Source organism: Vipera ursinii (genome assembly GCF_947247035.1).
Source record: "Vipera ursinii genome assembly, chromosome: 4".
NCBI lineage: Eukaryota > Metazoa > Chordata > Lepidosauria > Squamata > Viperidae > Vipera > Vipera ursinii.
The window spans coordinates 16,306,373-16,578,419 of NC_139514.1; the positions used below are offsets into that span (position 1 = coordinate 16,306,373).

Genomic DNA, 272,047 nt, shown 5'->3' on the forward strand with positions numbered 1-272,047 from the left:
TCTTCAGAAATCTCTAATTTAGGAAGTAGTTTTCATTGAGTTGATGTGGAGTCCGCAACATGGTTTAAGCCAGGGTGGCTGAAAGATGGATCAAAAAAGTCAAAATGATGCCCATGACCTCAAGGACAGGACGGGCTGTGAACAAATGGTTAGGGTGACCTTGTTTTTGAACTTGCCACCCCATGGATGCTTAAATCAGGGGTCCCCAACTCCTGGTCCATGGACCAGTACTGGGCTGCAGCATGCCAGCAACTGGTCCACACAAACAAGCAAAGCCCCATCCACAGGATGCAGGCAGCACACTAAACACACACCCTCCGGTCCGCGGAAAAACCTCTCTCCATGGAACCGGTCCCTCGTGCCCAAAAGGTTGGGGACCTTTGGCTTAAAGCATACCAACAGCTCCATTCCTAAGGCAAAGCCATTCAAAAGCTACATATGGATAAATTCAAATCTAAGTTAAATTAAATACAATCAACATTATTCTTTCCCATGTGCTTAATAATGCAGTATTCTTCCATCATGTTAATAAATGTTCAGAATCTTTGAAGGGTTCTGGGGCCACACTCAAAGCTTAAAGAATGTCTTATGTTCACAATGTGAGAACTAACATGGATAGAAGTATTAAATATAATGAAAAACAGCGCACTTATGTCTGCAAGGTGCAGTTGAAGCTATTTTTAATAAATGATGTAAAGCATCACAAAAAGAAATAAAAGAACAGAAAGAAAAGGAGCTTGAACAACCCTGTTGATGCTTGCTCACATTAGCTTACCTTTTTGCTTGAAGTGAGGAGAAGCAACACTGCGATGTTGCAATGCGCTTAAAAAGCCCAACTTTTTGAAGACTTTCAAATAAAGAATGAATATTCATTACACAGGCAATCAGGTAAGTACTTGTTTCTATGCCTATACCACAATTGGTTAGAAGAATGACATTTCTGAAGTGTTCAAAAGTGTCTGCAAACTTGACTGATTGGTTTCAAGATTTTCACCTTCCTGCTTTATACTTGGAAGTCTGATAAATCTATTTTCACTATACTTGCTCTTCTAGCTTTATGCACATACATATTTAAATTCATGCATGCCAGAAATGAATAAATCAAAAAAATAAATCTTGACCTTGGAGCAAACGCTACTTATTATTCAAGAGGTATTTATGTATCTAGCTGGGCTGTAAACAGTTTCTTAGAGTTGTCCTCTTTTCTTTCTGCAGACTGATATAAGACCATAACTCCACTATTACTGGAAAATGGAAGCAGGAATAGCCAAGTGTTGATTCTTCTTTTTCCCCCCAACAGAATACACAGTTGTCTCTGTCACTTTCTAAAAGTCTGTTTTCAGATACCTTAAACAATAATATGTTGTAGCAAAAGTCACAACCACCTGAGACAAAACACTCAACCAAGAAGGAAGAGTATCCTAAGACATAGCTGAGGGTCATCAGTAGCTTGTCTCATCTATCTTTCCAGATCCTAAGGGTGTTTGAGCCAGCCTTGCACTCTGCAAGCTTTCTGATCTTGTCCCTGAATCAGTGTTTCTTTCAAGGCCTAGATCAGGGGTAGGCAACCTCGGCATAGCTGACTCAGGAATTCTGGGAGTCGAAGTCCATGAGTCATAAAAGAGCCGAGGTTGCCTACCCCTGGCCTAGATGGTCCAATCTGGTTCACTTAATGGAGCCTGAGATGTCCATATGGAGGGAGATTCTAACAAGAGAGGACATGGTGACCTGTGAAGAGTTTGCTCCCGTTGGGCTTTTTTTGATAACAGTTGTTAGCATCACTAAGGGGGAAAGGTTCTTTTGAGAAACCACTGGAAAAATTTATCGGGAGAAATGCAAAGAAATCTTCCTCTCAACTTTTTATGCCCTTGCATTTGGTGGACAGTTTTGAAAGGCTATTTTACCTTGCATTACTTTTCGCATTTAAAGTAACAAGGTGTTTGCAATTAAATACAGATTGCATCAAATAATATAAACTTTATTACAATACATAAATGATAATTGAATATATGTGAGGGATACCAACTTAGTGGGGATGTGGTGCCTCAGCAGTTAAGAAGCTGAGCTGGAAAGTTGACAGCCTGAGTTCAAGACTCGAGCACCACATGACAAGGCCAGCTCCCCTTCTTGCCCCAGCTTCTGTCCACCTAGCAATTTGAAAGCATGCAAATGCAAGCAGATAAATAGGTACCACTTCGGTGGGAAAGTAAGAGAATTCTGTGTTTTGCTGCAAGCTCTGTGCTGCAGCGTGATGTCATGCTGGCCACATGACTGCAGAAATAGCTTCGGACAGCGCTGGCTCCCTCAGCTAAGAAAGAGAGAATGAGCATTGCCAATGGAGTTGGACACAACTGGATAAGGGAAACCTTTACCATTACCTTTACCAATTAACAATGCTGATTTCAGTCATTTAATTTAGTGAGATCCTAAGTAACACAGATGGAAGCAAAAAGTGGAAGGAAAGGAAGAAATATACCCCAGAATAATAATAATAATAATAATAATAATAATAATAATAATAATAATAATAATAAGAAGAAGAAGAAGAAGAAGAAGAAGAAGAAGAAGAAGAAGAAGAAGAAGAAGAAGAAGAAGAAGAAGAAGAAGAAGAAGAAGAAGAAGAAGAAGAAGAAGAAGTTGGAAGGGACCTTGGAGGTCATCTAGTCCAACCCCTGTTCAGGCAGGAAACCCTATACCATTTCAGACAAATGGCTGTCCAGTCTCTTCTTATAAACGTCCAGTGTTTGAGCATTCACTGCTTCTGGAGGCAGGTTGTTCCACTGGTTAATTGTTCTAACTGTCAGGAAGTTTCTCCTTAGTTCTAGGTTGCTTCTCTCCTTGACTAGTTTTTATCCGTTGCTTCTTGTCCTGCTTTCAGGCGCTTTGGGGTATAGCTTGAGTCCCTCCTCTTTGTGGCAGCCCCTGAGATATTGGAACACTGCTATCATGAAACCCCTCGCCCTTCTCTTCATTAAACTACACATACCCAATTCCAGCAGCCGTTCCCTATATTCCCTAGTACAACTCTTTTAAAATTCTCTAGTTATCATCTGTCAGATTTATTTTCACCAACCTGGCAACCTATTTCACAAGAGGCTTTTATTTGTTTTTGCAAAATGGAATGGAGTTCAGCAGCATGACAAAGATTGATACAAAAGGAAGGACAAAGTTAGCTTTGAAAATGTCAGGGAAGTCTTTTACCTTCAGAAATTTAAATCAGATTAATAACCCAAGAGTTTTTAGCCTCTGGTACAAAAATTAAGTCTTCCAATGATTTTTAATTGAAGAGGTCTCTTAAAAGGACATCCCTAACATTTTCAAAGCTAACTTTGTCCTTCCTTTTGTAGGTAGCTATCTTTGTCATCGTTCCAAATGTTCTCAGATGTTTAACTCCCAAATAGTTATACTTCTAGAAGTAAAACTGGAAGAGGCCACAAATCTTCTTGAGAACAAATGTTTTGGCCAAATTCTTATCAGCAGTCCCTTGGATGAACAAGCCACACTTCCTGTTTTCTTATTTGGGACCTTGTGAAACCTGGCCATTTGTGAAGAATAAGTTGCTGTTCATATGCACATATCCTGCATTTCTTCTCACAGCAAGAAAGGTGGCATGCATTTACTTTCTGCTATAAGGATCCTTGAGTTACACTTGCTTTATCAGCCTTTACTTCCTTGCAAAACAAGATTTTCAAAAAAGATTGAGAGACTATAAAACAAATTCTTTGGTTGTGTCCCTGACTTCCTGGGTTTGTATAAACATGTCAATCATCTTTATGTCCACTGCTTTTTTTTTGGCCTTTCATACAGCTGTCAAGATAATAAATAAGAGAAATTTGTCCCTTGCTGTTTGCATTATTTTCTGTTTTCTTGACATCTAGTCCGCAGAGCTCCGTAGCTCTAGGCAATTGAAATGAATTCATTGTCCTCTTTATGTAGTAGTTCTTTGGTTAGTTTAGGCAAGACTTTCCACTGGCTTTAAACAAAGACAGATCCTATTAGCCCAAAACTAAGTTTGACATCCTCAAACTTTCATTTTCTATGTTGCGCTGGAATTAACTTCCAAATGCTTTGTTCAGGTGATTAGTTTAAAAATAACAAAATAAAGGGAACACCCAAGAATTTGGCAATTAATCTCAGTTCTTGGCACCTCCAGTTTGAAGGATCATTTGACTGTGGTAGAGAAAAAAATCTCTGTGGGAAAACCACTGCAGTCAGAGTTGACAAAACAGGGTGACATAGAGAAGTAATCTAATACGGCAGCTAGATTCTTCTGTTAGAAGTTATTTCCTTAGAAAAGCAACAAGCATACTTAGAACTGGGTGAAGCTGAAGTTAATTAGCACTGCATTCAAATCATAAATAATGATATCATTTCAAATGATATTGGGTAGCCACTGTTTTTTCCATTAAGGAATTGCAACTTGGATTTTCTACAGTCTGACAGTTTAAGGCCACGATGTCTGAATAATAACAAACATTTTCTCTTTTTGGTGTGATATTCCTGTCAGCTTTAGTAAACCAAGGCTTTTTGTGCAGATGAAACATTTCAGTTTGGGAGGAAAATTTATGCCCAAAGCTTCAATCGTAAGGAATGCTTACTCAGATACAAAGCTTAATTCAGTAAGGATCTAAATCATGTACAGTTTATAAACCTAAATTGGTAGTTTATAATCTTGCAGCAGGAGTGGGTTGTTTGGCATTGTCTTTATTTCTGTTCAAAGGATATTCAGCTAGGTATGGGAAGTGGAGTTACCTACATATATGAAGAACACCAGGTAGATTATCCTCTGGTTTACCTAGCTGGGATCTATCAATTATAATTATTTTGGAGTAAACCAGAACTGAAATGAATTATAATGTACTAATTATGAGAAAATTAATTGGCAATAGATGTGAAATATACATTATGATTCATATGCAATTGATATCCATTCATTCAAATGGATTTTAAAATGATGGGCCTATTCAGGAGGCTTAGCCAAATTTCAACATTTAGTGGCTATATCATGATCAAAAAAAGGACATTAAAATTGGATTGTATCTGGAGGAAGACAAATAGCGTATTTGCCTGGAAACTAATCCTAGGAAGAAGACGTGGTATCTTGAACTCTGACAAGACAGAGGTAAGTTTGATCACTATCTTCCATTTGCTTAAATATGGGCACATTGAACATAGAGTCAGTTTGTAGATGTTGTGTACTGGGTTCTTTGCTGGAAGCAGGAGACGAGGTGAGAGAGTTCAGGCAGGAACATGCTTTATTCAGTGAAGGAACTGAACTGTTAACCAAGGCTTCTATGCAGCTATTTATACTGCTAGCCACTAGGTGGTGGCCAATAGGTTTCAAGGAGCCTATTGCCGCCCTAGAGCCAACCAATGGTAGTCCTGGAGACTGCTTGTCTGAGGAGCTGGCTCCCGTTACCCAACTCCCTGATTAAGCAATCTCAAACAGCCTGTAAGGACACGTGGTGCAGTTCAAGTAAAACAGGCCTAATACATTATAGTAGCCTTCCTAGAATCAAAGAGCACAGAAGGTGGCATCTAAGCAGTGTGTTACTAATGACATTATCATCTACTATAGGAATAAATTCAGAAAAGGCATGTTGTATGCCACACCATCTATGTACACGCTGCCTATTCTATTGCAGTATGATTTCCAATATCCAACCCATCTTCTGCCAGAGTTTTCTACCATTTTTGTACCCTAACAGACCAAAAGTGTGTAAATGGACGTGTTCGCCATGAGAAGGGCTAGAACAAATTAAGTGGAAATGTCAGGGATGCACATTTTGATTGCACACTGGAAGCTTTCTAATTGTATGTCATTTGAGGAGGTGACAACCTTTGGAGGTGGTATGCTCTCCTAAACTGTTGTGGTTTTTCTTTTTATTAGAAACCAGAGAGGGAATGGGTGAGAGAAAATGCCCTTTCTCTTAATTCATTGCCTTTTAATTGTTTCATATAATCACCTACCAGAGTGGTCCCCAACCTTTTGGGCACTAGGGATCAGTTCCATGGAAAAAGATTTTTCTATGAACTGGACAGGGTGTGGTTTTGCTGGCATGCTGCGACTTGGTACCAGTCCACAGACTAGGGGTTGGGAAACTCTGACCTACCAGAAGCTTATGCATATAAGCAGATATTAGATGGCCATTGCAAGGAATAGTGTATTATAGTCCAATAATGAATTGTAGATGACACCGAGAACAATGGGATGGGATGGATGATCTTTGAAATTTCATCACATTCTAAAATTCATTGATTCTGAAGTTATCATATTCCAGTGTCTGTGTTTTTCTAAAAGGGCTTGGTTGACCATTGGTAGAAATGTATCTCTCATCTTATCCATCAAAACATTTTTCCCCCAATGGTGGTTTTAACAATACCAGTAGAAGATACTAGATAAAAGGTAATCTCAGTCTTCATATTACAACATGTCAGCATGTTGCATCTGATTTCTTATGGATGAACTAGATAGAATCTACTTCATATTCTGCTACCTTGACAACCAGACTGAATTCTATAATTTGTTCTGTCTCTTCACCACTTTGGTCCTTTGCTGAAGAGTCTGAGAAAAAAAAAACCAACGTTTGCAAACCACTACCAATACCCAATCAAAATTTATTTCAGTGCAAAGTTTCAAAAATCTGAAAACAGCTAGCAAATGTTGGATCGGGCTATGACTCCTTTGTCCCTTACCATGGAACCATAGATAGTGGTCCAATGGCCTCATGGTAATGCATCCTAGAGATGTGTGTGAGAGAGAACTAATTGAAGTTCTGTTAATTATGCCAGGAGCAAGAGAAATAGGAAGATTTTATGCAGTAAAAACAAACAAAAATGTAGTTTGTAGAGAACAATGTTGCTGCTAGTTGCTGAGGACATTTTTTCCTTCAGAGAGATGAAGAACCAGCAAGTATAATCATGGTCCTCAAAACAGTAGCTTACTTAAATATCCCTGCACAAAGAAAACGTGGCCTAGAAACCCATGGTGTTGAATCTAAAGCCACCCACTGTGAACATGACATACACTCCTTTACATAAAGATCAGAAGTGGGTGATGGTCTACTTCTTCTTCTTCTTCTTCTTCTTCTTCTTCTTCTTCTTCTTCTTCTTCTTCTTCTTCTTCTTCTTCTTCTTCTTCTTCTTCTTCTTCTTCTTCTTCTTCTTCTCCTTCTCCTTCTCCTTCTCCTTCTCCTTCTTCTTCTTCTTCTCCTTCTCCTTCTCCTTCTCCTTCTCCTCCTTCTCCTTCTCCTTCTTCTCCTTCTTCCTTCTTCCTTCCTGATTCTGATTCTTCTGATTCTGCTCCACCTCCTCCCCTTAGTGATGATCTGATGGTGTTTATAATCGAAACTTTTTCTCTCTCTGGTTCATTTGCCCTCACTCCCCTTCCCATCTCTATCATCATCTCTAACATTCTCTTTCAAGGCATAGGGAAGAATAGCTCCTAGAATTGTCTGAATTGATTTTTTTAATAAATTAAATTAGGACAAGTGTTACACGTTCACTGTCCATAAGCTAGATTCTAAGGAATTCTAATTGTATTCTTGAGTAACATTCCCTTCCAAGTGATTTCTGATCTGTTGGATTTCAACCTTCAGATTATTCAATTAATCGGGGAATCTGGAACCCAGCACTCCAGAAAGGCAATAGACTTAGAGGAAGCCTTCTAGAGGAAGCCCGGGTACAGCACGGAGACGGCATTGGTCGCGCTGGTGAATGAACTCTGGTGGGCACGGGACAGGGGCTGTTCCTCTGTCCTAGTCCTTTTAGACCTCTCAGCAGCTTTCGATACCATCGACCATGGTATCCTGCTGCGGCGCCTCAGGGGGTTGGGAGTGGGAGGCACAGTTTTTCAGTGGTTCTCCTCCTACCTTCTGGGGCGTTCGCAGTCGGTGTTGGCAGGAGGGTAGAGGTCAACCTTGAGGCCCCTTGTTTGTGGAGTTCCTCAGGGATCGGTCCTCTCGCCTCTCCTGTTCAACATCTACATGAAGCCTCTGGGTGAGATCATTCGTGGTTTTGGAGTTGGTTATCATCAGTACGCTGATGATAGCCAGCTTTTTATTTTGACCCCAAACCACCCCAGTGATGCCCTCGACATGATGTCCCGTTGCCTGGAGGCGGTTCGGGTCTGGATGGGGAGGAACAGGCTTCGACTCAACCCTGAGAAGACTGAGTGGCTGTACGTGTCGGCACGTCAGGATATTCAGAATATTCCATCTCTTTCTATGGGGGGTGAGTTATTACCCCCTGTAGATAGGGCTCGCAACTTGGGGGTCCTTCTAGATTCACGGCTCTCCTTAGAAGATCATATAGGAGCTGTGACTAGGGGGGCCTTTGCCCAGGTTCGCCTGGTGTGCTAGACCGGGATGCCTTGCATACAGTCACTCATGCGCTCGTGACCTCTCGTTTGGACTACTGCAACGCTCTCTACATGGGGCTGCCCTAGAGGACCACCGAGAGGCTTCAACTGGTGCAGAATGCAGCCGCGCGAGTTGTGTTGGGGGTCTCCCGATACTCCCATGTTACACCTCTGCTCCGCGAGCTGCATTGGCTGCCGGTTGCCCTCCGGGTGAGATTCAAGGTGCTGGTTATGACCTACAAAGCCCTACATGGCATGGGTCCGGATTACCTACGGCAGCACCTGCTGCCGGCATCAACTTCCCTCCGTCCAGTGCACTCCCACAGAGAGGGCCTCCTCAGGGTGCCTCCGATCAAAGAATGTTGATTGGTGGCCCCCAGGGGGAGGGCGTTCTCTGTGGGCGCACCAGACCTGTGGAACCGCCTCCCGGTTGAGCTCCGGATGGCCCCCGACCTGCGCTCCTACCAGCGTGATTTAAAAACTTATTTATTTGAACAATCTGGCCTGGTCTGATGGGTTTGGGGTTGGATTTAAATAAGTTTTAACACATTTTTAGTATTGTATTATTGGGCATAATTATTTAATTCTTTTTAATCTCTTTTTTAACTTTTGTGTTTACATTTTGATATTTATTGCCCTGTACACCGCCCTGAGTCCTTCGGGAGAAGGGCGGTATAAAAATTTAATAAATAAAATAAATAAATAAAATAAATAAATTACACAGCATCATTAGGATATTTTAGTTAAAGTGCCGAGTATCACTGCCCAACCAATTATTTCTAAATCTTTTAATTGCAAGTTGACTTTGTATTTTATTATCCAATATTTAATGACAAATTTCAATGTAGGTGAAAGAACTGCATTGGAAAAAAAAAACATAACAGTTTTCCTCCCACTCAGGAACATCATTATTATGCCTTTGTTTTCCCTTCAATGCTACAGGAACTCTTAATTGACTTTTAATTAAGTCGTGTGCCAGTTACAACTGAATACTCTTTAAGTGCTGTGCATCCCTTCAGGATTTCCTTATGATGGTTAACCTACTTCAAACTCAGCTTCCATGTGCTGGTATGATAAATTTAAATGGAGAAAATATTTGGAAAAGGAAGGTGAGGTTTACGTTATATGGGAATTTATCAATTAAGCACATTTATTTGGTGAAATCTAAGCACTGTTACTAGAGCGCATACATTAAACAATAAAGTTACACACTTAATAGAGTGCATGGCCCACAGTCACTTTGACAGATGGGCGGCCCCACTAATGAATTTGGAGCTCTGTGAGGCTCACATCTGGAAACTGGTGCATAATACAAGAATTAGTGGCATGTAAGGAATTACAAATATAATATTTTCCTGCTATGCTGTTTGGAAAGTGTGACGTAGAAGACTATTTTCAATGGTGTTCCTTTCAGTACATTGACAAAACCTTATCAATAATGTATATCAGATTTATTTGACTTCTGAAATTAAATACATGACTTTTTAGTTTCACAACTGATTCAAACACATCATATCCCAAAACAGAATTCCCATCAAACGTGCTATCTGAAAAAATAGCACTACCAAAGTTGGTTTTTGTTTTGCCTAGGCAAAAGTGAATAGTGAAGTCTGTAAAGAGTCTTATGAGATGGCTAATCTTGTGGATCTAGCCCTCTGTCCAAAAATCAGTCAATCATAGCATTGCTATTTATTTCAATTCTTAGTTACATTGTGATTCTTACTTATTTTACTCGCACAAGTAACACGTGAGGGTCACATATATTCGTTAATTATTGTGCAATATCAAATATCTACTGAAATGTATATATTCCATATTTCTGTCTAAAACGCATTCAGAATTAAAATACAACTAAGATTTAGAAACTCAAATAAGAAGATACAATGTACACATTTAAAATATCTATTAATCAGAAGGGTGAGAACCACTTAGAACACCTATTAAATCAGGGGTCCTCAAACTTGGCCCTTTTATGACTTGTGGACTTCAACTCCCAGAATTCCTCAGCCAGCAAAGCTGGCTGAGGAATTCTGGGAGTTGAAGTCCACAAGTCATAAAAGGGCCAAGTTTGAAGACCCCTGTATTAAATCAAGCTAATAAATCCCAATTTGGGGGGGGGAGGAGGCAGGTCTTCATTTTGTAGAGTTCTGCTTCATTTGCCTGGACGGATGAGCAAAAGGAAGAAACAAAGTCTCCATTACATGGAGTTTGTATTTCAAAAGTGATGTGTTAAGGAATTGTAGCAAGTACACAATTGATATAGTGGTGAAGAAAAAGGTAATGTCCACTTGTTCCATGTTAAGTCACAGAATACAGTTGGCACTAAAGACCAAGAAGTGATCTGTAATCTGATTTTTAGATTAAAGGTGACCCTCACTTCTTCAATATCCAAATGTCTTGGATTACAACTGCTGAAACATCTCCTTTTAGAAAACTGTTATGTGCCGCACACCATGACACAGGTGGTGCTATGCTTGGGCTACAAGATCTTGGGCTTAAATACTTCAGGGTACCACTAGATGGCAGCAAAAAGATACACTTTTTTTCAGGCTTTGCTGCCCTCTTGTGAACTTCTACTTTATTTTTAGATAAGACCTGGTCCCCTAAATTATAAACTAGTCGGCACTGACCCAGCCATAACTCCTTATTTTTTGTAGCTGGCAGCACACAACTGGGTCAAGGTTTGCCACTGGGGGTGTACAGAGACAATATCATTCAACTGTGCTTGATAGCCCATAAATACTGGCACCAAGAGGCTACTGGCAAGGCTTTTAATATATCCATGGCCACTTTTTTCCCCACCATTAAGCAGGAAGAAATGAATCTAACTCAGGTGCTGCATCCAACAGTGTTTGGAAGACCTTGTCAGTAAATTCTGTAATACTATATCTTGTGCTTTCAATTCTTTTACATTTACGTTTTATTTCTTTGAAAGGCAGACCAAGCAGAACATTTGTGACAGTCTAACAGCTGCAGTTTTTTTGCATTTGTACAATATAGTTGGCCTGAGAAGGTTTTTTTGACCATAAATAGTCCCAATACAGTTTGAGGCTAAAACTGCCTTTTTTCACTTCACTGACCTTTCTTAAGGCCATAAACAATCCCTATACAGTTTGAGGCTAAATCTGCCTTTTCATGTTTCTAGCTCTGCCTTGAAACATCATATAGGTCCTTTGACTGACCCTGTTCATCTGTTGTATGATGGTTTCACAAGTAGGAAGCAGATAATTCTGAATTATTTTTGTGTCGTGATTGATTAGTTTCCCACATTATGTATGAATCAGATTTAAATTTTCTAATGGGAGGTACTTAGTTTTGGAAATCATCCCTCCCTGATGCAGAATTAACAAGAGAAAAAAGAGGGAACTATAGCACCAAAAAAGATTTATTTTTGTTTTAAACTGTCAGTGAGAGGACAAAAATCCTCAAATGAAAGTAGCAGAAGAAAGGTTTAATTGACCCAAACTGTGTGTGGCTATTTCTAATTTGGAACTGAATTTTATACATTTTTGGGGGTGGGGCAGGAAATAGTAACAGCTGCATGCTTCATATACACTCCAGTGGACTGCATAAAGGTATACAGCATTTTTTTAAAAAAAACATATAGCAATTTTATTTCCTTTAGGAGAACCAGAATATAAGCAAGGTCCTTCTTCAACTGCCTCTTTGGTTTCACAAGCAGTGATTTTTCTATGGTTTCTAAGATGAAATCTTTTCTTGATCAGATTTTATTTTATGACAATTGGAATCTGGCAAACTATCCATCCATGCTGTGGCTATATCTTTTAGAATGTATTCCATTAATTTGCTGTTCAACAATATCATTTTCCATGAGTATTTTTGTCTTTCTGCTCTGTATTTATCCTGTCTCTCCAAAATGTTATTAAAATACATCATAAATTATCAGTGCCAGGACTTACTTCTTTGTCTTTAGCTTCAAAATGACTTCTGTGCTCATATGCACAGCACAAGGAAGTCACAATCAAGAGGACCCATAATCAAGCATGAGGGGTAGCATTCAATCTGGCATATCAATATAACCCTACAAGACACTTTTACATGTAGACTGACATTGCAGGCTGTGTAGCTTCTCAAAGCTACTAATCTGCCAAACCTGATTTGCTAGGAAGTGGTTTTTTAAGATTCAAAATACAGAATAAGGGACCTTGGAGGTCTTCTAGTCCAACCCCCTGCTCAGATAGGAAACCCTATACCAGGGGTGTCAAACTGCTGGCCTGTCAGCCGGATGCATCATAACAAAACTGTGCCCACCCCATTGCCGGCAATGGCAAAAAAGTCATGATACGTCACAACACGTTACGTGACATCGTGAGTTTGACACCCCTGCCCTATAACATTTCAGACAAATAGTTGTCCAGTCTCTTCTTAAAAACCTCCAGTGTTGGAGCATTCACAGGTTGTTCCGCTGATTAACTGTTCTCACTGTCAGGAAATTTCTCCTTAATTCTAGGTTGCTTTTCTCTTTGATTAGTTTCCATCCATTGCTTCTTGATCTGCGTTCAGGTGCTTTGGAGAATAAGTTGACCCCAGTGGTGGGATTCAAATATGTGAACAACTGGTTCTCTGTGTGGATGCCACTTCCGGAAGTCCATTCTGGGCCTGGGCAATAAAAAATTAAAATGCTTCCCTTTGGAGACTGTTGCCTCTAGTGCAGGGGTAGGCAACCTTGGCTCTTTTATGACTCATGGACTTCAACTCCCAGAATTCCTGAGCCAGCCTACCCCTGCTCCAGTGGTAAAGGAACATGGACTAACTTCACCCCACAAGGAACAGAAGAGCCCAGAATGGATTATTCTACCTAAACCAGAAAGAATTCAGTTCAAATAAACAACCAAAATAGCCTTCTGTGCTGCTAGTAGTACACAAGTATCGGTCTGCCACTGTCTTCTCTTGGTGCTCTGGCAGTAGATCAGGGATGTATAGACACTCTTACCCAACAAATAGGTAACAAAAAGGGAAGAGAAGGAAGATGGATTGGAAACAACTGTGCTGTTCAGAAATTACGGGAGGAAAAGTGGATGGGAATTTGGAGATTCTCCTGCAGCTCAGATGGATTTACATAGGTTTTCATCTTGATTTAAGACAGCTGAACGTCTCCAAGATTGCATTAGCATCTCCATTGTTAAATTACAAAAAGGGTCTGTAGTTTCATGACAGAACATGCATATACACCTGCATGCATTTTAGGTATGGGTTTGGCAAAAATCACTTTAGGGAAGTGGTTAAGGCACCAGGCTAAAAACTGGGAGACTGTGAATTCTAGTCTCACTTTAGGTATGAAGCCTGGTACTGTAATTTTGGGGCAATCACTCCATTTCAGCTCTAGGAAGAAGGCAATGAAAAGCCACTTCCAAAAATCTTGCCAACAAAACTATAGGGGCCAGTATAGGCAGTCACCAGGAATCAACACTAACTTAAAAGGGGTAAAAAGAGATGATTTTGGGCATCTCAGATGGCATCTGAATGAAGCTTCTGTTCTAAGACTTGTATATGGTGATATCAGGTAGAGTAGATATAACTGGGTTGGGATGACTCCCTATACATCAAATACATTCCAATAACTTGCTTCTTCTTCCATCTTTAATTCCTCAAATGGTGTCATGTATAGCATTTACAAACACTACATTAAAACCATATAATGGCAGGATAAGAAGAAAAGCAGGCTTAAGGGAACAGATCAACTGGAGACACACACTGAATTTCAAGCCAAAGATTTGTCAAACTAAATATGATGTCTCAGTGCTAAAAATGCTAATTGTACAACTGAGATCTTTTATTCTAAATAGTCATCAGAACTTGTTTTACTTCAAGACAATGTTTCCACATTTGTAGGCTTTATTATAAATATTATAAAGATGAAGAATAATAAAATAATGGAACAAAGATATTATTTCCCCAGGGTGCTTTTTATCCAGCTAAGAGTAAGCCAGAGAAATTGTTGGAAACATATATAGACCACCTAACCTGACCCAAATTGTTCAGGAGTCTGACCTTACTCAGTCTTCAGGTCAGGAACGTGATGAAACAGGGAAAGGGGAAAATGTCTGGTTTTTTTTTAAAATGATGCAATTAATTGGCAACCAAGAGTATTATGAGGGGGTGAATCCCTGGAAAAGGCTGCAGAGTTGAGCTGGGTTTTAAGCTATTTTCTTAAATGAACACAATTTAATTCTAACTTTGTAGAGGATATTTTGCTTCTTTCTGGGGAAAAAAAGCATGAAGTGAGACTCAGAATGAAGGTACATTGAGGTGTCCCTGGTGCCCTCTGAGCTTGGTTTGTTTTCTTGCAGACATTTCGTTACCCAAACTAGGCAACATCATCAGTGTTAGTAAGGAATGAGTCTTGCTTTCAGTTTATATTCTGGTGGCTTGCCCTGTCCGTGTTTGTGGAGGTGGTCTTAGAGGTTTATTTATTTTTTATTTTATTTTATTACATTTATATACCGCCCTTTCCCGAAGGACTCAGGGCGGTTTACAGGGTAATTAAAAACCAAAATACAAAAGTTAAAAACAAGTTTTTTTAAAAAATTAAATTTATCCCTGTATAAGTAAAACCCCAGTTAAAAAGATTAATCCTCAGCCTGGGCCAGAGAGCTCGAAGAGCCAAGTCTTCAGGCCCCAGCGGAATGAACGGAGGTCGGGGGCAGTCCTCAGCTCCACTGGCAGCTGGTTCCAAAGGGCAGGCGCCCCCACTGAGAAGGCCCTATCCCTGGGTGTCGTCCGCCGGCAATCTCTTACCGGTGGCACCCTGAGAAGACCCTCCCTGTGGGAGCGCACTGGACGAAGGGAACTTGATGCCGGCAGGTGTTCCCTCAGATATCCCGGACCCAAGCCATGTAGGGCTTTATAGGTCATCACCAGCACCTTGAATCTCACCCGGAGGGCAACCGGAAGCCAACGCAGCTCGCGGAGTAGAGGTGTTACATGGGAGTATCGGGAGACCCCCATCACAACTTGCACGGCCGCATTCTGCACCAGCTGAAGCCTCCGAGTGGTCCTCAAGGGCAGCCCCAGGTTCTTTGGTTGGGCTTACTGTTGGCTTGCTTGAGGATATGATTTGAGGATATGCTGAGATGATTTAACTAGACATGAAGAGTAAGACAGCCATGTAATATTTGCTACAACTGAACTCAACTGAACTGAAAATGACTTCTCTCCAAGGTTTCAGTTCTTGGCTGGTATTCAAGAAAGCTCTTTTCCCTCTATATCAGAACACAGCATGCTTTATTTCCTGCCTACGTCTTTCCCTCATATATTGTAATAGTATGTTGCAATGACCTTAAGAGACAGGAGAAAGTGCTGCAGCCTAGACAATGGTGTCTTAAATTAACCCTGAGTCTGAAGGAGGGGTGGAGAAAACGTATTAGAAATGAGCCTCCCTAGGGTGTTTTTTTTTTGAGAAGTAGAAGTAAGGAAAGGGAGGGGTTCTTTCAGACTTGCAAGATTTAATTTTTATTTTTATTTTTATTTTAATTCCATTTATATCCCGCCCTTCTCCGAAGACTCAGGGCGGCTTACAAGCTTAGCAGTAGCCTTCATTCTATGTATATGCCTGCTTATTAGGGCTTTCACACACACCCCAAGCGGCATTATTACAGTCAGCTTTATTGCCCCCAACAATCTGGGTCCTCATTTTACCTACCTCGGAAGGATGGAAGGCTGAGTCAACCTTGAGCCTGGTGGGACTCGAACCTGCACTAATTGCAGGCAGCTGGTGTTACTTAAGGAGGCATTAGTCCACTGCTCCACCAACTCAGTGTGGGATTTGCTCTCTGTTTATATAATATAGTTTGCTCTGCCAGTGTTGAATGACCAAGGAGAAAACCCCACTCCTAATGCAATTGCAAGATATAAACAGGGAGAAAATCCACTAGCACTAGCAGTGATGACATTACCTAGTCAGGTAATGAAATGTCTGCAAGGAAACATCGAGGTTCAGAGACCACCAAGACTCTAGCATTCCTCTTTTTGGTCCGCTTAGTAATTAACAGGTAGATTGCTGAAGGCTATTAAAGGGTCATAGCTGCCACCAAGAAGAATAGTGGCTGTAAGTTACAGAAGTCATCTCACTTTATAAATGAGTTCCAGGAATCTATGTATATTCCCGCAGCATCAACAGAACACGGTGGCGGGTATAGGCTTCCCATTTTAGCCCTGTTAAAGGCCAAAGTAACCAAGGTGGACTGATAAACAAATTTTGCAACTTCTTTGATAAATCTGTGTTTTTATTTTTATTTTTTGTGCATGTCCTAAGCAGATTGCTATTCTGCACAGAGCCAACTTGTCACATTTTAGTTCCCCCTGAGGCAGTGCCATACACATGCCTTGTTATAAAGATTGTTTTCTTGACAAGAAGCTCATTACATAATTAGAAAGAATTACAGCCTCCAAGACCTATATCTGGGTTGTTCAAGCTGTCAGAGATCCAGAGTCAGGCTTCTAATTAATGTATAAGCTTTTGACTGGTTATATGTTGTAAACATTATAAAATGAAATCTACACAAATAACTAGGTGTAATAAAAAAAATCCTTAAGTCATACGGTGATAAAAAATGTCAGAGTGTTGGGGATACACTCTGTCTGCATGGACATTTTTCACGTTCTTCAACGCAAAAAGCTTTCTGGACAGCTTACACAAGGAATGCAACAGAAAAAATGGGATAGGTCCTGCCAGCGGGCTTAAGGCCCAAGAGAGAAGAAGAAAAAGTGATGATGTGGGAAAAGAAATACAATCACATTTAACATTCATGAAGCAGCTGCTTGCATAGAAGTCTTGGGAGAGACAGAACTTGTCCTTCAATAGAAGCCATGGAGCTGATCCAGCTAGCCAGTCCTGCAATATGATGAGCTACAGATTTCCTGGAACCATGATATCCATATTTTTCACCAACAGCTTCAAACAGCCTTGCTTGAAGAGCATTCTGAATGCTACAGTATTAAAATACTTGGAGGATATCTGTGCCAGCTCATATCTAGCTCTGCTACAAACTGGGTATGGTTTTCACATATAAAATGTATACAGACATATATTTTAGCTAATATTTTGGACCTCCATCTGTGGTGGGTCTCCATGGCAGATGCTTGATAAGGTCTATTAACAAAGTAATGGATGTATATCGGGAGAAGGGAATTATGAATGCACCTTTTAATCTTCTATTTTTGCACTCTTGCTTTCCTCCTCTCTTCAGTGAAAAAGAAAGGAAATTCCCAGTCCAAAGATAATATGCTTAAAATGCTATTTGCAAATCAGTTTAATACATCAGAAATTGGGCTAGAATTTCCACTGAGCAGCTTGGTGCTGCTCAAGATTGCAGGCAACTTCTCAGTTTGTTTTAGTGTGGCTTATTTTATTTCTTTTTCTGAATTTTGACTCTTTAATAGTTGCCCTTTTTCTTGTCTGGGAAGGTTTGATCTTTTCAATAATGCAAGCAACAGATTTTTAAGATCAGCCATTAATCTTTGCCTTCTGTTCTTAAGGCTGTATTTCCATTTGGACCAGTCTTCCTAAACTTGTATTATTACAAAATATGTATTTTTAATTTTGGTCTGAGTTTCAAAAAAAAAAGAAAAGAAAAGAAAGGAAATTGTGCCTTTTATTGGTTCATCAAAAACATAACAAAAGGAATTATTTCTCTTGCTGCTTAAGACATATTTTTGTTAAGCATGGAAATCAGGAAAGCCAGGCAGTTAAAATGAATATAAGGGTTTAATGCAAGCTTAAGCTCTCTACAAGAATCTGAACTACTAACTGTCAAAGCAAACTGGTGGTAGATAAGAGTTAATGGAATTAAAGATCTCTTGTGGTCACAAAGGGACTCCAGACTGATGACATGTTTGACCTCTCCCTCGAGCTCAGCCTTGTCAGCTCCTACAATTTTGGTATTTTACACTTAGAGAAATCATAGATATTAAGCCTGTTTTATGCATCCACATATACTGTAAGTTACACAATGATGAGCCTTTATCAAGTTGGTAATGATGAGGGAAAAGAAATACTCCCTTTTTTAATTACTGAGGAGTTTTCCATTTTCCACTTTCTTTTTTTTATTGAAAAGTTTTATCATACATTTTATCTTTAACAATCCCCCCTCCCCCTCCCCTATCCCTCCCTCCCTACCCCTCCCCCCTCCCCTCCCCCCCGACTTCCCAGAGCTAAGTACAAGGTATAAAAAACAAAAAAAAACAATCATAAACATCCATATGCTAACAACCATAAACTCTAAAATCTATCTCTCTATAGCTCATATAGGATAACTACAAACACTATTAATATAAAATATATAAAAAAGAGAAAAAAAGAGAAAAGAAAGGAAGACTTATTCAAATGCTACATGAAACTTTTTAGTCCCATATTTATTCTGGATATACTCGATCCATTTTCTCCACTCCATAATATAACGTTCTTGCGAGTGATCTTTCAAATAAGCCAATATCTTTGCCATCTCTGCCAGGTCAGAAACCTTTAAGGTCCATTCTTCTATAGTCGGCAGTTCCTCCTTCTTCCAATACTGACCTATTAAGAGTCTTGCTGCCGTAATTAAATTCAGCATCAACTTAGTGTCCACAACTGTAACATCTGTAATTATTCCCAACAAAAAAAGTTGCGGACAAAACTTTATCCTTTGCTTAAAAATCTTCTGCATATTCCACCAAATTTTTATCCAAAAAGCCTTAACCTTTTTACAAGTCCACCATATATGAAAATATGTTGCATCTTCTTCACCACACCTCCAGCATTTAGGCTGATAGTTCGGATACATACTTGCAAGCTTTTTAGGATCTAAATGCCATCTGTAAAACATTTTATAAAAGTTCTCTCTTAAATTTTGAGCTTGTGTGAATTTTACGTTCCTCACCCAAATCCTTTCCCACGTGTCCATTGTAATAACTTCTTGGATGTTTTGGGCCCATTTAATCATACAATCCTTAACAAGTTCTGTTTCTGAGTCAATTTCTATCAAAGCAAGATATATCCGTTTAATATGTGCTGGACCCTGATTTCTGATTTGCTTTATCAGATTTTCATCAGTCATTGTAAAACCAGTTTTCTGATCTTCTTTCCACCTGGCCCTGTAAAAATCACGCGCCTGTGTCACAGTAACCAGACGGTACCTTTTGCCTTCATGCATCACCACCAATCCAACTGGAATCTCCCATCTGAACCTTATATCACGTTGTTTGAGTTCCTGCACAAGAAATGCAAAGTCCTTCCTTCTCCTTAAAATCTTTGGAGGAATTTCTTTTAAAACCAAAACTTCTTGGTCAGCAATCACAACTTTAGTATCATAGGCAGCTTGAATAACTTCATCTCTAGTTTCCCTCTTTGCAAAATAAACCACCACATCTCTAGGTAGCTTTCTCTGTCTAGCAATCCATGAATTTACACGAAACACTTTATCCATGCATCCCTTTATTTCAGATGCTGGCTGACCCAATACTGCTTCCAGAGCCTCAGAAATCAGCTGCTTTAGGTCTTCCTTAATATTTTCTTTTAAGCCTCTGATTCTAACAGCATACTGCATCTGATGATATTGAACAAGACTCAGTTCTCTGTCCATTTTGTCTCTTAAATCTTCATTCTCCAGTACCTTTACTTCTAATATGGCATTCTTTTGAGTCAGGTCTTCCACTTTTTCATCCAGATCTTGCACACATTCAGCCACACTATGCACTGTAGACAAAATGTCTACCCTCATCGCACTGAACTTCTCTTCCATCCTCTCTTCTATTCTCTCCTCCAATTTCTCCAATTTCTCCTCCACCTTTGCCAATTTATCACCCAGTGATTCCAAAATTACCTGGGCTTGTTTTTCAAGAGCATCTTGTAAATCCTTCGATGTCAATGCAGCAGGAGGAAGCAAAGCTTGCAACGATGTCTGTTGCACCGGGGAAGTTCCAGCACTCCGAAGAGTTTTTGAGGGAGGTTTAGCCGCCATCTTTTTACTTTCACTTGTTGCGCACTTTCACTTTAAGTTTATAAAGTCCATTAAGCTAGAGAGTAAAAATAAAAGTCCTCTTCACCTTATCCTCCTGTACCGCTCTGCCTGCTCCTTTTATTCCATGGTCTTTCCTTCTGGCAGGGGTGGTTGCAAACGCCTGGCTCCGCTCCAAAAATCCCGGAGCAGAGACGCTGAACAGCTGAGAGCAACCCAGGCTACGGGGGAGTTCAATCCTTCAGCCGCCCAAGCTTTAAGCTCAGGCGGCCCCGGAGAACTCAACCCCTACCTGGGGCCTCACCCCCTCCTCTTCTCCCGAGGAGGGGGCTTCCAATCCACCCGAACAGCTGATCGGCGCTGTTTCAGGTGAAAACAACACAGCTGAGCCGCGGGCAGCCCGAAAAGGCTGTCTCCGGCGCCGCGCCACCACCGGAAGTTCCCATTTTCCTTTTTCTTGTTCTTCGACGGATAGTTAGAAAAATTTTGTAAAATGATATCCTTGCTTTTATCAACAATTTCTGTACATTTAAGTAACTCTCCCCTTTTGGGGGGAACTGTGATGCATTTTATAATACAATTGAGTGCATGCATATTGACAGGTTGCTCCCAGATACCTGAATTCAAATTCATTTTAGATAACTCAGCATCAAACCCTCCAGGATACTAACACTAAATGTGTTAAATTAATAACTTGAAAAATAATTATGAAATTCGCAAAGCCAGCCAAAACATGAAAACATGCTAACAAAACAAATGCTGCTGTTAAATGCTTGGAAGAGACAAAGTAATCTTGCTCTGTGTTGAAAATGAACTGATAGGAAACTGGGTGCCAGTTCAGTTTCTGAGACGCTGACATTGCAAAGTTTAGTTTTTGTGGCATCACAAATGGTGACACTCCATGGAAAAAGAGTTTCCTTCATGAATTGTTACTGACCATTATATTCCAGGAGCATGACTCTTTCTAACATGTGGATTCTATGCTGTTCAAAATTTTAAAGATAGTATCAATATCCTCAACTGAGTTCAGAAGCCAGTAGAAGTCCCTCCTTTCTCTGCAGATTAATATAATATGATTCCATCTGGTTTAACATATGGAAATATCCTATTTGAAAGTTTTGAATCATTTGAAAGAATAGCTTTCCTAAATATAGATGTTTTTAGCAGAAACAGGCAATCTGTAACGCTCAGAACAGATGTAGCCTTTAACCTACTGCAGTCAAGCTATTGAAAAGAGATAATGTGTCTCCTCTTTCATTGTACTTTAATCCTGTCCACCACATACTGTAACTCTAAACAACTTACCATAAAATGTAATTATTTTTATGAAGATACAATATCAGAGAGAAAACTTTAGCCTGCAGGATTGTGATCTTTGTAGGTTTTAGGCACATCAAAGCATCTGAATACCTTTTGAAGGTATTAATTCTACCCTACCAAATGATAGTCTGTAGAATATTTGCTTTAGCTTTCCTATGGAATTAATTTCATGGTCTGGTCTATTTAGTAAAGACGACAATTATCCAGCATACAACAGCAGAAATGTGTCATGTTCTTTGTTTATTTCTAAAATCAGCTTGAACATCTGGTATTTCCCTTTTTACATAGGGCTCTAATCTTTATTGGGCGATAAGCATTATTTTGCTAACATGTAAAATTAAGGATATTATGCAATAGATTGCAAACTCTGAAAACCTTTTTTGCTTTTAGTACATAGATTAACCTCTTACAATCTGTTGGCCACTGGGCCATTCTCCAGAATTGCAGGCATTGTTTGGTTAGAAGCTTACTAATTGTTTTACCAAATTTCAGTAGATATCCTACCCTTTCCTGTAGCCTTCTAATTTGGTAATGTTCTGTGGGCTAATCTAACTTCTTCTACCATTTGGAGTTTTTGCAAATAGAGAATATCTTCTAAGGTATCTTAGACATTGATATTTCAACTGCACAGAATTTTGATATACTGTTTCCATCATTGTTCTTTGAATCAATTACTATCTGCCTATTGGAGTCCTTTAGCATACCAATTTGAGGTTGGAACTAGTCATTAAAACAAAAACCATCTGGGAAATTAGATAGGATTGATGAGGATTAGGAGCGTGAAAGCAGACTTACTATCAGGCCCCAAACCAAGAATGCTATGTGGTAATTCTTTTAACTTGAATTCTTTATTGTTTTCATACCGATAGACAGAATCTTGCCAAACTGAGGCACTCTAACTATCTGCATCTACCATATACTCTGAGAATTACCAGAGAGGGGATGTCTTCACCCTCTTCCTCTCACACAAAATATCTGGGCTGAGTTGTCTCCTCTGGAATGCACCCTCTCCCTCCTGGGAAATCACCTCCTTCCTACATTCCATCACACTAACCCTTTTCTCCTCTTGATGCTTTTTGGCTGTAGCTTTTTACATTCAATCACAGTTTGCCCCTAAGGAAATAACAGCATAAGTCAATAAAGGGGAAGAAAAGAAAAGAAGGCCAGAAAAGTCATTTCTTAACATTGCCTGTGGCTAAAGTACAGGACCCTGAAATGGGATGTTGGTCATCATGTCAAAATGAAGGTTGGGCAACCCAAAGATGCTTTTTCATGAGGCAACTGGACTTTTGTGTTTTTCTTTGAAGACATTTCACTTCTCATCCAATAAGCTTCTTCAGCTCTGATTGGATGGTGGAGAATGAAAAGATTTATCCTCCTGCAGACAGCTGTTCATTTGTATTCTTTTAAGAGAGTCATTAAAGCTACCTGGAGGCTTATCTGTGTCTTCAGGGTCACCTGAGTAGTGCAAATGGGTGCGGAGTCTTCTTGGAACTGCTGAAAGGTCTGTGTTGTAGACTGGAGATAGATGATGTTGGATCCCTCTGTTGAGAGAGGGCTGTTCAATTTTGACATAGATGGCCCCTTTGACCCCACTTTCAAACCAGTGGTCCTCTCTGTCCAAAATGTGGACTTTGCTGTCTTTGAAAGAATGGTTTCTGTCTTTGTCAATTTCAGAAAAGGCAGGCACAGCCACACTTCTCTGTGCATAAATGATTCACCTGTGGAGATGATTACCAGCATCAAATTCCTGGGTATGCAGCTAACAAGTAGGCTGGCTTGGTCACTCAACAGTGAGAAACTGGTGAAGTGGGCACAGCAGCACCTGCATTTATTGCATCGCATGAGAAAAGCACATCTTCATTCCCCTGTCCTGACCACGTTCTACAGGGGGATGATTGAGAGCATCCTGCCATACAGTGTCACAGTCTGGTTTGGAAGCATCACTGCTTCAGACAGGAAGGCAGTGCAGAGAGTGGTGAGGATGGCCGGAAAGATCATTGGCAGTTCCGTCCCTCCCAACCAGGACACAGCACAGAAGCATTGCTTGAGCAGGGTCCGCAAGTTGTCTGGGACACTACTCATCCTCTTCACAACCTGATTTCCTTGTTACCTTCTGGGAGGAGGCTTTGTGGTATCTGCAGCAGAACATCCAGGTTCAGCCATAGTTTCATTCCATACAGCATTAACCTTGTGAACTCTAAAGCTTCCCCCTTTCGTTATATATTCAAGATGGACAGTATTTAATATTTAGTCTTTATTTGCTAAAGGGACGCAGTGGCTCAGTGGGTTAGGACACTGAGCTTGTTGATCAGAAGGTCGGCAGTTTGGCGGGTCAAATCCCGAGTGCCGTGTAGCAGAGTGAGCGCCTGTTACTCGTCCCAGCTTCTGCCAACCTAGCAGTTTGAAAGCACATAAAAATGCAAGTAGAAAAATAGGGACCACTACAGTGGGAAGGTAACAGCGTTCTGTGCACCTTTGGCATCTAGTCATGCCGGCCACATGACCACGGAGACGTCCTCGGACAAGCGCTGGCTCTTCGGCTTTGAAACGGAGATGAGCACCGGCCCCTAGAGTCGGAAACGACTAGCACGCATCTGCGGGGGAACCTTTAGCTTTACCTATTTATTTGCTAAGTATATGTAGTGGTGTGGGTCTATACATATGTGTATATATTATGGTTAGGTGTGTGTCATGTATATGTTCCACTTTGAGAGCGGGCAACTAAATTTCATTTTTGATGCATGCCGTTGTGCCCACAATAAAAAAAAAATGACAATAAAGCTTATCATCTTATCTTATCTTATCTTATCTTATCTTATCTTATCTTATCTTATCTTATCTTATCTTATCTTATCTTATCTTATCTTATCTTATCTTATCTTACCTTACCTTACCTTACCTTACCTTACCTTACCTTATCTTATCTTATCTTATCTTATCTTATCATCTTATCTTATCATCTTTTAAATGCAGATGGACTGCTGAATTTTGTCCTGATGGGTTTGTTCTTCTATGTTATGCCATATGTTTATGAAGTTGTTTCGTTTCCCTGGGCTGGGCAAATTCAAGGGAGCTAATTTTAAAAGTAGCCATTTAGTTCAAAAGGTATGTCACAATCTCAAGTAGCTTTTCTCTGCCCATCAGTTGCTGGAGAATCATAAAAAAATATGATAGTGGTGAATATCTGTAGCTCAGGTGTAGCATGAGGGTGGAAGTTTGTTCTCTGAGCTTGTGCATTGGTTTCCAAACATTTCATTACCAGGCTAGATAATATCTTCAGGAGAATTGAGGGGATGTCAGTGTCAGTGTTGTTCTGTTTATAAGGGGTTTGTGTGGTCAGTAGTCTTGTGATAGTGAGGTCATGTCATGTCAGGGTCACATCAGGTCAGGGTCTTGCAATGGGTCTTGTGGTGAGTCAGGTGTGGATGTGTCAAGTGAGGATTTTGTGGTGGGACTTGTGATGGGTCAAGTGTGTCTCTTTGTCTCTTCCAAAAGTGAGGTTGTTAATTCTATCATATCCAGTTTTCAAGCTTCCCACTGGTCTGGATAGAAGCAGGATTGTTGGCCTAAACCAGCTCAGCTGATCCACTGTTCTTAAACAATTACACTTGTTTGTAAGTACTGCTATCCCTCCCAGATTTTTTCTCCTCCCACTGGAAGGCCTGTTCTTCCTGATAATGACAAGTCCCTGGTGATCAGTGCCTACTCGTTAATATGCTTTGCTTCCCTGATTTCTTTTACCTAGCTTGTTGCACTGCAGTGTGCTTCACAAGCTTATTCCAGCATTTAAAAGCTTCATGCTGCTTATCCGCGATGCATTGACAGCAAATACTGATTATCCCTAAAGAGTAATTGCATGATTTCTCCCCAGAAGGGAGGGGTAAAACAGCAATCACACTGTTAATGAAAACTAGGGGCTGTCAGCCAGATTGCACAATAATTTTGCCCATTAATTAGTGTATAGGTTCACTCAGGAGAGTATGCTTATTAAAATTTATGCTGAATGATAACTTTTGGAATTGCTCTGAATGCAGAGTTTTGGAATTTTCTACTATAAGCAACAAAAGAAAAGAAAACAACAACAACAAAAAACCCAACCTCCCCCATCCTTGGCAGTACCTCATTTCTAATAGAATCATATAATGTGTGGTTGCAGTTGGTTGGTTATTTTTTTATTTTATTTTAATTGCTGATTAGATCCAAATACTATTTAATATCAGTTATTCAAATGTCCTTGGCTGTCAGCCAATGAATCCGAAGAATCATGATTAGCACTGATATTATTTAGCGTGATCACAATCATTATAATCGTTATTAAACCTGGCTTATTAATGAAAAGCTCAGCATGGTTGTGTTCCTCATGGTGACGCTATGATATTCAGAATTAATCCACAGTCACATTTCTTAGAAGGGAACACTTGTTCCATTGTTTGCTCCTGGAGAAAACATTCAGCAAGGACAGAGAACTGCAGAGATACACCTGGATTGAGGTAGAATACCCAGGGAAGACTGAAAGAAATGAGGCTCATACTGTAAGTTACATTGGTTAAAATTCCTTCTATTCAGACATCACCGAGAAAGAGAGAGAAGCGTCATCAGCATTTTGATAACACCTCATCCCCCAAACCCTTGAGAGGCTAAATAGCATTGGTGAGAGAATTGTGCCTTATGGAACCCACAGAGTAGCTAATTTAACAGAATAACATAGTTGGAAGAGACTTTGGAGATCATCTAGTCCAGGGGTGTCAAACTCAATTTCATTGAGGGCCACATCAGCATTGCGGTTGGCCTCAGGGGGCCAGGTGGGTATGGCCAGGGTGGGCGTGGCCTACTGGGTGGGTGTGGCTAGAGTGTGTATGGCCTACTGGGTGGGCGTGGCCAGCTCTACATGGTTCGCATCAAGGGTGCCTATGGGGGCCTGGGCAGGAGTGGGACAGATCTGAGGGTCTCTGGCAGAAGGAGGGTCTCTGGGCCAGGGCCAAGGCAGTTTGGGCCATTCCCTCACTGTTTCCAGGATGGCTTCGCGGGCCACATGAAACCGCTTCACGGGCCGGATCCGGCCCCCGGGCCTTGTGTTTGACATGTCTGATCTAGTCCAATCCCCTGCTCAGGCAGGAAACCCTATACCATTTCAGACAAATGGTTGTCCAGTCTCTTCTTAAAAACTTCCAGTGTTGGAGCATTCACAGCTTCTGGAGGCCAGTCGTTTCACTGATTAATTGTTCTCACTGTCAGGAAATTTCTCCTTAATTCTATGTTGCTTATCTCCTTGATTAGTTTCCATCCGTTGCTTTTTGTCCTGCTACTAGAAAAAAGACATCACCCAACAATATTTTCTGAGGCTGTCTCTGAAAGTAAGAGTGAAACCACCCCAGTACATTGCCCTCTCTCACACAATGCCCCCATAGGACATCATCTACCAGGGCTTGAACTCAGTCTGTTTGATCATCCTTAACAAGTCATTGTAGCAGTGATTAGAATGCAGTTACTGCAGGCTAACTCTATCCACAGTCTGGAGTTCAATCCTGACTGGCTCAAGGTTGACTCAGTCTTCTATCCTTCTGAGGTCAGTAAAATGGGGACCCAGATTGTTGGGTGCAATATGCAGATAATGTTTACACTGTAAAACACTCAGAGAGCGCTGCAAAGCACTATGGAGTGGTATATAAGTTTAAGTGCTATTGCTACTGTAGTTACAGTATAGTGTGCATGTGTGAACATATAAGTGTTTAGTTTATTTTCTTATGTTCTATTGTGTCAGATTCTCAGACCCTACCTGAACAGCCCATTCAGTTTTCTTGGTAAGGTTTTTCAGAGTAGTTTGCCATTGTCTCTTTCCTAGGACTGAGAGAGAATGACTGGCCCAAGGTCAACCAGCTAATTTGTGCCCAAGGTGGGATTAGAACTCACAGTCTCCCAGTTTTGGGCTCATGTCTTAACCACTACACCAAATTGGCTTTCAGGAGTCTGATAAATGAAAGGATTGCTAAATTCCCCTTTAGGACTTTCTATTCTGTTCTATTACGTTATGTTTAAAAGGGAATTTAGCAATCCTTTCATTTATGAACTGGAGAGGAAAGCAACAATGCAACTGCTTTATTTTTATTTTTTACTTGGTTTTCTTTATTGATTTTTTTTAAAAAGTTTATCAAACTCATGAATCATTGGCAATTAGCTTAACTGGTAATATTTTAAAAACTATATCTAATGTACGAACATAGAGATTTACAAAAACAACAATCAGTAACAATATGATTCCATCAAAAGTAATGAATGATTAGAAAACAAGTTTTCCCCCAACTAGAGCAGGAAGAGATTCATTGAATTGGCTGAGATCATCCCCAACCATTAAATCCTCCTATTTAGCTGGATTAATTTGTTGTATCTTATCCAGACTACAATATGTTTTAGGAAGGAGTCATTTGTAGAGCTCAGCATCTGATGAGGAAGAATAGCACTGGTGCATCTAGGTACAATATGCATAAAAGTGCCACCCAGCTAACAATTGGTAACAATCAGAAGCTTTTGCAAGATGTTAGGTGGTGTGACACACTTACTTTTATGTTTGTTGCAATTCAAAAAATCTAGAGAATTCCAGGAAGCCTGGTGCTCTGACAAATCAGCCATCAACAGACACATGGACACAAACAATATCTACATATTGGGCAAAATGAGATAAACATGTCAAACAAGGAACAAAAAGAGCAAAATAGCTCCCCACCAGCAATCAACACTCAGGTGAGCATAGATTAACACCAAGATTAACATCAAACCAACAATCAAGAAGTTAACAATACCCCAGTCAAGGAACTGCCAGACAAGCTAACAGTAAACAGCCTAAGCAAAGAACAGCAAGACCATTCCCGCCAACACTGTCACAGCAAGCCACTAGAGCAGCGGTGGTGAACCTATGGCACACGTGCCAGAGGCAGCACACAGAGCCCTCTCTGTGGGCACGTACGCCATTGCCCCAGTCCCACCTCCCCCCGCAGCCGCCTCCTCACCAGCAGCCCCCCTGAAGGAGAGTCGCCCCCCTGTGCGGCCTGCAAGGAGCAGTGCAGCCAAGGACATGGCAGCCTGTCAGGGGGTCAAGACTCTGCCCTTGCACCTTGTCGCATGCAGTTGATGCTGCGGGGCGTGGGTGGAGGGCATGGCTGCCATGGCTGCTGGGCCGTCTGGGTGATTGGCAGGCTGTGGAGGCGATGAATGGCCCTGTGGGTGGGCAGGGTGGGGGGCAGGGCAGGAGGTGGGGTGGGGGGCAGGGCAGGGTGAGGCAGGGCAGGTTTGGGGCACTCAGTCTCTAAAAGGTTTGCCATCACTGCACTAGAGTATAAATTGAGAGCAAACCCCACTCTCTTCTAGCACTGATGATGTCACTACTTTGTGTAATGAAATGTCTGGAAGGAAACATCCAAGCTCATAGAGCACCAAGGCCCCCTCATTTCAACCCCAAACAACAATTATTCTCCTTTATTGGTATTATTATGTTTTACAATTAGCATTCTCTAGAACCCCAGCCCATGTGTTTACTTTCCAGTGAAAATCAGAAAGTGGGTTACTTCATTAATCAAGTATAATGTTCCAGGCTATGATATTTCAGCCAGAAAATGGGACAATACGTCTGGATTATGTGAGAGTCCTGTGAATCAGCAGGAAATCTCCAGTCTGGAGATTATTAATACTATCACAAGATAGTATTAAATGCTTTCTCCAAGCATTTGATCAGGGGCGTCATGTTGATAACAAAAGGCAAAGCTAAAAGTAATGAAAGCCAGAGGTTTCTCTTGATTGACTTTAATGCACGTAGAGGTGGAAGTGAAAACTCATAACAAACTTCCAAATGATCTTACTCTCGTAACAACTCTATGGCTTAATCTCTTTATTCAGTACTGTCCTAGTTAAAAACTCACCTTATTGCAAGCAGCAGCAAGTCGCAGAGATACTGATCTTGCATTAAGCTCAGTAGTGACTGTTAGTGTCTGAGATATTGAACTTGTTCCCAGTTTGCTAGATAGGGATGTGGGAAGTATCAAAGAACAGATGGTTTAGCAAAAAGTAACAACCAAAAGAACTAGCATTAAAAATAAAAATAAATACATAATAATAAAAATAAAAAAAACCAAAGAAGGAGAGGGGGAATTAACCAAGCAACAACATGGAGAGATTGGGTTATGGCAGGCATACCATTTCACCTTTCCTCTTATAACTGATAAAGAATTATGAAAGTGGTAAAATACAGCACTGACCTTTGCAAACTAAAAGCTAAACACATGCTACAGTTGCTTAACAGCTATCCATGTCACCCTTTGATCACAGCTCTAGCAGCTCTTTCTGTAGTAGAAGTAGAAGACTAAATTTCCTAGTGTTTCTGAGCAGTGGTTTCATAAGCAACTAACAGCATGAAACAAGTCCAAAAGAGAAGAAAAAAAGAAGAGATCCTTGGGTGCAGGATAGAAGCAGCAATAATGGAACTTGGTGTTGCCTATATCCATAACCCCCACATCTACAGCCTTTCATTGGGCCAGGAATTCCCCAGACAGAATGATAGGTCTAGGGCAGGGGTAGGCAAACTTGGCTATTTTATGACTCATGGACTTCAACTCCCAGAATTCCTGAGCCAGCATGGCTGGCTCAGGAATTCTGGGAGTTGAAGTCCATAAGTCATAAAAGAGCCAAGGTTGCCTACCCCTGGTCTAGGGAGTACCAGATTTGGGAAAGCTGGTACAGACTATACTAACTAGATGAATTTGTTTCCTAAATACTGATACCTATTTCCATGGATGGATGGAGTCACTGAAGCAGTAGGCGTGAGCTTAAATGGACTCCCCAAGATGGTAAAGGACAGGAAGGCCTGGAGGAACATTGTCCATGGGGTTGCGATGGGTCGGACACGACTTCGCAGCTAACAACAACAACAATTTCCATGATTTGTTTAAAAAAGCAGATCTTCTTAATTAAAAGGCTACTGCAAACTTCAAACAAAATGAAATCAAGCAAGGTTAAATTTAACATAATTTATGGCCTTCGTCATCTACCAGCACTTTTATGTGATTGTTTCTACTCGCCAGTTCTTCTCACGAATCTGCAATCACTTCTATGCTTAAAATGTTCATAATATGGCAGAAATTGTGTCTGTAACTCTCTCTCCATCTGACCAGCTGGGGAAAATAAATAATATTGTTCAATCAGTGCCCTTTCCCCTGGGGTCTACGACAACTCTTCACAGCCATGGCCAACTTGCCATGGCCAACTCGCCATGGCCAACTCACCACGGGACAAGCGTTATACTAATGTGGAAGAAATACTGGAACAGAATCATTAAGAAATGTCAAAGGAGTGACAGAGTGAAATGTGAATGACAAAAATTAAAATGTTTTTAAACTATTTTAAACAATTAAACTGAATAGTTGAACTGTGCTGCAGTGAGTTGTCCTGTGGTGAGTTTTTTTTTTAATTCCATTTATATCCCGCCCTTCTCCGAAGACTCAGGGCGGCTTACAAGCTTAGCAGTAGCCTTCATTCTATGTATATGCCTGCTTGTTAGGGCTTTCACACACACCCCAAGCGGCATTATTACAAAGTCAGCTTATTGCCCCCAACAATCTGGGTCCTCATTTTACCTACCTCGGAAGGATGGAAGGCTGAGTCAACCTTGAGCCTGGTGGGACTCGAACCTGCACTAATTGCAGGCAGCTGGTGTTACTTAAGGAGGCATTAGCCCACTGCTCCACCAAGGCTCTTTCATGGCAAGTTGACCATGGCAAGTTTGCCCTCTGAACCATCAAAGATTGAAGGGAAAGAAAGGGAGAAGGAGAAAGAGAAAGAGGAAGAAGGAGAAGGAGAAAGAGGAGAGGTTCTCCTTTGTATATTCGCCTTCATTCGAAAGAGAGAGATTGGTTGCAAACTCATCTTCCAAGCCATGTTGCTATGGCGGGAAGTAACATGAAAGAAGGTTGACATTAAAACATCCAATCTGCCTGGTCTCCATTTTTTCACTGCACTTAAAAGTTTATAAGGCCAGTTGAATGAGTAAATCAAAAGTTCCTGAAAAAGAGAAAACAGATTGCTCATAAACTCTCAAAGCCATTGCTCTATTAAGAAAAAAAAAAGCTGTTTTGTTCCAGTTTCAATTAAACCATGACAGAGCCAAGGAAAAAAAAGGACCAAAAAACTCACCAAAATCACACAGTTGTGGAGTTGATTCCAATATGACAGAAGGTCTATGTAGATGTTTTGAGATGGGATTTCAATCAGTTCCAGCATATATCGTCCATATTACCAAAACTGAACTGAGATGCAATGTGTTATTCTCTTTCTATTTTCTTCTTACAAAACAATTTGTTTACAATTGTAAAACAAGCCATCAAAACCCTAAAAAATATAAACAAATCATATCCAATTCTTATGACTAGAATAAAAGAGGCCACACATGCAGACCACATGTGTAGAAAAGAAAAGGAAGCATTTGTTTATATGAATGTTTCTTCACTAAAAACCTGTTCACAGCTTTCCTCATCTGTACTAACCTACACATGAATAGAATGTAAGCATACTTAGAATATTGAATCTAGTTTATTTTGCCATGATGTCAAAAAGATGTTGAGACTCTAGAAAGGGTACAGAGAACAGCAACAAAGATGATTAGGGGACTGGAGGCTAGAACATATGAAGAATGGTTGCAGGAATTTTGTACTTCTAGCCTAATGAAAAGAAATATTGGGGTGACTTGACAGTAGTGTTCCAATATTTGAGGGGCTGCCACAAAGAAGAGAGAGTCAACCTATTTCCCAAAGTATATGATGGCAGGACAAGAAGCAATGGATGGAAACTATTAAAGGAGAGAACAAACCTAGATATAAGGAGAATATAAATTGAAGAAAATACAGTCAAAGCTTCATTCTGGTCTTTTGCCCTCATCAAAAAACTGCTTTTCCTAAAAGTCTATACTGTAAATTTTTGGGTTTGATTGGATGCTTGAACCTAGTGAATCTCATTGCAACTCTTTCTGGCATAGAATTCCTTTTAAATTTATTTCAACAGCTCATCAAGAATTGACCAGGAAGATAGCCAATAGATAACATTCATTCTATTAAAACTGTACAAAGTGAACCATTAACCTTCTATAGATTCTTTTGGGGGGAATTAAAAGCAGATTGTTGTGTATCCCCATCTTTGATCTCAATGCTTGAGTCAGCTTTTTCAGATGGATTGTTTTAAAAAGGCCTTGGCAGGGCCTTGCAATAATTGTTCAAGTAAAATCTGCTATTGGTTTACCTTTGGTGCTGCCTAAACTGACAAGTCGGTAGAGGATAAGAAATGGATTTGAATCCTGTTGTTAGCTGCCAAATTCATTATTGCAAAAGACTGGAAAACAAAAATACACTTTTAATTGGATCAGGGATAGTTAAAAATGGGGATAACTGCACAGTCTAAAAAAAATTAACACAACAAAAAGCTTTAGAAAACCTTACAAGAGAGAATAAATGTACTCAATGTATTTATTCACACTTTACCGGCTATATCAAAAATCTTTCCTCAGCATGTTTTACTTTTGTTTGTTCAAAGGTCTTCCCAGATAGGAATATTGAATGTTTGTAGTTTTTCTTAAAGTCACTTTTATGTGCAATTCTTTATTTACTAAATCCTCACCTCTTTTTAAGCAGGGAGAATAATCCAAATTGGAAAGACCTCATATGGGCCTGCTGTGCACTACATAAGTGTCCTTATTTGGGAGCTGGGGTTTGGGAAAGGGGGAGATAAGGGACAACAACTGCATTTTGATATCATGGCACATTGCATTATTTCCATGGTGACATCATTATGGTTTGTACTGCATGCTTGTATTCCTGCATCTTCTGAAGCAGCCTGCTGCTGTCCCAGACTGAAATAAGCCTTCGAAAAGACACCGTATTACAGTGATATCTGCAAAGATATTAAAAATGGAAACAGACACAGAAAAAATAAGGCAAGTCTTACAAAAAACCCTCCAAACTCAGAAGGATGTTCCAAATTTGAATTAGAGTGCTACTGTAACGGAGTAACTTATTTAAAAAATAACAAAGAAACATGGAAGGAATGTAATGAAATTTGATATAGTAAAAAAAAAAAAACTAAGATAGCTTAAAAGACGTTCACTATTCCCCAAAACCTCTAGTCCAAGAAATTGAAGTTAGATCAGCACTCTGTTCATAATCAAATTACTATGAAAATAAATGGTATATCTAAGAAATACAGTCAGCAATAGAAGAAGAAACATTAAAGATTTTAACTAAAATATGTCAGCAAAACTGGAGAACAACACAACCATTATATTGGAAGAGCTCAATCTAAATACCAATGACAGGGGGGAAAAGGAGACTTAACAGAATGTGCAAATTATCACAAGATACAGTATACTCAAGCCTACATGCTAGGAAAATAATGCTTGCAATGTCTCATAACAGATTACAGCCTTACATGGAAAGGAAGAAGCAGATATAAAAACTGGCTTTAAAAAAAAGTCCGAGATTGGGGACGCCTTAGAAAAGATCAGCAGATTTTTATCCAAGTTAATTGTTTCATAAAAAAATAAACAATATTAGCCTTGAAAGCAATGAAGGATTTTATGTGGCCAGGCACCCAAGCAATCTTAAAGTAGTGAATGGAACCATGGTATGTAGCAGAATTAAGCAATCTTTATTAGTTTTTTTTATTCTTTTATCTTGTCAAGTGGATAAAGCCAAGGTGCTGAAGTTGGAGCACCAGTCCAGTGGGAATAACAAAACAAATAAGGGTAGTAATCCTCCAAAACAATTTAAAAACTCAAAAGGTCCATTTAAAATGCTTATCCCAACTCTTGATTTTTCAAAGCAAACTTCACTGCCAATTTTTCAGTGGCAAATTGCATGGCTGACTTTTGGGTGCAAACCAGGAAAAGCTTCCAAGGCTATAAACAGGGCAGTAAATGCTAGAAATGCTGGCATACAATATCAGACTCTGCACCTGGTAGCAAACTGCTCAGTTCAAGGCTTTGCAATGCACTGTTCATTCCCAATCTTTCAAATCTGATCTGATTTGTCTGCAGCCAAAACAAGTGACCAGCAGAAGGGAGGCTGAAGACATATTCCTATAGGCTCCTGGTCTTGATTTGGTTCTGACCAATACAACTTAAACCCTACAAAAAGCTACACAGTAATGCACTTTGTTCCTCTAGTTGCATTCCTTGGAAGAAATTCAGGCATTACCACTGAAGTAGAACAATCTAGACAATAGAAATGTAGATCAAGTTTGCACATAGCACATCATCAACATCGGAGTAGGGAAGATGAGCTTCAGTTATACAGCCAAGCTGTTTCTGAACACTTCGATGCTTCAAGACGAGTGATTCACAGATATGTGTTTTCAGCTTTAGTCTCTCCATAATATTTGCATTTCTCATAATGCCACCCACCCAATAGAGAGCTGTTGCACCATTGATTTTAATGGAATGTAGTGTTGTGCATGCTGTAGAAAGCAAATGCTAGTGAGAGAGAGAGAGGGAGAGAGAGAGAGACACTAATGTAGCTGCTGGTGCATAAAATAACACAAACCAATATTCTTTGTTAATAGTAATTTACCACAAAACCTTACTACATTTGTTGGTATGATTCCAAGATATTCTTAGTGACATTAACACAGAGATAGCTTCGTTTAAATAATTTGTTTTTCACTATAATAACTTTTCTTGCTGTGTGAAAACACACACACACAGACCTTTGAAAAGGTCCCTTTTCAGCTTAATGCTTCGAGATTATAGTACTATGTCATTAGTTATGAAAGGCAACATGTGTTGCTGCACCATATGGGCTTAACATGAACACATGCTCAAGAGCAGTTTCAATGCTCAGTTAACAGAACACGAGGCATTTCCTATTTTCTCACCTTCTCACCAGGAAAGAAGTTGGTACAAAATGCCTGGTTTTCCAGGACATGAGGAGCTGTCCGAGAAAGGTGGGGATCAACATATTCTTCAAAACTCCTGAGGGTAGGACAAGAAGCAATCGGCAGAAGCTCATGAAAGAGAGATCCAACTTGGAACTAAAGAGAAAACTTCCTGACAGTGAGAACAATAGAACAGCTTGCCTTCCAGATTTGTTGGTGCACCATTGCTGGAGATTTTCAAACAACCATTTGTCCAGGATGATTTAAGGTAGGGGTCTTCAAATTTGGCCCCTTTATGACTTGTGGACTTCAACTCCCAGAATTCCTCAGCCAGCATGGTCTCCAGTCATGGACAGAGGGCTGGATTAAAACACCTCCAAGATCCTTGATTCAAATAGATAGATAGATAGATGATAGATAGATAGATAGATAGATAGATAGATAGATAGATAGATAGATAGATAGATAGATAGATAGATAGATAGATAGATAATAGACAGACAGACAGAAAAATAGGATGGATGGATAGATAGATAGATAGATAGATAGATAGATAGATAGATAGATAGATAGATAGATAACCAACCAACCAACCAACCAACCAACCAACCAACCAACCAACCAACCAACCAACCCAGCTGGTTTTATGCTCAGAGCTGCACTAGAACTCACAGTCTCCCAGTTTGTAGCCTGATGCCTTAACCATTACTCCAAACTAGGCTTTTAACACATTTCAGTTTTGCCTTTAATTGTCTTAGTTATATTGTTTTGATTTCCTTTACACCTTGAATGTCATAATTAGTCAAAGATGAAAACCTCATTAACAATTATAATATAAAATAATACCATAAATAAAATTCAGAAATGCTTTTATTATCTGATTATTTTCATGACTCTCTTTTTCCCTACTATAAGAAAATACTTCTTATGGTTTTTCTAAAAATAGGCAATCTCATACTGATTCCTAACTATACAGATTTATCTATGGGAGTTTCTTTTATACCTATTTCATTTTTCAAAAGCCAATTTGTTCCTACTGTCAGTGCAATACTGGCCTTTCACATCCATTTCTGACTATTGTTTTTTTCTCTCCCGCTCCTTTTCATTCCCCTTTTTATTGGCATCTATTTTGCTTGGCTGAACTGTATCTGATTCCAAAGTAGCAAAGTCAAGAAAGGTCACTTCAATAACAACCAGAGATTGAAATTCTCTTTTCCTATTTGGCGGCAGGAAGTTGGTCTTCTGGAAAATTTCCTATTGCTTACCTTCCCAATATTTTATTTATTTGTTTCTAAGATATTTTCTTGCTCTTCAAAAGTTGTCTGGCGTTCCTAGACTAGTCTATGCCTGAGCAGAACTTTCAGTTATTCTAAAAGTGTGTGCTTTTTCTCTACGTCTTTAAGTCATTGGTTTGAAAAATGCTGAATTAGACAATTAAAAGTTTTAGTTCAAACAACAGTAACACTATTTAGTGAGAAAAAAAATCCATACAATAAAAACTTCTTCTTAAAATGCACATTTTAAAACACACACACACACACACACACAGAGAGAGAGAGAGAGAGACAGACAGACAGACAGACACACAGACAGACAGACATATATAGGGCTTTTTTTGGTCATAGAATGCTCAGAACAGAGTTCCAGCACCTTTTTTGGATGGAACCTTGTAGGGTAGGTAAGGAGGGTTGTATGACGTTTGTGAGTTCCGGCACCTTTTTTTTTTTTTTACAAGAAAAGCATTCTCTCTCTCTCTCTCTCTCTCTCTCTCTCTCTCTCTCTCTCTCTCTCTCTCTCTCTCTCTCTCTCTCTCTCTCTCTAGATATAGATAGGTAGATAGATAGATAGATAGATAGATAGATAGATAGATAGATATAGATATAGATATAGATATAGATATAGATATAGATATAGATAGATAGATAGATAGATAGATATAGAGATAGATAGATAGATATAGAGATAGATAGATAGATAGATAGATAGATAGATAGATAGATAGATGATAGATAGATAGATAGATAGATAGATAGATACATAGATAGATAGATAGATAGATAGATAGATAGATAGATAGATAGATAGATAGATGATAGACAGAGAGACAGTCAGGCAGACAAGAAAGATGGGTTAAGAGGCTAAATAGGAAGGGGGGAGGGTTGACCCTCCAACAATGCTGCAAATCAAAAATATCCAAAGAAATAGCATCATAGGCAATATGAGACTTGGAATTATCAGTAATTCTTCATATAATCTATGTGGCTAAATGCCATTACTAATAGTTTCTTTTATATTTTTCTAAACCTGATTTTTAATTTGTATTTAATTATAGAAAGGTCAGCTGTGAAGAAGACTTTTTAATGCAATGCAACAATCAGAACAGTTCACTTAGAACTGATCTCTAGTCTTCCAATTATAAATGCTACATTGAAAAAGGATCTTGTATCAATGTGGGCGACTTCTAGGGGACAAAAAATAGCAGACTGAAGACAGCTCCATGAAAAGCAGAGCTAATGACTACAGTGGAATAAAGAACTGTTGAGTAGACCAGCTCTTCAATAATTCCTTTTGAGACAAGAAGAGGACTTGAGATTGCCCAGAAGTGCTCCAGACAACTGGTCCTTAAACAACGTTTATATTTGTTGTGATGGAGGTAAAAATAACCTCTTTAAGTTATTTAAATTTAAGTAGGAATGTGGGCATGGCAAATGTCTCAGAAGGGAGCTTCCCTAGTTTTTTAGGCTGTAAAGATGAGGGGGGAGAAATGTACTTTTGGACTTGCAAAACTGATGTCAACCGTGCAAGGTAGTGCAGACAAGAAACTCATCCAGATGAACTAATTAAACTTTATTGTAAACTGACATTACAATAAAAGGATCTTTCTTGTAAGTCTGAAAGAAGAATGGGGATACCCCCTAAAGTTTCACTAAGCAGAAAAACAGCATGAGGATAGAATGGATCTTTCATTAGATGTACTTTGATGAATTTTTAACATGTTTTTGTGGAAGTAATTTAACTTGGCTTTGGCTGAAGCTGCATGTACATGGAGAATGAAAGAATATGGGATGGTTAGAAATATAATTAACAGTCAGCAACTTCCAGATAGTAACCCCTCATGTCCTCTTATTGGATAGTAATAATCTATTATCATGTGCCGATTGTTTTTTTTCCATTTTTGCCATACAAAAGTTAAATGGATTGTTAATTAATACATTCTTTTAGTTTGAAGGAGTTCAGTTATCTGCAAACTATATTTCTGGCAGAAAGCTTATTTGCTTCCTTTCCTCTGTCAAAGATTTAAAATGGACTCAAGGGTCTTCATTAAAATTGAGGGAAGAAATGTAAGTTTTCCCTACACACAATTCCACACATCTTGACTGAATACCCAAATGTGTAATTGCTATTTCAAACATGATGTAATGCAGAAGGAACTGTTTTGGTTTACTGAAACTGGAAGTCATTTCATTTCAGCTAGAATACCAGGTAAAGAGCCTTGGTGGAGCAGTGGGCTAATGCCTCCTTAAGTAACACCAGCTGCCTGCAATTAGTGCAGGTTCACATCCCACCAGGCTCAAGGTTGACTCAGCCTTCCATCCTTCCGAGGTAGGTAAAATGAGGACCCAGATTGTTGGGGGCAATTAAGCTGACTTTGTAATAATGCCGCTTGGGGGAGGTGTGAAAGCCCTAATAAGCCGGCTTATACATAGAATGAAGGCTACTGCTAAGTTTGTAAGCCGCCCTGAGTCTTCGGAGAAGGGCGGGATATAAATGGAATTAAAATAAAAATAAATAAAAAATAAATCTTAGGCTTTGGAATCAAATCACATGAGTTGCAGAGAATGGAATACATTGAGAATTACGATCAGGAGCTAAACCTATTGTAAATATCATCTGAGTTTTTCAAAAAGCTGCATCATTCTAAATCCATGTGGTCTTCTTTATTGGGCTAATCTGTTTATTTGTAGCTCATATCCTGAACCCAGTGTTTTCTTTTCTGATGATAGAACGGCATCACTTTGATTTATTAGATCTTTCTCTTTTTCCACCAATGTATTTATTTAACTAGGCTTATGTGCCCCTCCAATCGAACCTGTCCTTGAGTAGTTTACAAACCTCCCCAAACATCGATAAGATTAAAGCTGTAACATAATAATCTAAACTGAATAATCTAATCAGCTGTCAGAGGAGCTTTGGGCTACATCAAAAGAGATGTACCATGTTGTGATGGAAGGAAGAAATACCTTCTCTCTGTGCTGCATTGGTCAGAAAGACATCTGGAATAAGGTGTTTAATTCTGATTGTCACAATACAAGAAGAATGTTGAGGAACTGGAAACAGAGCCACTATGGACAGGTAAGTATTGGAGATTAAATGTTGTGAAGAATGTTGAAAGAATTGGGTAATAATATTAGAGAATATTTGTAGCTCAGGGTTCAACTGTGGGGTCCTTGGTGCTCTGACCTTGGTTGTCTTCTTGCAGATATTTCATTACTCAACCAACTAACATTATCAGTGCTAGAACTGTGAATGTTTAGTCTGAAGAAGAAAAGGATAAGGCACTCTTTCTTAACCTTGACAGCTTGAAGATATATGGATTTCAACTCCTGGAACTTCTGGCTGGGGAATTCTGGGAACTGAAGTTCACTTGTTCAAGCTGCCAAGATGAAGAAACACTGAGAGAAAGGGATACATGATAGCAGCTTTCCAAAAATTGGAGTGCTGTCACAGCATGGAGAGTTGGATTTATTGGTCATACACTAGTTTATTTATTTATTTATTTATTTATTTATTTGTTTGTTTGTTTGTTTGTTTATTTATTTATTTATTTATTTATTTATTTATTTATTTATTTATTTATTTATTTATTTATTATTTGGATTTATATACCGCCCATTTCCCGAAGGACTCAGGGTGGTTTACAAGGCAATCAAAACAATACAATATACAAAGTTAAAATAGAATTAAATTAAATAGCCCCAAAAATTATAAACTAAAACCCCAAAACCTCAGTCCAGGCTGGCAAGCTCGAATAGCCAGATTTTTAGGTCCCAGCGAAACGAGCGAAGGTTGGGGGCCATCCGGAGTTCCACAGGCAGCTGATTCCAAAGGGCAGGCGCACCCACTGAGAATGCCCTCCCCCTGGGGGCCGCCAGCCGGCACTCCCTGACCGGCGGCACCCTGAGGAGGCCCTCTCTGTGGGAGCGCACAGGACTATGGGAAGTTGATGCTGGCAGCAGGTACTCCCGAAGATAATCCGGACCCATGCCATTAAGGGCTCTGTAGGTCATCACCAACACCTTGAATCTCACCTGGAGGGCAACCAGAAACCAATGCAGCTCGCGGAGAAGAAGTGTTACATGGGAGTATCGGGAAACCCCCATCACAACTCGCGCGGCTGAGTATCATTAATACAAGATTCACTGGGTGGAAACTTTGTCACCTCACAACTGCAGTGGAGTTGATGTAAGTCTGGTACAGTCACATGATGTTTCACTTCATGACCACATTGCTCAGCAACAGAGTTGTCAGTAACAACTGTGGCCATTAAGTGAGGACTACCTGTGGTAAATAATGACTGTACTGTATCCTTGATAGACTTTGTACTGGCAACATACAAGGGATTAATGCAGTGAGGATGTGGGTTTATGTGCAAATTATACCACCCAGCCCCCCTGCCTTAGAAATTTGGAGAAAAATCCATAGGCGTGTCCCACTTTCAAATGCATCAATTTATTAATCTGACAGTGACAGCTGGGTATGGTCTAAAATTATGTTTTGTGCATCTGCTTTCAATAGGTACTGAAAGATTGAACACAGCTAAAAGCTGATTATAGTTTGCTCTTTTATCTCTTAGATCAGGACCCATGGATAGTGTCTGTTCTGCTTAAAGACCCTTGAATCGCCTCGGTTCTGATTTTGGACAATGATATATATGAGTGCCTCCTGCTTTTGTGAAAGAAAAAAAATATTGGCCACTTTCCCCTAAAACTTCCTCATATTGGTTTCAAAATTCCTTTTGATTTTCTGAGACTTCTTAGTTTTATTATTCCTTAAATGTTGCTGAGGGCTCTCTGTATTATTTTGTGCTTTTACTGTGGCAGTACTTTAATTATGTAAGCTGTTTTTGAACTCATTTTTGTGGAAGGATATGATAGAAATAGTAGAAGAGAGGAATAAATTGTTCTGGCTCGCCAGGACCAGAGTAAGTTCTCATAAATGATGATGCATCTTAAAGAATAGATTAGGCACATGAAAAACATTCCTAATCCCCCTTTGGCCTGTTTGATGTCTGTTACATTCCACCTTATGCTTGCTTGCTATAGAAATTGCATCAACTCATGCTCTCTGCATCTGGAGCTGTGGATGGCAAAAGGGATCCTGCAAGAGTTGATGAAATTCATTTCCTCTCACCCAAAGTGTTTTTAATGTAGGATATCTTTAGACATTGGTTCCTTTTCACCTCTTATGATATGATCTACTATATGTAGATCGGGGTGTCAAACTCAATTTCATTGAGGACCGCATCAGCATTGCGGTTGCCCTCAGGGGGCTGGGTGGGTATGGCCAGGGTGGGCGTGGCCTACTGGGTGTGCGTGACTAGAGTGCGTATGGCCTATTGGGTGGGCATGGCCAGCTCTACATCGTTCACATCAAGGGTGCCTATGGGGGCCTGGGCAGGAGTGGGACAAATCTGAGGGTCTCTGGCAAAAGGAGGGTCTCTGGGCCAGGGCCAAGGCAGTGGGGGCCATTCCCTCACTGTTTCCAGGCTGGCTTCGCGGGCCACATGAAACCACTTCGCGGACCAGATCCGGCCCCCGGGCCTTGTGTTTGACATGTCTGATGTAGATGAATGCTATCCAAATGAGATGCACTGAGAACTGAACCTGGGAAGTTTGGAATTCAAAAGTGACCTTACAGCACTGTGTAATGAGAATTGAGCAACAAAGATGATTAGGGGACTGGAGTCTAAAACATAAAGAATGGTTGCTGGGTTTGGCTATGTCTAGTTAAATGCTTATTTATAAATGCTCAAAGCTTGGGGAACAAACAGGATGAACTAGAAGCAATAGTACACGAGGGTGGGCATGACATAGTTGGCATTACGGAAACCTGGTGGGATGAAACCCATGACTGGAATGTACTGATGGATAGATACAAATTGTTCAGAAAAAAATTAGACCTACAAAAAGAGAAGGGGGAATTGCACTATATGTAAGAGAACACTACATACAGTATCTACACAAATGCACATGATCAAAGATAAAATCCCTCCAGAATGTATATGGGGGAAAGGGGGGGGGGGAAGTGACATTGCCATAGGTGTGTATTACAAACCACCCAACCAATTGAAGAAATAGATGGACTCTTTGCCAACCAGTTAACAAATGTGTGTAGGAAGCATACCACAGTATTAATGGGAGACTTCAACTATTCAGATATCAACTGGGAGACCAACTCTGCAGCGAGTGGAAGATCAAACAGTTTCCTAACCAACCTAGCTGACAACTTTGTCATCCAAAAGGTGGAGGAGGGAACTAGAAATAAAGCTATACTTGACATAATTCTTACTAATAGTGAAGAAATGATAGAGGGAGTTGAAGTTGCTGGAACCTTGGGTAAAAGTAACCACGTCATACTGGAATTCAATATAATGCAAATACAGGCAATGGAAAATAATCCAACCAGTGTCTTGAACTTCAAAAGAGCTGATTTTAACGAACTCAGAGAGAACCTAGGAAAGGTTCCATGGATGAAAATCCTAAAGGGGAAAACAATTCAAGAAGCAAAGGAAAAACTCTGAAAATTGCTATCATAAAAACTCAGTCCAGCACAATACCACTGAAAAAGAAAAACAAGAAATCCAAAAAGAAACCAGCATGGCTGCACAAAAATCTCTCTGACAAACTGAAAGACAAAAAGGACAAGTACGAAAAATGGAAAGAGGGACACATAACTAAGGCCGATTATCAACAGACAGCCAGAATGTGCAAACATGTAGTCAGGAAAGCAAAGGCTCAGAATGAACAGAGACTTGCAACAGAAATCAAGGACAATAGAAAGTTTCTTTGAACATATTTGTAACAAGAAAATAGACAAGGAAACTGTAGGTCCACTAAGGAGAGAAGATGGCAAGGAAATAACAGACAGTAGGGAGAAAGTAACTCATTCTTTGCATCACTCTTTACACAAAAAGAAATTATAGCCCAACATACTGAAAAACTACTGCAAAAGACAAATGAGAAATAAAAAATTAAAATAAGCAAGAAAATGGTAAGAGAACACCTATCCAACCTTGATGAATATAGATCACTGGGACCCGACAAATTACATACCAGTGTTCTGGAGCACCGGGGAAGTACCTGAGGACTGGAAAAGGGCTGGTATGGTTGCCATCTTCAAGAAAGGGTGGGGGGGGGGGAGGATTAGGAAACTACAGACCAGTCAGCCTAACATCAATACCAGGGAAGATCCTGTAACAGATAATCAAAAAACAGATCTGCAAACAACTAGAAGCAAACAAAGTTATAACTAGTAGCCAGCATGAGTTTGCTAAAAACAGATCATGCTAAACCAATCTTATTTCATTCTTTGATAAAGTGACTAAAATAGTAGACCAGAGAAATGTTGTTGACATAGTATACTCAGATTTCAGTAAGGTATATGACAAAGTAGACCACAACCTACTTCTTGGTAACTAGAAAGAGGGAGAATAGACAACATCACCACCAGATGGATCTGAAAGTGGCTGACAAACCATGTTCAATGAATAGTCCTCAACAGCACTACATCCACATGGAGACAAGTAAGCAGTGGGGTACCACAAGGCTCTGTCTTAGGCCCAGTAGTCTTCAATATCTTCATAAATGACTTAGATAAGGGAATAGGAGGTGAACTCATCAAATTTGCAGATGACACTAAACTGGCAGGAATAGCCAACACCCCTGAAGACAAGCTCAGGATCTAAAAAGTCCGTGATAAACTGAACTAACAGAATGAACTTTAATGTGGAGAAAAGCAAAGTTTTATATTTAGGCAGGAAAAATCAAAAGTACAAGTACAGATTAGGCAAGACCTGGCTCAAAAACAGTAAATGTGAAAGGGACCTTGGAGTCCTAGTGGATGATCACTTGAATATGAGCCAGCAGTGTGCGGCAGCAGCCAAAACAGCTAATATAATCCTGAATTGTGTAAACATAGACATAGAATTCAAGATCACACGAAGTATTAATACCGCTTTACAAAACCTAGTAAGACCACACCTGTAATACTACAGCCAATTTTTTTTTAAATCCCATTTACCGGTATATGCCGCCCTTCTCCGAAGACTCAGGGCGGCTTATAATCTAAGAAGCACAAATCAATGTGCTTAGCAATAGCCTTCATTCTATGTATATGCCTGCTTATTAGGGCTTTCGCCCCCCCCCCCCAAGCGGCATTATTACAAAGTCAGCTTATTGCCCCCAACAATCTGGGTCCTCATTTTACCTACCTCAGAAGGATGGAAGGCTGAGTCAACCTTGAGCCTGGTGGGATGCGAACCTGCACTAATTGCAGGCAGCTGGTGTTACTTAAGGAGGCATTAGGCCACTGCTCCACCAAGGCTCTTTATTGGTCACCATATCATAAAAAAGATGTTGAGAGTTTGGAAAAAAATCAGAGAACACCAATTAAGATGACCAAAGGAGACTGGAGATCTTAACCTGGAGACTAAAACATACAAAGAATGGCTGCAGGAATTGGGTTTGGCTAGTTTAAAGAAAGGAAGAAATGGGGTAACATTATAGCAGTGTTCCAGTATTTGAGAAGCTACCACCAAGAAGAGGGGGTCATGTTATTCTCCAAAGCACCAGAGGGAAGGATGAGAAACAATGGTTGGAAACTGATCAAAGAGAGAAGCAACCTGGAATTAAGGAGAAAGTTCCTAACAGTGAGGACAATTAACCAGTGGAACAGCTTGCCTTCAGAAATCATGGGTGCTCCATCACTGGAGATTTTTAAGAAGAGACTAGACAGTCACTTGTCTGAAATGGTATAGGTTCTCCTGCTCAAGCAGGGTGCTGGACTAGAAGACCTCCAAGGTCCCTTCCACCTCTATTCTATTCTAATGAAAAGAAGGACTAGGGGTGACATGATAGCAGTGTTCCAATATCTCAGGGGCTGCCACAAAGAAGAGGGAGTCAAGCTATTCTCCAAAGCACCTAAAGGCAGGACAAGAAGCAACGGATGAAAACTCATCAAGGAGAGAAGCAACCTAGAAATAAGGAGAAATTTTCTGACAGAGCAATTAATCAGTAGAGTGACTTGCCTCCAGAAGTTGTGTATGCGCCAACACTGGAAGTTTTTAAGAAAAGATTGGACAACCATTTGTCTGAAACGGTATAGGGTTCTCTGATTGAACAGGGGGTTGAACTAGAAGACCTCCAAGATCCCTTTCAACTATGTTATTCTGTTCTTTTAAAAATACAACAGGTGACTAGTTCTCACAGCTGCATGAATAAATGTCTGCTTTAAATAACAAGTTGCTCCTATCAAATCAAACTCTTTGTCTCTTTGTATCTTCTAATGGGAAACACCTCTTAGACCAGGGGTGTCAAACTCAATTTCATTGAGGGCCTCATCAGCATTGTGGTTGCCCTTACGGGGCCGGGTGGGTGTGGCCTGGGTGGGCGTGGCCTACTGGGTGGGCGTGGCTAGAGTGCATATGGCCTACTGGGTGGGCATGGCCAGCTCTTCATCGTTCGCATCAAGGGTGCCTATGGGGGCCTGGGCAGGAGTGGAACAGATCTGAGGGTCTCTGGCAGAAGGAGGGTCTCTGGGCCAGGGCCAAGGCAGTGGGGGCCGTTCCCTCACTGTTTCCAGGATGGCTTCACGGGCCACATGAAACGATTTCGCGGGCCGGATCTGGCCCTCGGGCCTTGTGTTTGACATGTCTGTCTTAGACACACATGTGTTTTTTTGGGGAAAGGGGGGCAAATAGTGCGATACAAATTCTGCCTCTTGACACTTGTGTGAGTTATCACATTGTCTACTACAAAATGTTACAGTTCATATTTAGATGTTATGAGTTACATTTTGCTATTTTGGCACTGTGATGGTTAAGAATAAGTATCCATAATTTAGGGGAAAAGGCTGTTTTCACTCTCTGATTTCATTAACTGGATGATTGGGAATAAACTTAGATTAGTTAAGAGGAAAGGAAATTGTGTAAAGTCTAAAGTTTGGCATGAAATTGGACACTTGCTGACTAGTAAGATAACAGAACAAAGAATATTGCTTAAATGCTCTTTCAGCAGAATGTAATAACACTGACACATATTAATAAATCCAGCATTTTCCTTCAGAAGCTTGTTTATTTGTAATTGACTCTAAAAAACAATTATACGTGCTGTACTACTAAAGTGTTCACTCTATAAAAGGCAGCATTTTAGGGATACAATAACAACAAAAACAACAATACAGATATAAATTGCACAAGATAGCAAGTTTGATTCTAAAAAGATTACAGTGATTCTTTTCAATTGTATTTCCAGAAGCATTGAAAATTGCATTTGTACAAGAGATCTAGTATCAAAAAAAGACACATACACAGAGAGAGAGACAGAATACTTCATAATCTCAGCACATATTGCATTATTTATTTTGCTTTTATACAACTCCAGCAGGGTGTAGGAGAACTTTTGAGAGGACCATGATGAAAACATATGACCAATAATTTTCAGTGGGATCATCCATTTTCGGTCCTGGGCTATCAATTTGTGGTATCGATATAAACCACAGTATTGCTTTTTTGAAAGTGCAATCTCCAAAATAACAGGATTTGAATAGCATAGTAGAAGATCAAGTGGATGCTTATTTTTCTGAGCTAGCACAACACAATATGCTGATAATTTTGGAATATCTAAACATTTCTAGGCATTGAGTGTTTTTATAGGATCTCACTCATCTTACATGGAACATTATATATGAGCAATGTAGTTTATGCTAATATGGACAGAACATGTTGACACAAGAGAGAGATATTGGAGGAACCTACCCTGTGCATTTTGCTCATGTTACTTTTGTTTATTTACAGTAGATTCTTGCTTTCCCTAAGGATGTGGGTCAATTCAAACGCTAATTTGTAGTGTAGTTATAGTATAGAATGTAGTGTCCTGGAACACAGCCATAATATCTGTATTTAAGCTTATATATACATATTTATATAATCCCAACTCTTTCTTCTGGTGGTTGTAATGAAGATAATTCTAACCCACCACATTTCTCTCTTTTTCTTTCTTATAGGGCACATTCATACAATATCAATATTTCCTCCTCCACCAGTAATTAGGCTTCTATTGGCTGTTTTCCCCCTTTTCCTGCCCTCAATTTTAAATATTTTTGAACATTTAATATGGAAAGGTACTTAGAAAGCACTTTCATATAGTCAGTCAATTGACCTAAAGCATCATCTATACTTGGAGTTTTCATCAGATTGATGAAAAAAAGCACAAGGATATCATGACACTAACAGTGCCTCTTATACCATCTATGTGTCTATGGAGATTCTCAGTCATCCAGGTTGCAGTTGTCCCACAAAAAGGCTAGAGCTTGTTTTCTGAAAATGCAATACATATTTTTCCATTTGCTCTCCCCTTGGACACTCATGCATTTGACCATCATGTTTCTCCAATTTGTTTAATACTTGGGCCTAAGTGGGTTTCTCCATCTGATATGAACCAAATCAAACTGCCAATGGGTTGAGTTCTCCGCCTTTTTCTCTTCTGCCCCAAACATGCCTTAATTAAGAAAGAAATGACTGAACCCACCCCAAAATAGTTGCAATATTAACAGTTCTTTTTCCAAAATGTAGAAATGTAGTAGATTTCAGTGCATTCCACCACATGACTTATTTACTAGACCAATGTTACTATACTGAAGTTGCCAGAAATGTTACTCAAAGACAGTAATTAATTAAGGACTACTTTGTAATATTTGGTCTGCTTTTATTTAATGGACGCTCATGGTTTAAAATGGATAATTTCATAATTATCTTTCTTTGAAGCAGTGTTAAGATTCCAAGCTGTAGTCAACCTACATCAAAATAATAATCTAGTTAAACAGCACCTGCAATAGTAATGGTCTATTGTTTAGTTAATAATTTCCATTACAGATGATACAGTAACTAATTCACTATGCTATTTTCTCAGTTTTTATATGGACATGTGAGAAATGTTGATCAAGGTATTTAGGGAATATTTTTAATATATATATATATATATATATATATATATATATATATATATATATATATATGGCTTAACACATATTTGACTTAATAACTGTTCTTTTAAAATAAAATTTGTGTAATGAATTAAGTGCCTCAAAAGGTAACTGAGTAAGCAGACAAGCAGAACTCATAGAAAGAAAGGAAAACAAAGAAACACAGAAGAAATATTTATATTCTTCAGTGTTTCATTGCAATAGGGAGTGGTAACTTCTTCAAAATTCGAGCTGTACTTCAGGAAGGATTTGATGAAGTAAACAAGGGAACAGCTAAGACATTCAGCTTAATAAAAGGAATTAACAGAGAATAGCAGAACAGTAGTGGTTTAGAAAATCACAATATTACCCAATAAGAAGCCAAATTTAGTTTTATCTATGAAATGCCATTGTAAAACCATTATTTTCTTCCTTAAGGCACGGAATCAGAAAACAATACAGAAAAATAAAATGTAATCTCAGACTCCTTTTAAATATAAGTCTTTATCAAGGAAAGCCTTCTACCTATTTTCTCCTTTACATTTAAAACCAAACATTCAGCTCTCTTAACCATGAACTGCCTTACACTTTTCTTTAGACAACTTACACAAGAAATGAGTTAGCATATGTGTGCACTTAGCAAGTACAGAACACATGCACATAATTAGAAAATATAGTCAATCAATGAACTTTCCTATTAGAGGTTCAAAACCACAGGAAACCATCCTGTAGCTTTTCAAATCCTTTACCAACAGCCAGGAACTAAATGGATATTATTAATATTGCATGAACCCAATAAACATTTATTTTGCAAAACTATGTAAGGCTCAAGGCAATAAATTACTTATTCAAAATTCAATTCCAATTATTCCCTTTTTTTTAAAGTCCCAGGAAATTACAGCCAGCCGTGCTAACTACTGATGGGAGTTAACTAATACTATTTTGTTTAATGCGAAGAATATTGCATTCTGCATGTACTTAAAATTATACTGATTTTGTAAATCTGCCCTTCAGAAGCCATATCTAGAAGTCCATGGTACAGACCTCATCTTTGCTGGGGAAATGCTGTATCAGCTATGGTCCTGCACTTGTAGTGTAAAAATATTGATTTGCCAATTATTGTGAAGATTGCAGCTAAATAATATTATGTAGCACTTCCTATTCAAAGGCAAAAAGGTGCCAAGCACGTGTTCTCATTGTTGTGTGCTTTGAAGCACCTTATTGACTTTAGACTTGAAACCCTACACAGCTTTACAAAAAGCATATGAAGCACTTTTGAACTCTTGAGAGCTATACAGGTAGTCCTTGACTTACAAAAGTTCATTTAGTGACCATTCAAAGTTACGACGACACTGACGATCCTTTTCACGTGATTGAAATTCAGATGCTTGGCAACTGACTCATATTTATCATGGTTGCAGTGTCCCCAGGCACCTGATCACCTTTTGTGATCTTCTGACAAGGAAAGTCAATAGGGAAGCTAGATTCGCTTAACAACCGGGTTACTAACTTAACAACTGCATTGATTTGTTTAACAAATGTGGTAAGAAAGGTCATAAAATGGGCAAAAACTCACTTAACTGTCTCACATAGCAATGGAGGTTTTGGGCTCAATTGTGAAGTAAATCAAAGATTATACCAATCTTCTGCTTTCACGTACCTTCACTACAGTTCCTGTTCCCATTGTCCCCAGCTAGTTTTGACAATTTGCTCTACGGCAGGGGTGTCAAACTCAATTTCATTGAGGGCCGCATCAGCATTGCGGTTGCCCTCAAGGGGCCGGGTGGGTGTGGCCTGGGTGGGCATGGCCTACTGGGTGGGTGTGGCTAGAGTGCGTATGGCCTACTGGGTGGGTGTGGCCAGCTCTACATCGTTTGCATCAAGGGTGCCTATTGGGGCCTGGGCAGGAGTGGGACAGATCTGAGGGTCTCTGGGAAAGGTTACGTTATATGAATGGCAAGCTTTATTATTTGCATGACAAGCTTATTAGAACTAGATCCAGTTCAAACACACTAGCAGATAAAATATTATATAAAATGGGAGAGAAAGAGAGAGAAGCAGAAATCCCAGCTCCAAATTTTGGATCTGCTGGAGACTCCCACTAAATGAGATACATTTTATTTGGACTTTTAGTTAGTTGCCTTGCTTCTTTATGTCTAGATTTCTCTGTCCTTGTTAGGAGGGGGAAAGTGTTGATTTAAAATGTGTTTTGAAATTCAGATAGGTTATTTTAGACTCACAGCAAGCTATTCCAATTCTACCACAAACATTCTCAGTTTGAACCAGCCCTCACAGGATGAAACAGCTCATTTTGAATTCAAACTACTGCAATTGGGAAAAAAAGTGTGTGCGCTACTTGGTTTGTCTAAATCAGATTGGCATGACAAGTGAAGAGCTTGTCAAAGTTATAACCACTAAATTAGATGATTGGGTATACCGGGTTTTCCCCAATTTTGGGAAAATACGATACTAAATGCGTCCATCTAGCTGATGATCTTAACTGGGGCTTATTTTTGGGGTGGGGCTTATATTATGAGCATCCTGAAAAAAAATCATGCTAGACTTTATTTTTCAGTTGGGTCTTATTTTGGGCGAAACAAGGTATCACTTCCTTTCAGCACTATGGTGGGTTGAAGGGTTCAGCATAGCTTTTCTCCTCCAACTTGAGGTTCTCCATATGTGTTGGGCTACCTCCAGGATTCTTATTTTGATTGTAATACTTCTGGAAGGAACCGGTTGTCTTTATTTACAAGGCTGAGGAGGAATCTTTCTGATCTTGATAGCAACAATTCTATGAAGTTTTCCTGAAACTTTAAAATGAGAAGTATGGTGACCTTTAGACAACTGCCTGAAGAGGAGTCCATTCTAACAATATTCTGACATGTTTGGTGACGACTACCCATAAAAGGTGATAATTTTAATGAATATCAGCATGGTATTTTGAAACATGTATTATGATGAAACAAGGCCAGTTGAGGGAAGAGTAATTCATAAATCTATGTAAATAACCAGATTATACACAGGTAGTCCTTGACTTACAACCATTCATTTAGTGACCATTCAAAGGTATGATGGTACTGAAGAAACAGTGACTTATGACTGGTCCTTGTGGTCACTTGATCATGATTCAAGAGATTTGCAACCAGCATGCATTTTTTTTCAATGGTTGCAACCTCCTGGAGTCATGTGATCACCATTTACAATCTTCCCAGCTGGCTTCTGACAAGCAAAGCCAAGGAGTAGAACCAAATTTACTTAAAGACCTCATAATTTGCTTAATGACCATGGCAAATATGATCATGAAATGAGGTGCAATAATGTGACGACTCATTTATTGACCCTATTGTTTAGTATTGGAAGTTCCGGTCCCAACTGTGGTCATAAATCAAGGGCTACCTATTTGTACTCTAGCACCCTTGGATCCAGTTGCTTAATGTTGCTTGTTGTGATCTGACTACTGTAATGCACATATCTAGGTATGATGCCTGTATTGCTAGATGCTATTGCTAGTTTTATACTTCCATGCAGCGCCAGGTTTCTGCAAATCTAATACACCTGTATTTGTTGCTGGCGGCCTATAAACCGAATTAGCCACTGTGCACATACAGGATTCCCTTTTCTTTAATTTGGACTGTAAGTGTGCTTAAGTGTGTTTGTGCAAAGGATTTTGTGCAAAAGTATTGTGATTACATGCACGCATGAAGAATTTTAAAAGCCAACTAAGAACTCAGCCAAAAAAAGAGTGCTGCCATCATGCAGGTCGATTTCATCGCCTGAAAAATTCAGCCCTTGAGTTCATTTGTTTTCTAAACTCAATCCCAGATTTGCATTCAGAGTTGTCGATCTGATTTATTAATGGTAAGCTGTCGTGGCATTTAGCACTTTAAAACAAAAGGCTATGGATGCAGGCTTTTAGCATAGTCCGGCGATCACTGGGCAAATCAGCATGGACGGGCTCCTTCTTCAAGAGAAGGAGGTCCTTTCAGTGGCACATAAAACCAGGCGCTCTCCTTTTATCGCGGTGGCCTTGCGCTGCAGACACAGTCGCAACGTTCATGGTGCTCCAGTTGAATATCAATCAGTGCCATATTGTGCTTAGTTTTGCCCCTCCTCCTGAGATGACCTGCTTCAGGGATAAATCTCAGCACCTAATTAGATATAAAGAAAAAGGAATCAGAAGGTATTTATTTATTTATTTATTTATTTATTTATTTATTTATTTATTTATTTGATTTGTATACCGCCCTTCTCCCCAAGGACTCAGGGCGGTGAACAGTGACATAAATATCAAAAATGTACAAATACAGAAATTGAAAATAAGTTAAACCCTAATGCCCAAATGCAGAAGATAAGTTACATTAAAACAATAATTAAAACAGAACCCGTCAGACCAGACCGGATTGTTCAAATAGAATATGTAGGAACCTTCTAGGCACATCACCTCACAATAATGTAGAAAGGTAATAATAATCTTCTTCAGGATTTGACTACATATTGATCTTTTTTTTTAAAGAATTTTTTTATTAAATATACATTTAAAAACAAAAGTGGACGTGATTCAACTTCCCTAGCTACAACACTACTATTAGTACTATCTTATGTTACAGAAAGAAATAACAAAAACCTAAAATACAATCTATAACAGGACAGAGTATAACAAACTGTACATATAACATCTGTCAATTTTTTTTAGTAAACTGTCATTCAGTCCTCAGCGTTATATTTACATATCTTTCGGTTGTGTCTATTATATAGGTACTAATAAGAAATCCTTACATTATCAACCAATCAAACAATGGTCATCTCAGCGATCCTCCTACTACATATTGATCTTCTGCATCTCTAGTTCAAGTTAAAAAGAAGCTTTTTTCCCCATCAACTTATCCTCCAGGTATTTTTAAAGTATAGGAAAGGGGAGGCTTTGACTGCGAGACTATATGAACCCCTTGGATTAATTTCAAGATAATTTCATCAATTTTGAAGTGATCAGTCAGAATGTTTAGTAAAAGTGATTTGTCTGTTCCCTGGTAATCATTCTTAGAAGAACAGAAGAGGGAGAAAGGAAAAGGGAGGAGAAGAGGAAATGGAGGAGGAGGAGGTGGTGGTGGTAATTGAGATAAAAAATAAGGAGAGAGAGAGAGAGAGAGAGAGAGAGAGAGAGAGAGAGAGAGAGAGAGAGAGAGAGGGGGGGGGAGGATGCTTAATTATTACAAAAATCTCTGCTTGCGGCATTTTTTTTCCACAACTGAAAAAGATAAGGGAAGATGTTTTTTGTAACTATAACTAGTTTGGAACTTCATAATTTTCACTTTCACTCATCATTTTCACCAATCTCTTCTTTGGGATATAAATAGGGCAAATTGGTAGTGGAAAAGAAGATGCTTCTTTGCTAGAAACAAAGAAGAGTTTGGTTCTTTGGAAGTTGTAACCTGGTTTTCTGCAGTGAATAAGAGATTAAATTTGGTGGCTTCATTGACCTATGATTTTAATCATCTCATCTCCAAAAGGAAACTGTATAGTTGAAAAGAAGATGGGTAAGGATAACCAAAATTGTTGTGTATGTAAATAGTTATTAACATGGCAAGTAAGAGATTGCAAACACATTGCAGCTTAGCAAGGTTCAGAGCGGGAAATTAAGGTGCATTCATTGGACGCCACAACCTAGGAGCGGGAAAAGAGTCTCCATTGATTGGTTACAGTTCAAAGGCTTTCTCTATAAAAGGGTTGCAACATTTGACAGTTGACAGTTGACTTTGTGTATTCAATAAACTCGTTCATTGTTAAACCACTCTGAGTCCTCGTCAATTAGAACCAAACAACTGGCGACGAAGGTGGGATTGACAGAAGACCAGAGAATTGGCGGAATTGTCGCGAAAGGCGGCAAATTCAGAGCGAGTCACAGTCAACTGAGCGGCCGCGGCAGAATAAAAAAAAAATTCTCCGAATGGCGCAAATAGGGTCATTGAAGGAATTCGACCCAAACTTCCCCGAAGATTGGGAAGAATACATCGGTCAAGTCGAAGGGTTCCTGTTAGTGAACGGAATCACAGATGACCGTAAAAAAGCGGCGGCATTATTGACGATCTGCGGCACACCGGTCTACAGAGTCGCTGTCGGACTGTGTCAACCGCAACCAGTCTCTAGCGTGCCTTATGCCGACCTCCTCGCTAAATTAAAGGTCCACTTTACACCCCGAAGGTCCGAACTCTTTTGGCGGCGCATCTTCGAAAAGAGGAATCAGAGACCGGGAGAGTCCATACAAAAATTTGTCGCTGCCGTCAGGGAAGCCGCAGTACGATGTAAATACGATAATTTAGAAATAAGAATTCGGGACAGAGTAGTACTGGGCTTGCGTGATGAACAACTACAAAACAGAATAATCGCCAAACCCACCGGCGATTTGCAGGAAGTGCTCGACGAACTTCTAACTTACGAGTCAACCGGGTATCGCGACCCCCCCCCGCAGTAGCATGGCAGCAGCGCCCGAGATCAACCAAGCGGGCTATGTGGACTGCGGGGAGGTGGACCAGCAGTGGGAGGAAGAGATCGCCGAAGTCTCCAGGCGATTTGGAAAGATGGCACCTAGACAACCCAGAAGTGAGGGGCCCGAACCTGGCCGCCGTCAACAACCCGCAACTCCGCAAAGACAACCGACCGGGGCACAACGACCGTGGCGGGACACCGCAACCAGACCGCGCGACAACGATAGCCAGAACCGATGCGGCAGCTGCGGCGGCAACCATCCCCGCGCATCCTGCCGATTCCGTACCGCCAAGTGCAGGGCATGCGGCAAGACCGGCCACATCCAGGCCATCTGCAGAAACCGCGCTCGCGACAACCGTCTGAACGAAGTCGATGTGTGGCCTGAGGGTAAGGTAACCCCTAATGCTAGTGGCAAGGAGACCCCTAAAAACCGGGTTAAAATTCCAATTCGAGGGGAGGTGGCACGAATCAATAGGAGAAGGCCGGGAAGTGGTCACAATTTTCCGGATGGAAAATTAAAAATCACAGTCCTTCTGCAAGGGGTCCCTTGCAGAATGGAAATCGACTCAGGGGCTTCAGTGTCGATAATTTCCACTGAAACCCTTGAGAGAATTGAACAAATAAGTGGAAAAAGAATTCCACTTAGTCCAACAAATATTCAATTATCGGACTTTCAAAAAAGTCCAATAAAAGTAAAAGGGAAGACCAGCCTTAGTGTAAAATTTAAGGGGTTCAAGGGGGTCTTAGATCTAATAGTTACAGAGGGGAATAGGACTAGCTTAATCGGACTTAATTGGTTCCCTGCCCTGGGAATTTGGATTGGGGGAATAAATTCAGTGATTAAAAATAAGACCCTCGAATCCGTCTGCAATGAATTTGCAGACGTATTCGATGGATCACTGGGCAAGTACAAAGGGCCCCCCATTAACTTCAACCTAGACCCCTCAGTAAAACCAATCAGGCTTAAGGCCCGAAGGGTACCTTTTGCCTTAAAGGGAAAAATCGAGGCCGAGCTCGACCGGCTTGTAGGCCAAGGAGTATTAGAACCTGTTGAGGGCGGTTTGTGGGAAACGCCGATTGTCACACCCCTCAAACCCAATGGGGATGTGAGAATCTGCGCTGACTACAAAGCCACCCTCAACATTGGAATGAAAAAGCATGCTTACCCGGTCCCGACGGTGAAGCAGGTCCTCGCCACGATCCAGGACGCCGCCATTTTCGCCAAGCTAGACTTGGCGCATGCGTACTTACAGTTGACTGTTTCTAAAGAGGCTGCAGAGGCACAGACGATCGTTACCCACAAGGGGGCGTTCCGAGTTCACAGACTGCAATTTGGAATTGCAGCAGCTCCAGGCATCTTCCAAGAAGTGATGGAGAGGACCTTAAAGGGCATACCTGGAGTATGCCCTTACTTCGATGATGTCCTAATAGCTGGAAGGGATGAAGGAATGTTAGTAGAGCGGCTGGAACAGGTACTGGGTAGATTTAGGAAGGCTGGATTGAAACTAAAGAAGAAAAAGTGTAGCATAGGGGTTAAATCCACTGATTTTTTGGGGTTCAGGATTGACAAAAGTGGAATCCACCCTACCCCTGAAAAAATTAAAGCAATCAAAGGGGCCCCAGAACCAAGGAACAAGGCGGAACTACAGGCCTTCCTTGGCTTGGTAAATTTTTACCACACGTTTGTGCCACATAAGGCTGCCATTGCAGAACCCTTACACAGACTCTTAGATAAGAAGACCCCTTGGCAATGGCAGAACAAGCACAAAGCGAGTTTCCAAACTTTAAAAGACATCCTTTCCAGTAATTCAACTGTAACCCACTTTATAGAAAACAAACCAATCTACCTGGCGTGCGATGCTTCGCCATATGGCGTAGGGGCTGTGATCAGCCACTTAGACAACCAAGGAATACAAAGACCCATTGCATACTACTCCCGCACACTAACCAAGGCAGAGCGGAACTATGCGCAAATAGACAGGGAGGCATTAGCCATAGTGGCAGGAGTTAAAAAGTTCCACGACTACCTGTATGGTAGGAACTTTACTATACTAACGGACCACAAACCCTTGCTGGGACTGTTTACCACAGATAAACAGACTCCCCAAATTATGTCACCCAGGATGCTGAGGTGGTCCATTTTCCTCTCAGCATACTCATTTTCCCTCCAATACAGACCAGGTAAGGACATGGGTCATGCAGACGCTCTTAGCAGATTGCCCCTAAGCACAACAGAGGAGGACCCTGCCCCAGTGGGACAAATAATGTCCCTACAGGACATTCCTGATTTGCCCTTAACTGCAAAAGACATTGCTGAGGCAACCAATAAGGACCTCACCTTAAGGAGAGTAATGGCCTGGGTCATGAGCGGTTGGCCTAACACCAAACCAGACGAAATATACAGTCCATATTTCAGAAGGAAAGATGAACTGTCAGTTCATTTGGGATGCTTACTCTGGGGAACTCGTGTAGTTATTCCAGGAATCCACAAATCAGCTATTCTACTAGAATTGCATGAGGGACATCCTGGAATAGTAAGGATGAAGGCGTTGGCTAGGAGTCACTTGTGGTGGCCAGGACTGGACAACGACATTGAGGAATGTGTTGCCAATTGCCATCTGTGCCAACGTTCCAGGCCTGAACAACAACATATCCGCACACATAAATGGGAACAAGCTAGGAATCCTTGGTCCAGGATTCATATCGACTTTGCTGGACCCTTCCAAGGGTTAACGTTCCTAGTAGTGGTTGACAGCTACTCTAGATGGCTAGAGGTAGTACCGGTCAGTTCAGTAACTTCAGGCAGAACCATACAGGCATTAAGGGGCCTCTTTGCCACTCACGGGTTGCCGGATTTAATTGTGTCTGATAATGGGCCACAATTCACATCTATTGAATTTCAGGATTTCCTCAAGGCCAACTCGATTAAGCACAAGACTTCAGCACCCTTCCACCCCTCCACCAACGGATTGGCTGAAAGAAATGTGAGGACCACGAAGGACGCTTTAAAAAGAATTATTCGAGGTGACTGGCATCAGAGACTGGCAGAGTTCTTGTTGGCTCAGCACACGACCCCATGTTCTGCTACAGGGAAAAGTCCAGCTGAAATGAGGTGGGGCAGGAGATTATCCACCAAATTGGACAGATTGCACCCTGACAGACTGCAAACAAACATTGAATTAGACATTCCTAACAGAACATTTAAAGTGGGGGATTTGATCTGGGCCAGAAACTATGCCCAAGGGGACAAATGGATTCCAGGGGTGGTGACTGAAATCTTAGGTCCCCTGTCGTATACTATTGAGGGGGAAGGGAACAGGATCTGTAAAAGACACGTAGACCAGCTGAGGAAAAGATCTAGTGGTTGTGTGCCAGTTGAGGGGGACCAAAGCATAGTAGGGGGAAACAGTACAGATAACAACAGGCCAGAGAGTGGCGTAGAGGAGGGGCAAAATGACTCATTCCCTCGTACCCAACAACAACAATTCAGTCAAATTGAATGGGAAATACCCCTGCGGAGTAGGCCAGTGACCACTGAATTACAAACACAAACTAATACACAAGACAGCACATCTGTAGCCAGCAACCCAGAGCCCAGGCCCAGCAGTGACAAGCTGCCAAGCAGTCAACCAGGAAGAGGGGTCCCTAGCAGCCAAAGTAACAGATACCCTTCTAGAATACATAGGCCACCAAAATACCTAAAGGATTTTGTAAAGAAATAACATCAACTGGGGGGTAAGGGGTGTTGTGTATGTAAATAGTTATTAACATGGCAAGTAAGAGATTGCAAACACATTGCAGCTTAGCAAGGTTCAGAGCGGGAAATTAAGGTGCATTCATTGGATGCCACAACCTAGGAGCGGGAAAAGAGTCTCCATTGATTGGTTACAGTTCAAAGGCTTTCTCTATAAAAGGGTTGCAACATTTGACAGTTGACAGTTGACTTTGTGTATTCAATAAACTCGTTCATTGTTAAACCACTCTGAGTCCTCGTCAATTAGAACCAAACAAAAATAGTCAAGGGACTGGAACAATCCCCATATGAAAATGATAGCAGTTTTCAGACTTTGGTTAAAAGTTTGTATATGTGTATGTGTGAAAGTAGCAACCATCAATGATCTTAGATGTGAGGCACAAATGCCAGGTCTAAAGAATTACTACAGTAAATAACTATGAAGCCCATACGAAAACATTCTTCTCACAATCCCTTAATATATCAAAGGCCGTATCAGTCCTGAATGTGGACCCATGATAATAAAACTGAGATGGAAAGTACAACTGGTATGCCAGGTTTATAGGGATATAAAATATTATGATATCCTTATACGTTCCCATAGAATTGACAATATACAACAAGGAGAAAAAAATAGCCTGTCCAGAATTTCTTCCTTGTGACTCTACTGCAGGGGTAGGCAACCTTGGCTCTTTTATGACTTGTGGACTTCAACTCCCAGAATTCCTGAGCCAGCCTGGCTCAGCTTGGAAACCTCTCCCTTTCCCCTCAGTGTGGCTGGCTCAGGAATTCTGGGAGTTGAAGTCCACGAGTCATAAAAGAGCCAAGGTTGCCTACCCTTGCTCTACTGAAAACCCTGAAGGGTTTTACTTAGGTACTTTCCTTTAGTGAAGTATTAACTTGACATACAAACTCCATCACTCTTTATATTTCTGTTCCTCTTTTTTAAAAAATAAAATAAAATAAAATAAACCACCTTTTCGATTTACTAGTGAGGGTTGAACATTCCACCGAATGAATTGCTGATTTTTAAAATGAAGTTTGTATGGAATTTAATTAAATTTGAGGCACAGAGTTGAAATTGTGTTGAGAATTGTGGTTTGTAATCAGGGCTGGGTGATCAGGCTCTTTTCAGTTATCTTAGTTTCACAGGTATTCCCTCTCTCGCATTCCTGTATTAATATATCTGTGGCAACTGCCATTCTAAAGGACTTATTCTCACCCAGAAATACTATATATGGGAACCTTATTTCGTAATCTTACATAAGCAAGACAAAGGGATATTCTTTCAGCATCCCTTCAGCCTTTGGGGAGGGTTTTCCTTCTCTATTCCATCTTTCCTCTTTATGGCAATTATCTTTCAAGGCCGTTGGCATTCCCTCTGCTCCTGGATCCAACTTGGTCTTCTTAGGCCAGGGGTAGGCAACCTCGGCTCTTTTATGGCTGGCTCAGGAATTCTGGGAGTTGAAGTCCATGAGTCATAAAAGAGCCAAGGTTGCCTACCCCTGTCTTAGGCCAAATGGCTGGAACAAGTGATGGAGCATCTTATCCACTAAAGTCCACAGTAACTTATTCACAGGAGTCCCAAGTAACTTGGTAAGACATGTCCCCTGTCACCACAATGGGTCTGCCCATGAAGAGTCAAAGCTGTGGTGAAGCTGAACAACTATCAGCAAAATGCTGTGCTAATTGGTCACAGCAGCCAAACTAGAGATTAGTTGTGTCAATCTTTTCCTAAAGTGAAGCTGGGCAGCACAAAGAAGGCGGCTGGAGAGCATCGCACTAACACAACAAGGAAGGACAAGTACATCTACAAAACATATTGTTTTAGCAACATGTGTCTAATAAATTAATGCAATATGTTGCTTATGAACATTTTGGACCATGTAAGATTGAAAAAAAAAATAATACTCAGCCTGAAGAAGACTACATGTTATTTTAGTATTGACTAGTTTCCTTCCAGATCTGGAATAAACAGAATCTCATTCATTCATAATTAGGGATTTCAATGTTACAGAATTTATAATAGTCTATAAAGTTCTGATAGTATGAGGCTGCTCACTTCAGACAGTATGACTTTGGGCAATGCACAAATAAAGACACAATAAATCAAAAAGGAGAAAAAAGAAATAAAACCATCTAACAAACAGACAATATCCAAGTTCAAAATATAAAATGTAAAATGGTGACTGAGCACGCAACAAAACAACCACAAGGTGTACTTCCATTCAACCCGGGCATAAATATTGATTATCTCATGGGCAGATAACTTCAGACATTTTCCCATAGTACTATAATGCTCTTCTCATCCTTCATTCCTCCAGGATACTTGTCACAATCCGTAGCTTACCCCTTTTCTCTAGTTGGGTAGGGACAGTTTCAAAGAAAGCAATGGTCCACAGCTTTCCTTTTGAATTTTCTAACAATGTCTTTGGGAACTGAATAGTGGCATACTGGCATCGCAATATGTCTAGTTATTATTTATTTATATTTTAATTAAGTAGCTTTCAAGAGCATTATCAACCAGACTTTCATGTGCAGGTATTTCTATCTTTCCTATCCATAGCGCAATTGTGACTTGCCTTTCTCTTATAGCACAGTTCCTTCAAAACCATTGAATGCCTCATATCAAGTAATAGCTACATGGATAATAACCAGCACATCAACAGCCCAGCTTCTCACCTGGCCCTTTCCCCTCTTTAAGATATTGAAAAAAGGGATTTTCATCTGCCATGTATGTAAGGTTAATTCTGAAGTATAAGTCCCTTGTCTAACTGGCATACCCTCCTGTTTAGAACTTTATATTGATTCTAAGATACAAAGGAAGTCAATGCACTACAGACAGTTATAAAAAAAGTGGCTAGATTAATACGGAGCAAAGGTAATGAAGGATAGTTTGTTTTAGAATACACACACACACACATATACAAACATAATACATATATATACACACAGAAGGAGGAGGAGAAAGTGGTAACTGGATAAAAAAGGTGGAGGAGGAGGAGGAGGAGGAGGAAGGAGGAGGAGGAGGAGGAGGAGGAGGAGGAGGAGGAGGAGGAGGAGGAGGAGGAGGAGGAGAAGACAAACTTTTCCTGAGTTCACATCAGTCTTACCTTCGACGTATCCAAAATAGATTTATTTTCACAGGTTCTATTAATATTACATTTACACTCATTGTACTCTTAATTCAGCTATAAAAGATACATATGCAGTACATCTAAATTTACCATTGCCAGGTCATTTGAAGCTGAAGCTAGAACATCATCCTTAATTAATTTTAGTTTGTAATATCATAAGAATGGAAATAGCCCAATGGGTAAGTACATTTCGTTTTATTTTATATATTAAGCCCAGGAATGTAGGACTTTCCACATGGAACTGACCGAATAATCATTCCACTGGTTACTATCTGACACATCAACAGGCAACAGAACAGTTAAAATTCAGTAGGTTCATCATAAATTATATTAACCTTTGGCTACTGGGCAGATATTCTATCTCCATTATGAAACTGGTATATTTATTCTTCCTGCTTCTGTCCATACAATAAATTCACACTGCTTTTAGACATTTCTCCACATCTCTAGCCCAGGCAATCTGTTCAAATGCCAGTGGTCTGATCACATCCTGCTCCTAAAGTCAGTTCAGCAATCACATCTCTGAGAGAGAAGCACTGAAGCACGGCGGCAGCCTTTGCCAAGGTGCCGCTCTGCCAAAGTTTATTTTAAATTGTATTTGTTTACTTTAACCATCATTCTCAGGCTTTTTGTCCCTACATACTTGTCTAAAGATCCAGAAGCAAGACCAGGAGACAATTTCTTCCCTTACGCTATTACTTCAATGGATATAGAACAAAAGAGACTTTTTCTCATGCTTTATCTCATAGCCACTCTTTGCCTGCAATTTACAACAGTGCCAGAATGAGCTGCTAACCCCAATTATACCATTTCCTGACCTAAGACCCTATCTTGCCCCCATTCCATTATTTAAATGACTGTATCCCTCAGGATTTTTTTTTCAAAAAAAGAAAACACCAAATCAGCTGTCACAGTGCTTTGGCATAAAAATTCATAATGCTTTTGTCTTTATAGTAGACATATATTTATGGGACACATCCAGCTTGACTGTCATTAGTAAATTTTAGTGCAGTTAACAATGATTTGGGAGAGATGCCAGTATTCTAGGAAGGAAGAAAATACGCATCTTCAGCCAATCAGAACCATCCAAATGTGCATTCATCTACTGACGTGGGAAACATCTTAGTTAAATGAGTGTCAAGAAAGCAGTACTAAGAAATGTTACAGATAGTCCTCAACTTACAACTATTCCTTTAGTGAATGTTCAAAGTTACAACGGCACTTTAAAAAGTAACTTAGGACTGTTGCAGCATCCCCATGGTCACATGATCAAAATTTGGATGCTTGGCACTTGGTTCACATTTATGACGGTTGCAGTGTCCCAAGGTCACGTGATCGCTTCCTGTGACCTTCTGACTAGCGGAGTCAATGGGGAAGGCAGATTCACTGAACAACTGAACAATTGTTACACATTTAACAATTGCAGTGATTCACTTAACAACTGTGGCAAGAAAGGTCATAAAATGGGGCAAAACTCACTTAACAAACGTCTCGCTTAAAAACAGAAATGTGGGCTTCAATTGTAGTCATAAGTCGAGGATTACCTGTACTTATCTTCATCTCAGGAAAAAAACAGACAGTTGACATACATACACTTTTTAAAAAGATATAAAAAGCAAGATACCTCATGATACTTCTTCACCAGTTTTCCTGCCATACAAGCGCATTTCCCATGTGTAGTTCCACAACCACAGTTTCCTCCACAGCGCTGGACAAGGAGGCAGCGAGGGAAAAAAACGGCACTGGTTTGCTTCAGCTCCTCCCTCACGTTGACAGAGTAATTCCTTGGAGTGCAACTGTAACGCTTTGCCTCATCGTTGAGCCTGTCTAAATCAACTGAAATAGGCAAAAGGGAATGAGGAGGAAAAAGAGGGAAAACGGACTTGTAAATAAAATACCTGTTTCCCCATAGAAGTCAATGGATCAATCAATCTCTGGCCTAAATTAATTTTGCAGATTTTTATTCCAATTCAGCCCCCGCCTCCATCCAATGGCTGGCTGTGCAGATCTTCAAATGGGGGCTTTGTTTGATGAAAATCTAAGCAAAACTGTCTTTTTTTAAAATAATAACAATAATGATGATGTAGTTTTAAAAGAAAAGAAAAAATACATTAAAAATTACAAAAACAGCAATAACATTGGCAATAGCATTTAGGCTTATGTACCACCCCATAACACTTTGCAGCAATCTCTGGGTGATTTTTAATGTAAGCATTATTTGCATATTGCCCACAACAATGTGGGTTCACATTTTATGAACCTTAGAAGGATGAAAGGCTGACTTAACCTTGAGGCACATCAGGATTGAACTCCTGGCAGTGGGCAGAGTTAGCCTGCAATACTGCACTATAACCACTATGCCACCAAAAATACAAATATTTGCATGGAAAGGTTTGCAAAATAATAAATATTAAAAGAAAGTAGAAACTACGGCACTGGAATAAACATCTCATGTTATGGTGTCCTTATATATCAGCTTGGATTAAAATAATAGAAAGGTATGTTTACAGCAATTTAATGTTTTAACACTCTGAAAATTGCTTTATTTACTATTATTAATATAAAATTGTAAATTATCTGAGAGGGCTATCCAATAAAAAAAGCAATGACAATCAAAGCAGTTAGAACCTTTATTTTAAGAGAGCCCAAATCTTGGTTATGGCACCAACCCATATACAGAATTGTGGAGTCCAAAAATCAAGTTCAGAGATCACTCAGGATTCCATAAGTGCTGCATGTGTTTTTTTTCCTATTGGTACCATATATAGAATTATACTTTATCAGTGACTTCCAGATGAAGTTGAAGCTAATGTCAAACTTTGTTTTCCCCTAATTTTAGGCACTGATTCATGCTTCCATAGTTTAAGCTGCCATTCATTTGTCATATCTTGACAACAATTATCCTTTATAAATACTATGTGTGTTAGAAGTATATGACCTTTAATGACAGACAGATGAAAAAGGAAAGTCAGTATTTACAATTTTTCACCCTTCATCCTATAATAGATCACCTTCCAGAAAAGTTGAACTTTATTACTTTGTCATCACTTAGAATAAAATGGTCCAACTTGATTTTTTACATTTCTAGGAATCTCCTGATTATATACATGTCTTGTTTAGTAATCATCACTGGGTAACATATCAGAGGAAACACATCCTATATCAATTTTCTTTTAATGTATTGTGAAATTAATCTTATTTTCTATTGATACTCTGATTGTGAGGTATTGATTGTTTTGTTTGAATTCTACATCCATTTGCTCATGCAAACTTTAACCTGTTCAGACTATTTCAATAGTAATTTATGTATGAAGTGTTCTGTATTTTATGTTACAAGTATTTCAGATTTAACTAAGTATCTGAGCTTACAGCCTTGCTTTTAAATTCCATCCAAATTATGCTTCTTATTTGCAGATGCTGAAATCACAAAACTACTTTTGATCATTATAAAAAGTATATCTTTTATGATTTCATGTTTCCTTTGTAATAATTGAATCTTGCAGAGTATAATCATTTTGCCAAATTCTTTACCATATTCCATATATATATATATATATGTATGGATATACTCTATTAAGTTGCTCAATACTTTCCTGGTGTCAACCATCCCAACCTGGTCAGTTAGAAAAAAAAAATACTCCCGGAGCCATTGTTAACGAAAGTACACTTTACTAAAGCCAAGTGGTTACAGAAGAAGCAAAGCTAGATCTGAGTTTTTTATGCCCAAAGCATATGGATAACATGGCTGACTGATGAGAACAAATAAGTTTGAAATTATCATATCGGTCTCCCTTTATTCTTTGTTAGCAAGCTAAAAGATTTACACAAATATGAGCTGCCACTGCTGTGGCTACTGCCTGTAGATGGCCTTGGGCTAGGCTGAAACAGGATATAAGATTTGTCCCATGTCTGGGACTAAGCAAGTGTATTCTGAATGCTTAACAAACATTTAACACATATCTTCCTTGCTTCTCAGCTAACACACAGAGAGAGAGAGCCTGTGGCCTAGGGGTTAAAACAACTGCTTAAGACGCAGTCGGCCCAGGATTGAATCTCAGAAGGGTATGGCTGACTGATGAGAACAAATAAGTTTGAAATGATCATATCAGTCTCCCTTTATTCTTTGTTAGCAAGCCCAAAAAAAATAGATGGCCTTGGGCTAGGCTGAAACAGGATATAAGATTTGTCCCCTGTCTGGGACTAAGCAAGTGTATTCTGAATGCTTAACAAACATTTAACATATATATATACATATATACATATACATATATACATATACATATATACATATATACATATATACATACATACACATATATACATACATACACATATATACATATATACATATATACATATATACATATATACATATATACATATATACATATATACATATATACATATATACATATATACATATATACATACATACATACATACATACATACATACATACATATAAGGTAAAGGTTCCCCCGCACACGCGTGCTAGTCGTTTCCGACTCTAGGGGCCGGTGCTCATCTCCGTTTCAAAGCCGAAGAGCCAGCGCTTGTCCGAGGACGTCTCCGTGGTCATGTGGCCGGCATGACTAGACGCCAAAGGCGCACGGAACGCTGTTACCTTCCCACCGGAGTGGTCCCTATTTTTCTACTTGCCTTTTTACGTGCTTTCGAACTGCTAGGTTGGCAGAAGCTGGGACGAGTAACAGGCGCTCACTCTGTTCCGCAGCACTCGGGATTCGACCCGCCAAACTGCCGACCTTCTGATCGACAAGCTCAGCGTCCTAACCCACTGAGCCACCACGTCCCTTACATATATATATATATATATATATATATATATATATATATATATATATATATATATATATATATATATATATATATATATATATATATACACCATATTCATGAAATATATATTTAATACTGAAGCCAAAGGAGATAAGTCTGGACTTCATCCTTTTATTAAGCTATATAGAGTGGTTTCTTATACTTGCAATGCTTCTTTTGTCTTTTATATATTTCTTTGGAACATATCTGATCTGATGAGTATATTAAGCTGTTAGGACATTACTTATTTTTTCTTTCAGGATAGACATAAAATAGTTTATAATTAACTTTGAATAAATTGTCCTGCATGATTCAACACCTTCCTTTAAAAGCTCCCTGAAAGTACACTGCTTCTAGCCTGTAACAAGAGAAACTTAGGTAATTGATTCCAGTCCCTGGATAAGGGGTGGATTCCAAAATCCAGCTCCCAGACTAGGGACATCTAGCTTCTTCATTAACATATTCAAGGAAAAGGAATCTATCAACTCTCCAGGCAACTGGTCTATTGCTCATCCTATTATGAAGTGTTTTTTGTTTTTGCTGTCTAACAAGCAGAATCCACCTTTCTGTAACTTATTGCCTATCCTGTCTTCTGGAGTCTTAACCTTCAGGTCTTTGAAGAAAGCATGTGTTCTTCGCTTTAGACTTCTCAAGGTTAAATGTTTCCAGTTCTTTCAATTACTGTTCACAGGACTTATTTCCATTCCGTAATTGTCCTTACTGTCATCTGAAGTTCTTCCAGTTTAACTGATTCTGTCACATCCCAGGACTCAGCACAACTCTTAAGGGGGAGATTGGTCAAAGCAGAATGGAAACCATTACTCCCTACAGTCTGGGAACATTATTTATGGTTCATATCCTAAAATTACATTTACTTTTTTGGCAGCCAGATCACATTCTTGACTTATGTTCAATCAATTGATTTGAAGGCTTCCTTTTCACAACTAGCATAGCTTCGCCATTTATTTTCCTTCCTATTACAGCTTTCAATTTATGTTTCTGTGTTAAATTTTGTGGTTTTCAAAATCATTTTGAATTTTATTTTTCTCTATTAGTGGAAAAAAGCAACAAACGGATAGAAAGTGAAGGATGAAGCTATGTGCTTAAGCTGCATCTGAAAAATATTTTGATAATTTCTCCAAAATGGCCCTTCTAATTTATATGCCCATCAAAAGCACAATTTTCTCTCAAAATAAATAGGTTGTTAAAATGTATTTGAATATGCTAATATAACTTTATGGTAGCATTGGAAACTAGAACTGCAATTTCTGCTGGAAAACTACATGTCAGTTTTGACAGATTAATTTGATAAAGAAATCAGCACCCATCTGATTTCTCAAGGACCTCTGCTTGTCAGGTAAACATTTCCACAGATTCTATCGAATGGAATACTCAATGAGAAAAGTTAAAATAAACAGAATGCTACATGTTAAGAAGTCAATGGTTAAGATTATTGAAAAAATACTAAATGTGACGCTTATGAATTTAAAAGAAGATTAATTCAACAAAAGATTTTCTCATATTTATTGGCTGTCTCAATATTTAGTGAGTTGTAATTCAATTAGAATTTTTATAACTTTTCTCAATTCAATAAACATATATAAAATGAAACAATAAGAAAAAGGAAGAAAGGAAATACAGAATTATGACTGTGGATCTTCTTCCTATTAATTGCTGTCTTATTCTTATCTTTCTCCATTTTATTCTTATTTTCTTGGACCCTTTTAAATCTTCGGATTCATAAAACATCTTATTTAGTATTTTTTTTCCCTTTCAACAAAAGGTTCATATAAAAGAGCTAGTTTGGTCTAGTCGCAGGGGTAGGCAACCTCGGCTCTTTTATGACTCATGGACTTCAACTCCCAGAATTCCTGAGCCAGCTAGAATTCTGGGAGTTGAAGTCCATGAGTCATAAAAGAGTCGAGGTCACTTACCCCTGGTCTAGTGGTTAAGACACCAGGCAAGAAAGTGAAGAAACTCAAGTTCCAGAACTGCCTTAGCCATGAAAGGCAGCTTGGTGATTTTGGGCCAGATACTTTTTGTCAGGGTTGTTCTCGTTGTTGTGGAAAAACAGGACAAAACTGTATGGGTATATTTGCCTCCTTGAGTTATTTGTAAAAAGAAGAAAGGTGGGATATAAATAAAGCTTCCATCTTTATTTTTTCTTCCCTCTGGCAAAATTGGTCAGCTTCATTATTTTTGCCAGTTCCATGAATTTTATAATCCAACCTTTTACTGTACATATTTCATTATTCTTCCATCTCTGTGTGAACAATAATCTTCCTATAGTTTCCATATGCAACAGCTTCCCCTTTTTCTTTTCAAGTTCCACATCCGTAAAATGAAATATAAACCATTCTGGTTTCACTGTAGTATTAATCCGCAATAACTTTTGCATCATTGTATGAATGTGCACCAAGCAAAGTGGCTTCATTGTCAAACTAGCTATGTCAGAAGTGTAAAATGGTCATGGTGATGTATATGATATGGTCTTGCCTCAATATCATCCTGCTTTTAGTTTAATATTCATATTTTTGCTAATACAGTTTTTAGAAGAGAAAGGTTGTAAAAAAGAAAAAGTGATTCTGAGTTACTTGAGGACTACTTGGAGGCTTCAGCTGGTGCAGAATGCGGCCGCGCGAGTGGTGGTGGGGGTTTCCCGATACTCCCATGTAACACCTCTTCTCCGCGAGCTGCATTGGCTTCTGGTTGCCCTCCCGGTGAGATTCAAGGTGCTGGTAATGACCTATAAAGCCCTAAATGGCATGGGTCCGGATTACTTACGGGAGCACCTGCTGCTGGCATCAACTTCCCTTCGTCCAGTGTGCTCCCACAGAGAGGGCCTCCTCAGGGTGCCGTCAGTCAAAGAGTGTCGACTGGCGACCCCCAGGGGGAGGGCGTTCTCTGTGGGTGCGCCAGACCTTTGGAACCGTTTACCGGTTGAGCTCCAGATGGCTCCTAACCTTCGCTCCTTCCGCCGTGACCTAAAAACATTTATTTGAACAATCCGGCCTGGTCTGATGGATTTGGGGTATTTTAATATTAATTTTATTAATTTTTACTGTAATTGGGCTACATTATTTAATTCTTCCTTAACTTTTGTACATTGTATTTCTATTGTATTTATTGCCCTGTACACCGCCCTGAGTCCTTCGGGAGAAGGGCGGTATAGAAATTAAATTACTATTATTATTATTATTATTACATATTCAAAATTTGGAATTTATCATTAGGTGAAGAACCATGGATTTACCAAGGATGGATGTAGGAAAAAGATTCTTAAAAATAGAAAACAGTACCTTATACTTAAACTTTGGACTGATAACATGAATTTAAGATTTATCTTTCTATTCATGTAACAGAAAGACTGGTAATTTTGTCCTTATTCTTTTCTTCTTTCATTTTTTCGAGTGAATTTCACAATTTTACTTTGTAAATCAATTAGTGTTTGGTATGGAATATGGTAACTTAATCAGTGTTGCTTTTAGTTTAAAGAAATGATTCTAGATTTCTGTTTTCAAATTCTCTATTAATGTCATGCAGGAAACTTCTGGTGGAAATGGTAGTGATAGCTAAGGAGGACTTTTAAATGATCCAAAGATGAAATTACAATTTATGTACTAAATCAGCAGTTCTCAATAGCATCCAGTCATTTGTTGTGGGGGTTTTTCGTGGATAATATTTCTGAGATTACAAACAAGATTCTGCATGAAATCTTGAAAGAGAACTCACTGACCAGAGTACATTTTAGTGATCTGATGCAAGATCTGAAAAGTAAAAATTCTCAATACATTTAGACATTTTTTACATGTGGGAATAGATGCCCAAGCTATCAGAATAGTTAAATCTCATATCAAATATATGAATGTTTAAGAATACCTTATATTCCCTGGTTTGCTATTTTCCCAAGAGTGCCATTATCTCTACAAAGATGTATATATTCCTTGAGATTTAAGCATAAAACCAATGGGAGTTACCAGTGCACTCAAGCAATGAAAGGTCTGGTGTGCATAGCAAAAAGGAAGGAGAGTAAAAAACTATTTATTATTCCCCTTAACAGGTGAAATTTAATGCTCTGTCATTCTTCAAATACTCTGCCTTTCATGTCTGGCCATTCTGGCTCATTCATTCTGCTTATGAGGAAGAAAAGCTTTTTAATGAGAGATTAATTTTTCACTGTCACTAATTGTGGGCATATCTACCACCAACTCAGTTTTAAAAAGCTATGGGTGCTGTTAAGTGACAACTTGCAAAGATAAAGGAGAGTGTAAGAGCTACCGCTCTAAAGTGAAATTAGTGAGAAAGAAAGAGGGGATTACCTCCTTAAAATATTTAGAGGCGAAACAATGAAATCCGGTTTCAAAATAAATACTTAAAATAATGCTCTTTAAGTATTAGCTTGGCTAATACTAAGCCAAGCTATTCTCCAAAGCACCTGAAAGCAGGACAAGACGCAATGGATGGAAACTAGTCAAGGAGAGAAGCAACCTAGAACTAAGGAGAAGCTTCCTGACAGTTAGAGCAATTAACCAGTGGAACAACCTGCCTCCAGAAGTGGTGAATGCTCCAAAACTGGAAGTTTTTAAGTTTTTAAGAAGAGACTAGACAGCCATTTGTCTGAAATGGTATAGGGTTTCCTGCCTTAGCAGGGGGTTGGACTAGATGACCTCCAAAGTCCCTTCCAACTACTACTTCTTCTTCTTCTTCTTCTTCTTCTTCTTCTTCTTCTTCTTCTTCTTCTTCTTCTTCTTCTTCTTCTTCTTCTTCTTCTTCTTATTATTATTATTATTATTATTATTATTATTATTATTATTATTATTATTATTATGTTGAAAAGCTACAGGAGTCATTGAAAACGAATGCAAATGTTGTATCAATCAACTATTGGATAAACATCAACCCCACCAAGAGATTTGATCCTTTATGGGTAATTCCCCAGACAGGGAATTGTTAGATTACAAGTCCCATAGTTCCTACTGTGAAATACTGGCTAGGAATTGTGGAAGTTAAAACCTAAAAGGAAATATCTTATGGAAGATACACAGATGTGAACACCCAGTCACATACACACAAGGCCTTATGACCTTGCAGGAAAATGTCTATTACTTCCATAAGATTTTGAAAGTCATTTGGCATCTTGCAAGACTTGGTTTTTTAAAAAAAAACATGAATGGACCATCACATGCACATGTACAGTGGTGTCCATAGAAGAAAAGATTGCAGATCCAATCAGGATCACCACATATTCTATTTGAAAAATGAAGTTTAAGCCAAACTAAATTCTGATTTTCCAGCAGGCTTGGAAACCTACAATAGACAGACAGAACTAAATTGCTGGGTAAGCCAATCTTCCTAGCTATTAACTTCATTTTTTCACATTTTTTTAAGTTTAAGAAGGGGAAGAGATAAAGGGAGTATAGTTCTTCATTGAAGGCCTAGAATGAAACAGAATGTTCTCGTAAATTCTTCTTTTGAATGAAAAAGTGCTAGTGCCTGTTATGTATAATTTCATTAAGCAGTTGAAAAGACATTACAGCAGGAACTTCCAAGCAATTGCAAACAAGACATTTTAAAAGAAGTTGGAAAAGTGTCATTTGGAAAAGGTAAAGTATCTGTAGGTACACACAGAGAAGTGTTTATATGGTCTGCCATTCAAGATGAAACTTCTTTGGCAAAAAGGTTGGGTCTTAAAGAGACCCATTCAGCAGGCTGGGCTTTTGAATGGAATGCCAACCATTCACAAGAAATGAATTCTGTGGCTCATATAACTTGGCATGTCAATTACCTCAAAGGAAGAAGGTCAAGTTGCCTCAGCAGAATGAAATTACTGCTGTCACAAAGGCTCCGTTTGTGTGATATCCATGGATTTAAGCCAAGAATGAATCTGGCTTTATCTGTTTTTCTTTTTTCTTTTTAAAGGAAGGGTTTGTGCCTTAGAGATAAATTAGTGTATACCAAGCATCACATTTTCTGTTAATTTGTAGTGACGGGAAATCCCCATTCTCTCTCTCTCTCTCTCATATTTATTGGTTTGCACCCTGCAAACCTATATAAGCAATCTCACCTTTCTGTGGGCACACATTCACGTAGAAGTAATTTGTAAATAGAGAGTTCACAGGTGTGATGAGTAAATTTTCTATAGTGGTAACCTACTGTTTCCAGAGAATCATTTGGCGTTTCTCTTCTTCATTTAGTATTATGCTATAAACCATTACAGTCCATCTCTACAGCTACAAATAAAATATATGGAAGTAGTTAGGTAATGTGCCTGATTAAAAATGTCATCTGCATTTGAAGAATGTGGGCAGATCTCAGAAGGAGCTGTTCCACAATTACTTAATACAGGCTATCACTATCAGCAAGCCTAAATTGAACTCTTTTTTTTTAACTACAACTACACATAAGAGATTCTCATATTTTTCATCTTGAGTTTTAATTTAGTTAGCATAAGGTAGAACTTGTTGAAGGTGTGATATTGGGACTGGAGAAATGTTTCCATGAAACATAAGTGGATACTTTGATGAAAAATTAGCTTGCGTGTGCCTGTTGCTGAACTTCTGAGGTATTTGCTTCTTCTTTTTGTGCCATATCTGTTATCGGACGTTGGCAATCAAGTTGGCAGTCCTGTTTTTATCAACAGCCACAGAAAAAAGTGCTGCTGAGTTTTGTCCAAACCAGTCCCTTAGATTTTGAAGTCATGATGTTCTTCTTCTGCCAAGGCCTTGTTTGCCTTCAATGGAGGATTAAATGGAGTATGCCATATTTTTCTGGGTGTCGCATCACATGTCCGAAATATTCTAACTTTAGTTTTTTAATTGTTTTGATGATTTCCCTTGGCTTACCCAGGCAGCTTATCGCCTCCTCATTGCTAGATTTGGGAACTATTTTCACGAAAATGAGAATGGAAAGAAAGAACATTTGGGAAGCCTTATAAGACTGACAAACTGTATAACTAGAGAAGATGGGAGAAAATCTGGCATGGACAATAATCTTTACAGTACACCTAACATTGCCAGGTTGGGTTATGGTTGGCAATGATTGTCTGACCCAGACAACAAATCTAGTTAGAACTAGAAGATAAATAACAAATGAGGATAAAGAAGCAAGCAAGCATCCAGGGTCAGGAACAACCAAAATATAAGAACCTAGGGAGCTCAGTTAGACCAATTTCTCAGTTGAGCTAACTCATGGCTTATTTTAGTCCTCATTTGTCTAGCCAAACATAGTGGACTAGTTCATATCAAGCCATGATTCATAATGACTTCATCAGTGCAAAACATTAAGATGTAATGTAACAAATCACATTGTGGCTTAGTATAATGTCTGAACCCAGGCCGTGATGGTTGAAAAAGGTTCGGCTGCAGCAGAAAGCCTTTATTATCCTCTATAAGAGAAAGGGATTAGATAGACATCTTGGAGAAATATTCAGATACACTTTAATGAGAGAATAGCCACATTCATTACTTTATCATATGGGGCAGCTCTGTGAAAATCTAAAGGTTCCTACGAGAGCCAGTTCAGCTTAGTGTGGGATTCTTCAAACTTGGCAACTTGTGGACTTCAACTCCCAGAATTCCTCAGCCAGGCTGAAGGTCACAAGTCTTAAAGTTGCCAAGTTTGAAGATCCCTGGCTTAGTGGTTAAGGTGCTGGCCTAGAAACCAGGATACCATGAGTTCCCGTCCTGACCTAGGCATGAAAACTGGCTGGGTGACCTTGGGCCAATCATTTTCTCTCAGTCCACTCCACAGGGTTGTTGTTGCTATGCAAAATTGGAGAAGGAAAACGTAGTAGATATCTCAAAGATACTTTTTTTCCTTTTCTTTTCAAAAGGCAATTGGACTGTTTTTTATTTGAGGAGGAAGAAGAAAACATTCTACTTCTTATCCAAGAAGGTGTAATTGATTCCCTCAACATCCAATTACAACTGATGAAGAAGAAGCAAAATGTTTTCTTTTTGTTCCTCAAATAAAACACAGTCCAGTTGCCTTTGGGGGGGGGGAGAAAAAAAGTTGTTCCTTTTGAGACAACCATGACCTGGATGACTGAGAATCTCCAAAGACCAGTATTAGGTATGTTTGCCATCTTGAGTTACTTACTGTATAAAGTAATAAAGGTGGGATCGAAACCTAAATAATATTAATAAAGTTGGTTGTCCTTTTCATGGCCCTACAATTTTCTTTTAAATGTAAAGTTGTGAAAATTTCTCATTATATGTACCTAAATGAATTGTATGATATTGGGGCTAAGGAACTAAATTAGAATCTGGGAGACCATGAGTTCTAGTCTTGCCTTAAGTACAGAGCCAGTTCGGTATGGTGAATTGTTCCAAAAACAATTAGTTTAGGGACTAGTTTAGGAGGCCACCAGCAATCAAACATTGTCTCAAAGTCACCCCACCACCACCACCACCACAAAAAAATGTGCTATACACAGAATAGAATACAATAGAGCTGAAAGGGACCTTGGAGATATTCTAGTCCAGCCCCCTGCTCAAGTAGGAAAACCTACATCATTTCAGATAAATGACTGTAGCCTCTTCTTAAAAACCTCCACAATATCTGGAGGCAAGCTGTTCCACTGGTTAATTGTTTTCACAGTCAGGAAGTTTCTCCTTAATTCCAGGTTGCATCTCTCTTTGATCAGTTTCCAACCATTGTTTCTTGTCCTGCCCTCTAGTGCTTCGGAGAACAATTTGACCCCCTATTATTTGTGACAGCCCCTCACATACTGGAATACTGCTATCATGTCTCCCCTATTTCTTCTTTTCTTTAGACTAGCCAAACCCAAGTCCTGCAACTGTTTTTCATATGTTTTAATCTCCAGACCTTTGATCATCTTAGTTGCTCTTCTCTGAACTTTTTTTCCAAAGTCTCAACATCTTTTTTGGTGACCAAAATTGGTTGCAGTATTCCAGGTGTGGTCTTACTTGAGTTGTATAAAGAGGTGCTAATATTCCATGTGATCCTGATTCTATGCCTCTGTTTATACAACCCAGGATTGTATTAGCTTTTTTGGCTGCTGCTGCACACTGCTGGCTCATATTCAAGTGAATGTTTAGAATATTGAGAGATGGTATGACCATGTGACAGCTCTTCTGTGAGCTCTATAGGTTGCCAGGATTCTGGATGCAATTCAAAGTGGTACTTATTATGCACAAAACCCTTCATGGGAAAGTACCTGATTATTGGAGCGACCATCTATTTCTGACTGTTTCTGCTTGCCTGCCTGAGCTTTGGGTGAATGGGTGCATTCTAGGTTGAACAAACTCCATTGAACAAAGCCATCTGTCAGAAACATGCCTTCTCGGTCACAGTGCCTGTCCTCTGGAACTGTATCACTCTGGAGATCCAAATAGCTTCCACCCTGATAATGCCCAGGAAGGCACTGAAAATATACAACATCACCACCAGATGGATTTGTAGCTCGCTGACCAGCCATACTCAGCGTGTGGTCCTCAATGGAACTGCATCTACATGGAGGGAAGTGTGTAGTGGGGTGCCCCAGGGCTCTGTTCTGAGCCCAGTGCTCCTCAACATCTTCATCAACGATTTGGGTGAGGGGATAGATGGGGAACTCTTCAAATTTGCAGACAACATCAAGCTGGCAGGAACAGCCAACACTCCAAAAGATAGGCTTAAGATACAGGAGGACCTGAATAAACTGGAACACTGAACGCTATCTAACAAAATGAAATTCAGTGTTGAAAATAGTAAGGTTCTACACTTAGGCAAGAAAAACCAAATGTACAGGTATAGTATAGGGAGTACCTTGCTCAATAGTAGTAACTGTGAGAGGGATCTCGGAGTCCTAGAGGACAATCACTTAGATATGAGCCAGCAGTGTGCTGCAGCTGCCAAAAAAGCCAACACAGTGTTAGGCTGCATTAACAAAGGGATAGAATCGAGATCACGTGAAGTATTAATACCACTTTACAATGCCTTGGTAAGGCCACTCCTGGAATACTGCATCCAGCTTTGGTCACCACGATGTAAAAAAGATGTTGAGACCTAGAAAGAGTGCAGAGAAGAGCAACAAAGATGATTAGAGGTCTGGAGGCTAAAACATATGAGGAACGGTTGCTGGAATTGGGTATGTCTAGTTTAATGAAGAGGATAAGAGGGTGACATGATAGCAGTGCTCCAATATCTCAGGGGCTGCCACAAAGAAGAGGGAGTCAAGCTATTATCCAAAGCACCTGAAAGCAGGACAAGAAGCAACGGATGGAAACTAATCAAGGAGAGAAGCAACTTAGAACTAAGGAGAAATTTCCTGACAGTTAGAACAATTAACCAGTGGAACAACCTGCCTCTAGAAGCTGTGAATGCTCCAACACTGGACGTTTTAAAAAAGAGACTGGACAGCCATTTGTCTGAAATGGTATAGGGTTTCCTGCCTGAGCGGGGGGTTGGACTAGATGACCTCCAAGGTCCCTTCCATCATCATCATCATCATCATCATCATCATCATCATCATCATCATTTATCTAGGTCTACCCAGGGATGGATAATGGGTGAAGATTTTGTCTGGTATGGTTTTTTTGGATGCATATCTTTCTGTTTCTTTTAATCATTCTACCTTTTTTAATTATGCATTCATTTGGAATCTGGCATTCTTTAAATCTATGCAAATGAATATATAAATCATTTTAAAACAGCTGCCTTGGAGTGAAGATTACTAACTACATGTAAGAAAGGAGACACATTTGCTGCAAGCAAAGAGCAAAAATGTATTTTGCATTCAGCATTCAAAATAATTTGGCTTATTGGCAGATGGCCCAGAACCCTTCAAAGATAGATACACAGAGGATTCTAGTTACTTGCTGACATTGCCTTGTCAATCTGGAAGACATCAGATTCCTTTGTCTGATTTTGGTTTAGACTGGGGAAAAATATTAATGACAAATAGATGAGATGGTTCAGAACACTGGGGATTCACAGAAAGGCTTAACGTTCAGCGTGTAGCTTGTTCCATTGTCACAGTGTGTGTTGGAAAAAACACTACAGTGATATTCCTTTATTTTTCTAACCCTTGTTTTAAAAGGCATAACCCAGTGGCAGCAGGACATTTGTTTAACCTGTAAATCTTTCATAGTGTGCTAATCTTACATCAACAGTGCCCCAACTGGCTCAATTATTCCTTCAATAGCATTTTGTTAAGTTTTGCGTGCTGTGGCATAATATAATCTACAGAATGAAAAGTATGCTTCTCTAAGGATGAATGAATCTTTATGAGTGAAGTCTAAAAGTCGATGCATTTAAATCCTACTGTTTTGAGTGTACATTTAATCACATGCACACTTTTCCTTTCTGAAAGGATCTTTTCCTTATAAGTAGGCTTGTTCTTACAATCAGAATAAGAGAATAACAGAGTTGAAAGGGACCTTGGAGGTCTTCTAGTCCAACCCCCTGCATAAGCAGGAAATCCTATACCATTCCAGACAAGTGGGTGTCCAGCCTTTTCTTAAAAATCTCCAGTGGCGCAGCACCCACAACTTCTGAAGGCAAGACGTTCCACTGGTTAATTGTTCTCATTGTCAGGTGTACAATGGTACAATCATGCAAAGCTTTTTCTTTCTTCTCAGTTCTCCAATGCATCCTAATTGGCATCTAAAAAAATAAACTGATTCCGTTGATAGTGCTTCGCTTAAGATAATCTGAATATTCTGTTTCTGATCTTTGACCTATAATGATTCGTTTTCATACATGCGTTATATTATATGATCGTAGTTTTTTTTTCTGATGCCTTCATCTGAACCCTTCCTACATCTTGATTTTTTAAAAAAATCTCATCAACCCACAAAAGGTTCACAATCCCTATTTTCCTTTGCTTAGGTCTTCCTGTTGGTTCTTTGTGGAGATATGAAAAACAATGAATACAACAGATTTGTTTTGACTACTATGTCAACACTCTTCTTCCCCTTTCTCAATTCAGGAACATGTTGTATAGCTGGGGATATTTTTCTAGCCTTGAAAAGTCAGACTGCCACACTGTGTGACTTACATATGTCTAAAAATCCCTCAGAGGCAACTACTTATCATACTGAATGCATGAATAAGCTTCACTTTGATAGAAACACGAGGAAAGTCCTATTTACTCGGAATGACCTTAAATCTCCAGGGCCAAATGAAATGCAATGTAAGGTAGGAAAGGAACTAGTTGATGGTCACGCTAAACCCTTATATATTATCTTTGGGGAAAACTGAGATAACTGGGAAAGTGCCAGATGACTGAAGGAGAGCTAATATTGTTGGCAGCCTTTTTTAAAAAAAATGAGAAAATGAGTGTCTAGGGAATTGCAGTCCAGGTTGGTCTGAAAATTCTCAACCAGTATATAAAGAGACAGACCTGTAAGCTTTTGTTCTTACATTTGTACTTATATATTCATTATTGGGATGTGGTGGCTCAGTGGGTTAGGATGCTGAGCTTATCGATCAGAAGGTCAGCAGTTTGGCGGGTCGAATCCCGAGTGCCGCGTAACAGAGTGAGTGCCAACCTAGCAGTTCGAAAGCACGTAAAAATGCAAGTAGAAAAATAGGGACCACTACGGTGGGAAGGTAACAGCATTCCATGCACCTTTGGCGTCATGCCAGCCACATGACCACGGAGATGTCCTCGGACAAGTGCTGGCTCTTCGGCTTTGAAACAGAGATGAGCACCGGCCTCTAGAGTTGGAAACGACTAGCACGCATGTGCGGGGGAACCTTTACCTTTACCTTTATTCATTATTAGCAATAGCAATAGCAATAGCACTTAAACTTATATACTGCTTCACAGTGTTTAACAGCCCTCTCTAAGTGGTATACAGAGTCAGCATATTGGTTCTGAGTCAACCTTAAGCCAGTGAGAATCGAACTGCCAAATTGCAGTCAGCTGGTAGTCAGCAGAAGTACTGCATTCTAACCACTGTGCCACCATGTCTTATTAAATAAAAATAATCTTCTTATTTGTTCTCTAAGAAGAGAGTTCAACCTATTTTCCAAAGCACCAGAAGGGAAGACAAGAAACAATGAATGGAAATTAATCAAGGAGAGAACCAACCTAGAATTGAGGAGAAATTTCCTAATAGTAGGACCAATTAATCAGTGGAATGGCTTGCCTTCAGAAGTTGTGGGTGCTTCATCACTGGAAGCTTTTAAGAAGAGACTGGACAGCCATTTGCCTGAAATGGTATGCTCAGTCTTCTGCCTGAGCAGGGGGTTGGACTAGGAGACCTCCAAGGTCCCTTCCAACTCTCTTATTCTGTAAATCATTTTAAAAGTAAGATGGTAATTAACAGAATCCAGGATAGGTTTGTGAAAAATGAATCTTGCCACATTAAGATTACCTCATTTGCATGACTGGGTTATAATGACAATCACAATTAGTAGAGTGTGGAAATGTTACAGACATAATGTACCTTGATTTCAACCAAGCCAAGTACATCACAATATTCTGATTAGCAGGCTGGTTAAGTACCGGTTCAATGACACAACAATTAAATGGATAGTTAGCTGAAATAAAAATAATATTTGGCATGTTCATCAGTTTTCCTCATCAAATTTGAGTTAGATGCTGAGTGGTTTTAGATTTGTAAATGTAATGTAATGTAATGTACCAAGCTTTCCAAGAAAATTCCACACCCATTTGCACTATTCAGGTGACCTCCAGGGCACAGATAAACCTCCAAGTGGCCTCAACAGCTCTCAGAAAGAATGCTAATGAACAGATGACTGCAAGGAATATAAATCCTTCCATCCTCCACCATTCAGTTGCAACTGAAGAAGCTTCTTGGATGGGAAGCGAAATGTATTCAAGGGGAAAAAAAATCCAGTTGCCTTTCGAAAAAGCACCTTTGAGATTACATTATATTTCACTACATTACATTATGTTGTTATAAGTCTATGGAGAGTCTGAGTCATCCAACATAATATAATGTAGTGAAATACAATGTAATGAATATAATAATATCAACATTATAACTTTATGAATTTTCAAGTTTTCCACATGCTAAGCTTGTAAGCCACCCTGAGTCTTCGGAGAAGGGCGGGATATAAATGGAATAAAAATAAAAATAAAAATAAATAAATGATTGGATCGTGTTCAAAGATATACAGAAATTGCAGGTAAAATCAACCAATCATACATACCACATATGATGAGCATATGCAGTATGTTCAGACCTCCTTACGTTCTTTTTTCAAACCTTAAGTCCTCCAAAGTTTTCTGGCATTCCCTTTTTTTTGGGCATGGGTAGCAGACGTTTGGCCACATAGGCATTTGGAAAATGAGTTTGCCATTAGCAGACAGAGATGCATATACAGACACACGTGCCCTCCAGAAAATAGAGGTGTGTATTGTGACTTTTATACTTACACACATATATGTACGTAGACATGCATGCATGCATATGTGTGTACGTGCATGCACTCTCAATCAAAATGGTGAAAAGACAACTCACAACGCATCAAGAATCATAGAAGTTACCACTCTGAACAATAATGCATATATTACATTGGATGTAGAATTTCTCAAACCAATGTAGTACTGTAATAAGAAATAAGTATTTGCTCCAGGCAGAATATTTTTTTTTTAGTTTGTTCAACCGGCTAAAGTATCCTCTGAGTTATCCAGCTGCCTTGGGCTCATCTAATAAAATCTGGACATTGCTAACCCTTTTTCTAGTGAACCAATGCTTTAGGGCTTTATATTAAAGCCAGTTGCTGCATATAAGACATGGGTGTCCTAATTACCAGTAGTATATCTACCTACTCTTGTCTTCTGCAACCATCTTAATTATCTTGCTGCAGTATAAGAGGGAGATAATCACTTTTTAAAAAATAAAAAATCACACTACACTTAGAAGAACATCTGGCACCAGCACCTGTAAGAGCAGGTGGCTTTTATAGGCTGAAAATATCTCTCCAATGTTCATTATGTAGACTGGTTGTTAAGAATTTTAATTCTCACCGAACAAAGTGTGGACTTATGCATAGTTGCAAAAATTTTACAACATCCCTCTGAGGATTTTAGCCATGTCGGTCACAAAACTAATATCGTATTGAACATCTTATTCTGCTGTGCATCCATCCAACCATTTTTGCCTCTTACCTTTCGACTTCCTCTCATAGAAACTTCTGCCTCGAGGTGGAGCGCTCTCTGTGTAGAGGTGATCAAGATCTTCTTGCCATGTATCTGGATTAAAGTGCTTGAGCAATTCCTCCACTGTATCAAACCCAGCAATGGTTTGATCTAGGGCTTCCACAGTAAGAGTGGGGTCAGTCACTGATGGAGAGCGATAGGAAATGCCCTAAGAATGACATACAGAGCAGGGTACTTTGAACATCATGTAGAAAAGAACAAAGAAATCAAAACTACTCTTTCCAGATTTAACAGCAACAATGAATTATCACACAACTGGGACTAAACATTACTGAAAACAACCCTTGTGTTCCCTAGGCCAGGGGTAGGCAACCTTGGCTCTTTTATGACTCGTGGACTACAACTCCCAGAATTCCTGAGCCAGCATGGCTCAGTGTGGAAACCTCTCTCTTTCCCCTCAGCATAGCTGGCTCAGGAATTCTGGGACTTGAAGTCCACAAGTCATAAAAGAGCCAAGGTTGCCTACCCCTGCCCTAGGTTTATGTCTTTATATATATATATAATATAATATAATATATAATATAATAATATAATTATATTATTATATTTATAATAATACACCCATCATTGTGTGGGGCTAAAGTGTTCAAAGGGGGTGGAGTGGCTCAGTGGTTAAAGACGTTGAACTTGTCAGCTGGAAAGCTGACAGCCCAGGTGAGGGGGGAGCTTTCATTACTTGCCTCAGCTCGTGCCCACCTAGCAGTTTGAAAGCATGAAAATGCAAGTAGGTAAATAGGTACCACATCAGTGGGACGGTAACAGCATTCCATGTGCCTTTGGTGTATAGTGAGGCTGGCCACATGACCACAGAAAGGGTTTTTGGGCAACACTGACTCCCTCAGCTAAGAAACGGAAATGAACGCTGCCCCCTAAAGTTGGACTCGACTGGAAAGGGGAAACCTTTACCTTTTAAAGTGTACAAAGAATGATGCTTGTTCTTCTCAATCATAGTTCTGAGATGGAATTTGACTTACATTTGCTTGATGCAAATCACAGCTCTCAACTAAATCAGGTTCTTGCTAAGATACATACTTTGCTTGAAATACAGCAAATGCCAGTATAGCTTGTCCTCTGGCTATATTACAGAACAAGCATAAATCTCCCAGCCGAATGCCTAGAGGCTGGGAAGATCAAAGGACAGGACAGTAGTTCATAAAGGCAGACAGTAAGGATGACCAACCTGTGATCTGCTTAAAAGCCCCATCACCCCAAGATTATGTTCATAGAATCTTGTGATAAAAGGGACCCAACTTAGCCATGCCCTTTTGGTTTGTTTGTTTCATTGAAAAGTTAAGTGGCTGGGAAGCATGATGCCTCTTAGAGGCAACTGCTGCTCCCCACGTGCTTAATCTCCCAAAGGGCCTGATTTTGACCACAAAACAATTTTAGAGTTTGTCTTGTTTGAGCAATTTGCCCCCCAGCAGTCTCTTGCTATTCTTCACACTCCCAGCCCCTAAAAGAAGTTCAGTTCCACCCTTTGTTGTGACAGCATGTTGCCAATAGCTTCCTGTGACTCACGAAAAGGTTGGGAGGCTAATCTGCAGACCCCAAACGTTGTCCATCACTGAAGCAATAGGCTGGTCCTGATTTCTAAATACCCTTTTCATCGCTACTTGTAACTGGTTTTATTTATTGGGTTTTGTTTAGATCTTGGTAATGAAGAGTATAGAATCAGAATAGCACCTGTATAAAAAAGAAGAAAATGATGAAGAAGCGGAAGAATGGAAGGAAAATAAAAAGGAGATGCTGTGGAGCTTTTCAATTCTAGTATTTAGTTACAATGACATGTAGGAAATGTGAGATCACTCAACCTTTACCAAAAAGTCGGCTTTGAAGAAGAATTTATAGAAGAAGTAGTCTTCTGGAAACATTCTCAAGAATAATTCCAAGCATAAGGATGAGAAAGGAAGAAAAAGATATGATTGTCAGAGGGTAAAGAATACTCAAACATAGATGGATCCAACGAAGTGAATGTCCAAGACACATCTTTTGCAAGGCTTTTTTTTAAAAAAAAATAAGGACAAGCTAAGAGGTATTTTAAGAAAAAGTTATCCTAGATGTGAAAAAGACTGTTGGAACATGAATTGTAAGGAGACAAGTTTTGTGGTCATGAAGTGCAATGTGCCTGATTTTTATTGCTGCAGATGAGTGGAGATAATGGACCAGAGAGAAATCAGAAGACATCAAGGTGAACAAAGAACAGTAATACTTTCCTTTTGTACAAAAATCCTGGCATTTGTAAAAATAGACTTTTCAAAACACAATGTCCATATAGAAGAAGGAAGCTTTATTTTCTTGATAGAGAGGTAAGGTGGGGACAAGTCAGGAGAACAATCTCATGCTCTAAAACAACTAAATAGCAGATTCTTATGAAAATCTAGTGGCTAAGGATAAACTAAACAAGTTTGACTTTTTTCTTTGCTGACAGGATGAACAGTTTTAAAAATATTTACATGTGCCCTATGGCCTAAGCACTGTATCTCAAGGATAAGACAAATAAAAATTATTTAACAGACCAAGAGTAAGACTTGTTGGATTATAAATCTCATTCTTTCCATTCAACAATTGATTGTTACTTGGGAAGAAATACTAGTGGCTCATTTTAAACAAATGTCAAACAAAAATGATGTTTCGTAGTTACCCAATGTATAAATGAACTCTAATGCTGGAATTAGAAAGCAATTTAAAAAAACCATTGCGGTTTGTTCAATAAATGAACAGATTAAGTATACATTCCTGAAGATAGCTTGCAGGGATATTCATGCTTTGGAAATGATTCAGAAGGAGTGTTTCAAACTGCAGAGGAGAACAAATTGCAGCATCTCTTTAAACTTGCCGTATGTTTTTCCAGTCTTTTCCAATATGGCTGATTTAAACAGCTGACTCCTTTAATCAGGGGTCTTCAAACTTGGCCCTTTTATGACTTGTGGACTTCAACTCCCAGAATTCTTCAGACATATATGCTGGCTGAGGAATTCTGGGAGTTGAAGTCCACAGGTCATAAAAGGGCCAAGTTTGAAGACCCCTGCCTTAAATCAATGATGTCTGTTTTCAGGCTGAACTCTGAAGAATGGTGCTTCTACCTTGCTGCATTGCAGCCTTCTATGTTCTTCTGAATCATTTATGAATCATGACAAGCTTTAATTCTTACACAGATTATTGATGCCTTCTATTGTTCTATAATAACATCCAAGCCAGTAACAAATGATTTCATGAGCATCATTAATAATGAAAATTTGGACATGAAACTCATCTTTTCCTTGTGTCATAGAGGCAAGTAAGAAGTGTGAGGTTCATTTGAGAACCTGCAGCAAATACACAGGAGTTTATCCAGATTAGCCTATTTATCCATCTACACACACTTAAACTTTTGTAGCTTTCCTTAGTCTCCAGATGGTCTCCATGATGTGTAAGAATTTCGGGAACTACAGTTCTTAAGATACTTGATGAGTGCCAAGTTCAAAGAAGCCTGATTTATTCTGAATAGCACTGGTTCCCTACATCTGACCGATACCTTTTATTTATCTGTTTAAATTGGGAATGCTAACGATGGCATCTGGGACTTTCTTCGTGCAAAGCTGACTACATAATCTCATTCTTGTCATATCATGCTCTGTAATGCTATGTTTCCAAGGGAGCCAAATCAAATAACTAATATCTGAATAGTCAGGATATTGCCAGAAAAAACTTTTGACTGAAATGGCGGAGAAATTGATGATTGACTGATTCACTGAAAAATGTAAGCCAGATTTCATTACTATCAACAAACCCCAAAGCAGTATTACTAGTAGAAAAGTCTCTGCTAGTTACACTGCCAGCGTTATAGCGATCTGTTTGATACATCACATTAAGTGCTTAACACTGGTTTGCTGAACAAGCTGTAATCACTTCAATTCTCATAATGCACTAAGCCAAAATAAAACAAATTGTATAATTGCTTAGTGGAATGTTTAAATCCAATTGATCTCCTTGCTGTGGTTCTCAACTGAGTTCCAGTTACTTCTTCCTCTTTCAAAAAAATAAAAATAAAAATAAAAATTAACACATTATTTACCAAGACCGGGCTTGTGACTGATTCCCAGTTGGTTTCAGATGCAACAGGCTGAAGATCATCCTGAAGGCCAAAGAGAAACACACATACACAAACACACAAAAAAATAATGTCACGCAGGTATTGTTTTTCTTCTCTTTTCTGAAAGCATCAATTACACAGCTGTTCCACCCTTCATGTAGCCTTACTGATCATCGCTCTTAGTTTGTGATAGGAATAAATTCAGGAATTTTATCTTCTAGTAAGACAAACCTAGAAACATAGCTCATTTTTATACCCAAAAAGGTGCATAAATACAAGTAGCTCTTTAAAAAGGCTAATTTTGAGAAGAAAATTATGTGGCTTGGCTTAGACTATTGCACCAAAATAGGAAAGTCTATATTTGTCAGCTTTGTTCCTCTGACAGGAGTCATTGCCTAACAGCAGCTGCAGTTACAAAATCTGGGTGCATTAAGCTATTATTAAAGGCACAGGAGCAGCCCCTCAGACAAAAGAGAAAAATAACATTCACTTTGACTAAGGCAGAAATAGACAAAGGTGTTTCTGGTGCTTGAGACAGGACAGCTAAACAGCAGTTCACGGGGATGCCCATATGGCTAAGCCAATTGAGTGGAAACAGACCATAAATTTAAAGTAGACAAAAGAACTCAGAATATGCCAGACAATAGAAGAAGGAAGATTATGATGGTGGGAAAGGACCAGTCAATCTGAGAGAAGGAAAAAAAGGGAGAACAAAAGAACAAAAGAGAAAGAAATCAGGGGGAAAAGAACAAAGAAGGAAGAAAAGGCAACAACATTATTGCTATTTTCCAAAGCCACCGCTTCTGTAAAACCCAAAGGTAGAATCCATATTACAGCTCATTTTTCTACCGAACAGCAAACTGATCCATTACATATCCATAACTGTAAGGTTAATGGTTGTTTTCTTTCAATCTGCTAGCAAAGTATTGAAGTTGATTTCTTTTCCCTTCACATCAAGTGTTGCCAATTCACACAATTCTCTCACTGACCTATTATCTTAGTATACAGGGGTGTTTCTTAACCTCAGCAATTTTAAGATGTGTGGATTCAAACTCCCAGAATTTCCCAGGGTTTTTTTTGTTTAGTTCTATAATATCTTTGAAGATGGTGGAGGACAGGAAGGCCTGGAGGAACATTGTCCATGGGGTTGTGATGGGTTGGACACAATTTCACAGCTAACAACAACAACAACAACATAATATCTTTTGTAATCTCAAATAATGTCCTTTCTAGTATCACAGAAAACTGTTATCCTTATACTATATTCTATTCTATGCATAGAACAAATTGAAGTGCTTCTTTTCCTTGGCCTCATGCTGAAAAATTATGGGATAATTTGATTTTTTTCCTCCCGTACTGCCTCTCCCCAGTGTTGCATTTGAATTGCCCCTTAAATATCCAGGAGTCCCATTTTTTCCCAGAGAATGTAGCTTCTACTACACAGCACAGTGGCAATAAATAAATAAGTCCCTTTGCAATCATCATTGTTGCCTTGAACACCAGTGTTGCCATGGTATCATGCAACTGCACAACACTTTCCTCATTTGGAGCAAAAGCTAATCTGCCATGTTGGGTCCATTTCTGGATTCATCTGATAAGGTTATTTTCTTTTTTAAAAATCCTAAATTAAAATGAATTGAAATATTTTAAATATACTTTGAGAATATTTCTAAATTGATTGTTTCAAGTTCACAGAAGGAAGAAACAGATGGAGGGGAGATGATAGATAGATAGATAGATAGATAGATAGATAGATAGATAGATAGATAGATAGATAGATAGAATGTGGCTGTCCATTTGTTATAAATAGAATAGAATAGAATAGAATAGAATAGAATAGAATAGAATAGAATAGAATAGAATAGAATAGAATAGAATAGAATAGAATAGAATAGAATCTGGAAGGGACCTTGGAGGCCTTCTAGTCCAGCCCCCCACTCAAGCAGCAGAACTTATACCATCTCAGACAAATGACTGTCTAGCCTCTTTTTAAAAATCTCCAGTGATGGAGCGCCCATGATTTCTGGGGAAAAGCGATTCCACTGGTTGTCCTCACTGTCAGGAAGTTTCTCCTTAATTCCAGGTTGCTTCTCTCTTTGATCAATTTCCAACCATTGTTTCTTGTCCCACCCTCTGGTGCTTTGGTGAATAACGTGACTCCCTCTTCTTTGTGGCAGCCCCTCAAATACTGGAACACTGCTATCATGTGTCCCCTATTTCTTCTTTTCTTTAGACTAGCCAAACCCAATTCCTGCAGCCGTTCTTTGTATGTTTTGGTCTCCAGGCCTTTGATCATCTTAGTTGCTCTTCTCTGATTTTTTTCCAACCTCTCAACATCTTTTGTTTGATATGGTGACCAAAAATGTTTGCAGTATTCCAGGTGTTGTCTTACTAGGATTTTATAAAGGATTTAATGCTTCGTGTGATCTTGATTCTATTCCTCTGTTTGTACAACCCAGGATTTTACTAGCTTTTTTGGCTGCTGCTGCACACTGCTGGCTCATAGTTAAGTGATCGTCCATTAGGACTCCAAGGTCCCTCTCACACTTACTGTTTTTAAGCCAGGTCTCATCCAATCTGTACTTGTACCTTTGATTTTTCCTTCTGAAAAGTAAAACTTTGCTTTTCTCCACATTAAAATCCATTTTCTTGGATAGGGTCCACTGTTCAAGTTTGCCAAGATCTTTTTGGATCCTGATTTTGTCTTCTAGGGTGTTGGCTACTCCTGCCAGTGTGGTGTCATCTGCAAATGTGATGAGTTCCCCTTCAATTCCCTTAACTAAGTCATTGATGAAGATATTGAAGAGTACTGGGCTTAAGATGGAACCTTGTGGTAACCCACTGCTTACTTCTCTCCATGTGGATGTAGTACCGTCGAGGACTACTGCCAGCTACAGATCCATCTGGTGGTGATGTTGTCTATTCCAACTGTTTTCTAGCTTACCAAGGAGTAGGTTGTGGTCTACTTTACCAAATGCCTTACTGAAATCTAAGTATACTACGTCCACAGTATTTCACTGGTCTATTAGTTTAGTCACTTTGTTGAAGAATGAAATAAGATTAGTTTGGTATGATCTATTTTTAACAAACCTGTGCTGGCTACTGGCTATAACTTTGTTTGCTTCTAGTTGTTCACAGATCTGTTTTTTTTTATAATTAACTTTTCTAGGATCTTCCCAGGTATTGATGTTAAACTGATTGGTCTGTAGTTTCCTGGGTCCATTTTTTTCCCTTTCTTGAAGATGGGAACCATATCAGCTCTTTTCCAATTCTCAAGTACTTCCCCAGTGCTCCAGGATTTTTAAAAGATGTGGTGCAATGATTTTGAGATAACATTTGCCAGGTCCTTCAGAACTCTGGGATGTAATCTGTCAGGCCCCGGTGATTTATATCCATCAAGATTGGATAGGTATTCTCTTACCATTTTCTTCCTTATTTTAACTTTTGTTTCCAGTATGTCTTTTGCAGTGTTTTTTTTGTATGTTGAGCTATAGTTTCTATTTGTGTGAAGAATGATGCAAAGTATGAGTTAAGCAGTTCTGTTTTCTCCCTGTTGCCTGTTATTTCCTTGCCATCCTCTTTCTTTAGTGGACCTAGAGTTTCCTTGACTTTTTTCTTCTTGTTAAAATGTTGGAAGTAACTTTTTTATTATTATCCATGATTTCTGTTGCAAGTCTTTGTTCGCTTTGAGCCTTTGCTTTCCTGACTTCATCTTTGCATGTTCTGGCTGTCTGCTGATAATCGGCCTTAGTTATGTGCCCCTCTTTCCATTTTTTGTATTTGTCCTTTTTGTCTTTCAAGTTTGTCAGAGAGATCTTTGTGCAGCCATGTTGGTTTCTTCTTGAATTTCTTGTTTTTCTTTCTCAGTGGTATTGTGCTGGTCTTGGCTTTTATGATTGCATTTTTCAGAGTTTCCCATGCTTCTTGGATTGTTTTCCCCTTTAGGATTTTCATCCATGGGATCTTTCCTAGGTTCTCTCTGAGCTGGTTAAAGTCAGCTCTTTTGAAGTACAAGACACTGATTGGATTGTTTTCTGTTGCTAGTGTTTGCAACAAAGTCATTTCCCTCTTTCTCTACAGCTGAGCTACCTTCCTCAAGGATTAATATTGTGATGAATATTTATATTCTTAATATTGTGGTTTTTTAAAAAAAACATTTTCCCCCATGAGGTAAATATTAGTCATTTCTGGGAGAGTAAAAGCCATGTTAATGTTGTAGTTACAGTAGTGTTTTATAGATTATAATTTGAAGAGAAACTAATTATTCAGGCTTTTTTTCTCTTTATAGAAAGAGTATGAATAAGCTATTTTTGTTATTGGTAATTATTAGTAGCATAAAGCATAAAATTGCAGCTGTAGTGGGGAGTATTAAAGTATAGTGTGTTTGACTACAGAAGTCATATATAAGTCTATCAGAATAAGCAGTGCTTTTTTTGTATAAGAAAAAGGTGCCGGAACTCACACATGTCATACAACCCACCTTGCCTACCCTACAAGGTTCCATCCAGAAACAGTGCCGGAACTCCGTTCTGAGCGTTCTATGAGAAAAAAAGCCCTGAGAATAAGAATCAGAATAGAACTGGAAGGGACATTCGAGGTCTTCTAGTCCAGCCTCCTGCTCAAGCAGGAGACCTATACCATTTCAGACAAGTGGCTGTCCACTTAAGAAGTGTCTCTTCTTAAAAACCTCCAGTGATGAAGCACCCACAACATCTAAAGGCAAGCTGTTCCACTGGTTAATTGTCCCCTACTGTTAGGAAGTTTCTCCTTAATTCCAGGTTGCTTTTCTCCTTGATTAGATTCCATCTATTGTTTCTTCTCTTGCCTTCTGGTCCTTTGGAAAATAAGTTGCTCCCCTCCTCCCTGTGGCAGCCTCTAAAATACCAGAATACTGTTATCATGTCCGCTCTAGTCCTTCTTTTCTCTAGACCAGGGGTAGGCAACCTCGGCTCTTTTATGACTCATGGACTTCAACTCCCAGAATTCCTGAGCCAGCTATGCTGACTCAGGAATTCTGGGGCTTGAAGTCCATGAGTCATAAAAGAGCCGAGGTTGCCTACACTTGCTCTAGACTGAAGAGAAATTGTGGTTGTGAAACTGAAGGCATCATAGTGTGTTCTTCAACCCCTCCCCCCAGCTGCCAACAATGTTGACAATGGAAGAAAATCATTTTAAGGGGAAAAAAGGTGGAGGGATTAAAAAGATATGTTTTTTTTACTTAGAGACAGCCACTTTCTGCTCTAAACACAGCTCTTTTTCTCCTTGTCTATGCCGTACATGGCACTGCTACATCCCCATATATAACTTTTTGATAGTTTAAGGGGCCCATTGGGTGATGTTGATATTTTTTCAGAGAGCTGTGGAAGACCTCCTTACCTTTATAGAACTGAGTTCACTCATTTGAAACTTTACTCTACAATCCAGTTGTGCATTGCCTGCCTTAAACTGGCTGGAAGCTTGGCCACTGAATTTCTCTGGCATTCGCTGGTAGGACGTTGAAGCCATCAGGAAGAGTTTGCTGATGACCATGGGATGCTAGACTGCCCTGGTTCTATCTAGGGAGCTCTGCGCCCAGAGGTTCTGCACTTTTGTCATAAGCAATGGTTGCTTAACTGAACTGTGCAGCACTGTGCTAGTAAGTTTAATAGTCTTGAACTTGGATAGAGAGCAGTAACTTCCCCACACCAGCTGATTCTAAAATAGCTAAATACACTTGAGCCTGGTTAAAATCTTAATGGGTAATCACTAGCAAAGCACAGGGATATCGATTGGGCCAGGGAATGGATCAATATCTCAGAGAAAGGCGACGATCAACCATCTCTGTATAGTTGTGAAAAATGCAGTTTCTCATTTAGAATTTCTCCTGTATGTAGTCTCTCTGTAGAAAACAAGAGTCAAGTGGATCTTTCCCTTTAGGCGGGTCTTTCAAATCCCCTGGACCTGCTTCCCCATCCTTATCCCTAGGTAGCCGAGGTGAAGATTTTAATCTCATTCTTAACAGAAAATTCAGTCCCCTTGAGAGAACACGTTGTTCTTCCCTAATGACAGACACGGTGGCTCAGTGGATTAGGATGCTGAGCTTGTCGATCATAAGGTCAGCAGTTTGGCGGGTTGAATCCTGAGTGCCGTGTAACAGAGTGAGCACCTGTTACTCGTCCCAGCTTCTGCCAACCTAGCAGTTCGAAAGCATGTAAAAATGCAAGTAGAAAAATAGGGACCACTACGGTGGGAAGGTAACAGTGTTCCGTGTGCCTTTGGCATCTAGTCATGCCGGCCACATGACCACGGAGATGTCCTCAGACAAGCGCTGGCTCTTCGGCTTTGAAACGGAGATGAGCACCGGCCCCTAGAGTTGGAAACGACTAGCACGCATGTGCGGGGGAACCTTTACATTTACCTTTAATGATAGACAGCTTTGGGAGTCAGAACATGCCTTGAGTAAAATCTCAAAAGAAAAGCAAACTATACACCCTACCAAATGCTTCTGTAGCCTCCCCTGTATGCAGCAGAGCAGAAACGTGACTCTTTGGGTTTAACAGGAGGATAACAATTGTGATGTGAAAGAAGAAAGATGTCATATTTATGTCAGCTTTTTGCTCGGATGGAGGGAAATTAAAGGATGACATGTTGAAGGGGTGCTGTAACTAAGTGCTTTCAAAATTGTGCATCTGAAGCAAAAATACAAGGTCTTCTTTCCCAGGATTCAGATTCTGTGGGAATAGAAGATGTTCAACTCATGTGCTGGAAATATTTCTGCTGTAAACATTTTTAAAAATCTTTCTATCCCAGATATTTATTTATTTATTTTAAAAAAGAGGGGAGGGTGTTAGTCCAGTGTTTCTTAACCTGTGGTCTGCAGACCCCTGGGGGGCTGTGATGTCATCACAGGGGGATCCACAAAGGCTTGAAGAAATGTTATGATTTAAATCAGGGATGGCAAACTTCTGGCCCGCGGGCCAGATGTGTCATGATGAAACCGCACCCTCCCCATTGCTGGCAATGGGGAAAAAATCACGATACGTAGCATGACGTCATGTGACGTCACAAGTTTGACATGCCTGATTTAAATCTTGAGTTAAGTCTTGTGGGTCCATGGCCACCAACGGTATTTAAAGGATGTGTGTGGTGAAGAAAAAAATGAGAACCACTGATTTACTTAGGCGATGGAGCATTTCTCTTTTATATTCAATATATATATATATATATATATATATATATATATATATACGCTGAGCTTGTCGATCGGAAGGTCGGCAGTTTGGCGGGTCGAATCCCGAGTGCCGCGTAACAGAGTGAGCGCCTGTTACTCGTCCCAGCTTCTACCAACCTAGCAGTTCGAAAGCACGTAAAAATGCAAGTAGAAAAATAGGGACCACTACGGTGGGAAGGTAACAGCGTTCCGTGCGCCTTTGGCATCTAGTCATGCCGGCCACATGACCACGGAGACGTCCTCGGACAAGCGCTGGCTCTTCGGCTTTGAAACAGAGATGAGCACCGGCCCCTAGAGTCAGAAACGACTAGCACGTATGTGCGGGGGAACCTTTACCTTTATACACACACACACACACACACACACACACACACACACTGCTCAAAAAAATAAAGGGAACAGAAAATAAGACATCCTACTATTAAATACAGTACATTGTGTTGTTTAAGTGTTCCCTTTACTTTTTTGAGCAATATATATATATACAATTTACAGCAGAGGAGGAAAGCAACAATTCCTTACCTTTTTTAGATGTAATGGAGCTATAGTCATCTCTCAAGACCCCACTAAAGGTGGCCATCTATTGAAAGAGGATTGGTTGTCTGATAATAATTCAATTAATAGACACATCGAATTATTACCACCATACCAAATTCTGAGAAGGCATTTACAACAACACAAAACATCCAAATGCTTAAATACAATCAACAAAGACACAAACACACCACTCCACCCACCTGTCAAACACCATATCAACACAACAGATGAGATTATTATAACACAATCCATTCCAATTGAACTAAACAACAGACAAAATTCTAACACAACAATCATAACTTGTATAACCAACACACCATCTGACACTTCTACACATAAAGACAGCAAGGGAATGAGATGACCTCTTTGACTCTACTTCTAATGAAGAGCCTGTCAGCCAGCACATGACTACACATGACGCGACGAGACTTGCGCACCTAACAGCTGATACGCGCCCAGCAGCTGCTGGGCACGACTTTTAAAAATCAACCAGAGACTGGCCTTTTCCAACAAAGCCGGAACCACTGAGATTATAAACGAGCAAGCTTGTCACAAACAGGCCATACCCACATTCCACAATTTGAACGTTATAACTGCCATACAAGTGTATGTACTGACTCCCTTATCATTCAGCCCTTGCTCTGATGATGTCAACAGCTTGTTGATGAAAGCTCAGCAATAAAGAAGAATTTTCTCTTATATCCCGGAGTTCATCGTTTTTATTTTTACTAACTTCAAATATGTGTGTGTATGCACAATTTTTATATCTCTAGAATAGATGCCACTGACTTCTGTAGGGATCACTCCTAGGTTGGTTAGAGTTGCAGTTCAAAATGTCATTTTGCATTTAAAACAATGAATGCATTTCATATGCAAATGTCAACAGTTAATCAGCTGATGAACTGATTAAGATTTCTGGCACTATTGTGACAGACTTGTTTATTATTATGAGCAATGGCTGGATTCCCAAATGTCTTTCAGCTCATCTTAAAGGCTTATGCCATTATTATTCTATCCAATAGGCACCCAATTAATTATTTAACAAGTTAATCCCTATTGACAAGTTCTATAATTCTCCTGAAATGCCCCTTCGGTTTCTGGAGGGGCCCCTTCTCCTGCTTTCTATTGCTTAAAAAAATAATAATTTGAAGACCTCTTAGGTTCACGGTTCCACCCTCACACTTCTTTTGGTACTTTTTTGGTTATCCTAATTACATTTCCAGCAAGTTTGAATGGGATGAGGGAAAAGCAAATCAGATGTTCTTTGCAATCTTTTTGTCAGTCTATTCATAACTGCAGAGCCTAGTATTTTTCCCACCCTCTCATCTTTTTATTCCTTCTTGTCTTATCTCCATCTGCTCTCAGCTTTTAAAAGAAAAAGCAGCAATTCATTTTTCCCCTGGGTTTCTTCTTACTTTCTGTTCTGGCTTTAAGTTCTGAAATATGCTGGGCAGCGGGAAGAGAAATTCTTTGTTGCTTACACAAGACATTCAGGTCAGTTAAAAACCCAATGTGAGACTTTTTTTCTTGCTGACCATTATGTAAAATGAGCATGGGTGATTTTTGAATGTTGGTAAACACTACTGATTGATTGATTGACTGACTGATTATTTGCAATTAAGTCACGCTGGCTGAGGAATTCTGGGAGTTGAAGTCCACAAGTCATCAAAGGGCCAAGTTTGAAGACCTCTATTTGATCACACAGATAGATTTTCTCCACGATAATCTACCTTTAACCTAGTCCTTCAAGTCTTTCAATAGTGCATCCATAGTCACCATGACTGAGTCCATCCCTCTTCCTCTTCTCTTTCCTTCCATCTTTTCCAACATTAGAACCTTCTCCACTTCACACAATGTGTAGGATAATTTCAGTCTGGTCATTTGTGCTTTGAATGAAAACTGGTTGATTTGTTTGATGACACATTGTTTTGTTTTCTTGACAATCCACAGTATTCTCAGAAGTCTTCTTCAATACCAAGTTCAAAAGCATTAATATATTTCCTATCCAGCTGCTTTAAAGTCCAACTTTCACTTCCAAGGAGTATCACAGTGAATAACATGGCTTGCACATTTTTGATCCTTGTAAGAATAGAGTATGTTTTCCAAGGCCTTCATGGCGGTTCTACCAAATGCTAGTCAGCTGCATAGAACAATTAAACACAACAATTAATCAGTGGAATGGCTTGTGTCCAAAAATTATGAGTCCTCCAACACTGGAGGATTTTAAGAAGAAATTGGAGAGCCATTTGTTTGAAATGGCACAGGATATTTTTTTTTTGCTTGAGTAGGGAGTTGGACTAAAAGAACTCTAAAAGGTCCCTTCCAACTCTGTTATTCTGCATATTTCTTGACTGCTGGTTCCCTTTCTATTGATGGATAAATATTATAAACTCTGAGAATGCAGCCACTGGCTGGATTCAGACATTCTATTAAGCTATGTAATAGCTTGTTTGCTCCTGGCTTTCTTTGTGGGTAAACTTAGTCCCTGTGTTTTGTAAAAAAAAACAAAAAAACACGTGTTTATATTTTAACACTATGTGAGTCTAGCTAATTGTGACTCATTTAACAAACCATGGTTAAATTAGAGTATTGACTTAATTTAGCATTGAAAATAATGTCAAGTGCTTTCTCTCTTTCTTAGCTCTGTTTGCACTTGGAAAGGTGGGTGATATGGGACAGAAACCTCCTAACTGCCTGGAGTCCTAAAAAAAGAGGAAGCCTTAGAACAGGGGTCTTCAAACTTGGCCCTTTTATGACTTGTGCATTTCAACTCCCAGAATTCTGGGAGTTGGTCCACACATCATAAAATGACCAAGTTTGAAGACCCCTGCCCTAGAAGTTAGTAGAAGTTAAATGCTTCATCTTTGTTTTTGGGTGTTTTTTATTTTTATTTTAAAAGGGTGGGTTTTAAATGTTTTTCTTTTTACAACTTACTATGCAAGGTGGTCTTGAATGGGCACTTCTCGGAACTTTTGTTCCAGATGCTTCATTCCAACTAATGTTGTCTTCTGGGAGAACAGCAGTATATGGCATTATTACATGCATCCAATTATTTGTCTATTTTGTTCCTTCTATAAACTAGAAAAATCACAAGCTCTGTTTGCTAGACATAACCTTTATTAGCACATCCATTCCAGATCAGAGCTATGAAACAATACAGATTTGAAGAATTTGGAGTACAACTTTTCATAGACATTGCATCTTCTTTGGGGCTTACTTGCAACCCTCAGGGTTGCTATGTGGCAGCTTCCATGACTCTGTGGTCCAACAGGCAGTTCAATTTCCCAGGGTTTTTAGGGTGTGGAATCAGAAAGAGTCTGGGAGTCCATTTACACCATGGCAATCATGGACCTGACTATGTTGGAGGCCCAGTACAGTTGAAAAGTTTAAAAAAAGACATCCTAGAAGAAAGCAAAGGCAAGCTGCTTTTGCTATTGCCAACATATAACATGGATGATCTTTGACTTGAGAGAATTGAGCTTAGATTGTAGGAGATTTTACCTTGTCACCAAGTCTTTAGAATTACCTTTGTTTTAAAAAAAAAATCCATTTATTTTAACTTTTGTATGTTTCGATTTTAATTCCCTGTAAACCGCCCTGAGTCCTCAGGGAAAGGGCGGTATACAAATGCAAATATTAAATTAAATTAAATTAAATTTATATCCCGCCCTTCTCCGAAGACTCAGGGCGGCTTACAAGCTTAGCAGTAGCCTTCATTCTATGTATATGCCTGCTTATTAGGGCTTTCACACACCCCCAAGCGGCATTATTACAAAGTCAGCTTAATTGCCCCCAACAATCTGGGTCCTCATTTTACCTACCTGGGAAGGATGGAAGGCTGAGTCAACCTTGAGCCTGGTGGGACTCGAACCTGCACTAATTGCAGGCAGCTGGTGTTACTTAAGGAGGCATTAGTCCACTGCTCCACCAAGGCTCTTTCAGTAGATCTTTCTTTTGTTTCCTTTTTGTTACATTTTTTTTAGTATAAAAGCAAACCTACCCTTTTCTAGACATTCATTAGCAATGCTGTGCAAAGCTTTGAAAGAGGTTTTTGATTTGGCAAAGTTTTGATCACACCATCCCATTGAAACAGATATGCATATCAAAAGGGTGGGAATTTGCTTCGAAGAGCAAATCTGAGTCAAGAGTTTTCAAAGCACTTTGCAGATCGATGGCTTTTCTACTACTTCTAGATTGTTACACACATTATTAGAATTATGAGATCAGAACAAAAATTCAGACCACAAGATAGAAAAATAGAGCTGTACTTTTCTGCCCTCTACCATCATGTAGATCTTTGCAGTGCAGATCTGGCAATCTTAAGCAGTACATGAGTTGCAATTTCAATGTCATATTGAATGAATGTCCCAGTGGAATTGGGGACACTAAGTGGCATGATGGATTCTCTGGATTTGAAATAGGTAGCCAGCCACTCAGTTTAAAGCTGATTAACTCTTTGCCTTGTGCAGGTTTTTAGAGTGATAAGGCTACATCAACCTTATGTAATAATGCATCTCATTGGAGATAGCCATATGTCTTAACTTTGCTCTCTTACATTACTGAAATGTTCTCTTCTTCTCAGCCAATCAGCACTATTAGAGACTCAACGGAGATCTCAGCAATCTGCATATAGTCTTATGTTTAAAACTGCCAGCTCTTCCCAGATAAACCAGATAGACAGCACGACTAGATGAGCTAATTCTACTTTATACTAAGGCTGTTATTGGCAACGTGTGAAAAGATGACATTGTATAGAATGCCTAGGAAAACTATAGAATGTGTGACTTTTTAGGGAAAGTGTGAAATGTCTGTGTTATTTTAATAAGCTATATACTTTTCCTAGGCATTGTATATAATGCCTAGGTGTTATGCAGAATGATAAGAGCTATTTAGGCAAAGTATGAAAAGACAGTCATGAAAAGGGTTAGGGTTAGGGTTAGGATTAAGTACGGGTCTTTCTTATTAAAAAAAAAAGAGAGAGAAAAAAACCCAGTATTAACCTATTTGTTGCAATAAGGAAGGCTAGAATGGCATTTTAGTGAGAGTATTTTATATTTTGCTGGCTTGCCTGTTAGCATTGCACAGAATGCCTAGGAAATGTGTGATATATTAAGTGTTTCATACTTTGACGTCCCATTGTTGGCATTCTATAGAATTCCTTGGCATTCTATAAAATGCCTAATTTCACATATTGATGGTAACAAGCTACATTTACAGAATCTTGCAAGTCTGGAGATACGCTTCAGATACAATCTGAAGATACAAACTTCCAACTGCTACTTTTAATAACTTGATCCACTATGGGTGGTCCTTCCTAAGTTTATCCCTCTTACTGTTAACCCACTGGGGTTCTTGCCTCTCTTGTCTGATTGTATCCTAGGCAACCACTCTTTCCCTCATCCCCCAAGGTCATCCACACATTTCTCTACAAACATCTGGGATGGATTTAAATCTCTTGGCCACAAATGGATGGGTGCTGGGTTAATACCTCCTGCCTTAAAGTAGAGGAAAGATAACCACCAAGCCACAGCTTTTATTTCACCAAGTCTTTCCTGAGAGGAAGGGATCAAATTTACAAAGTAACTGCCAACTCTTTTGATCTCAGAAATCAGTGATCAAAGCTAGTACATTAAGTTCAGACCATAAAGACATTTGTCATTTGTCACGCTAAACCTTCCAGGCCAGAAAAGCTAGGGATTAACATGAGCTTTTTTTAAAGCTTTTTGAATGTATCTGTGTTTATATTGCAATAGGTTACTTTCTGCATTGGTTCAGTGAATTGCTTTCTAAGATAATTGCGTGACAGTTTGAAGGCTCTTCTATCATCCATTCCTCATGCCTCCAAAGAAATACTGGAGAGAATTTTTTTTAAAAAAAATGTTATGGGAAAAACCCTTGGAAGTGTTCTAATGAAACTTGCCAGGTATAATTATTAATGTTACTGTACATTCTCAAGTGTCTATAGATGGCAGTAGGACTTAAGAGTTATATGCCACTTCATAGTCCTTTACAGCCCTCTCTAAGCAGTTTACAGAGTCAGCAAATTGCAACCAGCATCCTGGGTCCTCATTTTACTGATCTCAAAAAGATGGAAGGCTGAGTCAACCTTGAAGTGGTCAGGATAATAGTCTATAGATGTTAAACAAATCAAGAGTACAATTTTGGCTACAATTTTGTAGTCAAAACTCTCTCTCTCTCTTTAAAAGTGCTTTAAAGCATGTACCAAAGTAGCTTCAACAGTGAGGTGGATGGCATGTTAAACAAACAAACAAACAACTGTGGGTATCATCTTGACTTTTTGATTCCTTCCCCTATAGAGACGCCTATTTTCATTCCATTCTTCCAGAAATGAAATATCTTCAGATGTTTCAATATGGGCAAAACTTTGTTTCAAATTGGATTTGGTTGCCCTCAAATCACATATCTGAACTGGATCATGTTTAGATTTTGAATCACCAATTTAAATAAAATCAGTGCCAATTTAAATTTCATTGTGAGCGAAAATAGGAGGAAGTTGTGTTGGATATGTTCACTGCCTGGAGTTATTTGTTAAAATAATAAAGGGTGTGTGTGTGTGTGTGTGGGGTATAAACAAACCAAAAGGAGTCCCTGTGGATTTTACTGCACTAGGTGTTGCCAATTGTAGGGAGTAGTGCTCATTTCTGTTTCAATGCCATTGAACCAGCACTGTCCAAAGACATTTCCATGGTCATGTGGCCAATATGACATCTCAGAGCATGAAGTGGTCCCTATTTATCTACTCACATTTGCATGTTTTTGAACTGCTAGGTTGACAGGAGCTGGGACAAGGATGGGAACTCACTCCACCGCATGGTGCTCAGGTCTCAAACCTGAGCTGCTGGCTTTCCAGCCAACAAGCCCAGCATCTTAACCACTGAGCCACTGTACCACCCATTAACAAACAAATAAATAAATGACAGTTAAAACAAAATATTCCCCAGTGGCAGTTGGGCTAGTCTTTTCCTTTCCTTCTCAGTGCAGTGCTGCTTGATTAATTAGATTCTAGTTGATTACATTTTGTACTTGGACTCCTAATTGTTGTTTTATAGCATATTTGGGTTTAATTGGTGTTAGCTGCATTGCAGAGATGTGCACTCACAGGAAGGCTAAGCAAGGATATTGGATTTTTCTATAACACTTTGATATCACACCTAAGTGCACATTTGTTCAATTGCATGGTGGGAGGAAGGGAAAGGCAGGTGTGCTCTTAAGCATCCATCCATGAGCAAGATCTTTTGGCTGTGGGCACAACATGAACTTGTCTTACTCAATTTACTTGAAGATTCATTGACTTTTTAGAAGCTCTGTGGATTCCATTTAATTTCTCAGTAAACATATAAGAGAAATGTCATGTTTCCCAGGGAGAACAGAAGTTAAAGCAATTCATTTATCTCCCTTCCTGAAGGAGAATGAATCGCTGTTTGGAAAGAAGGTGAAGAGATAGGGTACGTGTTTGTGTAATCTCCAAATTAAAGAAGAACTTTCCAAGAAGATAATAACACTGCATATGCAAGAGACCTTTCTCTGTCTCCGAAGATTAAAAGCATGATCTTTTGCCAAATTCATTGTTTACCAGTGGGATCAAAAGATGCTGAATTAGTGGAAGCAGAAAAGAATACTGCTGTTGGACTGTTTTAAACCGACTTTAGCCTAATAGTCTGAAAGGGAATTCATGAGGGAGGTTTCTTTCCTTCCATTAATTGTGAAACATTGATTTCTCGTATTTTTGCACAAAAGAAAGAAAAAAGAAAAGTCTTTACAAGATATTAAGATTTTATTTTGAAAAAAGCCTACTTCTTTCTGAAATTCTATGTTAGTAGAATTCAGTTAGCAATATAGTTAGTTATCGTTTAGCTAGTAGAATTTTAGGGGTGCGGTGGCTCAGTGGGTTAGGACACTGAGTTTGTCAATCAGAAGGTCAGCAGTTTGGCGGGTCGAATCCCGAGTGCCGAGTAACAGAGTGAGCGCCTGTTACTTGTCCCAGCTTCTGCCAACCTAGCAGTTCGAAAGCACGTAAAAATGCAAGTAGAAAAATAGGGACCACTACAGTGGGAAGGTAACAGTGTTCCGTGCGCCCTTGGCATCTAGTCATGCCGGCCACATGACCACGGAGACATCCTCAGACAAGCGCTGGCTCTTCGGCTCTAGGAGCACCGGCTCCTAGAGTTGGAAACGACTAGCACGCATGTGCAGGGAAACCTTTACCTTTAGTAGAATTTAGTTAGTAACTGATATAGAAGTTAATGACGAACTATTGCCCCAGTGCTACTAACCTGCCCCAGTCATGCCAGCAGGAAAGACCTTATTTGAATCCTGCCGGCCAAGGAATTTTGACTACCGTGTTTCCCTGAAAGTAAGACATACCCCGCAAATAAGCCCTAGCTTGATTTTTTGGGGGTGGGCCTAATATAAGTCCTACCCAAAAAATAAGCCCTTGTTTTGGGGTGAGGCACACACCAAAAATCAAGCTAGGGCAAGAGGGTGGAGCTGCCCCCATGTGCCTTGCTCCCGCTTACCCTTGCAGCCAGGCCTCCCATGAATCAACACCTACCTCACTGGCCCACTTCTTCTGTGGCCGAAAGAAATGCCTCTGCCGCTGAGAATGGAGCTCTGGCCTGCATTTCGCCATCAGAGGCCTTCTGGAAAGGACTCTGCAGCTGAGAACTGAGCTACAGATTTACAAGTTGTCATCTACATCTTTTCCCCCATCAAATATTATCATGACATACAGATTTGTAAAACTCTGTTAAATTCTAAAGAGAGCCCATCCCGTCCAAGGATACATGCTGAAAAAAATATGTTGGGCCAATTTCACAGCACAGAAGTTGGCTATCCTAAATGTTATGGGATACTTCGCAACCAAAAGGAGCAGAATAATATACCATCCCTACATCATCAACATATTGCAAATTTTAAACTCCTCCTATTGGCTACATAAAAGGCTTCACTAGAAAGAATACAATATTTTAAAGATATTTTCTGTGATTACTTTGTCTGAAATTTAAGCCACACAGAAATTTTAGCCATCAAAAAAAAATCAAACCCGATAAAACATTAATTTTATATGCATATTTAAGTCAAAAGTAAATGTTATAGACTGGAATATTAATCATTCAGTGATGATTGAGGCATTTGACTAGATCATCCAAAAATCTAGTGTCTGCATGTTTACACAACAGGTTAAGCTTGGGTAATGTTAGTTTTTCTGTGATTTAACAGGTTGTACAACCCTACCCTGAGTAATTAGTTTATTACTCAATTTGCTTTGCAAATCCAGAAAATTTGTTACTCCGGTAACTAAAGACAATGTGTTGTGCAAACCCAAGTAATGCACAAAATCAAAGGATGATGCTGTCAAGAAATACTGCTTAATCTTGTGTTGGAAAAAGCATTCATTTATTTTTCATCTTTTGCATTTTAAATGGGAATGCCATTTAAGCAGCTATAGAATAAAAATAATGGCTTATCAGCATCAAATGTTTGGGTGCATGAATTAGCACTTTCTATACCTTTAATCTCTTTCTAAATACATCTGGTGGATGTACCTGAACCAGCACTGAAGGGGCACTGCAAGCACAATGAACTTCGGCTAAGACAAGAAAGGAGACAAATTTTATTTGCTCATAATTGTGAAAGAGATAAATTGCCTGCAAGGCACCTGATTATTACCCACTGTCTTGTTAATCCCAGCCAGTCTCAGTGTGTTCAAACAAGAAATGTATTTCTCAGGGAATTATTATTTATTTAGATGCTCAAATGAGCCAGTTTTCAGTCTACCCTTACTTAACAAATATTCCTAATAATTTCAGGAATAGCTGAAACCATGTTCCAATAAATAGGGTGTCCTACTTTACAGTGAATAGCCCTTCATTTGCAAAACTGTCCAAGCATTGCTTCTAAATGCACTGCAGCTGAAACCAAGCAGCTGAGCAAATATTTGCTTGATGTCCTTTGACTGAACTACCCAATAATTTTTTATTTAAAAAGAAAAAATGTATTCAAAATGGCAAATGCAAAACACATGAAGGGAGAAGATCTCTAAATTCATTCCATGGGCTTTCTCCTTAAGAAAAGAATCAGAATGTATTTAGGTGATGGCAGAGATTTGTCCTAGGAGCCAGAAGATTACCAGTTAAGATTAGGGCAGACATCCCCAGCTGCTGACCTTTAGATGAATTGGACCCTAAATCTTATCATTTCCAGAAAATAGAACTATTGATCATTCTGGCTAAGGATAATGCAAGTTCTAATTCAACCCATTTCGAGGACAATACATTGGGGAAAATGGATAAATTCCTGTGTAACTCAAATGCACCTTTTTAGACTGAAATTATAACTCCTTTTTTGAAGGGTATCTTGCAAAATAAACAGGATCAGGAGAAAAAAGTTAACTTGTTTGGAATTCGTTTGTATTTAGCTAAAATCATATTAATTAAATGCAGTTACTATACTAGCCATTGATATAACTTTCCCCCCCTTTTGGTAGATTAAAGATGACTTTTTATAGCAACTATTGGGGTGTTCTTGGAGACATACTGAAGACATTTTTAGGGTTAAATGTGACCGTAGAACCTTAAGTTGTGCTTTCTGCTTTCTACTGTCCTTTGGTATAATGTTCTAAAACAGAGGTCCCCAAACTGTGGGCCATGGCTGAATACTGGCCCATGACCTATTGGCCACTGGGCTGTGTGAGTGGCTGGCCAGCCCACAACCCCACTTGCACAAGCATTGTTGCAAGCATCATGGGCATTCACGGCCCAACTCATGTGAGCATCGTCATGGACGTTCATTGCCCCAGTCGCGTAAGCGTTGCTGTGAGCATTGTGAGCATTCATGGCCCAACTTGTGTGAGTTTTGCTGCAGATGTTCATGGCCCCACTTGTGTGAGCATCATTGTGGGCATTTGCGGCCCCACTCACTTGAGCATTGCCACGAGTGTCATAGGCGTTTGCGGCCCCAATTGCACGAGCGATGGGTGTTTGTACCATCCATTTCCCCCCCCTTCCTCCCACTCCAGGCCTCCAACTCCAAAAGATTGGGGAAGTCTGCTCTAAAATGACAAGTGAATCTATCTGATCATGTCATTTCATGGTTTTTGGAGACAGAGAAGAAAGAAATATAACTCATTGAAAGGTGTTTTCTTCTTCCTGCATTTATTTTTATTTATTTATTTTATTTTAATCCCATTTATATCCCGCCCTTCTCCGAAGACTCAGGGCGGCTTACAATTTAAAGCACAAATCAATGTGCTTAGCAATAGCCTTCATTCTATGTATATGCCTGCTTATTAGGGCTTTCGGGGCCCCCCAAGCGGCATTATTACAAAGTCAGCTTATTGCCCCCCAACAATCTGGGTCCTCATTTTACCTACCTCGGAAGGATGGAAGGCTGAGTCAACCTTTAGATTTAGTTTTATCAGCATTCCTGGAAAGTTGGTCATCTTTATCTTTCTTCTTCACATACAAGAAAAACCATTTTCAAAAGCTTAAAATTTAAAATAATAGATGAATGTATCCAAGTTCAATAATATGTATACTTCCATAGGTGCCCAAAGACAATGCACACAACATTACAAAACACATGGAATAGAAGTTGCTACTTAGTGTAAAACTATCTGCCAATCATAGTATCACTTCTGTCTGACCATCTTTCAAAATTCATTCCAGACTTTAATCACTGTTTGACCAGGAAAATATTATTCGTGTTATAAAAATAAATGTGATCACCCTATTCAAATAAAAAAAATGTTCCTGATCCTTTGGTAGGTCATGACCCAAAGTTTGAGATCTTTGGTATAAGTGATTCAGATTCAAACCTAACATTTTTTTGGCTTCACAATGGGCATAATGTGGTTTTGTGGTTTAAGGCTCAGCACTCACTGATCTAAAATGTCCTAGAGTTCCCTTCATTTTTCCACTGAATAGCGTAATTACTATGACATATGGCTCAAGTGAAGAAAATTATTCCAATTCCAAGAACAGAAACCTAGATCTATAAAACAATTCTGCTGCGATATGGTTTGTCAAATAAATATTATGATTGTAGTCTATACAGAACAAGAAGTTGGCAATTTCTTTTTGTACAATAGAATATGAAAACCTTAAAATAAAAACAGAAATGGAAACGAGTGAAAAATATCACGAGATTGCCTAATTTGGTGAAATCTTGTTGATCTAACCTCTTTGAAATAATGTGAAGACACTGAAATCTTGCATGATTGGACAATCTCATAAGAATTTGCCCATTTTTACAAATTTATAATTTTGGGAGTGCCTGGATGCCATTCAGAGCTGTTGTGGGCATTGTGATGTCAACGGATACCAAATGTAAGAGGCAATGGATGGAACGGTATGTATAGTTTTAATTAGGAAGGAGATTTGAATGCCGTTCTTTTACATAAGAACTAAAAACAATGAATATTGATTCAGATATTTGAAAGAGATGAAACAGTGAAGGAGAGACAGAGTATAGATCTTTAAATGGCAGAAGACTGCATGAGTAATAGGAAGACATTAAAGGAAGGGAAAAATATAAGCTCACAATGAAGAAAATTTTTCCTGTCAGACAGATTTTATTTTGAGATGATCTCTCTGAAGGAATGATAGAAGGTCTATTTATTCAAGTTTTTTAAACAGGATCAGGCGGAAAAGCTGAAAGAACAATACAATGAAAGAGGTTTCTGTCTTGAGAGATTCTTTAATGAGATAGCCTAATAGCCTTTTCCTTTACTCTCAGTGTCTGCATTCTTTTCTAATGGTTACTATGGAATAATGGAATAATACTAATAGAATATTAAATAATAATAAATAAAACAGAAAGAAACTGTCGATTCTGGTACTAGTGTGATATATAAAACATTGCTAGTATGTGACTTAATCCTACAAATAACTCCTAGTGGTTACTAGTATCCACTGCTACAAAAACTACCTGAAGATTTATTTGTAAATAAATTTGGACACTTGTGTTTTCCAATCCTAGAATAAATTTTTGCGATCATGGATCAGTTGCATTTAAAACTGTTTTCAAAACACTGTACCAAAATATTCTGATAGAAATCAATACTTCTATCTGTAAAAGCATAATGTATCCATAATAGCTAATGAATTTTTAAATCATCCAATTAGTAATGATTGAAAGCAATGAATAGCCTCTGAAAGTACATAAAAACAGAGCCAGCCCTACCATTAAGCAGAGAGAAGCAATTTATTTATTTCTTTAATCAATATATACCTGGGAAGTCCTTAAAATTGCTCACAAAATTAAAAACCTAAAAACTTAGAATATACTGTAGGTTAAAAACATAAATCAAAATTATCACTAAAATAAGTTAACAAAAACCTGATAAATGAAATAGTTTTTTTCTGACTTGCATAATGCTGGAAAAGTTTAACTAAATATAATTTATGAAGAATGGTGTTTGCATAGCTGGGATCAATATGGGAGAACGATGGACCTCTGAGGAGAATGCATCTTCAAAAGGCAGGAAGAAGGCCTGAAGTACTTCCTGAAATTTTGTAAGAATTTGCTTTGCTAAAAGATTGTATAGTTGTTGTTGTTTTTCTTTAAAACAGATTTTTCATTGTTTTTAAATGCCTTTATTTGACTCTGAATTTGCACAAGTCGATTAGGATTTGCCTTCTATGAAGATTTATAAATCTAATGGGAAGCATATATCAACTCTAATAATTTAACCTACTTTCATGAAAAAAAATTCTAGTATAGTAATTTGGAATTAAAAATAAATATGATGAATATGTCCAATTGAATTGGCCATGCTTGCAAACCTATACATGTCGAATGACTCAACAGTCCTCAGGCTGTATTCAAGAGCTCTTTCCTATTTTATATCAGAAACTAATTTAAGTACAATATAGTAAGCCAAATTCTGGAGTATGAAAATATTTTCTAATTATCTGATCTAGTGTGTTACATTATACTTTATACTACTGTATAAAGTTGCGTGGCTACATGTATTAGCTTAGACAATTTTCTGCAATTGTAATAGTGAGGAAGGTGATATATTTAATTCTGAACTTTGCATCTGAGATGAAAATAAAAAGGCCCATCATCAAAAACTCTGTTTGGGCATCGGGAACTTGATTGAATGTACAGATTGTGGACTTTCCTTGAACGAGTGAAACAGCTCATGAGTTTTCTAACAGTTAAATCACTGTGCGAACTTGCCAATTTACAAAACTTTCCATGTGACCCAATGTGAGCTCCCTGGATTTAAACTTTTAAAAATCTATCCATTTGACCTGATGATGTTTTTTAATATTTATTTTTCAACTGGGTATCTGAATGGAATATACTTAGAGCAGACTTCTTGAAAAATCAATGAGAAGTCAGCTAGTCATCAACAAACTAGGGTTTCATTTCTAAGGTTGTCTAAGGTTAGATTCATTCCACTGATTTTATTTTTTAAATATGCCATAAATTTATTTATAAAAACAGAGAAAGGTGGAAATGGCTAAATGAAGCTCCATGTTAATGTGAAAGCATATGCATTGTGATTCTGTTGAAGTCTATATTCTGTAAAGTCTTAGTAACTTCTTTGTTTAAACTCATGAAGATTCACTGTGGTAGTTGTTATAAGCCCTATTAGCCCCAATCTAATTCAACAGTTAGAATTACTAGACTGACAGCAGGCTTGCTGCTATCCTCATTCCCATCAAAATGAAATAGAAAGCCAACCCCAGAAGTGAATAGTCTACACTACTTTTGTTATCTGTCCACACCTTTTGCAATGATGACCTTCCAGAATTTGAAACTGAAGAGGGGTTAAACATCAGGTGGTCCACAAAGTATCATGAGTGACAGCTCAGTCAGCTCATGTGAATCTAATCACTTGGAAGATTAGCATACCCAAGTAGGACTCATATATTTAGCAAAATCAAATGTATACTGCTTCAGATGTTCAAAATATTTGATGTTGGAAGTAAACAATTGTTTTGAGGGGGGGGGGCCTTTATGTTTGGCATTGAGAACATGGTGTGTATGTTTCCAGTGATGGCTGCTGCTGGGGATTGCTTGATCAGTGTGTGATGATGGATGTGGTAATCACAAAACACTGGTTTACTGGAGACCAAACTAATGACCTTGCCTCTCCATCACCTGAGGTTACTTTTGCCATCTTTCTGGGCACCTGGGCATGATTCCAAATAAAGCACTGGGCTAAAAACACTTGCTATTTATTATTATCATTATTTAATTCAATAGGGGGCCTAGAGACATTTGTATACACTAGGACGACATTGAAGACTACATCAGAGATTGTCACACTGCTTTCTATTTAATATTTCTTCTTTTAATTAAAATAATATAAAGTCAAGCAGAGCTGCAAGTCTGAAGCATTAGTGCCCAGAAATACTGTGGTCACTTCCCTGATGTACTAATCTTTTGCTTCCTCTGTGAGAATCTTCCACAATGTGTGGATGTTCAAAATGCACTATAATATATGTTCTTTTGGCAGTGGTTGTCTGATTATCTAGAAATTGAATTCTGTCTTGTCCATTTCTACACCCCTTCTTCCTTTTGGAATTATATGTGATAAAAACCTTAGAGAGGCTACAAAGCCAAGATGCCCTTGAGTTGAGCTTAGTTCTGATTATTACATGGATCGTCCATGATACTTTCTAGGCAACACTATGGAGGATATAAACAATAAACAATGTTTGCATTCAGAATAGGTTTAGGAGCACAGTGGCTCATGTGGTTAGGATGCTGAGTTGCAAGTTAGCAAGCCCACGTTTGAGGCCCAAGTGCTACCATGGGGCAGGGTGAGCTTTGCTGTAGCTCCTGCTAGGGATATGAAAGGAGCCCTCAACTATGTGTTCCCCAGGGCAAGGGTGATGTCACCAGCTAATCCTTTCAACCTGGAAGTGCCTCGGTGCAATGCAATTCAGAATAAGTCCATTCATAAGAAATAAAACAAATGGCACTCCACTTCATGTTACTAAATCATAATAATTTAAGTGACTAATCTGATTTCAGACAAGTGGCTATCCAGTCTCTTCTTAAAAATGTCAGAGCATTCACAGTTCTGGAGGCAGGTTGTTCCACTGGTTAATTGTTCTAAGTGTCAGGAAATTTTTCCTTAGTTCAAGGTTGCTTCTCTCCTTAATTAGTTTCCATCCTTTGCTTCCCGTCCTGCCTTCAGATGCTTTGGAGAACAGCTTGACTTCCTCTTTTTTGTGGCAGCCCTTGAGATATTGGAACACTGCTATCATGTTCTTCTCTTCATTAAACTACACATACCCAATTCCAGCAACCATTTTTAGCCTCCAGTCCCTCATCATATTTGTTGCTCTTCTCTGTACTCTTTCTAGAGTCTCAGCATCTTTTTTTTTTACATTGTGGTGACCAAATCTGGATGCAGTATTCCAAGTGTGGTCTTAACCAAGGCATTGTAAAGTGATATTAACACTTCACATGGTCTTGATTCTATCCCACTGTTAATGCAGCCTAGCACTGTGTTGGCTCCTAGACTGGAGCAAAACGCAGAACTGACTGCTTTATATTTGGTAGACCGGGTGCTCCACCCAACACACACACACACACACACACACACACACACACACCTATCCTCCCTGGCCTCTACTGACAGGAGTGAGGGGGAGCCTGTGGCCTAAAGTTTAATACAGCTGCCTAACATGCAAGCTGCCCAGGTTTGAATCCCAGAGGGGTAAGACTAGCTGATGAGAGCTAAGGAGCTAGAAATAGCTATACTAGTCTCCCTTTAACTCTTTGTCAGTCACAAAATTTTGAAGTTACAGTGTTCACAGTAGTGACGTCTGCCTTGAGCCTAGCCAACATAACATTTTCCCCCCAAAATGCAAGATAGATAGAAGAGAATGTTGCTGTTGACAGATTTCTAGTTTTCAGCCTGTTGGAAACATACTATCACTGTGTTTTTTTAAAAAAATATACTGTGTCAAAATTTATTTTGCACTTTCTCAGAAATATTCTTCTCTTGCTTTCTATCTCAGGAGGCCTAAGAAATTATTCTGAATTTTTCTTGGTGCTTCAGCTGGGGGGGGGGGGCTACCTGTCAGCCTTGTGAATAGACTAGACCAGAAACACATCAAAAATACTTGGTCTGATGTTATTGTAAGGTTGCATTACTAGAATCTTGCAACTCTGAAAATATATCTCTTTCACACACACCCTCTCACTTTTACAGTCCATCCATTCTGAGATGTTTATCACACCTCCATTCCTTCTGTAGACTCAGCTGCCACTTGTGTGACCATTGTCTAGTCCAGGGCTTTTCAATCGGTGGTATGTGTAACACCTGTGGTACATTAGCACATGGCAGGTGGTATACAGCCCTGCCCAGCCAAGTGTAGTGGGGGAGGGAATGAGCCAGTGCAGCACAGGACTTACTGTGAGAGTCGTCCGGAGCTGCAGAGTGGCTGGGGTGAGGCAAAGGCCCCAGGCTCACTTCCAGCTCACCCGGATGAGAAAGGAGGAGGAGGGGGGCAGAGACAGGACAGGCTATAAAAGGAGGCAGTTTGGGTGGGAGAGGGAGAGAGAAAAAAAGAGGCAGCCTTGGGAGGAAGAGGAGTCAGCTCTAGCTGCACTGAAGGGAAGGAAGGATGAGGGTGGTGGGAGAGAAGATCAAGCAGGCCGGCCATGAGCCTATCTACAACTTCTGTTGCAGCCATCCGTGCTGCCAGCAACGGCAAGAAATGCAGCGGAGGAGGTGGTTGCCTTCCACGAGGAATGAAGAAAGACAGCATCGGCTGGAGGTGAGACACGGAGGGAGGGAGGGAGATGACAGTGGAAGGATTCTTATGTGCTTTTGTGACTTTGAAGTTCTGGGATTTGTGCAATGTGGGCTTTGTGTTCTTAAGGAGTGTTTGGCAATTTCTATTTGGCTGATGGCTGATGTCTCCTGTTAGATTCTATTGCTTTATTGTTAGCTGTAAGTTTTGCTGCAAGGGATTTTGAAGTATTTTTCTCCTGAATGGATTTTGCCTGTAACATTCCTTTACTTATGAATGGAGCCATTTGGGGAGGCTGCCAGTACTTACTACATTTTTTTTTCTTCCTTAAGTGCTGGCTGCCAGCTCCTTAACTTTCCTTTCTAGCCAGTGGCTAATTCTTAAAGGGGAATGCATCTTTTTAAGCTAGTTCCCTCAGCGGCTTGTCTTTTCTGTCTCTGGAGGCTTTTCCTTGTTTGATGAATATATGGAAGAGGGAAAATATGGGTGTTTTTTTTCAAATTCTTCCTTCAGAAGGAAATGGGAATGAGAAAGAGGGAGGCAGGGAAGGAGGGAGTGAGGGAAGGAAGTCCCACCTTAGCACTTGGCCACCAGCAGCCCTGCTATTGACTTTGCTTGTCAAAAGGTTTCAAAAGGGGATCACATGACCCTGGGACACTGTGACCATCATAAATATGAATCAGTCGCCAAGCATTCAAATATAAATCACATGACCCCGGGCATGCTGCAATGGTCATAAGTGTGAAAAATGGTCATGCAGTAAGTCATTTCAGTGCAATTGAACAGGGTTTTTTTTTTGGTCATCAAGTTTTTGGCACCTTGCTAGGTGGTACTCGAATATTGCCATATCCTAAAAGTGGTACAATCGATGAAAAGGTTGAAAAACCCTGATCTAGTCTGCAGCTCTTCCTCCTGTCTCACAAGATCATTTGCACATGCCATTACACAACTTCAGGTAATGCTGTTTTCTGTTACAAGTCTTTCTATCACTGTGAAACCTCTCTGACTGTCCTCACTTCCCAATCTAAAAGACCAAATGGGAGAAGTTTCTTCTTGTTTGCTTCCTTTGGAATGTCTCTCAAGTATAGCAAGACATAAAGGGTTCAGACTTCTGGAAAAAGGATTGTACATCGAAAGAGTTACACGTGCCCTAAATAATTTAATTATAAGCTGCGTTGGAGGTGTTTTTTTTAAAAAAGGAAAACAGGATACAAATATTTTAAACAAATAAATGAATTGTGAGGCCTTTACACCGATGAGAGTTTCTCTAAATGTCTCTTCTTGTTTGAAAGCAATTTGCTTTTGTCAAATTGTAGATCAATTAAAAATGCTGAAGAATTTTTCAAAATGGCACCAGTGCAACTCCTGCATAAGCTTCCGCATAATGAAATACTCAAAGAGACATCTAAGCAGCTTGTGGTATCACTCAGTTTCTCCAGACTAGAGCCTACTGGTCATAGTGGTGTATTACAGACATAATTCTCAACTGATTGTACTGGTGAGAATTATAGTCCATCATATCAGGAGACTATCAAATTACAAGTTTTTCTTTTGTGTTTGCAGCATGCCCAGGAAGAATATATTTGATTAAAAAAATGGAAAACATTCTATATTATTTTCAACTTCATGCAGAAAAAAGAAATGTTTGGATCTCTTCCTTTAAACGTGCATGAAATGCTCAGAGATCTCACAATCTAGAAAAGCCCTTTTAATTTCCAAGCAGTGCAGGACCATGTTTTCTTGGAAAGGCTGCTGGCAAACAAAACTGACTTTCTATGCATAACCTTGACATCACAGACCCTTGGCAACAAACTCATCCATTTTCCCCTCCTGAAAAAAAAACAACCCACACAAATCTCTGCTCTTTTGCAATGTTATATATTTTCTTGTTTCCTGAAGCCCCAGGGTTTTGAATTAATTGCACACAGTTTCTCATAAAGCTGGCAAATTATAGGAGAGGTCCTTTGGAAATATCACACAAAGCAGCAGTGCTTAATTTTTATGCATTGTGGTACTCCAGGGAAAGCAATATCATAAATTGTTGTTTTGCTAAATTGCCTTCAAATTAAAGGCTTCCACAGTATAGTAACTTAACTCATGAGAATAGCTTTGGAGATCTATGTCAATATCCTGTTTAACTCAGTATTCTGAGTCCAATGGGGCCATATCTGGATTCTTCTGTATTTTTCAGCACTGAAGCTCCCATACTATTTCCTCTTCCTTACTCATTGTCTTGAAATGCTGCTGGAGTATATATATGTCTCACTGGCTTGTGTAATAAAAATGGAAGTTGGTCATAAATACCACTTGTGCCTCTCCACTAAGTTTGTGAATAGGGAAATTAGCTGAATGATTTCTGCAACATTCTCTAGAAGGGTTGGATTTTCCCCTTACCAAGCCCATAACAAGAAGCAATTCTTCCAGTAATTCCAATAATTTCTCACAACATTTACCATGCAATAAGAGGTCATTATAGTCAAAAAATTTAATCTTTCTCAGGCTGTAGGTTGCAGATGTGTTGGTGTAGGAGATGACCAGGCTGAACCAGAGAGAGGAGTCATGAATCCCTTCATGCCCACAAGAGATCTAAGTCCAGCCTACCTTGAATTTCTTTTATCCTTATCAATCACCAATTTCCTTTGGCTGTTAGTAGTTCAGATTCTTGTAGAGAGCTTAAGCTTGCAATGAATGTTTATACTCATTTGAACTGCCTGGATCTCCTGATTTCCCTGGTGCTTGACAGTTGGATCACAATTCCCTTCATTCACATTGTCCAAGGGGAAGACTCCACCTTCTCAGTGACAATAGCAATAGGAAAACAAAAAATGTCCTCTGAAAATTTTCACCAAATATATGGACAGAGAATTTTTTCCTTTAAATTTCTCCAAAGAATTTTTCATCAACTTACCAAAGTCATAACTCACTTTTTAATAATCATAGTTAGCATTACTATATGGGAAAAATACTATACTGTGTCATGGTTCCGACAGATGCAATTCTTCAAAGAACCTCAAGCATTGTTTACCTTTGTTGTTGTTGTTGTTAGTTGCGAAGTCGTGTCCAACCCATTGCGACCCTATGGAAAATGTTCCTCCAGGCCTTCCTGTCCTCTACCATCTTCTGGAGTCCATTTAAGCTCACGCCTACTGCTTCAGTGACTCCATCCAGCCACCTCATTCTCTGTCGTCCCCTTCTTCTATTGCCCTCGATCATTCCCAGCATTAGGCTCTTCTCCAGTGAGTCCTTCCTTCTCATTAGGTGGCCAAAGTATTTGAGTTTTAGCTTCAGGATCTGGCCTTCTAAAGAGCAGTCAGGGTTGATCTCCTCTAGGACTGACCGGTTTGATCGCCTTGCAGTCCAAGGAACTCGCAGGAGTCTTCTCCAGCACCATAGTTCAAAGGCTTCAATTCTTTGGCGCTCAGCCTTTCTTATGGTCCAGCTTTCACTGCCATACATTGCAACTGGGAAGACCATAGCCTTGACTATACACACTTTTGTTGACAGGGTGATGTTTCTGCTTTTTAGTGTGCTGTCTAGATTTGCCATGGCTTTCCTCCCAAGGAGCAAGCGTCTTTTAATTTCTTGGCTACATTCCCCATCTACAGTGATCTTGGAGCCCAGGAAAATAAAATCTGTCACTACCTCCATTTCTTCCCCATCTATTTGCCAGGAATTGAGAGTGCCAGATGCAAAAATGGGCATGATAAAGGACCAAAATGGCAGGGACCTAACAGAGGCAGAAGAGATTAAGAAGAGGTGGCAAAATTACACAGAAGAACTATACAAGAATGAGCTTAACGTCCCTGATAATCACAATGAGGTGGTCACTGACCCCGAGCCAGACATCCTAGAATGTGAAGTGAAGTGGGCCTTAGAAAAGCTGAGCAACAACAAAGCTAGTGGAGGTGACAGTATTCCAGCTGAGCTATTCAAAATCTTAAAAGATGATGCAGTAAAAGTGCTACACTCAATTTGCCAGCAAATTTGGAAAACTCAACAGTGGCCACAGGATTGGAAAAGATCAGTTTACATTCCAATTCCAAAGAAAGGCAGTGCCAAAGAATGTTCAAACTATTGCACCATTGCACTCATTTCTCATGCTAGTAAAGTTATGCTTAAAATCCTACAAGCTAGACTCCAGCAGTATGTGGATCAAGAACTACCAGAAGTACAGGCAGGATTTCAAAGAGGCAGAGGAACTAGAGATCAAATTGCTAACCTACGCTGGATCATGGAGAAAGCTAGAGAGTTCCAGAAAAACATCTACTTCTGCTTCAGCCTTTGATTGTGTGGATCATAACAAACTGTGGCAAGTCCTTAAAGAGATGGGCATACCAGACCATCTTATTTGTCTCTTGAGAAACCTATATGCGGGCCAAGAAGCAACAGTGAGAACTAGACATGGAACCACTGATTGGTTCAAAATTGGGAAAGGAGTCCGGCAAGGCTGTATACTGTCGCCTTGCCTATTTAACTTATATGCAGAGCACATCATGAGAAAGGCAGGGCTAGATGAATCAAAAGTTGGAATTAAGATTGCCGGAAGAAACATCAACAACCTAAGATATGCAGATGATACCACTCTAATGGCAGAAAGTGAAGAGGAACTAAAGAGCCTCTTGTTGCAAGTGAAGAAGGAGAGTGCAAAACTTGGGTTGTTTACCTTAAGGAGTCTTTAATCAAAGAGCATAGCTTCTGCACCTACATGGTCAAGCCAAAATCTGGATTCCCCTCCCCTAAGCACACAGTATCAAAACACAGTTCCTCCCTCTAATTAACTGTCATAAATCACATTCTCCAATTAGTTTTAATTGTAAGCTTTCCCTCCTGTTAAACAACCGCCAAATTCTTATCTTCTCTTATTTCAAAACAGCCTTGAGAAACATTCTTCCTACTTCCCCCCAGCATCAACTAATTCTAACTTTAAAAGTAACACACAAGTTTTAAAGAAGCAAAACTGCCTCTCCACATGTTGTCAAAGCAAGAACATCTGATGTTAGCAGTGTTGACATACTGTTTTTGTTTTTTGTTTTGCTGGAACTTAATAGAAGTGTGGGAGACAAGGTCAACCTAGTGAAGTAGCCCAGATAGAAGCATACTCAGAAATATTAGCTCTGTCTTTATTGTAAGATTACATTCACAGAATCTTTGAAGATTGAAATTACATCTCCCCCCCCACCTATACAGTCCAGGAAACTAGGGAGAGTTCCTTATGATACATTTGCCAAATCCCCATTTCTCTTGCCAGCTCAGGTGCCTTTTATCAACCTACTTTGCAGTTCTTTCTCTTATCTCCCAAGGTCATTCTCACATACAGTTACAGTCAGAGTCATTGAGATGGATAAAGAGAGAATGATGCAATGAAAGACAAGAAAGTCACAGATGATGATGATGATGATGATGATGATTAGATGTCCACCCTTCCTTGTAACTCAGAATTTCTCCTCTCCTTTGGAATAAATTCTAAAGCAAACCCTCTGACCAAACAGAAGGACAACTGCAGCAAAATGCAGAAGAATTTCTCTGCCCATTCATAATAGTAATCCGTAAAGTAAAAAAGAAAAAAGTGCAGAAAACTAAATAGCAACTGGGTGTTTTCCCCCCCAGTAAGATGTTTTCTCAGGTTTCAACATGCCTTGAAATGTGTATTATGAGAGGCAGAGTGTCATTACTGTGACACTAATATAATTACCTGGCTCATAAGAATTCTGTCTACAGACAGTTGCTAATTGGCATGTTTATTTTTAAAATAAATTTCTAACTGCAAACAACTAAAGCATAAATCTCATTTTTAGGTTGCTTGATCAACTGCTCTCCCTTGTGGAGTATCTGTCACAATTTATTATATTTATATTCTAATATACAGTCATAGGAAGGTATTTCTCACATACATCTCACACTCAACAATTCTGTAGGGTGGGTTGATATTACAGGATCGGGAAAAATAAGCTGGTATGTCCACGTTTCCTCTTTTCCCTATTTTCCAATTGGAAGCGACTCAGAGTCATGTGACAAAGATGGGCAGCACATATATCTAATAAATAAATAAATAAAAGTTCTACAATGTTGCTTCCTTAAACAACATTTTCAGTCTGAGTAAGATACAGAGGATATTCCAACAATTTGCCTCTATTCTGAACCTACATTTTTCTTCTTTTTATGAACCTTTAAACTCTTGTTTTGGGGTGGAGTCAGGACAACTGAGTGGAGCTGAGCATTTACTGGCCAGATGCCATTCCTGATATGCCTACGCAGAGTTCATAGTAGATATTTTTTTGTGTGCCTGGATAGAGAAACATCTGCCGCTGCCTAGGACTGAACTTTCAACCTTCCGAGTGGGAGGGGAGTATCTTCACCTCTAGGCCATTGTGCCACTCCCACAGAGCCTACATTATCCACCAGATAATCATGCTGAGCACCTGACTGATTATGTGCTATCAGGTTGGTGTTGACTCATAGATAGATTTTTCTCTATGATGATGTGCCTTTAATTTGGCCCTTCACTTCTTGCAACAACGCACCCTTTTTCACTGTAACTGAGCCCACAACCCTTGCTGCTGATCTTCCCTTTCCTTCCAACTTTCCCAGCATTAGATCCTTTCTGGGGAGATGAAGATCTTCACACAGTGTATTCAAAATATAATAATTTGTTGAACCCTATCTGCATCTGAGGGACCATCATTTGCGAGTCACATCCTCCTGACTCATGAGATCCAGGAGGAAAGGAATGTGGCAAGTCCCATCCCCTAAGGAGGCTCATCCGGCAGGACCCAGAAGAAGGGTCTTCTCCATCGTGGCTCCCTCCCTCTGGAATATCCCTTCTGAAATTACACTGGCCCCCCACTTTGATAGTCTTTTGGAAGGCCCTGGAGGCCCAGAAGGTTTTGCCAGCGGGCCTGGGGAATCCAGAGTGCGATGGAGCCTATCAAATGGCTCATTTAATTGTGTGCTATCACCGGGGGTATGTGTGTATTTTTTTATTTTTTTCTTCATTGTGTTTTTATTATTTGTAAGCTGCCTAGAGTCATTGTGAGTGAATAGGCAGCTATATAAATTTTCTAAATAAATAAATGACCTGTGTGTGTTTTGCTTAGCTTCATGAGCTTCAACACTTGAAGGCATTTTCCTTCCCTCCTTTGACTTCAAATGAGAGTATGTTGGAACTGAATAAGAGTGTCTCTTTCATAGTATTTTTGAGGGGGAGTGGAAAATCTTTACCTTCACCTGATTGTTCTAGCTGCAAATGTATAGTATTCCGATATATGTTATTAAAATGAAGAGTAGTGAATTTTAATTAAAGTTTTCCTCTTCTGCTGATTTCATCATAAATGATCATACTACATATTCCCCAAAGGGAAGTAGTGTTCATTATCTTAACTTGGAAGTTTATTATTCTTTCTTCCTTCCCCAGTCATTTCTTGTACCCTACTGCAGTCCTTTGTTTCCTCTCCAGCCACCATCATGTTACTCACCACCAGGGAATAGTAAATCTTGAATCCTGGTTTAGCCACGAAGAAGTCATCTGATTTGAAGGTGATCTTCAGCTGGTTTGTCTTTGATGTAATTTTGGGAGGAACTTCTTTATATCCACACCACCGTCCTCGGATGAGAGTGCTAATTTCGGAAATATCCTCCACTTCCACAAAATCATATCTGGAGTGAAGGTGATAGATTAGTAGTCTTGCAGAGAAATGTAACTTACACAGTGATGCAAGGCAGCAGATGAGAGTGAACATTTAACATTTTAACAATCCTTTTATTTAAAAAATTAATGTGAAATCTGTGAGTCTAGAAAGCCAAAATAAGCCTCTAGCAATAGTATGTAGACTTATATACCACTTCATAGTGCTTTACAGCCCTTACTAAGCAGTTTACAGAATCAGCATATTGCTCCTAACAACCTGGCTTCTAATTTTGCCAACCTCAGAAGGATGGAAGGCTGAGTCAAATTTGAGCAGGTAAGGATCGAGCTCCTGGCAATGGGCAGAGATAGCCTGCAATACTGTATTCTAATCACTGCACCACCATGACTCCTGAACTTTTTATTTCAACCCAAAACCACCCCAGTGATGCCCTCGACGTGATGTCCCGTTGCCTGGAGGCAGTCCGGGTCTGGATGGGGAGGAACAGGCTTCAGCTCAACCCTGGCAAGACTGAGTGGCTGTGCATGCCGGCATCTTGGGAAATGCAGATTATTCCATCTCTTACTATGGGGGGGTGAGTTATTACCCCCATAGATCGGGCTCGCAACTTGGGTGTCCTCCTAGATTCACAGCTTTCCTTAGAAGACCATATAGGAGCTGTGACTAGGGGGGCCTTCGCCCAGGTTCACCTGGTGCGCCAGTTGCGGGCCTATCTAGACCGGGATGCCTTGCGTACAGTCACTCATGCGCTTGTGACCTCTCGTTTGGACTACTGCAACGCTCTCTACATGGGGCTGCCCTTGAGGACCACTCGGAGGCTTCAGCTGGTGCAGAATGCAGCCGCACGAGTAGTGTTGGGGGTCTCCCGATACTCCCATGTTACACCTCTGCTCCGTGAGCTGCATTGGCTGCCAGTTGCCCTCCGGGTGAGATTCAAGGTGCTGGTAATGACCTTTAAAGCCCTACATGGCATGGGTCCAGATTACCTATGGCAGCACCTGCTACTGGCGTCAACCTCCCTCCGTCCAGTGTGCTCCCACAGAGTGGGCCTCCTCAGGGTGCCTCCGATCAGAGAATGTCGATTGGTGGCCCCCAGGGGGAGGGCATTCTCTGTGGGCGCACCAGACCTATGGAACCGCTTGCCGGTTGAGCTCCGGACGGCCCCCAACCTTCGCTTCTTCCGACGCGATCTAAAAACTTATTTATTTGAACAATCCAGCCTGGTCTGATGGGGTTGGGGTTTGGATTTGGTTTTAACATTGTTTTAATCATCGTTTTATATTGGGCATAATTATTTAATTCTTTTTAACTTTTGTATGTAAATTTCGATATTTATTGCCCTGTACACCGCCCTGAGTCCTTCGGGAGAAGGGCGGTATAAAAATTTAATAAATATAAAATATAAATATAAGGAACAATTGCTGGAATTGGTTATGTCTAGTCTAATGAAGAGAAGGACAAGGGGTGACATGATAGCAGTGTTCCAATATCTCAGGGGTTGCCACAAAGAAGAGGAAGTCAAGCTATTTTTTAAAGCATCTGAAGGCAGGACAAGAATCAACGGATGGAAACTAACCAAAGAGAGAAGCAATCTAGAACTAAGGAGAAATTTCCTGACACTTAGAACAATTAATCAGTGGAACAACCTGCCTCCAGAATCTGTGAATGCTCCAACACTGGAAGTTTTTAAAAAGAGACTGGACAGCCATTTGTCTGAAATGATATAGGGTTTCCTGCCTGAGCGGGGTGTTGGACTAGGTGATCTCCAAGGTCCTTTCCAACTTTATTATTATTTTTATTGTTGTTATTATTGTTGTTATTATTGTTGTTATTATTATTATCTTATTGACATAGTATTGGATAAAATTCACCCATATACTTTGAATGCAAAAGAGGCATTAAACAGACAGAAAACTTGGAATATCAGCCTCCCATCGTCCTGTGCGCTCCCACAGGGAGGGCCTTCTTAGGGTTCCGCCGGTTAGGGAATGCCGGCGGGTGATTCCAAGAGGGAGGGCATTCTCTGTGGGCACGCCTGCCCTATGGAATGAACTGCCAGTGGAACTTTGGACTGCCCTGGACCTTCGTTCGTTTCGCCGGGAGCTGAAAACTTGGTTATTTGATCTTTCTGGCCTGGACTGAGGGGTTTTTAATTTAGCTTTAAATTTTAAATTTTAATTTGTTTTAATTGTGGGTTAGTCTTAATTTAATTCTATTTTAATTGTATTTATTTGTATTGTTTTAATTCGCCCTGTAAACCACCCTGAGTCCTTCGGGAATAGGGTGGTATATAAAAATCAATTAAATAAATAAATAAATATAGTTCCTTTGTGTTCTCCAAACATATTTTTATTCATATAAACATTACAAAGAACAGGTCCTGCATAAAAATAATTTTTGTTCATGCCTTATATCATTTCTCATCCAGTTTGCTTTCTCAACTGCTTCACAGAAATAAAGTACATTTAATAATATGTAGTATAAAAGAGAAAAACTGGCATCCCATTTCAAGAAATAGGCTAGTCCAGGATAAAGAAGAGGGTGAGATCCAGAGTCTAAATGAACATTTGATTACATTTAACTTTAATTCAAAAGTACATTTTATCTTGATAATGCAGTTTCTGCCCACATTTTAATTAATGGTCTCATTTATGAAAAGAGATATATTTCTATTTCTTTACAAAATAGTTTGCAACACTATAAAACCTGCAGATACTTCATAATTGATAGACATGAGGAAAGCAAGACTACAAAATAAAAAAATGAATACGTGAAAAGAGAAAAATTAGTCGGAAATAATGGCTGGGAAATGTCATTAAGAAAATTAAATCTTTCTCACCTTCCCTTTCTACATTTAAAACCACAACTGTTTAGCTACTGGTGGAGGGACTTTGCAATTCCATCCCATGCTGAGCAGGCATCAGTGGAAAATGTTTGATATACAATTTCCTTCAACTTGGGTGAGCATCCCAAATCTTGCATCAATAAGAAAAAAAGTTTGGTCAGACTGCAGTTCTTAATTTTTAAAAACATCTCTATGAAACGTGGCTAATTTACTTTTGCCTGCCTTGAAGTGAGCAATAATGAACCACACTGGATCCCCTCAGTGCTTTGATTGGCTTACCTGCAGATGTCATTTTCTGGTTCCTCCAGTCCAAACTGATGATCGAAGACCAGCTGTATTCTAGCATTTCCTGGTGAACGTAGCTTCCATGTCAGCAAGAGATTCCTGGGATAATTGTGTGGGAAACGAGGGCTCTGGATGTAGCCATTTTCCCAAACGTGGATGGTCTCCTCTTTCTTATATAAGGCTGTTAGATGATTAGTTTCTGTTAATAATCACAAAGAGGAGTTATCAATATTCAAAACTGGTTTAAAAATGATGATAGATAGAGATAGATAGATAGATAGATAGATAGATAGATAGATAGATAGATAGATAGATAGATACAGAGATTGATACAGAGATAGAGACAAAGATAGATGATAGATAGATAGACAGATAGATGATAGATACAGAGATAGATAGTGAGAGATAAAGATAGGAGAGATAGATAGATAAGAGAGAGAGAGAGAGAGAGAGAGAGAGATACAGAGTGAGAGAGAAAGATAGAGATAGACAGACATATGATAGATACAGAGATAGAGTGAGAGAGATACAGATACAGAGAGTGAGAAAGATAGATGATAGAGAGATAGACAGACAGATGATAGATACAGAGAGAGAGAGTGAGAGAGATAAAGATAGATACAGAGAGAGAGAGAGTGAGGAAGATAGATGATAGAGACAAATAGAATATTTATTGCACACTATATCTGTGAAATCAAGCATACTGTCTTTTGTGTGTGCATCTTCAAGTCAGTTTTGGATTCCTGGCAACAGCTTGGACTAGTCCCTGCAGTTTTCTGGGCAAGGCCTTTCAGAAGTCTCCTTGGGTCTGTGAGAGAGGGAGTGGCCCAAGGTCCTTCAGGTGGCTTTGTGTGCCTTAACCACTACACCAAACTGGTTCTCCTATAGTATTTTTTTAGAAATCAGAAAAGGATCTGCCTGTTGCCTGTGTATACTGTATGTGTGAGATTCAGATATTCAAGTACTGTTAAAACTCTTAAAAAATTTTTGTTGGGAATAATTACGGATGCTACGGTTGTGGACACCAAGTTGATGTTGAATTTAATTACGGCAGCAAGACTTTTGATAGGTCAATATTGGAAGAAAGAGGAACTGCCGACCATAGAAGAGTGGACTTTAAAGGTTTCCGACCTGGCAGAGATGGCGAAGATTTCGGCCTATTTGAAAGATCACTCGCAAGAACGTTATATTATGGAATGGAGAAAATGGATTGAGTTTATCCAGAACAAGTATAGGGTTAAGAAGTTTCATGTAGCATTTGAATAAGTCTTCTTTCCTTTTTTTCTTTTTCTACTTTAGTTTCTTTATATATATTTAATATTACTAAGGTTTGTCTTATCTTATATAAGCTAGAGAGTGATGGATTTTAGAGTTTATGGTTGTTAGTATATGGTTGTTTATGATTGTTTTTTTTTATATATACCTTGTATTTAGCTCTGGGAAGTCGGGGGGGAGGGGGGGAGGGGGGAGAGGTAGGGGGGAGGGAGGAGGGAGGGGGAGGGGGGATTCTTAAAGAAAAATTGTATGTTAAAACTTTTCAATAAAAAAAATTATTTTTATAATTTAATAATTATTTTACAGTGGATGAGGTACTATGAAGTGAAATAAAACCAGGAATTGTATGGATGTATGTTCTGGAATACATTTTCTATCAATCTTTAACTCTGGCAGTAGCCACACTTAGCTAGATCAATACTGGGGTAAACACCTTGGGCAGACACTATTGCTCAAGTCAGCAATGGGGCACCAGAAGGGTTATTTTTAATAGAAAACAGGATATTTAGTTCCCTATGAGAAGACTACAGTAGATATGCAAAATGTGCCACATAATTGGGGTTGCATATTCCCATGAAATGGCTAAGTGGGCTGAACTCTATTCAAGACTGAATTCTTTCAGGTTAAATTCAACCATCTGGAAATTAAATTGTCAACCTACTCAAGTTCCCACAACATACTATTTCCCTTTTGACCCAGTAAAGCATATTGTGGGAACAGAGATATAAACCAGCTGAAAAAAGCTCCCCATTTGTAGAACTCAGTGCCTTTCCCCCCCCCCCCCCAGCATTTGCCAAAAATGATTCTAGAAAATGTTGGAGTTGAGGTGGTAATTAAGGGAAAGGATGGAAGAAGCAATTCAGCTCCATATGCCTCCTCCTTCCATCCTCACCCTTTCATTCTTAATATAAATATAACTTGAAAAATGTCAGCCCTGATCCTTCAGAAAAAGGTTTCATATTTCTGGAAGTACCCAAGATCAAGAAACCGAACTCTTGAGTTCTTAATTCCACAGATGTTAGGCACTACTGACTTTGATCAAGTCAGACCATTTAATCCATTTAAGTTAAGGTTGCTGACACTAACCTATGGAGATATTCTAGAGACTCAGGTTGAAATTTTTCCTATGTCCTGAATATATCCTTTTTAATTGCCAATGCCAATGATAGACCCAGGAGCTTTCTATATTCTAAAACTGATCAATAATTTCTCTAACCCACCACCCTGGCAGCTTTATCCATGATAAGTTATGATTAGCTGAACGTGTTTCCCAAGTGTTAACAACAGCACTCTTCTCTCCAATGACAGCTAAATGAATAACTTTGGGATGGTCTGAAAAAGGTTGGGATACACATCACCTCCTGTCCTTTTCCTTCAGCATTGTTCTTGCATTTTTCCTAAAGACTTTTAAGATGTCATGGAACTTTTTGTTCTAAAAGTTTTCCCATGTCATGAGTCAATGCCAGTTTGATTCAACTGACATCTGTCTGTTAAGCAACTTCCCACTATTGTTTGCACAGTGACAATAGTTGGAAATTTCCCCTGCCATCTCACAATCCACAAAAGAGATGGTCAATGAATGGGTATTTCAGGTCAGTCCGTGCACTCATAAGTGATGTCACAGAACTTCACAATTGGACACAATTCAGTGCACATCTGTATTCTAAATTATCTTCCTCCCAGGTGTAACCACGAGGAAAGATCTTAATACAATTACATTTTAGTGTCTTAAAATTGTTAACTTCAAATGTTACCATTCCCCTCCAAATTTCTGATTGACCTTACCAAGATTTTAATGCAGGATATATTTTACAAAATTATCATCTTCATCCTCATGTTGAATTATTATTGTACTTCATGGATACATTTTCTTTAAGATAAGAGAACAATCTTACTTTCTCAAAAAGTAAGCTTAAAGTAAACATTTAATTGTATCAAATAGTAGTGGTTTAAACTTCAGAATTCTAGGATCCTGGAAATCTCTGTTTTGAAGTAAAAGAGGAATTAATATGAGACATACAGGTACCTTTTTAAAAAAAGTATTATTATATATACTCATGGATATGTCCATCCTTGGATAATCCTAACCCACTTTTTGGGGGTATATTTTGGTATCTAAAATGTTTGGCTTATCTGCAAGTGTATCAATTTTAATATTACATATGTTTTCATGAAACATGTACGGGTCATTAAATATAATGAACAAGGGACCCAGGAGAGAAAATCAATAAGTATGTGCAATTATATACCTTATGAGGAACTGATTGAGTCCTTTTAATTGAAAGACACATATTCTTCTACAGAATTTCACTTTCTGTATACATTGAGATTCCATCACTTCCTCCAACATATGCAAAAAAAATGCTCTCATTGTCAGGAAATGACCTAATTCACTCTCATACTACTTCAAATGTAATGTCTAAATTTGTAATAATTACAAACTTCTACAATGTTAGAATTTTAAGAGTGTGGGAGGAGCATTTATTGTTCATGCCAAGACCAAATTAAAGAACTCAACATAGATGACTGTTCAGATCACTCCCCAAAAGATAAGCTAATCATAACTCCCAATTATTAACGTGACCAAATGGAGAAGGCAAACTTGTCATCTTGTCCCATGACACCCCACACAATTGGGCTACATTGTTATATTTGTGATTGATAATCCAAAAATCAGATAAGTTTATATACATATGCAGAGCTTTTCATAAGAAGGGATAAGTAGAAATGGTCTAAGAAACAAGTAGGATGTTACTTTAGATCTTAGAAGGTTAGATCAAGTAGGAACCTTAAGATGAAGAATAGGTGGGAAAAAAAGTTCGAATGTTCTAGTCATAAGAGTTTACTGGCTAAATTTTAATTAAACACCTTGATTAATGGTCAACTATTATTATTGTTGTCAACATTCAATAGAGATTTCCTTTCATGTAATTAGAGGCCATTATTCCACATACTCTGGGAAGTTCAGAAAATAAAGCACGGGCCTTTACAAACCGGAGAAGTGCTATCATATTCATTCTCAGTCTTCTCTTGTTAACATTAAACTCAGTTTTATTAATTGCTCCATGTTTCCAGCTCACTGATCAACCACAAAGCATCTCTTCTGATTTGCCTCATTCTTCTGATGCAGTGGTATCCAGATTTGGATTCAACACTTAAACTGGAGAAGTAGAGTGGACTGATTATTTTCTACAATTTGGAATCTGAAAGTTAATTTCTATTGAAACTGCCTCGACTGTACAAGACTGTTTATCAGCCATGTCACTCTGCTGATTCATACATCACTCTCCTATCTCATGTTAATTTTACAGACTCCAACTGGCAAGCTGTCTCTGCTTTTTGAGCTGAAATGTTCCCTTCATCAACTGATTCTTCAGGCACATGAGAATTAGCCTGCTGTGAAAAGACTTCCAGAGGCAGTGTGATTTTAATTGTCTTTCATAAAGCTTTGGAAAGAAAGACACGAGTTGATCCACTGATAAAGGAAGACATAGTGGCAGTGACTCACCACCAACGTTGCCTCTAATTTCTGAATGCCATGTGCAGGGGGAAAAAAATGTTCAGCTTTTCCCAAACCAAGTACAAATTTGTTTATCCCTATATAACTATTCAAGTAAATTGCACACATGTATAGAAGTGACATATTATCATGTTTACATGCTCCTTAGTTAAAATATAGAAACTAGATAGTATAATAGTAAGTTACAAAGTTAAAATTTCTTCTTTGAAGGATATCTGGCAATTCTCTTGGCAGCGTTTTTCACTGTCTTCTTCTTCCTAGGGCTGAGTGAAGTGACTTGTCTAAGGTCACGCAGCTGGTGTCATGATCAAGGTGGGACTAGAAGTCACAGTCTCCCAGTTTCTAGCCCTGGTACCTTAACCACTACAACAATGTGGCTCTGTATGTACATGCTCAGATATTATCACATAAACTCACAATGGCACAGCCACACACCCCTGTGTATTATTAATTCACCTGTGGAGGTGGTTAGCAGCATCAAGTTTCTGAGCATGCAGCTAACAAGTAGTCTAGCTTGGTCGCTCAACAGTAACACACTGATAAAGTGGGCACAGCAGTGTCTGTACTTTTTACGTCGCATGAGAAAAGCACATCTTCCTTCCCCTGTCCTTACCACTTACTACACAGGGATGATGGAGAACATCCTATCATATGGCATTACTTTCTGGTTTGGAAGCATTACTGCTTCTGACAGGAAGCTACTGTAGAGAGTGATGAGGATGGCTGAAAAGATCATTGGCAGTTCCCTCCCTTCCATCCAGGACATAGCACATAAGCATTGCTTGAGCAGGGTCTGTAGGACTGTCTGGGATGCCACACATCCTCTTCCAGACCTGTTTTTCTTGTTACCTTCTGGGAGGACGGGGCTTCGTAGTATCTGAAGCAGAACATCCAGATTCAGCCACAGTTTTGTTCCATATAGCATCCATCTTGTGAACTCTCAAGTTTCCTCTTTCCACTATGCATTCAAAATGGACAGTGATTAATATGTATATGTATACATATACGTATGTGTGTATGTGTGTGTGTATGCATAGCATGTGTATATGTGTTATGTATGTATATGAATAGATATATAATTTCTTTTTAGATCAGGCAACTGATTTTCATTTTTAATGTGGGCCAGTGTGCCTACAGTAAAAGATGACAATAAATCTTATTGTTAACTTTAATGCATTAAATCTTACCTTACCTTACTTTACCTTATCTTTCAATAATATAATCATACTGATAACTTATAATTGCAGTGAATATGTTGCAAGCAGTTTTATTTGTTTTTTTCTTATTTTGGAGGATTTCATAAAGAATTTGATCAGGATTTTTTTTTTTAAAAAAGTATCATAGGCAATTCCATAGTCATTAAGCAAAGCATGCAGTTCTTTCATGGACTGCAGCTTCTCTCATGGACTTTGCTTGTTGAAAGCCTCCCAGGAAGATCACATATGGCAATTATATGACCTGGCATGTATTGCCAGACTTTGATGGATGAGAGGGACCATTTCATGGGGAGCTGCCAAGTGAATTTTGGGTTTTGCATCATTCCTGATCTCAGGATCAGGATGTTGTAAGGAGTGCTGGGTCTGCAACTAGCCAGAAGTGAGGCCCTGTTTGTGAAGCGGGGAAGGTTGCTATTGCACTGACCTCCCAGCTCCATGTCAAACACCCCTTGCCAACTTTTTTTTAATCTCATTGCTGAGATGGCTGTGGTTTTGTCTAGACCAGGGTTAGGCAACCTCAGCTCTTTTATGACTCATGGACTTCAACTCCCAGAATTCCTGAGCCAGCCATGCTGAGGGAAAAGGGAGAGGTTTCCAAGCTGAGCCATGTTGGCTCAGGAATTCTGGGAGTTGAAGTCCATGAGTCATAAAAGACCTGAGGTTGCCTACCCCTGGTCTAGACTATTAGGCAGATGAAGAAATGCTTCCATGTAGCTACAAGGCCAATTAGGAACAGATCAGTTCCTCAAAAGTATAAGATTACCTAGAGCCAACAAGTTCTGCAGGGAGGAAGAACCTATTAAGATGGTCTGCCCCAAATTTCTGATGGATCCAGTAGATTATTTTGGTAGCACCTGAGGAATCATCCAGCTGTTTGAAAGGCATTTCTATTGGGTACTATGTTAACCACTGGAATACAAAGGTGCTTGACAGGATCCTTTTGAAACAGCCCCACTTCCTGATCCCATAAATCTTCTTGGTTTGTTGAAGAGCTCTAGGAAATAAAACAGGCAGAGATGCCTAGATCAATATTAGGGGAAAAGAAGAAGCAAATATAATCAAAAGGCTGGGAAGAATAATTATTTCTCTGTTCTTATTGCATCTAGAATAGAGGACCCAGATTGTTGGGGGCAATTAAGTTGACTTTGTAATAATGCCGCTTGGGGTGTGTGTGAAAGCCCTAATAAGCAGGCATATACATAGAATGAAGGCTACTGCTAAGCTTGTAAGCCGCCCTGAGTCTTCGGAGAAGGGCGGAATATAAATGGAATTAAAATAAATTAAATAAATAAATAACAGAGTTGGAAGGGACCTTCAAGGTCTTGTAGTCCAACCCCTTGCTCAAGCAGGAGACCCTATACCATTTCAGGCAAGTGGTTGTCCAATCCCCTCTTAAAAACCTCCAAAGTTGGAGCACTCACAACTTCTGAAGGGAAGCAGTTTCACTGATTAATTGTTCTCACTGACAGGAAATTTCTCCTTATTTCTAGGTTGGTTCTCTGCTCAACTCAAAAATAACTCTAGGTGGCTCACAGTAATCAAACCCAGAAATTACAATTCTGTTTTTTTTAAAAAAAAATGTTAGACCACTTAGAGCAGGGGTGTCAAACTGCCGGCCCACGGGCTGGATGCATCATGCCAAAACCGCACCCATCCCATTGCCGGCAATGGAAAAAAAAGTCACAATATGTTGCGACACGTCATGTGATGTTGTGAGTTTGACACCCCTGTCTTAGAGCTTGGCTAATTTCAGATGGTCTGATAAATTTGAGCCTTGGTGGAGCAGTGGGCTAATGCCTCCTTAAGTAACACCAGATGCCTGCAATTAGTGCAGGTTCGCATCCCACCAGGCTCAAGGTTGACTCAGCCTTCCATCCTTCCGAGGTAGGTAAAATGAGGACCCAGATTGTTGGGGCCAATAAGCTGACTTTGTAATAATGCCGCTTGGGGGGTGTGTGTGAAAGCCCTAATAAGCAGGCATATACATAGGATGAAGGCAATTGCTAAGCACATTGGTTTGTGCTTAGATTGTAAGCCGCCCTGAGTCTTCGGAGAAGGGCGGGATATAAATGGGATTAAAATAAATAAATAAATAAATAAATAAATAAATAAATAAATAAATAAATAAATAAAATTTCACAAATACATTGAAAGTTGCAGTGAGAAGACTAGGTCACCTAGCTGAAAGTAAAAAAGAAATGATAATAATCACAATGACTATTTCAGAATGAATCATAATGAGATGAATTACAAAATAAGTGGAATTAAAAACAATTGGGGAAAAAACTGAATGAAAGAATTAAATGATGTCTTCTATATATCAGTTCACAAATTATACAGGCTTATACTGGCTCAGACAGAGGATGTTATATCTGGAAAACATGATATAAAATTAAGTAACTGGTTAGAGGGAAGCTGAGATAAATATATTTTTAAAATAGACATAAAATTAAAAAAAATGCAAATGAACTTTTATTAAGGCATTGTCTGTCGTGAATAACAGAAAGAAATGCCGGACAAGAATACATTTAAAAAGTTCTGACTATTAGCACCACACATAGCAGAAATGATTGGAAGATTATGAATCAAAAGGTAAAAAAAGGTAAGAGAATTCTTGTGAATTTTACTCTGCAGCATGACACTGCAGAGCACTTTCACCTTTCCATTGAGGTGGTATCTATTTATCTAATCACATTTGTAAGCTTTTGAACTGCTAGGCTGGCAAGGGCTAAGTGAGGATGGGAGCTCACCACATCGCTTGGACCTTGAGTTTTGAACCTGGGCTGTGGGCTTTTCAGCTAACAAGCTTAGTGTCCTAACCACTGAGTCATTGTGCTGCCTATGAACCAAATGCCAACCAAATACTATACTACTGTTGGTAATAAAAATATTACTTTAGGGAATTGGTTGGCATAGAAAATCAGATGCCAAGCACTCTACTCAATAGTTCACCTTATTAAAAGAAACCTTTTTTTAAAAAAAATAGCCTTAATAAAAACATGTCTAGGCAATGAAAGTGAATTAACATGGAGATTAAAATTTAAATTAAAGACCCCATAAGGCCAAAGAATCCAGAGCTGCATTAGGAATGTTACTTAGTTCAGCTCTTTTTGCTTTGAGAAATGAACATGACCCTCCCCAAATGGATACAGCAAAAAAAAAGCCAATATGACAGAGTAATTCGCTGTTGATTTTGTTTCAGAGATGTTTAATCAATCTCAGTACACGAATACTGAGAGTTTTATAGTAACTGGCACTTTGTTTTCAAAATCTGTTTCATTTCAGAAAATAGCAACATGCCTGTCTTCCCAGGAATGTAACAAAGACCAGGAACTATTTTTTTTTATTTCTGTCCACCAGGATTAAATTTAAATGTAGCTCCCTCCATTTAAAGCCACTACTCCTACCAGATAAACAATAATAGTATTTTCAAAACGGCCAGTTCTCAAGCTTTGCATTCTTAAAAATGTGCGGGTCTGCAAAAAAACTGAATCATAAATATTGTATGCACTATAATTGTTAGCATATAAATCATAGCTACTTTTTTTTAAAAAAAGGAATGGTTAGCATTACAATATCAAAGCATAATCTCCCATGAAAGTGCAGGAGTCTGCTGACTAACTAATAATGTTGATTTCAATAAAAGAGAACATATGTAGCTCGGGAGTGAATTGGGAATCCTTGGGCATCCTTTGAGACAATCAAAAACTATGAAGGAAACAAGAACATATCCTTTCCGGCAGCCAATACCCAGAAAACCAGGGATTAACACCAGACAAACAATCAAGCATAAAACAATACCTTAATTGAAAACAACTAAAAAGGAAAACATCCTCCCCCACACTAATACTCGAAGGGCAAGCTACTATATACTATAATAATAATAGGAAGCAGGTCTTTTTTTCTCATAGAACGCTCAGAACGGAGTTCCGGCACCTTTTTGGGATGGAACCTTGTAGGGTAGGCAAGGCGGGTTGTATGACGTCTGTGAGTTCCGGCACCTTTTTATTTTACAAAAAAAGAACTGATAGGAAGTAAACCTTATACTCACTAACTCTGATGATGTTATTTACTTGGGTAATGAAATGTCTGCAAGCAAATAACCAAACTCAGACAGCACCAAGGATTCCATAATGTTGATTTCAGTTTACAAATATTTGCATACATTTGCAAATCTCTTCCCAGTTTGTAAGATATTCCTAGAAATCTGATCTGTTGACAATTGTTGGTCTGGCATGCAAAGTAGCTAATGGATTATTCTGGTTTTAGGGAAGAAAAGGCTATATACTCTATTTGCTTGGTTTCTGGAAGAATCAAACTCCAAATCAATACGCCTACAATTAATATACAATCTGGATTTGTACTTGTAGTACATTTAAGATTACACATTTATTAATATTCCATTTTCTGTATGGCTATATCAGAACTGAGATCTCCAATGTGATGGTTTAGTGCAGACATGTCAAACTCGCGACGTCACGTGACATCGCGCAACATATCGGGACAGTTTTGCCATTGCTGGCAATGGGATGGGTGTGGCTTCCAAATGACACATCTGGCCCATGGGCCGACAGTTTGACACCCCTGGTTTAGTGTGACCATGTCTGCCACTTTCATTCTATTGTTTCATCTATTTCTAGGCAAAACTGATTCTTAGGTGTTCATACATGTTGCTTTTTGAAACAATATTATGCTTATACAAAATCTTGGAACAATAGTCATAGATTTTTATTCTCCACTCCTTTGTTTGATTCTGTGATCATAAGATAGAGACACTGAGCTATAGTTTTTAGCTGATGGATAAATAGTTAAGTAACTTTTAAGCTACTTGGAAAATCTTAAAATGGATTCTCCAGTGACAGGTTTCTCTGGTTCTGGATACTAATGGCTAATCAACACTTGATGAAGTATGTTCCATGGGGGGAGATAGGCTAGGACCTCTCTCTTCTTCCTGAAAACCATGTAATTCTTCTCAATGCCAAAATTTGCAGACTTACATCCAGTGAGCAGGATCATATGGTCATGTTTCCCTCCACTTTTGATAGGTATCACCACCCAAGAGGTCCAGTTATTTCTTTCCATGAAGTTGCTTATAGGTTGGTAGCCTGCCTTGAACTAAACATTGAATGAAGCCACAGCTGGTAGTATAGCCTGCAATTATCACTGTAGCATTAGAAAAAAGTTCCATTTCAAGGAAGCACAGTAACATTTCAGTTCACACCAAGTCTCCTGCTTTCCATATTACATCTAGATCACTACATGAGTTGGAGGATATTTATTTATTTATTTTATTTAGTTATATTTATATACCGCCCTATTCCCTGAGGACTCAGGGCGGTTTACAGGGAATTAAAAATCCAAAATACAAAAATTAAGAACCAAATTAAAAAATATTAAATTGACCCTGTACTCAATTAAAAAGAACCCCAAATTAAAAATTTCTCCTCAGTCTGGGCCCGAGAGCTCAAAGAGCCAGGTCTTCAGGCCCCGGCGGAATGATCGGAGGTCGGGGGCAGTTCTCAGCTCCACCGGCAGCTGGTTCCAGAATCAATACAGATTTTAGCTACTTGTGATCTTCCCATATGTCAGAGCAGGGAATAAATGCCTACTTGAGAGTTTCACTGTGGGATAATTCATATTATTATTATTTTCTTCTGCATAGAAGGTAAGAGTTAAGTCAACTCAAGTCTTTATTATGGCCATTGATCAGCAGACTAAGAGTTCTTCCTTTGTCTTTTTTCAGATGATTCCTTCTTAACTTTCAGTCTTCTTAACAACTGTTTCATTCAATCAATACATTCATACCTACCAATGCATGAACTTTCTACACTCCATATGAATGCTTTTTAAAAAACTAGAGCAGCACTTTTTTTTTTATTTTCCTTGGCATGGTAACTGGTAAAATCAAGGCAGCTGAATTCACAAATTCCAAGTAATAGAGGGAAGAAAGCATATTTGACTTCAAGCCACAGAACAGTTCACCTTCAGGTCAAGATTTGTAAAATAAACTGAATTTGTACAGCTAGTTCTGTTCCCCAGTATTCTCCGCTCTCTTCCCCTGCCTCCATTTTTCCCCCATTGTAAGCAGGATTACTATTATTATTTTTTGTTATACTTAGAATGACCTATAAAGCAGGGGGAAAAAAACTAAGTTGCATAATATGGGGTGGGCATGAGAAGAGAATATGGTCAAAAGGTTTAGTTGCATCTTTGGAGATGATTTTTTTAGAACTGGGAAATTACTTGGAACCACTATATTGTTTTCATTGGTAAACTGTGTTTATATTGGTGTATGACAGAGAGTCAAAACAATTAACATGAAAATTATTGTAGCATTATACTGTTATGAAGGAAAGGATGCTCTCTGTTGACCCTCAATGAGTGGGGTCAGTTTTGTTCTTCCTTTTAGACTAAACAGCTCTCACCCTGACTCCTATATAGTATGCTGTCACAAAACGGTAGCCTACTACTGCCACATTTTACACACCATTCTCATTTAATTCAAGGAAAAAGGTTGTGTTTATGAGAAATATTGAAGAAATTCCCATGGATGGTGTCTTTTCATTTATGTAATGATAAACTAGTCCAACTATATATGAATATCTTTTCTTCCCGGTTGCAATTATCTCCACAATAGTATGTAGCCCTCTTTGCTTCCAATTCTTCAACTAATTCCCAGAGCAATTTTCCCACTGTGCCTCTTCACACTGAGCAGCCAAGGAAGTTTCAGAATGATGGAAAGATATTCAAAAGAAAGCAACAATGCCAGCAGTCATGGGAGTCTACGGAGTGGGGAGAAAGGGGGGCTAGTCACATCACATGTCTATAGAAATCTTTATACAAATGACCAAAATGAATTATTGTATCTTATTTGTATCATGATACAAAGACTTGGAATGACATTATCAAGTTCAAGGAGGAGAAGGTAAAATAAGGGAAAGAAGTATTTTGTAAAATTGCACAGCAGCTAGAATATATAATAGGGTGCCTTTGACTTAATTTCCACTGGCGCACAACTGCACCTCTATATTGACTGATACGGGCTGGTTAGTGCCATGCACTCCATGCAGGCTGCTTTTTAGAGATGGTCTGTGATGGAATGTAGTCTGGATTCCCAGGAGAAAGGAAGTGCATTCCAGAAGAGTAAGTGGCAACTCAGTCCAGATAGATGGTGTGAGAGAAAAAGAGTGAAGACGGCCCCTCCCTAATAGTTCCAAGAGTACAGACTTCATGTAGGTAGTTGTTTGCTTCAGTTTGGCAAGATTCTGTCTCTAGCTACGGAACATAATGAAATCTGCTTAGAAGTATAACTCTGTGTCCTTATTGGTTCTTGGGCTCTGACAATGTCCTGGAAGCTGCATTTGGTACAAAACTTCACATTATTAAGAGGGCAGCCTTGCCAATGCAGAATGCCACTTTTTAAAGGTGCTGTGTTGGTTACTAGTGGTTTTCCAGTCCCAACTCAAAGTGTTTCAAGGACCTACATATCCCAGCAGTAGGATACCAAATTGAATCTGCCCACCCACTCCAGTCATTAGTAAAAAGTAGAAGAGAGGTTATGAGACTGAGAAAGGAAAAGAAATTTCTTCAACTAGCAGGTAGGAGTTATCAAATAAATGCTGCACTTGTGTCAGAAGGTACTTCCAGGTGAAAGGATTAGCTGGTGATATCACAATTGCCCTGAAGACAGGCAGTTGGGGGCTCTTTTCATGTCCCCAGCCTGAGCTGGAATGAAAGACAGGAGCTCAACCCTGCCCCACAGAAGCTCTTGGGTCTTGAATCTGGGCTTGTTAACCTTCTATGCAGCATCCTAACCGCTCAAGCCACCATGCTCCTGTTAAATAACTAAATGCTTGTTTTGTCACAGAGACATTCTAGGAAAAATAAATTCAAGGAGACTCATATTTAATGAGCTCATTAAGAAATGGGGGTTTAAGGTCCTTATATAATTTATTTATTTTATTTATTTTAATTCCATTTATATCCCGCCCTTCTCCAAAGACTCAGGGCGGCTTACAAGCTTAGCAGTAGCCTTCATTCTATGTATATGCCTACTTATTAGGGCTTTCACACACACCCCAAGCGGCATTATTACAAAGTCAGCTTAATTGCCCCCAACAATCTGGGTCCTCATTTTACCTACCTTGGAAGGATGGAAGGCTGAGTCAACCTTGAGCCTGGTGGGATGCGAACCTGCACTAATTGCAGGCAGCTGGTGTTACTTAAGGAGGCATTAGCCCACTGCTCCACCAAGGCACAAATTGTCTCCACTGCCCTTGCTTGGAGGGCAGTGTGGACCACACCGAAACAGTATTATTCCCTCTTCCCCTCACCTGAGCTGATTGTGGACCATCTAAGTATTAACTAGGAATATGATTACATTCATTATATATTTTGGTTATCTACTTAATTACCGTATGTTGCATGATGCACTGATTCAAATAGAACTGGGATGGGATAGAAATGATGTTAAATAAATTAGTAATATGCTGACTATAAACCTGCCTTGGGGCAAACTTTACACCTTGAGCCACCAGGCTACTTCACATTCAAAGAAATGTTAGGGTTTCTTCTTCCTTCTCTGGTCTCACAGTGAATTATTACCACACTTTCTCACTTCCTAGCTGAAATGGCTTACTTTGAATTTTCTGTTTAACATACTTAAGTTGCACTTTCATTTTCTACTAACTTCCAGCATTTCTGGGATGCTCTGGGAGGGGAAAATAAATGATTTTTTTGATGTGCAAAAGCCCTCTTTTATATTCTTGGAGATGCAACCTTCATCAGTTTGGGAGACCAACTCTATCAATACACACACTTTGAAAAATATCTGGCACAGTCTCAGAGCATCAATGGCAGCAGTTTGTTGCATATAATCTTACGTTATACAACTGGTTTAAATTTCAAGGCTGGATGAAAGTCAAAGGTTGGTTTATTACTCTTAAATGTACTTGCATTTCCACAGGGTACTACATAAGTCAAGATTGTTGCTGTGAATTCTCCTTGAATTCTGACTAAAATGGGTTTATTATTTTTATTTTTTAAACTGAGGTTAAGGCAATTATCATTGAACACTGCTCCGTAACTCAACCTGTGACCTCTGGATATAGTTTTAGCTCTTATATGACCTTTCCAAGAATTTGAGTTTTAATTTAATGCTGATGGCCATTGCCAAAGATCTATGGGAACCCAGGAAATCAGATAATTCATCTATCTGGCCAATGTTGTCATTAAACTAGGGATCATCTACATGCAAAACAAACAGTCTGACAGAACCTTTCTTCATATTTTAAAGATTGTTGGTTCAGGCCTCTTCCCAGGACACAACAACAACAACAACAAAAAAACAAATATCAGAAAAGACAGAATTGCAGACAGTTAAAAAAGTTAAATATTTGGGATACAGTTAACAGCAAAATGTTCAACGATAAAAGAAGACAATTACACAAAATTATTGACTCAAATAAAACTGGATTTGCAAAAATGGAAAAAATTGCAACTGTCAATATTAGGAAGAATTGCCACAGTGAAAATGATTTTACTACTGAAAATCTTATTTCTATTTCAAGCAATGCCTATAAAATTGGAGAAATTTTTTTTTGAAGATTTGAACTCACTAATTTTGATATTTATTTGGCAAGGAAAAACAAACTAGAATTAAGATGAAATTGTTACAAGATGCCAAGGAAAATAGAGAATTTAGCCTACTGAAGTGGGTTCTATATTATCAAGCATCCATATTAACATGGGTAAGAGAATGGATAATTCTTAAAAACAAAAGGTTGTTATATCTGGAGGGGCATGATTTACAATTGGGGTGGCATGGTTTTTTATGGTATGGAAAAAATAAAGTTCATAAATATTTTCAAAATCATTGTATAAGAAATGCATTGTTAACATGGACAAAAATAAAAAAGTAAAATATATTTGAAAATTCCAGGGTGATTGTCAACAATGGAAGCATTTGTGCATCCAAATTTAGTGGATTTTGAAAAAATCTGGACATATAGAGATATTCTAAGCTCTGAAGGAAATTTAAAATCTAAACAAGAAATGGAAAATCAGGGTATCAACCTAACATGGTGGACATATATACAAATGCAAACTAGATACAATAAAGATGTTTAAATGTATGAATTTTATATGGAACAACCTGTGTTTGATAAGACATTGTTAACTTCAGATGAAAAATTAATTAAGAAAATCTATAATGTTTTATTAACTTTAGAAATGGAAAGCGAACAAGTCAAAGAAACATTGATAAGATGGGCAAATTTTTTTGGTTATAATATAGAATTAGAAAAAGGGCAAAATTTATGGGAAAGAAACTATAAACTAGCAATGTCAACTTCCTATAAAGAAAACTTATACAAAATGTTTTATAGATGGCACTCGCCACCAGCAAGATTAGCAAAAATGTTTTAAAATATGTCAGATAGATGTTAGAAATGTAAACACAATTCAGGCACGTATTATCATGTTTCGTGGACATGTGATAAAGGATTATTGGAAAAAGATACATACCTGGCTAGAAAAGATGTTAGGAGAACATGTTGATTTTAAACCTTTTTAAAATTAGATATAATGCCAGAAAAGACTAATAAAAAACCTTATACTTGACTTTGCATTTCACAACACTGGCAAGAATTATATTTGCGCAACACTGGAAAAATGAAGGAATACCATCAGATGAAGAAATAATTAAAAAAAATACTAGAATGTGCAGAGATGGACAGATTGGCTATGAGACTGAAAGAAAAGGAAGAAACGGACTATTATCAAAACTGAGAATTATTTTACCATTGGCTAGAGGAAAGAATAAAGGATTAGGAATTAAATACGTATTCACGTGTAAACTCAGACAGCACGTTGGTTGAAAAATTACTACTGTATGTATGGGAAAAATGAATTAAAAAAACTTCTATAGTAAACTACTGAGCTTGCCCACTACTAAAAAATAAATAAATCTAATAGTGACCAAACTAGATGAAGGAACCTATTTCACAAAACTGATTTTCTCATGTAAACTAATGTTTCTAGGAAATCTTAAAACACAAAAGTTACTTGGCACACGGAATATTTAAGCCTGGAAGTAACTGATTAGACTGGTCAAGAAGCAAGATGATTTGCAGTCCTGATAGGCAACATGGAACCTTCTACAGTAGATGTATTTATTACAACTTAGTCCATCCAGCCTGTGTAGGGCGCAGGATTATAGAATTTGTAATCCAAAACATACAGAGAACACAAGCTTTCTTCCTGTGGCTGGGCTAATGCAAACTTTCAAGATAAGCCAAAGTTGAGGAAACCTTGAGAAAATTACCCTTTGATGAGTCTTTTTTAAAATAAATAAACCTTTATTGCCAAAGTACAACATGTGTACATTGAGATTAGCTGAGCCTCTCCCCATGCTCCCTCCCCCCAACACACAGTGACAACAAACCCTCCATCCTACCACACCACGTGAACCAACTACACCACACACCGGCCGCCCAAGTCAATTCTGCATAAGTTCACAGAGATTATGTCCCATTCAAAAGCCTAACAGCCCACGGATAAAAGCTGTTTTTCAGCCTGTTGGTACGGCTGGCTATACTCCTATATCTCCTACCCGATGGTAGGAGAGTAAAGAGATAGCGTCCAGGGTGTGAGTCATCCCTGAGAATTTTCCTCACTCTTCCAAGGCAACGAGCCCTGGCGATGTCATCCAGTGGTGTCAGGAGACAGCCCACAATGTCTTGTGCTGTGCTCACTACCCTCTGTAATACTTTCCTGTCCGCGGCTGTCAGACCAGCATACCAAACCACAATACCATACAAGAGGACGCTCTCTATAGTAGACTGGTAAAAGAGGGTCATTAGCCGTTGTTCTACCCTGTTCTTCCGCAAGACCCTAAGAAAGTGAAGCCTCTGTTGGGCCTTTCTAGCCACCTGGGTTGTGTAAGCCCTCATGGACTTATCTAAAACTTAGAGAGAGACCAAGCTGATACTATTTCTTGTAACTCTTACTAGAAAGGGAGCAATGTTTTAATAAAGAATATATATATATATATATATAATATATATATATATATATATATATATATAAAGGTTTTCGCGGGTGTTTGTATGTGGATCTTTGGTCATTCGGGTTTTTCCCCACGTAGAATTGAAGGTGTAGGTGTAGAAGCCGAACAAAAGCAGCACAATTCACCAGCTCAGGTCTAAGGCTGGCAGCTGAGACCAGCCCATCCACTCAAAACACACCCCCACCCAATCAGAACACACCCACCATTCAAAACACACTCCCACCCAATCAGAACACAACTAATCCCCCACCCAATCAGAGCACACCTCCACCCACAGAACACCCCCCCCTCTGGCAGTTTAAAAAAGAGGAACAAACAGCCACTACCACATGCTTCTCCCAGAAGAAGGAAGCTGAAGCCACCAGCCTGAGGATGACGGATGGGATTCCGTCAAAACATTGCTCCTACACCTTCAATTCTACGCGGGAAAAAACCCGAATGACCAAAGATCCATATCCATATCCATATCCATATCTCCATATCTATCTATCTATCTATCTATCTATCTATCTATCTATCTATCTATCTATCTATCTATCTATCTATCTATCTATCTATCTTCCTACAGAGACACTAGACTACATGGACTACAACATGCTGAAAATGAACTATTTCATTTCCTGCCGACCAGTCAAATCTTGCATGAAGAATGAATTATCTGCAACATCAAGCAGAGAAATGTGTGACCAGATGCTACTAATTAGAGAATAAAATCCATCATATTCCTACCTCAGATAAAAATATTTTCATACATCATATCAGCAGAAAGAGAGTTTTCTTGCATTTGGAATGAGCAAATTTGACACCTAGGGTCTTGCCAGCTTAATCATATTTTTCTGGAAAATAAACATTTTTTAAAGTGTTTTATAACAAGGGGAAGAAAGTAAAACTAACAGCTCCATAGAGAATGAATTATATCTGAATATCTAATGCTGTATAATCTCTTTCCAACAATGCTTATTTTACCGAGCAACTTTTGCAAAGAAAAAGCTTTGCCTCTCAGACTAGATAGAAGTAGAGGGTTTCTTTTAGTTGCAAATGAGAATTTGGAATATTTTGTTTTGGACATGTTGTGAACACAAGCAGTATTAGCTTGCAAAGACACAAAAAGAACAATCCTGCCATCTTTCTAAAAATGGAAGTGGAATCTTCACCCAATTACCCTGGGCAACCAAGGTGATCCTCTTTTATTAAAGACTGGTGGATATGCTTGATTCATATCAAACTAAACAGTGTTGAAGAAAACAGTTTATGGGCTGGCTGGCTTTGGGACTGTTCAGTATTTTGAAAATTACTTACTTTCAATGGAACCAATATAGTTTAAAGTGAAATTAAAGGACTGATCCCCCCCCCAAGGGATTCTTTTCAGAATTGGAATGCAACTTTTACCATGGGGTGCTTAGAATTGTTCGATATGCTTAAATTGCATCAAGGAATATCAGCATATTTGCTGGTGCTAATAAAACCAAACTAGCCACAGATTTGACTTATTGGCTCTGCTTTCAATTGATGCCTTCAACACACCTGCAAGAGAGATACCGTGGGGTACAAATTGTGAAACATCTCTGTGTTTGCCTAAGGTTGAAAACCACATTAATTAAGTGCTGAATTGTAAATTCTCTAAGGCTGAGAGAGCCCAATATATTTATTGACTGCTCTGTTGGCACACCTTGTACTCCTGTAGTGAAATAATATTGTTTTTTGTTGATCACAAGGTAACCCAACAAGTAGCAAGATATGCAGACCCAGCAAGGAAGATCAGAGCTAGAGCAATTAACTGTAACGGGGATGAAATGTTTAAACAACATATTTATTGTTGTTTGCATTTAGACAGGAAAGCCTGGGGTTCCTCTGGCTGAAAGCTTTAAAAATTTTAGATTTTGGAGTCTCACGAAATGTAATACCGGACACTTTTGTACATGTAGTCCTCGACCTATGATCACAGTTGAGCCCCAAATTTCTGTTGTTAAGTGAAACATTTGTTATGTCAATTTTGCTCCATTTTATGACCTTTCTTGCCACAGTTGTTAAGTGAATCACTGCCGTTGTTAAATTAGTAACACGGTTGTTAAGTGATTCTGACTTCCTGATTGACTTTGCTTGTCAGGAGGCCACAAAAGGGGACCCCTGGACATTGCGACCGTCATAAATATGAACCAGTGGTCAAGCATCCGAATGTAAATCATGTGACCATGGGGATGCAGCAATGGTTATCTGTGAAAAATGGTCATAAGTCACTTCTCTCAATGCTGTTGTAACTTCAAATGGTCACTAAACAAACTGTTGTAAATCGAGGACTACCTGTAACAGCTTGACCATCTTGTATGTAAACTGCCAGTAAGTAAAACAGTTGCTACAACCCACCATGAACATTTCACTAAAATATTATGGTTCTTTGCAAAACAAAAACCAAAATAGTTTTTTTTCCTCAAATTAAACGAGAAGTAAGGCATTTTAAGCACAGTGGAAGTGCTGGACTACAACCTCTATAAATCCAAGAAAACGGTAATTGGGCTGGCTGGGGTTGCTGGGATCTGTAGTCGGAACATCTGAGTTTGGAAAATGTTGACCTACAGCATTCACTGAATAGAATTAAGCAGTAATATATGCTTCTTAACGTTTGTGAAATACTATCTATTTTTATATGTAACCTGCAATTACAAACACAACTGGGATAATGACCCTGAGTATCCTTGGCCAAAACTGTAATTAAAGCAACTGACATTTGTGCTAAATAACAGCTCTGTGGTATGAACATTGTGCCTCTTTACATATCTCTGTATTAATTTGCTGCCCGTTGATCTATCTGATTAAAAGAGGTTCCTCTTAAAATGTTTACATGCCTCTCTTTCACAGTGTGTCTTTGACCTTCTTTAAACCTCAATTTGTAGCTCACCATAGTCTCCATTCCTCTTAATCCAACTAAAGGATATTTTTGAATGTTCCATTATCTTCAGAAGATATGTCTGCAAGTGAAAAAAAATTAACGGTTTCACATTGTTTTCTCACATGTTCTTTTCTGTGAAATTTGGAATGATCCCGCAAAACCTGCCCCATACATACTGATGTCCATCCATGCAGGTGAATATGTGCATAGGTGTTCATATAAATTTAAGTAACAAAGTAGGCTCCATCACATTCATGCATCATTTGTAATTAAACACACACAATTTTATAAAAATCATTAGTTAGCCCTAAAATACTATTTGACACACAAATATATTGTAAATAGAGGCATTTGTTTATTTGGAAGGATAGGCAGTTTGAGCCTTGGTGGAGCAGTGGGCTAATGCCTCCTTAAGTAACACCAGCTGCCTGCAATTAGTGCAGGTTCGCATCCCACCAGGCTCAAGGTTGACTCAGCCTTCCATCCTTCCAAGGTAGGTAAAATGAGGACCCAGATTGTTGGGGGCAATTAAGATGACTTTGTAATAATGCTGCTTGGGGGAGGTGTGAAAGCCCTAATAAGCAGGCTTATACATAGAATGAAGGCTACTGCTAAGTTTGTAAGCCGCCCTGAGTCTTCGGAGAAGGGCGGGATATAAATGGAATTAAAATAAAAATAAAAATAAATAAAGTTTGTCTTAATTTACTTGCCTTCATACTGTACAATGCATGAGCTAAAGTCTATATCTGCAGAGTTGGAGAAGCCACAAAAATTGATGGTTTCATCCAAGGGATGTTGTTGTTAGCTGCGAAGTCGTGTCCGACTCATCGCGACCCTATGGACAACATTCCTCCAGGCCTTCCTGTCTTCTACCATCTTCTGGAGTCCATTTAAGCTCACGCCTACTGCTTCAGTGACTCCATCCAGCCACCTCATTCTCTGTCGTCCCCTTCTTCTATTGCCCTCGATCTTTCCCAGCATTAGGCTCTTCTCCAGTGAGTCCTTCCTTCTCATTAGGTGGCCAAAGTATTTGAGTTTTAGCTTCAGGATCTGGCCTTCTAAAGAGCAGTCAGGATTGATCTCCTCTAGGACTGACCGGTTTGATCGCCTTGCAGTCCAAGGGACTCGCAGGAGTCTTCTCCAGCACCATAGTTCAAAGGCCTCAATTCTTTGGCGCTCAGCCTTTCTTATGGTCCAACTTTCACTGCCATACATTGCAACTGGGAAGACCATAGCCTTGACTATACGCACTTTTGTTGACAGGGTGATGTCTCTGCTTTTTAGTGTGCTGTCTAGATTTGCCATGGCTTTCCTTCCCAGGAGCAAGCGTCTTTTAATTTCTTGGCTACAGTCCCCATCTGCAGTGATCTTGGAGCCCAGGAAAACAAAATCTGTCACTACCTCCATTTCTTCCCCATCTATTTGCCAGGAATTGAGAGGGCCAGATGCCATGATCTTGGTTTTCTTAATGTTAAGTTTCAACCCAAGTTTTGCACTCTCCTTCTTCACCCGCAACAAGAGGCTCTTTACTTCTTCTTCACTTTCTGCCATTAGAGTGGTATCATCTGCGTATCTTAGGTTGTTGATATTTCTTCCAGCAATCTTAATTCCAACTTTTGATTCATCTAGCCCTGCCTTTCTCATGATGTGCTCTGCATATAAGTTAAATAGGCAGGGCGACAGTATACAGCCTTGCCGGACTCCTTTCCCAATTTTGAACCAATCAGTGGTTCCGTGTCCAGTTCTCACTGTTGCTTCTTGACCCGCATATAGGTTTCTCAAGAGACAAATAAGATGGTCTGGTACTCCCATCTCTTTAAGAACTTGCCACAGTTTGTTATGATCCACACAATCAAAGGCTTTAGCATAGTCAATGAAGCAGAAGTAGATGTTTTTCTGGAACTCCCTAGCTTTCTCCATGATCCAGTGTATGTTAGCAATTTGATCTCTAGTTCCTCTGCCTCTTCGAAATCCTGCCTGTACTTCTGGTAGTTCTCGATCCACATACTGCTGAAGTCTAGCTTGTAGGATTTTAAGCATGACTTTACTAGCATGAGAAATGAGTGCAATGGTGCGATAGTTTGAACATTCTTTGGCACTGCCTTTCTTTGGAATTGGAATGTAAACTGATCTTTTCCAATCCTGTGGCCACTGTTGAGTTTTCCAAATTTGCTGGCAAATTGAGTGTAGCACTTTTACTGCACTGTCTTTTAATATTTTGAATAGCTCAGCTGGAATACTGTCACCTCCACTAGCTTTGTTGTTGCTCAGCTTTTCTAAGGCCCACTTCACTTCACATTCTAGGATGTCTGGCTCGAGGTCAGTGACCACCTCATTGTGATTATCTGGGACGTTAAGCTCATTCTTGTATAGTTCTTCTGTGTAATTTTGCCACCTCTTCTTAATCTCTTCTGCCTCTGTTAGGTCCCTGCCATTTTGGTCCTTTATCATGCCCATTTTTGCATGGAATGTTCCCTTCATCTCTCCAATTTTTTTTGAAAAGATCTCTGGTCCTCCCTATTCTATTGTTTTCTTCTATTTCTTTGCACTGTTCATTTAAGAAGGCATTCTTATCTCTTCTAGCTATTCTCTGGAATTCTGCATTCAATTGGGCATATCTATGTTTTTCTCCCTTGCCTTTCGCTTTCCTCCTTTCCTCAGCTATTTGCAAAGCTTCCTCAGACAGCCATTTTGCTTTCTTGCATTTCTTTTTCTTTGGGATGGTTTTGGTTGCTACCTGTTGTACAATGTCGCGAACCTCTGTCCATAGTTCTTCAGGCACTCTGTCTATCAGATCTAATTCCTTAAATCTATTTGTCACCTCTACTGTATATTCAACAGGGATATGATTTAATTCATACCTGAGTGGCCTAGTGCTTTTCCCTACTTTCTTCAGTTTAAGCCTAAACTTTGCAAGGAGAAGCTCATGGTCTGAGCCACAATCAGCTCCTGGTCTTGTTTTTACCGACTGTATAGAGCTTCTCCATCTTTGGCTGCAGAGCATATAGTCAATCTGATTTCTGTGTTGACCGCCTGGTGATGTCCATGTGTAGAGCCGTCTCTTGGGTTGTTGGAAAAGAGTGTTTGCTATGACCATCGTATTCTCTTGACAAAATTCTATCAGCCTGTGCCCTGCTTCATTTTGTACTCCAAGGCCAAACTTGCCTGTTATTCCAGTTATCTTTTGGCTTCCTACTTTAGCATTCCAATCCCCCATGATGATAAGGATATCATTTTTTGGTGTTACTTCTATAAGGTGCTGTAGGGCTTCATAGAACCGGTCAATTTCATCCTCTTCAGCACTGGTGGTTGGGGCATAGACTTGGACTACTGTGATATTGAATGGTTTCCCTTGGATTCGAACTGAGATCATTCTGTCATTTTGAGGATTGTATCCCAGTATTGATTTTCCTACTCTTTTATTGACTATGAAGGCTACTCCATTTCTTCTGAGGGATTCTTGCCCGCAGTAGTATACATGATGGTCATCTGAATTAAATTCACCCATTCCTGTCCATTTAAGTTCGCTGATACCTAAGATGTCGATGTTCAGTCTTGTCATCTCTTGTTTGACCACGTCCAGCTTTCCTTGATTCATGGATCTTACATTCCAGGTTCCTATGGAGAAAAAATCTTTACAACATCGGACTTTCCTTTCACCACCAGACACATCCACAGCTGAGCGTCCTTTCGGCTTTGGCCCAGTCGCTTCATTCTTTCTGGCGCTACTAGTACTAGCCCTCTGCTCTTCCCCAGTAGCATATTGGACGCCTTCCGACCTGAGGGGCTCATCTTCCAGCGTCATATCGTTTTGCCTTTTGGTACTGTCCATAGGGTTTTCATGGCAAAGATACTGGAGTGGGTTGCCATTTCCTTCTCCAGTGGATCACGTTTTGTCAGAACTCTCAGCTTTGACCTGTCCGTCTTGGGTGGCCCTGCACGGCATAGCTCATAGCTTCATTGAATTACGCAAGCCCCTTCGCCACGACAAGGCAGTAATCCATGAAGGGGATCCAAGGGATAATTATATCCTAAACCACAGGTTAGCAAGGAAACAAATTATTTGGCAAAAAGCACAGCAAAAGTTTGGGATTTGGATCCAAATAGGAAAGTTTACTTTAGAAAGCAGTTCACAAGAGGACACTTACCAAGAATAACCTGCAAAATTGAGTGAATATCCATTCAGTAGCTACAATAAACAGTAGATTTAAACATATAGGGAACGGTTGCTGGAATTGGGTATGTGTAGTTTAACGAAGAGAAGGGTGAGGGGTGACATGATAGCAGTGTTCCAATATCTCAGGGGCTGCCACAAAGAAGAGGGAGTCAAGCTATTCTCCAAAGCACCTGAAAGCAGGACAAGAAGCAACGGATGGAAACTAGTCAAGGAGAGAAGCAACCTAGAACTAAGGAGAAACTTCCTGACAGAACAATTAACCAGTGGAACAACCTACCTCCAGAAGGGGTGAATGCTCCAACACTGGAAGTTTTTAAGAAGAGACTGGACAGCCATTTGCCTGAAATGGTATAGGGTTTCCTGCCTGAGCAGGGGGTTGGACTAGATGACCTCCAAGGTCCCTTCCAACTTCTTCTTCTTCTTCTTCTTCTTCTTCTTCTTCTTATTATTATTATTATTATTATTATTATTATTATTATTATTATTATTATTATTTCTTTCCATTTATGATATTGAGAATACTGATCTGAGTTGCCAATGCTGCATTAAAATTTATTATTATTTATTTGCAGTTACAACTTCATACCTGTTCAGTACTTGATGTATCTGTGACTGAGTCTCTTGTGATCTATTCAATACATGCCAAATGGATTGTTTGAGGTCGTAGGGATAAACTATGCATGTAGCTTGTGATTGATAATATTGAAACAGGCTACGAGAATGAGCTGAATATTTAGTAAATCAGAAGTAAACAATATTTTTCAGTCTGTGGACTGCACGATAGCCTACAGAAAGAATATATTGTGGCCAGTCATCTGAATGGACAGGCAAAAATATTTGGGTACCTTGTTTGCACTTTGAGAAGTTGTTGCCTTATAAGCCTGTCTAAGGCGAAAGCAAAACACAATAATTTTGGAGATTTTAAAAGTAGCATAACGGAGTTTGAAACCCCACCAACCACTCCAAAAATATAACAGTGAAGGAAGGCCCAATTTTCTTTTGAAGACCTTTGAGCCTTTTGGTTCAAAGAAGATCTGACTTCATATTTCAGAGGCCTGACATTGGAGGCTAGTTGCTGTAATGAAGCAATCTGTTGCTTTACAATTAGCAGCTGTGACATCAACTTTGCTTCCCTTCCAATTTTTTGAACTGCAAGCTTGTAAGTCTACTGCAAACATTTCCAAAATCTGACAAATAAATATTTTAAGAACAAATACTTATTTCCTTCCTAGAATTTCTTTTGCACATGGACCTTTTGGCTTCAGGGTCAATGTTGCTAGCCTCTTGAAACTCTAATGCTCATGACTGAGAATCTCCATAGACATTTAGCCATGCATTTTGGGATGAACCTCCTTCGAATGTTGAGGGAGTATGAACGGATTTCCAGAAAACATTGCAGACTACAGGAACCATTTGGGCTTCAGTTTGAGAGGCAGACAACACAGACTCATCCCCAACAGACTGCACCCTTCTTCAACAGTGAAGGGACCCAGGACAGAAAACATCCTGCAGCCAAGAAGGCTCCACACACATTTGAACCACTCAGATGACACAGGTAAACCTCCAAATGATTTCAAGGACTCTCTGAAAGAATGCAAATGACCAGCTGTCTGCAAGGAATATAAATCCTTCCATTCCATACCATCTAGTCAGAGCTGAAGAAGTGTCTTTGGTGAGAAGTGAAACATCTTCAAAGAAAAACAAGAAAGTCCAGTTGCCTCCTGAAAAAGCACCTTTGGGACAACCATGACCCGGATGAATGAGAACCTCCTTAGATATTAACCTTAGTGCACATTAACAATGGAGGAGGTTTTGGCAGCTAGTGAATCCATAATTGGAGAGCCATGTACATTGTCTACTCATCCTATTTGAATGGTTCTATATTCCAAGGGACGCGGTGGCTCAGTAGGTTCGGACGCTGAGCTTGTCGATCAGAAGGTCGGCAGTTTGGCAGGTCGAATCCCGAGTGCCGCGTAACAGAGTGAGCGCCTGTTACTCGTCCCAGCTTCTGCCAACCTAGCAGTTTGAAAGCACATAAAAATGCAAGTAGAAAAATAGGGACCACTACGGTGGGAAGGTAACAGCGTTCCGTGCGCCTTTGGCGTCTAGTCATGCCGGCCACATGACGACGGAGATGTCCTCGGACAAGCACTGGCTCTTCAGCTTTGAAACGGAGATGAGCACCGGCCCCTAGAGTTGGAAATGACTAGCACGCATGTGCGGGGGAACCTTTACCTTTACCTATATTCCAAGACTGATACAAAGCATGAATAGCTCTAAGCAGAAGTAGGAACCAATCAAAGTTTGCGCATGGACATTTCTATGCCAATGTTTCTGTGCCTCCCCCCCTTTTTTTTCTATGAGGCATTCCTTTTGGGATGATTTATACATATATGTCCATTTTAGTAATTTCTGACTTTAGGTCTTCTTTACTAATGACATATTGTCTGGCTCCATATAATAATCTATCCTTCCTGAACCTAATACTTTTCAGATGTATTACAACTCCCAAAATGGTGCTGCAGTCATTGCTCATGTTAGGTGATTATTATTAGAACCAAAGTCCCCAAAAGTCTAGAGGTACCCACTGGAGAAGCCTGTGACACTTTTTTCCCCCTAAGACAGAAGAAACATGTGACATGAAAACCAAAATTCTATGGTCACAGAGTCGCAGTTTGTCGCATGGGACTATTTTTCTCTTTTGTGCTTTGCAGATGCATATGATGCGAGTGTAAGTGGTGATGTCTGACTCTATAGGGAGAGAAAGATACCTTTATTTTTATTTTTATTTTTATTACATTTATATCCTGCCCTTCTCCGAAGACTCAGGGTGGCTTACAAGCTTAGCAGTAGCCTTCATTCTATGTATATGCCTGCTTGTTAGGGCTTTCACACACCCCCCAAGCGGCATTATTACAAAGTCAGCTTATTGCCCCCAACAATCTGGGTCCTCATTTTACCTACCTTGGAAGGATGGAAGGCTGAGTCAACCTTGAGCCTGGTGGGACTCGAAACTGCACTAATTGCAGGCAGCTGGTGTTACTTAAGGAGGCATCAGCCCACTGCTCCACCAAGGCTCTATAAGCTGGATTTAAAACAATATGTAAAATTCAAAACCCATGCCCAAATAAATGATCCATTGTCTGGCTTACAATGGCAACCCGGTTCACACAGATGACACGACAGTAATATATTGAACCATAAACTATCCACCCCAGTCTAATTTGTTGTATGAAAATATCTACTGATGTGCAAGAGTGCGTGGTAGAAGGAGACATGATAGCTGCACACAATCTACATTTTTAGCAAGCATATACTTATAACTGTAACACAGTACAATCTTTCATTTAGCGAAAGTTCAAAGTTACAACAGCACTGAAAAAGAGGGACCTATCACTGATCCTACAACTTACAGCCGTGTGCACGTGCCCACAATCACATGTCCAAAATTTGGGCACAGGGCAACTGGCATTTATTTATGATGGTTGCAGTATCCTGCAGTCACCATTTGCAACTTTCCCAGCCAGTTTCCCACAAGCAAAATAGAAGTCAACATTTTCTCTACAATCAGCAAACCAGGGAAAACTGGACATAATTGTACTGACTGATAGATATAATTAATATAGCTGCACACACGAATGACTCTGGGTGGCTTACAAATGTAGAAACAAACGCATCCTAACATAATCCTATGATCATCTCTATAATCACATCATTACCACTAAAATATTTGTCATTATTGAGAAATGAAAGATGCAGCAAAATGTTCTAGCACTGAATGTCCCTGTATGGATTTCCAACCAGAGGGGTTTTTTTGGTTGTTTTTTTTTAGGATATTCTATAGTATTCATTGTCTCCCTATAGCTGGGAATCTACTTTTGCTGAAATACAGTAGCCTGCATCTATTTATTTATCAAAGTTAGATAGCTGCCCATCTCACAAAAGGTGACTCTAGCAATAACAATAGCACTTAAACTTCTATACCACTTCACAGGGCTTTAAAGCCCTCTACAAGTGGTTTACAGAGTCAGCACATTATCCCCAACAATATGGATTCCTCAGTTTACTGACCTCGGAAGGATGGAAGGCTGAGTCAACCTTGAGCTGGTGAAAATCAAACAGCCAATCTGCTGGCAGCCAGCAGTCAGCAGAAGTAGCTTGCAGTATTGCATTCTAACCACTGCCCTTCATTACTGCCCCTCCATTCTTTTCTCTATCTCATTCGCAAATGCAGAGGAGAAGATGTAAAAGGGAATGAGAAATAGCTCCTGTGCCCTCATGTTTTTAGCTTGACACCCAACATCTTGTGTCCAGAATATAAAAGAGAAGCCTAGGTAGGAGTTTAAATCTTGGGCTAAACAAACACACACACCCCCCTCCAACATTGAGAACAGGCAGCTTTAGATCCATTTGATGGCTTTTCATTTTCTCTCTCTCTCTATTTTATATTTTTATATAGGCCTGGGATGCACTATTTTTCCATACTTGAGAGTTTGTACTGTCTACCAGGAGCAAAAAATGTACACAAAAGCAGGTCCCAGAGAAAAAAAATGATTTACATAGAACTAAAATTAAATACAATTCATACAATTGGTCTCCAGTCATATTATTGCTATTGTTGTTGTATTATTGTTATAAAAGAGAACCATTTGTCTCTTTTCACACAGGAGATTTAAATTTGGTAGAACTGTGGAGATTTATTACCTTATTTATTTCAAGTTATGCAGTAGTCCATCTCAAACTGGGTGGCTAACAGCAGTTAAAAACATGACAACACAATAATACAGACGTAGTTGGCAGCTGAAGTAAGAACCAAAACAACTGGCAAACAAATCAACCCAACAACTGCAGATCTATCACACACTTAGACTTCCACACTCAGTGACATAACCAGTTTTATTAAATCAAACGGGATCAGAGCTAACTTAACCTCAAGAGAGGGGAGGAGGTTGATACTCCAAGGGGTGGGCACCATAGCCAAAAACACTCTCTTCCTGGGTCCCACTCGATGGCACTCTTTAATGGGGAGGACCTGGACCATGCCTTTCCTGCCAGACCTAATGGGACATATAGACACAAGGGTAGAAGAAACAGTCCCTCAAATAATCTGGCCCCATGCCATGAAGCATATTAAAGGTAACTTTCAGAACCTTAACTTGATCTTTGAAGCATACCCGCAACAAAAGTTTTTTGTATTACTGTTTTTGTGGTTCTTTTTGTATTGTTTTTTTTTTAAATTTGAAAGTCATCTAGAGTATCATATATGAGATGGGCAACTATATTGATTGGTTGGTTGGTTGGTTGGTTGGTTGGTTGGTTAGTTGGTTGGTTGACTGAAAAAGGAAGGAAGGAAGGAAGGAAGGAAGGAGGGAGGGAGGGAGGAAAGAAAAAGAAAGAAAGAAAGAAAGAAAGAAAGAAAGAAAGAAAGAAAGAAAGAAAGAAAGAAAGAAAGAAAGAAAGAATTCTGGCAACCAAGAGCCTTGGTGGAGCAGTGGGCTAATGCCTCCTTAAGTAACACCAGCTGCCTGCGATTAGTGCAAGTTTGAGTCCCACCAGGCTCAAGGTTGACTCAGCCTTCCATCCTTCCGAGGTAGGTAAAAGAGGACCCAGATTGTTGGGGGCAATAAGCTGACTTTGTAAAAATGCCGCTGGGTGTGTGTGAAAGCCCTAATAAGCAGGCATATACATAGAATGAAGGTGATTGCTAAGCACATTGGTTTGTGCTTCTTAGATTGTAAGCCACCCTGAGTCTTCGGAGAAGGGCAGGATATAAATGGGATTTAAAAAAAAATAAATAAAAACCAGTGCAGCTCATGGAGTAGACATCCTGGGACTGCAACTTTTAGAAAGCCAATTGAGGATCCGAAATTTCTAATGTGGACTGAAGAATTCCATTTATGATATGAGATTAAATAATTCCATTTATTCAAGACTACATTTTAAAAAAAGAATTTGGAAAAATGAAGTAGAAAACAAATATAAATGCATAGTTATTTCTACAGCACTATTTAAGAGTCCTGCAATGACATAATCAGTTGGCATTCTTCCTTTCCTTTTAATCCTGCGTTATGTTTTATAGCTACTTATTGTAAGCTTGAAGATAAGTGAGCACATTAAAACTGGAGCATTCTACAGTATTTGCATTTTTTTCTTTCTCTTTCTTTTGACATCTGACTGAGTCTGACAGTAATTGCTTCTTTCTTTTTCCCTTATTCTACTTACATCCAAACTTTCTTCATCGATGTAAGGGCTCTCAGATGTGAAATTGTGTGTTTAGAAGCAAATATATGTTGGTGTTGAATCAAATTATATAGAGATTTGGTCTCTTGCACAGCTGATTTGCTTGGCATTCTATAATCTTTGGACTGAATCATAGATCATCATAGAGAGCTTTTTCTTCTGACAGCAGAAGCTGATCAAAAGAGTATTTGTGAATAACTTTTAAAACTCTGTTTAGAGTAGAACTGCATGATTTATAAATAGGGATCTCTCCCACTTTCTACCATTTTTACAGGTCATCAGATTGTGGACTTGGAGGGGGTCAGGGTGATAATTTAGTCTAACCCTGGATAAGTATAAACATGTTCCTTGCTCTTTCCTACAGTAAGATATCTGTCAGGTCATGTCAAAAATAGGTACACATTTTCATATGTATTTCTCATACTCTTTAAGTCTCATTTTCCTGCAAACCCTATCCTCTAATATGGATTTAGATTGCCATGTTGGCAAATGAAGGTGTTTTCTATGTTCTTCATGAAAATTTTAGTATTCATTTTACCGAGAGAATTATATTGCAAAATTCAGAGCAATGCAAAATGAAAGGTTATTGATTAGTCCAGTTTGTATGTTGGTTAATTTAGCTCTAATTAAAGTAGAAAGTGAACAAATGTCACACTCAGTCATAGTTATGTGTCACTAAGTTACATGGAGCAAAGGGCCCTATAGTATAATACACTTAGTATCGAATGTGTAAATCACACAAAACTCCCTACAGAAACTCAAAAGAAATCTTTCAGGCCTGGCTGGTAGTATAGTCCTAGATATGTATGCTCATAAATATGTCTGACTATGCAATGCAATTTACTTCCAGGTAAATAGATATGGAAGTTTAGCTTAATTGTAAAGATATGCTAAAGAAACCACATTCAAAAGCCAAGTAAAAGAACTTCCAGAAACAGAGACCTAGAACTGTCTCTGATGGCCTTCAGATGTGTTTGACTACAATACCAAGAATTCTCAGCCATGCTGGCTATGCAGTCTAGGAATTCTGGTCAAATCTCTTTCTAGGAGACCCAGATAAAAGACTGACACAGTGCTATCAGGCTTTGCAATTCATTGAGCGTCATCACCCAATCATGACTCACAAAAACATTAAACAATGGAGATCTGCATATGCCACATTTTGTCTTTTGTGTCCAGCTGTTTATGTTACAAATTCTAAGGACAGCAAGAAGAATTTTTGTTATAACTTCTAAACTACACTATGACAATTCTTTTGAAGTTACAACAGCACTGAAAAAAGTGACTTATGATCATTTTTCACACTTATGACCGTCGCAGCATCCCCATGGTCACGCGATTTACATTTGGATGTTTGACATCTGGTTCATATTTATGACAGTTGTACTGCCCCAGGATCATGTGACTCTCTTTTATGGCCTTCTGACAAGCAAAGTCAATGGGGAAGCCAGATTCACTTAGCAACGCTTTTTAAAGCATCAATGTCAAACAGGCATAGATAATGATAACAAAATAATGGAATTGATACATAACTGCAGTTAAGACTTACCTTAGAGAAACAAAGGCAGAGAACTCTAGAACATACTATAGGTGTCCAGTATAGGCCATAATGATATTATACATATTTGTGCTGTTACATCAGCCATAAAGTACTATGCAGTGCATATTGTCCTGCCACCATGTGGTTGTTTGGGTAACTACAACATTATGTTAATTTGGGTAATTACAACATTATGCTAATTTGTTCAGCCAACCCCTCCCATTTGTGATGTACTTCCTCCTTCTCCTTAAACTCCGTTCTATCACTTCCACCATACATGCGGACAGGCAGGATCATTACTGTCTTTTGACCTTGAAGGTATTTCATCATCTACCACATCTTGTCTGCTGTAATCTTCTCTGCATGCAAATAAAGGTCCTTCTGGATGATTAAAAGGTAATTTCATGAGTTCTGCTATCTGGCAAAGGCTGTTAACAGTGATAGTATCCCCTTATATAGGGTCTCAGCAAGGGGATAAATCATTAAACAACAGTCAGTCAGAATAATATTATGACATCGTTGCATGATATGATGGCAGGACACATATGATGTCATGTGCTCCTGTTGGATTCCCATACATCAATATTATACTCGATGTCCCCGTTCCTAGCTTTTATTAAAAATTTGAAGACCTGCATAGAATCTGAACATTGATATATTGACCACGATCTGTTTGCACTGGGCTGCCTCAAATTTTCTGAAAGGCAGAGTGAAATGTCATTCCTGAATAGCTGAATTGGAAGTTTAAAATTTAATTTAATTTATTTAATCTTTAAAAACATAACAATTATATTTAATAGTTTGTGGAATTATGTATAAACTGAAGAGTAATATTGTACTATGATGCTATTACTATTCTACAAAAGGCTACATAATTTAAAGAAAAATCCAAAATCCAAAGCTAGAGAAAAAGGAAATAAAAATTCATAAAATCCGATACTCAACTACCTTAAGAAAAGAAAAACAAGAAAAACACAAGAGAAAAAAGGTAAGAGAGCCACACAGAGCCAGTATAGTTTTATCATATGCTTAATGATGTCATGATGCATGCCAGAGTTGGTAATCTTTGCTTACTGACTGGTGTGTTGGACCCCCCCTCCCCAAAAGCTATCTATGGCCCAGTTCTAGGGTTCTTCAGCCCTCCCGCGCAGTCAGATAACCACATTTCAGTACTTGACAACCAGCTCACCTTAAGACCAGTTGCAGTGTTCTACAGTCATGTGATGATGATTTTGCCAGTCTTTTCAGCCAGTTTGTGGCCAAAAAAAGGAAACACTGATAGAAATACATGGGTTCACTTAATGACTGTGGTGTTGGCTTAATGATTGGCACAACAGTAGCAAAATTGGGTGGGCCTCTACCTCCAACCAGCAATAGCACTTAGACTTATATACCACTTCACAGTGCTTTACAGCCTTCTCTAAGCGCTTTACAGAATCAGCATATTGCCCCCAGCAATCTGGGGCCTCATTTTACTGACTTCAGGAGGATGGAAGCCTGAGTCAACCTTGAGCCAGTCAAAATTGAACTGCTGGCAGTTGGCAGAATTAGCCTGCAATACTGCATTCTAACCACAGTACCACTACAGCTTTTTCCATTATCATGGAAATTCCATGCTCCATTATAGTAATTAATCAAGGACTACCGATATGTGATTCCAACGTGCAAAGGATGTTACAAAGGGCAAGATCACATGGTTGGTGTCACCATCTTGATTTTCCTGACTCACCTACGGATAACCGTGATGGCACTTGACTTCCCATGCAGAAGCTCGTGTAACCATCACTCATATTAAATTGCTACCTCCTACGCCCTTTTGTTCTTTAACTTGTCCTCTGTTTCAGGAAATACCAATTTAGGATTTGCCTTTCATTTAAGGATTTATGCATAGTCTCTCTTTAATTCCTCCCCCGCCTCCTTGCCCAAATCAGCTGGTGCATGGCGGGTGTATGTCATTGCTGCAGTGACGGCAATATACTGTAATTATGTTAGATTTACGGCATTGCATAGCTATGAGCGATACCCAGAGACAGAAAATAAATGCCAAAGATCCCAAAAGATTTCTATCTAAAAAAAAAAAGGTCCATTTCATTGAGCTGGATTACCAAGCTTCAATTGTGCAGTAAACAACTGTCGAAGCATATAATGCAAACGCAAGTAATTGGCAATTGAGCAATGATTTTTTGTTTATAAGAACATGCAGTACAATGGCTAGGCAAGTCACAAACAAAATGCAAGGCAGCACATTAAATCATTTTACTGGCACTGAATACACACAAAGTGAAAACTTTCCTCAAAAGGATGTCGTTGCAAACAACAACTCTGGCAGGAGAGGGCACAACCTTAAGTTTGCACACAGATTGAATTGCTCTTAAAGGTGCAAAAGCCAAGTGTAAAAACATTCTCAAAAGCATTGAGAAAGAGAAGGGCCAAGCTAGAAACTTTACATTAAGAACAATGCTACAAAGAGGGTAATCTGTGACTATTTGTGAAATATTTGAATGTGGGCAGCTTTTTATTTTTTAAAAAATCCTTTACCTAACAAAAATTAGCCATTTATCTTTCTATGATCCCTGGCAAAAGCAGAATTCTGTGCTGGTTTAAAACCACAAACTATTCATCCTGTTTACTCTTTGTAAATGTAAGCTTAAAATGAGTCACAAGTTTTTTTTTTTTAATTCTGAAGCCTCAATATAAATGATTTTCTTACACCATCCAGTCAAACACCGGACCCTCCTGAGCAGAGTTGGGTTAATGGATGATTAAATGCATGTAAAAATTGGGTTGGAGACCAGTCATTCAAATGAATCTTTCCTATAATCTTTGGAGGAGCATCTAGAAGGAAGGAAGGAGGAAGGAAGGAAGGAAGGAAGGAAGGAAGGAAGGAAGGAAGGAAGGAAGGAAGGAAGGAAGGAAGGAAGGAAGGAAGGAAATATGAAACTATTTCTGGATAAATAATGTCACCCATTAGATATTCTCATTCCACAGGGCATTGTTACAATACTAGCCAAGACTAGTCCTGCTTTAAGGCAGGAATTAATAATTTTTGGATGGTTGATTTGGGGAAAATAGCCTTTCATGTTTTGGAGAAAAGTGCTGGTTCCCCATCTTTCTGACTGAGCTACTGTCTTAGGTATGTAGAAAGGTTGGTTTGTTTTTGGCTGGAGAAGATCAAATGGAAATATTAGATCTGCATTTTGTTCTTGTTACCTGGAAGCCTCTGACTTAATATGTTGGGCAAATCAGTCTGTCTGGTTCATTTATCGTTCCGTGTGGGAACTCAGAGATATTTCTCAACCAGATTGAGCATGTTGTGGAAAACAAGACATCATATTTTTAAAATTTTAAATTTTAGAATGTATTTATTACTTAGGGCTATTGATTTAATGTTATTTTAATTTTTATATCTTGTGTGTTGTTAGTGTTTTTTGCCCTGTACACCACCCCGAGTCCTTGGAGAGGGGCGGTATATAAATCTAATAAAATAAATAAATAAATAAATATCTACATGAAACAGAGATCATTAACCATAATTATTTCCAATTCGACTCTTTCACAATTTTTAGGAAGCTCTTCAGGATGTATATAACAGAATAATAGAGTTGGAAGGGACCTTGGAGGTCTTCTAGTCCAACCACTTGCTTAGGCAGGAAACTCTGTACCATTTCAGAAAAATCTCTTCTTAAAAACTTCCAATTCACAACTTCTGGAAGCAAGTTGTTCCACTGGCTAATTGTTCTAACAATCAGGAAACTTCTCCTTAGTTCTAGGTTGCTTCTCTCCTTGATTAATATATAAGTGTCTGGATGCTCTTAAATTGAGAAGGAATATACAATGGAGTCATACATGTTTTCACTTTTTTTTACAAGAAATCCTCAGATCTAAAAGTACAGTGCATTTTGTTTAAAGAAGCCTGAGTATTTTCATGCTTCCCTGCAAGTCTCAAAACAGGTGCTGTTACTTTAAGAGCCTTATTAACTTTAATAAGCTCACTTTAAAAAAAAAGCATCATTTTTCTCTAGCTTGAATGGAAGCATGATGCTCCAAGTCATGTGTTGGTAACGCTACCAGAAAAAAAAAATCATTAAAACGTCATTACGCGTAAGGCAAACAAATGCAAACTGAGCTGAGTTGAGCAGCATTTTCTATCTGAAAAGCCCAAAGACAATTGTATGCATCAAAAGCAACTTAATAGAATAATAGAGTTGGAAGGGACTTGAAAGTCTTCTAGTGCAACCCCTGCTCACGCAAGAGACACCACACCATTTCTGACAAGTGGCTGTCCAGTCTCTTCTTAAAAGCCTCTAATGATGGGGCACCCACAATTTCTGAAGGCAAACTATTCCACTGGCTGATTGTTTTCCTTCAGGAAAATTATCTTTAGTTCTAGGCTGAATCTCTCTCTGATTAGTTTCCACTGTTTCCTGTCTTGCCTTCAGGTGCTTTGGAAAATAGGTTGATTCCCTCAATTACTATTGGAAGACTGCTATTGTGTCACTCCTGGTCCCTCTTTTCATTAGGACCAGGGGTGAAAGAATGGCAGCGCTCCAAATTTGGAAGGAACGCTAGGACTTTCATAAAAATCTTTACAAGCTTAGGAAGTACAGGTTCTTTATCTGATCTAGGTAAACCTGTGTGCTCCAGATGTCATTGGATTATTAGCCCATTGTCCCTGTTCCACAATTGAGAAGATGGGAGCTGGAGTCTGGAGGAATCCTGATCTGTCGTCTCTGCACAAGCTAACATTCTGTTTCTGGCGTTCAGTCGTGCATTGTTTTGGATAGCACATCTGCATGGCATGAAGAAATAGCTTTCCTGATCACTTATTCTTAGCACTGGTGGACCAAAAATTACCAGCTTTCAACAGAAAGACCTCAACTGAGAATCATGGCTTAAAAACTTTGACAGGCATTTCTGTAATTCAATTTCCAACCACGTAGCTATTAGGAACAGAGTGCCATTGGTGAGGCCACATGGTTTACATTCAGTTAGGCATAAACAAAAGGTTCTGTGATGATCAGCATGGAGAAGCTGTCAAGTCTGCTCCAGCTCTTAAACTAACAGGACTGTCAAAAATGTTACAAGCTGCCTCTCTGTAGGTAATGACAACACAACATATGTGCGGCAGATGTTGCTCAGAAATACACAAAAAAAGGGAAAAAGGCACCTATGATTTTACAAAAGAATGCATGGGATTCTATCAAAATGGATAAAGAGGGAAAAGAAAAGAAGCTGTCAATGGGATTCCTAAGTGTTTTGTCGCCATTGATCATGATGCGAGGATAATGTACAAGATTCCAAGGGGAATGGAAAAAATCTCTGTACAACAGCATATGAGTTTCCTACAAACAATAGTATTATTTGACAAAAGAATGTAGAAAGCTATTGAGAAGGCCCATTTCCACAATGTTAATAAGCTATGAAAGGGGAATTACTTAAAACCCTGGAGTGCAGAATATCAGATTACTTTTGCTCTTTGGAGAGCATCAACAAGATCTGTGCATTACCCAGAATGATTAACAGCCTGATTAAGCAATTCAGTTCTTGTTATATTTGTGAATCCAGAAAGATGCACTAGGTAAATAACCCCTTTGTTTTGGTCTTCAGGTTTGTTTGGTGTGAAAATTATACACCCACAATTATGGATAATAATCAGAAAATGGCCAAATGCTCATGTTTATAAAAACTCAATGCTGTTTTATAAACAAAAAAAATAGTGAAATTCAGTTTTCAGACAGGAAGACAATGCTCTGGTTTTTTTAAAAAATTTCTTCTGCGTGTATCTTGCCTTTCAACCAAAAATAGTACTCAAGGCAGCTAGCAATAAATAAAAATAAAGTAGCAAAGCTAAAAATAAAGACTAAAACACATCAATTAAAAAGCACCCTGCTGCAAAGTAAATAATAGTCCGGAGCAGATTGAAATCTGCTTTAATGATGAACTACTTGCCCTCTTGTCCTCAAAACATTTTTTAAATGTTTATATAATAGGTCAATTCTAATTTGAGAATGTGCACTTCAGCTGAACCAGTGCTTCTAAATGGAGAGCTGGAAATCTAGAAAACCCTTGGAAATGTGCACATCTATTTGTATGAACAGGCATTTCTAGGCCTTAAAGGTGGTGTACGTATGTACGTACATACACACATACATACATAATACATACATACATATGAACTTTGCTTTACGCTATACAATAGAAGGCAAAAGTACTCAAAAAATCCAGTTTCACTGTTTTTATGGTATAGACCAGGGGTAGGCAACCTTGGCTCTTTTATGATTCGTGGACTTCAACTCCCAGAATTCCTGAGCCAGCCATGCTGAGGGGAAAGGGAGAGATTTCCAAGCTGAGCCATGCTGGCTCAGGAATTCTGGGAGTTGAAGTCCACGAGTCATAAAAGAGCCAAGGTTGCCTACCCCTGGTATAGACCCATACACAACAGCCCCTTCCACCACAATTATTATCTAATTCCCTTTCCAGCCTATAAAATATCAATACTTTCTATTCTAAAACAGGAGAAAAATGCTGAAGCCATCTTTCTTTCTTTTTACTTTCTTCTTTCTTTCTTTCTTTCTTTCTTTCTTTCTTTCTTTCTTTCTTTCTTTCTTTCTTTCTTTCTTTCTCTCTCTCTCTCTCTCTTTCTTTCTTCTTTCTTTCTTTCTTTCTTTCTTTCTTTCTTTCTTTCTTTCTTTCTCTTTCTTTCTTTCTTTCTTTCTTTCTTTCTTTCTTTCTTTCTTTCTTTCTTTCTCCTGAGCCCTTTTACAGGTACCCTTCAATGCTCCCCCGTGATCTTAAGCCAAAGGTCTGGCAAACCTAATGACTTCACAGCTGGCTCATCTACCATTCTGACTCATCCTTTGATGAGACCTTGGCTGAGAGCATCACCTTTGCAGCACAAGCAGCTTTGCCTTGCAAGGCGCCAGTAGAGAAAGATAAGCTCACCATCCGGCTTTTCCACATAATATTGATAGCACTATCTGCCGAGCCATCAGCTTCCGCTCCTCATCTGTGCTTCTAGTCAACAAAGGAGCTTGTGCTATTGCATAGCTGTCATTGCAGTTGGCAATATGGTAGGTCAGCTCTCTTCCATATCCTGCATCTTTTCCAACAGGAAAAAAAGCAGACAGCCTCACCCATTCTGAAATCCTTGTCTTAGCCAGTAAAATAGTTTCTCATTATTCTGTTTTTTTCTCTAGGGAAATACACTAAATACCAGAATGGCTACTTCAACCCCCACCTTTCCTGCTTGTGGCCTAACCTATCATCAACCCCACATATATCCACCTTTCCTTCCTCTTCACAGATTTAATACAGTTCTTATTTTGCTGAAGAGATCACCTTGATGAGAAGCAACATGACCTGCTGGTACTATTTTTGTTAAAAATAATGCTAGTTCCATTCTCCACAGTACTTCTTGTCCACTGTGGAGCTGGTTGTATCATTTAATTAAGGGATCCCCAAACCCCGGTCCATGGACCAGTACCTGGCCATGGCATGCCAGGAACTAGTCCACACAAAAAAAGCAAAGCCCCATCTGCGAGATGAAGGCTGTACACCAAACCATGCACCCTCCAGTCCATGGAAAAACCCTCTCTCCACAGAACCGGTCCCTGATGCCCAGAAGGTTGGGGACCTCTGATTTAATTCATATCTATTAAAGGAGAAACACACTTGAAGAGAATAAATGCATCTTGGTCTTTCTTCTCATTCTCTTTATGATTTTAATTCTCTCTCTCTCTCTCTCTCTCTCTCTCTCTCTCTCTCTCTCTCTCTCTCTCTCTCTCTCTCTCTCTCCACACCATCCCTACTCCCCTCCCAAGTTTGGTGCTTTCTGGCACTTGAGAGCAATAAATAGGGGTGTGGAATCCATTTACAACTTGGGTGTTGTTATTTACTTATTTAGTGTATGGCAATGTTACATTAGCCAGGAGATTACAATGCTAATGCAGTTTAGCTGCCTGCTAGCTCTGTTTGGTTCATGTTTGCACTTTCCAAGAGTGTCACAGAGGCGAGCTAACTGTGTCAGAAAGAAAGCTGAGCAGCTTTCCTACAGCAACATCCAGGGCCCTCTTCCTCTCCCCAAGCTACCTTGTAAATGGGTGTCACAACCAAGAAGAACCAGTGGCAGCAGGATTCTGACTGTCTACATGAAACACCAGCCCGTTTCCCATTGAAGTGGTACCTATTTATCTACTTACATGTAACATGCTCTCAAACTGCTAGGTAGGCAAAAGCTGAGGAGGAGGATGGGAAATCACCCTGCCAAACACTGCTAGGACTCAAACCGCTGAAGCAAAGACCATCTCCAGAGTTATTAAGCCACTGAGTCACTACACCTCTTCAATTGTGTGCTGTTACTGAAGTTCTCTTTAACCAGGCTAAGAAATTCATTTTTAGGAGGTGAATTTTTCAAGTTCTCAAATTCATCCTTTTTTGGGATGTGATCACTAGAAAACTCCCTGTCATTTTCCTACAATCCACAAATCTTTTCTGTTTTTCTTTCCTTCAACCAGCATTATGGCAAAGGAGACAAGTGACGGAAAAGAAAGTGTGGCCTATCCCCATGGTGTAGTCTTGAAGCACATCAATCTTTCAAAGAGCAGATATGTCAGATTTTCCCAACCTCGGCATCCTCATAATGGGTTGACTTCAGCTTCCAAAATTCTGGAAACCATTTACCTCCTTTATTAAACATAATTGAAAATGAAAGTGTTGCGGTTTGCAGCATATTCACTCTTTCAAATATTCAGAACGTCATAATATACTTTTGTTTGAATTTCCTTACAAGTAGATGAGCTAGATCCAGTTAGATGGAAGGACAAAGCTTCAGGTAATTTGATTTGTCGTTGCTTATATGTTTGCATTCCAAATTTATCATAGCTCTTTAGGATGAATCTTCTCTCTCTCTCTTATTTATCTGCTAGCTGCTTCACTAATTGATGAATATCTTGTTTCAGAAATGACTACTCCCAAATCTATTCATACAGGATTCTTACTAGTCCAGATTTGTGCCGTAAGAAAGGAAACAATGGACTAACATACTCCTTCCTTCACAGAGTTGGGGTAGAAGTAAAGAAATAAGCATAAAAAATGATGACTTTAGATCAATGCAAATATATCTTTTTTTAATCATGCATTTTGCTGTATAGAAAAAGCTCCAAAGAAAGAAAAAGAGAGAAATATGAGAACAATGTGGGCCAATTCTCACCTTTACTCAGGTGTAATCCAGGAGAGCTGGAAATTGTCTTGAGCTCCAAGTTCAACTCAATTATTTCAACTTAATGAGGGTACAACATGCACAAACAAAACCCTTTGTTATGAATTCACTCTCTAAGAAATACAATCCCTAAACTGAGATGAGTAATGTTTCAGAAGACCAAGTGAGTTGATTATATTTTGAGATGATTGCTCTAAAATAGCCCGTGGAGACCTTGTCCAGCCAGCCATTAGTGCAATTAATCCAAGAAACTGAGGGAGACAAGTTGTGGTCATTTAAATATCAGGGGGAAAAACCTGACAGTGAGATATGTATAATAAAGGAACATCTACCTATGAAGGCTGTAAATTCTTGAGCTCTGAAGGCTTTTAAGGAAAGACTGGTAAAGTATCTTTTATAAGTGGCTGAATTGTTGGCAAAATGGATGGTCTTATTTTGAAATACAGAGATTGTATACAATGAACAGTGAAAACGCTATATTGTACTGTTAATTAAACATGAATGAGTAATGCCACAAAATAAAATTCTAATTAGAAGTTTGTCTTTGATCATGCACCCCATTTACACAGTACTGTATGCATACAAATAACAGGGAAGGCATGCATATAAAATCAACAACTTAATGGTTGTGAGGCTGCAAATATAACCATATGTAGTCTATATGGAGAAAGAGATTACTGTATATGCCACTAATCACTGTTGACTCTTAGCAACCACAATGATAGATTTTCTCCACAATAATCTCTTCTAACCTAGACTTTCAAGTCTTCCAATAGTATATTTGTCACTACTATAATTGCATATAGATGGTCCTAACTTAATTACCACTCACCCAGCAACTGTTTAAACTGATGATGTCACTGAACATTGTAAATTCTGGATAAATGGACCATATATTTTCTCCATACCCCTTTCATAACATGATATAATTGTGTTCTGTCCACATTTATCCAGAAAGAGAACTGCTCTTGAAGGGATTTCCTATGGAGTATTTGGAACTACATTCTATGGTGTGTGATGAGTTCAAGATCATGAATAATGTGGAAGAAGCCCACAGGAGATCTTCAATATGGGCACAGCACTCTGAGAACACCCTGAGCTACACAATACAAAGTTGAGCCTCTGATCAGCCCTAATAATATTCTGAAGACTTCAGCAAGTCAAGCATCCAGTTAAAGACTGAAAATTGTCATCTCTGTATCTACCACAACATGCCACATGGATCTATAGGGGAACCTTAGGGCAGCAGTAATCCAGTGAATCAATAAACAATCCCACTCAGTGATTGAGAAGCCAAAGGCAAAAAGCAGCTCAATTTGGATGGTGTCTTTCTTCAAGTCCATTCTAAAATGTCATTTTTAGAATTGAACTGGACACCTCTGAAGACAAGGTCAGCTCCATGAAGAAATTTTAGTCATTTGGATAGCTGCTGTAGTAGAAAGAGAAAACAAATTTTATATAGGAGTCACAAAAGCTCTGCTCTTTCTGGTATACACTCAAACCTATCCGGGAAAGCAACACATTGTTTATATATTGTTACATATAACAATATATATTGTTAATACCAACAATTCTACTTCATAAGGTAGATTAAGACAAGAGTTGGCCCAAACTTACTCAGTGAGCTTCACGGTCAGGCGAGGATTTGGAATTTTTCTAGTTCAGGTTCAAGCGTCTCACCGGCTTTCACATATGGACATAAGCCTTATTTATTTATACTATTTATTAATTTGTTTAATTTGTATAGTCCAACTCAGACCAGTGTCTCTCTAATACACTCTATATTTGATATATATGGCTGTTCATATTATATATCTTAATTCTGGGCAATTCACTAAAAACATCAAAAAACATTTTAAAACCCATATTATTATTATTATTATTATTATTATTATTATTATTATTATTAGTAGTAGTAGTAGTAGTAGTAGTAGTAGTAGTAGTAGTATTAGTAGTAGTAGTAGTAGTATTATTAGCATATGACATTGTTACAGTAGCCAGGAGACCACAATGCTGTTGCAGAATAGTAATTTGGCTTCCCAAGGTACCAGCCCTGTTATAGGACATGCTTGTGCACTTCCCAAAGTGTGCCACAGGAGGGTGAGCTGGCTTTGCACTAGAGAAAAAGATGAGTTGCTCTTCTTGCAATGTCACCAAGGCCCCATTGCTTGGCAGAGTGCCTCAACCAGGAAGGTTCACAGCTGTCAGGAATCTGTCTGCCTGCACAGAGCACTAGCTCATCTTCCCACCAAGGTGGTACCTATCTATCTACTTGTATAGAACATGCTTTCGAATTGTTAGCTGGACAGAAGCTGAGGAAAGTGACAGGAGCTCGCCCTGCCATGCAGTGGTGGGGCTCGAACTGCCAGAGCTGAAACCATCTCCAGCATTATTAAGCTACTAAGCCACTGTGCTTTTTATTCAAAAGCCCATAAAACAGAGCAAAAACTCCCAGTGCCCTCCAAATAAATATTCCTCTGTATATCCACATTCTGTTTTCTTAAGACTCTTAACTTTCCTTCCCCACTAGGCTTCAGTAAATCTTTTTCTCCATCTAGTTGTGAGCTATCTACCCTCACTGTAGCAGTTCTCTATAATCCTAGTCTTTCTCTTCACATATGTATTTAGGCATTATGCTTCAAATGATAGTATCACACATTTAGAAACTTGTAATATATAAAGCCTATAAATATTTTCCCCACTTTATCATGTTTATGAATTTCTCACCTTTTGTTCATTCAACTTGCACCCTTTTCTATTGTGTTTGCAATTTTGCTTAACATGTGGCGGAAGGATGGCAGACATTTTTTTAATTTAATGCATATTTGTACATTATTTTCATGAATTTATGTAGTTTTACAGAGACTTTTTCTATTATACATTTTTAAATGTAAGAAACTACATTTTAAAAATAAAAAAACCCCGATAATTACATTTTGATTTTATATATTGGTTCAGAATTGTGAAATTAATTTGGTTCATATTTAAATGCATCAGAAATTACCGAGTGATAGGGAAGCTAAAAATATTTAAATCATTCAAATATATGTCTATATGCCTGAAGTACAATATTCGTGTTGCCCAAGCAAAGCACATGCACATGCTTACATTTTCTAGCAGATCAGAATTATCTTGCATCACTGAAATGGCTTAGATAATCAACAATTTTGCCTTCAAGGAGAATACATACAATCTAACAAAAGCATAGGAAAAAGCTATTCAGGAAGCCCTTGATGAAATGTTCACTAAAACCCCTAAAATCAATAAACTCTTGAATTGGTACTTTGAAGTACAACCAATCTCCTTTTTTTCTTCTTGCTTGCAAAAAAATTGATTTTGAAGCAATCTTTCCTGGAAAGAAAATCGGAAAAGTTACCCCTATTAGTGAAGAAGACCATCAAATGTTGGGTTTGAGCATCCTGTGATGTTGTTCTCGCAGCATTTATTTCAGTCTCCTTTTACAGTTGCGCATCATTTGGGTATATATCTATCTCATGGTATAATTTTTAAAAATTCAATGGTTATATAAATTATATATTTTAAACAGCTGCATATGAAAACATGCCATATTGCATGGTTCCATATCTGAGAATCATTTTGTTAATCTATAAGCAGTGTAAATTCAATGCCTTTCTATATAACACACACACACACACACACACACACACACACGATTATTATACAGGTGAAACTCGAAAAATTAGAATATCGTGCAAAAGTTCATTTATTTCAGTAATGCAACTTAAAAGGGGAAACTAATGTATGAGATAGACTCATTACATGCAAAGCAAGATAGTTCAAGCTGTGATTTGTCATAATTGTGATGATTATGGTGTACAGCTCATGAAAACCCCAAATCCACAATCTCAGTAAATTAGAATATTACATGCAATCAATAAAACAAGGAGTGCACATAGAACAATATTGGACCTCTGCAAAGTATAAGCATGCATATGTACTCAGTACTTGGTTTGGGCCCCTTTTGCAGCAATTACTGCCTCAATGCGGCGTGGCATGGAAGCTATCAGCCTGTGGCACTGCTGAGGTGTTATGGAAGACCAGGATGCTTCGATAGCAGCCTTCAGCTCTTCTGCATTGTTCGGTCTCATGTCTCTCATCTTTCTCTTGGCAATGCCCCATAGATTCTCTATGGGGTTCAGGTCAGGCGAGTTTGCTGGCCAATCAAGCACAGTAAAACCCACGGTCATTGAACCAGGTTTTGGTGATTTTGGCAGTGTGGGCAGGTGCCAAGTCCTGCTGGAAAATGAAGTCAGCATCCCCATAAAGCTCGTCTGTGAAAGGAAGCATGAAGTGCTCCAAAATCTCCTGGTAGACGGCTGCATTGACCCTGGACTTAATGAAGCACAGTGGACCAACACCAGCAGATGACATGGCTCCCCAAATCAACACAGACTGTGGAAACTTCACACTAGACTTCAAGCATCTTGCAGTGTGTGCCTCTCCATTCTTCCTCCAGACTCTGGGTCCTTGGTTTCCAAATGAGATGCAAAAGTTGCTCTCATCAGAAAAGAGGACTTTGGACAACTGAGCAACAGACCAGGTCTGTTTTTCTTTAGCCCAGGTAAGATGCTTCTGACATTGTTTGTTGTTCAGGAGCAGCTTGATAAGAGGAATATGACATTTGAAGCCCACGTCCAGGATCTGTCTGTGTGGTGGCTCTTGATGCACTGACTCCAGCCTCAGTCCACTCCTTGTGAAAGTTCCCAAAACTTTTGAATGACCTTTTCCTGACAATCCTCTCCAGTCTGCGATCATCCCTGCTGCTTGTGCACCTTTTTCTTCCACACTTTTCCCTTCCACATAACTTTCTATTAATGTGCTTTGATACAGCACTTTGGGAACATCCAACTTCTTTTGCAATTACCTTTTGAGGCTTTCCCTCCTTATGGAGGGTGTCAATGATGTTTTTCTGCACAACTGTCAGGTCAGCAGTCTTCCCCATGATTGTGATTCCTACTGAACCAGACGGAGAGACCATTTAAAGGCTCAGGAACCCTTTGCAGGTGTTATGGCTTAATTAGCTGATTAGAGTGGGACAGTTTGAGCCTAGAATATTGCACCTTTTCACAATATTCTAATTTTCTGGGATTGTGGATTTGGGGTTTTCATGAGCTGTAAGCCATAATCATCACAATTACGACAAATCACAGCTTGAACTATCTTGCTTTGAATGTAATGAGTCTATCTCATATATTAGTTTCCCCTTTTAAATTGCATTACTGAAATAAATGAACTTTTGCATGATATTCTAATTTTTCGAGTTTCACCTGTATGAGAGATTTGGTGTTACATCTAAGCCCTCAAGTTTATTATTATTGTGGGGTTTGTTTGTTTTTATTTCATGGGTTTAAAAGCAGTTCTCTTGTATTGAAATACCAATCAGGATACACCACACTGGCTTTCAAGTCATGCCTTTAAATTATACAGGTAGTCCTCGACTTACAATTGAGCCCAAACTTTCTGCTGCTAAGTAAGACATTTGTTGTGAGTTTAGCCCCATTTTATGACCTTTCTTGCCACAATTGTTAAGTGAATCACTGCAGCTGATAAGTTAGTAACCCGGTGACTCTGGCTTCCCCATTGACCTTCCTTGTCAGGTCACAAAAGGGGAGTCACATGACCTGAGGAAACATCAATGGTTATAAATATGAACCAGTTGCAAGCATCTTTATTTATTTATTTTTATATATAAATTTTTTATTCATTTTTTCTATACACACCATAAAAATTTTTCAACCAACGTGCTGTCTGAGTTCACATGCTAATACATATGTAATTCCTAATCCTTTCTTTTTTTTCCAGCCAATGGTAAAATAAATCACATGTTTGATAATAGTCCATTTCTCCATTTTCTTTCAGTCTCATAGTCAATCTGTCCATCTCTGCACATTCTAGTATTTTTTAAATTATTTCTTCATCTGATGGTATTCCTTCATTTTTCCAGTGTTGTGCATATATAATTCTTGCCACAGTTGTGACATGCAAAATCAAGTATAAGCTTTGTTTATTAGTCTTTTTTGGCATTATACCTAATACAAAAAAGTTCAGGTTTAAAATCAGCATGTTCTCCTAACATCTTTTCTAGCCAGGTATGTATCTTTTTCCAATAATTGTTTACTTTATCACATGTCCACTAAACATGATAATACATGCCTGACTTATATTTCCATTTCCAACATCTATCTCACATATTTTTAAACATTTTTGCTAATCTTGCTGGTGGCGAGTGCCATCTATAAAACATTTTATATAAGTTTTCTTTATAAGAAGTTGACATTGTCAATTTATAGTTTCTTTCCCATAAATTTTGCCATTTTTCTAATTCTATACTATGATCAAAAATTTTCGCCCATCTTATCATTGTTTCTTTGACTTGTTCACTTTCCATTTCTAAGGTTAATAAAACATTATAGATTTTCTTAATTAATTTTTCATCTGAAGTCAACAATGTCTTATCAAACTCAGTTTGTTCCTTATAAAATCCATACATCTCTATCATATCTAGTTTGCATCTGTAAATGTGTCCACCATGTTAGGTTGATACCCTGATTTTCTATTTCTTGTTTAGATTTTAAATTTCCTTCAGAGTTTAGAATATATCTATATGTCCAGATTTTTTCAAAGTCCACTAAATTTGGATGTACAAATGCTTCCATTGCTGACAATCACCCTGGAATTTTTAAATATATTTTACTTTTTATTTTTTCCTGTGCATTTTCCAATGCATTTCTTATATAATGATTTTGGAAATATTTATGAGCTCTATTTTTCCCATACCACAAGAAAGTGTGCCACCCCAATTGTAAATCATGCCCCTTCAGATATAACAACCTTTTGTTTTTAAGAATTATCCATTCTTTTACCCATGTTAACACAGATGGCCAAGCATCCTAATTTAGATAACATGACCATGGGGACAGTGTAAAGATTGTAACCGTGAAAAACAGTCATAAGTTACTTTTTTCAATGCTGTTGCAACTTTCAACAGTCACTAAACAAATTGTTGTAAGTTGAGGAAATACAAAACCATCTTCTTGACAAATTTTCACACAGTAACTGCAGCAGCTTTTTGAATGAAAGTACCACAGCATCAGCAGTAGAAAGCTGACACACACTTCTAGACATGTCCATGCAGTCTGGGGTCATCTTACACTCAGTATCAAGGATTCAGCTATATAGAGGTAGCAATCTGCAAACCAGTCTATGCATTTCCTGCGTTGGGTGAGGGGAACACATCTCCTTCTGTACTGGCCACTTTTTACAGAGGCACAATTGAGAACATTTTAACAAACTGCATCATTGTCTGGCTGGTGGCAGCAGAACCTCAGATAGAAAGTCCATACAGAGATTGGTAAGGACAGCTGAGAAGATCTTAGGAATCTCACTTCCTGGTATTCAGGATGCTGTTTATAAGCACTATGTGTGTAGAGCTCAAAGCATTGTTAGAGAACCCACACACCCACTTCACGGTCTGTTTCTTTTGCTCCTCTCTGGGAGGAAGTTTCGAAGTATTTCTAGTAGGACCACCCAATTCTGTAATAGTTTTGTTCCCTATGCCATCCATCTGGTAACTCACAAGATTTGTTTTTCTCACCACGCACATGTATACATAATCTGAACTCTCTGTGTCATAAAATATATGTGGGTATATGCATACTTTTGTATTTATTTATTTATTATTGTCATGTATATGCAGTATATATTGGAGGTGGTGACCTTTGAGAGCTGTATGCAACAAAACTTCATTTTAATGTATGCTGTTTAGTGTACATTCAAAGTGGCCATAAAATTATTATTATTCTCATCTCTACAAATGAGTGTGGCTGCAGCCATTTTTCTTCTCATTCTAGGTTGCCACATAGAACAGAAGGAGGGGGGGGGGTTGCCCAAGTACCTCATTAGTCAAAATCATCTTTTGTCCCATGGGAACCAAGGTCATTGGATGCACCCGAGACTGCAGGCTGGGCATTGTGTAAAAAGCCTGCCAAATAACGTAGTTGCTTGCATAGCTTTTATGGATGGGACTTTTAACTTTGTATTGGGAAATTATTACATGTGTAACCAGACTTGGTTTCATTCTTGACTGTGCCGATACTTTGTAACTAATAAACATGTACTTTGAGGAATTTGCAAGCCTCAGATTTCTGCTTTATTCGTCTCTGTCTCAGAACCATGACTATTCTATTCTATTCTATTCTATTCTATTCTATTCTATTCTATTCTATTCTATTCTATTCTATTCTATTCTATTCTATTCTATTCTATTCTGCACTGCAAGTGCCCTCTCTTCTTTTAAATCATGCTCTGCAATTTTCCTTATTGACACTGAATCATATTTTGAGGAAGCCTGTGTCTATATATCTAATGTGTGATTAAACCTAGGTAGATATAATTGCAGAATAGAGAGGGGAGAAGCAGATGGCAGACAGTAAAAACACAAGCAAAAATATTCATTGTTGAAGATTGATGCTAGTGCCAACTGCTGTCGTTCAGTCTCCAAACTCCATTCTTGAGATCATTGATATTCTGTCAGATATAAAACCTTATACAGCCATATGCCAACATATTCGATATCATTTCAGTGCCATGCAGAGAGTCAGCATTTAACTTCTCTTGGTACTTTCATTAACATCAAGTTTGTTAAATCATACACTTTTATTTTGGCTACTCTTGCAATTCATGTCCTAGAATGACTGTACACATGAGCCTTTGCTGACTTAGTAGCCTTCAGATCTCATTGTCTCTACTCATACTACCATGGGAATGGATGAGACTTTGGTTTAAAACATATGGAAACCGCCAGATAAGGAATGGCCAAGGTCAAATCTAGAAAAGCAGATGAACAAGCTAAGATGTCTTCCTAGCACCAACTAGGTTATCCTGGGCAACCCTGTCTCGGGAGTAGCTTAGCTAACAGTTTTACCCAGTTACTTCTTTCCAAGGTCCAAACCTTTGGAGACACAAGCAAAGGGAGATTATTGGATTCTTCCTCTAGACCTGAGTTTGTTGAAGTTAGTGTAAGTCCTACAATAATCAATGAGGAAAGTGAAATTTTTCAAAGGCTCAGTTGTGCCTATCACAATGCCCTTTCAGATTCCAGGTCAAACAGGAAGTAGAGATATATCGCAGTGTGTATGACTGTCACTAACACAGGGGACAATGGTTCCTATTAGCTCTTCTTTCCTCTGTGGTCTATTCATATATGCAGAATTTCTGGGTCACTTTTGTCAAGAGACTGAGTCTTGTGCATGGGAATATGACGACTATGGTGCAGCTGTGCATGAGTGTAGCTGACAGGGAAAATAAGCTAAGATGTAGGTCTATATAAGTCAACAACTTGCTGAATGGTTGGCTATCTGGCTGAAGAGGTAATGGAGGGGATCTCTTAAGCCCAGGTGCTCATGTAGTATTGCAGGAAGCAAGTAGAACAGATCAGTCAAAAACCAGGCTGCTTTATAGTCCATGTTAACAGGCTACCATCTCATCTATATAAAACGGGGTGAAACCTATGTATGGTTTTCCTGTGCTCCTTAAGAGAAGTTAGCATATTATTTCTTAATTGAATTTCTCAGGTCATCACTGCATAATGTGAACTACATTCCAGAATGTTGAGCAAATTGATTAATGAACTTACTGAACCATTATTTTCAGAATATTACAGGGAATTGGACTGATGTGTCACAGGAAAACAAAAATATTGTGTGTATATGTACAGAGACAGAGAAAGGTTAAGAAAAAGGTTATGCTGCATCTACCATTTAAAATAGAACAACTTGCAATCCAGAGCGCATGTGCCCCTCAACCCCACTTTGGTAACATATAATTTTGGAAGCAAGAGTGGTTTTTTTCTTTCTGTTTATGTGGTGTGTCTGTTGAAGAACTAAAAAAAGCCCACCCCCCCACCCCCCACCCCCGAGAACAGAGTCTAGTAAACTCAGAGTAGTGATAAGTAGGATTCTCTGAAAGGAGAAATTAATGAGAAAAAGAGGCCAAGATGGATGGGAGCTCATAAAAAGGAGATACTAATACATAATCACAAACAATTCCAATGATGAATGTCATTTTTACAAGTTTCCCTGGTTTTATTCCATTATTGTTCCACTGAATTTACTTTTTGCTATATTAACGTTGCTCCTGAATTCTTGTTCAGCTGGGAGAAATTCTAAAATTAATTCTGGAAATAAAACTGTAAACAGTTTGTCATGGCTTTTAGCTTGCTCAGTTCATGACAGTTCCCTCTTCTACATTATTATTTATGTACATCCATGCATTGATAAACCCTAAGGGGAGGGAAACTAGGACAATCTTAATATGATTATGCCACTGAATCAACGTCTTATTGATGTGCTTCTATGCTCCTGTGGATTGATAAAGACAAATGAGCCAAAAGGATCAAATGTTGTGGCAAAGTGCACAAATATGCACGTACCGCTGGACTACTACCAAGAAATAAAAACAAGAAGCCACCTTAGTATCTCCACACTGAATCACAAGCTGATGCAGAGTCTAAAAAGATACAGCAGGCATTTATGGGCTACATTAAAAGAAACTTCATGTCCAACTTACGATCGGTAGCATTCCACTTGTATTAATCATATTGCACTTGGAGTACAGTATTCAGAAATGGATGCCATATTTTATGAACCATCTAGACAAAGGGGAGTATAAACAGAATAAGAAAACCAAGAATACTGAAACCAGATCATAAAAAACAGACCAGGAGATATTTAGATGGAGAAGAGAAGATTCTAGGGAAAGAGTAGCAATCCGTATAGATTTAGTAGGCTGCATTTCTGGAGAGTTGTACTTTGCAGTTTCAGATAGAACTAGAACCAAAGAGAGAAATTTAAGGAAAGCAGTTTTCTGCTGTAAGTTTATACAAATGTCATAATATTAGAAGCTATTTGTAACTCACTGTTTCAAAAAAATAAAAATAACAAAAGCATTATAAGTATTAAACTGCATTGGGGGTAAGTGGCCTGCAGTCTGAGTTTAACCCCCAACCTTCTAGATTGCTCTATGGTTTCCTAAGTTTAGCAAGAAAGTTGCAAACATTAATTTTTAAAATATTCACTTACACTTCTTTTTCAGGTTTTGTACGGATAGCATGGATACAGAAGGAAAACACAACAGACTCAAAACTGGCCAGCAAATTGTTCTGGACCATTGTAGACAGAGGCATACTCCAATTTAATATAATAACTTTCAAAGGTTCTTTGCAAAGTAAAATGTTGCTAAAGAATTGACCCTCGGGCCACTTCCTTTGGTGGCCATAACTTCTTGGGAAGTCTATGTCTTCTGGGAATTATCTGTTAACTGTTGTTTATGAAACAACTAAAAAAAAGAGTGCAACATAACATAAAAGTGTATCGCAACGGCATTTCTAATATGCTACTATGCACTTTAAATAAATAGTCCATTTAATTTGCACAATATTCTCAAAGCATGTGTACTTTTCAGACATGCTCAGGCAATTAAAAGAATCTGAGTGTCTCTTTCTGTTTAATTGTCTTCTACAGAGACAATTTAGGGGCACCAGATTTGATTCAACACCTCTAATGATTCAAAGGGAGATAAAGGTCCAAAGCACCTGAAGGCAGGACAAGAAGCAATGGATGGAAACTAATCAAGGAGAAGACCAACCTAGAACTAAGGAGAAATTTCCTGACTTATAGAACAATTAATCAGTGGAATGACTGGCCTCCAGAAGCTGTGCATGCTCCAACACTGGAAGTTTTTAAGAAGAAACTGGACAACCATTTGTCTGAAATGGTATAGGGTATCTTGCTTAAGCCAGGAGTTGGATTAGAAGACCTCCAAGGTCCCTTCCAACTCTGTTATTCTGTTACTCTGTTAAAGGGATAATTAACACATTTGCTTTGAATGATGTTGTCCATTTGAAATCCCTGCTCAGTATATCATACAAATATTAACTAGATTTAAATGATCTCTATTGGAGAATATTGTCCTACCTGCAATCTTCTCTTCTCCTTAGAAGCTAATTTTTCCCCCCCTTTTTCCAACTTGCATACCCAAGTAGTCATTTCTTAGCTCCGTATTTCTTAATTTCTGTACCACAAAGGACTGAATGAATAAGATTCATCCCATATATTCAGGATTCTATATTTTGATTACTGAAAGCACGTATCTAATGGAAACTTCAAATCTATTTCTTACAAATCTATGAAATTATGTATGCTATTTTTGCCAAGACTTTTTTTTTGTAATCTGACAGCAATGTCTTTTGAGTTATAATGAGAACAATTTTTCTGTAAGAAAACCAAGCCATGCATTGCAGGGGAGATGCTGTCTTTGAAAGAATAAAACCAACACAATTGCAAGGAAATATTCACAGGATTGGGTGGTCAGGATTGCTATTCTTAGATGTTCCCTGTCAGCCCATAAGCAGAGCAGCATATTTCTGTCTTTTGGTCCAAGGAATTTCTTCTCCCCCCTCAATGTGGAAATGTCATTTTTATCCCTTGCCAAATGTCAGAGCACTCTTCTACCCATCCTGTACTATTTGAAACATCAAAAACCTTTTTAAAATTTGTATAATGTCTATTTATGGCAGGCAGTGCCTGGCAGACAGATGTAGGGACAGGAATGTAGGGGAAAGTTCACCAGAACATTTTTTTTTCTAATATGGGATATGCTATTTTGCTTTAACATGAAGTGAATCTTCCAAAGCTTGCAAATTTAGCATATGCATCTACTTAGAGAGGGAGGGAGATTATCTAACATTAACCATATTGTTTAAAAGATTAGACAAATCAGATATTAACAAGATTTTAATTTTAATTTATTTTTTAATTTTAATTCCATTTATATCCCGCCCTTCTCCGAAGACTCAGGGTGGCTTACAAGCTTAGCAGTAGCCTTCATTCTATGTATATGCCTGCTTATTAGGGCTTTCATACACCCCCCAAGTGGCATTATTACAAAGTCAGCTTATTGCCCCCAACAATCTGGGTCCTCATTTTACCTACCTCGGAAGGATGGAAGGCTGAGTCAACCTTGAGCCTGGTGGGATGCGAACCTGCACTAATTGCAGGCAGCTGGTGTTACTTAAGGAGGCATTAGCCCACTGCTCCACCAAGGCTCATCTTCTCCCAGATTTTGCTTTCTCTCTCTCTCTCTCTCTCTCTCTCTCTCTCTCTCTCTCTCTCTCTCTCTCTCTCTCTCTGTGTGTGTGTGTGTGTGTTTGTGTTTGTGTGAAACATCCTAGTAATGGGCCTTTATGCATCCAAGAACTAACTAGACTTGACCTTATTCATCTTTTGGATTGGGGCTGGTGCTAAAGTTAGAATGGTGTTTCCACCTGCTCATAGTAAAATGAAGGCTTCATTAAATTGAGTCTCTCTGTCTTCCTGCCTCTATCCATGTAATTCTGTTTGCAATTATGTAGAAATAGTTTCCTGCTGCTTTCTTCAAAGATTATTTTTACCTTCTCTGTCTAGTCTAATCACCCTAAGTGTTCTCTGAAGGTTTTCCACCCAACTACTTACCAAATCCTGTTCAGCCTCTTGAAATCAGCCAAGGTTTGCTAGGTGCAGCCTGCTAGCTGAGAAAATAATTCCACTATTATGATGTGGAGAGCGCAAGCTTATCTTTACAAAGTCATGGGGTGGGGAGAACTTCTATGGATTTTGTACTCTGTAACATTCCTGGCAGGGAAGACCCAGCAATGCTGTGAGAAATCACATAAAGACTATGTTTGAATAATATAAACTAGCTGATGCTTAGTTCTGAATACTCTTCATTGTAGCAACTGGTTTTTTTTCTCTCTACTTCATGTACCTCTTAAGTCAATATCATTGGCTAAGTTAAGACTTATTGTGCAACTAATCTTTGGTGCCTTAGATAAATTAAAAACAAGCATTGGTGAATGTATTCCACTCTTTCCTGGTTGGCAATAATGTCTTAACCAAGTTAGTTAGGATCATTGGAGAGTACATGGACTAGAAGGATTGACTTAGCTGGTCAAATGTATCTATGATTAAGCATGAGTTATATTTGTTTTTCTCCTCATTGTACAAGCATGATGAATTATGAATGAAAATGTGGGGTCAAATTGCAAAACATAAATGAATTGATAAATATTGGTAATTTTCTAGCAACCCCTTACTTTTGCTTCCAAATAAGCCAAAGGATGGATAGGACTGTCTAATTCTGCTTCATTAACATTTCTGCTCTACTGATTTATAGTGTTACCTTGCCATTGCTGCGGTGATATAAAACCTGTCTTCATTAGTGATATATTGCAAAACAGATGGCTGGATGATGCTGTAAGTTACAAATGTGGAAATATTCTGTGTTGGTTTTGCATGTGTTTTTTCATCATCCCATCCTTTTTTTCCCTTCATGCATTAAAATGATTTTTTCTTTAAACCGCCCCCCCATCATTACAAAAAATCTGTACATTTTTTTAGATTACCACAACTTTCAAAAATAGTCTTTGTTTCTTTCAAAATACGTTTGTCATGGCCCCATCAGATCCCAGTTAGGAGGAGGAGGAGGAGGAGGAGGAGGAGGAGGAGGAGGAGTTGGAACTGGGACCATCCCATGCAGATGGCACTTCTCCCCTGGAATGTCTGGGGGCTCCAGGGGCTGAGAACGATGCTGTCCCAGACCCTTCAGACATAGGGGGAGGTGGTCAACCAGATGGAGAGCTGCCTACCCTGACAGACATGGGGGAGGATCAGCTGCAGACAGGCAGCGGTGTTGAGAGGCAGGAGATCCCCTCTGATGAGGAACAGCTGCCTCCCCCACTCGATCCGAGAGCACGGAGAGTTGAGCAGAGGCAAGCTCAAAGGAGGTCTGCAAGGCTGCTTGGGAAAAGGAAGCCCCGCCCCTCATCACAAGGAACACCTGGTTTGGTTTGACTTAAGCAGAAGCTGGGAGAAGATTGTCTTTGCTGGGAACAATTGCTTGCTTTGGCATGCACATACTTGGCTTTGGGGAAAACTCAGCCTTAACTCATGTTCCTTCCTGTGCCTTGCTTTGTGCCTTTGCTTTATGGACTTGCCTTGTCTCTGGACCTTACCCCATGAGCTTGCACCTTGTCTTTAGACTTCCTCTCTGCCTTTGCAAATTGGATTCGTTGTTTACTGGCTTTTTTGTTTGTCAGACTGTGGGTGGCTGCCTTCAGGGAAGTGTGGGGTGGAGCCTTACCACTCACTGTAGGGCTATTTGTTGTGAAATTTAACACAGCAATAAAGGACTCTATAAAAGCCTGCCTCTGTCTAGGCAACCTGGGTCATAACAACTTTATTTTTTTTAATGTTGATTCTTTCCTTCTATCCCCATCCTTCCGGCTGAATATTACACTGCAAGATTCTCATAGGTAAGAAATCTAATGCAGGAGCCAATTCTGATCTGCACAGACAGCAACTTCTTGCTTCTGGCCTTATGTGTCTTGAAAGAGTAGCTGTTGTTAAAAAATCACAGGAAACCTAGTGCAGGCAGATGAGTTCAGGCTACAAGCCTTACATTAAATCATCTGGCAGAACCAGAAGGAAAGGCTAACTCCAAAACCCATTTGTCACTAATAGTGCTGGCACTTGTGCATCCAAGCTGCCAGCATCAAATGGAGGAGTCAATGCAGTCCCTATAAATTACCCATCGACAATAATTCCCCATATGACAGTTCTTACATCTGGAATAATTATCCATTGCTTTATGGCAAATGTTTGTTCCAGGGCAACTATTAGCTCCTACTGGCATTCCATGAAAGTGGGCTATAAATCCAGTATCTACCTAGCTGGGGGTATAGGAAGGCATGGCTCTGAAGAAACTGTATATTCAATATACATGCAAGAGACCCTGTATTTAGAGCTGAAGGACTCTGTATGTATCACTGAAGGACAGAAAGCAGAGAGTGAAAGAGACTCTGCCATTTGAATTAGGTCAGAGCTAGACTAGGTATTTTGGTGTAGTGATTAAGGCAGCAGGCTAGAGACTAGGAGATCATGAATTCGAGTCCCATCTTAGGCATAAAGCCAGCTGGGTGTTTTTTGGAGCAGTCTCTCTCTCTCTCTTAGCCCTAGGAAGCAGGCAATGGCAAGCCACTTCTGCAATTTCGCCAGGAAAACTGCAGGGACTTGTCACCAGGAGTGAACACTGACTCAAAGACACCCAAATAAATAAATATAAATCCAACACCAACACCACCCTTATCTGCTACTAACTTGTTTATCTTGGCTGAAGAAAAGAAAAGCAAGATTGGATCAATTATTCATGTAATGGGAGACTATCAAAACACTGGGGATATAAGCTAGAATGACATTATTTTTTTAAAAAAATAAATAAATTAGAAGTAGTAGCAGAACTCTTCCCCACTGTTGCCAAAAAAAAAAACCTGCCTATTCCTGGCCATAAAATCACCAAGGTTTGAACTTTGCCCAAGTGATTTTTTTTATTTAGATATCTATAATTATATATCTACATCTACACCTATACAGTTCTAGTCCTGCCTTAGCCATGAAAGCCGGTTGAGTGACTTTGAGCCAGTAATTCTTTCTCAGCCCAACTCACCTCACCAGGTTTGTGGCAGGGAAAATAGGAGGGGGGGAAGGTGTGTTGTAAATATTTGCGATCTTAATTTAAAAAATAATAATAAAAACAGGATACAAATAAAATAATAATAAACAAAATTGTTGGATGCAGAAGGGAATAAAATACTGTAAAGACATAAGAAAGAGACTGAGTAAACCTAAGGTACCATAAATACAACAGACAATCTCCACTTTTTCTTAAGGTTAACACCTCCTTACTCTCTGCTTGTTTTTAAACAAGCAAGCAAGCAAAGACAAAAAAATGTTTTGTAGGATATGTCCTGCCGTAATAGCTTCATTTCATGCTGGAGTGCTCATCATCTGTCTGGAAAAGTACCTAGAGGCACAGACAGAAACTGAGAAGAACTGATGATTTTTCCCAATTTCCAATCCCTTTTTCCAGAATAGTTGCCTACTTACTTACTGGTACAAAGTATACAAACAATTAAAAGGTACAGCTCAGGACAAGAAGTTGCATTCTTCTTGTGCTGACTCAAGGTGAGCTTTCTCGGTTATGACAGGCCAGAAGATCAGATGCTAAACAGCTCCATCCAAAGCTATGGAGGTTGTGCATCTCTGGGCATGTTTTTTTTTGGGGGGGGGAGTTTCTTATCTGGGCAGTGCCCTACGGGTGAGATTCAAGGTGCTGGTGATGACCTATAAAGCCCTAAATGGCATGGGCCCGGATTATCTAAGGGAGCACCTGCTGCCAGCGTCAATTTCCCATCGTCCTGTGCAGGGAGGGCCTCCTCAGGGTACCGCCAGTCAAGGATTGCCGACGGGCGATCCCCAGGGGGAGGGCGTTCTCTGTGGGCGCGCCTGCCCTATGGAATCAACTGCCAACGGAACTCCGGACTGCCCCCGACCTTTGTTCATTTCGCCGGGACCTAAAAACCTGGCTCTTTGAGCTATCTGGTCTGGACTGAGGGGTTTAATGTTTTTAAATTGTGATTTAATTTTTGTGGCTAGACTTAATTTAATTTATTTTGATTTTATATTGGATTGTTTTTAAATTTTGCCTTGTAAACCACCCTGAGTCCTTTGGGAATAGGGCGGTATATAAACCGAATAAATAAATAAAATAAATAAATAAATTATGTGGATTCTTGGTGTTTAAGCACTGGAGACAGTTAAAATACCTCCATATCAACATGTAGAAAGATTTTATTCATATTTGGTAGGTATAAGCAGCTGTGAGTGATATAGCATGTTCTTGATGAAGCATATTTTGAAGATCAGTGGCAGTTAAACAAGTCCGTGTGAAATAATTAGTAGCAAGCTTCTCTCATACAATAGTAACGAGAATGATTATTACAAAAAAGCTTGTTGACATGCTTATTCCTGAGGTATGATGAGAACAGGTTTGAAATGCTTCTATGTAGCTTGTCTGTCTGATCCCTTCCTTCTCATTTTTCCTTTCTTTTTTAAATTCAACGTCACTTTCTCTCAGACATATTTAAGCTGCCATCGTCTTATGGCTCCAGTCTCCCAGTGGCGCTTTCCAAAAAAAAAAAAAAATACTGTAAGATGAAATTGTTGGCATAATTAGACCCTTAGTAATGGCACACACAAAAACCTCTGTTTTTCTTACAAGGTATGGAGAATGTTTTAACCCCTCCCCCTCCTGAAATATCTCATTCCAACGTTGAACCTGATTTTATCTCAAAATAAGATATATGGGTCTAGACCAGACATGTCAAACACAAGGCCCGGGGACCAGATCCGGCCTGCGAAGTGGTTTCATGTGGCCTGCGGAGCCATCCTGGAAACAGTGAGGGAATGGCCCCCACTGCCTTGGCCCTGGCCCAGAGACCCTCCTTCTGCCAGAGACCCTCAGATCTGTCCCACTCCTGCCCAGGCCCCAATAGGCACCCTTGATGCAAACGATGTATAGCTGGCCATGCTCACCCAGTAGGCCATACGCACTTTAGCCACACCCACCCAGTAGGTCATGCCCACCTTGGCCACACCCACCCGGCCCCCTGAGGGCAACTGCAATGCTGATGCAGCCCTCAATGAAATTGAGTTTGACACCCCTGGTCTAGACCGTGTGTATGTTTTTCTGGCAAAATGGATTAACTGAATACAAAATCCAAGCAAACAGGCCCTTTTGCAGCCTGTTGAGTGGAACTCCTAATAATAAGCTAGACAAATGATCAGTACATGTTTTACCGCCTAATTACATAACTGAGGTTACGAATGGACAACCTCTGACCGAAAGGCCTTGAGACAGCATTGAATCTCTTTGCATGGAATAGGACTCTCTTCTGACTATTATAGGAGGAAAAATGTTGGCATGGTTTTACACCGTTTTTAAGAAATCTAATAAAACTGTTGTATACACAAGTGATGCATGGTTTAAATGCTCTCTTTCAAACATTTTCCATCTTAATGAAGCTTGTAATCCCTGAATTGACTTAAAATGTTCCTACAGTTCAAAACAAAGGACTTCCCAAAATATCTCATCCCACAGACAAACTACAACTCGACAGGGAACATCTCATACATAATAATAATAACAACAACAAACAACAACGACAAAGTAGCAACAATGATGCATTGGAAGATCTGCAAGCAATATCATTTGCCTGTAAGCAAGAACTGGTGGGATCATAAAATAGAAAAAGTCATAGAAAATGATAAACTGCTCTGGGACTTCAGAATTCAAACAGACAAGCACCTGCAACATAACACCCTGGACTTAACAACTGTCAATAAGAAAGACAAAAAAGTCTGGACAGTGGACGTGGCAGTGCCTGGAGACAGCAGAATAGACGAGAAAGAACTGGAGAACTGGAGAAGATAACAAAATACAAAGACCTCCTGTTCAACATCTACATGAAACCGCTGGGTGAGATCATTCGTGGTTTTGGAGTTGGGTATCATCAATATGCCGATGATACCCAACTTTTCTTTTCGACCCCAAACCACCCCAGTGATGCCCTCGCTGTGATGTCCCGTTGCCTGGAGGCGGTTCGGGTCTGGATGGGGAGGAACAGACTTCAACTCAACCCTGACAAGACTGAGTGGCTGTGCATTCCGGCATCCCGGGACATTCAAAATGTTCCATCTCTTTCTATGGGGGGTGAGCTTTTACCCCCCGTGGATAGGGCTCGCAACTTGGGAGTCCTCCTAGATTCACGGCTAACCCTGGAAGACCATATAGTGGCCGTGACTAGGGGGGCTTTCGCCCAGATTCGCCTGGTGCACCAGTTGCGGCCCTATCTGGACCGGGATGCCCTGTGCACGGTCACTCATGCGCTCGTGACCTCTCGCCTTGACTACTGTAACGCTCTCTACATGGGGCTTCCCTTGAAGACCACTCGGAGGCTCCAGCTGGTACAGAATGCGGCCGCGAGAGTTGTCTTGGGAGTTTCCCGGTACTCCCATGTTACACCTTTGCTCTGCGAGCTGCATTGGCTACCAGTTGTCTTCCGGGTGAGGTTCAAGGTCTTGGTTATGATCTTCAAGTCCTTACATGGCATGGGGCCGGGTTACGTCAGGGACCACCTGCTGCCGGCGTCAACTCCCCTCCGCCCTGTGCGTTCCCACAGAGAGGGCCTCCTCAGGGTGCCTCCGGTCAGAGAATGCCGGCTGGTGGCCCCCAGGGGGAGGGCCTTCTCTGTGGGCGCTCCGGCACTTTGGAATCAACTGCCGGTGGAGCTCCGGATGACATCAGACCTCCGAACCTTCCGTCGCGGCCTGAAGACCCATTTATTCGAATTAGCTGGTCTGGCCTGATGGGGGAATATGGGTTTTTAAAATAGTTGTTTTTATTATTGTATTATTGTTTTTATTTGGGCAATGGTTTAATCTTATTTTAACTTTTGTATCGTAATTATATATGCCCTGTGAACCGCCCTGAGTCCCCAGGGAGAAGGGCGGTATATAAATTAAATAAAACCTAAACCTAAATAGAAATAGAGAGACTGTGGCAAAGGCAAACAAGGGTTGTACCAATAGTAATAGGTGCCTTGGGTGCAATCCCAAAACAACTGGAGCACCACTTGAATACCATTGGCATTGACAAATTGGCCATTAGTCAATTGCAAAAGGCAGCCTTACTAGGAACTGCTTCCATCCTGTGATGATATCTGTAATATCATCAAACATCCACATCTGCCTATCCCAGGTCCTTGGTAAGGACTCGATAGGTAGATAAAAATGCCAAATCCAGTCTGAACATCTGGCTGACTGTGCGATGATCAATAATAATAATAATAATAATAATAATAATAATAATAATAATAATAATAATAATAATAATAAAATAATATAATAATAATAATAATAATAATAATAATAATAATAATAATAATAATAATAATAATAATAATAATAATAAAGTTGGAAGGGACCTTGGAGGTCTTCTAGTCCAACCCCTTGCTCAGGCAGGAAACCCTATACTATTTCAGAGAAATGGCTGTTAAATCTCTTCTTAAAATCTTCCAGTGTTGGAGCATTCACCGCTTCTGCATGCAGGTTGTTCAACTGGTTAATTGTTCTAACTATCAGGAAGTTTCTCCTTAGTTCTAGGTTGCTTCTTTCTTTGGTTAGTTTCCATCCATTGCTTCTTGTCCTGCCTTCATGTGACATAGGCTTGCCCATTTCATGTTGCCCCTCTTCTTCTTCTCAACGCATGCCCTTGCTCTTCCTAAAAAGTTGCCATCTATACTCCCAAGTATCTATATTTGCCAATCCTTATTTAACATCACCAAGAATAAAACTATGTCCTTGATAGGATGTTCTTTGCCATGATAGGACCTCATCTCATCTGTCCGTTTCATAAGGCTCAGCCCTGCTAAGAAACGTCTCTAAACACAGCATATTTAACCCAAGATTTCCCACCCATTTCTCTGAACCTGGTTAGAACTGGGCCAACGTCTATGCATCTTGCTTGGCAGGAGAGCAGAATTTTGCACTTGTGTTGAATCTGAACCGTAATGCACCAAGGTCAATTAGAGTTCAGAAGCTAAAGGCTTGCAAAATACTGACATTTAAGCACATATGCACAATGTAAAATCCTTGAATTCAGTGAGGCATACATCCTACTGCTATACAATTGCAGCTTAATATTTTCTTGACTCAGAACATGACCTCTGCTGCATGATGACAATGCAATACTGATTGGTGGGGATGGGATTTCCAAGGAGAGTTAGTGAGTAGAATTCTTTGAAGATGTGTGTGTGTATGTGTGTGTGTGTGTGTGTGTGTGTGTAGGTCTTGGCGTATTCGTGTAGGATTGAGGGTGTCTTGGTGACGTTTTGACGAGGTCCCACTCGTCATCTTCAGGCTGGTGTCTTCGGTTTCGTGTTTCGCACAAGCATGAAACCGAAGACACCAGCCTGAAGATGACGAGTGGGACCTCGTCGAAACGTCACCAAGACACCCTCAATCCTACATGGGAAAAGACCCGAATACGCCAAGACCTGCACACACACACACATATATATGTTGCTCAAAAAAATAAAGGGAACATTTAAACAACACAATGTACTGTATTTAATAGTAGGATGTCTTATTTTCTGTTCCCTTTATTTTTTGTGAGCAATATATATATATATATATATATATATATATATATATATATATATATATATATATATATATATATATATATATATATATATATATGTCAAATACTTGTTAACTATTTAGATTACCTTGCTAGGCCCCAAACATGGGACAAATCTTTATTTCCTGTTTCAGCCTATCTTGAAGGCCATCGAACAGGCAGTAGTCACACCGGTGAAAGCTCATATATTTATGTAAATTACTAACAAAGAATTAATGCATATCAGTCTCCCTTAATTCTTTGTTAGTAATTTACATATATATATATATATATATATCGGTAAAAGGGATGTGGTGGCTCAGTGGGTTAGGACGCTGAGCTTGTTGATCAGAAGGTCGGCAATTTGGCAGGTCGAATCCTGAGTGCCGCGTAACAGAGTGAGCGCCTGTTACTTGTCCCAGCTTCTGCCAACCTAGCAGTTCAAAAGCACATAAAAATGCAAGTAGAAAAATAGGGACTACTACGGTGGGAAGGTAATAGCGTTCCGTACGCCTTTGGCGTCTAGTCATGCTGGCCACATGACCACGGAGATGTCCTCGGACAAGTGCTGGCTCTTCGGCTTTGAAACGGAGATGAGCACTGGCCCCTAGAGTCGGAAACGACTAGCACGCAAGTGCGGGGAAACCTTTATCTTTACCTTATTTATATATTTATGTTTCCCACCTCAAAAGAGAGTTTGAAATAGCATGGATCAATAAAATCATTGACATCCATAACCAGTCACAAGGTTATCAAACTAACAATATGTACCTCATGACATAACCATGTAATTCCATAATTACGTCAAGACACGAATGCCAAGACAGAAGTCATAACATTTGTAATGACACATGTCACCATTTGTCTCCTCCCCTTCCTTTCCCTGTAGATAGCCATGGCAGAGGTTCTCAAAAGCTATGAAGGCTGTCTGCAGCTCTGAGATTCCAAATTGGCCATCCTCGTTTGGACAACAGAAATGTGTAAAATGTTACAAACATTGAACTTTTTTTGAGCTCAAACACCCTATTTTTGATCTGTTGTATTTCGCCCAGGTTCGCCTGGTGCGCCAGTTGCGGCCCTATCTAAGCCGTGATGATTTATGCACGGTCACTCATGCGCTCGTGACCTCTCGTCTAGACTACTGCAACGCTCTCTACATGGAGAGGCTTGAGGACCACCCGGAGGCTCCAACTGGTACAGAATGCTGCCGCGAGAGTTGTGTTGGGAGTTTCCCGATACTCCCATGTCACACCTCTGCTCCGTGAGCTGCATTGGTTACCAGTTGTCTTCCGGGTGAGATTCAAGGTACTAGTAATGGTGTTTAAAGCCCTACATGGCATGGGTCCGGAGTACCTTAGGGAACACCTGCTGCCGGCATCAACTTCCCTCCGCCCTGTGCGTTCCCACAGAGAGGGCCTCCTCAGGGTGCCACCGGTCAGAGAATGTAGATTGGTGGCCCCCAGGGGGAGATCTTTCTCTGTGGACGCCCCGGAGCTATGGAACCAGTTACCGGTTGAGCTCCGGACAGCACCCGATCTTCGCTCCTTTCGCCACGATCTGAAAACATACTTGTTTGAACAAGCCAGCCTGGCCTGAGGGGGGATTGGTGGGGTTTTTACTATCATTTTATTGGGGTTTTTATTATGTATCAACTGTTTTTATGGGCATGTATTTAATTACCTTTTAATTTTTGTAACTCTGTGTTTTATTCTTGCCCTGTACACCGCCCTGAGTCCTTCAGGAGAAGGGCGGTATAGAAATATTAATAAATTAAATTAAATTAAATTAAAATTCAATTTCCAAAAAACTGCTCCAGTTTTACCCGGTGTCAAGGTATGTAGATTCTACATTTTTATAGCATTCATGGACCGCAGGAATTAGATTATTTAGTAAAAAAAACATATGTCGACTCTTTTAACATTCATCTCTTTCCCTGAAATCAGAAAAGCTGATTTAAAGTACACAATTCATTTCAATACTTTCTACTGAAAAGTAAACTCTTCCCTATATTTCGTTTCAGGGTTTCTCAACCTTGGCAGCTTTAAGCTGTGTGGATTCAAGCATGCTGGCTGGGGAATTGTGGGAGTCGCATTATGTATGGGAAATCAGGGGATAGTGGGAGAGATTAACGGTTATAAAATATTTCATAGTACATGCCACATAAATGGAATGCAGGCATTTATTTGCTTCTGCCTGATCGTTACTAAGTATGCCGGGTGATTTTAAATGCAGATTAGCATCTGTCTTATTGCTTTGCTGTCTTAGCTTCATCAAACAATTTGCCCTGGAGCTGCAAATGACCAGACCCATCTCCAACTCAACTGGGTTTATTAAATCCTGCATGTCTGTTAAAAGAACCAATAAACATCTGCAGAACAAACAATCCCTATTCTCCAAACAATACGCATTAGTTACAAGGAAGAACTCAAGAAAATAAATCCTGTGCCTCTCATTAAAAAAGGGGGGAAAAACAAGAAAAAAACCCCTAGCTAATGTTATGGATTGGCTTGCTTCCCACAAACTAGTTAATAAAGAATGGGGGATTTAAAAGCAGAAGATCCCAACTTCTCAAGATCAAGCCAAGGATTCAGCTAATCCAGCATGATTTCCCCCCCACCCGCCCACCTCAACAGTGCTTAGCCAGATGTTTCTGAAAACTCCCAAGCAGAGAATGAGGTTTGGGGTCCTTAAAGTCAGAGATGTGCAGAGGGCAGAATGCTCATTTGAATCTCTCCTGGTTCCTTTGTCTACGTTAAGCTTCTTTTGTCCATTTTTTTCCTGGGGGAAGAAATGGTCTGTTGAAATTGTTAGTAAATCATCTTTTATGAGCAAAACCATTATTGAAGTCTGGGAAATAGGCCCCTTGTCAGTCAATAGGAGTGCTGATTTACCACCAGCTGACCAGGTGCTTAGGAGCCAAGGGTGGGGCAACACAAGGAAACAACAATCAACAACTTAATAGTTGGCCATCAGCACCCTATATGAGGCTGCCCTCGAGGACCACTCGGAGGCTTCAGCTGGTACAGAATGCTGCTGCATGAGTTGTGATGGGGGTTTCCCGATACTCCCATGTAACACCTCTACTCCGCGAGCTACATTGGCTTCCGGTTGCCCTCTGGGTGAAATTCAAGGTGCTGGTGATGACCTATAAAGCCCTAAATGGCTTGGGTCCGGGATATTTGAGGGAACACCTACTGCCGGCATCAAGTTCCCTTCATCCTGTGCACTCCCACTTGGAGGGCTTTCTCAGGGTGCCGCCTGTAAAAGACTGCCGGCGGAGAACACCCAGGGGGAGGGCCTTCTCAGTGGGTGCGCCTGCCCTGTGGAACTAGCTGCCTGTGGAGCTTAGGACTGCCCCCAACCTTTGGTCATTCCGCCGGGACCTGAAGACCTGGCTCTTTGAGCTTTCCGGCCTAGGTTGAGAGGTTTTTTTCCCCCTCAGGGATCAAATTTAATTATTTTAACTGTTTTTAACTCTTGTATTATATTGATGTTTTTAAATACTTTGTAAACCGCCCTTAGTCCTACGGGAAAAGGGCGGTACATAAATTCAATAAACTTAAACTTAAACCCTAACCAACAACCAAATGTCACACACAACCAGGCACCACATGCATATTTTGCATAGAACAGCCCAGTGCGCACATCCTAGAGACTGAGAAGTTCCCTGAGGCTGGGCTCCAGCATGAGTCCAAAAGCTTGGAAGAACAATAAACCTCTGACCAACTCAGATTGGATCCTAAAACCAATATATCCACCACCATGTCCCAATAATAAAATTTTCCCATTCTGTTTGGAATCTATTTCAAATGCTTACTTGTACTGCCTTGAATCAAACTGGAGTGTCTTCACTGATGGTCCTTTGCTTCAAAATGGTATCAAGCAATGGTATCAAGCATCAAGCAATCAAAGCTTGAATTATTTCTAATTCCAAATCATATATTGGATAGGACAGGACCCTCTCCATATCAGGGAATCTGAACTCATGCTACTCTCGAGACCCTACAATAGGTCAACAATTTTTCTCCCAATGGTGACTATTTGGAAATAAGACTCTTATGTCTATTTTAATTGGCTGTCAGAAATGCCAGTTCATGCCTGCCATTCGGCACCCAGTCTGCCATGTACCCTGGGGGGAGGGGAAGTGCTGGGGGGGGAAGTGAAAGTTATGAAAGTGAAGGTGCCTCCTCCAGACAGCATTTCAAGGTTACCTTGGCAGAGTGGCCATTTCAAAAGCATCTTCTTCGAGATTGATTGGATGATGGGAGGGGCAGCAAGGGGAAATTCAATGGTGACAAAGTAAGGTTCTACATTTAGGCAGGAAAAATCAAATGCACAGGTATAGTATAGGTGGTACCTTGCTCAATAGTAGTAACTGTGAGAGGGATCTCGGAGTCCTAGTAGACAAGCACTTCAATATGAGCCAGCAGTGTGCTGCAGCTGCCAAAAAACCAAGACAGTGCTAAGGTAATGGTAAAGGTAAAGGTTCCCCCGCACATGCGTGCTAGTCATTTCCAACTCTAGGGGCCGGTGCTCATCTCCATTTCAAAGCCGAAGAGCCAGCACTTGTCCGAGGACGTCTCCGTGGTCATGTGGCCGGCATGACTAGACGCCAAATGCGCACGGAACACTGTTACCTTCCCACCGTAGTGGTCCCTATTTTTCTACTTGCATTTTTACGTACTTTCAAACTGCTAGGTTGGCAGAAGCTGGGATGAGTCACAGGCGCTCACTCTGCTATGCGGCATTCAGGATTCGACCCGCCAAACTGCCGACCTTCTGATCGACAAGCTCAGCATCCTAACCCACTGAGCCACCGCGTCCCTAACACAGTGCTAGACTGCATTAACAGAGGGATAGAATCAAAATCAAGTGAAGTACTAATACCACTTTACAATGCTTTGGTAAGGCCACACCTGGAATACTGCATCTAGTTTTGGTCACCACAATGTAAAAAAGATGTTGAGACTCTAAAAAGGGTACAGAGAAGAACAACAAAGATGATTGGGGGACTGGAGGTTAAAACATATAGGGAACGGTTGCTGGAATTGGGTATGTGTAGTTTAACGAAGAGAAGGGTGAGGAGTGACATGATAGCAGTGTTCCAATATCTCAGGGGCTGCCACAAAGAAGAGGGAGTCAAGGTATTCTCCAAAGCACCTGAAAGCAGGACAAGAAGCAACGGATGGAAACTAGTCAAGGAGAGAAGCAACCTAGAACTAAGGAGAAACTTCCTGATAGTTAGAACAATTAACCAGTGGAACAACCTGCCTCCAGAAGTGCTGAATGCTCCAACACTGGAAGTTTTAAAGAAGAGACTGGACAGCCATTTGCCTGAAATGGTACAGGCCAGGGTTTCCTGCCTGAGCAGGGGGTTGGACTAGATGACCTCCAAGGTACCTTCCAACTTATTATTATTATTATTTTAAGTGGGGAAAAGTTTTCACTTGGAGAATTGGCACACGAATTTCAATTTTGACTTTGCACTACTGTATTTCACTTGGCTTCTAGTAAACCCCTTGGTGTTTCTCAACCCCTTGGTGTTAAGGATCATTTTTTAAATTAAAAGCTCAAGCTGAGGCAGGTCTGACATTGGGGTTCCTACACAGAGCTAGGTAGCAATAGATCCACCGTCCCTTCTACATTCTCAGATTCTAAGATGCCGTGAATGGCCAGCCAACTCTGCTTCCTCCTGACGCTGTTAGGTTTTTTTTTGTTTTTGTTTTTGTTTTTTTTGCTTATTCTGGAATCAGGAAAATATTTTTTTGACAATGGACACCAATGTCTGTGGTCAAAAATGGCTGTGTTTTCCTACTGGCAACCTCATATGGGCTGCCCACTTTCCATCTTCAGGTCTCCAGTATCAACAGGGGATTGAAATACTGCAAACAGAATGCAGCTTCTAAAGTTCAAAAGAGTGCAGAGAATATCTCCCTTTCTACATGCCCCCCTGCCCCCCCCACATTGTATTCCCTACCTTCCTTTTCCCACCAGGTCAGTTTTCAGACAGGCAAAGATTGATTCCATCTGTTGGGTGACAGCCTTCAAACTTCCTGCACTCTGCCTTTGGGGCCACATAGTCCAGTACAGCCAGGCTAAGAGCTCAAAAACTCTGCCAAGGTGGAGAGGTCAGAACTTTGCTGAGTTGTTCAGCCTGGGCAATTAGCATCCTTATGGCTAAGCAAACTCCACAGGAATGCTCTGGCAGCTATTTTGCATTTTGGAAGAGAAGGCTCCCTCCCTGCCAGATGGACAAAATACAGAGACCAGCTTAATGGTACTGACCAAAAGAGAGAAAAAATGCAGAACCTTCCAAAGCAGTGGCCCAAAATTTGTTGAATTTTAGAGGAATATCCATATTCCCAGATTTTTGGGGGGAGGGGGGAAGCACTTAAGCAATATGTCACTCATTCATCTGTCATTTTCTCCTTTTTCTTGACTTTCTTTATTGTATTTGCATCTATCCAAAAAAGCAGAGACATCACCCTGTAACAAAAGTGCGTATAGTCAAGTTTATGGTCTTCCCAGTTGCAATGTATGGCAGTGAAAGCTGGACCATAAGAAAGGCTGAGCGCCAAAGAATTGAAGCCTTTGAACTATGGTGCTGGAGAAGACTCCTGCGAGTCCCTTGGACTGCAAGGCGATCAAACCGGTCAGTCCTAGAGGAGATCAACCCTGACTGCTCTTTAGAAGGCCAGATTCTGAAGCTAAAACTCAAATACTTTGGCCACCTAATGAGAAGGAAGGACTCACTGGAGAAGAGCCTAATGCTGGGAAAGATTGAGGGCAAGAGAAGAAGGGGACGACAGAGAATGAGGTGGCTGGATGGAGTCACTGAAGCAGTAGGCTTGAGCTTAAATGGACTCCAGAAGATGGTAGAGGACAGGAAGGCCTGGAGGAACATTGTCCATAGGGTCGCGATGGGTCGGACACGACTTCGCAACTAACAACAAAAAATTTACATTTGCAAACTGAGAACTGCAGGGAAGGGTTTTTTTCCCCAGTTCTCCTATCTTAAATCCCAAGATCTGCCATTTCTGCACTGATAAGTTCTAATTTTGCTACAGCTTCCAATTTTTCACACATGGATTGGGTTCTCTAAGGTTAATGACATAACAATTAGCCAAACTAAAATGGAACCCAAACAATGGGCATTTTTGGATATTTTGGGGGGAAATCTACATCATTGCCTGATCTTGTGTTATTTGACTTATCAGCTGGCAAAAAACCTACCGTTTTGAAATGATCGATTGAAAACAGAAAACAGCACACAGTACACAGGTTGCAAAGCATCATGTCATCATGTAGAATCTGGATGATTAATGTGGTATATTATACGAAGAATCAAGAGATCTCCTAGTTAAAACCTAGTCATTCTAGGGAAATGCGCACAGCACAGTGATAGAGCCCATATTTTCTGGCATATCCTATTAGAAGAATGAAATAATTTGATGGAAAAGCCAATTTCACATTCATTGTTAATTCATATATTATCTACAATAGAAAATCCTGTTTTAAATGCAAAAACCTATTTGGTGGCCATTCTTGTATTCATGAGACTTTTCTGTGATGACACTCTTTGCTGTGCAATACTCCCACCAAAATTTGGGGCCATGTACTGCACCTTCTTGAGGGGCTGTTGAAAATTTATTCCTTCACTTAAGTTTTCCTGGTATTAATATTGGAGAGGAAACATGCAGTTCCTTCTTATTCATTCTTGGTTAATTGATTTATAGTATCCCCGAGACTCTGGGTGGGAAACAACAATTCCAATTATGCAATAAATTAAATAAAATGAAAACAAAATGCTAGCACTAACGATTGTCAGGGTGAAGGGATTAAAGCACAAGGAAACAGCCCAGCTTGACTTTGCTTTTTAAAAAAGGGAGGGCTGAGCCTCCATACTTTCAGGAGAAAATTCTTTCACAGAGTGGATATGTTACTGTTGGGAATTGTTTAAACGTATTGTTCAGTATATAATTTACCGCTATTTTTATTATAAAACACTTTGAGATGCTTCAGCATAAGATACTGATGGTAGGGAGACAAGAGATGCTGTTTTCAAGGTTGTTATATGTGCATTAGTCTGACCTGATTTAAGTGAAGAAGTCAAGATGGTGACATAATCACAGCCATTATTTTGACCCTACAAAGACACCCCTGCAGCTAAACAATATTCAGGGGGAAAAAAGTAATAAGCATAGTTTAAAAGGTGGGAATTTTGAGAAAATGTCATGACTCTTCTCACAAAAAGGCTAACAAGGAGTTTGTCCATTAACAGCCTGACTGCTGGGGTAGCCATACTCAATCAAAATATATCCAGATATTGGAAAAGAGGGGGATTTGTCATGTCATGACTGTTGCAGGTTCCAATCTGGGCCACTCCCCGGGACCAGAGGTTTAGTCTTCTGAGCTTTTGGGCTTCTGCTGGAGCCTTAGGCAAAGAGAAGTTCCCTGAGGATGGGGCTCCAGCAGAAGTCTGAAAGCCCAGAAGACTAAACCTCTGGACCAGGTGACCGACCAGATTGGATCCTGCAACATTATCCTAGGACAGTGATGGCGAACCTTTTAGAGACTGAGTGCCCAAACTGCAACCCAAAACCCACTTATGTATCATCAGGTGCCAGGTGGGGATGGCCCATTGGGTGGGTGTGGCCAATTGGTTGGGCATGGCCTATTGGGTGGGCGTGGCTGCGGTGGTAACGGCAGACTGGGTGGGGCTAAAAAGTCCAATCAATCAATTCCAACTTTGCGAGGTCTTTTTTTCCCCGCGAGAAGTTGAAATTGATCTATTAAACATTTTTTTCTTTTGCACACGGCAGCGGAGGCCTCAAGCGAAAAGGTTTTATAAAACCCAGCTGAAGGCCTAGGACTGGGGCGACGATGCGCGTGCCCACAGAGAGGGCTCTGTGTGCCACAGGTTCGCCACCACAGTCCTAAGACATGTATATTTGCTTTCATTCGTATCATGACTGTCCTCACAAGGAAACAACAACAACAACCTAACATGGAGCTTTTCCATTAACAGACTGATGTTGGAGTAGCCATATTCAATCAAAACATGCATTGAAATGTAAAATATTGTCTCCATTAATCACTTGCCCCAAACTCCCTCAAATTTCCCTTAGCTGGGCAGGGCTACCTACAGAGGGAAAAATCAAAACAGGCACGTCTCTTTTTATGTGCATCACATATGATGCATGTGGTAAAGAGTCAGGACTGCAGGTGCGTGGCTGTACTTGCCATTGGGACATTTTTGACCCATCATCCCCTCTTAGGTGCCTCTGGTTCATGGCACAATTTTAAAAAAATAGAAAAGAGGGGTTGAAATCATTCACCATTTTTCACTTTCTTTGGTTTCTGTTGGGTCAGAAGCATTCATGTACATAAAAATGATGCTGCAAGCCGATGCTTTGCTTTGCCGTGTATTAGTTGTCATTCATTTGTAAGGAAAAAAAAGTCGGGGATGGCAGGGAAGGTGCTAGCTAAGTGGTATTTAAAACAGGTAGTCCTCGACTTACAACAGTTTGTTTAGTGACTGCTCAAAGTTACAGTGGCACTGAAAAATGTGACTTATGACCGTTTTTCAGAGTTAGATTTGCAGCATCCCCATGGTCAAGAGATCAACATTCAGATGGTTGACAACTGGTTCGTATTTATGACTGTTGCTGCTCCACAAGGTCACAGGATCCCCTTTTGTGACCATCTCACAAACAAAGTCAATGGGGAAAGCCAGGTTCATTTAATAACCTGGTTACTAACTTACCAACTGCAGTGATTCACTTAACAACTGTGGCAAGAAAAGTCACAAAATGGGGCAAAACTCACTTATCAAATGTCTCATTTAACAACAGAAATTTTGAGCTCAGTTCTGGTTGTAAGTGGAGGACTAACAGAAAAATCCAACAATACGTTCACTCCAGAATTATAGACATTTTTTTAAAAAAAATAAAACTTTCTTGCCCTTCTCCAAAGTTGAAAATTAGCACCTCTCTTAAGAGGTAAAAGGAACAACTTTTAAGAGCCAATACAGGTCCTCAACTTACAACCACTCATTTAGCAGCCATTCAAAGTTACAACAGCATGTGACTTACACCTGGTCCTGATCCTTACGGCCATCGCAGCATCCCCACAATGATGAAAATCCATGCACTTGGCAACTGTCATGTATTTCCAATGGTTGCAGCATCTCAGGGGTCATGTGATTGCCATTTGTGACCTTTCCAGCTGGCTTCTGACAAGCAAAGTCAACGGGAGAGCTGGATTTGCTTAATGGCTGCATGATTCATTTAATAACTGCAGTCGTTCACTTAACAAGTGTGGCAAAAATAAGTCATAAAGTAAGGCGCAACTCATATCAAGCAAGGGAGATATGTGTTAAATGTTTGTTAAGTATTGTTAATACTTGCTTCTCAGCTAACAAAGAGAGAGAGAGAGAGAGAGAGCCTGTGGCCTAAGGGTTAAAACAATTACCTAATGTGCAATCAGCCCAGGTTCGAATCTCAGAAGGGTATGGCTGACTGATGACAACAAATAAGTTTGAAATGCATATCAGTCTCCCTTTAATTCTTTGTTAGCAATCCAAAAAAAAATTACACAAATATGAGCTGTCACTACTGTGACCACTGCCTGTGGATGGCCTTGGGTTAGGCTGAAACAGGAAATAAGATTTGTCCCATGTTTGGGGCCTAGCAAGGTAATCTAAATACTTAACAAACATTTAACACATATCTCCCTTGCTTCTCAGCTAACAAAGAGAGAGAGAGAGAGCCTGTGGCCTAGGGGTTAAAACAATTACCTAATGTGCAATCAGCCCAGGTTCGAATCTCAGAAGGGTATGGCTGACTGATGAGTACAAATAAGTTTGAAATGCATATCAGTCTCCCTTTAATTCTTTGTTAGCAATCCAAAAAAAAAAATTACACACACACACACACACACACACACACACACACAGTATACTGCTCAAAAAAATAAAGGAAACACAAGATAAGACATCCTACTATTAAATACAGTACATTGTGTTATACATACATACATACATACATACATACACACACACACACACACACACACACACACAGTGCTCTTCAATATCTTCATTAATGATTTGGATGAGGGGATAGATGGGGAACTCATCAAATTTGCAGACAACACAAAGCTGGCAGGAATAGCCAATACTCCAGAAGATAGGCTTAAGATACAGAAGGATCTGGACAGACTCGAACACTGGGCACTATCTAACAAAATGAAATTCAATGGTGAAAAAAGTAAGGTTCTACATTTAGGCAGGAAAAATCAAATGTATAGGTATAGTATAGGTGGTACCTTGCTCAATAGTAGTAACTGTGAGAGGGATCTCGGAGTCTTAGTAGACAATCACTTCAATACGAGCCAGCAGTGTGCTGCAGCTGCCAAAAAAGCCAACACAGTGCTAGGCTGCATTAACAGAGGGATAGAATCAAAATCAAGTGAAGTACTAATACCACTTTACAATGCTTTGGTAAGGCCACACCTGGAATACTGCATCCAGTTTTGGTCACCACGATGTAAAAAAGATGTCGAGACTCTAGAAAGGGTACAGAGAAGAGCAACCAAGATGATTAGGGGGCTGGAGGCTAAAACATATAGGGAACGGTTGCTGGAATTGGGTATGTGTAGTTTAAGGAAGAGAAGGGTGAGGGGTGACATGATAGCAGTGTTCCAATATCTCAGGGGCTACCACAAAGAAGAGGGAGTCAAGCTATTCTCCAAAGCACCTGAAAGCAGGACAAGAAGCAATGGATGGAAACTAGTCAAGGAGAGAAGCAACCTAGAACTAAGGAGAAACTTCCTGACAGTTAGAACAATTAACCAGTGGAACAACCTGCCTCCAGAGGTGGTGAATGCTCCAACACTGGAGGTTTTTAAGAAGAGACTGGACAGCCATTTGCCTGAAATGGTATAGGGTTTCCTGCCTGAGCAGGGGGAAGGGAAACTGAGATGCATTTCTGACTCCTTAGTTGTCCTCAGCCAGCTATACCCTTCTGAGATTCGAACCTGGGCTGATTGCATACAAGGCAGTGTTATTTGCCTCTAAGCCACAAGGTCCCTCTCGCTCTGTTAGCTTTTTTCTGCAAGGGAAGATATGTTTCAAATGTTAACTATTTAGATTACCTTGCTAGGCCCCAAACATGGGGCAAATCTTTATTTCCTGTTTTCAGCCTATCTTGAAGGCCATCAAACAGGCAGTAGTCACACCGGACAATTCATATATTTGTGTAAATTACTAACAAAGAATTAAAGGGAAACTGAGATGCATTTCTGACTCCTTAGTCGTCCTCAGCCAGCTATACCCTTCTGAGATTCGAACCTGGGCTGATTGCATACAAGGCAGTGTTATTTGCCTCTAAGCCACAAGGTCCCTCTCGCTCTGTTAGCTTTTTTCTGCAAGGGAAGATATGTTTCAAATGTTAACTATTTAGATTACCTTGCTAGGCCCCAAACATGGGGCAAATCTTTATTTCCTGTTTTCAGCCTATCTTGAAGGCCATCAAACAGGCAGTAGTCACACCGGACAATTCATATATTTGTGTATATATATGTATATATGTATATATATGTGTATATATATATATATATATATATATATATATATATATATATATATATATATGTATATATATATATACATGTATATATATATATGTGTGTGTGTGTGTGTGTATATATATATATATATATATATATATATATATATATATATATATATATATATATATATATATATATATATATATATATATATATATATATACCGTATATACTTGAGTATAAGCCGAATTTTTCAGCCCACTTTTTGGGCTGAAAAATCCCACTTCGGCTTATACTCCAGTCAACAAAAAAAACTTACCGAGGACTTATGCGCGGCCGAGGCTTTGGTGCTTCCGGGATCGCGCGCACCTCTCCCAAGCCACCGCCGTCCGGAGACCTGCCGAAGTTTGGGGAGTTTGCGCCCTGCCTGCCTGCTTCTTTCCACAGCGGAAAGAAGCAGGCAGGCAGGGGGCGGAGGAACGGAGACCCGGCGACGTTTGGGGAGGTTTGGGCGCCTCCCCAAATATCCCCAAACGTCGCCGGGTCTCCGTTCCTCTGCGCCCTGCCTGCCTGCTTCTTTCCACAGCGGAAAGAAGCAGGCAGGCAGGGGGCGGAGGAACGGAGACCCGGCGACGTTTGGGGAGGTTTGGGCGCCTCCCCAAATATCCCCAAACGTCGCCGGGTCTCCGTTCCTCTGCGCCCTGCCTGCCTGCTTCTTTCCACAGCGGAAAGAAGCAGGCAGGCAGGGGGCGGAGGAACGGAGACCCGGCGACGTTTGGGGAGGTTTGGGCACCTCCCCAAATGTCCCCAAACGTCGCCGGGTCTCCGTTCCTCTGCGCCCTGCCTGCCTGCTTCTTTCCACAGCGGAAAGAAGCAGGCAGGCAGGGGGCGGAGGAACGGAGACCCGGCGACGTTTGGGGAGGTTTGGGCGGCTCCCCAAATATCCCCAAACGTCGCCGGGTCTCAGTTCCTCTGCGCCCTGCCTGCCTGCTTCTTTCCACAGCGGAAAGAAGCAGGCAGGCAGGGGGCGGAGGAACGGAGACCCGGCGACGTTTGGGGAGGTTTGGGCGCCTCCCCAAATATCCCCAAACGTCGCCGGGTCTCCGTTCCTCTGCGCCCTGCCTGCCTGCTTCTTTCCACAGCGGAAAGAAGCAGGCAGGCAGGGGGCGGAGGAACCGAGACCCGGCGACGTTTGGGGAGGTTTGGGCGCCTCCCCAAATATCCCCAAACGTCGCCGGGTCTCCGTTCCTCTGCGCCCTGCCTGCCTGCTTCTTTCCACAGCGGAAAGAAGCAGGCAGGCAGGGGGCGGAGGAACGGAGACCCGGCGACGTTTGGGGAGGTTTGGGCGCCTCCCCAAATATCCCCAAACGTCGCCGGGTCTCCGTTCCTCTGCGCCCTGCCTGCCTGCTTCTTTCCACAGCGGAAAGAAGCAGGCAGGCAGGGGGCGGAGGAACCGAGACCCGGCGACGTTTGGGGAGGTTTGGGCGGCTCCCCAAATATCCCCAAACGTCGCCGGGTCTCCGTTCCTCTGCGCCCTGCCTGCCTGCTTCTTTCCACAGCGGAAAGAAGCAGGCAGGCAGGGCGCAGAGGAACGGAGACCCGGCGACGTTTGGGGATATTTGGGGAGGCGCCCAAACCTCCCCAAACGTCGCCGGGTCTCCGTTCCTCCGATTCTTCTTGGCTCCCGGTCTCCCCCAGGCTTCCCGGCTGTGATTGGCGAGCGAGCCTCCCGAGCTCCGGCGGCCGTGACATCAGCAGAAGCGGAGCAAGCAAAAGCGAAGGGGGAAGGAAGTTCACCAGCAGCACCTCGAGCCCGCTCCAAGCGCTGGCGGACGCGGAGCCGAAAGAGAAGCAGCATCTCTGCGCGCCCGGGCTGCTGGGGTGAAGTTGCAGCCGCCGCACCAACCAGCTCCTATTTACAGCCACCCATCCGAGAGAAAAGCGGCTGTCGGTGCTTCGTCGGCCTTGATCCGGGACGCAGCCTGACCTCCCCTCGTCCCGGGAGACTCTCGCTTCCCCCCACCCCCCACCCTCCCTACATCCTGAGCCTTCCAGATCTTCGCCTGCCTACTCGCGAGCAGGCATGTTTTCCAGCCAATCCGGGCCTGGGAGCAGGGCGCCGGCGGCACGTCCACTTTCCCCGCACTCTCCGTTCAGACGGCGCCCTTTGAGCCTGGAGTGATGCGGACGTCGGAAAAGGGCGCCGGGCGAAAGCAGCGAAGCGGGATCGCCGCGTGCCCCCCACTCCTCCTCCTCCTCCTCCTCCTCTTCTTCTTCTTCCTCCTCCTGGTCGGCTTGACACCCCCATTTCGGCTGCTTCGCAAACTGCTTCCTCCACCCCACCCCACCTCACCCCTCCCCGCAAAAGATGCCGGGGTCGACAGCGTTTTTTCTACCCGGAACAAGCAAACACGCAGGCAACCCTGCACTATTCAGCTCAGTGAAGTCACGCTTGGTTAAAAAACAGATTTAATAATAATAAGAAGAAGAAGAAGAAGTTGGGCTGATCAAATGTTTCAATAATGACTGAAGGAGGGCTGCTTGTACCTTGGTCTTTGTGCTGGTGTCTTGACATGCCAATACACTAGTACGGAAAGCTGCCGTTCACTTTCGGGGGGAGGAAAAAAAACACAACAACACCGCACGCTTTCCGCCCCGAAAATCAGCTGATCGGGCGTTTCAAGCCGTTTCAAGCGTGACTTCACTGAGCTGAATAGTGCAGGGTTGCCTGCGTGTTTGCTTGTTCCGGGTAGAAAAAACGCTGTCGACCCCGGCATCTTTTGCGGGGAGGGGTGAGGTGGGGTGGGGTGGGGTGGAGGAAGCACTGAACGGAGAGTGCGGGGAAAGTGGACGTGCCGCCGGCGCCCTGCTCCCAGGCCCGGATTGGCTGGAAAACATGCCTGCTCGCGAGTAGGCAGGCGAAGATCTGGAAGGCTCGGGATGTAGGGAGGGTGGGGGGTGGGGGGAAGCGAGTGTCTCCCGGGACGAGGGGAGGTCAGGCTGCGTCCCGGATCAAGGCCGACGAAGCACCGACAGCCGCTTTTCTCTCGGATGGGTGGCTGTAAATAGGAGCTGGTTGGTGCGGCGGCTGCAACTTCACCCCAGCAGCCCGGGCGCGCAGAGATGCTGCTTCTCTTTCGGCTCCGCGTCCGCCAGCGCTTGGAGCGGGCTCGAGGTGCTGCTGGTGAACTTCCTTCCCCCTTCGCTTTTGCTTGCTCCGCTTCTGCTGATGTCACGGCCGCCGGAGCTCGGGAGGCTCGCTCGCCAATCACAGCCGGGAAGCCTGGGGGAGACCGGGAGCCAAGAAGCCAGCCGCCGCGAGTGCTGCGAGGGAGCGCGGCGTGGCGGGCGGCTTTTTAAAGGGAACGCCGCCCCCTTTTTAAACTTCCCCTCCTCCTCCGCCCAGCCTTTACTCTTCTTTCCTTCCACTTTCCGGATTAGGGCTGGGGAAGGAAGGAAGGAAGGAAGGAAGGAAGGAAGGAAGGAAGGAAGGAAGGAAGGAAGGAAGGAAGGAAGGATGGATTTAGAGAGGAGGGAAAGGGGAGGGAGGGAGGAAGGAAGGAAGGAAGGAAGGAAGGAAGGAAGGAAGGAAGGATTTAGAGAGGAGGGAAAGGGGAGGGAGGGAGGGAGGGAACAAGCAAACGCTGCCCCAAAACTGGGGCGTTTCAAGCCATGGCTCCTCCGGCAACAGTCGCTTAAGCTGCAGTTCATCCGGTTCCCCCAGCCTTTCCAAATATTCCAGGCTGGAGCATTCACTCCCTCCGCAGTTCCTCCAGCCATTACGAGCCGTTTCTGGTTAAGTTCAAACAAATACAAGCAGATTCAAGCCGTGGCTCTTTCCGCCCCGAAAATCAGCTGATCGGGCGTTTCAAGCCGCGGCGTTTCAAAACGGCCACAATCTCCCGGCAAGACCTCCTCTGCAGTTCCTCCAGCCATTACAAAGCAACTCTGGTCAAATTCAGGCCGTTTCGGTCTAATTCAGGCAGATGCAAACAGATTCAAGCCGCGGCTCTTCCACCCGAAAATCAGCTGATCGGGCGTTTCAAGACGCGGCGTTTCAAAACGGCTACAATCTCCCGGCCAGACCTCCAGCTGCCTCACCTGACAATCGGGGAGGGGAGGGGAGGGGGGGAGGAAGAAACCAGCGCACCCTTCGCCCTTTTATTGTTGCAATCGAAGAGGCAGGAGAATGAGGGGTGGGGAGGGGAGAGAGAGAGAGAGAGAGTAGAAATCCCTATTTTCGGAGCCGAGAAGAGAAGCGCGGCTACAGCAGTCGCTAGAGTTCCCCCCAAGGGGGCGGAGAAAGAAGAACTCTCGGAGCGTTTCTTTCGTAAATACGCGCGCAGGCACACACTCGCCCAGCCGCGCGCTTCGCCCAGCTTCTCGCGGGGAGTTTGCAAGCCCTTCGTTTCTCTTCAGGGCCGTCAGAAGGGCGAGCAAGTCTCTGCCCTGCCCTGCCCTGCCGTGGGGGTGGAGAGCCAAGCGCGCTTGACGTTCCTGGAAACGAGAAGGGCCTGCGGAGACTGACACCAACCCGAGTGCCCAAGCGGGTCTTCTCAGCATCAGGCAAAGTAGCTCACATGCAAAACAAGCCCGGCAGAGGAGCCGGAGCAGCTCCGCTGGTGGGGGCGCGTCTCGGCCGGGCCTTGCAGGATCTGGGCCGGGCGCCTCTGCTCGCCGCTCCGGCTCCTCTACCGGGCTTGTTTCGCGTGCGAGCTACTTTGCCGGCCGCTGCTGAGGGAAGATCTCTGGAGAGGAGCATAAGGTGAGCTGCTGCATTTCCCAGCCTCGGCTTATACTCGAGTCACCAACTTTTTCCATTTTTGGGGGGTAAAATTAGGGGTCTCGGCTTATATTCGAGTCGGCTTATATTCAAGTATATACGGTATATATATAGAATTGAAGGTGTAGGAGCAACGTTTCGACGGAATCCCATCCGTCATCCTCAGGCTGGTGGCTTCAGCTTCCTTCTTTTGGGAGAAGCATGTAGTAGTGGCTGTTTGTTCCTCATGCTTCTCCCAGAAGAAGGAAGCTGAAGCCACCAGCCTGAGGATGACGGATGGGATTCCGTCGAAACGTTGCTCCTACACCTTCAATTCTACGCGGGGAAAAAACCCGAATGACCAAAGATCCATCTCTCTCTCTTTCTCTCTCTCTCTCTCTCTCTCTCTCTCTGTGTGTGTGTGTGTGTGTGTGTGTGTGTGTGTGTGTTGACCAGATACTGCTTTATATAGCAGAGGGATGGGGTTCAATTTTTCCCCTCCAGGGATGAGTTTCTTTCTTTGTTTCTTTTCCTTCATTCTTTTACAAAATTTATGTTTTACTGTGTTCCTGCACAAGGCAGATAAAGTACCATCAGGAAAGCTTGCAGTGTTATGGTGTAGCAAAGAGCCACAGGGTATCTATTCTGGAAGTGATCCCACATTTCATTCACTTGTCCAATGTGCCTTTGAAATACTCCCCTCTGCGTTGGAGAAACAGAGCCGATGCAAGGACTTTAGCCAGTGTTCAGAGGCAGCAAAGGCTGAAGGTGAAAGATAATTATGGGGTGTGTCTTCAGCTGAATTATGCAGAATACTAATGCCTTGATGCATTAATCCATTCCACTGATGTTAGCCAAGCCATTTAACTACTGTAAAAATAACGGCCAGTTAAATTATTGTAAAAAAAAAAAATTGCTCAATTAAACTCCAGGAATTGTCAATTACTTTCAACTGAAGCTGGGGGAAAAGTGTGTTTGTGTAAGTGTGGTAGAGTAACACAGAAAGGATGCACCAAAGCAGATGTCTCAAGACATCAATCATACTTTGACTAAATAATCTTACTGCATTGATTGTTGTATTCACAGGCAAGGCCTACGGTACTCATCTTTTGGACTAGGGTGCACAAATGGACTTTAGAGAATATGTTGTAGGCTGATGGGGCTTCTGCCCACTCATAAAGCAGAAGCGATAACTGGTGAGCCAATCTCATATCACCCATTTACCAGAAGGCAAATGGGATAGGATAGTTTTACTACCGTGATTCATTTCACCTTTCTCTTCTTTTGTAGCAGCTGGAGACACCATCCTCTGAATTGCATCTGGCAGCTATTTTGTTTCCTATGAATATCTGTGGGATCCTTAGGAATTGTGCTGTACTTAGAAATACAGATAAAATGGGGAACTGGAATTTTGTTTTACGGCACAACTAATTTTCATTTCCATACTATTTCCATCCAGATTGAAATCATCTTTAAGGGAGATGGAATAAGGAATGGTTAGACTGATAACTATGGCATCAAATTATAAATCCAGTCTTCTGTGGTCACTGGGAAAGGAAGATTTTTTTCCAGATTTCTTTCTCATTTATTTGTAACATTTTATTAGATCTATAGAGTAAAATACAAAAAGCAGGAGTTCACCCTATTGCACGGAGCTTGGGTCTTGAACCCGGCATGTCAGCTCTCCAGCTAACAAGCTCAATGTCCTTGAGCCATCGTGCCCTGATTAGCTACTATTTCAAAGCAAATGGACTTTTGAAATTCTTGCTGACTTACTGAGAATCAGCAGGTTCAAGATGTCTTCTTCCCACCTCTGCAGTACATCAAACATTGCTATTTCATGCAGCCAATTTTCATTGCATAAAAAAGTAACAATCCTCTATATAAATGAAACCCAATGTTGGTAGGCACTAATAATTTATCAGAATGAGACAGAAAATAATCAACTAGCTCCAAAACTCATTTACTACTCCAAATTCCTAGCTGCTAAGCACAGTGGAATGCTCCAAATAACAAGGAGAGCATAATTTATTGCAATTACGCACATCAGATATTTTCATTATAATTTACAATTATGTAAGCATATATAATCATTTTATACCAGCATTAAGCAATTAGCCTTGCCTAGCCCCACCAAAGTTTTAGCCAGTGATTTTTTTTTTAACATTTCCATTTAATTCTTTCTATTAAGGAAATCTACATGGAGGACAACAGAACACCAGGGGTTATTTTGCTTTATTTTAAATAATCTTCAACATTGTACTATTGGTATTATTCACTAACCATAAGTCCATGAGAATACAGTAATTAAGCCTCAGACCACATGATCTCCATCCAGATAAAAATGTGAGACAAAAAGAGAAGCAGAAAGAAAGGAGGACACATATGTTTTCAACGTTCATGTACTAGCCACAATCTGACTCTGTTAATAGAATAACAGAGGTGGAAGATACCTTGGAGATCATCTAGTCCAACCCCCTGCTCAAGCAGGAAACTCCTACAACATTTCAGACAAATGGTTGTCCAATCTCTTCTTAAAAACATCCAGTGTTGAAGCACCGACAACTTCTGGAGGCAAGTCATTCCACTGATTAATTGTTCTAACTGTCAGGAAACTTCTCATTTCTAGGTTGCTTCTCCCTTTGATTAGTTTCCATCCATTCCTTCAGATACTTTGGAGAATATATTGACCCCCCCCTCTTCTTTGTTGCAGTCCCTTAGATATTGGAAGGACAGCATTAGGGAGAAAACAAAAGTTATATTCCAAGGCATTTTTCTTGTTTGCCTTAGGATTGTTTTTCAATATAAGAGCCTAACAATAATAGAGATGAAGAATAGAGACCAGGGAACTGGTTTATGGATTTATAGAATCAGTAGAAATGATAGGATCAATTTAGGCCATCAAATTTGACTCTTCAGTGCAGTACATAGCCTCAAAAGATGGCTGTCTAACCTACATTTCAATACATCCTATGAAGAAAGTCTACCACTTAGAGGTTGTGTCAAATAAAGGACCACTGCAGAATTAGATTTTCCTTCTTCCAAGACCTTTGCACCTAGATGACATTGCACCTACAACAGCTTTGAAAGCTAGCTGCAAGAAGGAACCATCTGGAGTATATTCCTGTGTGAATTCCTAGAGAAGTATTATCAAATATTTTATGCACCTTTTTTTCTTGAGGAAAAGGGGCAGAGGAAGGTTTTCAAGGATAAAGAAATTTTTATCTCTGTTGAGACAAGTTGTTGACTCAGAGCTATCCATGGTGCTGCAAAAGTTGACCTGTCTTTCTGCTGCCCCATAGCTTCTTAGGGACCAAAGAGAGCAACTCGTTCATTGACCCTGTTATCAATCTGTTTCAGAATTTGTTATGATGAGAATTCCAGCCATTTTGTAAAATAAATTTATAGAGTTTATGAAAGAACAAGACCACATGAACTACAATTTAAGGTGGAGAAGACCTTACATGTAATCTACAAATAAATACAAGTTGTAAAAATTCAGTAAAGTGCAATTCATAAATTCTATTTATTATCCTTTGTGTTTATTTTTTTATTTAGCATCCATGGATTGTGTACTTGTTTGAAGAAAAAAAAATCTCATCAATTTCTGTGTTGGGTTACTGCACCTACTGTGAGACTGTATCTTATATTTACCAACCTCTCAGGCTTTGAATTGGAAAAAACAATAATGAAAATATTGATCTGAATATCAGCCTATTATCTGATATACCTGGAAAAGGATGCTAATATAATCTTAAATTACAGAAATTGTTTTTAGAAGAAGAAAATTCTGTCAATTCCACACTAGTGAAACTATTCTTTCAGTATCGTGTCTATTCCTTAATGATATAATTTTAGATGGTAGCAACAGAAACATGTGGAGAATAGATGATCTAGATCAGTGTCCTCCATCCTTTTGGGCACCAGGGAACAGTTGTGTGGAGAGAGGTTTTTCCGCAAACAGGGGAGTGTACTGCCTGCATCCCACATGTGTGCAGATGGGGCTTTGCTCATTTGTGCAGCCTGGTTTCTGGCACACCATGGACCACTGCCGGTCTTTGGCCCAGGAACTGGGGACCCATAATCTAGACTTAATCTACGTCCCCTTTATGACTTGTGGACTTCAAATCCCAGAATTCCTGAGTCAGCCAGGAATTCCACAGGTCATAAAAGAGCCATAATTCCCCACCCCTGATCTAGATGGTAAAAGTTCTGAGGACTAAGTCCCATGAAGCATCAAAAGATCTGGGTATGAAAATCAAGGAGATACTTTGAAAGAAATCTTCAAGTGTCTGAAGAATTACAATGGATAAAGCATAATGGTTTCTTCTGTCCCATGACAAAAATAATGATCATTTCACTGAAACATTAGGAAAAATCTCCTAATGGTAAAGCCCTTTAATATACTACCTTAGAAGTTAGTGAATCCCACTTTGGCTGGAGATAGCGTAGTGGTCATTGGATGCCTGTAATCAACCTGATGGCACATAATTACAATAAATTAAAAAATAGCATCGTTCATTTAGCATTGAATTAGAAGTTGTCCCATAACATTTTGTAGTCCTAATCATTGTGATTTTAGTCCTAAAAGTAAATCACAGCGTGCCTCTATCTATCTATCTATCTATCTATCTATCTATCTATCTATCTATCCATAGTATACAATCACACATACATATTTTTAAATTGTATAAATTATATATAATTTTAATAAAATAAATACTTTCAAATAATGCCTGGATACATAGGAAAAGTTTGTCTGCAATTAATTTTGTGAAGTTACGATGAAGAATTATAAAACCAAGTTCTCTGAAGTGCACAACAAGATATTACGGTATGTAAAGCTTCTTACAAGTTTTACATCTAAATGGGTTAGAAGGGAACATATTCCATGGACAAACTTTCAAGAGTTTGGCATGTCAAGGGCTACATATTTAGAACTTGAAAATAATGCTTTAAGCAATCTATATCAGTCTAACCACTTTAGTAACTGTTTTATTCAGTGTAGTCATCAAATCTGATACATCATCTTGGCAATACCAACATTCTCCATAATGTTTCCAGATGGAATATTCCACCAAAACTTGGAATGTCCTCAGAGAAAACTTGCAAGATTGGTACATCTGCAGTTTTTTCAGCTTAGATGTTGTGGTTCAAAACAGCTTGTTTAGTGAGGGACAACTTTTGATCTCTTTTTATTATACATTCTCATGTGGGAAACAGGAGGGGGTGAGAGAATTTTAAATTGTCATACATTTTTGAGGGGAAAAGTATTGACATTTTTATATTGAAAAATCCATAAAGTTATCAAAACAATTATATTTCAGCTTTCTGATTTAGGCTGTTTTTACTTGATTATTTACCTACTTCTTAACAAATTAAAATAAAGTATAGACCACTAAAATCTTAATTGTGAGAATATTTATTTCCAGAAGAAATAGCCAGATCTAAGATAATGTTATATAATAAACCCCTTTCAATCGAAAACCACCAATGGAAAATTCTCCCATCAACAAGTCTTTAGGATTACTCAACCTATGCTACAGCGAGTGGATTTGCTGATTAAAATCACTAAGATGAGCAGACTGTTACCCAATAGCCTTCAGTCCTGTTCACATGTACCATGAGAAAGCCTATAGTTTTTCTGCATGTGAGAAAAGGAGGAGGAGGAGGAGGAGGAGGAAGAGGGAGAGGGAGAAGGAGAAAGAGAAGAAGAAGAAGAAGAAGAAGAAGGAGGAGGAGGAGGAGGAGGAGGAGGAGGAGGAGGAGGAGGAGGAGGAGGAGGAGATTATTTTGGGAAAATAACAGAAAAGGGCCTTAGCATGTGATGATATTCACATCATCTAATAATTAGCCTGTAAACTGTTGCCTGTTGAAATGTCTTTTATATGCACAAGAGTTATGGAAGCTCACTTCTTTTTGTTAATCCCTAGCAGACTTTGGCTAGGAATCAAAAAATTTGATTGAGGGCCATCTGCCAGGAACTACCCATTGAAAGAACCATTTAGCCAAAATAAATAAGACCAGCTGAAATACATAAGAACAAAATACTTCTCTTCCCTACTTTACTACAGTTCCTACTTTCATACCATCTGCTGGAGTACATTTTAAAGCCTAATTTTGTAAAATAGAAAAGGATAATCTGTAGCCATGATGTTGCAAAAGTATTTATTTCCATTTATGAGTGGTTAAACAATGCCACCATGTAAAGAATTATTCAGTTCTGCTACTTCAGTTTGTATGAGAAAGATTTATATTTCATTTTTTTCTTTGCAAAAAATAAATAAATCTGCAGCTGAAAATGTACTATCCAAGGAAGACAGCATCATTGTTTTTTTTCCTCTTATCTACTTGAATTGTTTTCTAAATGTAGTTTGGGTTCATATATCATATAACTGAAGGATTGTTTTAACAATACTTTGTACAACTAGCTATAATGAACTGGTTCATGCATAATGGTAAGCCACAAATCTTAGTTAGAAAACATGAACTTGGCTTGAAAGCTAAGTAGGACTGGGAGACTTTCAGGAAGTATCAGACTTATAGACTAGACTAAGAAATAAAAAACCACACCGAAATAAGGTACTATAACCAATTCTGCACTAGTACCAAGAAAATTCCTGTTGTCCATGAAATTGCCATGAATCAAATCTTGGAAGAAGATTTTTGTTAAGGTCATCTCACTCTCTAGTGGGTCTCCAATGTGCTCATTCAGAATATCCTTTTCTAAGTATTCCATGAAATGCACCAGAGGAATTTCAAAAGATGAAGCGAAAAATAATAAAATAATAAAAAGGTAAATGAGAAATCTCATTCATAAGAATTTGCTACAAGCATGCATATCACCAAACTGGCATATTTCAATTGCAAAAAAATACCCTATTTTATTTCAGAAATAAATTAAAGAAGAGACAGTGTAGCAATATTCCTGTATTTGAGTGACCTGTACAAAGAAGAGGGGATCAACTTATTTTGCAAAGCATCAGAGGGCAGGACAAGAAATAATGGATGGAAACTAACCTTTTAGAGATGAAGTAAAGTCAACAGCACAGATAATACCACAAATTGTCAACAGCACAAATTTGTTAGACTAAGCTCTTCAGAGCAGTATTGCATCAGATCAAAGGGGTATTGACCATTTGAACCTAAACAATTTCTGTCCTGGAGGCTACCCTAAAACACTTTAACACCTCAAAATATATGAAGCCATAGACCATAAACTTTAAAATTCCCTGGACCTGTATAAAAAGTTGCCAATCTCATATATAGTGTCTATGTAGATTTCTTCCACTTGTCAAGTTGATTCATGGGAGATTTCAACATTGGCAGGAAGAAAAAGTTGTTAAATGCATTCCTGGCTTCAAGAGAGAAAAATAACACTCAGAAACATGTAAAAACTACGTGGACAGACTAGCAATGAATGATGTGCTTAATAGCCCAGCTCTTGCATTGGCCCAATGTGCTGAGTTTGTTTAATTTTTAGTTTTAGTTTTCATTTAGTTTTTCCCCCCCAGCATATTGTGTGAACCCTGCCCATTTGGATAACTTATGATTCGAATATTGTGCAAATCCAGTAAATAATATAATGCAATAATCAGGAACTGTGTTGTCTAAACCCAGCCATAGTATATATACATGTGGTAGGCAGATGTTAATCAGTTCCATAGATGAAGTTCAACCACAGTTTTAGAATCAGACATTGGCAATCCAGCTACTGTACTATGCTAGCATTCAGCGTGGTTATGTGATAACTAAAAGAGTAGGAAGATGATATTTATACCATCCTTGCTTCTGACCTTGATTCATTATGAGCAAGGTCTAGAGGGAAACCCTGTTGAAGTTCAATTGAATGTACAAACCCTAAGGCAGGGGTAGGCAACCTTGGCTCTTTTATGACTCATGGACTTCAACTCCCAGAATTCCTGAGCCAGGCATGCTGGCTGAGGAATTCTGGGAGTTGAAGTCCATGAGTCATAAAAGAGTCAAAGTTGCCTACCCCTGCCCTAAGGGATCCTTTTTGAATAGGAAAGTCCCCTATATACTCCTCAGCTTACAACCATTCACTTAGTGACTGTACAGTTACAGTAACACTGCAAAAAGTGATTTATGACCCTTTTTCACACTTACAACCATTGCAGCATCCCCATGGTCCCATGATAGGACAACTGGTTCATATTTATGACAGTTGCAGTGTCCTGGGGCCATGTGATCACCTTTTGCAACCTTCTGGCAAGCAAAGTCAGTGGGGAAACCAGATTCACTTAGCAACCATGTTACAGTGATTCAGTTAACAACTGTGGCAGGAAATGTCATAAAATGGGGAAAAATTCACCTATCAAATGTCTCACTGAGCAACAGAAATTTGGGGCTCAATTGAAGTCGTAAGTTAAGGCCTACCAGTATCAGGGTTCCAGAAAACACAAATCTCTATTAATTTACAATTTTCATACATGCTGGAGATGAGTCAGCTGAAAGAGCGGGATTGGGACACTGGGGGCACCATGTACAATGGATGTTGAAAGTGTTTTTGACCTGCCCTGACTCTTTTGTACTTACATGGATAGGCAACTTTAAAGGCATGCTATTTTTTCGTACTTTGAGTTCTGCATGCATGTGCACATAAATTTGAATTTTCATGTAATGATTGGCATCCAACTGAATATCTGAAAATGATCCCAGATAAGCTGATCTCATACTCCAGTAATTCTTGCAATATTTAGACTTTATTATGCTTCAGCTATAAATAATACATTTTCTGTGTTTCCTGCTTTCTGGCATCCCACAAAAGTAGAACAAATAACTTTCTGGCTTCAAATCAATAACACATGTTAACATTTTCCAGAGTTTTCAAGGACTAATGTTATAAATGGCATTAAGGACTTCAGCCCCTTCATGGATTACTGCCTTGTCATGGTGAAGGGGCTTGCATAATTCAATGAAGCTATGAGCTATGCTGTGCAGGACCCCCAAGACGGAAAGGTCATAGCAGAGAATTCTGACAAAATGTGATCCACTGGAGAAGGAAATGGCAAACCACTCCAGTATCTTTGCCATGAAAACCCCATGGACAGTACCAAAAGGAAAAAAAGATAAGATGCTGGAAGATGAGCCCCTCAGGTCGGAAGGTGTCCAATATGCTACTGGGGAAGAGCAGAGGGCTAGTACTAGTAGCGCCAGAAAGAATGAAGCGACTGGGCCAAAGCCAAAAGGATGCTCAGCTGTGGATGTGTCTGGTGGTGAAAGGAAAGTCCGATGCTGTAAAGATTTTTTCTCCGTAGGAACCTGGAATGTAAGATCTATGAATCAAGGCAAGCTGGACGTGGTCAAACAAGAGATGACAAGACTGAACATCGACATCTTAGGAATCAGCGAACTAAAATGGACAGGAATGGGTGAATTTAATTCAGATGACCATCAGGTATACTACTGCGGGCAAGAATCCCTCAGAAGAAATGGAGTAGCCTTCATAGTCAATAAAAGAGTAGGAAAAGCAATACTGGGATACAATCCTCAAAATGACAGAATGATCTCAGTTCGAATCCAAGGCAAACCATTCAATATCACAGTAGTCCAAGTCTATGCCCCAACCACCGGTGCTGTAGAGGATGAAATTGACCAGTTCTATGAAGCCCTACAGCACCTTATAGAACTAACACCAAAAAATGATGTCCTTATCATCATGGGGGATTGGAATGCTAAAGTAGGAAGCCAAAAGATAACTGGAATAACAGGCATGTTTGGCCTGGAGTACAAAATGAAGCAGGGCACAGGCTGATAGAATATGATGGTCATAGCAAACACTCTTTTCCACTCTTTTACTGAGAGACAGCTCTACACATGGACATCACCAGCAGATTGACTATGTGCTCTGCAGCCGAAGATGGAGAAGCTCTATACAGTCAGTAAAAACAAGACCAGGAGCTGACTGTGGCCCAGACCATTAGCTTCTCATTGCAAAATTTAGGCTTAAACTGAAGAAAGTAGGGGAAAGCACTAGGCCACTCAGGTATGAACTAAATCATATCCCTGACGAATATACAGTAGAGGTGACAAACAGATTTAAGGAATTAGATCTGATAGAGAGAGTGCCTGAAGAACTATGTACAGAGGTTCACAACATTGTATAAGAGGTAGCAACTAAAACCATCCCAAAGAAAAAGAAATGCAAGAAAGCAAAATGGCTGTCTGAGGAAGCTTTGCAAATAGCTGAGGAAAGGAGGGAAGCGAAAGGCAAGGGAGAAAAAGAAAGATACACCCAATTGAATGCAGAATTCCAGGGAATAGCTAGAAGAGATAAGAATGTCTTCTTAAATGAACATTGCAAAGAAACAGAAGAAAACAATAAAATAGGGAGGACCAGAGATCTTTTCAAGAAAATTGGAGAGATGAAGGGAACGTTTCATGCAAAAATGGGCATGATAAAGGACCAAAATGGCAGGGACCTAACAGAGGCAGAAGAGATTAAGAAGAGGTGGCAAAATTACACAGAAGAACTATACAAGAACGAGCTTAAAGTCCATGATAACCACGATGAGGTGGTCACTGACCTCGAGCCAGACATCCTAGAATGTGAAGTGAAGTGGGCCTTAGGAAAGCTGAGCAACAACAAAGCTAGTGGAGGTGACAATATTCCAGCTGAGCTATTCAAAATCTTAAAAGAGGATGCAGTAAAAGTGCTACACTCAATTTGCCAGCAAATTTGGAAAACTCAACAGTGGCCACAGGATCGGAAAAGATCAGTTTACATTCCAATTCCAAAGAAAGGCAGTGCCAAAGAATGTTCAAACTATCGCACCATTGCACTCATTTCACATGCTAGTAAAGTTATGCTTAAAATCCTACAAGCTAGACTCCAGCAATATGTGGATTGAGAACTACCAGAAATACAGGCAGGATTTCGAAGAGGCAGAGAAACTAGAGATCAAATTGCTAACATATGCTGGATCATGGAGAAAGCTAGGGAGTTCCAGAAAAACATCTACGTCTGCTTCATTGACTATGCTAAAGCATTTGATTGTATGGATCACAACAAACTGTGGCAAGTTCTTAAAGAGATGGGAGTAACAGACCATCTTATCTGTCTCTTGAGAAACCTATATGCGGGTCAAGAAGCAACAATGAGAACTGGACACGGAACCACTGATTGGTTCAAAATTCGGAAAGGAGTCTGGCAAGGCTGTATACTGTCGCCCTGCCTGTTTAACTCATATGCAGAGCAGGGCTAGATGAATCAAAAGATGGAATTAAGATTGCCGGGAGAAATATCAACAACCTAAGATATGCAGATGATACCACTCTAATGGCAGAAAGTGAAGAGGAACTAAAGAGCCTCTTGTTGCGGGTGAAGAAGGAGAGTGCAAAAGTTGGGCTGAAACTTAACATTAAGAAAACCAAGATCATGGCATCTGGTCCTCTCATTTCCTGGCAAATAGATGGGGAAGAAATGGAGGTAGCGACAGATTTTATTTTCCTGGGCTCCAAGATCACTGCAGATGGGGACTGCAGCCAAGAAATTAAAAGACGCTTGCTCCTGGGGAGGAAAGCCATGGCAAATCTAAACAGCACACTATAAAGCGGAGACATCACCCTGCCAACCAAAGTGTGTATAGTCAAGGCTGTGGTCTTCCCAGTTGCATTGTATGGCTGTGAAAGTTGGATCATAAGAAAAGCTGAGTACCAAAGAATTTTGGCCTTTGAACTATGGTGCTGGAGAAGACTCCTGCGAGTCCCTTGGACTGCAAGGCGATCAAACTGCTCAGTCCTAGAGGAGATCAACCCTGACTGCTCTTTAGAAGGCCAGATCCTGAAGTTGAAACTTTTGGCCACCTAATGAGAAGGAAGGACTCACTGGAGAAGAGCCTAATGCTGGGAAAGATTGAGGGCAAGAGAAGAAGGGGACGACAGAGAATGAGGTGGCTGGATGGAGTCACTGAAGTAGTAGGTGTGAGCTTAAATGGACTCCAGAAGATGGTAGAGGAAAGGAAGACCTGGAGGAATGTTGTCCACGGGGTCGCGATGGGTTGGACACGACTTCGCAGCTAACAACAACAAAGGACTTCAGCAAATATATACTGTATTTTAAGTGAAACTTATGTCTATACTGATGTGTCTCTGTGGGTGGTGTGAATATGTGTATATGTATATCTATGTGTATGTATATACACCCATGCCCACCTATACTCATAGGCATATATAGGTAGTCCTTGACTTAACAACAATTCATTTAGTGATTATTTGAATTTACAATGGCACTGGGAAAAGTGACTTATGACCATTTTTCACACTTATGCTCATTGTGGCATCCCCGCAGTCATGTGATCAAAATTTGGATGTTTGGCAACTGGTTCATATTTATGACGGTTGCAGTGTCCTGGGGTCATCTGATCCCCTTTTGTGGCCTTCTGACAAGCAAAATCAATGGGGAAGGCAGATTCACTTAATAACTGTGTTACTAACTTAATAACTGCAGTGATTCACTTAACAATTGTGGCAAGAAAGGTTGTAAAATGGGGCAAAACTCACTTAACAAATGTTTCACTTAGCAACAGAAATATTGGGTTCAGTTCAGTTCAGTGGTCGTAAGTCGAGTTTTACCTGTATATGCTTAAGCTTCATTTCCGGTGCGTGCAGATTTCCAGCAAAAATTGTATGAATTTGGTGAGTTAGATTTTATTTTTTTAACCTCACTGGAAATACACATTTGGTTTTGGAAAGATCATTACTTCATGATCTTTATTTGCAGTCCACAGAAATGAGTAGATAGTCCTTAGCAAGGTCAGCTAGTAAAACTATAAATAAGTGTGGATATTAGAGAGAATAGGAGATAGTCCTACATTTGAGAAGATAAGGCTGATTGGCCATTTAAGAATAAAATGGGAAACTCTTTGAGGATAAAAAAAGTGGATTAGCAAGAGTGTTATTTCTATCAAACCTTTCTTTCCTCTGTTGCAAAAACTCAATTCAGAAGGAAACATCAACACCAGAACAATTTGTCAAATGCTCTTAGTCCAGGTTACATCAAATGAAGAGTTTTCTGTTCTGAGAAAATTCATTTTGTTTAGAATTAAAGAAAAATAAGCCTGCTTTTTTTTCTGATGCATAGCCAATTACGGTACCTTCCTCACATGGTGGCAATAAGGGTTTTGGAACATGTTTTTATACAGACTTGCCTATAAAAAATATGTGTGTATTTGTACAGTCCTTGGTGTTGTTTTCCTGCAGATGCATCATTACTCAACTAGGTAATGTGATGTTACCTAGTTGGATAATGAAACCTCTTCAAGCAAACAACCAACCTCAGAGAACAAAAGACTCCAAGGTTCAACTCTAAGCTACATACAATTTCTCCCATATGTGCATTTGCTTGTGTACACATATCAGATGCCATTTAAATCTGGGATTTGTTTTATTGGGCTGTGACACATACAACAGATTTATGCTTTGTAATTTGTGAAATAGTGGAACTTCTTTTTTTTAAAAAAAGGGGACTAATCTGTTCAAATTGTTTTAAACTGATAACAAATTAGAGAATAGTTAATGATTCACCTAACGTCTGAATTCACAAACAGCACCGGATTTTAGCATGCAGAAATATAAGCATGCATTTTACATTTACGAAAAGAAAGAAAAGCAGCTTTGTATACCTAACCAATAGCAAATGGGTTAATTGTAGAATTTGATGCAACAAGCATTTGCAAAAGAAGGGGGGAGGATATGTTCAGAAAATAGCAATGCAAAATGGCTTGGGTCCGGGTTATCTGAGGGAACACCTGCTGCCGGCATCAAGCTCCCTTCATCCAGTGCGCTCCCACAGGGAGGGTCTTCTCAGGGTACCGCTGGTAAGAGATTGCCGGCGGACAACACCCAGGGGTAGGGCCTTCTCAGTGGGTGCGCCCGCCCTTTGGAACCAGCTGCCAGTGGAGCTTAGGACTGCCCCCGACCTCCGTTTGTTCCGCCGGGACCTGAAGACCTGGCTCTTCGAGCTCTCTGGCCCAGGCTGAGAATTTTAATTTTAATTTTAATTTTAACTGGGGTTTTATTTGTTCAGGGATGGATATAATTTTTTTAACTGTTTTTAACTTTTGTATTTTTTTTGTTTTAATCACCCTGTAAACCGCCCTGAGTCCTTTGGGAAAGGGTGGTATATAAATATAATAAAATAAAATAAAATAAATAAATAAAATAAAAGCTGTTATATGCCAGAGATCAATATTAATGAAAATGGCTGATTATAACAAGATGACTAGCTTTATGAAAGGGAAGAACAGAAATGGAGCGTAAGTTCTTCTAATTACTTCTTTGCAAGAAAGGATACCAAAAAGGCTAAAGAGTTAGAAAAAGACTTCCCCTAGGTTATTTTCTAGGCTCCCAGTTTTCATTATGTATTTAAACCAAGTAAACATTCTCAAACTTGCTAGAGAACAATTACGTCAGAACCAGCATCTTTGGCTTAACGCTTTGCTGGTGTTCTGTCATCGACAGGGAAGGGGGGAGGGACAAACAGGCAATTTGCTGCATACCTTTATGATGGAAAATTGGGAGGGGGGAATTGACAGTTGAGGAAGAACAGAACAGCTTGGAATCTAGTTCATACTGGCACCCTGGCATCTTCAAGACCATTTGCCTTGAGTGTGGAATTTCACCAGCCCAAACACCTCAGAGCTTCTCCTAACATCAGGGCAGTGCTGGATTGGCCATGCTCGGATAGACCATGGGGGTGGGGGTGGGGGAGAGGGCTAGGGAAAACCAGGGGTTTTAGTTCTGTATTGGCACCTGGGAATTTTAGATTCTGCTTGGGTCTACTGCAGTTAGCATCTCTTAGTAAAAGTGCCTTTTCACTTCAAATGGAGTCGAGAGTTTTACTTCCCTAAGGGATCAGACTAGGGCAGGTCTGACAAATTAAAAACTATGCTGTATTGTAGATATTAAATGAGAAATTTGAAACCCTAAAGTACAGTCTGTTTGTAAAAAAGGTCTAAATTTGCAATTCAGCCACGTCTCAAGGACACTTGGTCTCCTACCAGTGCTCTAGGCTGAAATAGAGACACATTACAATATATTTAGCATAGCCACCCAGTAAAAACCACAATGATGGGAAAATAATGAGATGTCAAACAAAAGTAACTATATAATGTGAGTTGCATCTTGATGTCTGTACACAGGTTTTATTATTGCCTCCCCTCCTCCATGAGTGTCCACAACAATTAGTGGTGACAAAGGACTGGGAGGCCAAATGAAAATGAGCTGTCATTACTTTGTTAAAACCTTCAATCTGGTAATAATTTCCCAAGAATCCTTGGGAAATTTATTGCACTGCTTATAGGCCTTAAATAAATCCATAGTATGGTCATTATTCCCATCTGCCTCAAAAAATACCATAGAAGAGTTAGCAATTCCAGAAACACCATGGTTAGATTAAAGCTCAGTAATTTCCTGCCATAGACTAAAGATTTTCCCCTGGATGTACAAAGTTCTCTCTAGGAATGTGAAGTTGAAAACCAGATCCAAAGAAGTCACAGAGAATTCTAATCTGGAAATGGAAAGTCATCTGTACAGCATATTTCTCAAATTTGGCAATTTGAAGATATGTGAACTTCAACTCCCAGCATTTCCTAGCCAGCAGTTGAAGTCTACACATATTCAAGCTTCCAAAGTTGAGAAACCCTATTCTAGAGTAATCCAAATACAGTACTAAGCAAGGGCTTTTTATTACAGTACTAAGCATTCTGGTCTCAAAGTGAACCAAAGGCCAATCTATTAAAATAACACAAAGAGTTAGGAAAATATGTGAGCAAAGAAGATTATGTTCTTTGCTCGCGAGAAGCACTTCTCTAGAGTAATCCAAATACAGTATTAAGCAATGACCCTGCATTTTGGTCTCAAAGTGAACCACAGGCTAATCTATTAAAATAACACAAAGGGCTAGGGAAACATGTGAGCAAAGAAGATTATGTTCTTTCAATAATCAACTGGATTATTTACTTAGATTTAGAGCCTGGCCCTCATTTCAAAAACAGAGCTCTCTCAGAGGACTTTTAATCAATCAATCAATCAATCAATCAATCAATCAACATAGAGACATCCAACTGTTAACTCTTATTGGGCTGCTGTTTAATTTAAACTCACAATATTTTATTATGATGATTTCCCCATTTTAATTCATTTTGTTGCATGGTGGATGTTTTTATTTCTGTAAACCACCATGAGTCACAAGACTGCTGTAACAAATAAATAAAGGTACAATTTCTACAGCATACTCTATCTCACTATCTCTCCACTTGCAGCCACTGCTGTCAATAAAGTCCAGATTAATTCAAAACGTGCAGCCTTCAGAACCTCAAATCCTAAAAGCATAATTTATGGATGTGGAAATATCAAATGTCTAAATATTATAGGCAAAAAACCCCAGTCACTGCTTGAAAAGATTATTGAATTTTCTCCAGAAAATAGAAACATTCTCAGAAGACTTAACAAATTGTCACATTTATTCAGATAACAATCTCCCAAACACAGGTCCCTGTTTATTTTGAAAATCATTCCACAGAGTTCAGCCTTTTGAAATACTTCTAATGACTTGGTCCACATGACCAAGGATATTTGAGGACAAGTACAAATATCTTTTCCATCCTAATAGTTTTCTGGAGGGCCTTTAAAGACCTAGTTGTTCTCATAGACATTAAGTTAGCATGGTTGGAGCCCCCCTCTGTGTGTGTGTGTGTGTGTGTGTGTGTGTGTGTGTGTGTGTGAGAGAGAGAGAGAGAGAGAGAGAGAGAGAGAGAGAGAGAGAGAGAGAGAGAGAGAGAGAGAGAGAGAGAGAGAGATGTTTGTCTTTTTGATCAATTCTGCCATCTTGTTATTGTATATTGCTATATACTTTTGGTACATTTGTTGTTTGCTTTTATCCTGTGAGTTGCCGAGAATCAATTGGAGTCAGATGGTACAGAAGTCAAATAAAATAGATAAATAAACTTGACTGCTTCCTTCACAATATGGGTATCTGAAGGAAAAGAGGCCTTCACAGTTTGGGCATGTTCACGTAACACATTTCACCAAGTCAGGGAGAAATTTAGTCAAAGTCTTTACCCAGTACAGTGCATTTTCATTCATTTTTATAGTTTAGTATGCTGTGAAAATCCAGGCCATTTGCTTATCCTATGGTTGAAAATGTTGTGGAAACACAGACAATGAGATAATCTAGTAATTTGGTAAAATGTGCTATATGAATGCAGCCAGTGTGAAAGAGAGGACTGGTATCTTTATACGCACAGGGAAGAGGAAAGAGTGACTTATCAATATGTACTTCTCAGCCTGTTTCCAGAAACCTGAAAAGGCATATATGATTGAACCTTGAAAAATTCAAGCCATAATAGAGGGAATTTTCATGAAAATAAAGTTGTCCTTTAGTGAAAACTAGAGGTGAACTTGTCCTTACTGAAAACCAAACTTAGCATAGATTTACCATTTACTAAAACTTGGACTCTGAAAAAGGGAGAGAGGAGAAGGGTGGACGCCTTTGAATTATGTTGCTGGAGATGATTATTACACATCCCATGGACTGCAAAAATCACAAAATGTCCTAGACTGAATCTAGCCTTATTTCTACCTATAACAGGGGTGTCAAACTCGCAATGTCATGTGACGTGTCGCGACGTATCACAACTTTTTTTGCCATTGCTGGCAATGGGGTGGGTGCGGTTTTGCTATGATGCATCTGGCCCTTGGGCTGGCAGTTTGACACCCCTGGCCTATAAGAAAAAGAACCTGTCTATTAGCCAACGGGTATATTAGATGCAGTAGCTCAGTGGGTTAGGACGCTGAGCTTGTCGATCAGAAGGTCGGCAGTTTGGCGGGTCGAATCCCGAGTGCCACGTAGCAGAGTGAGCGCCTGTTACTCGTCCCAGCTTCTGCCAACCTAGCAGTTCGAAAGCACGTAAAAATGCAAGTAGAAAAATAGGGACCGCACGGAGATGTCCTTGGACAAGCGCTGGCTCTTCAGCTTTGAAACGGAGATGAGCACCGGCCCCTAGAGTCGGAAACGACTAGCATGCATATGCGGGGGAACCTTTACCTTTATATTAGATGCCTGATTTTTGGACTATGGGTCTTCAAACTGAAGGGGGTGTTGTTAATATTTCCTCATGCTAAAGCATCAGCACCTTCATTAAAGCACATTATAAAAATATATTCAACATCCTTCTTTCCTAGATAAGCTAATTTGCTGCAGATTTGTCTGTCTAGAAAATTTACAGTCTGTTCCTCGGGCATTAGTGTGTCCAAGTGGCTAAAGGCAGAGATATATACTCCCTGAAAGAGAGATGTAGAAGAACAAAATCCCACCTCAAATAATGGTAGCATCTGATGCATTATAATTATCTCCACCCTGCAAAGATGCTTTTATTAATAGTCATCCATTCAGCCTATTGTGCAAATTGGACACTCATTAAAACCATACAAATAACAAATACCTGAAACCTTTGCAACACAAAGCTGTAAAGTAAATTAACATTTTATTTACTGGTCGTTAACATGAGGTGAAGAGCAGCTGATATCACACTAATTTATAATAAGGTCACAAAGGCAGTAAATTACTTCTAAACAAATTGGACACTTTCACCCATAGGAAAAGTATTCTGGAGTGCCATAAAGACAAGTAGGCTGTGGCTGACTGTAATTTTCTATCTCACTTGGTATTTCTAAGAGTCCAGACAGATGACTTCTGATTCTGGAAATCGCATCATCTCAGAATAACTTTCCCCTCAATGTGCAGAGTCACAATTGTTATACTGATGTTGTTTATCCTCATCTTATGACTGCTAGATTAACTTAGTGGCTTTATTGACCAATTATGTCAGCTCTTTTTTTGTTCCCCTTAAATCTATTTTGCTGAGATTAGCCAAAATTAAAAAAAATGCACAGCAAAGATGACTCAGTTTTTTCCTTATTGCTTTAAAGAGGGGAATATGTACTTATCCTTCTGATCAAACTAGAGTGAGATATTGAATTGGGATGACACAAGGTCTCCACTATTCAATATTATGTGGACGTGAAGGTGGTGCTTTTCATATATGTAGATTATCTAGAATTCAGTGGGATAACCATTACCACGGAGAATAAAAATGAAATTCAAAACTGTATTGATTGGTTGAAGAAATGGGCTGAAAATACCAAAGTAAAATTTCACAGAGACAAATGCAAAATTTTGCTTGGCTTTAAGAAGGGGTTAATTATAGGTAGTTCTTGATTTACAACCACAATTGAGTCCCAAAATTTCTGTTGCTAAACAGGACAGTTGTTAAGTGAGTTTTGCTCCATTTTGCTACCTTTCTTGCCAAAGTTAAATGAATCCCTGCAGTTGTTAAGTTAATATCATGGATTTAAGTAAATCTGGCTTCCCGACTATCAGAAGGTTGCAAAAGGGGATCAATGATGCTGGAATACTGCAACCAACATAAATGTGACCAGCTGCCAAGCATCTGAACTGTGATTTATGTCCATGGGGATGCTGCAAGAGTCATAAGTATGAAAAACAGCAATAAGTCACTTTTGCAGTGCCATTGTAACTTCAAACAGTCACTAAAGAAATGATTGTAAGTCAAGGATTTCCTGTAGTTGATTAGGAACGGTATATGAATGTCAGACTCCTCAATAATCAAGGAAAAATAAGTGGGAGTTACTTTATTGTTCCTCGTCTATAAACAAAAAGCTTACGAAACTAACACAATTACTTGCATCACTATAGATATACTCTGGGAATTGGTAGGAAGGAGCCGTTCCTGCTGACCAAACTTTCCAAGCACTGCTGCCTCTTTAAATGGAAAGTATTTGCATTTGTCTTCATATTCTTTAAAGTCAGCTAGAAGAGACCTCCTAGAAACACAGCTCATGTTTTCTAGGACATACCCTGTGAGGTAGAACTGCTGAAATTGCTTCCTTTTCACATGTGATAAAGAGCAGCAGCACTGGGATCTCTAGCTATTGATAAAGCTGTTAACAACAGCAACAACAATACAGTTGGCAGGGACCCTGGAGGTCATCTAGTCCAACCCCCTGCTCAGGCAGGAAACCCTATACCATTTCAGGCAAATGGCTGTCCAGTCTCTTCTTAAAAACTTCCAGTGTTGGAGCATTCACCACTTCTGGAGGCAGGTTGTTCCACTGGTTAATTGTTCTAACTGTCAGGAAGTTTCTCCTCAGTTCTAGGTTGCTTCTCTCCTTGACTAGTTTCCATCCGTTGCTTCTTGTCCTGCTTTCAGGTGCTTTGGAGAATAGCTTAGCTCCCTCTTCTTTGTGGCAGCCCCTGAGATATTGGAACACTGCTATCATGTTATCCCAAGTTCATGAAGTATCCAGACTGGTTAAAGAATACGCCTGAGCAGTGTTTTGCATTTCAAAAGAAAAAAAAAGTGCTTTGTGTCTCCCGTGGGTAGTTGGGAGCACTTGTACAGTATTTTGTCAGCTCCTTTTTAAAGCAGCTCCTTCTTTCTTGAGATTGTAAAACTGAACTCTGCAACATGAGCCACAGAGGGAAAAAAATGTCCTTGCTTTAAGACAGGGGTGTCAAACTGCCAGCCTGCGGGCCGGACGCATCACCAGGAAACCGTGCCCAACCCACTGCCGGCAATGGAGAAAAAGCTCCAATATGTCACACGATGTCACGTGATGTCACGAGTTTGACATGTCTGCTTTAAGGAGTTGCAGATGTGTATGCACACTTGTCTGTCAAAGCATCATTTTCTCCTCTTTCACTCTAGAATCATATCAAAGAATGAAGAGGCCCAAAAGGACCTGTATTTTAGCAAGGCAGAGCACCAAAAGTACATTACAAAGGCATTTCTTTTTATGGAAAGCCATAAATTAGAGGTCAGAAGATCACAAAAGGGGATTGGACTACTGCAACGCTCTCTACATGGGGCTGCCCTTGAGGACCACTCGGAGGCTTCAGCTGGTGCAGAATGCAGCCGTGCGGGTTGTGATGGGGGTTTCCCGATACTCCCATGTAACACCTCTGCTCCATGAGCTGCATTGGCTTCCGGTTGCCCTCCGGGTGAGATTCAAGATGCTGGTGATGACCTATAAAGCCCTAAATAGCTTGGGTCCGGGATATCTGAGGGAACACCTGCTGCCGGCATCAAGCTCCCTTCGTCCTGTGCGCTCCCACAGGGAGGGTCTTCTCAGGGTACCGCCGGTAAAAGATTGCCGGCGGATAACACCCAGGGGGAGGGCCTTCTCTGTGGGTGCGCCTGCCCTCTGGAACCACCTGCCCGTAGAGCTTAGGACTGCCCCTGACCTGCGTTCATTCTGCCGGGACCTGAAGACTTGGCTCTTTGAGCTTTCTGGCCTGGACTGAGAGTATTAATTGGGGTTTTAATTGGGGTTTTATATTTATTCAAGGTCTAAATGTAATCATTTTAACTGTTCTTAATTTTTGTAATTGTTGTATTGTTATTTTAAAAACCTTGTGAACCGCCCTGAGTCCTACAGGAGAAGGGCGGTATATAAGTCTAATAAAGATAAAGATAAAGATAACGATCACATGACCCCAGGACACTGCAACCATCATAAATATGAACCAGTTGCCAAGCATCTGTATTTTGACCGTGGGGATGCTGCAATGGTTGGAAGTGTGAAAAACGGTCATAAGTCACTTTTTCCAGTGCCCTTGTAACTTTAAATGGTCACTAAATGAATGGTTGTAAGTCCAGAACTACTTGAAGATATCTACAATAAACCAGTCACCTCAGCTAATGGATATGACTTCTTTCCCTTTTCTGTTTCTTGCAGTTTTATAATGTATGGAGCATAAGAAATGAGTTGGAATCTGTTCCCTGAAAACAAAGGTAGAAGATAACAATACAAATAATCATAAACAGCACCTACTGTGGATCTTTAACTTCTTTTTTTATTGAAAAGTTTTACAGTACATTTTTTAAAAAAGCAAAACCCCTCCCAACCCCCTCCCCTCACGCCAAACCTCCCCAACTCTTCCCTCCCCCCTCCCCCCTCCGACTTCCCAGAGCTGAATACAAGGTATAAAAATACAAACAAACATAATCTACAATATGCAAACAACAATAAAATATTAAATTCTATTGCACTTTAACTCTTAATAAAATAACTACAAGCAGTTTATATATCACATAAATCCAATACTTATTCAAATGCTAAGTGAAACTTTTTAGTCCCATATTTATTCTGGATATAATCAATCCATCTTCGCCACTCCACAATATATCTCTGTTGCAAATGGTCTTTCAAATACGCTGAAATCTTTGCCATTTCCGCCAGGTTGGAAACTTTTAAAGTCCATTCTTCTATAGTAGGCAGTTCTTCCTTCTTCCAATATTGTGCTACTAAAAGTCTCGCTGCCGTAATTAAACTTTAACTTCTTGTGATGTTGGAGATATTGAATCTTTAATGTGATATTACCGGAAAGAAACAATACAGATTAACTAGAAACAGGATTTTTCCAAGGACTCCTATGCATAGAAACATATCCTTGGTAAAATGGATATAAATGGATAGGAGTGTATAAGCCACAGACTTCACATGACCATTTATGATTTGTAAGAAGTAGGAAAATATCATTGTATACAAACAGAGTCATGGCTGATTAGAAAGTTAAGTAGAACGCTTAAGAAATCTATCCAGGATAAGTTTGGAAAAACACAGTGTTTACAAAGGAAATGTGAACAGAACAAAGTCTGCTTTGATCATTGTGCAGAGCATGATTTTGAACTAGCTTTTAGAACTTTTTTGTTGTTGTTGTTAGCTGCGAAGTCGTGTCCGACCCATCGCGACCCTATGGACAACATTCCTCCAGGCCTTCCTGTCGTCTACCATCTTCTGGAGTCCATTTAAGCTCACACCTACTGCTTCAGTGACTCCATCCAGCCACCTCATTCTCTGTCGTCCCCTTCTTCTATTGCCCTCGATCTTTCCCAGCATTAGGCTCTTCTCCAGTGAGTCCTTCCTTCTCATTAGGTGGCCAAAGTATTTGAGTTTTAGCTTCAGGATCTGGCCTTCTAAAGAGCAGTCAGGATTGATCTCCTCTAGGACTGACCGGTTTGATCGTCTTGCAGTCCAAGGGACTCGCAGGAGTCTTCTCCAGCACCATAGTTCAAAGGCCTCAATTCTTTGGCGCTCAGCCTTTCTTATGGTCCAACTTTCACTGCCATACATTGCAACTGGGAAGACCATAGCCTTGACTATACGTACTTTTGTTGACAGGGTGATGTCTCTGCTTTTTAGTGTGCTGTCTAGATTTGCCATGGCTTTCCTCCCCAGGAGCAAGCGTCTTTTAATTTCTTGGCTACAGTCCCCATCTGCAGTGATCTTGGAGCCCAGGAAAATAAAATCTGTCACTACCTCCATTTCTTCCCCATCTATTTGCCAAGAATTGAGAGGGCCAGATGCCATGATCTTGGTTTTCTTAATGTTAAGTTTCAACCCAAGTTTTGCACTCTCCTTCTTCACCCGCAACAAGAGGCTCTTTAGATCTTCACTTTCTGCCATTAGAGTGGTATCATCTGCGTATCTTAGGTTGTTGATATTTCTTCCGGCAATCTTAATTCCAACTTTTGATTCATCTAGCCCTGCCTTTCTCATGATGTGCTCTGTAAGTTAAATAGGCAGGGCGACAGTATACAGCCTTGCCAGACTCCTTTCCCAATTTTGAACCAATCAGTGGTTCCGTGTCCAGTTCTCACTGTTGCTTCTTGACCCGCATATAGGTTTCTCAAGAGACAAATAAGATGGTCTGGTACTCCCATCTCTTTAAGAACTTGCCACAGTTTGTTATGATCCACACAATCAAAGGCTTTAGCATAGTCAATGAAGCAGAAGTAGATGTTTTTCTGGAACTCCCTAGCTTTCTCCATGATCCAGCGTATGTTGGCAATTTGATCTCTAGTTCCTCTGCCTCTTCGAAATCCTGCCTGTACTTCTGGTAGTTCTCGATCCACATACTGCTGAAGTCTAGCTTGTAGGATTTTAAGCATGACTTTACTAGCATGAGAAATGAGTGCAATGGTGCGATAGTTTGAACATTTTTGGCACTGCCTTTCTTTGGAATTGGAATGTAAACTGATCTTTTCCAATCCTGTGGCCACTGTTGAGTTTTCCAAATTTGCTGGCAAATTGAGTGTAGCACTTTTACTGCACTGTCTTTTAAGATTTTGAATAGCTCAGCTGGAATACTGTCACCTCCACTAGCTTTGTTGTTGCTCAGCTTTTCTAAGGCCCACTTCACCTCACATTCTAGGATGTCTGGCTCGAGGTCAGTGACCACCTCATTGTGATTATCTGGGACATTAAGCTCATTCTTGTATAGTTCTTCTGTGTAATTTTGCCACCTCTTCTTAATCTCTTCTGCCTCTGTTAGGTCCCTGCCATTTTGGTCCTTTATCATGCCCATTTTTGCATGAAACGTTCCCTTCATCTCTCCAATTTTCTTGAAAAGATCTCTGGTCCTCCCTATTCTATTGTTTTCTTCTATTTCTTTGCATTGTTCATTTAAGAAGGCATTCTTATCTCTTCTAGCTATTCTCTGGAATTCTGCATTCAATTGGGCATATCTATGTTTTTCTCCCTTGCCTTTCGCTTCCCTCCTTTCCTCAGCTATTTGCAAAGCTTCCTCAGACAGCCATTTTGCTTTCTTGCATTTCTTTTTCTTTGGGATGGTTTTGGTTGCTACCTGTTGTACAATGTCGCGAACCTCTGTCCATAGTTCTTCAGGCACTCTGTCTATCAGATCTAATTCCTTAAATCTATTTGTCACCTCTACTGTATATTCAACAGGGATATGATTTAATTCATACCTGAGTGGCCAAGTGCTTTTCCCTACTTTCTTCAGTTTAAGCCTAAACTTTGCAAGGAGAAGCTCACGGTCTGAGCCACAGTCAGCTCCTGGTCTTGTTTTTACCGACTGTATAGAGCTTCTCCATCTTTGGCTGCAGAGCATATAGTCAATCTGATTTCTGTGTTGACCGTCTGGTGATCCAAAATTATGTTCTCCATACCACAGATATTTAATTTACTTACTCTGCTGACAAGAAACTTCACTTCTATTTCCTTTTTTTCAAAAAAAGTTTTCTTTACATAAAAAAAGTTTTCTTTACATTTTCTAGTTAAAGTTATATTCATTTTTTAAAAACTGTAACTTGCTTAATATCAAATCAGTCATTTGATAAGACCAGATACATTTTTGCAGCTCTCTGACCCATCTAATTTCAATGTGGGCATTTACAAGCAAGCAATGTTACATTTTATTGTTGGTCCCTTTTAACTCCACATGCTATAATTGTTCTAAGATGCAGTTATTAGAACTTTAAAAAACAATGATCTATTGACTGTCACCCTTCTAAGAAAGTGGGGTTTTTTTACAGACTGTGGTTGAAAGAAAACACTGTTCAACTACAGATGGACACCAGGTTTATCCTTGAAAGTCTGTTCCAAAGAATGTATTATGACAGTAAGATTTTCAGTTTTGTGCAATTTTTATTATATGATAAATTAATACTTTTGGATTAGGATTACAGTTTAGATTGGGGTAGAGTTTAGACACCTAAGTTTTTATGAATTGATGGGATTATGCTATAAATTATTATTCTGAGGAATAAGGTCATCCTACCATTAGCTTGGGTGAGACAGTTTCTGCATATGGTAGATCCTCAAAAAAAAAGTCCTGGAGGAAAAAAATAATGTGCAATAAAGCTTTCTTTGAACTCCATAAGTTAAAATGATGTCTTCAATACAAAAAGTGCATTCAAATAAAGATGCATAACTAGATCAGTTAAAGGCCATACTTGCATAATATGCTCAGCTTGATTAGTATTAACTTTGATTCATTGAGACAAGCTTAATGTATCATACAAATCCAATTAATTGATTAGTTTATGGATTATCTTCTTCAGTAAACCCAGATTAATTCATTAACTAGGTTAAAACATCAACGTCAATTGAACCATTACATAAATTGGGCTGAGGTCATACAAAACTAACCAACGTAGTATGGACATAACACCAGGTACAATGCAAATATAACTCTCTCCCTTTCCTGATTCTACCCCCAGTATTAATTGCAACCCCTGAAATACTGTATATCCTTAAGAACAGACAGAAATTCCCAATGAAAGTGCATGAAGCCGACAAAACATTTCTCATTAAATTATCTGTGAATTTCACCATGGATTGGTCCAAATAAAAGTGGCTATTATTTCCTAATTGATAAGAAACTATTGAGCTGATGAAGGGCTGTCACAGATTGGTCTGTTTGAAAGGTTAGGGATGTGTCGCTGAACCTTGAGAACTTGAAGATGCATGGACTTCAACATGCTGGTTGGGGGGGGGGGTTGTGGAAGTTATAGTCCATACATCTTCATTGCCAAAGTTGAGAAAAAGGGTATATGAGAGCTCCAGTTCTCCTCTTTGTAATAATATGGGAAAGAGTATGTATAGCATGATACAGGGGTCTTCAAATGTGGCCCTTTTATGACTTGTGGACTCCAACTCCCAGAATTCCTCAGCCAGGCATGCTGGCTGAGGAATTCTGGGAGTTGAAGTCTACAAGTCATAAAAGGGCCACGTTTGAAGAACCCTGGCATAATAGTTAGGGCATCAAATTAAGGCCAGGGAGACTTGAACCTAAGTCTTTCTTGATGATGTAAACTCACTGGGTGACTTAGGCTAATTTAGGTTGCTCTGTTTTATTTTGTTGTTGTTGGTAAAATAAAAATAAAAATACTGAAATAGGTGTCTAAGAACCATGAGATCCCGAAGGGCAGGCAGGATATAACTATAGCAAATAAATAAATAAATTCCCATTTAATTTATAATTACACTTTTTAAATATTGACCTTTACAGTAATTAGCATTTGCAAATTTCATTCATGCTTTTCAGGGGTGAGTTATGTACTTTTGAAGCTGAAACACTGAATGCTGAGACGATTGCCCAGTCATTTAACAATCCAAGGTTAAATGACTTCTCTTATGCCCAAAAATGTTTACTAAGAAAACAGGAATAATGCATCCTACCGTATCTAAATCGGAGAAGCAGCCAATTGTTTTCTAAGCATATAATTGTTATGACTGCAACTGATTCTATGTGGTTTCCAGTTAGCCACAAAGTCTCTCAAAGCTTCTTCGTGGCACTTTCGTATGAACCTTCCTTGACCTCCAGTGTAGCCATGTGGGAAAAATAAATACTGCTTCCTGTCACATCACTGTTGTCGCCACCAGGCAATCCGGAAATAACTTAGGTCAAATATGTCCCACTGACTTCAATGAAAACAATACATGGGGAAGCACTGTGGCGTTTCTCATGTATTGTCACCAGACTAACATTCCAGCAAGATAATATCAGTCTCTAGTGTGTTCAATGGCTGACTCTTCCTTCCATAACTTTCTGTGACATCATTGTTGCTGCAACTCTACTGGGGTGTGTGTGTGTGTGTCAAGAAGTTTGACAATGTCATACAAAAAGGCAAAAAGTACCAGGGGGTTGAACTAGAAGACCTCAAAGGTCCCTTACAACTCTATTATTGTTATTATTATAAGTTGCTTGGGAATATTATCATTTTCTATGTGGGAAGGGCTAAGCCCAAGCTTAATTTTTTATGTAGCTTTATGCTTTCATAAAGTTCAATTTCATATAGTCCATGAAGATTGAGTAACATGATAGCAATGATCCAATAGCTAAGGGACTCTACAAAGAAGGGGAGGGGGCAGAACAAGAACTAATGGGTGAAGACTAATCAGAGAACAAACCAACTTAGAAATAAGGATAACTTTCCTGACAGTTAAAACAATTAATCAGTAGAAGGGCTTGCCTCCAGAAATTGTGGCTGCTCCATCACTGGAGGTTTTTAAGAAGAGATTGGACAGCCTTTTGCCTGAAATGGCATAGAGTCTCCTGCCTACGCAGGGGGTTAGGCTAGAAGACCTCCAACTCTGTTATTCTGTTAAGATGCGGGATAGAAGTATTTGGAAGCAAGCAGGAAGTTGATTCAGCAGGTCAGGTAGTTCCTTTCTCAGGATCCCCAACTGGGAGCTCAAACTGCTAAAGCACAAATGTAGGAAATTGCCTTTTAAAACGTGAGATGGAGATCAGTGCCAAGAAATGAGACTACTCAGATAGAATAGGAAACTTGATGTCATAGACAATTTATTATTTACAAGAACCTCAGGAAATGTCATGCTTCATGGTAAGAGAAATATCTGTACATGTTTATTTGGGCTTCTATTCTTATAATAAAAAAACACTGCAGAAAAATCTTCATGGTATAATTAGTGTCTCCAATCTCATGCCTTTCCAGATGATTTAAGTGAAATTTCAAAATGTTGTATGCAGCGTATGTCTGGAGGGTATTAAATTAGGGAAATCTGAAGTCAGATTTTAGTTAAGGAGAACTGCAGTGACCCATGGTGAATTCACTCAGTCCATATTATCCATTCAGTCATTCATCAAAATTAATGTTATGTTGCCTTACTGCCACACAGAGGCATTTAATGTGACTCACAAGAAGATATACAAAACCCTTCAGACTAAAATGTAACAACCGTTCAAGTACAGTTACAAAAAGTAAAACAGTGTCACTTCTACATCCCTGGCAGCAATGCTGTGCATCACATAGCCATCCCCACTGCTGCATTCCATCCTTGGCAAAGGATAAAACCCAATTATCTAGGACAGAAAACAAGGCAGGTTTTCACACAACATGGTATTTGCCCACCTTGCAGCTCCAAGGAACTACAAATAGCAGTGAAAATGAATCAAAATTAGTGTGACAGCCTTGGAAGAGCCAGAAAGCAGAACAAATCCATGGTCAACATACCAGTGTCTGAAGGCCAAGTTTAAGATTTTGGGGAAGGTGAAATTTGGAATGACCCAGAAGTTTTGTGTAGGGAGAAAAAAAAAGAAGAACACTACCAGGCAAGGTCTTAAATTATACCTTCTGGTTTCAGAAAGCATAGCTATGCTAGCAGAAGACAGGAAGGAGACAGCAGTCCAACACATCTGTGGCATGTCAGTCTGAGAAAAGCTAATTTAAAATAAAGCTGAACAGATGCATTTTGCATTTGTCCAACCTATTCTCATTCCATTTCATCAAAGAAAATGTACTTCATAAATATTTCAATGGAGAAGAAATTGTTGGAAGTTTTCACATGTAAAAAATGTGCTGTTCTTGCAGTTATTTAACGCGAAGCAAGGACAGGATGAATGGCCTAGTTTTCTTTGTACTGTCATCTTTTTCATAAACTACAGCTTCCCTGGCTTCCTACTTTTCTGCTAATCCCAAGGGGAAATAACATGCTAGCTTTATCATATCTTATAGCACTTAGACTTATATACCACTTCATAGTGCTTTATAGCCCTCTCTATGTGGTTTACAGAGTCAGCATATGGCCCCCAACAGTCTGGGTCCTGATTTTACTAACCTGAGCCGATCAGGATTGAACTCCAGGCTGTGAGCAGAATTAGCCTGCAGTACTGTATTCTAACCACTGAACCACCACAGCTCCTTTTGATATCTTGACGATACCTTTGTCATGAAGGAGTCTTTTCACTTGGACTGTTTTGGTACAAGTGTCTCTACTAAAGGGAGAAGTCTGCCTTGAGAATCTGCTACCTGTAGACTTCTAAGGAAGAAATGGCAAACTGAAGACTGATCTCCTAAAAATAGAGCTGATAACTGAGTAAGAATAAAGACCCAGTGAATAGATTGGTTCTGCACGCTTCCTCTCAGGAGAGACTCAAGATCTTCCACAAGTGTTCCAGACAGTTTCTCCTCATGAAGAGACTGAAAGACAATGGTCTCTGGCAGATTTAGACCTCTGAGAAATAAAGGAATATCAAGGAATATCATCCTGCTCAAACTACAGTTAGCACCTTCGAAAGGGACATTGGATTTGCACGTTTCCTTTTTGAATTACTTTTGGAAATTGCTAATTAATTACTTTTTAGCTACAATCCTTAGCAAAAAAGGGGGGGGGACTTTAAATGCAAGTTTAAGAATTAAACTTAAGAATTTAGTAAGAAAAACTAATAAACAGTAGAAAAGTGATTAGAACTTTGATTTTGGAAAATTACAAATGAAATAAAAGTACAGATGGATTTGAAATAAGATTTTGGGATTAATTGTAAAATTCCTCCCCATGGGAAAATACTTTTATTTTAAATTGTTTTAAAAAAAACATGATAGGATGGAACTTTGAAGGTTGGATACTAGAGAGAATTAGAAGCAACTGAAGATTACAATTAAAGGACAACACTTAAAGTTGACTTACAAGTACAGAATGAATCAAAATATTTTAATACTGGACCTATGGAAGGATATTTTTGAACAATGGACCCAAAAGTTAATTTTAAGAGTGTTTGTCTCTATAGATAGACTGTGTTTAAAAAATGTGAGGGAGATGAACAAATTTTACTGGACAAGACTGAGATGGATCTGAAATTTAAAGATGGATTTAACAATGACCGGCTACAAGAATGATAAGCGGGGGGGGGGGAATACTACATATAACATAGAAAAGAAACTGGCTAACATTGTAATAGAGTAAAAAAGATTATTGTGAGATGAACACCAAGATAATTGATAATTTTCCTATATTGGATTTACAAAATAGGGTTGTTAAGCTTTGAAAAATTTTGTGAGAAAGCTCAAGTTCAAGTTCTTGGACATTATTTGAAAGGACTAAATATCAAGATTGTTAAAAGTTAAAGGAAGGAATATAAAGTAGCTTTATTTAATCAAAGTTAAGATATATACAGATAGTCCTTGACTTGTGACCATTCATTTAGCAACCTCTTATGACTAGTCTTCACACTTATAACTATTGCAATGTCCCCAAGGTCATGTGATCAGAATTCAGGTGTTTGGCAACTGGCATCTATTTACAGCCTTCTAGTATCACATGATTGTTTTTATTTGCTGTGTTGAAGGGAAAAATCATTTCTTTTTATTTCTTTTTATTTACAAATATTCTTTTTTTCTTTTCTACACTTTCTAGCTTATTTGTTCTTTTATTTTTAAGTACTAAATGATGGATGGATGGATGGATGGATGGATAGATGGATGGATAGATGATAGGCTAATTTAAAGAAGAACAATATATATGTAATTGCGGTTGAAATTTTGAATAAAATATTTTTCTATACATGCACACCATCACACACACACAAACAAACAAATAAATAAGAAAGAATCTACTGCATGATTACATTAATGTGCAGCTGACCATTTCACTGTTGCCTTTGGCCACCATCATGCCATCCTTTCAGAACTAGAAATCTATTTATCAATTTTATTCTTTCCAACTATAAAAATGTTCTGAGGAGAGAGAATCATTTTAAAAGGTACCTAAAGAACCTATAAGTACTGAAAAGACTATTCAATTGTTTTCTGTAAGTCTGAGACTAACCTGCAAATTTATAACTGAAATATCTGCTTTGGCATGATATACATCTATCTGATAAAACAGGGCAGACACTGATTGCCAAGTGCTTTGTGGAACTCCAGTGTATTGATTACAAAGGAACCACATTTGTACTTTCCTTCGTTATTCTAGAGCTCAAAGGCAGGTATTTAGGTAAGCGCTGATCCAGTGAAATTTTTATGGGCACATGCTCTAAGCAGCCCTCACCACAACCCTGTGCACCTGCTAAGCTGAATTTCAAAAGCTACTATGAAATGAGTGGGCAAACCTTTTTGAATCTCTGTGATGTGATCATTAAGGTGTGGATTAAGACTGGGAGGAACTCTCATTGAAATTCAGTATTGACCATGAAATTTCACCCGGGGCTTTCAGCCAGCCATTATCTTTCAACCTAACCTATGTCGCAGGGTTATTTTTGTGGGGGGAAAAAACACATGGACAAGGGATTACATATAATAAGTGCAGCTTTGAGCTCCTGAAGGAAAGACAGGATTTAGATTTCTATCTAAGCAATTAATATGACATTTTGGAGGCACAGAATCACAGTGTTGGAAAAGGCCATCCTAGCTGCACTGCGTATTGTGAAATTCTCACAAAATGGCTGCCATGACTAATGCAGCAGAAGCCAAGTTTGGTAGTTGCTCTTTCTCCTAAAGATGTTCCACTACTTTTTTTGGACCATTTTTTTCTGGGTAGCGAGACATTCAAAGCTACTGTGCAGCCTGATGGTCACTAAGGATGGGGTTTCAATTACAATGGTTCCATCATGTTGCCTATTCTTGTGTTAAAGGACTTGCACCCTCATAAATACAAATAATGATTTCCACAGCCGAATGTCACAAATGTTTATGGTGCATGCAGTGGGTTTGGGAACTTCAGACCAACATTTCTAATGGACCCCAAGATAAGGAAAGAGAAATTTTACATTATGTAAACCATGCAGCTTTTCCCTAGCATAGGTAGTCCTTAACACACAACAGTTCATTTAGTGGCTGTTTGAAGTTATGACGGCTCTGAGAAAAGTGACCATTTTCACACTTATGACTGTTGCAGCATCCCCATGGTCACACAATCAAAATTCAGACACTTGGCAACTGGGATGTATTTATGACGGTTGCAATGTCCCTGGGGTCATATAATCACTTTTTGTGACCTTCTGACAAGCAAAGTCAATGGGGAAGCCACATTCACTTAACAGCTGTGCTACTAACTTAACAACTGTAATGATTCACTTAGCAAAGGTGGCAAAAAAGGTCATAAAATGGAACAAAACTCACTTAACAACTGTCTCACTTAGCAACCGAAACTTTGGGCTCGCAAGTCGAGGACTACCTGTATGTCCTCCAATTCCATCCACAGTTTTACCAAACAAAGAAGGGACATATGACACAGTAAAGACAAGATAAGCTTTATACGGATGCAATCATTCATAGACTACAGCCTGTTTCATCACATGTTTAAAAATATTATCCACAGAGTAAAAACCAGTGAACTGCAAAGTAGAGCAATTTACGAGGTATGGATCTTTGGATTTGAGCAAGAATAAATAATCTGTTTAGAAACTACCAAATTAATTATGTAACCTCTGCAAGGATTGCTGTATCATGGTTCAATAGATGTTTTGTGAATGGCCACTGAGAGGTATTCATCACTGTCTCTGCTTTCAGCATTTTGTTTGGCTTTGACCTCATTGTTTGCACTTAACCCCGATTAAATCATAAATGTCTGTGTGTAAGTATACATACTGAAGGCACTTTGTGCATCTGATGAAATAAGATGTAATTCACAAAACCCTCTGACATAATCCATCTGTTTCTCTGTGAAGTGGCAGAAAAGTGGTTGCAGCTTTTGCTTTAAGACAAGCAGAACTATCTCTGCGTACACATTTTAGGGACAAAAAATATTATCCACAGAGTAAAAGCTTTTATTCTAAAACCAGGATGTCTGCAAAGTGTCTGTGCCCTGAGAATGCTGAGATTCACTCAATTACCAGATCTTTATAGTCACCAGCAAAGACAAAACAGAATAACAAAGTTGGAAGAGACAGTTGGAGGTCTTCTAGACCAGCCTACTGCTCAAGCAGGAGAACCTATACCGGGCATGTCAAACACGCAGTCCGTGGGCCAAATGTGGCCCACCCAGCCCACCCCGGCCACGCAAAGGCAAAACAAATCCCAATACGTCACGATACGGCCCCACAATGCGATCGGGGTTCGACTCCCCTGCCCTATACCATTCTGGATGGCTGTCTAAGCTCTTCATGAAAAATCTCCAAGGATGGAGCACTCACAACTTCAACTCTGCGAGACTGCTCTTGAAATCTGGACAAGAGCCTGGAATATTTTACTGAATATTGCCCTAGCTCTGTAATTTGAGGAGTGATGTTAGAACATGCAAACTTTATAAAACAAAATCTAAATTTGGAGCAGATTTTTCTTTTTTAAAAGAGGGAGAGAGGAGAACCCACCATCTGTTATTGTATGCCAGCAATTCCTGGTTGATCTTTTAGGAGAAAGAAACCATGTCTCAAATGCTGTAGCAGAAAAGGCTGGAAGATTCAATTCTGCTCTGCCTGCAGCCACAAATATGCTCTATCCCTGGATGAAAGATGAGCAAGTGAAATTGGCAGGTCACAAGCAAGACTACAGTAGCTCCTGTTGGCCTGGGGAGATTACCCCAAATAAGACTAAGCACCCTCCACCCAGAAACTAAGGAGCATCATTAAATGCCTGGAGGTTGAAATAACTGGGAATTAGGAACAGCCCTACCCTTGAAGAATATGACATCAAAAGAGACCAGGAGCTGATTGACTGAAAGAAAGATAATATACTTTCTGCAGCTCTTGAAGACTTCCTTAAGTTCTGCTATTATTCCTTCAAGCACTTCCCTTTGTAAACATCTGCTATGGAGAAGTGTTAAGGGTCCAGCTGTTTGCAGCTGTAAATCTTTGGGGGGAAAAATATTTACACAACGGAGGGCAAAATTCCCCTCTGTGTTCATTTTCAAGTTGCCTGCCTCCCTAACCAAAAGAAATTCTGTGGGTATTTTTTTTTCTCTCTCTGTCTTTCATTCGAAATCACGAGAAATCTTAATCTTATAATGCCACAAAGCTGCAGCTGCAGAGATCTCAGTGAAGATATGCAAAGAAAGAAAACAATATTGTGAGGTTAGTTTATTCCAAGTCTTGGCATTTGAATATTCAGAAATCCAGCAGGGAGGGCCAATCTAGCAGTGGGAGGGGGATCCTGAATGCTGAGCTGCTTTCTCTTGCTCCCTCAGTTTAAACCAGGGGTAGGCAACCTCGGCTCTTTTATGACTCAAGTCCATGAGTCATAAAACAGCCGAGTTTGCCTACCCCTGGTTTAAACAAATAAAAAAACCAAAGGAGGGGGAAGAATTCATCTAGCACAAATTTAATCTGTTCATGACTCTGAATTTTTGCTTTCTGCCTATTTAGCTATTAAATAAGATAGCCGAATGCCATCTAGAAGTGAAATCTAATTGCCCACAGATGAAACCTAATAATAATAATAATAATAATAATAATAATAATAATAATAATAATAAGTTGGAAGGGACCTTGGAGGTCATCTAGTCCAACCCCCTGCTCAGGCAGGAAGCCTTATACCATTTCAGGCAAATGGCTGTCCAGTCTCTTCTTAAAAACCTCCAGTGTTGGAGCATTCACCACCTCTGGAGGCAGGTTGTTCCACTGGTTAATTGTTCTAACTGTCAGGACGTTTCTCCTTAGTTCTAGGTTGCTTCTCTCCTTGACTAGTTTCCATCTGGGCACCTAGTCATAGGCTTAGTTTTCTGCATCAGGATTCTATTTTTGAGCATAGAGAGGAGTCTAAACTCCTATAGACTAAAAATCACATTTCTTGGCAAGTGGGCAACACGGATGATGGACGTTTGGCAAAAAAACCATACACAGCGTCCAGCGTCCTACTGGATCAGACCAAAGGCCTGTCTAGTCTAGTCCAGTCCAACAGTGAATTACTTGTCCACAATTTCTTCCAGCAGGTAAGGATCAAGAAATATCTATCACTTCTAATATTATCCTGATGTCTGAAGTAATAGCCACTGATTCACTCATTTTCCAATAATTTCCTTAGTCCTTTATTAAAACAAACTACAAACAGCTCTTGATTTAAAAACATTCACTGTAACACTGCTGAAGAAAGTGACTTATGACCTGATGGCATCTCCGTGGCCCCATAATTACAATTTTGGTGCTTGACAAGCGGCATGTATTTATGATGGCTGCAACATCCTGGGGTTATGTGATGACCATCTGATGCCTTCCCAGGTAACTTCTGATAAGCCAAGTCAATGGAGGAAGCCAGATTTGCTTGACAATTGCGTGATTCACTTAATGACTGTAAAGGTAAAGGTAAAGGTTCCCCCGCACATACGTGCTAGTCATTTCCGACTCTAGGGGCTGGTGCTCATCTCCGTTTCAAAGGCGAAGAGCCAGTGCTTGTCCGAGGACATCTCCGTGGTCATGTGGCCGGCATGACTAGACGCCAAAGGCGCACAGAACACTGTTACCTTCCCACCATAGTGGTCCCTATTTTTCTACTTGCGTTTTACGTGCTTTCGAACTGCTAGGTTGGCAGAAGCTGGGACGAGTAACAGGCGCTCACTCTGTTACGCGGCACTCGGGATTCAACCTGCCAAACTGCCGACCTTCTGATCGACAAGCTCAGCATCCTAACCCACTGAGCCACCGCGTCCCTATAATAATGACTGTAATGGTTACTTAACAATCAACACACACACACAAAAGGTTGTAAAATTGGATGCAACTAATTTAAGAACTGCATCATTAGGATCAGATGTTCTGGTCCCAATTTTGGTTGAAAGTCAAGGAGTACCTGTAGATTGGCAGCTCTCATCCTGGCCATACTTGGTTTAGAAGGCCATAAGAGTTTACTAACTTAAGTCCTAAATTGTACAAAAAATGGAGAAACTATCATGTTGCAGATGAATGTTTCACTGTGGTTCTAGAGACCACAAAAGTAGAAGATGCAGCCTGAAAGGTGACAATAGCTTCAGTCTATGTATGTTTTGATGCCAAATGTATAACTTTATTGATAGCTTTGATGGGTAAGAGTCTCTCTGAAAAGGAATCATGTAACATTTTGTCACAACCAGGAAATATTACTTCTTTTGCTCCTGAATAATTACTATCCCATCCAGAACATAGTTTGAGGGCACATTTCTAAAATCCAGAACTTCTGATCTTAGAAATTAGTCACACTCAATAGCTCAAATATCTAACCTTCTCCAGAACCTGTTTTTTGTTGTTTGTTTTTAATAGTATCTTGTCTGTTGAAGTGTTTTGAGAAGCTTGAAAACTATAAGGCTTTTATACCTTAGGGTTGGTAGTACAGATAGTATCCTCCTGTGTACAGTAGCAGTTATCTACAAGTAGAATTATATTTCTTGAACTGTGGATGCCTCTTGAGCTACTTTGAAAAGACTCCTGAGAATACCAGGAACGGCCATGAAAACAAGTCAGTGGATCATTGAACAAATCAACCCAGAATGTTTACTTGAGACACAAATGATCAGTCTCAAATTATTCTACCTCGGATACATTTTGCAAAGACTGAGCTTTCTAGAGAAGGCTCCCATGCTAGGAAAGTTAAATGGAAAGAGAAGAAGAGGATGACTAGCAACAAGGAGGATGGGCTGAGTTCCTGTGTCGGAAGACCCGAAGTACCAAGAATAGAAAATCATGGAGAAAATCTACTTGATAATTAAGAGTTGAAAACTACTTAATGGTGCATAATCAGCCAGTCATTTCAACTACGAAATGAAATAAAACTCTTGAAACTTTCAAAAACACCAATAAGTAAATGCAAAGAAGTTAAGACTAAAATGTTGCACATTAAATAACCACAGGTTATGACTGCTTCATCCTTTTTTTGTGTTGTGGGAAGTCTTGAACGCCCACATGCCCCTACCCAGGTTAATCTCTTGATCACCCTTTTCATTGTCTTTTCTGTTTAAAGAACAGAAAGCCTGCTTCTCATAATCGTGGAACATGTAAAGGACTTCTGTATGGTATAAACTCATTTCAGAGTGCATCCTATGATGTGGAAGTATTCTCCAGGAAGTTTTTTTGCTGGGTGTGTCTTGCCTAAGCATGTATATATGCTGCCAGCATGTTTTTAAAAGGTTAATTAATTACCACACACATTTTTTGCATTGATTTCATTCTGGGTTTTTTTCCCCCTACAAAAGCAATAAGTCCATGCAAAAGCCTAATGAAAGAAATGATCCTGCCAAAAGATTTTGAGAAAGCTGGATGCAGTTATCCAATTATCCCGAAATTCTAAGCATGATGCATTCTTTTGGATGTCTTCCTAACAGGCAGGATTTACTAGGCGTTATTCCTCTGGATTGCTAATCGTGCCTACAGCTTTTGCTACAGCATGTCCAAGAACACCTGGGTGAATGTGGATCTCTGAAAAGATACCCCCTTTGTAGGCATCCTTACTTGAGCATCTAACAAAAGATTAGCATCTTTTTCTTGCAAGTAACATTTTGTTTTATGGGACCCAGACCTCTTTTCAAGTTATTCATTGCGTTACCCGTTATGTATTGGCTTTTCACAATCAGTGTAATTTTTCACTGTACTGTACCGTATATTAGTTTCAATCCATCATCTGAAGTCCGGAGACCATGCATTACTTACTTCTCTGACCACTTACACTGGATGTAGGAAATGTCTGGCTGTGTAAGACAATCCGAAAAGGAAAGAAAGAGTTGAAGAAAAGTTGCTTCCACAGCCCTCCAACCTAACCTTCCCCCACCCCTCCGCTCTTTTGTCTCTCCGTTCAAGTGCACCTCTCAGGAGAATGTGTAGGGGGCGCGCTTCCACAACCTTTAGCTTTTGGCGGCCGCCTGGCCAATTTCACCCATCAGTGAGGAATAGGTGAAGAAAGGAGACACTCACCATCTCGCCGCCTGTTCGAGGCGCGCAAGGCTCTGATCGACCCGCTCTGGCTGCCGGCGGCGGATCCCTGCTGCCGAGGGCAAAAAGTGGCCCAAGCTACCACGTAAAGGAGGAACGGCGCCAGCATTTGCATCGGGATTCTTTGGCGCAGAGAGGAAAGTCTTTAAAAATAAGAACAATAATGATAATAATAAAAATAAAAATAAAAAGACTCAAGGCGACCACCAATCTTCTGGCAAACGGTAGGGTCTTCTGATCCACGCTCCCTTTCAAGCCGGCAAAGCACCCGCTTTCTTCCTTTTGCCCCGTTCGCCTCTTAAAGTCTCTTGTGAGTTCCCGCCCGAAGTCGAGAAAACTTTTGGAAAAGAAAAGGAAAAAAAAAAGATTCTAGCGGAATGGCTGCAGGGCTAAAGCGGTGGGAGATTGATTGCCCCTTGCAGACTTAGGGACAAAAGCGAGACCCGGAGAGCTTTCCCCCCTCTCTATACCTCTCGCGTCTCCCCTTCCGCCACCGGCCGACCAGGCAAGAAAAGGGATCCCGAAAGAGGGGAGTTGCCTTCACACGCGCACTGCGGTGTGTTTATGTGTGGGGCGGGGGGGGGGAGAGAGAGAGAGAAGAGAAGGTTGGCGAGCGAGCCGAAGGCTACGACGCCCTCCGCCCCCCTCGCCCTCTACCGTTGCCGGACTGCGCTGCCCTTTTTGGGCTGGCCGAGCGGGGAATGTTTTTCCAGGTCTCCCGCGAAGTTGGCCGGAGAGCGATGAGTCTTTCTCTCTCTCTCTGGTCGGCTAAATGGCTCGGGAGCTCTTGCAGCCTTTTTTTTTGTCTTCTCTCTTTGCTTTCGGAAAGGAAAACGCACCGGTGGTTTTTTGACTCCAAAGGAGGCGCGGCGCACCGGGATTGGTGCTGCGCGGGGTGGGGGGTTTGGGGGTGGGGGAAAAGAAGGGAGCCGAAAGAGAAGGAAAGAGAGGATCTCCTTTTGAGAGCAACCTGCGCCAGCAGATTCCTCTCCCCCTCCCCCCTCCGTCCTGCAGGTCCCAAAGGCCAGCGAGAAAGTTAGGGACGCAACAAAGACGGAGCGGTTAAGGTGTCTCCGGGAGAGAGAGAGAAAGAGATGGAGCTCGGGCGCCGAGTTGGAAGGATCGCGGGACGAGCTCAGACACCTGGCCGAAGTCCCACGTCCCAAAGTTCTTCTCCCCTCCCCCATTGCTCCGAAGCAAAGTTGGAGTTGGGGAAGCAACTTTTGTTCTCCTAGGCTGGGGTCTTGGCTTTGATCCACTGGGCCCTGAATTCTAGTGGCAGCCCAGATTTCAGTTGCTTGGGATCCTCCGGATTCTGTAAGTAGGATAGGTCCCCACAGAGGAGATCATCAGGCTCAAGATTTAGGAGTGGAAGAGAAATTTAAGCCCCTTTTTTCTAGGTGGTTCCTAGGTTGGGCGCTTTCATTTCCCCTTCCTGCCTGAAGCATATGAATTGGTGGCATTTACAAGAACAAGTGACTAATGCTTGCTGGCCTTTCTCCCTCTGGATGCATAGTAGACAGCTTGGACTTTGGTTCCCATGGGCCTTAGCCAGCATGGAGAGTGGCAAGGGATTGTGGAGGCTGGATGTTGTGGGCTCACGTCATTCTTTCAGGAGAGCAGCCTTGTGGAGAAGGAGTAGCCACCACCTCTGCTCACATGTTCACCAGCTTGGAGGATTTAACACAGATCTCTTCTGAGTTCTGGAGAATTCAGAATAGATTAGAAACTATCAGCTGCTCCATTGAGGTTAGCAAAGTAGGACACAGGTAAACAAAACGGACACTTCTTCTCTTTGTACAATTATTCTGAGATTTAGGCCAAGCCCGATGGTCACACAGGGGCCGCTTCTTAAGCAGCAGTGGGCATGAACTGGCTTGTGCCAACTCCCATATAGCATTTGCAGACGGTACTCTTAGGTGTGGCCTTGGACCAATCCCGCCCTGTCTGGTAAGGCTGACCTGACCATAAGGTGAATTAAGGCAGTGGCCTCTTGTACAGGATGAGGGAGTGGCAACACTAAGGCCAGACTGTTTCCTGCTGGTACATACATGCACTTTTTGCCTCAGAGGCACAGAGATGTGAGAAGAAGAATATAACAGGCATGGAAGAAAGCATAGGAGAATAACAGAAAGCAGCAAGAGTTGCAAGGCCAGCCAAGAGAAGGAAGAACCCAATGATAATTCTTTGTCATCCCTTGAATATGGACTAGGGATGGGGAGCATGCAAATCTAAAGACAACAAGGATGCTTCAAATCCTCTGTTAGCATCTATGCTCTACCTTGTTAGGGGTCATTCTGGATCCAAAGCAACTTTGCTTCCCTCAGGTATAAATATTACACATAATAAGGGCTGTGAACACCCTCTTGAGGGACTTCTTGCTTTCTGCTGTTTCTCTGAATCCACTTAGGGCAGGGGTAGGCAACCTTGGCTCTTTTATGACTCGTGGACTTCAACTCCCAGAATTCCTGAGCCAGCATGGCTCAGCTTGGAAACCTCTCTTTCCCCTCAGCATGGCTGGCTCAGGAATTCTGGGAATTGAAGTCCACAAGTCATAAAGCGGCCTAGGCCTAAGCAACCTTGGCTCTTTTATGACTCATGGACTTCAACTCCCAGAATTCCTGAGCCAGCATGGCTCAGCTTGGAAACCTCTCTCTTTCCCCTCAGCGTGGCTGGCTCAGGAATTCTGGGAATTGAAGTCCACAAGTCATAAAGCGGCCTAGGCCTAAGCAACCTTGGCTCTTTTAGGACTCGTGGACTTCAACTCCCAGAATTCCTGAGCCAGCATGGCTCAGCTTGGAAACCTCTCTCTTTCCCCTCAGCGTGGCTGGCTCAGAAATTCTGGGAGTTGAAGTCCATGAGCCATAAAAGAGCCAAGGTTGCCTACCCCTGACTTAGGGAGAATAGACAGATCTTAAGAATTTAATGATTTCCCTTATTCAGGTTATTTGTCTCCTCAGGTGAGTAGTTCAGAGCCATTGTACAGAACACCAGTCATCTAAGAGTACAGGAAGGAAATGCCCATTTGGGCCAGTGTTTAGAGAAAAAGAGAGGAAGGATTTTTTTTCTTTCTTTCTTCCTAAACAGAAAGAAGCTCTGTTGAGAACATGGACACAAGGAGAGGCACAATGAGCCTTCCATCCCCAGTGAGGAAATGAATGGTGAGGAGACATGTAATGTTCCAGGTAATTTGGCAGCTTCTGCAGCACCCATAACCCAAATAGATTTATATCTATATCTCCCTTGAAGAAAATTGAAGATCACAGAAGAGTATTGTAGAAACGCACGAAACAACATTTTTTGTTTCTTAAGCCTAGATCAGGGGTAGGCAACCTCAGCTCTTTTATGACTCATGGACTTCAACTCCCAGAATTCCTGAGTCAGCACAGCTGACTCAGGAATTCTGAGAGTTGAAGTCCATGAGTCATAAAGGAGCCGAGGTTGCCTAACCCTGGCCTTAAATGATTCAAGATCTGGTAGGATATTTTTCAGCTGTATTGGCCACACAAAGTGAAAAATGTTCATGTTCCCCAAAGGCAATGAAAACAGAACTTTTTTAAAAAAATTCAACATCATGGATAAAAACGATGATAACTCATACTAACTCGTAACTCAAACCCTCCAAACCAGAATGTTGCATACAGGTTTTGTTGCAAACTCTTCCAGTCTAATGTTCCAGCCATGTGGAGCTCCGCAGGGACAAAGGATTAGAAAAATCCGTCAAGCTGAGAGAAAGCAGCACATCTCAGAAAACATTCCGTACCATATAACATAGAATAATAGAGTTCAAAGGGACCTTGGAGGTCTTCTAGTCCAACCCCCTGCTTGAGCAGGAAATCATATATCATTTCAGGCAAATGGTTGTCTAGTCTCTTTTTGAAAGCCTTCAGAGATGCAGTACCCACAATTTCTGAAGGCAAGATATTCCAGTCTTTCACCATGAACAAATTTCTCCTTACTTCTAGGTTGCTTCTTTTCTTGCTTCTTTCCATTTTTTTTGTCTTGCCTTTTGGTGCTTTGGAAAATACATACTGTATGTGAAAGAAGGTTGACTTGATCTAGTATTAAAGAGAGATGTTCTGAAAAGACTTGTTGTTGTTGTTAGCTGCAAAGTCGTGTCCGACCCATCGCGACCCTATGGACAACATTCCTCCAGGCCTTCCTGTCCTCTACCATCTTCTGGAGTCCATTTAAGCTCACGCCTGCTGCTTCAGTGACTCCATCCAGCCACCTCATTCTCTGTCGTCCCCTTCTTCTATTGCCCTCGATCTTTCCCAGCATTAGACTTTTCTCCAGTGAGTCCTTCCTTCTCATTAGGTGGCCAAAGTATTTGAGTTTTAGCTTTAGGATCTGGCCTTCTAAAGAGCAGTCAGGATTGATCTCCTCTAGGACTGACTGGTTTGATCACCTTGCAGTCCAAGGGACTCGCAGACTCGTAAGTCTGAAAAGACTTACTGCCACTGTAAAAAAAGAAAAAAATGTCTGCCACTAAAACCAGCCCTTCGTGACACTAAAGTTCAACTAAGCAATGGAAACATCCTTTAAGTTTTTGAGGTGAAGCTGAGCTTGATGATGAACTTGGGCATCTAAGAAAAGCCACTGACCAAGAAGCCTGCATGCTTGAATTGGAAAAAAAAACAGTTCAACATGAAATCATGCAGTTCCTGGCAATAACAGTCAAACAGATTATGATGGTATATCTGAGCTCAGCAAAATATCCTTCTGTTGTTTGGAACTGCAAACCTGAACAAAGAATGTTAATGGTTTATTTTTCAATTGAAAAAGAATACGTTCACCATCCCTGCAACAGTGACTGTCAAAAGGGTTTTTTAAAGGATGTCATGACACTGCTGATATTGCAAGAACTGGTATGACAAATATGCTCCTTAAAAATTCCAGATCTTAATAGAGTTGGGAATTGCACATGATGGTTACAATAATAATGCCAAACAAAAGAGAGAGAGAAAGAACAGAGGAATGCAGTTCCAGATCAAAGAGTTAAAACCTTGAGAATTAAACTCTCAACCTTTTGTCCTATACTGTTCTCAGAAAGAAATGATTCGTATTAAGTCAGGGAAGCTAGCCAATAGCTCTCCTGGAAAGAACCATGAGAGTCCCTGAAGAAAAGCCAAAGAAACTTGATGACAGCCAGCACCATGAACCAGACACTTGGAAGGAGAAGTGCCGAAAGAAGCAAGAGATTCTAGGAAGAAGGAAGTGGGGAAGGGTATAATACATTTTAAGAGTACACTAATGCTGTAAAGCAGTAAAGTAATAAAGGATAAATGAAAGAGGAGACCTGCAATATAGGCAGTAGAATTCCCAGTATCTGGGTCAAGAAAGAAGCTAACGGGCCTGGAGAGTAAAGATCAAGAAATTAGGGAACTAAAGACTAATTATGGAAATAAAACTAGAATTAATACTAAGGAGGTGGAAATAATGTAAAGAATAGTAGTGTGGAAATAGTGCCTAGCATGATAAGTTGGGATGAGAATGAAAATAGATGGAATACAATAGATTTAGAAGAAAGGCGTATATGGAAACTCCAGCTAAAATATATACATAGAAAACGAGTCGGTTCCTAAAAGTACAAACAGGTAAGACTTAAAAATGTAACAAAGATGCACAACCTTGATTATGTAAAAGGCAAGCTCTGTTTGTATTGTTGTAGTTATTAGCTGTGAAGTTGTGTCCGACCCATTGCGACCCCATGGTCAACGTTCCTCCAGGCCTTCCTGTCCTCTACCATCTTCTGGAGACCATTTAAGCTCACGCCTACTGCTTCATCTGTTTGTATAATAAAACATTTTTTTCCAAAAAGAGCCAAATGCTTCTTACAAAATCTGTGCCATCCCTCAAAGAAATGGCTCATAAGAGGGGCACTTTTAAAGTTTCAGTCCTCAACTCATTTGATTTGTGCTTAGATTGTAAGCTTCCCTGAGTCTTCAGAGAAGGGCGGGATATAAATGGGATTAAAATAAATAAAATAAAAATAAAACTGAAACAAAGAGAAAGAAGAGCTCATGCTGGTTTCAGCAATTCTCCTTCTCCAAGGATGTTGCTTGATAGGCTCAAACTCCTTGTTGCATGTGAAGAAGACCTGCACCAATATGGATATCACTAGAGATAATGTTAGCACACCGTGATATGTACAATATTAATAGTGAATTCTTATTAACCAACTGAAGCCCTCTTCACGATAAATTTCACTAGGACCAATGTTTTGGCCCAAGGAAGAGGACACGGAGACTTCATTTGAGCAATATATCACAGGTGCCAAAATGTAGTGAGCCGTGGTATTATCTGAAGATATCAGGTCTAGATCACAAATTTCTGCCATTAGAAAAAGCTTTTGCTTACCACCAAATAATTGCTACCAACCTTGACAAAGGAGAGCCAGAAAGAGAGATGATGATGGTTTCTCCTTGCATTGCTCAGTCTTTAGTGTTGCCTTGGGAAGTAAGAGCCGTTACTTCCAGCAGCAATAGATTTGGGCTTACAAAGTTGAATGGAGCTTCCTGCTTTCCTCTTCTCTTGTCTCACATAGCTGAGTAAGGAAGCCAGAGTTTCTCGAGTTGGTAAGCAAACAAAGTTGCACAGGCACGCTCCCTCTTTCCTACATGATCTCATTCCAGTTATAGTGGTAGAGCCATCATCATTTCTGAAGACAAAATGGCAGCAGGAAGACTTGGACATAGTAGTAAGAGGTTCTACAGCAGACATGTCAAACACAAGGCCCGGGGGCCGGATCCGGCCCACGAAGTGGTTTCATGTGGCCCACGAAGCCATCCTGGAAACAGTGAGGGAACGGCCCCCACTGCCCTAGCCCTGGCCCAGAGACCCTCCTCCTGCCAGAGACCCTCAGATCTGTCCCACTCCTGCCCAGGCCCCCATAGGCACCCTTGATGCGAAAGATGTAGAGCTGGCCACGCCCACCCAGTAGGCCATACGCACTCTAGCCACGCCCACCCTGGCCATACCCACCCGGCCCCCTGAGGGCAACCGCAATGCTGATGCGGCCCTCAATGAAATTGAGTTTGACACCCCTGTTCTACAGTGAAATAAACATGTCAGCACCATCATAACTTGGAATGATCATTAAATGATTGGTCATAAGTCAAGAACTATCTGTATGATAAAATGGATGCAATATGCTGATGGAACAGTGACGAAATGTAGTTAAAAAAATTGACATTATGTTATGTCAGGCATGAACAATCAGATCCATACACCAATTAGTTAATTTATTGCTCAAGCCTATACACAGAAATCTTCTCAGATTGATGTTTTGCCCCTGGGTAGGGACTGGACTTCACCCTCTTGTACCAGGTAGGGACTCAAGACTAATTCCCCACTTGACTCCTCCCCTGGCTTCACCAGACTCTCTCCAACATGTTATAATTAAAAAAAATATATAAAATTATGTACCATTGGTGTATGACTCCAGAAAAAATTTCTCTGTGTCTGTGTGTATGCATATGGGAAAGGTGGACAATATAAATATAATTTTATCTTGCCTGGTGGATTTGTAAAATAGCCAGAAACCTCTGGGTTCAGGTACTTAAAACTATACAAAAAAATTGTAAATGCCAGTGTTCAACTAAAACCAAAACTTTTCTTGTTGGGTTTAATGGAAAGTCAATTAGAAAAGAGCTATCAAAGGTTATTTTTGTACATGATTACTGCTGTGAGATTATTATACGTGTATAAATAGAATTATTCTGAAATACTCACAATGGAGGAATGGTTAATGAAGATGATAGAACTAGCAGAGAAGGTAAAATTAATTTGTTTGATTAGAGAAAACAACTCAGTGATTGGAAAACCCTTATGGACTTTTTGCTGGGGGAAAAAAGAGAAAAATGAACTTGTGATGTATGAGTTTGAAGATTAGAAAGGATAGCTTATCAAAAGAAGAAAATTATGATTTAACCTTAGAGAGGGTAAAATGAATGCATTTATAACCACTATCAAAAAAAAGTTTGGAACCTTTCCTTTCCTTTCCTTTCCTTTCCTTTCCTTTCCTTTCCTTTCCTTTCCTTTCCTTTCCTTTCCTTTCCTTTCCTTTCCTTTCCTTTCCTTTCCTTTCCTTTCCTTTCCTTTCCTTTCCTTTCCTTTCCTTTCCTTCCCTTCCCTTCCCTTCCCTTCCCTTCCCTTCCCTTCCCTTTACTTCTTCTCCCTCCCCTGCCTTCAATTTTAATTCTCTTACTCATAATTCTTTGTTTTTTGTTTCTTTTCAATATTTGTATTATTTTGACTTGTCAAAATATCCTCAATAAAAATTATGTTTATATGCATATGCATATGCATATATGTGTGTGTGTGTGTGTAAATTTTTTTTAGATTGCTAACAAAGAATTAAAGGGAGACTTGTTAGCAATCTAAAAAAAAATTACACAAATATGAGCTGTCACTGTTGTGACTACTGCCTGTGGATGGCCTTCGCTTAGGCCGAAACAGGTAATAAAGATTTGTCCCATGTTTGGGGCCGAGCAAGGTAATCTAAATAGTTAAGAAGCATTTAACATACATATACATATATATATATATGTGTGTGTGTGTGTGTGTGTGTGTGTGTGTGCGTGTGTGTGTGTGTGTGTGTGTATATGTATATATATGTATATATATATGTGTGTTTGTGTGTGTGTGTGTGTGTATATGTATATGTATATGAATGTATATTTTAAAAAGATTCAAGCGCTTACTAAAAAGCAGACCAGAGGACATCAGTAAATGTCATCCATGGGTACTTGTATACTAGACAATGCTTGCTTTCTACTCATAGTCAGTAATGGTTCCAAGCTTGTGAGATGAAAGTACAGCCTTCAAAGACAAGGAATGCCAGATATCAAAGGAGCAAAGGGATAAAGTGAACTCCAAAGGCGATGGCTGTTGGAAGAAAGCCAGTCACATAAGAACACCAGCCCCAAATACCAGAAGCAACTGGCATACTTCCCAAATCAATTAAAGAAGATTATGGCAACATAAGCAACATAGCCGTTTCCTGCAGCAGAAAACGGAGCTAACAAAACTAAGAAGGAAATTAAGAGACACGTTAACTAATGAAAAGAGGAAAAGGAGCCTATAGGAATTTGAGCTGCAAAATTAAGCAATTTTCTTTTGTCCCATCTCTGGAGGTAAATGAAAATCTTAGGTCAACATTATCTGACCCCTAAGAATGTTCAAATATGGAATTGGATCAGAGATACATTAAAGATATTTTGATTCACAAACCAAATAGTTTTGAAGTACAGTAATAGCTCCAAAATGTTGTCTACTGAAAGAGAGCAAACATGTGGATGTGCTCCTTCATTGACTAGATACTGTGTTAGAAAAAAGTCAGGTCATGTTTGTTCCATGGTTGTCTCATAGACCAGGAGTCTTCAAACTTGGCCCTTTAATGGCTTGTGGACTTCAAGTCCCAGAATTCCTCAGCCAGCATGCCTGGCTGAGGAATTCTGGGAGTTGAAGTCCACAAGTCATAAAAGGGCCAAGTTTGAAGGCCCCAGTCATAGACCTTTAGCAATGCACTTTGGCCTGTGGTCTACAACAACTCGCCACAGCCAACTCACTGTCACCAATTCACCACAGTGAACTAATCCCAGCCAAGGGACAACTTGCTGTGGGACAAGAGTTACACTAAAACTGAAGAAATGGTGGAATTTGAGAAAGGATGCCAAAGGAGAGACAAAATGAAATGTGAATGACAAAAATTAAGATATTTTTTTTTAAATTATTTTAAATTGAATTGTGAGTTGTCCTTTGGCAAGTTAGATGTGGAAAGCTGACCATGGCAAGTTAGCCATGGTGAGTTGGCTGCAGGAAATTAGTTGTGGCTGTGATGAGTTGTCTCATTCCATTGGTATGAACACCCTTTGAATGGTGCAGAAGTATGAAAAGATTTCTAGGAAAAAATGGCAGAGTACAGAATTCAGGAGACCCTGAGGGCACAGAGACTCAATGACTCTTAGAAAGAGGGCTAAGGACCAGATGACTGCAAGGAATTTACAGTAAATCCTTCTATTCTCCACCATTCAGTCAGAACTGAAGAAGCTTCTTGGATGAGAAGTGAAATGTTTTCCAGCAAAACAAGAAAGTCCAGTTGCCTTTTGAAAGAAAACACCTTTGGGACATGTTAGAAAAAAGGTTATTGAAGTGAAAAAGGGAAAGGTTTTTTTTAAAGTAACTGAAATGGAGTAAATTGGATCATTCCAGGAAAGATGGAATTCCTAGAGGGAAGTTCAGCTTTGGATCTGCCATATGCTTTCAAGAGGTTTCTCTGCATTTCAATTCAGTGTTATTAATGCCTCATTTCAATTTACCATTTTGAAGTTTTTTAATAAAGGATGTTACATTATACTTCTATTAATGTCACCTTTGTAATTATTTTCAAACTTGAATTAACCTTAAATTCTACTTTTGCCTGTTCCTTTTCTTCCTTTAATTACTTCAGCAAGAAAGTGAAATACTGTATATATTTAATATATCTGTGCCACCAGTTCAACCCTGAGCTACAAATATTCTCTCCTATTGGTATCCATTATAGAGCTTTCCCCAGATAACTCTGCAAAATTCAATATGAATCAAAACACTGATTTTCAGAGTTTTGATTCATGCTTTTCCCTGCTTTCTTCACTAAAATAACCAGCAACAGGCAGTTTTCCTGCATTCTTCATTAAAACAACTGGCAACATTTTAAGTTTCTATAAGGGTTAATATTATTTTCCTCAATTTTCACCCAACTCACTCCCTTCCCCACAAAGATATCCTTATCAACTCAGGACATAACTCTTGCAGCCCTCAGAGCAGCTACAAAATGGTTAGGTAGGTAATAAGTTTATTTTTGTGAATGTAAGTTACAACACCACAGGATGACATAAAAAGAAAACTTATGGATATAAAGAAAAGCAACCTTCTTAAAACTTCAGACGTGAATTAAGCTGAACAAATGTTATTTTTTTCTGAGTTTAAAAGAGAGTAGAGCAAACCGTAATGACCTGACTGCTAAGAGATGGAATCATATCTACAAGGTAATTCAATTGTTCTGCATCTGACTTCTTAAGTTTGTCTATCATCAATGTTTTCCCCCCTAATCTCATTATAGATAAGGCAGTACAAGACATAGTGACTAATGGTGTCCACTTGACCAGCATCACAGGGGCAAAGGTGCTGTTCCATTAGGCATTTATTAGATCTTTCTTCAAAGGCATAGTTTCTAGGCAAAAACTGTGAATACCTTCCTCTTTGGAGCACTGATATTGTTACCACATATTGGGAGAAAGCTTCTATGTTTCTTATAATGATAAATCAGAAGGAATATTTGATAACTGCACCATAATGGCATCTGCCGTTACATAATCAAACAACGAATCAGTGAATACCTAGAGGCAAACAAAGTCATTACTAAAAGCCAACATGGGTTTGTCAAAAACAGATCATGCCAGATAAATCTTATTGCATTATTTGACCAAGTGACAAAATTAGTGGACCAGAGAAATGCTGTGGATATAATTTACTTGGACTTCAGTAAGGCATTTGATAGAGTAGATCACAAACTACTACTTGATAAGATAGAAAAATGTAGATTAGACAGCCTCACCACCAGATGGATTCGTAGCTGGGTAACCGGCCATACTTAGTGTGTGGTCCTCAATGGAACTGCATCTACATGGAGGGAATTGTGTAGTGCCCCAGGGCTCTGTTCTGGGCCCAGTGCTCTTCAACATCTTCATCAACGATTTGGACAAGGAGATAGATGGGGAACTCATCAAATTTGCAGACAACACCAAGCTGGCAGGAATAGCCAACACTCCAGAAGATAGGCTTGAGATACAGGAGGATCTGAACAAACTGGTACACTGAGCGCTATCTAACAAAATGAAATTCAATGGTGAAAAAAGTAAGGTTCTACATTTATGTTTTGTTTTATGTTTATGTTTTATTTAATTTATATACCGCCCTTCTCCTTGGTGGGGACTCAGGGCGGTTCACAGGGCATATATAAAAAAGACAATACAAAAATTAAAAAAAAGATTAAACCCATGCCCAGTTAAAAACAGTGAACAAATCTAAAACAACTATTAAAACCCATCCCCGTCAGGCCAGACCAGCTATTTCAAATAGGTGGGTCTTCAGGTCACGACGGAAAGTTCGGAGGTCTGGTGCCATCCGGAGCTCCACCGGCAGTTGGTTCCATAATGCCGGAGCGCCCACAGAGAAGGCCCTCCCCCTGGGGGCCACCAGTCAGCATTCCCTGACTGGCGGCACCCTGAGGAGGCCCTCTCTGTGGGAACGCACAGGGCGGAGGGGAGTTGACGCCGGCAGCAGGTGGTCCCTGAGGTATCCCGGACCCATGCCATGTAAGGACTTAAAGATCGTTACCAAAACCTTGAACCTCACCCGAGAAAAACCAAATGTACAGGTATAGTATAGATGATACCTTACTTAATAGTAGCAACGGTGAGAGGGAACTTGGAGTCTAGTGGACAATCACTTAGATATGAGCCAGCAGTGTGCTGCAGCTGCCAAAAAAGCCAATACAGTGTTAGGCTGCATTAATAGAAGGATAGAATCAAGATCATGTGAAGTATTAATACCACTATACAATGCTTGATAAGGCCACATTTGAAATACTGCATCCAGTTTTGGTCACCACGATGTAGAAAAGATGTTGAGACACTAGAAAGAGTACAGAGAAGAGCAACAAAGATGATTAGAAGTCTGGAGGCTAAAACATAAGGAACGGTTGCTGGAATTGGGTAGTTTAATGAAGAGAAGGATGAGGGGGGACATGATAGCAGTGTTCCAATATCTCAGGGGCTGCCACAAAGAAGAGGGAGCCAAGCTGTTCTCCAAAGCGCCTGAAGGCAGGACAAGAGGCAACAGATGGAAACTAATCAAGGAGAGAAGCAACCTAGAACTAAGGAGAAACTTCCTGAGTTAGAACAGTTAACCAGCGGAACAACCTGCCTCCAGAAACTGTGAATACTTCAACACTGGACATTTTTAAAAAGAGACTGGACAGCCATTTGTCTGAAATGGTATACGGGGTTGGACCAGATGACCTCCAAGGTCCCTTCCATCATCATCATCATCATCATCATCATCATCATCATCATCATCATCATCATCATCATTATTATTATACATAACAATACTGTTGAACATTGCAATTTTAACCTATTTTCAGGGTTCAAGTTGGGATTGTTGTTGTTAGCTGCGAAGTCGTGTCCGACCCATCGCAACCCTATGGACAACATTCCTCCAGGCCTTCCTGTCCTCTACCATCTTCTGGAGTCCATTTAAGCTCACGCCTACTGCTTCAGTGACTCCATCCAGCCACCTCATTCTCTGTCGTCCCCTTCTTCTATTGCCCTCAATCTTTCCCAGCATTAGGCTCTTCTCCAGTAAGTCCTTCCTTCTCATTAGGTGGCCAAAGTATTTGAGTTTTAGCTTCAGGATCTGGCCTTCTAAAGAGCAGTCAGGGTTGATCTCCTCTAGGACTGACCGGTTTGATCGCCTTGCAGTCCAAGGGACTCACAGGAGTCTTCTCCAGCACCAGAGTTCAAAGGCCTCAATTCTTTGGCACTCAGCCTTTCTTATGGTCCAGCTTTCACTGCCATACATTGCAACTGGGAAGACCATAGCCTTGACTATACGCACTTTTGTTGACAGGGTGATATCTCTGCTTTTTAGTGTGCTGTCTAGATTTGCCATTGCTTTCCTCCCCAGGAGCAAGCGTCTTTTAATTTCTTGGCTACAATCCCCATCTGCAGTGATCTTGGAGCCCAGGAAAATAAAATCTGTCACTAGTTGGGATAGACTGAATTAAAAACTGAATCAATGATTTAGATTGACAGATATGAGCAAGCTGGGGATACCTAATAAAATGGGCCTATTGCACATAATCCGAGCTAACACAGAAGTAACAGGAAATTAATTCTTTTAACTTAGTGTAACATAAATATTTCTGTATAATTGTGTGGAAAAACAGACTATTGAAATTCCCCACTAATGATGGATATTTATGTAAGGATTATGCACGAAGCTCTGTTCCAGTAAATTATATTTTAGGAAAGGGTGATCACAGCTGGAATCTTTTTTTTAAAAAAATCTCAGAAATACTGAAATCCATAATTGCTTTCAATATTTTACTATTTTCCCATATATTTATATTTTTAATTTTTAACATTTTCTAATTCCATACTCCACACAGAAAATATCAATTATAGGGCAGGATAGAAGTAATAATAATTAGAACAAATTAAAATTTAAAAATGAAATAAATAATTATTCTTTATATAAAAGATATAAAAAGATATAAAAGAAAAAAGTGCAGTTTCTTTTTTTCCCTATCATTTGTCACACTTGGTTGCTGAGTCTGCTGTGTCCATGGTGCGCTTGCTTAGTTGAGGTGACCAAACTATCAATATGACAGTTTTTCAGCCTACATATCATAAAACCTCATGGTCTTTGGGGACTGAGAGCGAGTGATTGGCCCAAGGACACCCAATTAGCTTCTGGGCCTAAGGCAGACATGTCAAACACAAGGCCCGGGGGCTGGATCCGGCCTGCGAAGTGGTTTCATGTGGCCCGCGAAGCCATCCTGGAAACAGTGAGGGAACGGCCCCCACTGTTTAGGACCTCTTACCAGAGCACGATACCATAGAGATACCTCCTTCTGCCAGAGACCCTCAAATTTGTCCCACTCCTGCCCAGGCCCCCATAGGCACCCTTGATGGAGAGCTGGCCATGCCCACCTAGTAGGCCATATGCACTCTAGCCACACCCATCCAGTAGGCCACACCCACCCTGGCCATACCCACCTGTCCCCCTGAGGGCAACTGCAATGCTGATGCGGCCCTCAATGAAATTGAGTTTGACACCCCTGGCCTACAGGATGACTAGAGCCTAAGCCAGTGATGGCAAACCTTTTAGAGACCGAGTACCCAAACTGGAACCCAAAACCCACTTATTTATTGTTGGGTGCTGGGTGGGCATGGCCCATTTTGTGGGTGTGACCCATTGGGTGGGCATGGCTGTGGTGGTAACGGCAGACTGGGTGGGACTAAAAAGTTCAATCCATCAATTCCAACTTTGCAAGATCTTTTTTTCCCCGCAAGAAATTGAAATTGATTGAACTTTTTTTTTTTGCACACGGCGGTGGAGGCCTAAAGTGAAAAGGTTTTATAAAACCCAGCTGAAGGCCTAGAACTGGGGTGACGACGCGCGTGTCCACAGAGAAGGCTCTGTGTGCCACCTGTGGCACGCGTGCCATAGGTTTGCCACCAAGGGCCTAGGCTTTCTTACTCCTAACCCAGCATCTTAACCATTACATCACAGAATCTAGTTATATATTATCTCTCTCTCTCTCTCTCTCTCTCTCTCTCTCTCTCTCTCTCTCTCTCTCTCTCTGTGTGTGTGTGTGTGTGTGTGTATAGTTATATATGTATATATATATATATATATATATATATATATATATATATATATATATATATATATATATATATGTAGTTGTATATATATATATGTAGTTATATATATATATAGTTATATATGTAGCTACAGTATAGTTATATATGTCACTGGCATCCTTCAGTCTCAGGAGACTATGGTATCGTGCTCTGGTAAGAGGTCCTAAAGCAGCATCTGGTGTGGCTGAAAAGGCCAATTCGAGAGTGGCAGTCCCACACTGAGGGCAGATACATGTGTCCCCTGACCAGTCCCCAGATTTTGCTTGTTCCGGAACTGCCTCTTTGCCTCAGCCTGCCGCACAAGTGTCTCTTCAAATTGGAGAAGGCCATGCTGCGTCTTTAGCCTCCAAGCTGAGCGATCAGAGGTCAAGGTTTCCCAGTTGTTAATGTCCAAGGCCTTTAGATCCCTCTTGCAGATATCCTTATATCACAACTCTGGTTTCCCTCTGGGATGCATTCCCTGCACTAGTCATGCCGGCCACATGACCACGGAGACGTCCTCGGACAAGCGCTGGCTCTTTGGCTTTGAAACGGAGATGAGTACCAGCCCCTAGAGTTGGAAACGACTAGCATGCATGTGCGGGGGAACCTTTACCTTTACCTATATATAGTTATAGTTATAGTTTATATATATATATATATATATATATATATATATATATATATATATATATATATATATATATATATATAGTTATAGTTATAGTTATAGTTATAGTTATAGTTATAGTTATAGTTATAGTTATAGTTATAGTTATAGTTACCGGTATATAGTTATAGTTATAGTTATACTATATAGTTATATATAGTATAACTATATAACTATAGTTATATTGAACAAACTACTGTATAGTGTACAAACCAGGAAAAAAGAATGTCTTATAGTAGACACCAAGAAATCATTCCTTGTGTGATCATGCAACTGAAAAGTTTCTCTCTCTCTCTCTCTCTCTCACACACACACACACACAGAATGAGAGAGATCCCTAATACTTTATTATTTTTAAGCCTAGATTCTTTTCCCATAGTGAATCCTCCAAAATGCAAATCCAAGAAATGAAACATTTTCAACCTTTCCCTGTCTTTAATTATCTAGTCTCCTTTTATAAATTTAATCTTTTGATCTTGAGAAAGAAGCTTCAAACTGTTGCTACCTTCCCAACCCTATTTCCATTAACAATGATTCTGACCAAAATAATTTTTTATTTAAATAGAATCAATGTATTGTTAAGTCCATAGGAAGTTATTTTTAAGACCAATAAAAAAAATGTTTGTTTTGCCACAGATTCCAAGTCAGTTTTGCAAATGCTGACATTTTGTTGCTCTTCGATTTCCACTTCCAGCCTAATCTTTTTCTGAATTAATAAAGAAATGTTAAATTTATCAAGAGAAGAAGTTTTGTAAATAATAAGTGGATGGAACATTCCTTTTATAGTGCTACTCCCGAAATGGGTGACTTTGTCCTCTTGGACAATTATTATAATGAAGAAATGTAAAGGAACATGTCTGAATTACAAGGCTGAGTAGTAACACATAGAGTAACCAATGAAAAAAGCTGGTAGTGAGCAAATACTGGAAGAAGATAAATGATTTTCTTTTAAAGAGATTAAATATATAATAAAATTTTATTTGGCTGATCAAAGTATCAGATGGATAGAAGTATGTGAGAAGTATGTGAGAAGTAACAGTATTATGAATTGACACTGAGGGCTGGTTTGTAATTATGAAATATAATTAACAGGAGACTAAACAAAGAGTTCAGGTTCTGAAGCATTCATTTCTGAAAGATGAACATCAGCATGGAAGTGAAATGAAAAAAAACAACCACCATTATAATAAAATTAACTATTCATAACCGTAAGCAAGAGCCATAGCTATCTTTCCCTCAATGGGCACCTTGAAATGGAAGAAATTTTTTGGCTGATCTCATTTTCCTCTTGCGTATTGTATCATTTCCTTTCACAAGCCTGCAGATGTTAGAAGGGATATTTGGAAAACACCTTTGTTCTTCCTCTGTCTTGAAGGAGCGTCTCCTAAGCAGAGTTCAACTCATGGGAACCTCTGTCTCTGTCTTGCTTCTCCCATACATTAAAGAGAGCAAATGTTGGAACTGAGAATATAAATTAAAACTGAGCAAATGTTAAAGTGTGCAATTCCCATTCTGACAGTCATGTGAAATGAGTCACATCCTGTCACTTCAGGAATATTCTGAGGAGAGATATACTTTAGTTTTCTTTTGAATAGAAATTTCTGTGGTAATACTGCATTTTTGTCGTAAGTGGAATATAATTGAGGCTTCTGTAAGACAGTTACATTTACTTGCATGCACTTCCCCAATATTAGTTTCCAATGAATTTGAAACATACAGGCTAAATCCTGGTATATGCATTCTCTCCTTTACTTTTATCTCAAAATTGATACCTGATTTTTTTCCCCCTGAAGTCATTCTCCCTGCCTTTTTCATCAAGATGTGATTAGTATTTCATTCAATTTATTGAAAGAGTTGCTCAGCTATCAAGATGTCTCTTTCTGTTAACTCCCATTGATAAATTATATAAAAAAAAACCCCAACACCATCCATTGCTTATTTATGAAATGTATACATTAGACCTCTGCTCCAAAACATTTTAGGATGATGATATGCTACAGTGGATGTCATAATAAAGCAAGGTGAAAAGTTAAATAATCCTTGCAACTGAAATATGATACAAAGCTTAAAGCATTAAAATTAAATTGAAAAAAATACTTTACAATACCTTTGCAATTCATATTTTAAACCGATGCCTACAGTGTACAGTAATTGTCACAGCCATACCTATTTTGTGAAGAAATGGAAAAGCAAGAGGCTTTTAAAATAAAAAAGACTCTCTCGAAAGTAGCTCACCCGTGAATTGTTTTGACAAAAAGAAAGACTTTGGTTGATTAAATTAACAGGTATATGGATGGACATGAGTGAGGGCATTCTAATATATCTGAATAGGGATTGATAAGCAAATACTAGGAATTTGAGTTTTGTTCAGTAATGACAAGCTGTGTCAAATTTGATGTAGAATCTCCTATTAGATTACAGGAACCACAGGAAGATGGTAAAAGCTACCACGGATTTAAATGTGGCCTCCAACATTTCCCCAGATTCTAATGCATATAACCTTTTCTTTGCTATCATACTTTATAATTAATTTTAATCCAGATAATCAATTGAGATATGAAGAAATGGGAATGAAATAAATGTGGATTTTTTTTAAAAAAAACAAGTTTTATTAGTTTTTCAAATTACAACCTATATATTTAGAAAGCATCATGACACCTGGGTAGTCATCAATTTAGTAACAATTTTTTCAATACATAGTTCGGATTACATTATCATAGCATCCTTCTCTATTTCCCTCAATATTCAATACAACATATTTAAACTAACAAATTTCTAGGAATAGCATAATCAATTAAAGAAGATTTTGTCAATCCAATTTCGATAAGGTACATCTATATCCTGTTATTAAATTTTATCTAATTTTGATGTTAATTATAGTATTCAAGTTTAACCTTTAACATCCCAAACAGTATTTACAACCCAAAGTTCCCTTATCTTATTACACCAAAAATTGTATCATCTAACATACACCCAATATTTAAATAGCTAGCTTCTACCTAATAAACATTGTTTATTTCATATCCTAATACATCACAAGTTACCAATCAGAGAGTCTATATTTATCAATCTACTTCTACTTACATATAACCCAAATTTTAACATCAAACATAGGATCCATAAGCCAAATTTCCATTATATCAATTTATAATATTTGAAATAAGCTTAGTAAATACTTACACACATTTTAATTCTATCTCATGGAAATTTTCTATTTCAGATCCTAATAATTCACTAACAAAATGACCTATGACAATTCTCTAGGAATTCATATTTTAAATCTAACTCTAGGTTTCTTTTTTTGCCAGTCGGGTTTCCAGACCCAGGGCTTTAAATTGCCAAGTAGGTCTTCATTTGCTTGCATGTATATTATTTGCACCAGAGGAGGCCATCCAACCATCAGCAGTATACAAAGGTTGAACCATTTATAGTCATTATATTGTTGCCATGTTAATTCCACTCTCTTTATTTGCTCTGACATCTCTGTCTGCGGTTCAGTCTGGATTCTTCTTCCATCTGGGTTGATCTGTTTTGAGTAGAAAATCTTATCCAGTTTTATAGTTAGTAATTGACTGTCCAAGCTTTCCACAGGTTGTCTTTGTTGGTTTTCGGCTTCCTCTATATTGGCATCACTATCTTGCATGCAGTGTACTTCTGAAATTGTAGGCTCCTTAGAGAGGGTCAGAAGTTGAGTATTAAGTTTTTCCCTAGTTTGTTGTTGGTCTTTAAGATTGTCTGTCATAGTAGTGGTTCCTTGTACTTTAAAAATTGTAGGTTCTTTGAGTAAAGTCAGGTTTTTGGATATTAGTTTTTTCAGTACTTCGTTGTTGTTGCTTATATTCCTCTGTCTCAATAGTAATATCTTCCAATTTTGTTATATTGTGAAGTGTAAATTCTTTAGTTGCAGTCTGGGTTTCAATTTGTGACTTAAGATTGGCATGTAAATTATTTCTTCTTTGGTTCAGAGAGTAGCTCCAAGCTGACAGGAGGGCTGCCACCCTTCTACCGCCAACTGGAGAGACCTCTACCCCACTCATCGCCCCTCCAAGGTGACTTTCGACTCCTTTACAGGGATGCCCCAATGAAGAAATCCAGATGATGTGAGAAGCGATTCCCTCGCAGGTCTGGCTGCCCAAAATCTGGAACCAGAAGCCGTAAATGTGCATTTCTATGGTAAAACTTCAGTTAATTTGTTTCAGTGATTAATATTAATATTTAATTGTGATTCCCTTACCCCTTGCTGATCTGCCAAACAAAACTGGTGCAACACTTGGCCTGAGGAAACGGGTGACCTGCTCCATAAATTCTGTATAAATCAATTGTCTAGATACAGTAAGCCAAACAAAGAATAGAGGTTACAAAAACAAAACAAAACAAAACAGGTTACATTAACCCAGACTGGAATTTACCAAGTCATGAATCAGAATATTTTTTTGCTATAAGGTTGCAAGCAAATCTTGTAAAAAAGGATCTAGATCACAGAGACATGTTGGATCCATAAAGCACTCTCAGTATGCACTTCCCCTTGATGGTATCAGTCAACTCAGGAAAACTAGACAGGAAACACAACTAGATTGTCAAGCAGCATGGAAATCAGGCAGCTCATAAAGATATATTGCAAATTTAAGCTCTCTACAAGAATCTGAGCTACTAACAGTCAAAGCAAATTGGCAATAGCTAAGAGTCAACAGAATTCAAGTGGGCTGGACTTAGATCTCTTTGTGGGCGCACAAGACTCATGACTGATTACACACTTGATCCCTCCCTTGGGCTCAGCCTGGTCATCCCCTACGTAGATGAACTAAATCTACTACATTATAAGATTACATTAACAGACAGAATCTTGCAAGTCCAAATATGCAAATATTCTGCTGCCACTTTTAACTGTTTGTTCAGTTAGAGTGGATCCTCCCTAAATTTCTATCTATGGCAAGCCAATGAGGGCCTCCTCCCTCTCTTGTCTAGCTGTGTCCTAAATAGTATGCCTTCCATTTGTCCCCTAAGATCATCCACACATTTCATTACATCGGTAAGTGCAACAGATCCAGAACCGTATATCAGTTTTCAATGTCCAGGAATCCCCCAATCCACAAATGTTTCCATTGTTGCTACTACATGGAATCAAGTACCCTAAAAAGATGCATACTCTTTCCACTGGATATGTTGAATGGATATTAAACAGCCCTTCTTTCTGAGATTTTTAATAGAGATTCCTATAAAGATCAAGAACCCGATGATCCATCTGGCCTCTTCTAATGCCTCTGTGATTCAATCAGCATTTTTTGGTCTTCGTCTATCCCTCTACAGGAATCAAATAACAGCTCATCACATCTATAACTAGAGAAGTTGTGACAAGAGAAATAAAGCTGGATGCTCTTTAATTGTAATACCTGCCTACAAATTTATGGGTGATTTTGCCTGGTATTTGCAATCTAATTTCCTGTACAAAGCTCTAGCAAGTGCTGGATTTCACACCAATATTCTGGATTAGTTCAGCTAAATTGGTGAAATGCCCAGAAGACATGAAATTGTGCTGTGAGCTCAGTCATGGAATCTCTGACAAATTTTGCTGATGTACTGTCTTGGATCATTTAAAAAAAATTGCATCATGTCTGTATTTTTAACATACTCTTCATCAACAGGAAACCAGAAGGGATGTTCTTTTTAAAAAAGAAGTTACAATTAATTGCAGTGAAAATTTACTATACACTCATATTTTATATAAAAATAAAGGAGAAAAGGTGATGCTCACAGAAAGCTTTAAAGAAAGAATTTCATGTTGAAAATGATTATAAAAATGCATTCAGCATTGGAAATTATAAATTGATATATTGTGGTATTGCATCTTTGCACATTTTAAAGTGATTGACATATCCCGGTGATGTTAGACTTATGAAGATATTTTTGCATAGTTTGCCACAAAAGCTAAGAAACAAAAACCAAATCAGTGCAATTCTTCTAATCACTCATTTAAAATACATCTCTGCCTTAGAAACCTTCATAGCTCAGAATCTCAGATTCAGCTTCATGTTCCTGAAATACTGAGTTTATTTAGTTGTAAGATTTATTTTTACAAATAAATCAAGGCAGTGAACATATTCAACACACCTTCCTCCTTCTGTTTTCCCCACAACAACCCTGTGAGGTGGGCTGGGCTGAGAGAAAGTCACTGGCTCCAAAACTGGTTTTCATAGCTAAGGATTATAGATAAGGGTTGCATTTCAGTCACTGGATAAGCAAACCAGGCTGGCCAATTTCCTTTAGCCTCATTGCCATGCCCTGAGTACATCAATTTCCTCTGGATGATTGAGGAATCTGGATGGCAAATATGGAACATATGCAATGGCCAATGCAATGAAAAGGAGTAATATTTGCATATATTCAGTTTACTAAGCGCTACAAAGTTAATGGGGAGAAATTCATTCATTGAACCTTGGTTTAATTTTGAAAGTGGCATGTATTCTTCAACATATGGAATGGTGCAGGCCTAAGAGAAACTACCACTCACTCAAAATGCAGTTTTTCAGAATGTTCTTATCTCTCCCAAATGGAAACTGTTAAAGCTGACCATTCAAGCTTCTTCTTTTAATTAACAAGATAGAAACTGAGGCAAAGAGGCTATAATAAAACTATTTTATTTCTAATATTTCTAATCATATCAGGACAGCTTAGCTGGTGGCTTGCCAATTTTAGCATTAAAAAAGTTAGTGCAATCACACTCAGTAATGGAAGACTGATTAAGTCCTTGTTCCCATGTTTATCTGTACAATGAAGTTATTCCAAAACTAGAAATCCTGCCAAGTCATCCCAAATTATGTCTAATGTTTGATAGCAGAAGGTGGGCGTCATGGAACTATTTTTTAGCAGTAACCTTTTTCTAGTCAAGGACTCCAGAGCCGAGATTGCTTTTTTAAAACAACAACACCATAACATTATTATTTTTTAAATAAAACCTAAGGAAAAAAACCAACAAAGAGAGGAATAGATAGAAAAGAGAGATGGAGAAAGGGATAAGAAATAGAACTGCAAATTTAAATAGCCTCTAGTTCGGAGCAACTGTTCGTTAAGACAAGCCATCTTAAAGGAAATTGCATACTTGAGTGGGCAATAGGCTATCTTGCAGGTTACACTGTCTACAGTTTCATTCCATACAGCATTAACCTTGTGAACTCTCAAGCTTCCTCCTTCCATTATATATTTCAAATGGACAGTAATTAATATTTATTCGTTATGTATATGTAGGCGTGTGGGTCTATACATATGTTGTATATAGTATGTTTAAGTGTGTGTCATGTATGTGTTTTACTTTGAGAGCGGGCAACTAAATTTCATTTTTGATGTGTGCCATTGTGCCCACAGTAAAAAAAAGTGACAAAAGGTTATCTTATCTTATCTTATCTTATCTTATCTTATCTTATCTTATCTTATCTTATCATCTTATCTTACCTTACCTTACCTTACCTTACCTTATCTTATGGCAGGGATCGTGATCAAAATTTAAGCACTTGAATGTGGGTCACTACTGCCAACCTCCTAGATTACCAAACTATTCTCAACTTTGATTTCAACTCAGTTCTGTTCCTTAAAATGAATGATGACCCTGTGATCTGGCCTGTATTTTGGCAATTTATTTGCCCAACTCATTTGCTGCTAATTGTATTTCTGCCCTAAGTCATTAGGTATTATTCTAAGAAGTGTAGTTTCTCCTTAGAGATGTTACATTACTAATTACAATCAATGTGAGACAGTCAACTGGAAATATGACTATTTGACAGAAATAGAATGCTTGTTTTCAGAAAGATTTAAAGATTGCAGTTGGCACATTTTAGAATAGAATAGAATAGAATATAATAGAATAGAATAGAATAGAATAGAATAGAATAGAATAGAATAGAATAGAATAGAATAGAATAGAATAGAATAGAGCTGGAAGGGACCTTGGAGGTCTTCTAGTCCAGCCGGCTGCTCAAGCAGGAGTACATATACTGTCTCAGACAGGTGAATGTCTAGTCTCTTCTTTAAAATCTCCAGTGATGGAGCGCCCATGATTTCTGGGGGTAAGCTGTTCCATTGGTTGATTGTCCTCACTGTCAGGAGGTTTCTCCTTAATTCCAGGTTGCTTCTCTCTTTGATCAGTTTCCAACCATTGTTTCTCATCCTTCCCTCTGGTGCTTTGGTGAACAACCTGGCCCCCTGTGCCTTGTGGTAGTGCCTTTACAAAGAACAAACAGTATTTGTATAGAGTGCATCAGCCATAGTCATAAGGATGTCCAAACACCCAAAGATGAAAGTATACTTGGAAGAAACATGCTAAGAGAAATGTAATTTCAAATTTATTTTATTTATTTATTTAATACTATTTCTATACCGCCCTTCTCCCGAAGGACTCAGGGCGGTGAACAGGGCAAGAATAAAAATACAAATTACAAAAGTTAAAACAAAATTAAATAAATGCCCACATACTAAAATACATCTTTAAAACCAATAAAATAACAATAACAACCCCCCCCACTCCCCTCATCAGGCCAGGCCAGCTTGTTCAAAAAAGTATGTTTTTAGCTCGTGGCGAAAGGAGCGAAGGTCGGGCGCCGTCCGGAGCTCAACCGGTAGCTGGTTCCATAGCTCCAGGGCACCCACAGAGAAGGACCTCCCCCTGGGGGCCACCAGCCGACATTCTCTGACCGGTGGCACCCTGAGGAGGCCCTCTCTGTGGGAACGCACAGGGCGGAGGGAAGTCGATGCCGGCAGCAGGTGTTCCCTCAGGTACTCTGGACCCCTGCCATGTAGGGCTTTGAATACCATTACTAGTACCTTGAATCTCACCCGGAAGGCAACTGGCAACCAATGCAGCTCACGGAGCAGAGGTGTAACGTGGGAGTATTGGGAGACTCCCAACACAACTCTCGCGGCTGCATTCTGTACCAGTTGGAGCTTCAGGGTGGTCCTCAAGGGCAGCCCCATGTAGAGAGCGTTGGAGAGAGGAATGTAGAGAGCGTAATGGAGAGAGGAATAAATCTCTATGCCTGAGCTTCAAGTGTGCAACTAGATAGAGTGAGTGGATCTCTCAAGTCAGAACAGCTCACAAAAGGAAATGGTCTGGATCTGCCCAATCCACTACTGATGGCAGGGGCAATCTTTGCAGATTTGTACAGTATTCTATTATTTATGTTAGGTGATAGCTACACTGAAGATATATAGTACCTGCTTCATTTTATTCTGCTTTAGCTCTATTTATTTATTTATTTATTTAATTTATATACCGCCCTTCTCTCAAGAGACTCAGGGTGGTTAACAGGGCAATACGTAAAAGACAAATACAAAAGTTAAAATTATTAAAACATGATTAAACAATGCCCATAGTACAAATAGTACAAATTTAAAATTAAAGTCATAATAACAAACCCACCCCATCCCATCAGGCCAGGCCCGCTTCCTTAAAGAGATGGGTTTTAAGGTCGCGCCGGAAGGAGCGGAGGTCGGGCGCCATCCGGAGCTCTACCGGAAGATGGTTCCATAAGTCCGGTGCACCCACAGAGAACGCTCTCCCCCTGGGGGCCACCAGTCGGCATTCTTTGACCGGCGGCACCCTGAGGAGGCCCTCTCTGTGGGAGCGTACTGGGCGGAGGGAAGTTGACGCCGGCTGCAGGTGCTCCCCCAGGTATTCTGGACCCATGCCATGGAGGGCTTTGTAGGTCATTACCAACACCTTGAACCTCACCCGGAAGACAACTGGCAACCAATGCAGCTCGCGGAGCAAAGGTGTAACACGGGAGTATCGGGAGACCCCCGACACAACTCTCGCGGCTGCATTCTGTGCCAGCTGGAGCCTCCGAGTGGTCTTCAAGGGTAGCCCCATGTAGAGAGCGTTGCAGTAATCAAGACGAGAGGTCACGAGCGCATGAGTGACCGTGCGCATGAGTGACCGAGCTCTATAGGAAAGTTGACTTCACAACACTTACTTCCTATGGGATTTCTCCTTCTCTGCATTGCTTGAACCATTATGCTTCCAGTTGAAAGTTCCTTGATCTTCCTCTAAGAGATTTGCCATGTATTCAAATCTCTAATAAAGCCATACAGGTAATCCTTGTCTTACAACAGTTCATTTAGTGAGCATCTGAAGTTACAAGCACTGAAAAAATTACTTATGACCATTTTTCACACTTATGACCATTGCAGCATCCCCATGGTCAGGTGATCAAAATTCAGACCCTTGGCAAGTGACTCCATTTATGATGGGTCAGGTGATCATTTTTGTGACCTGACAAGCAAAATCAATGGGGAAGCTAGATTCATTTAACTGTTTTACTAACTTAACAACTGCAGTGATTGACTTAACTTTGGCAAGAAAGTTCATAAAATGGGGCAAAATCCACTTAACTGTCTTACTTAGCAATGACAATTTTGGCTCAATTGTGGTTGAAAGTGGAGGACTACCTGTACTCACCTGTTATAATTGATATTTCCTGTTGAATGATAAAGTTTGTAAATAACAGGGCAATAACAGTAAATAACAGTTTCTCTTGTTCACGGCAATATATTGCCTATTAAAACTGATGGGATTGGCAAAACTGAGCATTTATGTTCACATTGAAAAATCAAAATGAAAAGCGATTGGTTTCACTACAAGGTTGGACAAAGACATTCAAGCAGAGACATGTGAAGATAGATTTTGCAAGTATCTGAATTAGCTATGAATTTCAGCCATTTGTTTTTGCAGTTTCTACAATGTAATATGCTAAGCCATTTATCTTACTGCCAGACCATACAAATAGAGGAACAGCAAATAGCATCAAATAACAGCTGGCTTTTGAAATAAACCAGCTAGAAATTCAGCAAGTGAGGCAACCAAGTAGCAAAGAAGAAGAAAAAGAAAAAGAGGGAGGAGGAGGAGGAGGAGGAGGAGGAGGAGGAGGAGGAGGAGGAGGAGGAGGAGGAGGAGGAGGAGGAGGAGGAGATTCTCCAAATATTAAACAGTCTGGTGAGGTTCTTTTGCTGAAATCAGTGAAAATTTACTAAAATGAAAGCATTTATATTAATATGTAGAATTGAGGAAGGTTTTTTGCCCCCAGTGTTCTAGATTGCTTCCAGAATGCCAACCTTACTGTAATCAGTCCCAAGGATAACCAACCTGAGATCTAAGAGCTGCATGCACCCCCTTTAAAGCTTTGATTATGTCTTCTCTAGGGTTAAAAGAAAAATTGCCTGCACATGTAAGTTCTGAATGTGACCAAAAGCAAAACTGAATAAATAGTTAATAAATAGCTTCATGTATAACATGAAATAGTTATACGGAAGCTGAAGTTAATTAAATTGAAATCAGATTTAAATGCAGTTTTTTGTGTTGCCCTACCCACCTTTTGAAGTAGGCCCCAGCATGTCACAGGACAAGCCAAGCCTGCCCATGCTCTGATAAAAGCTGTATATTCCTGATCTTGCCCAATGATTCATGAGCTTTCACAGATGGCTCTTGAGTCAATGTTTCTTACAGCCAGTTCAGGCAGGTATTATTAACATTCAGTCAAGCGAGTTTACCACAAGACAGTTTATATGTAACTTTGGCAAAACTGAAATATGGATGAGATGAGCATTAGGTAAAAAATGAAGATACTAAGAATAAAGTTACCGGTTGAGATCTGAATAAAGACATCCCTCTGAGATTTCAGTCAAAATAGGATGTTTATTGGGAAATTGTTGGCAACATTTATTTATTTTATTGCTTGCTGGATTGATTTGGGCACTGCCTGACACCAGACTCACTCTAATGAGTGACAGCAGAACAGATGGAGAATTTACAGATCATCCAAAACAGGCCACCAATGAATTCAATGACACATTGCTGATAATAATGCCAATAGAAGGGCGGGATATAAATGGAATTAAAATAAATAAATAAAAAATAAATAAATATTTATTCCCACTTCCCTTCTTTGCATGACCTTTATACCAGGAAATTGGGTGAAGAGGCTATAAACTCATAAAAGGATATATATTTTTTCCTATACTTTTTAAAATTGTCCTTCTTATTAGTTTGTAATATAAAAAACAAAAATACCAAAACAAATAGGAAAAATAGGGGAGGGAAAAGGGAACGGAAGAGTGCAGAAAAGAAGAGAAAAAGAAAGAAAAGGCATTGACTTCCAACTCCCTTTGGTGCAGTAGAATAAGATAGTGACATCAAACTTCAACTTTTTTACTTTTACATAATAGTATAAACTAGCCATTTTTATATCAACAAATCTAGCTAATTGATAAAATCCAAAATCAAAGTTTCATTTTTTCCACCTCAAGCACAAAGTCCAGAAGCTGTTTCCAAGAAGAAACAAAAGTAATTATGTTTTTTTTTTCTTTTTATCAAAGCAGTCAATTTAGCCATCTCTGCTAACTCCAGGGCTTTTTTTGTCACAGAACACACCAGAATGGTGTTCTGGCACCATTTTTTGATGGATTCTTCAGAGTTGTGTTCTTTTCCTATTGTTTTCCTTCCTATCCTTGTTTGTTTTTGAAAATGCCCCGCTGGTGGTACGATGTGAGCAGGATCCCCTCCGGCGCTGTCTGCCTCCTCTAGGAGGAGCCATGAAGTGCTGGAGCACCACAGCCAGAGTGTCGCTTGATTGGCTGGGTGGGATCATGTGGTGTGGAAGCCAATGATGGCAGTGGGAGACACATAAACATGGAGGCAGCTGTTGTGGAAACCTTCCCATCAGTGAAAATTTGCTGTTTCAGTTCCTTGGGTAGTTCAAAGGCTGAGATGTCTACAAAAGATGTCTTAAAAAGCCAATCTCTTTTTAATCTTTTATACTTTATATTTAAACTGCAGAGGGGAAGAATAAGAATAAAGCCAATGTCTTGTGATTTGAAGGTATTATTATTAATAATATATATTAATTATGTATTGGCCAGATGTAAAGGTAGACCTACAGTATGAGGTTTAATCAGATCTATTTATTAAATTGGGTTTAACTTAAAGGTAAAGTAAAAGTAATCTGTTCACTGACAAAGTTTCAACTTTAATTTGTTTCAAGTCAATATCAATATTAAACTCCAAATGTAAATTTTTTCACCTTGTTTGACAACATCAATAGTATTAACTTACCTTGAACAAAATCCTAGTCTTTTAGATCAGGGCTTTTCAACCAGTGGTATGGGTACCACCTGTGGTACATTGGCCCCTGGCAGGTGGTACGCAACCATCCTAGAAAAGTGGTAGCAGGGGAGGGGAATGAGCTGAACTGGTGGCAGCACCGCACAAGCCTGTGCGAGAGATGACTGGAGCTGCAGGGCTGTCAGGGCTCAGCAGAAGCACCAGGATAAGTGTCAGGCTCCAGCTGGAGCTCGGCACTGATCCCGGCACTTCTGCTGAGCCCAGAAGAAGCAACGATCAGCTGGATGTTGCAGCATCTCCAGGGTCTTGTGATTTACATTCAGATCCTTGGCAACTGATTCATATTTATGATGG

At 39.8% G+C, this 272,047-nt stretch overlaps 1 protein-coding gene across 2 annotated transcripts; it reads right to left on the bottom strand.

Moving 5' to 3' along the window:
• Window positions 1-52,638: 52,638 nt before the first annotated feature.
• Window positions 52,639-243,220, bottom strand: PDGFD (platelet derived growth factor D). 2 transcript variants are annotated; one of them, XM_083362417.1, is made up of 7 exons: window positions 242,449-243,220; window positions 122,436-122,640; window positions 119,141-119,321; window positions 86,157-86,216; window positions 82,052-82,250; window positions 63,752-63,963; window positions 52,639-52,922 (listed from the first exon to the last, which is right to left on the bottom strand). In XM_083362417.1, the coding sequence occupies exons 1-7, from the start codon at window positions 242,579-242,581 to the stop codon at window positions 52,788-52,790; spliced, it is 1,125 nt and encodes a 374-aa protein (XP_083218543.1). In that variant the 5' UTR covers window positions 242,582-243,220; the 3' UTR covers window positions 52,639-52,787. The 2 variants fall into 2 exon arrangements, with proteins under 2 accessions (XP_083218543.1, XP_083218544.1); XM_083362418.1 differs by lacking the exon at window positions 86,157-86,216.
• Between the last annotated feature and the right edge of the window lie 28,827 nt (window positions 243,221-272,047).

Bases quoted from the DNA above. Each gene is read 5' to 3' on its own strand.
- PDGFD (XM_083362417.1), bottom strand. From the start codon at position 242,581: ATGCAAATGCTGGCGCCGTTCCTCCTTTACGTGGTAGCTTGGGCCACT. The intron at 86,217-119,140 runs GTGAGTAACATG...TTTGGCCTTCAG, and splicing joins AGATTTACTATTCCCTGGTG to GATGATCTTCAGCCTGTTGC. The intron at 63,964-82,051 runs GTAAGAGGCAAA...TGCCTATTTCAG, and splicing joins CTATGAGAGGAAGTCGAAAG to TTGATTTAGACAGGCTCAAC.